The following is a 243140-nucleotide window of genomic DNA, read 5'->3' as shown; positions in this document are numbered from 1 at the left end:
AAATGCTCCACAGCGGCCACAGTGGCCTTTCTGTGACTCTCGCAGGCTCCCAGACCCCTCGGGCAGGCTCAAGAACCACCCGCACTCCACACCCACCCAGCTATGCTGCTGTCTCCCTTCCTGCCATAGTTTCTGTTCCTGTCATCGCCTGCTTGCTGTCACATTGTCCTGGCCTAGCTGCCCTTCTGCCTGGCTCCGGCAGTCACTGTTCTGCCCCTTGGAGCCTCCTGCTATTATTGGTTCCATCAGTTGTCACTGACATAATCTGTCATGAAGCATCTCCCTGTCTTCCAGGAACGTGACACTGGGCACCTGGCGGGTCGGACTGGAAGGTGAGCAGCACCGCCAGGGATGCGTGCAACACTACCCCGCACCCAGGGTCCATCCGGGTATCGTGTGGGCGAATTCCGTGCTCAACAGGTACCCCCAGAAGGCTAAGGAGTCATGCTAATGAGCCAGTTATGTGAAGATCTTAATGTCTGGCCCAGCTTCAGCACTACTGGTTAATAATTCATCCATCCACCCATCCATTCATAGTTCAGTAAATATAAATCACTGATCAATATTTTTAAAAATGAGGCAGTTCTAAGAACCGAGGATACAGCTGGTACGAGACAGACCAGGGTTCCAGACCTTCAGAAGCCTATTTTCCAATGAGGCGAAATAGGCAATAAACAAATATACAAACAAGATGATTTCAGAGACTGATAAGTGTTCTTGAATAAATTAAAATGGCCCTGAGAGCAAGGGGAGGGTAGAGCCAGCACTTGGATGAGGCTTAGGGAAGAATTCTCAGGAGGTGACATTTAAACAGATGCCTGACTGAGAAGAAGGGTCCAGTCACACAAAGACAATGGGAGCAGCTCCTGGCAGGGGGCCAGGGGGCGTGCAGTGCCACAGCCCACAGGTAGGGGGAGCTTTGCCTGAGGAATGAGGCCTCCTGAGTGAGGGGCAGCAGGAAGGGCTGTGTGTGCTGGGGGCGGGGGGTGTGGAAGGGAGGAAGTGAGGAGTCAGGTGCTGTTATGGAAAGGCCCCTGTGGCTGCTCCTGGGAGTGGACTGCTGTCAGGAAGCCGTGGCAGGAGAGGGGAGCGTGCTTTGCATTCGATGACGGTGTGGGGACAGGAAAGGAAGCAGGTCCAGAATACACTTTAATGTAGATACAGCAGGATTGCCTTAGGAGCATATTCTAAACAGTTCCCATACAATGTCTTCTATGCCTTGTTTTGTAAGGGCTCCATCCCATTCCTTGCACAGAAAGGAATGAGGCGGAGAGTTTTCAAATGTATTTTTCTAAGGCTGCTGTAAAAAATTACTTCCAATTTAGTGGCTTGAAACAACGTAAATGTATCCTCTTACAGCTCTGGAGGTGCAAGTTTGAAATGGATCTGGGTGAGGAGGGGGCTGAAATCAGGTCAGCAGGGTTCATTTCTGGAAGCTCTGGGGAAGAACGTTTCCTTGCTTCGTCGCCCTGCTTCTAGAGGCTGCTGTCATTCCTCCGTCGTCAGAGCCAGCACCCACATCCCTCCGACGTCTGCTTGTTGTCACATCTTCTCTGGGTCTCCCACCTTCCTCTTTTATTTATACATTTATACAGACCTTGGGAATTACACCGGGCCCACTCGGGTAACCCAAGATAACCTCCCCGCCCTCGGGTCCTTAACTTTCACATGTGCACTGTCCCTTCTGCCGCATACAGCAACGCAGTCACAGGTGGAGGGGACTAGACTGTGGGCATCTTTGAGGGGCCATTATTCTGCCTACCACACTCTCCATAGGTTTTTATTTCCTTGCTGTGTCTTTATGGTCACATGGAATCATTTTGAAAGCTCTGGCATTTTTTCCCATTTGTTGTCCATTCCTTCCTTCTTCCCTTCTTTTGTTCAACAACCATTTTCTGCACATCTGCTGTGAGCCAAGCACTCTGTCAGGCTCTGTGGGGAGACAACTGTGTGTCCAGACTCCACTCTCAGGGATTTGTGGCCCCTTTTCTTGGATGGCTTTGTTACTGGTCCAGTTACAGTGGGCTGGCTGTGGTGCGAGGACACTGAAAATGAGGCAGGTGCTCCCCACGGCAGTCACCACAGTGCCACACTACTGACTTTCTCCTGCCCAGGTCAGTGAAACACAAGCTAAGCCTCACTAGGCTCACCAAAAAAGGAGAGTGCTAACAGTGAAGAGCAGGGGCCAAGACTTGAAGTCGTAGTTTCCGCAGAGTGCGAGACCACTTTCTGAGTGGGCGCAGGCGCTGGGTGGCTGCTCGCACCCACACCGACAGCTCACCGCGCCCCAAGCCACCCTCCCCGACCTCTCTCCCTGCCTCTCCAAGTGCAGCTTTCTGGAAAACACCTGAGCCATTTCTTGGCAAACCTTCATACAAACCAGTCTCAGGAAATGCTTGACAAAACTCTCGGCCCCCAAAGAGTCCTTTCCTCTGAGGGAGAAGTGCTGGTATTTATGGGTGAAATGATACAAAGTCTGCGATTTCCTTCTCAACAAAACTCGTGGAGGAAGTGGGTGGGCATGGATGAAAGAAGCCTGGCCATGAGTTAATAATTGCTGAAGCTGGGAACACAGGGGTTTGTTATATACTGTTCTATTTTTCTGTTGCATAGTTAAATTTTTTTAAAGATTATATAGGAAAAAGGGTCCCACATTTCACCTTATGTCATTGAAAAAACTTAACATTTGAATATATTTTACTGTTTAATAATTGATTAGGTTTTTACAAATAAACAAATGCAGGCATACAAGTATTTGACAAGACAGCCATTTCCTCAGCCACTGGAGTCCCCGTGGGGGAGGGACAGTGCTAGAGGTCTTGCCCACTGCTCACGTGAAACAGTGATGGTACTGTCCTCTGGGAAGGAACACACAAAATTCTGGAACATGATGCTAGTAATGGGATTCAAAGGGCTCAACATTTCACCTGGAAAAAGATAGTTTAACTTGATTAAGAGATAATTGTGGTTCTTTACAACGGAGGTGATGAGCTGGCTTGACCTGTCTCAGAAGTTTCATACATTAGTTTCCAGGCAGTGTGTTAGCGTTAGGGTCCCTGTGGTCATGAAACCGTGGATTTTCAACCTCAGTAAAAACCTGAGAAAAACAACTGTGAAATGGATAGAATATTTTTTTAGATCATCTTCATCTGCTTTTCCAACACTCCTATGAAGCAGTATTATATAATGGAAAGACTACAGACTTGGGAACCAAAAAATTGACTTGACTTCCATCTCAGACACCTGCTGTGTGACTTTGGGCAAGTTATATAAACTCCCTGAATCTCAGTTTCCTCATCTATGAAATGGGCCTACAAATATGTACTTTGCAGGGATGTGGTGAGGATTATGGGTAAGGTAGGTAAAATGCCTCTTTCATCACACTCAATTAATGGTAGCTTATTGTATTTATAATTGCATATTCCTCTTTACTCCACTCCATATCTCCCAATATAGAAACTAGCTCATAGTAAGAATGCAATAAATGTTTGTTGACTGACATTAAACCTTGAGATGATAGAGTTAGTGGGAAGAAGTATTAAGATTATACCAAAATCCTCCTCTCTGTGGGTCACTCATTCTCATGAGAGCTCCTCTAGTTAGTTACTCAGGCCAAAAAAAAAAAAAAAAAGACCCATTTGTGACATCACCTTCCTCTTCCTCCTCACATCTAATCAATCACCATATTCCGAGTTCTCAGTTTTCACTAGAATCTATTCACTTCCCTCAAATCCTACGGCTACCCCTTAGTTCAAGACTACCCACTGTTTTATTTGGTCTATAGCAAAGTTAGGTCTCCTCACATCTGTTCTTACTCTTCTGCAATCCTTTCTCTTCGTTGTAGCCAGAGGGATTTTTTTCTTTTTCCTTTTTTTTTTAATTTATGGAAAAATTTAAATAGTCACAAAAACAAAGAGTATAATAAGCTTCCATGTACCGTCCTGCAGCTTCAACGGTGATCAGTGATTGGCCAGTTTTGTTTTGTATATACCCCACCCACTTTTTCCTATATTCTCAGATTATGTGAAGCAAATTCCAGAAGTCACATATTTTTGGGAGCTAATTTCATGAATTCAGAATAAAATTCTAAGATTTTTGTTTGTTTGTTTGTTTGGAGAGAGGGGAAGGGAGAAAGAAAGAGAGGGAGAGAAACATCAGTCAGTTGCCTCTCCTGTGCACCCCTAACCTGGGGGCCGAACCTGCAACTCCGGCAGGGACTGGGACCAGTGATCCTTGGGTAAGTGGGACAGCGCCCAACCCACTGAGCCACACTAGTCGGGACCAGAATAAAATTCTAATCCTTCACAAGGCTTGTCGTGATCTAACCCCTGTTGACTTCTCCAACTACAGATCACAACTGGCTATGATTCAGCTGTGATCAGCTCATAGCCAGTCTGTTTCGCTGATATTGCCTTCAACTTTTCCCCCTTGTGCTTTGTTCTGAAGCACATAAATTGGGATGTTTTGAATGCCATGTTCTGTACAGAATCAATAGAATAAATAAACATAACTTGGTTAGCAAGATACTTAGGAAAACAGAAACAGGAGAAAGGAAGAGGCCGTGTGGTTTTGACCTCAGAAAAGGCGGCGGCTGGATGGCTTATTGGCTACATTTTGCAAAGGCAAATAATAACACACCCGGGGTGGAAAATTTTGGCTGCAGACAAGGGTGTGTCTACCCGTCACGTGTCTTGAGCATACACTCTCACCTTCTGTTCCCCAACTGTCCTGTCACCACCGGTGTATTTAAATCACTTGTTCGAGGATCACTGCTGTCCCCACCAACAGCCCCCACTCCCAGCCCCTGTCTTGCCTGAGTCATTGCTGCATGAAAAAAACCCTAATTTTTGCAAAACCCTAATTTTGATCTGCAATCAAAATATAATGTGAGCCCTGGCTGGGTAGCTCAGTTGGTTGTAGCATCATCCAGATATGCTAAGGTGGTGGGTTCGATCTCCGTCCGGGGCATAGACAAGAAGCAACCAGTGAATGCATAAATAAGTGGGACAATAAATCAACACCTGTCTCCCTCTCACTCTCTCCCTCCCTCCCTCCTTTCCTCACTCTCCCTCTTCTCTCTCTAAAAATCAATAAATAAATCTTTATCCTCTTAGAGTTCACATTCTGGGGCGGAAGGGTGGAGGGAAAACATACAGTAACAAAGGTAAACACTTAAGGGACAACAATATGTTGGGGATAAAACGTGTTAAGGGGAAAGGAGAAGGCATAGAAGGGGACCAGGAGGTACCAGGCACTCTGTAATTTGAGATCAGTGGTCAGGGAGAACTCTTCTGTGAGTCAAGACCAGGAGGAAGTGAAGGACTAAGTCATGTGGTATTTGGAATAAGAGAGTTCAAAAACAAGGAGACAAGTGCAAAGGTCCCAAGGCAGTCGCCAACAGGCACATTACAATAGCAAGGAAGCTAGTGTGGCTGGAGCAGAGAGCGGATGGAGTGTGGAAAGAAATGGTTCTGGGAGGCAATGGCAATGGGGGCAGACTTTGCAGCTTTCTAAGCCAGGTTTTCACTCTGAACGAGAGGGAAGTCAGAAAGTTTTGAGCAGAGAGAGATATTTGTCCCACATTTTAACATGACTCTTCCAGCTGCTGTGTTGCAGACGGGTTGAAGGAGAGTTAGGGCAATACAGGGAGCCAATTAAAAGTCCATTCCAATAACCCAGGCAAAAGATGGATGATGGCTTGGACCCGGGGCAGGAAGCAGTGGACCAGGGACAAGTGGCCCGTTTATATGAATGGACAAAACTGTGGGGACAAAGATGTTCAAAGCAACATTGTTTGTAGTTGAGAAACTAGAAATAACCTAAATGTCCATTTAGAGAAGGAAAGTTAAATAAATTTTGGCACTTCTTTTTTTAACTTAAAAACTTCTGTAGTGATTGAAAATATGTATTTTTTATGCTAAAAATCTTTTTTCTTTTTTAAATATATTTTATCGATTATGCTATTACAGTTGTCCCATTGTCCCCCCTTATTCCCCTCTGCCCTGCACATCCCCTCCCACCCACATTCCCTCTCTTTAGTTTATGTCCATGGGTCATACATATAAGTTCTTTGGCTTCTACATTTTCTATACTATTCTTAAAATCCTCCTATCTATTTTCTGTCTACCATTTATGCTACTTAATTCTGTGTGCCTTTTCCCCCTCACCCCTTCCCACCCCCCTGTTGATAACCCTCCCTGTGCTCTCCATTTCTGTGGTTCTGTCCTGTTCTAATTCTTTGCTTAGTTTGCTTTTGTTTTTGTTTTAGGTATGGTTGTTATTAACTGTGAGTTTCCTGTCATTTTACTATTCATATTTTTTATCTTCTTTTTCTTAGATAAATCCCTTTAGCATTTTGTATAATAAAGGCTTGGTGATGATGAACTCCTTTAACTTGATCTTATCTGAGAAGCACTTTATCTGCCCTTCCATTCTAAATGAAAGCTTTGCTAGATAATCCTGGATGTACATCCTTGCCTTTCATGACTTCAAATATTTCCTTCCAGCCCCTTTTTGCCTGCAAGGTTATTTTGAGAAATCAGCTAATAGTCTTATGGGAACTCCTTTGTAGGTAATTGTCTCCTTTTCTCTTGCTGCTTCTAAGATTCTCTCCTTATCTTTAATCTTGGGTAATGTAATTATGATGTGCCTTGGTGTATTCCTCCTTCGGTTTAACTTCTTTGGGACTCTCTGAGCTTCCTGGATTTCCTGGAAGTCTATTTCCTTTGCCGGATTGGGGAAGTCCTCTTTCATTATTTGTTCAAATAGGTGCAATTTCTTGCTTTTCCTCTTCTCCTTCTGGTACCCCTACAATTCAGATGTTGGAACATTTAAAGATGTCCTGGAGGTTCCTAAGCCTCTACTTATTTCTTTGAATTCTTGTTTTTCATACTTTTCTGGTTGAATGTTTCTTTCTTCCCTCTGGTCCACACCATTGATTTGAGTCCCAGTTTTTTTTCCCATCTCTACTGGTTCCCTGTACAATTTCCTTTATTTTAGTTAGCATAGCCTTCATTTTTCCATCTAATTTGTGACCAAATTCAACCAATTCTGTGAGCATACTGATCACCAGTGTTTTGAACTGTGCATCTGATAGGTTGGCTATTTCTTTGTGGCTTAGTTGTATTTTTTCTGGAGATTTGATCTGTTGTTTCATTTAGGCCATTTTTTCCCCTCAGCGGGCCTGTTACTTAGTGAGGGGTGGAGCCTTAGGTGTTCACAAGGGCGGGGCAATCACGTGGCTGGGTTGTGACGCTATATGTGGGGGGAGGGGTCGGAAAGGGAACAATGGCCCTTGCTCTGCTCTCAGCCAGATTTCAGTCACTTCTCCTGCTACCCACAATCAAATTGAGCCCTTCCGGTGCAGATTCCCCAGTAGGTGGGCTTGTGTATGTTCTAGGACTCTGTGGGTCTCTCCAATGAACTTTCCTCTGAGGCTGGGAGTTCCTCGCACTGCTGCCTCAGCACCCACCGGTGTTTTCAATTGGTGTTTTAAGGCTTCATTCCCTTGCACTGGGGCCCCGGGTTGGGTGGTCTGTCTCGCTCCCCAGCTGTTCCTCCCGGTTTATCTGTGTACGAATGTGGGACCTCCCACTCCACCAGCCGCCGCCTCGCCAGGTCCACCAACTGCAGCCTTGCCAAGAGTCCTCTCTGCCCCACAGCCTGACTCTGCCCTTCCTACCGCTCCGGATGAGTATTTCTTCTTTAATTCCTTGGTTGTCGGGCTTCCATATAGTTTGTTTTTCTGTCAGTTCTGGTTGTTTTTTTGTTTCTCAATTGTTGTTGTCCTTCTTTTGGTTGCAAGAGGAGGCATAGTGTGTCTACCTACACCTCCATTTGGACCGAAGTCCTAAAAATCTTAGAGAACTCCAAAGATTTCACCAAGAAACTACTAGACCTAAAAAATGAAGCAAAGCAGGAGAATACAAAATTAATATCCAGAAATCAGTTGTATTTTTATGTGCCAATAATGAGCTAACAGAAAGGGAAATTAAGAAAACAATCCTATTCACATTGTTTCAAAAAGAATAAAATACCTAGGAATAAATCTATCTAAGGCTGTAAAATATCTGTACTCAGAAAATTATAAGACACTGAAGAAAGAAATTGAAGAAGATACATGTAAGTGGATGCACATACCGTGTTCATGGATAGGAAGAATTACTATCATTAAAATGTCCATACTACCCAAGGCAATCTATAGATTCAATGCAATTCCTATCAAGACTTCAATGACATATTTCACAGAACTAGAACAAATATTTCCAAAATTTACGTGGAACCACAAAAGGATTTGCACAGCAACAGTGATCCTCAGAAAGAACAAAGTTGGGGGAATCACGCTACCTGATATCAAACTGTACTATAAGGCCGTAGTAACCAAGACAGCCTGATACTTACATAACAACAGACACATAGATCAATGGAACAGAATAGAGAGCCCAGAAATCAACCCACACCCTTATAGTCCATTAATATTCAACAAAGGAAGCAAGCACATACAATGGGCTAAAGATAGTTTATTCAATAAATGGTGTTGGGAAAACTGGACAGATACATGAAGACAAATGAAACACTCTTCTTATACCACATACAAGAATAAATTAAAAATAGATCAAAGACTTAAATGTTAGACCTGAAACCATAAAAATCCTAGAATAAAACATAGGCAGCAAAATCTTGGACATTGCTTGCAGCAATTTTTATTGGATATTTCCCCAAGCAAGGGAAACAAAAGAAAACAAAGTGGGACGACATCAAACTCAAAAGTTTTTGCACAGCAAAGGAAATCATCAACAAAATAAAAGTAAAACCCACAGTATGGGAGAACATATTCACTGATTCATCCAATACGGCTTTAATATTCAAATTCTACAAAAAAACTTACAAAACACAACACCAAAAATACAAACAACCCAATTTAAAAATGAGCAAAGGACCTGAAGAGTCACTGCACCAAAAAGGACATACAGACGGCCAATAGACATATGAAAAGATGATCAGCGTCACTAATCATCAGAGAATGCAAATTAAAACCACAATGAGATACCATCCCACACCTGTCAGAATGGCCATCATCAATTAATCAACAAATGAGTACTGGCAAAGGGTGTGGAGAAAGTGGAACCCTTTTGCACTGTTGGTGGGATTGCAGACTGCTGCAGCCACTGTGGAAAGCAGAATGGAGATACCTCAAAAAATTAAAAATGGATCTGCCTTTTGACTCAGCAATCCTGCTTCTGAGAATATATCCAAAGAAACTCAAAACACTAATTTGAAAGAACATAAGCACCCCTATGTTCATTGCGGCGTTATTTACAATCACCAAGATATGGAAGCAGCCCAAGTGTCCGTTAGTAGATGAGTGGATAAAACAACTGTGGGACATTTACACAACAGAATACGACTCAGCCATAAAAAAGAAGAAAATTTTACCCTTTGTGACAGAATGGATGGACCTGGAGAATATCTTTGCTAAGTGAAATAAGCCAGCCAGAGAAAGACAGGTACCATATGATTTCACTTATATGTGGAATCTAATGAACAAAACAAACTACCAAGGAAAATGGGAACAGACTCATAAATGGAGAACCGGATGATGGCTGGGGGGAGGTGAGTGGGTGGAGAGGTAGAGCAAAAAGGAAAAAGGAGTCAAGGGCATGGATAACAGTGTGGTGATTGCTAGAGGAAAGGGCAGTATAAGAGGACTGAGTGATAATGGAAAAAAATACACTAAAGATTCGATTTTAAAAATCTAAGTAAATAACATTAAATTTTAATGCCATACAATTTCAGCATAGAGGGATATGTTTCAGTTTCAGCAAAAGCATGTTTTTGGACCATTAAGACATCTTGTTTGGTTAAAAATACAAGCCTAGAAGCATTGAAATTAGAGTTTCTTATTTAAACAGAGTCAAACAGAAATATGTCCCTGTACCTGTTAAACTAGTTTGTCAGTAATTCATGACCGGTCACCCCAAAGCATTTTTCAGTAGAGCAGATATAATCTAGGAATGAGGAAACAAGACGGTAGGCGAGTGGTGGTTTTCAGTGAAACTTTAAGATTGCCTTAGATGCTGTTACAAAGCATCTAAGATGTGAATAGGGGGAAAGATTTGTCTAAGGGGTGGAACTGGGAAGTGGATGTGTGGTTCTGAACCCACGTATTGGCCAGGTATCCATTTGGTGGAGGCCATAAATCGTTAGATGAGAATTATTTCTGTGATCATTTATCAATCACTCACCATATACTAGGCACTGTGTCTTGTGTTTTTATGACAACCTTTAAATTTTACAATACAGCATCTAATTTCACAAATTTCCACAAGGTCATTACCTTAAAAATTGAAAGTGCCAAATCCCTTTCTTGGATTGCCTCATGCAAAATGCACACTTTTTCTGCTATACACTCTGTATTATTGAAAGCTGGCTAGATGATTTTTGAGGCTTTTCTTTGGAAACAATAGTGTACCCATTCGGATGACATTCAATTGCTTGTAACAAACCCTAACCAAGTGTGCTTTCAACGAGGAAGGGGGTTATTTTTCTCATGCAGTAAAGTCTAAAGTTAGGCATTTTTTGGTAGATGCTGCTCCCCCTTTTCTCTGTAGTGTTGCATTGTGGTCATAAAAGGGCTACTCCCCTCCAGCTTCACAGCAACCTCACTGCCAGAACAGATGGTGACGTCTGCATCAGGAAAGCAAAAACTTTCTCAGGACCTTCTGGGCAACTTCCTGCTAAATCTCACTGGCCAGAATTAAGTCACGTGACTGCCCTACACGTACCTCTGGGAAGGCCAAGCATTTAGTGTGGCATGCAGTCTTCCTGAACAAAATCTGAGTTCTCCTAGAAAGGAAGAATGGGAGGTGGCTATTGAGGCAGCAGTGAGTAATATCTGTGCCGTGAAGAGTATCTGACAGATGGAGTATGTTGGGGGAGGCACAGCTGCCTCAGAAGTGCTTCTGGATTAAGTGGTTTCTAGGGACTTTGGGCACCACTGCCGGAAAATTTTGCTGCAGGAGAGGAAAATGTAGTTGTTCTATGTAGCTCTGGGCTCAGCTTCTACCCTATTATTATGGAGGGAGAGAATGGATATTGGGAAACAACCAGGGGTTCTGCCACAGTTCCTCCACCAGCCCCTGAGACAGGGCTCCCCTTGGGAAGGAGCCTGGTGTGCACAGCCATATCCTTTTCTAGATGGGAAGGGTGTAAGAGCAGTTGGTGACACGGGCTTTGGGAATGGAGAGAGAGAAGTGGGCATTTGGGGATACTGGGGCATGCCGGGAAGACTCGAAGACAAATTCAGCCTTCTGGGTTGGCTCGGAAAGCAGCATTATGGGTGCAGGCTGGCTTTTCAGAGACACCTCCTCCCAGCCCTGTCACTAACAAGGCACCTCACCTGTCTAGTCTCCCTTTTCCTCTTCTGTAAGGGGAGTAATAACCCTACCTTGTAGGTTGGGTGTGAGCCTAGGTTGAAGTGATGGATGCCCAGCTCCTGTATCATACTAGAGGTTCCATAGATGGCAGCTGTTTTTTTAATCCTCACCCAAGGATGTGCTTATTAATTTTAGAGAGAGAGGAAAGCCAGGGGGTGGGGGTGGGGAGTGAAACATCAGTGTGAAAGAGAAACTTTAGTTGATTGCCTCTTATATGCGCCAGACTGGGGAATCAAACACACAACTTAGGTATGTGCCTTGACCTAGAATCAAACCCGCTAACTTTTGGTGAACCAGACTCTGCTCCAACCACATGAGCCACCCACTCAGGATGGCAGCTGTTATTTTTGATAGGAGCATGATCTAGCCCCTATGCCTCCCGTTCTAATGCAGCTTACATCCTCTCTTCAGCTATACACACTCACTTGCCATTCTGCTGTCAGAACATGCATTCTCTACCCAGCTTTCTGCCTCTGGCTTTGTCCACAGTGGACTCTTGGCAGAAGCCCTTCCCATCCTGGGGAATCCTGTAGTCCTTCATGCCTCAGCTCACCTCTCCCCTTCTCCAGGAATTCCTGTCCAGCCTCTCCAAGTTGGGTCAGTCCCTTCCTCAGTTGCACTAGCAGCCCACACTTCTACTGCAGTTCTTACTGCACCCTCTGGCAGGCCTTCACTAAGTTCCTGGCAAAGCCAGTCCAGGCCCTCAGGGTGGTTAAGAAAGACCCAGACCACTACCCTTGTTCAAAGCTCTATAAGAAAAAGAGAAGGAGGAAATTGTACCCTATTTTAAATGCTTAAATGGCAAGTCCTAATGTGACTGAGCAAATTGGGGCTCATCCACATAGTGCCTTGATGCATGACCCAACAATTAGTGTTGAAAGAAACAGGTTTTTTGTTTAAGGATTCCAACCTCAGGGTAGTGGGTGCTGAGAGCATACCTGCTCAGAGCCCTGTTCTCCATGAAACCTAGCACTTCCCTTGCTTCCCACCAGGCTGCAAGCCAGAACCATGCCCAGAAGTTCCCCAAATCCTTATCTGTTCTTAAGCCAGCTGCACAAACAGGTCTCCATCCCCTCTGGAAGGTGCTCTTATGGGTTTCAGAGTCACCATCCTCTTGCAGTAGCTCTCTCTTTCAGGATCTGGGGTATGTTGTTCTCAGCTTCCATGTTAATGGTTCAGGAAAACATGTGCCATGTTACACTGGATCATGGTCCAGGGAGGCACATGTCCCCAGAGAGTGGCTTCTCTGTACATACTTCAGAGAAGCTGAAGGCTGTAGTTCAGCATTCCCAGTCACAGTTCTGCTCCAAGCATTTCCATGAATCCGTGCTTTGTTAGGCAGATCCCCACACAGCTCCATCATCTCTCTCCTCACAGCCTTCCCTCCTGTGTGGCTTGTTCCCCTCTCTTTCAGCCCTCACGGTGGAAATCCTCCACACCAGACCTCATGACCTCCTTCCTTAATAACCCAGGCCACATGGTGGTAAAACCCCTTCCCTTTCAGCCTGTCCTTATTTTAAATACTCAGCCTGCAACTTCCTACATGACCTCATATCCAGCCCTTCCTATGATGTGCTACTTTTGCCAGTTCCCCCGTATATTTTACCTTCTTTCAGCTGCCATCTTTAGTTAGCGCAAGAGTTCCCCATGACACACAGACATCTGGGGTGGGCATCTGCCTCCCCTGGCTATGTCACAGTCACTAGATGCTCTCAAAGTCATGTACACCTTTGCCCAGGGCAACAGCACAGCTATTAACTTGCCATGATTCTGCAAAGTATCTTAACTGCCTTATCATCCACTTCTCCCTGACCCCCAATCCAGGTTTGTGGGGAATATGCTCTTGTTTTCAGGGACCCTCGTTCTGTACCCCATTACACTGGATGCTCAACAAACATTTGTTAAATGGCAAATTAGCACTGTTGATGCAAAAAAGCATCAACCAATGCAGTGTCAGTGTGCTTTGTATAAATGCTATTTCCAGATTTTTATTTTAAAATTGGGATTCTTAGAGCACTACAGACGTTTGCTTAGTGGCATACACATTTCAACTTCTATCACCCTGTTCATACACACTCCCATCTGGAGACCACTGCCAATGACCACCCTGCCCATCCAGCTGGTGAGATGGGAGCAAATTGGGCTGAGGCCTCAAGGCCTGGCACAAGGAAGTGGGTCTCACTGAGTCCCAGGGAGCCTCTGCTTCTGACATCCTCCACCCCGCACCCTGGGGGTGTCCCTTCTTGCAGAGAGCAGGACCAAAAAATTGGCCTTTGGTCCAGTCAAGATAAGCTCAAAGCAGGGGTCCCCAACTTCCAGGCTAGGGACCAGTACCAGTCTGGGCCTGTTAGGAACCTTGCTACACAGCATGAGTTGAGTTTAAAGGTGATATGCTTGAATCATCTCAAAATCAACACCCCCAACCCATCCATGAACAATTGTCTTCCACAAACTGGTCCCTGGGTCCAAAAAGGTTGCAGACCCGCGCTGGGCTCAACTATGTAAAACAAAATGGCAACACTCATGTCAACCAAGATGGCTGCCAATCAGCTGTAACACCTCTGATTCGGGAAGGAAACTGCCAAGCCTCTTCAGGCACCCTGCGAAATGCCTGCCAGGGTGCACACCCCAGATATGGGCACATACATGTATTTGCAGAGAGGGGACACCTACTAATAGAGCTCCACTGCTCCCATGGGACTAAGACACGCCCCTCCCCCTTGCTGACCGTCTACAGGACCTGGGACTGAGACTCTGGGGGTCGGATTCATTAACCCCCGCATTGCTCAGTGTGTGTCAACTGTGTGTAATATTACAGAGGATAGGCTATTAATGTTATGTTGATGTTGTTTCTCGTGTGAGCCTGCTTTTAATAAAAGCTGAGATTGAGCAACACCTCTCGCCTAAATTCCTTGCCCCTGCCCAGCACAGACTGAGCCAGGCGACCTACTTCCAGCGGGAAGCGCGAGCCTCCTCCAAAGGTCCGCCCTACAGGGCTCCTATTGAGGGTGCTTCCCGACGCTTCTGCCAGCCCCAACCCCAGTTCCTCTCCCACGGTCTGCCGTGATGCTTTCGTGGGTTCTCGCCGCCCCGCCAGCAGGCGGCGCCCTCCCGCAGATCTCCCTCCGGGGTCGGGGCGTGCGCGCTAAAACCCTGCGGAGCCCCTGCCCGCACTTCCTGGTCGGAGGGGCAGGGCGGCTGCAGGGGTCACCTCGGCCCGCCCGACTCCCCCCACCTCCGTGGTCACCTGGGGCGGAGCGCTGCAGGTGCCGAGGTGGTGGACTCCTCTCGTGTCTGGTAGGACACCCGGCGCCAGGGACACGGAAGACGCGGGTGAGTGTGAAGGGCTGGCGCCGTCTGCTCCCCAGACAGGGGTGAGGGTGGTCCACGGCACCCGCGCCACTTGCAGCTCCCCAGATGGGCGCTGGCGGGGCAGGACAGAAATTTCCCTTCCAGGGATTCAGAGGCTGGGTTTCTCTACGACTTGAGAGGTCTTGGTGTAGGGCGGGGCCCGTGGTAGAAAGCCACCGACGTCCAAGCCGGACCGATTAGGCTTGGGGTTTTCGCTAGCCTGGGCGCCTGGCGCTGTAATGGGTTTGGGGCACCTGGGAGACCGCTAATGAACTTGGTGGCCTGGGTCAGGCATATATTCGCATCCTGTTTCCAAGGGAGATAGCTTCGAAGCATTGTAAAAACAGGTGAGGTTATAGAAGTAGGTTTATGTAATTTTTACTCTCCTTCCTGGCACACAGATGGGTGGGATGTCGTCGACAGTTACGTACACACGCCCACGTGTGTGTTAGAGTGAACTTTGCACCTTTCTCCTGGCCTTTGGGAGTTGGGGGCGGGGCTTCCGCAAGCTCGCGGCTAGGGGATTAAAACCCCTGGGCGTCGCAGGGCTGTTTGTCTTCGGCGGTAGTGGCGTCCCCGTTGGTACCTCTTCGAACAACTCGGACTGGTTCATAATTCTGTCTGGGTAACCTGGGACCACCCTCCGGAAGTTGTTGGCTGAAGCTCCTTTTCTCACCTGGCCAAGGAGCCTGGTAGGTGGCGGCAGGACCCGCCGGGTCCCTGCATTCCGGAGGTGACCCTGAGGACCCGGTCTGCACAGGAAAGGTCCAGTTGGGAGGAAACGCACTCTCTTCGCCCTACTCTGTGCACATGACTCGGGTAAGGGGCTGAAATCCCAGAAATAAACCCACGCAGATCAGAATCGCAAAGGACGAGTGAATGAGTGTTTGACCCTCAGTTACTAATTGCTTCAGGTCAAACCATTTCGCTCATGCTTTTCCAGATTTTTTTAAAACTTCTTTAATTATAAAAATGGCTGATACAGAGGTTATTAAGAGTTGCTGGTGGGGATGAGCCTGGGTCTATGAAAATCACAGGGATGAGGAAACCTGTAGTTTAAAAAACTAAGAGACATAGCACCGCAGTGCAATGCCATGTGTGAACCTTGCTTGGATTTTGACTTGATACCCACCGAAAAAGTTTGTAAAGAAATTGAGTCAATAAAGGAAATTTGTACTGGTTATTTTGTAGCATTAAGAGATTCGTTTTCTTTAGTTTAGGTAATGGTATAATTATGTGCTTTTAAAAAAATATCCTTGTCTGCCCTGGCTTGTGTAGCTCAGTGGACTGAGCTCGGGCCTGCAAACTAAGGGATCGCAGTTCCGTTTCCAGCCAGGACACATGCCTGGGCTGCAGGCCAGTCCCCCCGCAGGGGGGGTAATATCATACATTGATACTTCTCTCCTTCTCTCCTTCTTTTCCCCTCTAAAGATAAATGAATAAAATATTTTTTAAAATTCTTGTCTTTTAGAAATATTGAAATTGAAGCATAAATTGAGGATTTGTTTCAAAATCCAATTTTGAGAAGCATTGTCAGTGGGGAAGTGAGGGGGGACGAGATGAAAGACTGGGTGAAGGTATGGGGTATGGAATTTCTTAAACTGTTCTCTCTACTTTTGTATGGTGGGTGTTTTTCTTTAAGAGTATCACCACCACCCCCAGCTGTGAAGCTTTTTTTTTTTTTTTCCATAAAGTAGGTTTGGAAGTTAACTGCGAATGTTCCACAGACCTTCATAAATTGGGTGCAAAGTCTGCCTCTCTAGACTCATAGAAAGTCTTTTTCTCTCTCCTGGGGTGCTGCTTTATTTGGCTCAGAAGGGACAGGGTGTGTTTGCTGATGTGACAGAGCCCAGCGGATCAGGTTGATACAGGTGGATGCTGGGTCAGCTTTTTTATACAAAGGGTATTAGCTGGCCTTGGGGTGAGTTGTCGGCAGAGGGACAGGTTGGGAAAATGTTTTAGCAGTTTTTCTGAACTGCCCAAAGCCTTTCCAAGTTATGCACATCAAAAAACAGCTCAGAGCAGTGAACACAGTCATATACATTTAGAATTTGTGTACACTTGTGGAAGCACAGTATACATCAATTAAAAGTACATTATAAATCAAATCACAAGGCGAGTTGATCTTATTACCTGAAAGAGATCTTATCTGTGTGTTATTTTTTTATGTCCTTACCTTGTTTGTTTCAGAAATCACGATGGGTAAATACTTTGCAAAGAACTGACTCCTAAAATATTCTTCGTTATTCTTTTCCTTTCCGAGAACCATGCTTGCAAGGAGGGGGATGTGGGCAGCATTCATCCCACTTTGTTTCCCCACCTCTGGGTTTATCATACGATTCCTCCTCATTCTGTTATTAGTAATGTGGAAAAGTGATGATTGTTTGAGGAAGATATTAAAGTTCAGTAGAGGGAGGAAGGGGCGACATACTCCTCAAAGATAGACCTGCATTTCTCAGATCTGATTTTAATGCCTCTTTCTTTTAAGAGAAAACAAGGCAAGTAATTGCCGTTTCTGATAGTTGAAAGTTGAAATTAGACGACCCCCCTCAGCCTGGACCTTGCCTAGTGCAGCCTTACTAGCGTACAGTGAAAGAAGCTGTAAGGATGCTTCAAGGATTCAGGTGGGGGAGTGCCGAAGCATGCCCCGGTCTCCTCACAGTGGGTGGGAGAATGAGAGAACTAACAGGTCTCCTTGCAGTTGGAAAATATCGTAGTGAGGTTATGACGAAAGTGAAATTGGCTCGAGGTTTAGTTTTCTCTGTGTGACAGAAAGACGCAGCTGTTATGTGACTTTGTTTTCTGCCTCAGTTCTCAAAAACAAGACCATGGAGAGGGAAAAGAAACTTTCCTGGCAGTGACCTGGTAATGTTTTCCATCCTCTGTTTGAGGACGGTGGGCTTGGACTCTGGAGAGTACATTGCTAATAACCATTTTAAGGAATTACCACAATGAGACACTATCGTCTTTCTGCATCATGTTATTTACAGGTATACACACACCAGAAAAGCAAATTACTGCTTTGTTGGTATATAGTGGGAAGAAATGGGAAGAAAGGGTGTTGGCAATCAAGTCAATAACTTTTAATACATAGTCCCTCTGCTTTCATCTACATCTCTGTGTCCCATCCTGTGAGGTGGAGCAGCAGTGCTGGAGGCTTGTTCTAGTTTTTAACAGAAGAGAACATTGAAATGTAAAGATGCTAAGTAAGCCTTGCCAAGTCGTTTCTTTAGTGATATTGGGGAAGGACATTTATCGTTTGTTGAGAGTTCATGGTAGTCTTCACATAGGCACATGTTTTGAATTCTCACAAATGTCTCATAGTTGGTTATTATCAGCCCATTTTGCAGATGGAATTGCAGCTAAGAGAGGCTAATAGTTGACTTGAGGTCTTGCAGCTAGTGGAAGTGGAGCCAGGATTTAAATTCAAATCTGTGGGGTCTTAGAGTTTTCAGCCACACTACCCTTGGCAGACAGTGGAGCTGCACACCCAAGAGTTGGTTAATCTAGGCAAGCTATCTTTTTACCACGTTCGACTGCCCTGGCTACAAACTATGTTCATGGGCCACGGCTACCTAACTGAGATGCTTTATCAGGCCAGCACAGCATTAAAAAGGAAAGTAAACCAACACTGAAATTCAGGAGATTTCAAATAGTCAAGAATTCCCGAAGGCCCTCCAGGTCTCCACCACTCCCTCAGGCAGGGACAATCACATTTAAACTTGTTTCTCTTCGAGTAACAGGGCTTTCTACAGGTGTGTCCATCCAAAATGGAATAACAAAAGTTAGATCGAGAGGCTCTTGTCTCAAGAAAAATGGGAAAGAGCATATTCCTTTGAGGGAATGAGGACCCCTTTGTTTACTGTGCATAGCTTCCATGTCAGAAAAATACAAGGCATGTCCTCGTTTTTCTCATCCCCTGTTAGCTTTATTCACCACTTCCTTTACTCTAGAGTTCACTACCTGTGCAGCACAACACAAATGGAGTATGTGTAGAGGCAAGCCGCAGTTGAGCGAAGGAATGCCTCCAAAATCCCAGACCTCGTACTTTTTGTGTGGGAAGAGGGGTCTCCAAGGTGTCCTGTGGGCATGGGGCACCAAGAAGCCCTCTTCATCAAGCAGCCTTGTGGCATCCAGCCTGTGGGCTCCGGATGGCTCCTGAGCTTGTGTGTTGGCTCTCTGTAGCTGCTCCGAGGGCTCCCGGGACGTGGGAAGGTCCTCCTCACTGTCCCTTCTCTGCCTGCCCCCCTCCAGCTACAGACAGATCTGCACGCACACTGCTTCGGCACAGCCCTGTGTGAGAGCTCTGCAGGAGTGAGGAGCCGATGGGCTGCTCGTCAAGTCTTTGGAAACCTTCTGTGGTGTAAGCCCAAGGGCGGCCTAATTTCCTCATCTTGAAACTTGCAGTTAAGAGTCATGGGACAGATTTTTTCATAACAGTCTGCATCTGGAATTTCATGACAGTCAGTGCTTCTTTTTTACATATCTTTGCTTCCTTTCCCTGAATCTGAGTGCTCACAGCTGGCAGTGGGGCAGAAAAGGGAAGAGGAAATAGCATAAATGGAACCTCGTGGAGTGGTTTTGAAGAAATGTTACGTGCTGCTGTGAGGAACTGGTCCTCAGAAGTGCTTTTCTAGGTATTCAGAGTACATTGTGGGGAAGGAGGACATTTCCTCTGCTCTTCAGGGTTCTTCCCGCTGTTCTAGTAATCAAGTCTACATGAGACAGATTACCAGGAGGAAAATAGCCACATTTAATGACATGCATACATATGGGAACCTTACATACGTGAGGAGTTCAGACAGAACGGGGAACTGAGGCATGTATGGCGTCCTTAGCCAAGAAGGAGGTCAGGCACTTTGGGGCTTGAGCGGGGGGAAGAAGGGCTATTCATTTGCAGGATGACCAGAACAGGTGTTTAGTAATTGGAAGTTTGCCCTGCCCTGTAGATGGGTCATAAAAAGTGATTTCTGGTAGTAACTCTTACTATGGTCAAGGTCCCCAATTTAAAATCTTGAAGGGAGCAGTGAAAGGATCTCAGTGGCCTTCAGCTCAGAAGAATTCACGTGCCAAAGTAGCACATCTTGGGATGGCTGGTACTGAATCCCTTCCTATATGCCAGTGTGGTAAGAAAACTAGAACAAAGGAGGGCTGCCCCTCCAATGCCTGTTTGGTTGAAGGAAGGGCGTGGAGAGTCTAGGTGTTTGGTAAATGCCCAGTCACTGGTTGGTTGGAGCCTCTCAAGGAGAACTCTGGGATTCACGTGCGTGGCTGCATGTTCCCTCAGGTAGGTGGCCAGTAACTCCCTGGTCAAAGAGGCGGGTGGTGAGGAAAAGTGGGCCGTTGCCTGCCCGGGCAAGCGCAGTTGAGGAAGCAATCTTGAGTGTGGACTCCAACCAAGTCGCTGGGTTTACCTCTGGTTCTTTCACCTATGTGACCTTGACTGGTTTTTAAACCTCTCTGAGCCTGAGTTTTCTCTGGTGTGAAATAGAAGTAGTAATAAATAGTACCTACCACATGCAGCTGTGAGGACTAATGGTGCTTCAGTGCCTGGCTGGCGTGGAAGGATTTGCTGTTGGTTAGCTATTTCTGTTGCTGTTAGAGCCCTCCCTCCTTCACTTTTGCCTTCATTTTGGGGGACTCCCCCCACTGCCGGTAATTTTAGAAGGAAAACTACGGGGTAGAAATCCTGTCCAGCTCCGAGAGTGAGCCATGGGCCGCCCTTCTGAGCTGCCTCGTGACCTTAGGAAAACGCTCTGCCTGACAAATGCTCCCAGGGAGTTTGGAGCAGCAACAGCTTGGTTGACAAAGAGAATGGGGCTGGAGCCCTTGGCTTCGAACCAGGGCTTTGGCTCTGTTGTTTAGGGATTAAACTCTGAACCAACTCTGGGAAAGAGATGAAATCCCCTGGTGGGTGCAGACTCCACCCTGTTGTGGGAAAGCAGGCTGGTGTCAGTGTGGAATGGAGGCCGGCACCGTAGTCCTGCCCCACCCCCCACCCGGCCGCCACGCGTGGCCGAGGCTCACAGCCGACTGAGTCCTCGGTGTGCCCCGCCTCCGTCAGCTGGGGGTAAGTACACCTCATGGGAATGTTGGGAAGGGTTATACAATTTTTATGAAATCCTGGTACCGGCATGGGGAAGTGCCCTGGTCCACATTCCCTTTAGTGGTGCGATCATATAACAGGTGCACCAGGTTTAAAGATGCTGGTAACTAACACTGACGTGGCATTTTTTTATAGTTTGAGTAAGGGCTATCTAATTTGATCTTCAGCCGGGAGTGCAGGTTGATTTGTTTGCATTTGTTTCTGCTTCCTTTTCTGCCTGTCAGGAGAAGTGCAAAGGTGAACTGAGGTTCAGGTCAGAAGTGAGCCCAGAAATGGGAACGTAGGAATGGGTTATTCAGTTTACTTGATCCGAGAAGGCAACATGAGTTTGTATTCCTTATGGCCTTAATGAGGCATAGGGAGCGGTGGCATTCTGGGCGAAGTTGATAGCTTAGGTGTCCCCCAGAAAGCCAGAAGCATCCGTGGTCTCTAGGGAGGCAGAATGGAGGGGCAGCCAGTTCCCTCCAAGTGGCCGAGGCAGGGGTCACCCCTGTTAACAGCTTCTGCCCAAACACATTCAGAAGTGCCAGCTTGGGTCCAGGAAGGAAGAGAGGCCCTGGTCAGGTCCAGACCTTCACTAACTCCTTGCCTTTCTCCTCCCCCCCTCCCAGCCAAGTGTACCTGTGAGATACCAAAGAGCCCCTGCCCCCACCCCATCCCCCAGCTTTAAGGTGCCCAAGCCAGCTCCCGTCTAACCAGCCCTTGAACAGAGTTCTCTTCATGGCCTCTGCCATTGCCTGTCCGTATCCTTGCCTCCCACTGCTTAGGCTCCTTCTTCTCTCCTGTCTGTTTATTTTATTCTGGGAACTTGAGGGGGGAAAAAAGAGCTCCGATCTCACCATCCATGGGTCCAAAGACATTAACTTTTTTTAAAAAAAGATTTTATTTATTTTTAGAGAGAGGGGAAGGGAGGGAGAAAGAGAGGGAAACATCTCTCTTTCCCTGCGTGGTTGCCTGTTGCGCACCCCCCCTTACTGGGAACCTGGCCTACAACCCCAGGTATGTGCCCTGACTGGGAATAGAACCGGCAGTCCATTGAGCCACACCAGCCAGGGCAGACATTAACATTTTGACATATTTCCTTTCACTTTTGTTTTGCTTTTCTTTTGTTTCTCTGTAACTTAAATTTTTTTACCATTTTATATAAATTTAATTCATATTAACATTTTAACAGAGTTGTGATACTGTGATTAAAATTTATCATAGATTTTTCCAGTCTTCACAAATATCATTTGTAATGATTGCATGCTCTTCCAGCTTTTTTTTTAGCACATCTCTTAATATTAGTTGCTAAGAGTAAGTAGTTGCTCTTTTTTGATATTATAAATCATTCTAAGTTGAATGTATATACACTTTTGAATCTGTGATGTAATGTATTTGGTCTTCATTCCTGGTTCCTAGTACAGAGCTCCTGGTCAGAAGAGCATCTTGTTATTCATAAGACCCTTTCAAACCTACCTGAGTTCATGCTAATGAGGTACTTCTTAGAGGATGAGGGCTGGTTGCCAGGGGACCAGCCACTGATTAGTGAGTTGGGACATTTAGCCCCATCCCCTGACCTCCAGGGAAAGGAGAAGAGCTGGAGATTGAATTCATTCGTCAGTGGCCAATGATTTAATCTATCATGCCTGTGTAATAAACCTCTATAAAAACCCTAAACAATGGGGTTTGAAGAACTTCTGAATTGGTGGTGCGTCGAGGTGTTGGGAGGTGCCCAGGGAGGGCACGGACACGCTGCACCTTTCCCTATACCTTGCCCCATGCGTCTCTTTCATTCGGCTCTTCTTGAATTGTGTCCTTTGTAATAAATCAGTAAGAGTAAGTGTCAACAAAAATTTCCCCAAAGATATTAGAAAATGGCGAGACTTTATTGATATGAATAGATTGCAAACCAGGGAGACATCGCCTCTGGCAGAAGCTGAAAGTGTGCTCTGAAGAGACAAAGGGAAGGACACTTTTTTAAAAGACTTTATTTATTTTTAGAGAGGGTAAGGGAGGGAGAAAGAGGGGGAGAGAAACATTGATGAGATAGAGAAACATGGATCTTGCACCCGACCTGGGACCAAACATGCAACCCAGGCACATGCCCTGGCCTGGAATCAAACTGGCAACCTTTCATTTTGCTGAACGCCACCCAACCAACCGAGCCACACTGGCCAGGGCCACTTTCTGTTTTATGTAAACAAGATATCCAGACTCGTATGGTTCTGAGTGATGTGAATCTGGTGTGAATCGAGAATACAGTCCTGATTAGTCAGTATTACCTAGCCTGGTTGGTCATTATGGAACAGCTCTGATTGATTAGTTTAAATGCAAATAAGGGTATAATTGTGTAGTTCTGATTGGAGGGGTCAGGTCTCAGAGGAAACCAGGAACTCTCTTATCACAGCTGATTCAGACAGCGTAAAGGAGCAGGACGTAGTGCAAGAAGTAAGGTTCTTTCTGGTACACAGGGTACACAAGAAGCCCCTATCAGCTGATGGCAGCTAGACTCTCAGTGTCTGTATAATTCAGGCCCCACTTCACCCTGGGGAATCCATCTCAGCAGATACATTTCTTCTCTGGGTTCACATCAAATGAATCTTTCTTCTCAGGGTCCACATAAGTCAAGTGTTTCTTCTGGGAGTCATTAAAGCAAATTACTGAATTTGAGGAGGGGGTCAGGGGAATTCCTGATTTATGACCACTTGGTTGAAGTACAGGTGACAACCTAGGACTTGTGAGTAGCATGTGAAGTGGGTAGCAGTCTTGTGGGACTGAGCTTTCCTGGGGTCTGCACTAATTCTGTGTAGTTTAGTTTTAGAATTGATTGGTGTAGGAAAACCAATGTATTTGGTGTCAGAAGTATTTTTAGTAAAATTAGTGTTTTTACTTTTTGATTCTATTTCACATTATTTGGGATGGATTCTTATAGGAATAATTACTGAATCAAAGGTTTTGAATAGTAAAGTTTTCTTTCTGATTACAAAAGCAATACATTTTCATTGTGGAAAATCTGGTAAGCATAGCAGAGTGTGCAAAGGAAATTCACACCCTGGCTTTCCCCAATCACAGTCACTGGGAACACAGCTTGGCTCTCTCCCTCCTGGACGCGTACCATCCACAATAGGGACGCAGTTTGATGTGTGACCTGTGGACCAGCAGCATGGCCATCACCTGGGAGCTGGTTAGAAATGCAGAATCTCAGGCCCATCCAGACACAATGAAGAAGAATCCACCTTTTAACACCATCCACTTTCTAGTTGGAGAACTATTGGTCTATAAGGTCATGACCTTACCAATCACCTGACCTGTCAGGTGGCCTGGTCTTAATTACCTCTGACCTGTGTAAGTACATACATTCTTTTCCTGTTTGTCTAACACTGGAGTAATACTCTGTGGGGGGTGGGGAGATCTCTCCTCTTTTCCCTTAATGTTCTTCTGACCAAATTATTCAAATGACATACAGCAGATTAACAGGAAAAAACCAAATTTTAATACATTGGCATGGGAATTCACTTAGGCTTGAAAACTCCAAAGATGGTAAGGCAAAATGAGATATGTCATTTAGAACTAAGGAGGGAGAAGTAAAGAATTCATGGGAAGATGAAAAGAGGTTTCTTTTTTATCCTCACCCGGGGACATAATATTTTAAAATTGCGTTTAAAGAGGGAGGAAGGGAGAGAGAAAAAACAAACAAAAAGCGATTGGTTGCCTTTTCGTGTGCACCCTGGTTGGGGATTGAACCCTCAACCTGGGCATGGGGCCCTGACTTTAAATCAGGCCGCAACTTTTTGATCTGCTGGACTAAACCCCGGTCAGCTGAGCCACACTAGCCAGGGCAAGAGTTACTTTTCGGTAAATAAGTGTATATTGCGTCATCTTGAAATAATGGCACAGAGAGAAGACTTTGATCAAATGGGCCTTGCTTGCTTTTTCCCTGTCAGTCACATCGAGGTCAAATTAAAATACTGTCATTTTATAATGGTAGCTCAGGGCTTTTGTTGAAATTCTTTTAGGCAGTATGGCATGAAGTCAAAGGTTCTTCCTGAGCCTTCTGGGCCTTGATGGTTTTCAGCTGAGATCATCTGCATGCCAGAGCGGGGCATCTTGGGGCAACTCGTCCTGGACTGGTTTCAGCCTGTCACCTGTTCCGTGGGACTGCCTGGGGACTAAAGCCCACCCCTCTGGAACACAGACTTGGGGGCTGCAGAACCTCTGGGAGGCTGGGGGATTCCGTCACAGTCCTCTGTGAAAAGCCACAATGTATACAGCTCTTATCTTCTCTCATTTCCTGTTCTATGTCAGCATTTTCCAGTTCTTAATTTTTCTGAAACATTTGTTTTTCCATGGCCATAGACAAGTAGTCCATCTTATAACTATCGTAATTCATTGGACTTCTTCCCTATTAGGTGTTTAAGTTGTTTTGATTCTTTTGGGGCAAGAGAGTGTTCTGTAGGCTAACATATGTATGCTGAAGTGAGCTCCTCCTGCAGTAATTATTTACTTTAACGCTGATTATTTCCTTATGATGAATTCCTGGAGTTAAAAGGCGTGAACATTTTAAACAGGAAGTGCCCTGGCTCTACCTCTCCGGGCACTGGGTAGTGTGGCCTGCAGACAGTCTCTGGGGAGCAGTGGTGATGTCTGTCAGTCTTCACACCTCCAGTGCCACTGGGGCAGGCTCCAAGGTGAGCCTGGGGAGGTGGAGGGAAAGTTACCAGAAGGCTGGGTAGGTGTGTGCCAGTGGTGGTGGTGGTGTTTCCTGCCTCCTGGCCGAGTCTCAGGTTGCAGTAAATGCCGTTGACCAGGAAGCACCTTCCTTCAGGGTGTGTTCATGCTGTGCATTCCAGTGGCCGAGGGACAGAGGGTGGAGAGGATGGACGGACTGTTTTTGTTTCGCAAATCTGGGTCTCTTTGGTTATCTGACACTTCCTCCCTTGAGCAGACCAGGAAACTCGTGTTATGTAAACTTTATTGTGTAAGGTATACTCAGATTCTGAAATACAGAAAAAGTGAAAGGCAGCATTGTATTTGTGACTGAGTTACAGTTTGAACTTGAGTGGCTTCCATAAATATTTTTGGAGTAAATGAGTGAATGACCATACAAAGAATAAATTAGTTGACTGTGTTTTGTAATATATATGTATTAAATATATGTGTGTGTCATATGACATAATTAAAACATTTAAAAATGAGTATTAAATCATTACCTACTCATTTCTATTAATTATATGACATGTTATGATTTCCAAAAGAGATACAGACTACACCTTCTGGAAATAAGTGTAATTAATTGATTGGCAAGTTCAGCTAGTAGTAAGTCTTTTGGGGGACATTTTAAATCACTTAAAAATTTATGGAGGTGCATACAGTAAAATGCACCGATCTCATGTTTTGATAAATATATGCACTCACGTAAACAACATCCCTGTCAAGATGCAGAATGTTTTCATGCCCCAGAAAGTTCCCGTGTGCGCCATTCACAGTCAGTGACTTCCTCCAAATGGGAAACAGCACAGGGATACAAAAGAGCAGACTCTCTTATAAATGGGATGTAGTATACAATAGAACAAAAGTGGCTTCTTCCCTCACATAATGTTTTTGAGAATCATGCATGTTGTATGTTCAGTAGTTTGTTTTTTATTGATAGCTAATATTCCATTCTTTGATTATACCATGATTTATTCATTCATTCCCCTTGTGTTAATGGCAAATATCACCAGATGTTGGACTTCAGTTCAGCAGCCTCAGCTCTTGGGTTGGGCTAGGAAAGAATTAAGAGCCAAGAAATTCAAATACAAGCAAAAGTTTATTTAGAAAGTCACAGAGGTGGAAGAAGTGAGCCAGTCAGCTAGGCTGTGTGGACTCAGGAAACAAGTTACAGAAGCAAAAGCTTAGGAGAAAGAAAGGTGGAGAAAATCGCCTGGGGGAAGGGAAGGGGAAGGAAAGGCTGGGCGTGCTCCCAGGAGCGCAGAGGGGCTGGGGGAGGCGCTGGTGTGCTAGGGAGGGCGCTGCACTGGGTCGTCCTCTTCAGGACTTTTACCTGGAGGTCTCAGGGGAGGATCTCAATAGAATGCTCATCAGCTTTCCAGGTGTGCCTCCTCAGGGGCCAGGTGATCTCCATGATTGCTTGGTTCCAGGGCAGGGGACCATTTAGTCACTGCAGCTGGTCCAGGTGTCTGCTTGTGGCATCCCCTAGAGCCTGGAGCTAAAGCACCACTCAGGCCTAGATGTTCTCTCTAATTTGGCCAAAACCCAGGGCTTTGTTCCTGACTATTTCTTGTGAGGTCAGAAGCTCGTTGTCTTGAGGGCCAAATGCTTGAGGGAGTGGCCGAGCGAGGGCTTGTATGGCAGTCTCAGGAGGCTGTGCTCTGGCCTTGTTCCTGCGTTCCTGCTCCAAGGGGGTCTGTCCCACAGACTAGTGACCTGCCAGGGGAGGAAAGGTCTAGGATCTATAAACCCCTAACTAGGATCTGCTAGGGGAGGGGGGTCACCCTAAGGGCACAGACCCTGCCTGCAACACTTGTCCTTCCAGTTCTGCCTGTTGCTGGGTTTCCTGGGCTTTCCACCCTGGTGACCTTCTGTACCTGGCCTATATTGTCCCTACTCTGCTCACGTCTGTCTCAACTGTGTGCCGTGTCACTTGGAAGACCATTTGGATTGTTTCCCGTTTGGGGTTATTATGAATATATCTGCTATGAACATTCTTGTACAAGTCCTTTAAAAAAAGTTTTATTGCAGCCATAAAATTCTCTCATTGTAAGTATACAATTCTGTGATTTTTATAGAACTGTACAACTATCACCACCATCAAATTTTAGGACATTTCTGTCACCCCCAAAGTTTCTTCATGCCCCTGTAGTCATTCCCCACCCCTCAGCCCAGATCTCCTGCTGATGGAATTCTAGAATAGGTGGTGATGGAGTCTGGCTTCCTTCGTTCACTGTGGTATTTTTGAGGGTCGTCCGTGTGGCAGCACAAGTCAGTAGCTTGTCCCTTTGTCCTGCTGAAGGGCACTCACAGGCATAATACCACGCTTTGCCTGTCCATTCACACACTGATGGACATGTGAATTACTTCCGGGTTTTGTCTGTTAGAAATAATGTTTCTACAACAGTTTGCATACATGTGTTTATGCAGAGCTGTATTTTCACTTCTCTTAGGTAGAGTCTTAGGAGTGTAATTACTGGATCATAAAATACCTTAATATTTAACTTTTTAAGAAACTGCTGAACTGTTTTCCAAAAGTGTCTGTACAGGGTATGACGGTTTTGATTTCTCCACATCCTGGCAACACCCACTGTTCCTAGTTGTTTTATGATCGGGGTTCTAATGGCTGTGGCAGTGGGCATTTCCCTGGCGATTAATGATGTTGAGCACCTACCTTTCCATGTGCTTATTAGTCGTTCGTATATATATCTTCTTTGGTGAAATGTCTAAATCTTAGGCTTATTTTTAAAATTGGGTTATTTCTCACTATCATCTTACTGAGTTTCAAATTTTTTTAAATATTCAATTAAAAATATTTGAATAAAAGCATTCAAGTATGTTGCCCTGGCCAGTGTGGCTCAGGTGGTTGGGTGTTGTCCCTCAAAGTGAAATGTCGCTGGTTCAATTCCCAGTCAGGCCACAGGCCTAGGTTGTGAGTTTGCTGTCCAGTGGGGACACATATGAGAGGCAACTGATTGATGTTTCTCTCCCTCTTTTTCCTTCCCTCCCCCTCTCTCTAAAAATAAATTTAAAAAATCTTTTTAAAAATTCAAAAAAAGTTTTTTAATTCTAGAGGCAGATTTTTTATCTGGTATATGATTTGCAGATATTTCCTCTGAATCTATGACTTATATATTTATTTCTTAATCGTGCCTTTTAATGAAAAAAAGTTTAAAATTTTAAAGTCTGAGTTATCCATTTTTTCTTTTATGGTTTGTGCTTTTAATTACACAGCTGAGTAATACTTGCCTAACTTCCTACAAGTCCTTTTTTTAATAGACTTTATATTTTAGAGCAATTTTAGACTCACAGCAAAATGGAACAGAGGGTATGATTTCCCTGGAGATTTCCACATGTACCCCACCCCCATGCCTGCATATGATCCCCCACCATCAGCCTCCCCCTCAGAACGGTGTGTTTGCTTCAGTCTGTGAGCCTGCACGGACACATGGCAATCTCCCAACGTCCATAGTTTACATCAGAGTGCGCTCTTGGCGTTGAATATTCTGTGGATTTAGACAAATGTGTAATGACATGTATCCATCATTATGGTGTTGTACAGAATACAGGGGCTGGTCCAAGTAATGCTGCCCTTTTAGTGCAAAATCAGAAGCATGTAATTCTCTAACAATATCACACTGAAGCCCACCATATGACATTTTAGGTGAAACGGTCAAATTAAAACTGTGAATTATTACAGCCATATTATCACCCTACTGACCTCACTCAAGCAGGCCTACTTCTGCTGGACCCATATTTTCATCGCCCTAAAAATCCGCTGCGTTCTACCTCTTCATCATGCACCTGAAACCCCTCCTTCCAACCTGTCCACGTCGGTGTTGAGGCAAGTTGCCAGCCACCCCACATCTGCTGTCTAGAGTTCTGCTCCTACAGAGTGACACTAAAAATCTTTTGTGCTCTGCCCGTTCATCCTGCCCTCCAGCCCTTGACAACCACTGGGCTTTTTACCGCCTTCCTCACCTTGCTTTTCCAGAGTGTCACGTAGTTGGAATCAGTTGACAGGTTTTTCAGGTCGACTTTTCACTTAGTAATACGCATGTAGGTTCCTCCATGTCTTTTCATGTCTTGATACCTTTTTTTTTTTTAGATTATTTAATTAATTATTTATTTTTAGAGGGAGGGGAAGGGAGGAAGAAAGAGAGGAAGAGAAACATCAATCAGTGGCATCTCACACATCCCAGACCAGGAACCTGGCCTTCAGCCCAAGCATGTGTCCTGACTGGGATTCCAACCAGTGACCTGTCAGTCCATGGGGTGACACCCAACCCACTGAGCCACACCAGTCAGGACCCTTTTTTTAAAGTGCTGAATAATCACAGTTTAGTCACTCCTTGAAGGACATTTGGTTGCTCCCAGCTTTTGGCAATTCAGAATAATGTTTCTGTAAACATTTATGTACAGATTTCTGTGTGGCCATAGTTTTCAACTCTACCAGGGAGCATAGTTGCCGGACTGTATGGTAAGAATATGTTTAGTTTTGCAAGAAACCGCCACACTGTCTTCCAAAGTGGCCGAACTATTTTATGTCCCCACTGGCAGTGAGTGCTCCTGTTACGCTCCATCTTTGCCAGCACAGGGTGTTTGTTCCTCCTAGGTGAGATGCCTAGAGGTGGAAGTACGGGGCCGTAGAGTAGGGATATGTTTAAGTGACGAACCTCTTGCAAAGGTGGTACCATTCTACGTTCTTAAACCTTTTCTAGCAGTTGGTATTGGTCTGTTTAATTATAGCCATTTGACTAATTGAAATTTTATGTCACTGCAGTTTTAATTAGTTTTTTCCTGATGACTGGTAATGTTAAGCACCTATTTGTGTGCTAGCGACCATTGGTACATTATCTTTTCAAAGTGTCTTTTCAAATATTTTGCCCTTTTTTATTTTGAGTTGTCTTATAAATGGCCTGGCACTATAGGCACAAGTCGTTTGTTCACTATAAGGTCTGTCTGGAGAAGGTCCAGCCTTGTTGATATAACAAGAACAGTTTGAGTGACATTGATGTAACCTGGCAGCCAAGGAGAGTGGACTGGAATGTGCATGTGTGAACAATGATGACGTCACTGTAGTGGACAGTTGGGGCACTTTCAACAGTTGAATGAGCATGTGTACTGTGTGGCTGTCACATTCAAAATAGTTGAGTGAGTAGAGCAATGAATCTGCATCAAATTTTGTGTTAAGCTTGAACGTACCTCTGCGGAAACTGTTTGGATGTTTCAGAAAACTGCAGCTAGGGGCAACTGGTGATTGACAGCTTCATCACAACAACACACTAGCTTATGCATCGATGCTTCATGCATGGTTTTTTTTGGTGAAACATCAAATCACCCAAGTGACTCAGTCCTCCTACAGCCTGGATTTCATGCCCTGCAACTTCTGGCTTTTCCCAAAACTAACATCACCTTTGAAAGGGAAGAGATTTCAGACCATCCAAAAGATTCAGGAAAATACGATGGGGTAGCTGATGGTGATTGGGAGAACTGTGTGAGGTCCCAAGATACCTACTTTGAAGGGGACTGAAGCATTATTGTCCTAGGTACTGTGTTTCTTGTATCTTGTACCTTCTTCAGTAAAGTCTCTCCTTTTCGTAGTACAAAGCTGGACACCTTCTGGTCAGACCTTGTATGTGTTGTGATATTGGTCCCAGTGTGTTTCTTGCCGTTTCATTTTCTTATGAGTAGAAGAGTTTAAGAAGTCCACTTTATTCATTTTTCTTTTATGGTTGGTGCTTTTGTGTTTTGCTTAAGAATTCTTTGCCTACCCCAAGGTTGCAAAAATATTCTCCTTTGTTTTCATTCTAGAAGCTTTAGATTCTTAACTTTTATGTTTAGACCAGTGATCAATCCTGAATTAATTTGTGTGAATGCTGTGAGGTAGAATTGAGGTCCTTCTTTTTTATTTTTAAGGCCACTATTTAAAAGATTTTATTTATTTACTTTTAGAGGGGAAGGAAGGGAGAGAAACATTGATGTGCAAGAGATACATTGATATGTTGCTTCTCGCGTGCCCCCACCTGGAGATCTGGCCCACAATCCAGGCTGTTCCCTGACTGAGTATCAAACCAGTGATTTTTAGGTGGACAGGCCAGTGCTCAATACACTGAGCCACACCAGCCAGGGCCTGAGGTCCTTCTTTTTTGTACAGCTATCCAGTTGATCCAATACCATTTAGGGAAAAGACTTTACTGAATTGCATTGGTCTCTTGTACATCAAGTGGACCATTGGAATGCTCTTCTCGGTTCTCTTGGTCTTAAGCCAGTACCACACTCTTTTCAATTCCACAGTTCATTAATCTCAAAATCAGGTAATGTAAGTAAGCCCTCCAACATTGATCTCTTTCAGAATCATTTGACTGTCATAGCGCTTTGCATTTCCATATACATTTTAGAATCAGCATGTCAATTTCTACAAAAAAAGCCAGGTTGGATTTTGATCAGGACTACACTGAACCTGTCAGTCTGGGCAGTGTTGACATCTTGGCAGTATTAATCTTCTTTAGGTCTTTCTTAGTTTTTCCTCAGAAGGGTTTATGGTAGCAGGGTCCATTGGCGTAGGTCTAGGATGGTCTCCTCGGAGACAGATGGGAGAACTAGGCCCGGGTTGACTGGGTGGGCTTTTCCTGATTGTGTGGTGGTGAGAAAAGGATTTCCTTCAGGCAACTGGCTTGGGTCACTTTCTCAGAATGGCAAACAGAGCCATGGTTTTGGAAATGATCAGCAACTGAACTTGAGCAGTGTCGGCCTCTCTGGTTGTTGGGTCATTCCAGGAGCCAAGTGCAGTAGCTTGCAACTGACTGCGAGCAAGGTCTTGGGAACTTTGAGCAGACTTCTGATTGGTACTTTCCTAGGTCACTGGATGCTAAGACCCCTTCCTTTGCTTAAATGCAAGGCTGAAGTTGATGATAATCATTGAACGCCAGGAAGCAATCTCCAGTTCAAATGCCCTTTGACTAAACCTCCTTTAGAAGCACGTTTGCTAATCATATATATTTGGACGTTTCCGATGGTGCAAACACTAGCTCCCAAACTAACACATCCTACTTTTGAACAATTCCCATTCTTCTAACCCTTTAACTGTTTTTTCTTATGAAGCCCTTTCATGTATTTATCAACTTCATTAGGTATACGAGGTCTGTCCAGAAAGTATCCAGCCGTGTGTTGTCAAAAATGGAGACATTTATTGAAGAAGATACAAGAAACATGGCATGTAGGACAAGAAACATTTCACCTGGGACAATGATGCCTCAGTCCCCTTCAAAGTAGGCACCTTGGGACCTCACACAGTTCTCCCAGCTTCTCTTCCACTGTTCAAAACACTCCATAAAATCCTTTGTTGGAATCCATCAGCTGCCCTGTCATATTTTCCTGAATCTCACTGATGGTCTGAAACATCTTCCCTTTCAAAGGTGATGTTAGTTTTGGGAAAACCCAGGAGTTGCAGGGTGCCAAATCTGGGCTGTAGGGGGCCAAGTAGCCTGGGTGATTTGATGTTTTGCCAAAAACTGCACAAGACATGATGCATGAGCAGGCATATTGTCGTGGTAAAGCTGACAGTCACTAGTTGCCTATAGCTGTGGCTGTTTTCATCATATTGCACCTCTCAGCCAATGAAGAACACAGTAGTACTCCTTATTAGTTGTTTGGCCTGGAGCAGCATGTACTTTCCCAATCAAAAAACACAGTTCACATGGTCTTGCTTGGTCTTGTGACTTTGCCGTACCTTCGTCAGGTTTGGAGAACCCGGCAACTTCCTTTAGGTTGACTGGGCCTTTGTTTCCAGATCATACCTGTAGACCCATCATTCACCACTGGTAATGACAGGAAATCTGGTCATTGAGGAAATCCGGTTCATTGGTGGCGGTTTGAATCAAGTCATCAGTAACTTCTGCTCTGGGATCAGAAGCTGTGGAATGAATTTTGCCATGACACATTTTGTGCCAAGATCCTGTGTCAAAGTCTCGGACACAGTAGTTTTTGAGATCCCCAGATCAGTTTCTAGTTTTCACACCAGTCAGTTGCTGATCATCGTTAGTTGCAGCCTATACACGTTCAACATTCTCAGGTGTTCTGCTTGCTGCAGGTCTTCAGAACATGGATCATGTTCATCACGTTCAACAGAATCTCAACCATCTTCGAAGTGTTTGTGACACACTTTTATTTACGCTGCACTCATTGCATTGTCCCCGAAAGCCTTCTGAGTCATTAGTTTCCATGGAGGAATGTTTAAGCTTAACACAAGACTTGATGCAGATTCGTTGCTCTACTCAGTCATTTTGAATGTGACGGCCACACACAGTCCACATGCTCACTCAGTGGCATCTACCGCCCCCACTGACTAGTACAATGAAGTGGTCATTGTTCACGCATGCTCATTCCAGTCCACTCTCCTAAGCCGCCAGGTTACATTGATGTCATGCAAACCATTCTCATTATATAACAATGGCTGGACTTTTTCCAGACAGACATTGTATTTCTACTTATTGATGTCTTAAAATTTGGTAGCAAAACTGAATGATTAGCACAAGGTATGTGATGCCTTTTCTCTTAGTTCAGAACATTGTACTTGTGTTAATTATCTTCTCCTACCAAAATTATGAAGTGACTGATATGTAAAACTTTTAGTAAATAAGAAGATACAGTTACATTGGGAGGGAGGGCTGTATAAAAATATACATCACCAGAATATTGATTTGCAAGCAAACATAGGGCATTGGGTAAAAATTAATGGTAGCTATATGGAAAACAGAGTCATATTAGTGTAATCTAATTTTTTCAAGAACGTTGCAAGGGCCTGGAGGAAGCAGGGCACATATATCTTTACTTTAATGCCATTGATTTAATTAAGATAATATGATCACCAGCAGCCCAGGGAAACGTAGTTCGTGTCGGACCATTCCCCAGTCAGAGGATGGAAGGTCACACAGGGGCATTGTCGGAGGTGCGATGCAGGTGTGGGGCAGCACTTTTCTGTCAGCCACTGGAGGTCAGTCTGGGACCCAGTTCTATTCAACCAGTTTTATTCCACCACCAGTGATGTACTGTGTATATGTTTGTCTGTGTGCCACAGATACTAGAACAGGAACCAAAATAACTGGGTAAATCGGGCACTTAGAAATTGGACAAAGTCAAGTGAAGGCTAATTAGTATCGTAGGTAGGAAGTTCAGGGTGGAGAACGACTGGCTGTGTGCCTGTTCCTGGCAGGAGCAGCCCTGTGCCCCCGTGAACTGCAGGGAGTGGAGCCATCGGCAGCGGTAACGTGAGCATGTGCACTGCGTTCCGAAAGTCAGCGGTCCGGTTAAGAATGCCTCCGAGAGGCTGAGGGCCGGCAAAAGACACAGTGAAGGCTTACAGTGGATAAGAACTTTGTGATAGCATCAGGGACAGGTGCAGTGAAAGGGAAGATCTGTCAAAAAAGACCAATTAGAAGTATTGTATTAAGTAGGATGGGCTAAAACGTGGTGAAAATAGACCGAAAGTGTAACGCCTCAAATCCAGTACGAGGTTACTTCTCTCCTGTAACAGCCTGGGATGGGTGCCCCCCGGGCCCTGGTGGCTCTGCAAACAAGCAGGCAAAGACTGGGATGTGTTGGGAGGACCCAGGAGCCAGTCTGAAGGAACTCCCAAGGAAGAGCTTGGAAAAATTTAGGCATTCAAAAGAAGAAGGGTGTCGGCGATCATAAACACACCGAATAAAAATAAGTCCTTGAATCCATAATACATTTCTAGGGGAACAAAGTCGCCAGCTTGTAAAAGCAGAAGGAACCATAGAATTAGGAAACCACTGTTGTAATTTCTGAGATGGTATAACCGATTCGGGCTACGAAGATAAATGGGTGCTGAAACTATTCGGTGCAGCTTGATTGTGGACCAGCAGTCTAACAGTCTGAAGGTATTACCCTGGAGATTACTGGTGCCTATCAATTACTGAAGGGAAAAGGTGCCCATGCAATAGAGAGATAGGGCAGGTAGCTCCTTAATTAGGTGATCTAACATCATTGACCAGTAATGAGATAAACTGACGTAATGGGACACATAATTCAGATTATGTACTTGGGGGAAAATGTGTACAAATGTATACCTAATACTGAGGCAACAGTTACTTGGACGGATCCAGACTGTGCAGTAAGATAAGAAGACTGGCCTAGTGTCTTTAACAATGTCAGTGTGTCACTCTCACTACTTGTCCTTTGTGAGGGTAACATTGTCTTTAAACCATGTATGGTAATCCCTGATGCCCTGCTGCGATGCCCAAGGGAGACAGGGAGACCTGGAGGCCCCACTACTCCCTTAGGATCATCCAGCTTCTGGGTGATTGTCCAAAATGCATCACTGTGGGAACAGACAATGTGGGCCGCAGGCAGATGTGGCAGGCCTGCATGTCCCTCCTGGGAAGGCTGTGGTGCAGATGGGCGAGACCTCTGTGCTGTGCAACCCAGCTCTGGGGAAACTGTTGCCTCATTTCCTGGGGAACGTGGGCTCTGTGTTCACCAGGGAGGACCGCCTTGAGATCAGGGACCTGCTGCTGGCCAATCAGGTGTCAGCTGCTGCCTGTGCTGTGCCATTGCCCCATGGGAAGTCACGGGCCAGCCTGGAACACCGGTCTGGGGGCAAAACGACCTCCTTCTTTGAGGCTTTCTTCATCGCCTCTAAAGTTTCCAGGGGCAGCATTGAGCATTGAAATCCTGAGCGAAGGGTTGCTGGTTAAGACTGGAGACAAAGGGGGAGCCAGCGAGGCCGCACTGCTGACTTGCCGAGTAAACGCTGCTCCTGCCCCTAGGGGCCCGTCATCCTGCAGGTGCTGGGCAGTGTCAGTGCCCACCACCCTGTCTCTCAAGAGGCAAGCAGTACAATTTAAATTTCTGGGTTTGAAATTTTTTTCTTGTTTGTGAATTGCCTCTTCATATGCTTTGCTTATCTTACTATTTCACTATCTTTTTTCTGTTTGATATCCAAGAGTTCTTTATACTGTCATTTTTTTCCAGTTTGTTATCAATTGATTTTGCCTGTGGTTTTTATGCCAGGAAGTGGCATTATTTGTTTGAATTTACCAATCCAAAGATATTTGTGGTTAAAAATATCTTCGGTTGCATGTTGCTGAGGGACCTCATTCTGAATCTTTTTTATATCTCTATTAAAAATAAAACACAGAAAGCCATACACAAAAATGCATATAACTTAATGACTTACCATAAGGTGAACACCTCTGTGACCACCTCTCAGGTGAAGAGCTACGACTCTGGTCCCCTTCCACGTGGCCTCTCCCAAATTGACATTCACTTCCCTATTGTAACAGGACTGATGGTCACTTTCTTGCATTTCTAAAAAATAGTTTTAGCACCCACCCGCGTATCACTGGAGACTTCAATTTAGTCTTACCCTATAAAAAGTTATTTAAGATGTCTTTTAAGTCTCTTCCTCTACAGACTGCTTTAGAGCTTCCTGCAGCCTGGCTGTGGCCCATTCACACTCATGACACAATTCAGTGTGCCCCTGTGTCCTCTGTCTTCCTTTCCTCTTTAAAAATTAACTTTATTGCCATCTGGTTGACAGAGAGTAAACTGCACATGCTCAGTGTGTACAGTGTGACCCTCTCTGCCATTTATCTACGCCCACAGAAGCACCGCCCCCGTCAGGATCGTGCCTGCACCCCTCACCCCCTGAAGCTCCGTGTCCCTCTTATAGTTTCTCCCTCCTGCCCCCCTCTCTGTCTCCTCTACCACTAACCCCCTGCTTTCTGTCATTACAGCCCAGTTTGGATTATGTAACCTTTTATGTAAATGGAATCATGTGTCTTGCAATCAGCATAATGTTGAGATTTGTCTGTGTTGTTGCATGGGTTGATAGTCCCTTCCTTTTTATCACTGAGGAGCACTCCATCGCAGGGCTATACCGCTGTTTTGTTGTCCATTCACTCGTTCCTAGAAATCTGGGCTGTTTTCAGTTTTGTGTCCCTTGTATTTCTTGCAAATTGGCAGCTGGCTCCACAAATTTGATCAGACTCAGGTTTGGCCTCTAGGACTGACAAAGTGTCTGGTTCCTCTTCTGTTGTGATGATTTATAGCAGTAGGTGCTTAATGTCTGCATCTGATCTGTTCCTTCATGGGTGGGCGGTTGGAGGAGAGGAGCTGGTTGCAGAATGGTGGAATTCTACCTGAGCCTGCAGTTTACTTCTCACCTCTAAGTCGGAACACTTGTTGACGAGGTGCTACCCGCCTCTACGACTGGGTGCCCCGGTGGGACGTTTCACACAAGACAGGGTAAATGCTTGTTCTTTCCCTTAATTTACGCATTTTCAGTATATCCATTCCATCTCTTAATTCTTTGTATGACATGTTTTTATTTTGTTTGCTTGTTTCTCTTGGGAAACCAGTCATCCTTATCGCTGTTTTTGAAATTTCTGGGTCTGTTTTCTTCCATGAAGGTGGCCCCTGATGGACTCTCTCACTCTCGAAAACCTTTAGTTCTAGAGAGTGTTGCAGCCTTTTCTTCTTTGGTTTCTTCCCTTCAGTTTGTGTTCTCTCTTTGTCTCCACTCCCTCCTCCTCCCTCCCTCCCTCCCTCCCTCCCTCCCTCCCTCCACTCAGATTTTGCACCTGCTGGATTGCTTTTCTAATTTCTTATCCTTTCTTCTATCTTGTTCTGTGTTTCCTGGGGAATATCCTGAACTTTATCTCCTCACTCTTCTATTCATTTTACCATTTTTACTATCATATTTTTATTCCCCAAGAATACTTTCTTGTTTTCTGTTGTTATTTTAAATTGCTTCTTTTTCCTGCTTTACGGGGGCAATATTTTCTCCCTGAAAGTAGTAAGTTTCTAAATAAAGTTTTCTCCTAGCATTGTGTCTCTTTCCTCCATGTTATTTTTTCTCTTGTGGGTTTGCCTTTTCATAGGAGAAACTTCCTGTGAATGTCAGGGCATCTTTGCGTGTCTGGTCATATTTGTGGGTAGGATACTATCTAAGATGTCTTCTTAGGGAAGATTCAATGTCAGTGTCTTTAGATATTCACACCTGGGCTGATCACTAGACAAGGATTTTGGGGTCTTTGTTTTGTGATAATGGTATTCCCGAAACCCAAGTAGGGAAAAGAAGGTTGGAGAAGTCCAGCTTTTGTGTATTTCACTCAGACTCCCTGTTCTTAGCACGGCCCCCCCTCCATCCTCAAATCTTCCTGCAACCCGTAGACACTGTTTCCCCCTGGCTGGAGGGGGAAACCTCCATTCTTAGGCCATAGCTGGGGAGAGGCACTCACTTCTTGCACTGCATCTGAGATCTGTTGACTTCATTTGCAGCGACTCCTGCTTTGAGCTCCATCTTTGCCTCCCTTTTCAGTTACCTGGGCCAGCAGTTCCTTAGGTTGGCACTCTGCTTTCTCCACTTTGGGCTTTTGTCTCTATTATCAGTATATATTATTCACCTGAGGATTTATTAAAAATGAAAATTTGTTTAAAAGACTTAATTTTTTCATTTCTAGAGGAAGGGGAAGGGAGGGAGAAAGAGAGAAACATCAGTGTGTAGTTGCCCCCTGCACACCCCCACTGGGAGCCTGGCCCACAACCCAGGCATGTGCCCTGACTGGGATTGAAGCAGCAAACCCCTTGGTTCACAGGCCACTGCTCAGTCCACTGAGCCACACCAGCCAGGGCTTACAAATGCAAATGGACCCAGTAGGTCCCTGTTGGAACCCGAGGTTCTGTTACTATAGTTACACCAAGCTCCTAGGTGGCGCTAATGTTCCTGTTCCGTGGATCACACTTTGTGTAGCAATGTGCTCAGTCATTTACCAGTCCTCTGTTCGTTTTTCCAACCCCTGAGTTTTGGGGGTTTTTGCAAATACAATAGCCATTAACCCGCAGTCTGTCTGCCCACTTCAGCCCCCACCAGATACTGAACTACTGGGAAGCAATGTTCTGAGAACACGTCTCATCTGTAAATATTGCACGATGTATTTTTAAATAATTTTTTAAATGTATTAACTTTGTTAGGGCTGCCATAACTAAATACTACAGACTGGCTCAAACAACAGAAATCTGTTTCTCATAATTCCGGAGGCTAGAAGTCCGAGTCTAGGTCTCGATGGGTTTGGTTTCCCCGAAGGTCTCTCCTGGGTCGCAGACGGCTGCCTTCTCGCTGTGCCCTCACGTGACCTCTCTTTCAGCCGCCCCATCCCCAGTGTCTCTTGTGTGCATCCAAATCTCCTCTTATAAGGATACCAATCAGAGTGAATTAGGGCCCACATGTGCGGCCTCTTTGAAAGTCCCCATAATTCGCATCTTAGGGCTTCAGCGTATGAATTATGGGGACACACAGTGCATCCATCACAACAAAACACCATTATCATGCCCCAAATTAGTAATTCCTTAATATTCTCAAATTTCCAGTGTTCAGATTTCCAGTTGTCATTTATAAATGTAATTCTTTGTTCCAATGAATTCAAAGTAAGTTCTTTCCATTGCATTTAGTTGATATATCTTAAGTTCATTTAATCTTTTGTGTTGTTGATATGATTTACTAAAGAACTGTTGTTTGTCCTGTAGAGGTTGCCACCCTCTGGATTTTGCTTCCTGCATCCTGTAGGACTATTCGTCATGTTCTTTCGTGCTCTCTTTTCTTGTGGGTAATAGTTGAACGCGTAGTCCGATCAGGTTCGCAGGTAGTGCCACGTCCTTCCATCTCTCCCTTGGGTACTAGCAGTGTTGATGATCGTGGTCTGCCTCCATTAATTAGTACATCGGGGTTGTGAAATGGCAATCTTACAATGTTATTCGTTATTCACTCAGAGTAGTTCTATAAAAGTAAACACCCTCCTACTATTTTGTCACCAAGGGTACAGTTTGTGTAGAAAAGGTAGGAAAAATGCTTGATCCTTTCTGTGTATTTACCAGTTTAAAAACATAGTGACTTTGTTCCCTAACTGTCCCCAAATGTGACAAACTAGGTTCTCTTGTTCATTTTAGAGTCAGTTACAAACTCAGTTTACTGCTATTTCAGTAATGTTATGAGAGGGAGTAGAGTTTCATTTATTGAAAAAGCCATCTTTCACTGGAAGTTTGTCATAACTTCCAATTTCTTATTGTTGGATATTTAAATTAATTTCAGGTTTTAAATTTTATATCCAATACTGCAAGGTGTACATCCTTTAAAAATGTAATGAAATACACTCATTTTCAGAGTATAGTTTGAATTTTTAACAAGGCATACACTTAGTGAATCACTACCCCAGTCCAAACAAAGAACATCTTCATCTCTACAAAATTTCCCTGTGCCCCAGTGTGGGCCCTGGATTCTTCTGATGGTCTGTCTGGCCCATGCATTTGTTTTGCCATTCCAGAGTTCCATGTGATTGGAATCACAGTCTGTGTTCATTTGTGTCAGGTTCTGTTTGGCCAGCATGTTTTTGAGATTTAGCCCTGTGCAGCACGTATCAGTATTTCGTCCCTTTATTGCTGAGAAGTGTTCCATTGTGTAGATACACTGCCATTTGTTTATCCATCCTCCTGTTGCTGGACCCATGGAGTCTTTCCCGTGGGAGCCACGGGAGTAAGGCTGCTGCACACATCGGAGGACGAGTCTTTCTGTGGACCTGTTTTCATTTCTCTTGGGTAAAAACCCAGGAGTAGGATTACTGGAGTGTATGGTAATTGGGGTGTTTAACGTTGTAAGAAACCTCCAAACTGTTTAAACAGTGTGAGACGTCTCGTTCTGTTTCTTTGTCAACACCCGCATGGTCAGTCTTAAATTCCAGCTGTTTTGGTGGAAGTGCAGCGGTGTCTAATTGCGGTTTTCATTTGCATCTCCCCAGTGTACCTGTGCGGGTCATCTGCCCGTTTTCTAATGGGCTAGTTGTCTGAGATGCGAGATTCTGGATTCAAGTCATTGGTTGGATATTTATTGTGAGTATTTTCACCCCGTGTGCAGCTTGCCTTTTTTTAAACTATGCTTTCAAAGAGAAGTGTTTGTTTTTAAGAGTTCACTTCATCAACAATGCCTACTGGGTTGACTAGTGTTCCTCCAGAATTCATGTTCACCCAGGATGTCTCCTCATTTGGAAATAGGTGTTTGCAGATGTAACTGAAGTAAGGTCACACCAGATTGGAGTAGGCCCCAAGTCCCATGACTAGTGCCCTCACAAAGAGAGGAGAGGACACAGGGTGACGGACACAGGGAGAAGACTCTGTAAAGATGGAGGCACAGACCGGCGCCACTGCTACAAGCCAAGGATGCCAGAGCCTGTGGGAGCTGGAGGAGGTGTGGGGAGGGCCCTCCTGGAGCCCCCAAGGCCACGTGGCTCTGCTAACGCTTTGAGTTCAGACTTCTGGTCTCTAGACTGAGAGGAAACATTTGTTTTGAGCCTCCCAGTGGTAATTTATGGCAGCCCTTGGAACTAATACACCTACACAGAATCACAAAGATTTTTCTTTTTTTTCCCCAAGAAATGTCAGTTTCACTTATACAGTTAGTCTTATGCTCCATTTTGAGTTTATTTTTGTGCCGATGTGAGGAAAGGGTTAAGGTTAGTTGTTTCCGATGTGTATATTCACTTTCCAGCAGCATTTTTAGAACAGACTATGCTTTCCCCCACTGAATTATCTTGCACTTTTGTTGAAAATCAGTTAACGATAAATGTGTAAGTTTGTTTCTGAATTTTCTTCTGTTCCATTGATTTATACAATTAACATAAAGGGTACCCTTATGTTAATTCCACATTCCTTTATTTCTATATGTTTATAGTGAGTTTTAAAGTCAGGTAATGTATGTCCCCCAACTTCATTTTTCTTAAAAATTATTTTGGTTCTGCTAAGTCCTTTATATTTCCATATAAATTGTAGAACCAGCTTGCCAGTTTCTGCAAAACAAACCAAAAAAAAAAAAACTTGCCAAATATTCCAGGCCACGGTATATGTCTTTACTGATTTAGAGCGTCTTCAGTTTTTTCCTACAGTGCTGTGCTCAGAGGTGCTTTGTCGGTTTATCCGTAAGTGTTTCATGTTTTGGTACTATTGTAAGTGTTTCATTTTTCAATTGTTTGTTGCTAGCACATAGACATAATGATTTTTAAATATTAACTGTAACTGTGCTAAATTAAATCACTTGTTATTTTTAGTAGCTTGTTTGTAGATTCCTTAGTTTAAGTACATAATCATGTCACCCAGGCTTAGACAGTTTTACTTCTTTTTTTCCCGTCTACATGCCTTTTATTTCTTGCTAGTGCCTTCTTACAGTGGCCCTCAGGGCAATGTAGAATAGGAGTGGAAGGTGGACATCCTTGCATAGTTCCTCGTCTTATGGGGAGAATGGCCAGTTCATCACTAAGCATGAGGCGAGGTGTAGCTTTTCCATAGATACTTTTTATCTGGTTGGGAAAGTCCCTTCTATCGTTTGTGAGTTTTCATCGTGTGGAATTTTGTTAAATTCTTTTTTGATGCCTACTCAGATGATCACGTGGTTTTTCTCCTTTATTCTGTTTCCATGGTGAATCACATTGATGGATTAAATCAAGCTTGCATTGGCCATGATGTAGTAGGGTATATTTTTTTGTTGATGGATTTAATGATATCTTAAGAATTTTGCCTCTGTTATTGAGGGTTGTTGATGTATAATTTAGTTTTCTTGAAACATTTTTTATTTTGGTATCAAGGTAATTCTGCTTTTATAAAATGAGTTGGGAGGTGTTTTTTGTTTGTTTTTAAAGATGTTTATTTCTTGTCAGAGGGAGGGCAAGGAAGAGAGAGAGAAGAGAAACATTCACTGGTTGCCTCTCGCGTGCCGCCATCAGGGGGTTCGGCCCACAACCCAGGCATGTGCCCTGACTGGGAGACAGATGCGACACCCCACCCACTGGGCGACACCAGTCAGGACTGGGAGGGGTTTTGTCCTCTTCTGCTCTCTTTAAGTTTGGTATTTCTTTATTAAATGTTTGGTAAAATTCAACAATGAAGACATCTAAACCTAGAGTTTGTTTCTTTGTAGGAAGGTTTTTAAGGTCAAAATCAGTTTCTGTAATAGGGGTTTTTAGGGATCTTTTTTAATGAGTTTTAGTGTCGTTCCAGGAATTTCTTTCATCACATTACCTCATTTATTGGAAAAAATTATTCATAGTAGTCCCTTATTATCTTTTTGGATTTGTGAGATCTGTGGTAAAGTCCTGTCTTTCCTAATATTGCTAAGTTCTTCCTTAGTTTGGCTGGAGAGTTATCAAGTTTTTTTTGTTTGTTTGTTTTGTTTCTTAAGAACCAGCTTTTGGTTCATTGGTTTGGTTTTTCTTAATTTCATTGTTTTCTACTCTTTATTATATCCTTCCTTTAGCTTGATTTTGGGTTTAATTCATTCTTCTTTTTCTTAAGGTGTAAACTTAGGTAACTGAGTTGAAACCTTCTTTTCCATTATAAGCAAATACAAGAAAATCACAATAAAAGAATGCAAAAGCAATTAATCTATGCAACTTAAATTGAATTTTGATTTTTACCTATTTTATTATACATTATTGCTTTTCAAAATTTGTTTCCACTACAGCTTTGTAAAAATTCTGATAATACATGCTAGCTGTTAAAATTTTTTAAAGGGTACAGAGAGTTAAAAATGATTGTATTAGTGAGGATGGGACATAAAAAATAATCACCAAATTCTTGCACTTAATACAACAATTATTTCATGCACTGTGCATCCGCTGTGAACCATCAGCGGCTTTACCCCACTCAGGGGAGGACTCCGGCTGACAGAGGCCCTGCCGTCTGGAGCCACACCCTCTGCAGCGCACGCCCTGTACTCCCTGTGGCTGGGGAAGAGAACACTGAAGGTGCTGTCTTGTGAGATTTAAAAAAGCTTTGGCCTTGTAGCTCATTGGCAAGAAATAGCCACATGGGCCCACCTAATTGTAAGGGTCAAGGAACTAAAGGCTTCCCATTAGAAACAGAGAAGCAGCAGGTATGGGTGAGCACCGTAATTCTGCAGCCCCGGGGGTAAAACCCCACGGACCTGCCCGCTCGGAGATAAGCCCCACTTCCTGTCATCCTGCCGGCCCCTGACCTTCCTCTCGGCCACCCGGGTTTGGGTTGGGGGGATCACTCCTGTGCTCTAGCAGACCGCTCATTCACATTTGGTGTGACGGCCCTTTGCAACTCTTACCTCGTTTCATCCGTATGTAAATGGAGCTGGGAAGGGTGGATCAAGAATCCCTTGCTAGTTGCTTTAATGACCTGGGAATTTCAAATTTCTTTTGAAAACGGTCCTTTAGAATGTCCCTGGAAGCTGCAGGAGTAACTGCAGCAGCGGTTTATCTGGCGAGGGGCTGGGTGGTGATGAGTGCAGGTGAGGGGCGTTCAAAGTGTGGGTAGGACGAGTTATTGCCACTGCGTACACTTCAGTAACTTGAGTTTCAGACTGTGTGAATTAGTATTACTTATTAAAAAAATTTAAAGAACTTTTCCTGTATTTTCTTAATCGTCTATATTGAATCTAATTATACCATGTAAATGAATGAAAACAAAACACCTAGTTCTTTAAAAGCTGTCAAACAGTTGAATGCCATTTTATTTTTCCCACTGAATTTTGACATATCATCAAATAAAGTACGCATGTCTAAAATTAAAAAATTTATATTTACCTTTTGGAGGAGTACAATTACATTATCCAAATAAGTCAGTTAGTTATGGTTTTTTGAGGATCAGTAAAGGACATAGTCACTCTCAACTGCCTAGCAGCTTTTCGGAAAGCTCTTTTGCCTGCATAAAGGGGGGTTCCTTTCTACATTTCCAGTGGTGAGCGGAGCCGTAATTGAGCCAGAGTGAACGGCATGATCACTGAAATCAGACCCGAGGCTGCACGAAAGCTCCAACATGTATCAGTCATACAACTTCAGGAAATGTGCTTATTAACCCCAAAGCCTTTTTCTTGTGGGGAAAAATAATACATACCTTTCACGATTGCTGTAAGGATTAGGTGAAAGGTGTGCACAACCTCTGGGCAAGGCTCAGCACGTTCTTTTTCCCCCAGGCTTTCTCCACGCAGTCAGCAAGTCCAGCTCATTTCACTTTCTGTGCAGTCATTGACCAGAGTGTCAGCTGTGTTCATCTTCCCACCCTACTGTTCCGTGCACGTGGTTTTTGTTAAACTTTCCTGAGTCCACATAACACAGCTATTCAATTATAACACTACTATGAAGTTTAATCTATCATCTGTTTTTTAAAAGTTACCATCTTTTTACCTTCAGACTCACGAAGGCACAGAGGACTTTCCAAAGGCTATATGAAGTGTGATATTGCAGCTGATTAAACACAGGCGAAAATTCAGCTGTCTGCTATTGAACCAGAGACCAAAGCAGTCTGTGAGATGCCAAACAACACCACTTTGCTCATTCCTTTTTTTCTGTTTGGGAAAACACAGCAATTTTCCCTTTCAAGAAAAACAGCCTGTTACTTATGTTAACATGCAGCAAGTGTCAAAAGGTCCTGTGGCCAAACTGAGAACTGCCGGCTTGGACTCCAAAGCCTGTGGGTGAAAAGGTCAATATAAGCAAGACTTCTTAAATAGATGCCATGTTTTATGTGCCCATATCTCATGGTCTTTGGTGGACTTTTAATCTAAGCATCCCCTTTCTTCCTTTTACTGAAAAAAGATGATAAGCAAGCAATTGCTTGTATTAATCCCACAGCCAGTTACAGTTTTTCTGAGCTGAGATCTGGAGCCAGTTTTGTTGAAGTCCAGTTACTAAGATAGCAGCTGGCTATTAATGGGGGTTATTTTTGTTTTCTGTCTTTCACACAGAGCTTATTCTTGTGGCATTTTTGTATGCCAGGAACCAAAAGTAAGGTAATTCAAGGCACCAAACTCAAGTAAAAATAGGAAGATCATCGGCAGAAAGCCTGCTGGAGAAAACAGAGTAAGTATGGCATGTCGTTAAGATCTGGGTTGTTAATAAGCAGAAAAGTCTCTGGGCCAGTGAAAGAAATCGTGGTTTGCTTCCTGCAGGGCCTGCTAGGACTTCTGAGCTGGTCGGATCGCAGAGTGAGCCCAAGATGCCCTGCAAAGGACTTCCACGTTAGCTTTGTAAGTTGTGCCTGGAGCAGTATGAGTGGATTCATAAGTAGGTAAACGATATTCAGGAAAAGAGCCATATCTCATAAGTCTCTGAATCACTGGAGTTAATGTGAATTTTTTTCAAGGGCAAATTCGGGACCAGTAGCTTATCAAAGGATTTTTGTCTTGTCCTGGGGGCGGGATAGTTGTTTAAAGAACAAAATGTTAGAGTTTTGAATACGCTTCTGGTTGTTTTATCAAGGACCTGGGGTGTAAAATTGGTGCCGCCTCAGAAAGTTTTGGTTTCCACGATTACGATGTTCAGGAACTGTTGTAAAATGACCAGAACATCTTCCGGTTGCTTTTTATTGCCTCAAGTTGCATATCTTCCCCAGTCCTTTTCATCTGTCATAAGCGTTTTCCAGCTTTATGGTTCTTTTATATATTCCTTTTCAGACTGGTTTTGTCTTCTGTGCTCATGTCCTCTTCCAAGGAGCTCCCTGGTCACTGCCTTAGTGGCTGGAGCTGCCCCCCTCCTCCACCTCCCGCACCTCTGCTGGGGGAGCCTGCCTTTCCGGCCTTCCAGCGGCCCCACCGTGAGTCAGCAATGGGGCGGAAACTTGGGAACCATCCTTTGGATGTTGCCTAATTAAACATGGATTCCTTAGCTCTGTTTATTTAATTTTGCCTAGGAGTTATTAAGGATAAAATCATTTTATACAGGTAATTCTTAATTTTACCCTGAAGATACTTTTTATAAGGGGGGGGTCTTCATAAATATGAACCCATACTATTTCCCTTCCTCATGTCCATTCCAAACCCGCGTTTGCTATTTAAAACCCAGCCTGTTTTTTCCTTGGCACATGGGCTTCGTGGGGTCTGTCTGTCCCAGTTACACCTCCTTACCCCAGCACCGCCACTTACAGAGCTAGTGTCGTCTGTCAACCGTGCCCCATGGTTGGGGCATGGAATGAGGATTTGGGGGGAGAGGGTCAAATTCAACTAAATGGATTTTTTTTTAAGATTTTATTTTTAGACTGAGGGAAAGGGAAAGAGGGACAGAAACATGAATGTGTGATTGCCTCTTGTGTGCCCCCATACTGGGGACCTGGCCCGCAACCCAGGCATGTACCCTGACTGGGAATCAAACTGGTGACCCTTTGGTTCACAGGCCAGCACTCAATCCATTGAGTCACACCAGCCAGGGCTAAATGGAAAAAACTTGAATGTACAAGAGAACTTGTCTTATTGGTTCTTTTATATCTATAGTTAGGAATATGAGTATTGAACGATTTTTTATGTTTTTACATACACACATACGGGTACATTATTTGTGTACCTTAGTAAGTGAATTTATGAGATTGGTGGATTTATGGCCATGGGAGTATGTTAAAGAAAAAATTATTCATGGCCCTTGTTGAAGAACGGTAAGGCTCACTGTATTCAGAACCTCTACAACAGACGTAGAGACCAGGATGATGTGGTTTTGCCGCCACATGGAGAGATTAGGCTCAACTCCAAATACAAGTGGGAATTTATAGCCAAGGAGCAAGGTGGGTGGGGGTCAGTGGTCAGAATATCACTAAGGAAGCATCATCAGGGTAAGAGGGAATTCTGGCTAAACCCTAACAGGATTCACGCAGAAGGCAGGTCAGGGTGAGTGGACATCACCTGGAGCATGGTGAGGGACAAGGAACGAGTGATATCGAGGGAGATCAGATATTGAGGATGGGAGATGCTGGCTAACCCGACGTAGCAAGATTCTTGCTAAAATTGGACAATGAAAAGATGAACATAGAAGCTCAGAAGTCAGGCCCTGACTCTCTTCTCAGCACACTGTCTTGTCAAGTCAGGGTGCATCCCGTCAGCAGAATGATAGCCGTCTCCCACACGGGATTCTTCACCCTCAGTACCTCCGTTCGCCCTTGACATTATGTTATCAGTTCTACTCTTGAGCACATTTAGGTTTTCACTTTTCAGGCTTGATCCTCCCTAACTTATTTTTTTCTTAAAGTTTGAGAAATTCAGGAATACCTATAATACTACCGTGTTAATATGTTAGTGTGTACCTTTTTTTTCTATACATGTCTAAAATTAATGACCTAATTTTGTAACCTGCAATTCACTTAATTAAACATTGTGGAAATTTATCATATTTTTTTAAACACACAACAAATTCATGAGGCTTAACATGTAATAAGTATTAAAAGGTGGGGTGAAAACTAGGTCTTCCTCCCGACTCCAGAAACATTTGTTACGGCTGCATTGACAGGCAAGGGTAGATCGCGAGTCACTTTTAACCATCTGGAGTTGCTGACATTTGTGGATGGATCTGTCATTATTTGGGTTTTATTTTGCTACTTAGAAATACTGTGGTTGAACAGCCTTGCAGAAACAGCTTTGGGTCAACTGTGACTTCTGTTTGTAGGATAAATTTCTCACATTTCCTTCCTTTTCTTCCATCCTTTCCTGATTTCTTCCTTTCTGACCTTTCTCCATCATCATCTCTTTTTTCCTGCCTCTGAGTGCATTTGTATCACTCCAGCGTCAACTCCTGTTCCTTTCCCCAGCTCGTCTTAATGTTCTCAGTATTCACACTGAGTCCCTGCTCCTTCCCTGTATTCTCTCATCTCTCCAGGCACCACACCTGCAGAATCACATCCAGAAGATAAATCTTTCCTTTACTGATGTTCCCATTGTTTTACGCTGAACTGTCTGTTCCATATCTTTGACCTTTGGAGATCTAATAGGAATGATGATTCTGCTACCAAAATGTTTTAAATACTGCTACACTAGAGGGCCCCATCTGCATTACCTCTGTATCATTGACAAAACGACAGAAGGCGGGGAGGGAGGGATGGGGTAACATTATCTTGCGTGACAGTGGAACTCATGTTACAGCTCAGTGGTGATTGTTCAGAGTATTATCTGTAGGCTGCTGCTTTAAGCCTGTGTATTCACTGGGATGGGAGTAAAAGGCAGAAAACTGTACTTGAACAACAATTAAAATTAAAAAAAAAAGATTTGAAAAAAAAACCCTGTGTATTCACTCCAGTAAATAAGTCTTTTTTTCCCAAGTTATTAAAACTTGTAGTTATGAAAATTTTAGTAATTTACATGTAACATTTTGGTTATAGATCTGAGAGTTCTGAATGATATGGGTCTCAAAAATGACCAAAGTATACACATTAATTCTTCTTCATCATATTCTGTTTTATAAGAAATATAAATTTCTACTTATACATTTAATTATTTGTAGAAATATTTAGATTAATTTTGAGAATTGAGGCATTTGTTTTGTAGTTTTAAAATGGAGCTAGAATCAAGATAACATCAAGATTTTTTCCCTTTTCTTGCAGGGATGGAAAGCGAAGTGAAGCAGTCTTGTATCGTATGCATTTCAGGGCCTCTGAGATTTAACTAAAAACATGACTGCTCTTTCTTCAGAGAACTGCTCTTCTCAGTACCATCCACACCCAACAAATCAGCTCCTAGACAGTAACTGTCTGCTAGTCTTGATTATACTTGGAAAAATATTATTAAATGTCCTTACACTGGGAATGAGGAGAAAAAACACCTATCAAAATTTTATGGAATATTTTTGCATTTCACTAGCATTCATTGATCTTTTGCTTTTGGTAAATATTTCCATTATATTCTATTTCAAGGATTTTGTGCTTTTAGGCATTAGGTTTACTAAGTACCACATCTGCTTATTCACTCAAATTGTTTCTTTTACTTACGGCTTTCTGCATTATCCAGTTTTCCTGTTGGCATGTATAGATTATTATCTCAATTTTTCTAAAACCACCCTTCCGTTTAAGTGTCAGAAATTATTTTATTTCTTTACAGTAGTTTTCATTTGGATTTCAGTCTTTGCTTACGTTTTGGGAGATGCAGCTATCTACCCAAACCTGCAGCCCCAGAATGTTTACTCTTATCACTGTCCTTTCTACAGCAGCATTCAGAGTTACTGGCTCTCATTTGCCATGGTGATGATTCTATTGATGGCTATCATAGCCTCTTGGTCAGAAGTTATTACCTTGGTGCAGGCTATTAGGATAACTTCCTACATGAATGAGACTGTCCTCTATTTTCCCTTTTCATCGCACTCTAATTATACTGTCACCTCTAAAAAAGGGCTCTTGCCCAAGTTCATTGTCTGTTTTCTCGGGACCTGGTTACCATTTGTACTACTTCAAATAATTATCCTTTTATTTCAAGTAGAGATTCCAGCATATATTGAGATGAACATCCCGTGGTTGTACTTTGTCAACAGTTTTCTCATTGCTACAGTGTGCTGGGTGAATTGTCACAAGCTTCCTCTAAGAGACACTGCATTACCTGTGGATCCGTTTGTCAATTGGAAATGCTGCTTCATTCCACTTGCAATTCATAATCTTGAGCAAATGGAAAAGCCTATATCAATAATAATTTATTAATATGTTGCCACGTTAAAACTTACAATAACTACGATAAGAATCGTAACTTTATAAACAGGGAAGGATGAGGACTCAGGACCTACAGAGATGGAACTGAACCGAAGTCTCCCCCAACCACCACCCACCAACCACGTCCATACTGTTTCAGAATGTGTATTTTGGGGCTATGATATTTGTCTTTTTGTTTGTTCTTTTTAACAAAATAATTGCAAGAAAAAGTTTTATGCTTGTTCAGGAAAACTGCATTTTACAAATGTTAACACAAAACTGAAGTGAGTTAACCTTTGGCCATACTGATGTTTCTGTTACCCAAAAAGATACGGGATCACAAAAGATTCGCTGCCAACTTTGTTACAAACTTAAATAAACATTTTTATGAAATTCAAAGTGAAAAAATGCAGGTCATTTTCTTAAAAGAATTTGTATACATGGTCATTTTAACATAAGGGGAAGATGCTAACTTGGAAAATATATCTCTGTATGTAATGTAAATATTCCTGGAAGCATAGTTTCACCTGCTTACCTTACAGAACTGGATTAGTGACTCGGCTTCCTTCCATGACACAGCAGGTTCATTTTCGGTTACAACTTACATGTCACTTGCATGTCAATTCATAATTATTCAGTACTTCAGCAGTGTATCACACTATAAAAGTAAAGTTGTGTTTCTTAGCCTCAGAGCTAATGCTGTTTTGGGTTGGGTCATTCTGGTTGGGGAGACACCCTGTGCACCATGGAATGTTCAGCAGCATCCCTACCCTCTGCCCCCCAGATACCAGTAGCCCCTTGCTCCCCAGTCATGGCAGTCACAGTACTGCCAGACTCCACCTCACCACCCATGGTGGGCAAAACCGCCCGACTGAGGACTGATGGAATAAAGGAATCTAAGTGGCAAATAATCTGAAGTCACTTTCTGAATTATATTGAACTACCTAGACATTGTCTAATCTGTCCATGTCTACACCTGGCCTTTGCCACTTCTCTGTTACTTTCCCTCTGAATGTATTGCTAATTGACCATGACATGGAACTACACTATTTTAAAATATATTGTATTTTTTAATGTTTTATTGATTATGCCATTACAGTTGTCCCATTTTCCCCCCCTTAGTTCATGTCCATGCATCACAAGTTCTTTAGATTCTGTATTTTCCCATACTATTCTTGTCCTCCCCCTATTTTCTATCTACTGTCTATGCTACTTATTCTCTGTACCTTCTCCCCTTCCTCCTCCTTCCACTCCCCTATTGCTAACCCTCCACATGATCTCCATTTCTATGGTTCTGCTCCTGATCTAGCTGTCCTCTTAGTTTGCTTTTGTTTTAGGTGTGGTTCTTAATAACTGTGAGTTTGCTGTCCTTTCACTGTTCATCTTTTTTATCTTCTTTTTCTTAGGTAAGTCCCTTTAACATTTCATATAATAAGGGCTTGGTGATGATGAACTCCTTGAACTTGACCTTATCTGAGAAGCACTTTATCTGCCCTTCCATTCTAAATGAAAGCATTGCTGGACAGAGCAATCTTGGATGTAGGTTTTTGGATTTCATGACTTGGAGGAATACTTCTTTCCAGCCCCTTCTTGCCTGTAAGGTCTCTTTTGAGAAATCAGCTGACAGTCTGATGGGAACTCCTTTGTAGGTGACTGTCCCCTTATCTCTTGCTGCTTCTAGGATTGTGTCCTTCATTTTAATCTTGGCTAATGTAATTATGATGTGCCTTGGTGTGTTCCTTCTTGGGTCCAACTTTGGGACTCTCTGAGCTTCCTGGATTTCCTGGAAGTCTATTTCCTTTGGCAGATTGGGGAAGTTCTCTTTTATTATTTGTTCAAATAAGTTTTCTACTTGTCGCTCTTCCTCTTCCCCTTCTGGTACCCCTATAATTTGGATGTTGGAACATTTAAAGATGTCCTGGGGGTTCCTAAGCCTCTTCTCATTTTTTTGAATTCTTGTTTTCTGTTTGGTCATTTTTTTTTTCTTCCTTCTGGTCCACTCAATTGATTTGAGTCCCAGTTTCCTTCCCATCACTATTGTTTCTCTGTGCAATTTGCTTCATTTCACTTAGTGAAGCCTTCATTTTTTCATCTAATTTGTGACTAAAATCAACCAGTTCTGTGAGCATCCTGATCACTAGTGTTTTGAACTGTGCATCTGATAGGTTGGCTATCTCTTGATCCCTTAGAAGTATTGGCTCTGGGGCTTTGAGCTGTTCTTCTGCTTGAGCCATAAATGTTTTGGTTTGTTTGTACTTGTTACATATGAGGGGCGGAGCCTTAGGTGTTCACCAGGGTGGGGCAACCCAGGTCACTGGGTTGTGACGTATGTGGGGGCAGGGTCAGAGAGGGGCAATGGCGTTTTTTTTTTTCTGCTCTCTCTCGGATTTTGATCCCTCCTGCTACTCCCCACAAACAAATTGGGCCCTTCTGGTGATGGTTCCCAGATGTGCGGGCTTGTGCACCCTCCAGGACCCTGTGGATCTCTCCAACGAACTCTGAGCCTGGGAGCCTCTCCCGGCACCTCAACCCTGGAAAGTTTTTTCAGTTGGTGCTTTTAGGCTTTATTACCCAGGGCATGGTCAATCTCACTGCTTGTTTTTTGCCTGGTTTATATGCGCTTGAATGTGTGACCTCAGTCAGCCAGCTGTCTTGCGCCCCTACTGGGTCTGCCCATTGCCACCCCACACCTGGGATCTGCCAACCGCAGCCTGCACACCTGGGTCCATCTGGGGGCTTTTTCCTGTGCGACCCCTAACAGCCAGCCGCTGACTCCGCCCCTTTTACCAGTCTGGATGAATGGTTCGTTGTCGTCAGACTTCGGTACAGTTCAATTTTCTCTCTGTTTTGGTTGCATTCTGGTTTTTAAATATTTGTTGTTTATAAACTCAGTTGTGCAAGGAGGTACAGTGCTTCCACCTACGCCTCCATCTTGGCCGGAAGTAAAATATACTGTACTTAACAGAGAATTAAACTCAACAGATTTTAAATGAGGAAAATTTATAACTGTTTCAAACTCCTTACTAAGCTTGTTAATTGTTATTCATTCAGTGCATTCCCCACACCTCATAAGCTTAAAGGAAAAAAAAAGAAATTATTCAATAGACCAGCCAAATGGAAGAGGCTTTTATTTTTAAAGAAATGAACTTAACAGCTGGTCTACAATATATTATTTAATTATAAACAACATAAATAAATGATCCTGCAGGCCCACTAACCTTCCATCCAGACCCACACGAAGCAATGTTACAACAATATTCTATGTGAAAATGTGCAGGTAACAAAGGTGCAATTACAAGCAAGTTTAAGCAGCAGAGTATAAGGTGCTTTAATTTAATAGTTAATGTTGCCATCAACAAACATTTGAATGCTTAATTTTAACTTTACTAAATACAGACACAACAAATATGGAAATCTAAAATTAATACACATGCTACTTGTTAATATGAAAGTGCCTTCTCTTTTTTAAAAAAATACACCAAATGGACAATCTTTTTACATAGATCATGGTGTGCTCTTATAATGCAAAATTAACTTCATTTTCAGGTTATATGTTTGAAAACTGTAGCTACAGACACCAATCTAAGAACGCTAATGCTAAGAGTGCTACAACTATTCAATTTCCTGTAAGGAGAACTCTAATACAATATCCAATGTAAAGAATACATTTATAAATAATCTTAACATTTGTTTTCTGTAAGGATAAAAAACGTCCCCCCCCCCCCCGTGATGCTTTGTTCATCCTGGGTGGATCAGCTTTTGAGGCTTTAATAACATGAACGTCCTATGTAAGAGCAATGTGAGGAACCAAAAGGAGGAATGGAAAAATCAGTTAACGTGTGCTTGAAGCATCAAAAATTAGTATTTTTTAATAAAACCAGTTTATCATAATTTGCCTTTGTTAAACCAACACCCCCCCAAATCACCCACCAAGACACAAGCACCGACTCAGCAGAGGCCTGGCACACCTGCCGCCAGTGTCAGCAGCCACCAGCCGCGGCGGCCCTCACCCCTCCGCATGCTCTGCACGAGGGTAATGTAGGAAGCTACTCTGACTTTTCCCTCTTATGGCAAAAAAACAAAATGACCAACCTTTTGAATAAGGTGATTGGGAATGTGGTTAAACATACTGGAAGTTAGACATCCAAAATTATACCATACTTGCAAACTCCAATGACTTTAAATTTAAAGAATATATATACAAAAAGTGTTTATGCAATATATATTTTAACAGCATAAAATATTTTTTAAATTGGGTAAATTAAGACATCTTAGACTGTGCCAGACTATCAAATTACTCGGGTGTCAGTATTCCTGTTTTTAATCAGTGTTATAGATTCTAGTCCAACATGTACTTGGACATTTTCTTGCTTTAAGAAACTGTGACTTTGACGCATAAAAGGATTTTTTAATATTAGATTTAAAAAAATCTTTATAGAATGTTAGTATCAAGTAATGTTAATGTACATAACGCTGTACTGACAGGAATTACACTGTGATTCACAGAATCCTCAAGTGGTAAGGAGTCCTCTACCCAGTTGAGAATTGATCCCATTCAATGCTCACTCCCCAAATACTTGTCAGTTTAAACACTGAACTCTTGCCCTGACTGGGTGGCTCAGTTGGCTGGAGGGTAGCCCCGTACACCAGAAGGCTGCATGCAGTTCCATTCCCTGTCAGGGCACACACCTAGGTTTCGGGTTTAATCCTCGGTTGGGGTTGTGTACAAGGAGCAACCAATCAATGTTTCTCCCCACCCCCTCTAAAAAGCAATGAAAAGATGACCTCAGGTGAGGATAAAAAAACGACAACAAAAAAAAGAACTCTTATGTTTACTAGTTCTACATTTCAAAGGAAACCCTTTTACTATGTAATGTGTGCTTTCAAAGATTAGGTATTAGTGATAAAATGTATTTTATGTAATCTTTCTTGTTTTAAAAATAAGCCAAAACCAAACAAAAAATAAAACTGTTCAGCTATGTCCTTTCAGATTTTTCAGTTTTAGATATTACTTCACTGTCAATACTGGGCATAAAGCTTTTATAGTTAAAATGTATAGTGAGTCGGGTGGGCGGGGCAGGGGACAGCAATGGGCCAAAGACTGGGACAACTATAATAGAACAATAAAAAAGTAATTAAAAAAATGTATAGTAAGTCAGCACTAGCGTCTTTGTATGGTTCTGTCACACACTCTGCATAGTAACACTTCTGGAATAGATTCAAGTGTCAAAGTGATTCTTAGAAATATGGGCTGTCACAACAGTCTCAAAATATTAATTCTTAATGTTAGTACCCTTAATTTTATAACCTAATCAGGTATATGATTGACTGATGTTTAGTGATTCACTCAGACTCTTAGATATCTAGCCTAATCCCTCCCAATGCACACCAAAATTCCCTCAGTCCCAACTTTACATGCAATACATTAAGTAATAATAATTGTGTATATCTGTTAAAAATGCAATCAGAATTTTGTTTGGAGAGATTCTGTTTACTTCTTACTAGTTCCTTAGGTCATGTGCAGCACATGCCACACATAGTAAGTGTTCAAATGGTTTGCTACGTGAATGGGTGAATGTATGAATGACACTATTCATGTGTGTTCACAGATTCCATGGTTAACTAGCAGGAAACATTTAGAAAAATGTCTGCAATTTGCTTGTCTGTCTGAATTTTCTGCCTTATTCCTTAGGACAACAAAGACAAGGTGACCAAGGAGGTAATGCTTAATAATAATATTTTAGCAATAGCTTGAAAGTATGAACTGTTAAGAAGGGAATGTGAATTAAGTAGGAGCAACTTAAAAATATCCCATTATGTGGCCCCAAATCACAGTTTTAGAGCTGGGAGGAACCTCATAGGTGATTTAAACCCAAATCAACATTTTGAGTAGGGTAGGCTCCATGCTGTATATTCAGAAGATGAAACAGGTTAAAAGGTAAGTAACTGCCTTTTAGCTGTACGTTGTCATAGCTAATTCATCAAATGCATGTAAAACCCCCTTCATCATATTAACAGAATGATTATGTTTATCTATTGCTTTATTACTGAAATAGATTATTTAGTACTACCTAAAACAAAAAGAATTATGGCTTCTAACATTCTGAAAAACAAAGATTTAAACAATGGATACTTCTGGTGTTTTTGAGGCAAGACTGAAAACTTAGACTGATGCTTATTTCCCCCCCAGCCCCACCACCCCCATAAAAACCGACTTCTCACCTCCATCAATTAGAGCTCCCAAAACACGAGCTAGCACTGATAGTATTCCCTAACGTGTAACTTCTGGGCCAATAATGATGGCTACTGTCAATCCTTAAGAAGATTAGTTACTAGAGTCAATTTAAATAGGTCATCTAAAAGGACTTACTATATTACTCAAATTTCAAACTATGCCACGTTAGCATAACTTTTAATTTACATTAATTTCTTTTTCCAAATTAGGCTTCATTAATTACTATACTTACTTTTAAACAATAGATTTAAAAACCTTTGCACAGGTTTTCTTTCCGTAGATGCATATTTACACCACTGGTATCACTGACAGCAACTGTATTTTTTAAAGACAATAAAAAGAATATCTTTCTAGAGTACCTCTTTAACGTCTGAGATTAAAATATCATCTTTAAATAAAATGTCCATAAGCTATAAAAAGAAAAGAGATGAAACATTCATTGAAAACACTTCCCCAAAGCTTCCACAGATATGGCACTTTATTAAAAGGTCATCCGTTGGAGCAGAGGGGACAGTTTTCATTGGAGATGCTGGGTCACATCTGAAAAGGGGCGAGGTCACCCCTTATGTGCACTAATTAGAGTGAGTGTTCAGAAAAAGAGTTTTGCTCTGGAATCTGATGGTAATAATTACATTTGTATTAGTGCTTTACAACTTTCAAAAAGCTTTCTTATAGTATACTTTAAGCTAGATTAAATAAGCTCTAAAAATAACATAAAACTTTAGAATTCTTAAAAACTTAGGAAACTTTTTCTAAAGAGAACATAATTTTTAACATTTTTAATTGAAAAAATGGCTTGTATTGCTGCTCTGAAGGGAATTATATGATGACATATTTTCTGAACTTCTAACCAAAAAGGATTATTTTAAGAATACTTTTAAAAATGTATAGCTTTTAATGGGTTGAAATTAAACTTTAGTAAAATTGTGTATTTACTTTTCCTAATACTGTATTTGTGCTTATCTAAACTGAAGCAACCTTTAAGATGAAATCAAATGTTCTAAACAGATTCAAATGAGAGTTAAACAGTCTTTGACGCGCACTACTGCGCATCAAAGAAATGGAGGCAGGCTTGTGCTCACTGAAACCCACACTGACCAAGAGAAACTTGTGGCCGTTCTCAGACATCCAGTTCTTAGACTGAGACACAAACTAGCAACTAAAATACGATCTTAAAAATGCTCTGATTTATAAAAGTTGGTAAGGTTGACTCAGCTTTGGCACCTGAAAATGAATACTCAATAAGTGATCACAATTAGAATGATTAACCTTTGAGGTTTTGACAAACATTTTCTAACAACAATAGCTGTCAACCTCTTTCAGAAGTCAAAAATAACTCATGTATCATTGGAACTCTTACTATGCTCCTAAGGGCAGGGCCAGTGGACAAAGAGTGGAAGAATGGAGTTTGAGTACAAGTAAATCTCAACGCACTAAAAACTATGCCCTCTTACTGCATAACAGGGGTCCAGCCATTACAAGTCACCGTTTTGAACTACGGAAGGCCTATCTGCACAACATGACCTCTGTCAGCTGTGCTGTCCCCTTGGGTCAGGAACGCTCTTCCTCATGCATGTGGTCTCCTCCCCCACTTCCCAACCCTCCACCCTAGAAGACGCACAGGGAATAGACAGAGCAAACACTGTGCACAGACAAGTGCGCCGGTTCCACTGCCCAGAGGTTTTACTGAAACACGACAGAAAGCCCTGTCCAGTTATCTTCCTAAAATTAACCCCACTGCAAAACCCTCTCCCAGGATTTTCAGACAAAGTCCTCTTTAAGAAGAAAGTTTTCACACAGAGTTTAGGGCTAGAGGCAACTTAGGGGGTAAGGTGTGAGGATGGCCCTTTCATGCTATTAGGTAACGCTCAATGCTAGCTGCACGAACGCTGCGTGTTCTTGCCACTCGCTAAGAGCGAGGATCCTCTAACTACAAAATATAACCAGGTTGTTTTGGTTGAAAGTAATCTTTAAAATGTTTGAACAGTGTGTCCAGTCAGGGATTTCATTCATTCAGTATGGCTGTGCGGAAACATCATTCACATACATCTACAATAGTTTATTCTTTCTGAAACTGTTTCCACACATGTAAACACAACCTAAGACTACACAATCTATATATACTGCATCCCTAGCACACTTGTGCCAACACCCTTCAAATGCAGATAATGGGACTTAATAAAATTGAACCGAACACATCAGTGATAGAGGGCACTATGGCAGATCTCAATCTACAAGCGGTATTTGAATAAATGCCCGACTGTCATTTCACACTGGATGTATGAAAATCAGCTATGTCAAAAATTACTCAAAGGCATGGACATAACAACATTTCATACAGTTCTAAGTGTTTCAACACACCAGGAAACAAAAACAGTGGGCCACTTAAAGTCATTTCTATTTAAAACTAGGTAAAACAGCATTAACCTCAAGTGCAAACCTGCTCAGTGTTCAGGCGGGATAAACTAACGGGTGGCTGGCCTCCGTCTGCCTCTCGCATCCTTGAGCTTTCTTCACGGGCATTTCTCTCCTCCCGTTTCACCTCTAATTCTAGGGGACAGCACTGAAAGTGGGACTTAAAAAAAATGCCTGTCTAGAGGATGCCACAGCAAATTAGAAGTACCATCTTGGAAATACCTAATGCCACCTCAAAAAGCGACAGGTGTGGGGACAGCAGTCTGTCTCCTACCATGCCAGTGCTATCAAAGCCGCGGGGCTGTGCCAGACATCCCGACACGGGGCTGGATGAAAACCCGTCCCTGGAAAAGTAACTTCTACAAACCAGCTCCCTGCTCGTTTACTTCCTTAGGAATGCAGGGCTTAAAGCTTTTCCCTCAATGGAGAGAGTGCATCAGTTTAAAGAAAAAATGTGAACTTGTGGCAAAAGTAGGAAGAACTTCCCATATTCCCCTGCTGCTTGTCATTCCCTTGTCAATCAAAATTCTGAAAAAAACAAAAAACCCAGTATGAAGAAAAAATGAAAATAATAGTACTCTTCCCAACTATATCATAAGAAAACTGCTTAAAGCTCAAGAGAGAGGTGGACACCTGGTGTCACTGTCCACGTCCATTATACGTAACTGAAATTAAGATGGTTTCATTATCTTGAAAGAAACAGCTGCATCAAAGGTGAGAATGACCAGCTGAAAGCACACGAGCCATTTCTAAATGAAAAGACTTAACTGAAAAAAGCAAGTATACTTTCTGGTATTTTTTGAGTGGAGACAACAGAAGATCTGGACTATTCTTAAGATTATTATTATGAGATTTAAGATTATAATGTGCTCTCAAACAGAAGCCCTTCTGGCAAGCTTTCTTGGACACAACACAGAGCTAGGCACAGGACTGCTATTAGAAGGGGTGTAAATAAAAGGAGAACCTGTAACACAGTCCGAAGCTAACACCTTGAAGGCTATAGGTAATATAGTCATGGGAGGTAAGCATTATTGTAAGGGGAATCTATCCCAAATAATCAATTTTATATAAGCTATGGATTATCTATAATAAAGTTTTAATTCCTTGTGTCCCCACCCCCATACAGTGGACCATCTTGTACTAGTGCTTAGCTTGTAATTGTTCTGAAGTTACAACACGAGGGAAAAAGTCAAGCATGTGACAACTCTCGTCACAATGATTGAATGCTAATAAATGAAAGCTGACTACAGAGTACACCTACTTTACCTTGAAATTTGAATCTGGTCATTAAAGATGTGATACAAGGAAATATGCAACATAGACTACGAGCTATTGTAGGTCTGGAACAGGAGCCTTACACTATATTACACACTCTAACCTACATGTAACTATCAGTAAACATCTTTTTTTAAATGTTACTACACAAAAGAATCCCACAAAGCATACATTCAAACAAGAGGCATCTAAAGATTAAAAAAATTACCCGCTGTATTTTTGTATAAAAATAATCAACATTCTCTAATGTACACAAAGCCAAAAGATAAATATCTGTGATGTCTGTAATGACATCTTTAGTCTTCTACGAGTTCAACACAATCTTTCTGAAAAGAGCAGTGACAATGACCAAAACTCATGGACTTTTGCCCACTTATGCCAAATATCTATGCATGTTCCTTCAATTATAAAACATTTCCATTGTATGGTAAAGATAAGATGAAAAAGATTCAAACAAATCTTTGACGTCCAGGACTATAAAGCGCTTAGGGCTCTCACGATATTTAGTGTCATAATTCCAACAGATCACTAACTGTTCAATGAAAGGTTCTGCTTTAAAATTTTTCTCCTGAAACAAGAAAATTACATAGAAAATTAGATCTCACCATCCAAGAGATATCACTTGGTAAGTGCTCTGAAGAAGTATGCAGGGGATTAGTCAAAAGAAAAAAAAAGGACTATGCTTTCTAGCTAGAGCCAGCATGTTCAACATTAGAAAAACCCCAAAGACCACACATATCAGCCGGCTACAAACTATTGCTTTGTCAGCAAAGCTGTATGTGCTCTGGTTCATAAGGTAAAATCAGATTATGCCTTCTGTACTGGAACATCAGAGCAGAGAGGTATTGAAGATAATATAAAATATCTTCTAAGAGTCAAATTCTTTGTATGCTAGTCCTCACTTTATCAGCCAGTTTAATCATCCCCCCCAACTTGTCTAACGTGCAAACACTGGGAAAAATACTTCAGCAGAACACTGATACTATCTGAAATATTTCCATTGTATAAAGTATGCCTGTGGATGAAAAAGAGAAATGTTTGTAATTCCTACACCAGAGTTTCTCAACCCTGGCACTACTGACATTTTAGACCACGTAACTCTGCTGTGAAGGGCTGTCCTATGTGCTGTGGGACAAACAGCAATACATCCCTGTCCTCCATGTGTTAGACACAAAAGCCACCCTCCCTCATCCAACAAACTGTGACAAACAAAACGTCCCCATGGCAGCAAAACTAATCTCCGTTGAGAACCACAGCTCTAGATGTACAAAAACTAAGGGGAAAACTTTCTTAGCTACACCAAATTCTTTATCAAGTTTGGAACAGAAACCAACTCTTCAGACTTCCAGATCAGTATTAGTCATGCTAGAACGCAATTCTCCTTTACAGACAAAGCAACTTTCTAACAGACGTGTTCTTGTAAAATGCACTGGCAGCTCACTGCATACAGTCCTAGTCACTGGACTCCTAAATTATCTCTCATGACGACCTACGGAAAACTTATAGAGTAGGAAAGTGTGTAACAAAATTGGATCAAAAGAGGAGAAACATAAATCATTAAATTACTTTTAAAAGAATTCTTTATATTAATGATAAACATTACTTCTTAAAAAATTATCTACTATAACATATTTCTTTGAAAAATATCATGGCCCTCTATAACAAGTCTTTCAATGTTGTGTGTAACCTGTAAAATGAATTTCATCAGTGTTGGCTGATTATGAAAATGTATGATGAATTATTGTATCTGTAGAAGAAATATCAGCTTCTAATGTGGAAATCCCAATTTTCTTGGCTACCCAGCACAATACGTGATAATATTCTGGGCCAACAGGCCAACCTTACGAGTTTGTTTAAGAAGAGCAAAACTCCTGTTATCTCAAAGGCTCGAGATCCTGTTAAGACTCCTTCAGAGAGTTGATGCGTGCACAGATCTTCAAGGCTGGGCCCAGCTTGATATTCATTGCACTCATTAGATGGTCTTCTTTTAGCAAGAGAAGAGCCTGTCCATCAATCTCCTGGGCTCTGAACTCATCTGCAATATCCTGGCAGCCTGGAATTTGATCAGAGGAAGGAAGTTAGAATTAATACGCAACAAGGACGCGTTACTCCTAACAGTCACAGTCATGCTCTCCCTGGGCCTGAGTCTCTGAAATACAGGCTGAGAAACGAATCAGATTTATTTATGGTAGTCTTAGGTTGATTCCTGAAGAAGAGAGTATTCCTCCGCATTCTGTAAATAGAAATTAATACAAAACCCAAATAAAGCAGTTTACTTGGAATTCTAGTTCTAAACATAACATAGAAATAACTAGTAAGAGTCAGGTGAAATGTACAGATTGGTCAGTCTAGATACAGCGTATTTTCACAAAAAGGATGGCGCTGTTACCTCAAAGCATGCCACACACATAACAAGTTTAGATTAACTACTTATTAAACCTCCTGAACCTCACTTTCTATAATATATCCTTCACGTACAGATACACAGGAATAAAATATAATGTTCTGTCATTTAAATAACGGTTTGGAAATATTTTCTTACGTACCAAAGCACCACTTTCATGATCACTTGTACCTTACTTCAATCTACAACATTCAGTGGCAAGCATACCTAAAACATGTTTTGTTGTTCACTCGGGACAGAGCTGACCCACCCAGACTATGGTGCTGCTCCACTGGAACAACACCGAAATGTATTATACTGCTTAACTTGTAATTTCAACCCCAAATCTTAGTATCATAGATTCATCTCCACTTTTGAAAAATAAATTCTCATTGAAATTAGACCTTACTGGCTAATCTCTTGCCAAATAACCAATATTTTAGCTCTCACTCAAAACCAGGTGCTTTTTAAGGTAGCAAACACAATGCTAGCATCTACTTGAACAGCATCTATTTGAACCCCAAATGTTTTTATTATCCACCAAATTTTGTAGTCAGGTTATTCAATAAACTTTCCCAGGAAGGAAAAAAACTAGCAGGTAAGGTAATGCATTAAAGACTCAAGAGAAGAAAGCCAAATGTAGAAGCCTCCTTAGACAGTAACATTATACAAATATATTTAAGAATGAATACCAATAGCTTAAAGTCTCTATTTCATTCAAATCAGCATTCTAAGCAAAAACACAAAGAAAAAGATAAAAAAATGGAAATAGTTACATCAGACTTTTGGATACCACAACTTTGAAGAAATGATTATCTTTCTGTTGCAAATGTATCATCGTCTTGTTTATATAGATAGTGAAGTCATTCCCCATAACCCTGGCACCAAGCACAAAGCACTGTGGCTGCTAAATAAATATATTTTTGGTAAGTGAATGACTGAATGTGAATGAAGAAACAATGAACAAAAAACAGAATCTGCTGCCAGGAAGCTACATGTAAGAGTAATCCAAACACTTCTTTTATATTCAGCTGTATGGCCATCTTTTCTCTCACGTCTTTTGCCTTCTTTGTTGGCTGAATCTTTCCTATTCCCCCCTTTTCCAGTATGCATACACTGAGAAAAATACTTCAGCAGAACATTTATCATGTTCTCCATTTTAATAATTTGTCAGACTCTTAAAAACTGACAATTCAGAAGTATCCTACACAAAATTTTTATGGTTTTGCCCATTTACCATATAAAAGAAACTATTCCGTTAAAATGAAATTACTCACCATAGAAAAGCCTCTTTTCTTTTCCCAGAGGTAGCTCTCAAAACTGGGCAGATAAAACTGACTATTCTTGCATCTAGCTGTGACTCCATCGTTCTTTACATGAAAGAACTAATGTTCTCTCTTCAGTCTTACAAGAACACAGGAAAGAAAAGAAGAGAGAGAAAGACAGGGTAGGACTTACTTAGAGTCAGAAAACAGGAGCAATGAGAAGTAATGAGGACCATAAGAGCTACATTTGGGAATAGAAAGAAGGAGTTCTGTATGAAAAAAATATATAGCATGTTCTGGTTCCTCTGCGTTATGAGATTCCTCTTCAAATGTCTTCTTGTAGGTGGGTAATAAGTGTATCAGCAAAATAATAAAGAACAAAAGTGGGAAAGAGCATGATCAAATAGGAATGCATTATCTTCAGAATTTTGGATCACAACTTTCTTAAGCCAACCAAAAAAAAGGGGTGGTGGTGGTTATACTATACAGTAGTATAGAAATGAAGAAAAAATACATTAACTTAAAAAACAAAAAGGGAAAAAAGTAGACAAATACATTTCCAGAAAAATCATTAGAGAAAAATGAATTTAAAAAAATTCTAGATGCTTAAGGTATGCTGAGCTAAAGTTCCACATATTTCTGACATTAGAATCTACCACTGTAAAATGGCTGACATCCTGGGGACACGTACAAACCACACCCCAGCTGCTGACACCCGCTGGCTGGCTGCACCTCACCAGAAACAGCTGTCAGGGTGCGCACAGACCTCAGTGCACAGACATGGGTAACAACTGAACTTGGCAGGCATGCAGTCACTTTTCTAGACAAACCCAAAATAAACTCACCCTGCACGAAAAAATGACCTCAGTATGGTTGGTGAAAAAGATAACCCCTCCCACTCAATATACAGAATAATCAAGCCCCAATGTTAGTCTTGTGAAAACCAGTGAAGAGTCATGTTCTACATGAGTCCTACACTTTTTATGCCAACAGAGAAACCAAATCCACTGCAGACTCATAGATCAGATAGATAAATACAAAACAAAGTTATTTGCAAAAGGCAGTTCACTGTTTCAAGAAAAAGTTAAAGAAGATAACTGCAATTAACTGAAAACAAATAGAATCATTTCTGTAGCGAAGTTTTTAATGCACATAAATTTAGAAGAAATTAGTTTTTCCTTCTGGTAATAGGTCTGAGATTGGGATGCACTGCCCACTGGCTCTAGTATGCTCCCACCAGGATGGTTCACAAGACGACACCATACAAAGAGAGGAGGAACTCCAGGAGTAAATTTAGGTGCCCTAATAAAAGAGGAAAGCCTAACGTCACCAGGAAAGCAACAAAATACCAAAGAGTACAAAATTTACAAGCTTGTTCATTCAGTGAAAAAAAACTTGGGAGTAGACTACTTTGGGGGGTAGGGGTAGGAACCAACAGCCCTGAATGAGCTGCAAGAGGCTCAAAAGGAAGTTTACAAAGGCCAGAGGAGCCTAGGAAAATGGAGATAAAGGCTTATTCTGGTATGAGATTTACCTTAAGCTTACAAGCATTCTACAGAGAAAAACTCTGAGAAAGAAGATATATTGATCACACAAAAAAGCTTGTTATTTAACCTATCGAAGCAGTTTGAAAACACTCCCACTTAATCAGTAAAAGAAGCAGTTACATTAAGCAGACTCTTAAACAGTCCCAAGCAATTCTCTATAAAAGTCTCCTTTTAATGACATACAATGTTCGCTGAACACTGGGAACAAAGTTAAGTGTCTTGACAAACTGAATAAGACATACATCTCAAGTTACAAGCAATAATTTTTAAACTCAGATGAGGCAAGAATGAGACAAAAGAGTCTCTGTTCTAATAAAAGCAACCAGGGTACCCCCATGTCAAACAGATGCTGGGGAAAATTAGAAAATTAGCCCTAAAAAAAGCACATGAAGTGACAAGACTCAGCGCGATTTGTTACTTGTTCATTAGCCAACTACTGTCTTCAGGATGTGAACTCCCTCTCAGCCCCAAAGGAAGGGAAGTACCTTCCCCCACAGGAGAAATCCAACTAACACGCAGCCCACGCGCGGCAGCTGGAGGACTGAGACAACTTCTGAAGACGACACAGTCAGAGTCTAGCCCAGGACATCAGTATTGATTTTAGACTTAAATCTCAAAATATCTAAACTGTTCTAAAATCTAAAACTTATTTCATTAAGTATTAAAACCACAAACATCAAGGTTCACCATCCTGTAATATATCAATTTTAAAGCAGATTGTAAACCCACATGGTCAGCATGCTTAAAAATCTTCCCTGAAAAATGTATGCCTCTTTAAACAATTTCTTTTCTTTAAAAGTGACTATATATTGTTTTTCTTTTATTAAAAAACCTTATTTAGCACGTTTAAAACAAGCTTTCGAAAAACCAATTTAATAAAATCCCAGAGTTCCGTGTATAAGGTAAAAGGGCTGACAGGTTTTTAAGGAGCAGTAGTAACACTGAATACACTCCCTTCCCTCTCACAGCACGTTAGCTGTACGTTTGCTTCTGAGGCTGTGGTCACCTGCGCAGAAAGAGCAATTAGCAAAAATAGCTGGGTTAATTCTAATAAGCCTACAGACAACCTCAAAGGGGACATAGCTCCCTGGAAAGCTTGTGTCAGGAGAAATGGTATGATTCACAATAAAACCAAAATGAAACAAATTTTTAAATCTTCCGTGTTCCATATTTGTAAGGCCAAAGTGAATGATAAGATTCACTGATTTGAAGGAATATATTGTCTTAACATACATAGCTAGTGTGGATCTCATCATAAGTAGATGTCTTTAGTAGCCAGCCAGTGGACATAAAAGATTACTGTTGCATTAAAGAAAAAAGATAAAGAACTTAAAGATTAAGCTGATGGAAAGAATACCAAAATGAGAGAGCAGAAAAACATAAGAAAGTTATCCTCAATACTGGGACAGACTACCATAATTGGATGCTAGTTGTCTACTTAAAAAATCAAATTTCAGAACTGTTCATGATACCTACTTACTGCAAAGAATTGAAGAATGCATCTTCCTTCTAAAGAACGAGCTTGATATTTTAAAAGAAATCAAAATTGTATCATATTCTAAAAGGCCTTCATTAATTTTCAAAAATGTAAAAAAAAAACTATAGTCTCTCTTATTTCTTTTAAAATTAGGTTAATTTAGGAAATAAGGAGAAAACAGAATAGAAAAATAGAAGAGCAGAAGGGAAGAAGCCTGATTCAATCTCTCTACTGACCTCTCGAGAGAAATCAGACTGAAGAGAAGAGAGCACCTTTAATATCTTCACCGGCTGGGGTATCACAGCAGAAGCAGGACTAGTCAGTTTTTATCGACTTGGGGGTATGAGAAAATACCCAGTTGTGCTGAGGGAATAAGCAAGAGGAAACAGATCACATTTCAATAGAAAGTGGCATTTAATTAATATATACACATAAGCACTTCTCTAGCCCTTTCGTGCAATGGGTGTGGGTAGAGCTGACATCATTCCTGTGTGTGAATGCACAAGAAAATTATGAAGGCTGAAGTGCTGAATTACATACCAGGCAAAGAATGGATGAAGGCCCAGACGTCATCAACTGTCCATATAGAGGGCTCTGTTTGTGCAACTGGTAGCAAGTCATTGTTCTCAGGCATTTTCCTAATTCTCACATCCCGAAGCTCACGCTCTCTTTCCCGCTCACTCTGCCTTCGCAGACGTGTTGTCATAGCAGATGGCACAGGATCTTCATGAGAAGCCAAGTCTTCTTCTGCAGATGGATAAGTAATTGGAAGCTGGAAAATGTAGTACAAGTAAAATACAGCATTGCACTTTCCTTGCATTACTGAAAAGGGTATTGTACATTGAAGCAAGGTTTCTACAGACCTGCCTAAGGATATGTTCTCTTGCTGCCCCATCAGGGCCACTTGGACGACGGCCACGATGCCCAAGACTTTGATTATCAGGCTTACGATTCCAACGACTAAGTGCAAATTTTTTAGAACAGCTAACATTGTACCTAAGAAATTCAAGTAAGAAAAAATATTAAATGATATATGGGACACTCTATTCAGTAGTTAATTATGACTTTAAAGTGAATTTGTGAATCAGTAAGTGTCATATACTTCATTAAGAACTGTAATACCTCAGAGAGTACCGTAGTGTTCAGTGGATTTACTTAGGCCAACAGCCAAAAACTGGCCTCATATATCTGAATAATATAGCTCTCAATCTAATACTGGACAAGTATTGATATTTTCTCCTAATAACAGCATAATAGTGGGGAAACTTTCTGCCAAATAGAGGACAACTGATTTTTACAGCAGCAAAATAATTCAAAGTTCCAGGAGAAAAAGAAGTCATGAATTAACTATTTAGATGTTCATCCAAACTGCTATTTTCCCCAATAATAATTTCTAAAAAGGGATTAATAAAAATAAGTTAACACAGTAGAGAAAGAGAAAAATCTCAAATGGCTAGCAAAAGATTAAAAAATATATTACTGAAATCAAATAGTGAAAATGTAAAGTTGAGATTTCAAAGTTATACAAGGAATTCATAGCTTTCATTCTTCAGGGAATTTAAAAGCATGTAGTTCTTTAAAACTGACTGAAAGATTTTTATTTTACCAAAACAGACTGCCTAGTACATTTGAATAACCTTAATAAGGCATAATGACAGCTTAAAGAGTCCTGTGCCATTTATTGGGTTGCAAGGCCCTAGAACAGAGGCCAGGGAGCTTTCCCTATAAAGAGCCAGGGCATAAAAATGTTAGGCTTTGTGGGCCATTAAATCTCTGCCACACCAGGGTCAACTTTATGATTTTAACATGAAAGCAGTCATAGGCCATAATGAATGAGCATAGATGTGTTTCAATAAAGCTTTATTTAGTAACACTAAAATCTGAATTTCCCATAATTTTCATGAATCACAAAAATATTATTCTTTTGGTTTTTTTCAACCACCCCCAAGTTTAAAAAAACATCCTTGGCCCAGGGGCTGAACAAACATAGGTTACAGGAGTGACTCGCCTGGGCACAGTTTGCCGACCCCATCCCCAGATAGAAGAGTGAAAACAAATCAAGAAACAAATTTCTAAAAAGCTATAGAAAGGCTAAGAAAAATACAAGCAGTTCCTTTTTGGGAAAATCCTCACCTGAGGATTTTAGGGAGGGGATAGAGAAAAAGAGACAGGTAGATAGCTATCAGGTTGCCTCTGTGTGCACCCTGACGGGATCAAACTTCCAACCTAAGTATGTGCCCTGACAGGGATCAAACCCACAACCTTTAGGTGTTTGGGATGATGCCCTAATCAATGGAGTCACCTGATCAGGGCTGCAGTTCCTCTTTTTTTAAACACATATAAAATTGCCATTGTAATTTCTTATTTTCAAAACTCTTCTGTGCTAAGACTTTTCAGAAAAATGACAAGAATTAATCCCAATTACCTTTGCTACTGATAACTGTTCTAGGACCAATATACAGATACCAAAATAAAATTTCCTCAGGTCCAAAAAAAATTTCGTGTTCATTTTATGAAAATATCAGAGGTGGAAGTAAGGAGCACTGTAAGAATGAACAGGCTTTCCCCAGATAGCCACCTCGTTTGACCCTAAAACAATTTAACAGGCTCCTGCTGTGTTCATTATGCTCATCCATAGGCTCAGCTGTCAGTTTCTGATTTCTATTCTTATCAATTGACACAGCTTCTTTCCCCACTGACTAAAGAGCAGAAAAGAGAGACTGAGTTTACACCTGCCATTTAGTCCCTAGAGACTTACATCTCCACGACAGCCACAGAAACAGCAGCGGTTCCCCCTCGACATAATTTACCCCCTCGTGCTGCTGTCTGTATTTCCCTACTTTAGGGTCCCTAACCTTCTGAAGAGGTTCTCCTAAAGGTATAAAAACATGGCAACTCAGCAATTATCTCTGGGGGAAGATGATGATAGCATTAATTAGAAGTTATGAAATATTTCTAAAAAGCAAAAAGTTTAAAATATTCAGAAAGGTAGTCCTTTCCCCTTAGAGTTTTTGATCATTTAGAATCATAAGGCCACTGTTCCCTCTTGTGGTACACATAAATGGGAAAACTGCCAAGTTAAACAGGAGTTACATAATTTTTTTAGGGTTATCGACAACATAAAAGAACGTCTGGGGACCCTTGGTCAAGACAGCAGCGTAGGCAGACATGGGTCTACTCTTCACACAACCACATCAAAATTACAACTAAAATAGAGAACCACCAGCACTCAGAACCAACTCAGAAACTGAGTTGAATGGAAGTCTGACAACTATGGAATTAAAGGAACCACATCCATCCAGACTGGCAGGAGGAGCACAGACGTGGAATGGGCTGGTCCCCCCCCCCCCCACAGGATCAATACAAATTCAGGAGGGATACCCAAGGGGTGAGGAGTCCCAGCCCCACACCAGGCCCTCCAGCCCTGGGTTCCTGTGCTAGGAAGATAAGAGTCTACAACTTCTGGCTGTAAAAACCAGCAGGGATTGAAAGAAACTGCTGGACCACCAAGCAATTCCTATTAAAGAACCCACGCACGGACTCACCTACTCAGACTCACTCCCTCTGAGCTCCAGCCCTGGAGTAGCAGCTTGAAAGGCACCAGTGGTATACAGGGGTATACAGCAGTACACAGGGAGAAAGTACAGGCATCAAGAGGAACAGAGGCCAATGTCCCTTGTCTGAACGCTCACCCCACAGAGCCAGCAGGTTGGTGCCATATCTGACACTCCACCAACCTGGCTGACACTACTTGACCTGCCTGGGAGATCCCCAGAGATCCCCAGAGACCTCACCCCACTTACAAGCCCACCCAAGCTGCTTTTCCATATGAATGGCTTATTTTGGCTCATGCTTTACAAATTCCTAAATCCTCTCGAACAAACAACAACTGGCCTCAGTGAGCCCCAGGCCTGGCACTAGCAGCAGACAGCCTAGATTCACAGCTTGGCTTTGCCTGGGAATCTCCAAGCCCAGCACAAGCAACAGCCATCTCAAATTGCTTTATAGCTCAGGAAGGGTAAACCAGGCAAAACACACAGGCAAAACACAGGCAGAGGCAGAAAACCTATCTGTGGGTGTGGTCCTGTGTGCTGACCTTGCTCCCCACTGGCCTTTCTAAGTAGGGGCTGGGCTGCATTCCTATAGCATGCAGATAGATTTTCTATACCTCAGTACCATAAAAAAGACCCAGTCAGAAATGAAGGATACACTAATTGAAATAAATAAGAATTTACATGGAAATAACAGTAGACTGGATGAAGCCAAGAATCAAATGAATGATTTGGAACATAAGGAAGCAATAAACAACTAATCGGAACAACAAGAAGAAAAAACAATCCAAAAAGTGAGGATAATATATAATCAGCCTCTGGGACAACTTCAAGAGGTCCCACATTCGCAAGAGGTGCCAGAAGGAGAAGGGAAGAGCAAGACATTAGCAATCTATTTGAAAAAATAATGAAAGAAAACTTCCCTAATTTGGTGAAGGAAATAGACATGCAAGTCCAGGAAGCAGAGTGTCCCAAATAAGATGGATGCAAAGAGGTCCACTCCAAGACACGCCATTATTAAAATGCCAAAAGTTAAAGATACACAAAGAATCTTAAAAGCAGCAAGAGAAAAGCAGTTAGTTCCCTATAGGGGAGTTCCCATAAGACTGTCAGCTGATTTCTCAAAAGAAACTTTGCAGGCTAGAAGGGACTGGCAAGAAATATTCAAAGTCATGAAAAGCAGGGTCCTATGGCCCAGACTGTCCTACCCAGCAAAGCTGTCATTTAGAATCAAAGGACAAATAAAAGAGCTTCCCAGACAAGAAAAAACTAAACGAGTTCATCATCACCAAGCCATTACTGTATGAAATATTAAAAGACTCATTTAAGAAGAAAATAAAAACTATGAACAATAAAATGGCAGAAAATACAAATCTACCAACAATTGAATCTGTAAAACAAACTAAGCAAACAGGAAGAACAGAGAGAGAATCATGGATAGAGAGCATTTTGATGTTTGCCAGATGAGAGGGGAATGTGGGAAAATGGGTAAAGAGGTGACAGGATTAAGAAGCACAAACAGGTAGTCATGGAATAGCCCTGGGGATGTAAAGTACAGTATAGGACATGGAGTAGCCAAAGAACATATATGCATGACCCATGGACATGAACCATGGTGGGGGGATTGCCTGAGGGAGTGGGGGGTGCTGGGTGGAAGGGGGGCAAAGAGGAAAAAATCAGGACAACTCTAATAGCATAAACAATAAAATGTAATTTTTTTAAAAAAGAACATCTGAATAACAGATTGACAATTGAGAAACCAATGAACCCATATTGGGAGGAAAATATTTCTATTATTTATTTAATTGTACAATACTTAGTAATACTAAGTTTTATTGAGTATATTTTAGTGGCACCATACTAAATAGTATGTTCAAGCAAGAAATTCCCTAGATGAATAAAATTAAGGCCTTAAACTCTTTTTGGAACAGAGAACAAACTTCAAAATAATCAATGTGTGCATACACTTCACCTTTAGTGGTAAATACCAGTATTTGGGTTTATTATATTGATGTAAACAAAAAGTCAGCTAGATATTTCTCCAGCAAAATGGATTTATTCTAGAACAAGTAATTGTAACCCAGTACATGCAACCATGATGAGCCATTAAGAGTCAGACATTCCTTTCCTTCTGCTCTTCTATTTCCTCAACGAAGGAAACAAAATTGTTATATGTAGGGGAAAAGTAAGTTGGGAAGGTAATTACAGTTTCCCTGAGTGCCTTGCGATCAACATAGGGTGTGAGAGCTCCCCCTTCTGGCCTCTTTACTTCACTTTAAATGAGATTCTAGTTAATGAATTTTTTACCATTATCAGAATCAGAGGGATTTTCAAAATGTAAACTAAAGTTGAGACTAGCTCAATGAAGATTCTAAACATTCCTTTTTGTTATCAATACCATTTACCTGTAATATTATTAGTAAAAATACAGATTTAGAAAAGAGATATTTCCTGATAATATAACAATGTGGAGAACATGCTACAGCTGTCCTATTTAGAAACCTAAATTAATAGTATACAGTTAAAACAAAGAAAACATTTTAAACAAAGTAAATCCAGGTATTTCAATATTAACAAAAAAATCAGGTGATAAAACAAAAACTGTTTTTGATACCTTGAGGATTAGTAGTCTATCCATGGGAGGGATTTTCCTAAGCATATTCTTAACACCAGGAGGTTGCCACTTCAATATTAGATTATGCTGTAAAACTGTGTCACACAAATATAATTTTCAAAGAGTAAAATTTAATAATTAAATAACAAAGTAGCTCCACATAATGTCTATTTGATATTATTTCTTTATATTGTAATCTCTAGTTTTAACTACTGGCACACTCTAAAAGTTTTTTGGTTTTGTTACAGTGGTTGTTGGTTTGTGCTTTAGGAAATTTGAAATAACATAAATACCTTTTGGCACATGACATAGTGCAGAATCGCTTTGACCGCAGAAATTCATTAGCATATCCCATCTTCCCACAGAATTCACACTTGAGCAACTCACTGTCCATTTCTTCTAATGTCTCTAAAAAAGAAGGAAACAAAGGAAAAAACTTCCAAAAATGTAATTGTGGCAAATTTTTTTTTAGCCTCTATGTTGGTTGAATTCTGCTTGTTCAGACCTTCCAGGAAACTTAAAAGGAATGAGCTTTGAACTTTTCAATCCATAGCCAGTTTGGCAGGGCAAATCCTCCAAAAACAATCACCTCCATCAAAATTCCTGCTCTCTCCTTAATAAAAAATTTATGGCGTTCTCTCTATATACATAAGTAATATACTTTAAAGGTCTGTTATGCTAAGAATCCAACATATCTAAAATGTGCAAATAAGTTTATTTGCACTGCAAGACAAATGAAGATAAACAAGACAAAGTCACGACCCCGCAGGAGGAACACTTTCAAAAGGCACCTTGTGGGATATGAACTTTGTTGCACTGTGCTGTGGAGCTATGTAGCAGACAATACTTAATCCTAACTGGAGAGACTAAGGATGACTTCAAAAAGAAGGTAAAGTTTTGATATGACTGATTTTAGAGGAGCATGTAAAACAATGAACATTCTCAAAGATCCATAGTGTGTAATATGTAAAGATGTATGTATCTAATTATACGACACTCCCTACACTATACTCCCCTTTAGTTGTATCATATTAAAACAAAAATAACTTAGATTAATCTTTAAAATCACAAACAGCTGTAATTTCTAACCTCTGCTTCTTTTTGTAAGGAATGTTCTCTATTAAGTTAGAACGTCCTTCCTCCACCTCAATATCCATACCTTTCTTTGAACCACACTATCTAAATCCTCAAGTATTCAGCAGCAGTCACCTGTAAGCAAGCAACTTAATCTTCATGACCCACAATTTTCTCATCTGTAAAATGGAGTTAATAATGCTTTTCCAAAGAACTGCAGTAAAGACTAAGTGAGTGCCCAACTGGTGGTAGGCACAGAAAAGTGAGAGTTCCATTTCCTATTTTCCACAAAAGAACTAACAGGACCAAGAATTGTAAGTGCTTAGGAAATACTTCACTGAAAATTCTTAGATCCACCATCTTTTTTCCATTGTCTTGCATCCTCAAAATTCCTATGCAAAAAAGTACTCCATTAACTAAAGCTTCTAGTTGTGAGCTCCATATGTGCTTACTTCCTATGTTATTCATTAACCATGACTTACTAAGATGAAGAAAGGGACTCTGAAATGTTGCCCTGGATAACATGTACTTAATAAGCTTAAACACTCAGATTATTTAGTATTATTGGAGAAGCAAACTGCAAAGTGCTAAATCACATGAAGATAGCAAGAACTACTAAAAACAAAATACTGTGAAATATTTGAAGTTCCAAGGGACATCCAAATAGGTCTGTCCAGAAAAAGTCTATCCATTGTTAATATAATAAGAATGGTTCACACAACTTCGATGTAACCTGGCAGACAAGGAGAATGCACTGGAATGCACATGTGTGAACAATGAGGACTTCACTGTACTATCAGTAGGAGTGGTAGATGCCACCGAGTGAGCATGTATACTGTGTGGCCATCACATTCAAAGTGACTGGGCAAGCAGAGCAACAAATCTGCATCAAAGTTTGCATTAAGCTTAAACATTACTCCACGGAAACTATTCATGTGATTCAGAGGTTTTAACTACAGGCAACTACTGATTGGCAGCTTCATCATGACAATGTGCCCGCTCACACATGCATGTCATGGAGTTTTTTTGTGAAACATCAGATCACCCAGGTGACTCAGCCCCCACACAGCCCAGATTTGGTGCCCTGCAACTTATGGGTTTTCCCAAAACTAAAGTCACCTTTGAAAGGGAAGAGATTTCAGACCATTCATAAGATTCAGGAAAATAAGACAGGACAGCTAATGGAGACTGGCAGAACTGTGTGAGGTCCCAAGATGCCCATGTTGAAGGGGACTGAGGCATCACTGTCCTGTGTTTCTTGTATCTTGTTTCTTGTCCTACAATGTTTCTTGTATCTTCTTCAATAAATGTCTTTTTCATATTGCATGGATGGATACCTTCTGGACCTCTTATACTGTCAATGCCTGATCGAATCATAAGCTGGCAAGTGATCATTTTATGGAAATTCTCAAGACTGCCTTCATAAGAAAAAGTTATGTATTTAGTAGCAATGAGGAAGAAATAGTTTTGAAACTATTTCAAAGTAAAATAAAAATTGCGCCTTTCACTGATCTAGAGAGGGCTTTCACCCAACTGTGGCAAAACATCACATTCCTGGGACCTTATGTCCTAGCTTCCAGGAGTGTTGTTTTTACTCTGTATTGCTTGTAACTTGATCTAACCTTGAAGAGCCCGTACTGGAGACAGACTTTTTTACTCAACGACTGCCACCAGTCCAGCCCCAAAGGGTACATTCCTCAAGTTGTTCTATTTCCAGACTATACTGAAAGATTTGTTTCAACAAATCTTTTATTAATTAACAGACAATATGCAGCAGCTGATAACAGAATACCATCTTTTACTGTGTATAATGTGCCCCCATGTATAATGTGCTGCCACGTTTCTGTGTGCATTATACGTGGAATTATCACACCCATTATTATACCCATGGTACGTACTCGTTATACCCGTGTATAAGGCGCATCCTTATATTTTCCTAAAAAATTTGGGCAAAAAAGCACACATTATACATGGCAAAATATGGTACCTTAAAAAGGAGAAGGAAATGTTTGTGCTAGTGATAGAGGGGAGATCCCAAACAGGTATGATCTAAGGGTTAATATCCTAACAAAAAAGAAATCATCAGTTTTATTTCTCATAAAGATGAGAAGAACAGTAACAGATCCCCAAATCCCTGCTCTAATGTTTAATCAGAATTTAACAAATTTGGTAATTTACCAAGGCTACTCTTCACATATGTGAACAAAAACTACAGCACCAAATGAATCAAAAAACTGCTGCTTTAGCTAATAAAGACTGGACTCTGTGGCAGAGACAGCTCTAATCCTCCAATATTCACTCTTCACTTTTCTCCCATAATGACAAAATCCTAATTTTTAGCTAGGAATGTGACCACTAAGAATAAACAGCAATTTCTGCCCCAGGTGTGGACAATTTCTGACCAACAACATTTGAATGGAAATGCTTGCAAGTTCCCTTTCCTCGGCCTCACTGATTAGAATGTGATGGTGAAGATTAGCTATCTTGGAAATAAGAACAACATTCCAGGGACTGCAGAGGTGCCCACATCAGGGAGCCCTACCTAGACTGCTTTCCTTTGGCCTGCATCACAGAAAATTACACTTCCACCTTATTTAATCAAATATTATTCTGGGACTCTAATGAAGAGGTCAAACAAATATCTTAACTGATAAAGGTCTCCGATTTTGTAAGAGGAGGTGTTACTTTGTTTTTCCTGAAGATCTGAGGTCACTTGAGGACCAGCAACCAAAAAGAAGGCAATGAGGCAGAAACCATTAGTGTGATGATTTACCAGAAAAGACCTAAGATATTTTGGTAGCCACAGTCTACTGGTTGGAGATTCTGGCTATAAAACCAGTCCAAACAGAAACAGTTTATCCTTCAAAATGAGAATAACCCTCACATTAGGTTCTTTCTGAATACTGAATGAAACTGTATATGACTACTAAAACCAAAGCCACTATATAAGCATCTCACCATCTAACCCTGTAGCACTTCCCATAAATATTAATGGACACAGTAATAGAAACACTTCATAAAATTACACTGATAAATTAAATTATGAAGTCTTTAAATTTTGGCACAGTTTATGTAAAAATATGTTCAGTATTACACAGATTAATCACCTTTTTATTGCATATATTTAACAGTAACACTGTGTAAACTTAAGGTGTACGTGTTAATTTGATACACTTACATATCCTGATTGCTGTTGTACCAGTATTTACCACCTCTATCATATTAAATAATTATCCTTTTTAGTTGTTGGGATAATTAAATTTCACTTTCTTAGCAAGTTTGATGACTGTAGCACAGTATTGTTGTCTATATTCACTGTATCTCCATGGCTTATTTACTATTCGTTGGTTAATCGTCTTTAAATCTTCCTTTTCCTTACTCTGGAATGTTACCCTGCTAAACTACCTTTTGCCTTGTCTTCCATCAAGTCTTTTCTTCCTCTTCCTCACTGTGACTACAAGTATCAACTGCATACCAAACCTCTACATTCATCCTATAAATGACAAGCATAGTTTCCAAAATCACTCTTGTTCACATCACCTGCCTAAAAACTTCAGTAACCATCCTCTTTTTAATAAAAATATTTTTTTTATTTATTTTAGACAGAGGGAAAGGGAGGGAGAAAGAAAGGAAGAGAAAAATCAATGTGTGATTGCCTCTCGCATGCCCCATTACTAGGGACCTGGCCCACAACCTAGGCATGTGCCCTGACTGGGAATCCAACCAGCAACCATTTGGTTCGCAGGCTGGCAGACAATCCCCTGAGCCACACCAGCCAGGAAAGTAACCATGCACTTAACAAGGTAACTCTTATGGCTTTAGTCAAATATCTGAGGTACTGAAACTGAGACTCTATCAGTCTCACTTCCTACTACACTTCTCTAACCCCGCCATCGCTCTTCACTGCCTCCTCCCTGAATTACCAATCACTTAAGCATCCCTTGTGCATTTATTCACAGTGTTCCAACCTGAAAGGATCTTCCTGTTTGTTATACTAAATCTGTCCTTTATCATTTAAGACCCAGGTCAGATTCCATCTCTATAAAAAATTCACCAAGCTAGCAATCATCTCACTCAGTTTTAAAGTCTCAAATTCTTACTGTCTCCATAACTATTTTAAAAGCTACCACATGTTGCTCTGTAGTTATCTTCCTGTTAGGGAGATTTGCTAGCTTCTACCAGATGGGAATATTCTCAGGTTCTAGCACAGGAGCATATGCTCTACATTTATTCTATACAAACCATGGATACCATGAAATATGCCGTGACACTTCCTAAGCAGTTTCCTATTTTCTCCGATGTGTACACACAGAAGAACAATATGTATGCTTTATAGCCTGGAACTTTCATACATATACTTCCTGTAGATATAGACAAGGAAAAAAATCCCTGCCCATTCATCTCTACTTCTCTTCACCTCAAATGAAAATTTTTTTCAGATAAAATACTATGTACTGCAATATAAATAAAAGCAAGTAAGTATTCAGGAAATTAGACTCCTAATAGCAAAAGATAAAACACAGGCATTGTTTGGATCCTGATTTGAACAAAATAACTCCAAAAGAACATTATACAACTGATACCATTAAAAACTGGGGAAATCTGAATATGGACCAACTACTAAACAACACTGAAGAATTATTATTGTTATTTTGTGTGATAGTGTTATATAAGAAAATGTACAGTTTTTAGATATGCACACTAAAGTATGTATCAGTAAAATAAAATAAGGACTATGCTTTTTTTAAACAGAAATAAATGAAGAAAAAAAGAAAAAGAGAAAAGCAACAGAGAGAATAGGAGATGGAGGGAGAAGCCCAAAGAGATGGATGAAGCATGTGTGCAAAACTATTTTCGAAATTGGTGATAACACTGAATCTGAGTGAGTGGGGATTCATTATACAATTCTAATTGTATGTATTTCAAATTTTTTTAGTTGACATCAAACTGAACCCAACTTTTATATTACTACCATACTCTTTGCTGTTTAAATAAAAAGTAAAGGTATGACTATGCTGCAACAGTTCATAAATTACAAACAATGACAGAGGTACCTTCCTTGTATGAATTAGAAAAACTATGAGCAGCCCTGGCTGGCGTAGCTCAGTGGATTGAGCATGGGCCTGTGAAGCAAAGGGTCACTGGTTCGATTCCCAATCAGGGCACATGCCTGGGTTGCAGGCCAGTTCCCAGCAGGGGACGCATGAGAGGCAACCATACACTGATATTTCTCTCCCACTCTTTCTCCTTCCCTTCCCCTCTCTTGAGAAATAAATAAAATATTAAAAAAAAAAAACTATGAGCAAAGACAGCATCCATTTTGCTTACTGGCATGCTCAATAAATATTTGAAAAATCAATAAACTAGTTTTAGATGAAATATGCTAATATATTGAGGATAATAGTTTACACTGAGATGTTAATTAATTCACTACTGTAGAGCCCTGACTATATTAAATGTTGCACAATTAAATTGAATTGCATGAACTGCAGGACCATGCTAAGAATCAATAAAAGATAAAATATACAATTTTGCGAGTATTTGTATTTGCTCTACTGCAGTCATTTTGTACACCACTCTGACTTTTATGGAATATTCACTATGAGAATTAAGTCTATAAAAAAATTCTTTGACATTAAGGGATTTAGTTACATTTTCCTTCGAACAAATTCAATCACCTCTTGACTGAAAGTACATCCTTAACACCACTGTAATACCCAACTGTTACCCAACATCAGAATATGGAAAGTCTAAAACCAAACAATCCCGCAGCTCTAAATTTTTAAGCAAACTCAATAAAATAGCCATCTATTTAAGTTGACTTAGAAAAAATAAAGACAGAAAATTGGTTGTTTTGATGCTAAAATGTTGAATTACTGTCATGTATAATGGAATTTTTCCCATCCACACTCTTTTTCATGAGTGAAACTGACAATATACAATTAGTACCTAGCTTGTTATTTTTATTATTTGGTCATTAAGAGTCTGGTTCGCTTTCCTATTATTTTAGTCAAATAAGGGATTAAATGAGAATAAATACTCCCAAGTAAAAAAATCTGTGTGGAATAAAAATTCGCATCCTGTTTCAAGCAATAACAGCCAAAGTCTATTCAAAGGGTGTCTTCAGTAAAATCCACAAACCTTCAGCAACCATGTCTTCCATCTCGGTGTCAGATGAATTATCTGCATGCTTTGTATTATTCTGTAGCTCTGGCTGAACACACACAGAATTTATCACCTGATTATCCAAAAGAGGCCTTTTCTTCACAGGCTGTTCTATTAGCAAAGATGAACGACTCACCTTTAAAAAAGAGAAGAGAATAAAATCAAATAATCTTTTTAAAGACTTTCAGAAATAAGTTGGTTAAAAACCTCTTGAAAAGAACAGTAGCTATGATAATTTGCTTGTTCAATTGATCAGATACAGTCAATAAGTGTTTTATTATTTGAAAAAGGTTAGGCTATTTGAACATAAACACTTCATAGTTCAGGTAGTCAGCAATATGGATACTTCAAAGTCTCTGTTGAACAGAAACTAGCATCCTAGTTTTTAGGCAAGTAGTTAAGAAAAAGTCTTTTCTTTAAAAATCAGTAATAAATTTTTATTTGCCATTTTAATTTTTTTCTGCAACAACTTTTAAGATTTTTTATGTGCAAAGTTTTATTTGTAGGGTTATCTCCTCAGAACAGATCACTATTATGTGGATTATATAGATAAGGAGAAAAATGGGCAGAGGGCATGATGAGATAATTCTCCAAAAAAAACCATACAGATGACTAACAGACAAATGAAGATGGTCAATATCACTAATCATCAGGCAAATACAAATCAAAACCACCATGAGATACCACCTCACAACAGTCAGAATGGCTACCTTCAAAACGTCAACAAATAACAAATGTTGGTGAGGATGTGGAGAAAAAGGCACTTTCGTGGAGAAAAGAGCACTTTCATGGAGAAAAGGGCACTTTCATGCACTGTTGGTGGGAGTGTAAACTGATGCAGCCACTGTGAAAAAACAGTACAGAGATTCCTTAAAAAAACTACAAAGAGAACTATTATCTGACCCAGGAATTCCACTACTGGGTATATAGCCAAAGAAACCCAAAACACTAACTCAAAACGAGAAATGCAGCCCTATGTTCATTGCAGCATCATTTACTGCAGCATCAAGAGCCAAGATATGGAAGCAACCAAATGTTCATCCACAGACAAATAAAGTGGTACATACACAATGGAATGTTACTCAGCCATGAAAAGGAATAAAATCTTGTCATTTGTGACAACATGGATGGACTTAGAGGATATTATGCTAAATGAAATAAGTCCTACAGAGAGAGACAAAGTTAATATGATTTCACTTACATGGAATCTAAATAAACAGAACAAACAAAACAAAAAGACTCATAGAAACATCAAACTGATGGCTGTCAGAGGGGAGGAGATAGGGGATGAGAGAAAAGGCAAAGGTGACTGTAGTCCATAATACTGTGATAACTTTGAATGGTGACAGATAATTATTAGATAGACTTACTGTAGTGATTACACTGTCAGGTATACAAATGTCAAATCACTATACTGTACACAAACTATACTTAAATTTAAATAAGTAAATAAGATGAGAAAACTATATAATAGTCAAACTGTTTAGCTGATTTCTTTAAAAAGTGAAAACAAGACTAGAACTCAAGTCTCCTCATTCTTAGGTTCAGCAACCAAATCCACTATAATCACAATTAAGAAATGGAAAAAATCTGCAAACATTAACATTAAAATTAACAATAAAAAATTCACTGATGTTTAGTGTATTGGAAATTTGTACACTTAACTTTAGAGAATAATTATCCATAAACTTTTAAACTGTGTCCATTTCAGTTAGTATATTTAATATGTCTCAAGTAAAATTTATAAAAGTTATTTCTGTAAAAAACTATAATATTCATTGTTGATAAGGGTATACACTTCTGGTATGTTAATTTAAATAATCTTTCTAATAAGTGATTTAGTAATATATATTGAATCTTAAGAAGACTTATGTAATATGATTCAATAGCTGTACTTCAAAGAAACATGATAATTTTTTAAATGTGGATAATTTAAATACAAAGATACTTCTTTCAGGACTATTTGAATAGTGAAAAAAATGAAAATCTAACTGTCCAATAATAATGGATTACATATATTATGGTTGTACATAAAGTAGAATATTATGTAACTTTTCAAAATGTTTCTAAAGTACTTAGAAACATTTAAGTACTTTAATTACTTAAGTACAATTAATCACATGAGAAAATAAATGCTCAACATAGTGTATCTTGAAAGTGAAAGGAGCAAAACTATATGTATAATAATCATCTTGATCATGTAAGAAATACATGTATATATAAACACATTGTGGTATTAGTGGAGATTTTTCTGTATGTTTCCCAAATTTTCCTTTTTTTGGTAATCTTAAAAAACATTGTAACTGTCACTAGTAATAACTGATAATAACAGCTATGCCTATTAAGTGCCAGGTACTACACAGAACAATTTATGTATATTTAATCCTTACAACAACCTTAACCCTAAAAGCCAAGTATCATCTCCATTAGCTGGAAGAGCAACTGAAGATCAAAAACACTAAGCAACTTCATAAAGGTAAGAGTCAGGATGGCAACCCTGAGGAGCAGGGAGAAATGACTGGGCCTGCACTCACTACATCAGGTTTCTTACAAGAGATCCAAGTTTAATACAAACAGTAAACTGAAAACAAAGCAATTGATTAGGCAACCAACTATCCCAACACATATCTTCCCCACCCATGAATTCCAAAAATCAGATGATTCAAAGACCTTCAAAATAAACTTTTTAAAAATTTTGGTGGGAGTATAAATTGATTTATTTTCTAAGGAAACTGTTCACCTATAGATAGTATCACATAAAATACACACAGCTAGTCTCGAATTATAAGACTTTTAGTGATAGATACTTCCAGGGGAACATTTGAAAGCATTTTTAAAAATCTGACTGAAGGCTGAGATTTAAGAACAACGAGACTATTTCAGGGTGTATACAGGAGGCATCCAATTGATATTTCTCTCTCATATCGATGTTCTTCCCTCTCTCTCCCTCACTTTCTCTCTCTGTCTAAAATAAACAAATATATCCTCAGGTGAGGACTTTTTAAAAACAGAATAATTAGAGTATCTATTTGCTAATTATAAACCATAAACTGGGTAACTTGAGAAGGATTAGGTCACTGGGAAGTTATTTTCTATACCCAAGTTAAAGTTTATAAAGTATCACATGATACAAGAAATACAAAAAAAACCACATTGTCATTTCAGTTCCCTTAAAAAGAAAAAATAAGAAAGTTTATTTCATTGAAATAACCTTCCAACTACCTTTCTCTAAAAATTATAAATTGGTATCTTTATATACTCAAGTCTTCCTCCTTAGTTTATACATCTAAATATGTAGTATAAAATTCTAGAAGTATATCTGGCATTATGTACATGATATATATATATAAAGAGATAAATTCTAGATAAAAGAGTGATTTTTTTAAAATAAAATCACAAGCTTTTTATTAGAGAATTACAGACTGAATTTTTAAAATGTTACATGAATTTTTAAACAATATAAATTGCCTTGTTACTTACAGGAAATGGCTCTAATCCCTCCTGAATCACAAAGCCTTCAATAACATGGGTCAAGATCTGTGGTTTAACAATGGCCTGTGGAGGTTTGTTTTCTATACTGGGAATGCCACTGGGCACAGAGGTACTGTTACTCCTTGTGGTAGCAGCTGGAAGTAAGAGTGGAGGAGGAGGAACAGAAACATGTGAAGGATCTGAAGGCGATTTAATTACTGAAGCGCTGACTGATGCCACAGCAGGTAATTCCACTTGCTCTGAAAAAAAAAATCATTTCTTAAATTTTAGCCCAGGCAAATATGACAGAAAATTTTAAAATAATCACTAATAACCATTAATCATATAATAGTTACTATCTGATGCTCAAAAAATCATTCTAAATACTTTATATTTATTAGCTCATTTAACTTGCACAATAACCTTATGAGACAAAAACTACTATTATCCCCCCTTGACAGAATAAGGGGGTAATTTACTCAGTTATCATTCTAGTCATGGTTAAAAACAACTGTCCTATAAAGCATGAATATGTTTTAGACTGTCAGCCTAAGAACAATTACTGCCTTGGTCCATGTGGTGGTTGGGTGTCATCCCTCAAAGTGAAATGTCGCTGGTTCAATTCCCAGACAGGGTACATGCCTGGGCTACATGTTCAGTTCCCTGTCGGGGTGCATACAAGAGGCAAGCCATTGAAGCTTTTCTTTCACATTGATGCTTCTCTCTCCCACTGATATTTCTCTCTTCTCTCACTTTTCTCCCTCCCTTCCTCTCTCTCTAAAAATAAATAAATAATCTTTTTAAAAATATACAAAAATGGTTGTTTTTTCAAAAATGTTAAGCTACATAGATATAAAATTCCCTATGTTACTGTTATATATTCCAAATAGTATGGTGGAATAAAAGTACTTCCAAAGTATGCTTAAATAAAAAGGATCATAAACTACATAGAATAAATAATGTTTTAATGAACTACACAGGTCTGATCAAGCAATAAGGCTAATCCAAATCCATGCACAAATGCTCTCTCTTTTTTTAAACATTAAAATACGAGCGGCACTATATGTGTCAATTTGGGGAACACTGCACTACTAGGCAACTGCAAAATGCTGGGCTGGATCACTGCCCTTCCTCCCTTTCGAACTCTGGAGGACCACAGTAAGACAGCCCTGACAGCATGTCATCACGGAGACTTTCCCTACCGATCCCTTTGGTGGCACCAAACCTTTACTGCCTGTATGGAAGTGGGAAGATGAAACCACCCGACAGCTAAGAATATCAGTGAGTATGGACAGCTGAGAAAAAATTTAAAAGAACAGAGACTTATGAAAACTGAATCCTAGGTGGAAACAAATCCCTCTATTTTGCAGGTTATTTTATTTCATGATTTGATGAGTTATTCTAAATATAACCCTGCCTGCTTTCCCCCTTCATATACACAAAAGAATAATAAGCATGAAGTAAATTATAGGAAGATTCAAAGTCTACATTGTACTTAAACAATTTAGCCAGAGGGATAAGCTTGACAGGATCTCAGACTACATGCCCTGCCTCATGTGTGAAGATATTCCTGCGTCCCAATATTTCCAATATTTTACAATTTCCTTTGAGTACCATTAGTAATGCTCAATAGGAATTAAATTACAGTCACAATGCAAGGTTATTACCCAACTATTGTAACCTTCTATTTCTGCCTTTAAACCAAAATTCCAGAAAATCTGCAGCAACATAAACCCATTTTCAGTGTACCAAAAATAAAAAGATTTCATACGATAGCTAAGATTTTCTTAAATCTGTCTTTTGAAGTATTGTTTAGAATATACAAAGGCTATTGCAGTCTTAAATATTTTACATAATTTTATTGACTAAGCATTTTCTATTTCTCAGGAGGGGAAAAAATTGGAAGAAAACTGGTTTCCCTGTTCTATGCTTTCCAGAGAATCAGATCTGCAGCAGGGAATGAAAGCTGGAGAGAATGGAAAGGTAAGAGATAGGGCATGTTGAGGAAAAGAAAGGGCAAGGGCGGCTTCAGCAGCAAAGTCAGTGTCCCACCACAGTTCGCTTTCACGCCTGTTAGAGTCGTCCTTCTTCCCTGCACTGATCACAAGGACCAAGAGATAGTCAATAGGACAGAATACTTACAGCAAAGCCTGAACCAACATTGGTATTACCTGGATCAGGGGTAAACAAACTTTCTATAAAGGACAATGTGATCTTTGCAACTACTCATCTTTGCTGCAATAGCACAAAAGTAGCCACAGATAATATATGAACAAATGAATATGGATGCATTGTAGAGAACTTTTTTAAAGCACAATGGAATTTATATTTCACATAATCTTCCCATGACAGGAAATATTACTCTGCTTTTGATTTTTTTAAACCATTTAAAAATTTCAAAACTATCCTTGGCTCATGGACCATACAAAAACAGGCAGCAGAAAAGATTTAAAGCATGAGCATTTGCAAGCCCCGACCTAAAATAATATTCATAATTTTTTATAAAAAACCCTAACACAGAATGTATCTTTTTTAGGTCTAAGACTCTGGGCTTACAGATCATACTGACAGTCACTTGGATATTGTCAGGAGAATATAAAAGATTTACTTCAACTTAAAAGTAGCACCCAAGTAGTGAATAAGAATTTCAATGCTTAAGCTCAAAAAATTTTTAATACATCTCCAGTAAGAATCAGTGAGACTTACTAAGTATTGTATGGGAGAAAACACTTTTTAGAGCATTTATTGAGTCTAGATTACAAGCAACTATGAGGAATGCCAGATACGACCTAGAATGCTTTGTGCTTTGGGGAGAGTATAATTGAAATCTTTTGATAGAACTTTGACTTATTCCAATTTTTAAGCTAAAAATAGCCTGACACACGAATCTGATCATATGAAACACATCTGTAACAAACCAATAAAAATTAGGAAGCTACAATATGCTTTTCATTTGGGTGGTTCCTCATCAACTGTTCTAATTGTTCCTCTTCAAAAAAAGATCTTTAATTCTAATGTATGTTTTACTGCAATCAATTACATAACAAATTAGTTTAACACCATCTGTAGTGGGGAAAAACCACTTTGCCATTACTAACATTTATTTAATAAAACATTCCCCCCAGTTTGATGTTTCCTTACCTAACAAAGGATGTTCAGAAGTCAAATCTTCTCTCCCCACAGTAATAGCTGCCGGAGACAGTGTGGGTGGTGGTGGGGTTCTGTCCATCCGGACACACTCATCTGACTCTTCCGGCATTTCTTCTTCACACACATCTTCTACTTGATAAACCTGCAACGACAAACCGTACTGCCTTAAAAGGTTGCTAAAAAATATATTTAATGAGGTGTTCTTAACTTAAAGAAAAATAAATTCCAAGTGTTTTGAAATTTAAAACAAGGCAAAATGATTATTTTATAGTTTGAAAACTTAAAAAATGAAGTTTTACAAGTAATTGACAATAGTTCACTAAAACCAAGTTGTAGATCAGTATCTTTGTTACAAATGACTAAAGTTTTCAAAAGGTGACAGCCACGTTAGGACATATTTTCAATTTTGAGAATTAAAAGAAATGTTTTGATTTTATATGCTCTACTTGGAGAATTTACAATTTTTTAACTTCTAATTGTGATAAATCAAAATAGATACTATTTTTCACAAGCATATTAAGTCTCTAAAATGACACACACTATATCAGGAAATGTACTGCCTAAAGGACTATACCCAAGGCTCTTTATTATATGTACGTGAAAGATTAAGTTATAAAAGGTAGTATCTGAGTACCTACAAAAAAGATATGCATATAATTATATCTTCCTTTAATAGTCTGATTTACTCAATAATCTAATGTGTCTTTTTTTAATCAAATATCAGGTAAACAGAAAATATCTGTCCTTGAAATACCACACACACACACCATCCTAACCCATTTCATACATTAATTTTAGTTCTTTAATACTGGTCTATAATAACAAAGTTTTAAGTCTTTAACTTATCTTATTATTCAATAGTAAAGATTATACTTAAACATGGGTTCAAAAGCACTCAGAGAGGAACCATACAACAAAATATAACATTAATTTTTCAATAACATTAAGACTGATTTTTTAAATTATTTATTTATTTATTTTTAGAGAGGGAAAAGGAGAGAGAAAGAGAGGGAAAGAAACATCAGTGTGTGGTTGCCTCTCATGCACCCCCCCACTGAGGACCTGGCCCACAACGCAGGCATATATATGCCCTGACTTGGAATTGAACTGGCCACCCTTTAATTCACAGTCTCGCGCTCAATCCACTGAGCCACACCAGCCAGGACTAAAACTGAATTTTCAAAACCCACTTCTAAGGACTGACACAGGAATTATAATTCATCATTATTATTTATTTAACCATTGTTTTTGAAATAATAGGTTTTTTAAAAAGCCACAAGCAGTTCATCTCCCTTCTTTTATGTACAAAGCTTTGTATGTACTTAAATGTACATAGCTTGTGAGTTTTTAAGATTATTTACCTAAACTGATGAATATTTCTAACAAATGTTAAAACAAAAACCTTTCAACACTATCAAAAAACTTTATTTCTCATATTATATGTATTTTTAATCAAACTATTGATAGAGTTTGATTCGAAGTACATAAAATTAAATACAAAAATGATCAAGGTTTCTGGAAACAGAACAACCAGACCGTATCTAACCACGGTGATATTAAAAAAAAAAAAAAAGAAACTTTCCAAGCCTCTATTAAGAAATCTTTTGCTTTGAACTTTTTAAAAAATCTTATTGTTACTGATAATTTTCTATCAAGTATAATATCCAGAAATGTGATCTAAATTAGCTACTAAGTAGACATTTAAAAATATTTGCTCATAAGTCTGCATATGGAAATCTGTTTCACCAACAGATTCCTTGACTCATGTCTGGACCCTCAGAAGTTAAAGCAGTTGTTTGTTACTGTACAATGTGCAATAATGATAGCCCCTAATATCTGTACATAATTTTTTTTAAATGAAGATAATACCCAATACAGAGAAACTCATCCAAAAAAAGTCCTGGGGCTAAAGGGGGGACCCTTCTAGTGAGGGGCATTTGCTATAGTACTGATGTCTCGTGTTTGGTAGAGTGGTGGGAATACTGATTCAGAGGTCACTAGACAAGTATGGATCTACCCACCAGTTCAACAGTGTCTATGTGTAGTATTCCTTTCTTAGAGACATTACCTTTCCTCCAAAGATCACTATCTTTTCTTAAAATGCTAAACTCTCTTTAATAGTAATGCTGTCACAAATTTCTCCAGCACCTACTACAGTACCTTTTAAGGAATCAAAGTTTGATCACGTATAGAACTCTGATTTTTAAAAAATGAGAATTGTAAAAGATAGAGGCATACACAAATAGCATATTCTGAAATAATCCATCAAAGAGTGCTGTAAAATATTATTCATTCATTATTACATTCTTCTAAATCGCCCATGTAAGCGCAAGATAAGTTCATAAGTAAAAGAAGCAGACGAAAGCAGATCTGTCACAGATATCTGGCAGCATCAGCATAAAAAATCTAAAGGCAACAACTAAAATACTGAAAAAAGCAAAGAAGTAGAGGTTTTGCTGACAAGATAATTAGGAAACTGCACGTCACAATTTCTGTTTAGCTTGTAACCACTACTCTAAAACTAGCAATGCCTGCCAAACTTACCTCAATAAAGTACATTAGTCCCATCTGTCTCCCTTTCCTAAATAAACCATGGAATATTGATTAGTTCTAAATTATCTACTCTCACCACATCTTATCATACCCAAACATCAATGAATAACCTCAGTTTTACATCTTTTACAAACATTATCTCTTTAAAAACATACTGGTTTTACTTTGATATTTCACACTTATCTTTCAAAATTCAAATCTCTTAAGAAGTAAATATATCCTTCTACTTTAAATATTTAAAACAACCAGGAAATTGTCAAGAAAGGTATAATTTGTGAAGAAGTGTTATTTAATAAAACGCATTTTGTCAAAGATAAACAAGAAAAAGAAAACAGTTTAATAAATAGGCTATGGTACTCAAAGAAAGGTATAAGAAAGATAACATGGAAATATCAATAGCAAGTATGACCCACCATACCAGTAACAGCAGAGAAAGTTATCATTTTCACACACACACGAAGTCCAAAAATGAAGTAACATTAATTGAAAAAAAACTTGAGAACAGAAAATAACAAATTAAGACCATAAATATTTTAGCTTTAAGTGCTTTGTTTTTGATATTTGTACCCCAAATTTGTTCCTGCAAAGTTTACCCTAACAAAAACAATCACAAAAATATAAGGGATATAGAGAAATTTTATTTTTTACTTGTTAAAAACCAACAGACTGAACTAGAAAGAAGTAATTTAAATTTGATTTCTTTGAAGGGACTGCATTCTTCAAAGCCTATGTTTTTGTTACAATATCCATTGTAAACTCTCCAAAACTCCATTGAAAGAAAATTAAATGACAAACTTATTTCCAGATGCTCGTTGTTTCTGTTAAGTTCTGTCTTCAATAAAAGTGAATAGGAAATGGAATTCAATCTCTTTACGCCTATTACTGTCAGTTTTAATGACAATAAAGAACCTATAAATTTGCATCCTAGGGACAAAAATGTTTCCCATTAAAAACAGACTTGGAAACTCTTTTCCTTTGTGAGCAAATGGTTATTGGTCTTTAAGTGATAAAATCCCTTTGCTGAGGTCTTTTTGTAAAGACATAAACCTCCCTTTGGGAAGGCTGCTTTCTTCAGTTGTAAATTATGAATTTGATCATTCTGCCTAAAAGTTTTGAGATCTTATTAAATTTTTATTGTAAATTATTTAATAAATTTTAAAAGTCCTTTAGAGAATGTTTAAAGAAAAATATTTTCAAGACGATTTTCCTTCCTAGGCAACATGTACCATTTTTAGAGGTTTATTCTGATAAATTTCACCATAATCTAATTTATTCAAAACTTTTACTCTTCCCAATGGACTTTTTTATCCTCAGTATTCAATTCATCAACTGAGATGTTTTAAACTTTTGAAGTGAGAAATATTCTAAGTTTATACTTTCCCATAGTAAAAATTTTAAATTGAGAAGTTTAATAATTCTAAAAAATGGTCTACAGTTAGTTTTTGTAAAGTTGTATTCTTTCCTACCATAGATGTTTTTACAATTTTAATTACAGAAGATAATTTTACCAAAAAATGTAACATACAAGCATACCCTTGAAACAATAGCTCCTAAAGGCCCAGGACTTCAGAATGCACACGAGCAAAAAGGTTAGCCAGATAAACGATACGTTTAAGAACATACAAGCCAACAGAAGGGATCTATGAAGGATAATCACCTTAAGAGAAAAAACTTTGTGCAGATGACACTGGTTCAAATGCATTCCCTTGGGGAAAAAAAATCAACTCTGTAAAGATAGCAGATGGATTTGTTTAAATAGTAATAAAATTAACGAGGGACTTTAATAACCATCACAAATTATCAAGCATGCAACCGTATTACAACAAATGGCAAATGTTTTGCCCATACAGCATGTTTGTCAGACACCAAGAGATGGAAATTTCAGGCTTTTTAAATTCACAGGCATGTAGCTCTAGTGATATAACATAATGTAGGAGGAAAGTTTTCACTTTCAGTTCAGCAAGAAAGTCAAAGAGCTTCCAAGGGCTTACCACTGGTGGATCAACAGGTGCTGGTGGTTGTACTTGTAGGTTTACCGCTACAGTCTGTGGAGGAGGAAGAGTCTGAAATGGCAACTGGACCAAAGCTTCTGCAGCTGGAAGCTCCTCTTCTGACACCAAAGCATTCTGTACCAAAACCTGGCCCTGGGATAGAATTTCAGGCTGCACTTGTAAAGACTGCATAGACTGCAAGGGCAGTGGTGGAATCTGAGCTGGCGGAGATGTCGACATCTGCGGAGGGGTTGCAATTGGGATTGGAGAGGACTGCAGGGTTGAATATTGCTGGTGTGATGCTGGAGACACAATCTGCTGACCTGGGGACACCAAGGCCGACTGCTGAACTGGGCCAATGTGTACAACAGGGGAAGCTGAAAGTGGAAGATGGGATGGGAGATTCAGCGGGGCTGTTGGCTGCACCTGATTAGCAGTGGACTGCTGCAAGTTTGGCCCTGGCTGGAGAGCTGATGACACAAGAGGGTGTGGCTGAATAAGTGCTTGTGGATGAATAATTATAGTAGGAGACTGACTGGGTGAATGAGGTGGAGGAGGAGATACCACCACAGACTGCTGTGCTGACTGTGACTGGCTAGGAGACATTGTTAAGGGAGGGGGATGACTCTGAATTGGTGAACAATGCTGCGACTGGGCATTACTGGGAGCTGGAGGAAGGCCATGGTTTTGGAGTGGTATACAGTGCTGGGATGGGGGCGGATCTTGAGTTGGATTTTGGAGTGTGATTGGCTGAATTTGCTGTTGCTGCTGTTGTAGTATCAGCTGATGATGGGAAACCTTGGGAGGTGATGAATGAAGAGGAATCTGCTGATGTTTTATTAGAGGATGAGGCTGAATTGGAGGATATGAAGCTGTGAGAGAAAAAAAAAGAATTAGTATTTATTTCAAAAATATCATAAAATTTAAAAATAAATTTAAAGAAGGAAAGTGTTTATATCAGAAGATCATAATCATCAGAAATCTATCAAAAAGTCTTCCAGACAAGAGTGACTTGAAAATACAATGGCCAACATCCCTTTCTTGGAAAACTATAAATTTCATTAAATAAGCTGTGCTGTGGCAAGTTCCAAGAGAAAATTGCCTAAAGCAGTTAATTTATAAATCTGAACCTACACGATTTATTCTTATTAAATTTTGTAGGTTCTCAGAATCTCTGTATTAGCTTATCTACTAGAATTCCTTCTTTGGGGAAAAGAGGAATATCACTGAACAAGTATAATACAGTATATATAAAGAAAACCTGAAAATCAGAACAATGCAATATTAGAGTCCATAAAATAAGTCTCATCCTTCCTAATTTATGTCTAAATATTTTTCCAACTAATCAATAATGTAATTACTTATAAAGGCTCCCAAATAAGTTACCAAATCGAGCCAAGATAAAGAGTTGGTATTATTTAACCCAGGAGGAGAAAAGGTTTTTGTATAAAAAGTTACTTCAATTAAGCAAGAGACGTGTGTAGCTCCTAGAGCATGGTCAAATAATCTCTGTAACTAAGAAATGAAATTTCAGCAGCCCTTCCAAATCTAGGAGAGCTCTAATTTTGCTTAGAGAGAATGAGGCAATCAGAAATTCATGTATCTAAATAAAGGATTTTGTTTTACTTCCTTCCCAATTAGAAAAACAAGCAAATAAAAAAATCTACAGTAATCTATTAAGTGATAGTACCTGTTTTCTCCAGAGGAGTCACTCACAACAGAGATAATATACATAAAGAACTAACAAAATCAAATATCCCCATCAGTACGCCTCTTTTGCATACTGGTGTTTATGTTTACACAGAGGGATATGCTTGCGAAATCCCCTCTATCTCAGTAAGCATGGAAACTGGGTTCACTATATATCAATGTATAATCAGTATGTTGTATACCTGAAACTAATATAACACTGTATGTTAACTGTAATTAAAAATAAATTTAAAAAAGAAACAGAGTTTACTAGAAGATAAACTAAAAAGATAGCTTAATATTAATATCATGTAGAAATTATACACATTTAAAACAGACTTAAAGACAGGGCAAATTTTTTTTTAATTTCTGAATTTTAGGATAAAGACCATAAACTTGTCTTGCATCTGTTTTTATATTCAACCACATTTGTGACAAAGGCCTTATAAAAACTTGGAAGAACTTTTTTAACACTTGGTTGGTTGGTATTTAAAGTCTTGGAGATCCTTTAAGGAAATTAACTTCTGATTAACATCTCAAAAAGAGGTGTTTAGAAAGTTCAACAAACTTTTCTTCATGGAAATTAGACCTAAAATTTCATCTAACAAAATAATTTTCATATATGAGGCTAGCACTTCAAACTAAGACTGAAAATGTATGTCAGCACTTCATAAATGTGCCGACAAAGCCCCTAGCAGAGTATTTAATGAAATCTAGGGTTTCTATAGAGGCCTTTCCTAAGGAGCTCAAGGTACTTCCGCGTGGCCCACTGTACTAAAAAAATGCATATAGACAGATATTATTATTCCCCCTTCACAGATAAAGAAATAGAGTGTTTGCAAGCCTAACAGCAAAGGCCCATTTTAATTCAGCTTTTAAATTATAATTAAAATTCAGCGTATTCTTTAAGTATAATGAGTATTATATTTACAGGAATAAAAATTCTTTCTGTGCTCTAGAAGTAAGCAATCTTTTTTAATATTCTGGAGCTGATAATTCAGCAGATTAATAGTCTATCCTTTCACCTAGATTAAATTCTTTGATGAGAAATCAAAGTGAGTCTAGTACTCCATAAGCCCAACTGACAAGCACATCTACTACAGAATAATTATGAGGGTATCTGAAACAATACTTCTGTATGAGGAAAGCCCTAGCGTTCCTGAATCATATATTTTCTGTCTGATCTTAATAAATATTTTATTACTGTCAGGGTGGCATTATATCTGGAGAATTTATGATTGGCATCATCTTACTTAATGCAGTGGAACTCTTTAATTACTCTAAATAATAGATTACTGTAAATTACTAAATACATTACCTCATTCAATAGTTCCAACAACCCCCATGAGGTAGATAGACAAAGTACTACACTAACCCAATATATGACAGGTGAAGAAACTCTCAGCATTAAGTGGCTTGCCTGAAATCACATGAACCCATAGTCCTAACTGAGTCTGAGTTCCTACTATGGACTGAATGTGTCCAGCAAAATTCGTATATTGAAGCCCCAAGCCCTAATAATGTGACTATTTGGTGACAGGGCTTCTAAGGAAGTAATTAAGGTTAAATGGGGTCAGAAAAGTGGAACCCTGACCTAAGAGAATTAGTGCCCTTGTAAGAGGTCCCTGGGAGCTCAACATCCTCTCTCCCAGCCCTCAGGTGAAAGGCCATGTGAGGACACAGGTAGAAGGCAGCCATCTGCAAGCCAGAAAGAGCTCTCACCAAAAACCAAACACTGCTAAATCTTGATCTTGGGCTTTCCAGCCTCCAGAACTTACCCAGTCTATGGTATTTTTTTATGGCAGTCTGAGCAGGCTAATACAGGCTTTTCATTACATACTTAATTAATGTCTGCCAAAAAAAAGCCAAGTGTAATTTCAACTCCTTAAATTTAAGGAGTAGTTACATGTATACAGTCCTAATATTATTTTGGCCCTTTGAAGGCAACTGCGGGGCTGATGTGGCCCTGAAATGAGTTTCACTGTGGCCAGTGAAAATGAGTTTGACATCTTTGTCTTAGGATGTTTCATTTGATTTCGTTTCTCACCAACAACACTATAAAATGCTAGAGTTTGGTTACCTCGCATAGCATCTGAATTTTGAATTGCAATATTCCTGGGACTCTGATGGTAGCCTACAAAATATACTGGCCATCAGAGGGAGACAACTAAAGACTTACCACACTATCAATGCAAGGGGGAAGAATAAGTGTCAACTTAGAACCAGGGAGTTTGGGGAGACTGAAAATCTGAAAGTTGATGGCCTTGCTTGAACTAACCCTGAAAGAGGCCCTCGCTTTCTCTGAAGGTAGCATTCTCTCTGGAAGGAAATTAACTTACCCTTTATTATAATCTATCAAAAGTATGGTAGTTTAATCTATCAGAACTAAATATTATCCCAAGCAGTCAGTCATTCCAAGTACAACGGGTCACTGCTGCTTGTCACTGACTCCTATCAACACTGGCTAGAGGCTAGTTTGAGGCTGAGAATACTCTGGACAATTCAGCATAAAAATCCTGTTATCAAGCCATACAGAGGGCAGAAGCTGGCACATGTTTATAAAAAAGAATTCACATCTATAACTATAATCTAACTATACTATGAATAAATTTATTAATTTACACATCATAATGACTACACTTATCTAAGATTCAAACTTAAGAATTCTAAGCAGTTAATACCCACTTAATGTAAATAAAAAAAAACTGTGCTATAAGTTCCAGAATTCGAATGGAAAAAAAAATCAGCTATTAATCCAACAAATATTCCTGTCCCCCTATTGCAGATAAGTACAATACAGCATAACTTAGTACTGTCGAGATCAAAGGATGAAAAGGGGAATCTGAAAAAAAGGATTAAAAGAGTTAATAAATGTAAAGTGCCTGACACACAAATGCTCCATATTATCCTAGCCTCGAAGAGCTTACCATTCAGTAGAAAAGCTAAGATCAGTAAGTATATAAGTAACTATAACAGGAAAACTGCCATAGAGGAACACAAAAATGCTATAAAAGTTCAGAGTAATGACAGATTTCTAGCTAGGGGAATCAAACAATTCCAACATTTTGAGACTGGGTGATTTAGAGAACATTGGCAATATTAGCACAGAGGAAACATAAAAAGAGAAATAGGCTTAGGTGGAGAAAATACAGACTTCGGTAGTGTAAAATGATTCTTTAAAAAGTAATGCAGATTTATAAAAGGTTAGAAAGAAGGTGCCTACCTGATTAAGGTTGGATCAAAGGTTTTGTTTTTAATTTAATGACACATGTGAGGTGTCTAGACACACACACTTTAAATAAACAGTAGTTATACTGGTATAAAAACTTGTGCATATATGTTAAGATTAGGGGAGACCTAGGTATGCTGGAGAAGCAAAGGAACAAATCCAGCATGAAGGAGACAAAAGATACAATAAATATGAAAGAGGGTCAGGAGCCGGTAAAAATAATGTGATCAATGACACAAGCAAATAATGCTAACTTGAAAGAAGAAAGCAGGCAATTCCTTATCTTACAAAGGAGTAAAGAAAGCTCAACAATGACAAATTCTGAGATGAAGAGGAGAGGTGGGAAGGAAACTCACTCCAGATGGCTCCAACATTTTCAGCATGAGAACCAGGACGCAAGGTTATCTGTGGACAGCAGAAGTGCAGGTGGGATTCAAAGGCTGATGAGAATGAAAATGACTTAGTTGATTCCCTGACACCTTCCTCTTGGAGATGAAATCCGAGACCGAAAAAAGCAACACGGTAAGGTAAATAATTGTGCATAATCCTTATTTTTGGAAAGTGATAAATCCCTCCCACTAATAACAGTTTTAAAAACCTTGCTCTCTAAAAGGCTTTTGATTTTGTTCCATTAAAGCATACCAAATGAACTGAAGACAAATCTTGCTTCTAAGCTAAAAGGTCTTACTTCTATAATGAGAGCAGCACATAATGAAGATGTTAATTAAATGTCAATTGACAAAAATAAATCTATTTTATTACTGTAAATTGTTTTAGCTGTTGGGCTCTTTTGATTTCTCTTTTTTCAAACTACAAAATTAAGATTTTTTTTAACTGATGAAATCCACATTTTAAAATCCTTTAAAAGTGTCATTTTTATGCAAGTAATGGACATCTTTTGTTTTGCTCTGCCTGCTAAGAAGATAAAAATGCAATTACTTTCAACAAAAGTCTTATCCCACCTGGTGCTATTAACTGGTGAATACTTGATGTCCGGGTGACAGCGGTACTTCGTGACTCCAGACTTGGGCTTTCTCCTTTCCTATTATTTTCCGGAGAGGGATCTCGTTGGCTGATTTTAGAACTGGTCACTGTTGTTTTGTTATGACAAATTGTCAATGACTGAGTGTGACTAGTGCTTTTTGGTGGACCATTCTGTGAGCTAGATAGCACACCCAACTTCTGGCTGCGTAATGTTAAATTCTGAACCTAAGAACCACATAACAAAAAATACGGATGAAACAGATGGTATTAATTGATGTAGTAATCATCAACCTTATAACAATAATGACAACGCATTTCTATCATGCTTTTCATATATGAAGTTCCAAGCTCTTGAAGCAAGTGATACATCTTGAAAGGGAGTTATTATTCTAAGTAATTGAATCTTAAATATTAAATGACATTTTAAGAAAGAACATTAAAAAAAAATCATTAAGAACTAAATTAAAATAGAATACATATATGAACAATGAACTATAAGTAAATTGCTCTGCATTTTTAAGTTATTACCAGCTTGGGGACAGCCAAAGAGAAGGAGAAAGAGGAAAGTCATTCCAGGTAAAGGGGAAAACTTTAGGAAAGTTGCAGAGGTGGGGAAGTCCAAGGTGTGTTAGGACGAAAGAGCAATTCCTTCAACCTCAGTCTGACTGCTCCATGCCAGGATTGTGAAACATTTTAAGGTTACAAGTATCTCATGAACTTACATAATTAGGAGAGTATGGATACAATATTGTTGTCTTAATAAAGGTAAGAAAGGGATAACAAAAAAGTTACCAGCTCTACAGAGATTATAAGAGAACATTAATCTAGTTAAGAAAACTAATTCATCAAATCACCTATCCCACCATGATAATTATGAAAATCATTTCCCATGAACTCCTTTTTAAAGATAAGTTGGATTTTTTGTTGTTGTTCTATGGAACACTCACCTGCTTTTGAGAACCTGACCTCATGAACTGAAAAGACTGTGTGTGGCCTTGAAATGGTTTCTGTATAGCTCCTGTCTATAACCAGCGCTATTCTAAACATACTGCCAATCTGGATGGTGGCAAGGAACATCCCAGTTACAGTCACAGGAGGTCTGTGACATTCCCAAACAGCCAGGCAGAATACACCTCTCCAACAGCTGCCACAGTTTTTGACCATCTGGCATGAATGCACCAAATACATTTCCACCAGCACTAGCCCTGGGAAGGACACTGAAGTGAAAGAGATTGTAAGCTGACAAAGCAAATGATATACTGCTGCTTTATGAATGGTCTCCAGTTTCATATGTTCTGTCTCTACAACTATATCATTAATTGATGCCCAAAGGCTACACTTTCTCTTTCCAGGTGCCAAATGCAGTGTTCAGCCAATAGCAAGTGCTAAACAAATGTTTACCTCAGGAAGTGGAGGTTTTCCTCAGTTCTACACTAAGCTATTGATCTTCTAAGTGAAACCATAAGAAGTATCTTCTCTGATTTTTGTCAAATATTTCATAGCAATGTAAGTAGAGTAAAAACTGCTGTATTATTGAAATTAATGCAAAAATAAAATATGCTAAAAATCCAGGCTTCTCAGCTTGCCATTCAAAACCCTTCAAAGTCAAGGCCGAAACCACTTCAAGCCCCAAGTTTCCACTACTGCAATCCACAATACTCATAATTCTAGCCAACTGTTTTACTCACCCTTTCTTTTCCATGGCTTCCTTCAATAGAACCCTTGCTCAAGTTCCTCTTGCTCAAATGCCATTCTTCCTCAATGCTCCTTCAAGGCCCAGTAAAAATCCCACTCACTCTCCCAAAGAATCTTTCCCAAAGTCCTGAGTTAGAAATAATTTCCCCTCCTCTATCTAATGCTTTTCCCCTAGAATATGGATCATACTAGCCTGTAGCACTGACTAATGTCTAGCTTATTTTATAATTACTCATGTCTGTGTGCAATACTGAGCCTCTGGCTGGCAGGCTCTCATCTCTGACATTCATTTTTGCACACCCCACAGTTCTGGGCTGCAGACATAACAGAAACTCCACAAGTCTCAGGTATTCTCTTGTATCTGACTCTGAAATATGTATTACCTGGCTATATTTCTGTATTTAGTTCTATTTATGGTTTTCTTGGGCTAACGATAAAACCTGTTCATAGTTTACCAAAAAATCTCAACAAATATTTAGTGGAGGCATATTAAAATCTTAAAAAGTTGAAAATCTGAAAACTTTACTTCATATGAAAAGCATATATATTCAAATATGCTTTTGAATATATATTCAAAAATGTAAATGAAGATTTGACACAGTGAATCCTAAAACATGTGGCAGCCCATTTCTATAGAATCACTTACTCTTTTAATTTTCCTTCTGCCTTCTGGAATTCTAGAAGAAAATATATGTGTGTGCATATATTCATATATTATTTCTATAAGTAGATACATTTTAGACTATGGCTATATCATCTTTAGTCATCTTCACTTAAATATTTACAGTAAATTTCAAACATGTAAACTACACTTCTAAAGATTATTACAAAGTTAATTTAGCTATTAATAGGAAGATTACATTTTCAGCTTTCCTAGACAGAGCTTCACCTTTGAAGAGAACACACCCTGTCTCAATAAAAAATATTAGGGCACAATGATATTCAAGTGTCATCTAAACTTTTCCAATGATCAAATTATGAAAACTTTCTGACTTTTGAAAAAGTCTAAATTTCACCTGAAGTCTTTAGCTAATTTCACACTTTACAGTGGATTACCCAAATACTCTTATACCAATTTCTCAATTTGAATTTAAGAAATACTGTGTGAATTACTGTGTATCTCATTGTTACATATGAGGAAAGTAGGAGTTAAAGTCGCACTGCTGGCAGTAGAGCTGAGTTTCTAGGTTTTAAATCCCAAGGGCTGTTTTCTTCTCCATTCTCACAGCATTGCCCAGATACTATCATATCTTTCTGAAAATGAGATTTTTTTCCTAAATTAAAGAAATTTTTTACATGGTATTGAGAAGGGATGGAGCATTTTAAATAATTTATAAGGGTAAAATATTCAAAATTTCTCACTTTTTCATGGTGTGCTATAAATAAATTTTAATACTAAAAAAATTAACTGTTACACTGACTTCTATCACTCAAAGAGTATAAACTTGAAATCTGATATTTCTCAATTACACTATTTATTTTAAAAACTTAAAATATAAGCTTTAAAATTAACAAAGTAGAGCATAAATTTTTTCAAAACTAACAGCCCTGAACCTGAGGAAAGTTACCACTGGTATATTCAAAGTATTAGCATCACTTCCCACTGTCAGCTTCATAAACTGTATTTCAAAAGCATAGCAGAGAAAAACATTTGTAGAAAAATTCCTAAAGGTCCCTGAAAATATCCTTGAATTAAGTCATGTTATCACTGAACCATGTGCCTGCATCACATTAAACTGAAGCCACTTTATAAACTACTTTACTATGATCATTATACTATTAAAGGCACTGTAAGATATTTTCTCGGTAAAAACCCAAAAGACAAATTGTGCTCCAAAGAGCATATTCGCTGTATTTTCCTAACTTGTTTACTTTACCCTGGAAACTGAAAACCCTTTAAATGACTGTATTTCTCTCTTCACTATTAGCTCCCTTGGTTCTCCAAAGCTAAGAACCAGATTTGTGACTAGTCTTGTGTGTGTGTGTGACTAGTCTTTAGACGATATATAGGGTCCGGCACAAACACTGCCCTTTTCTATTACAAAATCTTTTATTACACAATCATAAGCATGTAATTCTGTAATCCATCACACATAAACACAATATCACACTCAAGCACCCCATATGACATTTTAGATGAAATGTTCAAATTGCTGTCCATCTTGTGCAAGACATGCATGTATGTACCCTAACTGACCACATACAAGCAGGTGTTACTTCTGTCGGATCCCGTATAACAAAAATAGGAATTAGTGGCATCTAATACTAAGCATGCTAGGCAGTGTGCTAAGTACTTTATGATCATTGTCTCCTTTATTCCCTGTAACAACTCTGAGCTATCACTTCTAGTTTACAGTGAAGAAACTGAGCTTTAACAAAGGTAATAATAAAAGCTAACATTTAATGAGTGCTAACTATGTATCACTGTTCTGTTTTTCACTTATTAACATATTTAATCCTCACTACAACCCTATGAAATCAACATTATAATTCTCTTATAAATATTTTGTTTATTTTATATTGTTGAAACAGAGGCAAGAGATTAAGGAAATCTAATGAGACAGTGGTAGGATATGTATTCGAACCCAGACAGTCTGGGTTCAGAGTCCAAACCTATGAACCCTATGCTATTCTATGACCTTGTGCAAAATCAGTCAACTGGCAAGTGACAAAGCTGGCAACTGTTGCTTAAGTCAGAATGTGGACCCAAGTCTTTCCACCCCCGCCCTTGCAAAAAAAGTACTAATGAGTGCCTATAATGTTCTAGACGCTAAACATACATATTACTCAGTCTTCAACTCACCCTGCAAGTATGTACAACTATTACAGATTTTTGATAACTTGTCTAAAGCCATAAAACTAATAAATAATGGAAGTGGGAGTTGAACTGAAGTCCATGCCAGACTTCAAGCACATAATCTGAATAGCAATCTCACTCCTAGCTCCATGCCACTTTCCTGTATTTGTGCTTTTTTTCCCTACATACTTTCAGTTTATCTTGTTTTATTGTATGCATCTTGTAAATCAATTAAATTTTTAGGTGTAATAAGGTAAAAATTAAAACTGAAAACATTCTGCAAGTTGATAATGGTCTAGCTCTATTAGGTTTAAAAAAAAACAGAAAAATCATTACTTCAACCAATCCATTTCACAAAGAGACATTATAAAAGTTTAGAGCTAAAAAAAAACCCCTTAAAGTTAACAAAGACAAAGGGCTCATTTTGTAAATATGAAAACTAAAGTTCAACAAAGCTCAGGAATTGTGCAGGGTCACAGAACACATGAGGAAAAACTTAACTTTAATTGATCAACATATTTATATGCTAATATATTAAAATAAGCCTTTATCATTAAATAAAATGTGTAAAGAGGGTCAAATATTATTATCATCTAATTTTTTGCTTTTTACCAGAAGACTAAGACTATTAAATTAAAAATAAGAAGCCAAGGATGATCCTATGATATACCAATTTCTATGGAAAAATACCTAAATTGTTTCATACAATTAAGTAGTCAAACAATTAAGTAGAATATTTTACTTGTTTTAAATGAAAATTTACTAATTTATTTTTACCAACTTTACTGAGGTATAACTTATATAGAGTAACATGAACGAACCAGTTCAATGAGTCTTGACATCTGTATTCAACATGTTACCACCACTCCAATCAGATACAGAACATCACCATCACCCAGAAAGCTCACTCATGCCCCTTCCCAGTCACTCTGCTCCACCTTCTGCCCCAGGTACCACCAATCTGATTTTCTTCACTATAGACTAGTTTTACCTGTTCTGAACTTTCATATAAATGGAATCAGAGTATGTACTCTCTGGTGTCTGGCTTCTTTTGCTAATTACAATGTTCCTAAGATGCATCAGTAGCTTTTTTTTAAAAAAATAATATCCCACAATGTATCCATTAACCAGTTAAAGAACATTGGTTGTTTCCAGTTTGAGGCTATTCTGAATAAACTTGCTATAAATATTCATTTATGTATCTTTATGCGGATACATATTTTCAGATCTCTCACAGAACACATCTAGAAATGGATCTGCTGGGTTACAGGTTAAACACATGTTTCACTTTGTAAGGAACTGACAAGCTGTTTTCCGAAGTGGCCGTACCAATTTCACTCTCACCAGCAATGTATGAGAATATGGCTGCTCCCCATTCTCACCAGTCTCCTTCATTTCATCCATTCTAGTGGGTGTGTAGTGACATCCACTGTGATTTGATCTGCATTTCTATAATGATTAATGGTGTTGAGCATTTTTTCATGTGCTTGTCGGCCTTTTGCATATCTTCTTTTATGAAGTGTTCACATCTTTTCCCCATGATACTAAATTATTGGGTTGTAAGCATACTTTGCATATTCTGAGTAAAAGTCCTGTCGGATATTCATATTATGAACACTTTCTGTGGCTTGCCTCTTCATTTTTCTAACAATGTCTTTTGAAGAACAGTTTTCAATTTTGATAAAGTCCAACTTAGTTTCTTTTATAATTAGTGCTTTTTGTGACTAAAAAAGATTTGTCTATTCTAAAGTTGTGAGGATATTACTTATGTTTTCTTCTGTGTGTTTTACAGTTTTGGGTATTAACTTTAAGTTAAAATTCTATTTCATTTTTGTGAATCGTATAAGGAGAAAGTACCAGTCCACTTTTCCATAATACCAAAAAAAGTAATCTTCTATTCAATTTTTTAAATTTAAAATTCACCCAATTTATTTTTAATCTTAAAACCCATCTTGATTTAGTCATTAAATGATTACATAACTGCTTGCAAAGGAATCTACACAAAAGAATACATCTCACAAATAAGAAATATAACTGCTTTACAATAAAACTAAATACAATGTCATAGCAAAAACTCATTTTCACTAATGTCAATCTAAATATCCATGTTTAATGGTATTATAATTTCTGTAGAAGAAAACTTTCTTGAAGTTCTTATCATATTTTATTAAATTTCAATCTGAAATGTATGACAAAGAGCACTGAAACCATCAGCAATTTAAACACAAGTGCACGTTTATCTTTAACCTGAAGATCTGGACCTCATTCCACATTATGAAGCTAGACAAGCTCACCTGAGTAGCTGCAGACTGACAGGAAGATGATGACGACGAGACAACAGGAATGTCAGACTGTACAGCAGCCACAGTGGTAGCGGGTGTGAAAATCAGCTGTACAGACAGAAAAACCAAAAGAATATACCCTAAGACAAAAGAACATGTCTCACACACAATGTGTAGCAGGCAAGGGAGACCGAAATTTGTGACAGAAAGACAATGCAGTTTAGGACTGCCTCCTAAGCAAAAGGGTTTTACACGACACAAAGAAATTTCTGGTAATAGAGAACTTAAAAAAATCATAAACATTTTTGAAACAGTGCATGATTCTGATGAGTAGAAAAATAAATCAGTGCACAAAAAAAGAATATGTATTTAGGCAATATGAAATCCTCATACCAAATTTTGCTCCAAATAAGCTATTATACTTAAGTTTTTCCCAATTTAAAACTACCAAGGCAGGATTCCTAAAATGTAAGTTACAAGACACAACCATAGTCCGTACGCCTGAATACAAATTAAAGTGAAAAACATGAAAAGAAACCCCCAAGCGCCTTTCCAATCTTCTTCACTATGGAAGGTAACTATGCGATTCACTACACTACTGCTTTCACTCAGCTCCATAGGATCTATAGAGCAAACCTAGGTTGCTCTTGATTTTAAAACTATCTGCAAAGAGAAGTTCATTCTAAATGTAAATGCCAAAATGCGTCAAAATTCAACAACAAAACAGTCTGCAAAAAAGGTTCACATCAAAAATTAATAATAATAAAGGAAGGAAAGACATACTTGATTCATTTACTATTAACCACCATCTCTTTTCAACTGGCTTTCTCAATATTAAAACAAAATGCCATTAATTTAAAAAGGTAATACAATATACTCAGAAATTATCCAATCCAACTTAGTAAATTACGACAGCTGTTTCCAAGAATGTGTAAATAGTCTATTTCAAAATTGCGTTGAGTTATTTAGTTTCTCAAAACCATTCTTGGTTAAATTAAAATTACTGATTAAGGGGATCTTTTAAACTTCAGTCCTTTATAGTATATTAAGTTAAGTAAGTTACACAACAAAGTATAACTTTCAGGACAAGTTAATTTCCAGTACAAACAGCTGAAAGCACTAAACATAAAGAGAAGATACTCTTTTTAGCTTGAACCATATGAAACTTCCAAGCAGTCAAAAATAGTCAAATTAGAACCATTTCCAGCGAGTCAACCTAATTTTGAAGCATGTTATTTATTACATACAAGCTCATGGTGGAGGAAAAAACAAATATAGCAATGCCTACTGAATAATCTGTAAATAAAAAGTGGATCATGTCATTGCTTCCTGTTAGAAATATAATGGGAAACTTTCTTTGCAATTTAGTGGAGACCCAGGGATCCAGATATATATTCAATTCTTTGAACAAAGAAAGTAAATAAATACATGACAGGGCCATATTTTTTGTCTAGCTCCCCATTATGACATCATATAAAGGAAATGTCGATGAAATTCTACATTTCTTAAAGAAGCTCAACAGTTAAATTAGGAAGTCAGTAGGTACTCAAATACAGAATAGCCAAATTAACATTCCTATATTAATGAAAGGTCAAAGTGAGCTTAGGTACACAAATCACTTTGCAAAATTTGAGATGAGAATAACCAAAGCTAAGAATCATCTGGTAAATTAGCAGAAACTCCAACCCAGATTTCAGAAGATGTCAAAATATAAATTCTAACTTAGAGTTAACAACCAAGTTTTTAACATTTCTAACTATTTCATCAAATCTAAGATGTCAAAGATACAGTGATTTTACGTATCACTACAAGTACCAATTATAACTGTAAGATGCCATCAGTTATAAAATGCATCTCAGTTTCAGATGTTAAAATGTGAAAAAAGATCTGAAATCACTGAAATTTGATATTAAAAAATAATCATGCCTAAATGTACAAGAGCTAAGCACATGCACATAAAAAATTTGTAAAACATCTCTTAAATATTAAAATGTCTCTTACTGCATCAAATCAAGAAACATTTTGATCTCTCTCAAGTCCTTAATCACTAAAGAAATTTGGTAGCTCACATCTTACCATTTGAGCTCGGAGATACATTTGAGCTTGGCTTGCAGTTAGGGTAGGGGAGGTACTCCCTAGCAACATAGTCTGTTGGGTAATACTGCCGCTGGTAGAACTGGAAGCCTGGGAACGGCTTATTAACTGTGCAGGTGTAGGAGAAGTGGAGAGGTTGATCTAAGGAAGAAAACATATTAGGTCATAGGCTTCCATGTCACTGATTTTCACCAAGCTGCAGTTAGGCAAACAATAGTATATACAGTGGCTAAGGAACCTAGAGGACTTCCACTTTAATAGACGCCCCTCACTTCTTTGGGCAATTAATTTGCACATATGCAAACAATAGCCTTTACTGGTTAGTAATCAGAACAATTTTGAAGGATATCCTCATTGTGTTTCAGTAAGATTCTAGTATCTTAAAATACCATTTTCACTACCTCCCAAAAAGTAGGGCTAATGTTCCATTATTTTAATATTCCACATAATAACTTAACACATTCAAATCAACATTTTACAGTATTTTGTCAAATTCTGTCACATTCTGGGGGATTTTTTAAGTGAACAAAATTAAAGCACATAATCCATTCATATACACAAAAACATACAAGTAACATATAATTAGTATAACATTCTTCCACCAAAACTCTCAGAGAAAAAGAAACTACAATTGCTACTTGTCAAGAAGATGGAAAAATCCTGAACGCTGGTTACAAAATTAAATTATAAACACTATTTCAAAGTTTAAAACTACTGTTAAAGAATAAGCTAGTGCAGTTTATTCCTAGGAACCATAAGAAACTGGCATCTATGCAAGCAAACCAGGTGGGGTAAGTGGGGAACAGGGCAAAGGGAGACCTGTATACCCTTTTTTATCTTCTAATTTCATAACACATTCACGTAGTGTCCATTTTAAAAATAAATATTTTTATGAGTTTTATAATCTGACCTCAAATCCTTTTTGTGGACAAAGCAAAGAATAAAATTAATAAATAAGAAATAAAGAAATTACTTATTAGACTTTTGAGTCAAGCACCAAGGCAGACTGGACTCATATATCCAAGTGCCCAAATATACTCACTGAAATGCTAAATCAACATGAAAAATTAGCATAAATGAATTTTAGAAAGTGATGGGGAGAAGGAAATTTCTAGGTGCCAGAAAAGAAGAAACTCAAAGATGTAAAGTTCTGGCTGACACCAAGGTAGTCTAGGGGGATACTGGCCTACAGATATAAAACACCTGATTTTGAGCCTATTTCAGGGAGAGCTGGAAGTAAACAAACAAACAAAAAAAATCCTATTTTGAGCCAAGATCCTCAAAAGCGCTGCTTAATGTGTGAAAAGGAGGCTGGAGAAGCTCCACCAACATGCCCTGAGAAAGAGCAAGGCAGCCGGCCATGCCCAGCTGGGGAACAGAGGCTCCTGTGAAAACCCAAACTCCAGGCTTGCACTACGTTGGGGTAGAGAATACAAATTTAGACTACCTGTGCAGTCCCAGAATCCACCCCAAGCATTAGCATTGGCACTGGCCCAGAACATTTGTTAAACTGAACAAGTGAATGGAGGAAGCTGAGTGAAGGTTATAAAGGAGGACTTCTCTGTATTATTTTTGTAACCTCCTATGAGTCTATAATTATTTTAAAATAAAAAGTTTTAAAAAACTGTACAGAGGGTATACAGGAGTTGGTTAATTAATTCTCTAATTTTAGCTGTATCTTTTAAGTATTTCTTAGTTTTAATAAAATACTTAAACCTGTAATTTAGTACATAAACACAACATAATATACAAAATTAAGCCTGCAATCTAGCTTTTCCTTCTACCATGCTGCTAATCCCCACCAGCAATAATCAGTGCCCTCTGACAAACTCGGTGAGTTCTTATCAGAACATTCATCTCCAAATGTTCCTCTTTTGTCCTCAACACTTTTCTTCTTAAATTCCTAAAGAGTTCAATCATGATTACTCTCTATCCTCAATGACAAATTCTTATTCTGAGGTCCGGATCCAAATACCTCGTGAACACATCTTACTTTTGAGTTGTCTCTTACCAAATCAAAATCAACATGTTCCAACACCAAACTCACTATTAGTTCTTCTAAAACCAGCTTCTTCTCAAAATGGCTACTGTCATCTTCTAAAATCCCCCAAAACAGATTATCTGGGAGTCATCCTGATTCTTCCCTCTCCTTTACCACACATGTACTACATCTTATTGATTCTATACCTTTGTTCTCATTTTCATTTTGACTTTTAATCACTTATTTTGAGAGTATGGGGTCATGGCTCTTGACCTAGATTTCTTTAAGCAGATGCAGACTGATCCCCTTACCGGGAATCTGGCCTCCTCCTTCTTGCCAGATAATATTTCTCTGATTTTATTAATATTAATTAACCATTTAAAAACCTTCTGGATAACCTTCAACCTCCTCTGACTCTCTAGCATCATGTCCTCCCACTCCTCTGTACAGTACCCTTCACATAAACCGTGTGAAGTTATTTGCAGTATCATGATACTCAGGCCTCTATGGCAATGTTCGGGACTGGACCAATCACCCCCCTACCCCCAAGCCCTACTCTCTCTACACCTATGTAGTCAACAATTCCCTCTCAAAAATCTTCAGCTCTAATAACTCTTTTAGGTACCCCTACATCCAATAGTAAAACTATTTACCCTCCTTTTTGTCTGTTATCTTCCATATACTCTACCCTTCTAAATAATAATTGATTTCTTTAAGGGTAGGGAACATGTGTTATTCATCTTCATTATTCGGTATCTGTAAAAGAGTCTTCATTCAACATTTTATTAAATTAATAAATGCCATGTTATTTTTCAGTCATATTCCAGAGTTTTAATGCAATATGTAAGCCCAGCACAAAAAACAAGAGTGTGTATGTATGTGTGTGTCTGTGTGTGAGTGAGGGAAAGAAACAATTCTGGTATAGCCCCTAACAAAGCAGAGTAAAAATGCAGTGTGGTGATATTAGTTCAACTTTATGTTTGATGTGCTATATAATAAATTATTGCCCTAACTCGTGTAGCTCAGTGGGTTGGGCATCGTGCCACAGACCAAAAGGTTGCCAGTTTGATTCCTGGCCAGGGCATGTGCCTGGGTTGTGGGCCAGGTCCCAGTTGGAGGTGTACGAGAGGCAACTGACTGGTGTTTCACACATCAATGTTTCTGTCACACATCAATGTTTCTGTCCTTTTCTTTCTGTCTCCCTTCCCCTTTCTCTAAAAAATAAATAAATAGCATCTTTTAAAAATTATTAATAAAAACATAATCTTTTTCTGCATCTACAAAGAGGCATTTTGGATAAAACCTTGCTCCAAAGAAAAATTGTTTAGTGGTGTAAAACCAAACCCAGGTTTTCTGACACATATTTTGGCATTCAAGGAGCTTTCTGGTACCTTGAAAGCTCGTTAATTCAGGTCATTCTGCAGTATTAATGCCTTGGCAGTTTTTTCAGTCAGTGATGTGGGGGAGGGTAGAAAGGAGGGAGAGAGACACTCACCGACTCTAGAAAACACAAGACCACACACTCTTTAAACAAAAACATAATAAAAGTCTTTTAAATGCCCAAGGGTACTCTTTAAGGAAGTAGAACACAAAGTACAGACAGAATGCTTTTCTTTTTCTTAAAAAAGAAAAAAAGGAAGTAAGAAAACCAAATAGTTACTTCCTAACCACCTGCATTGTATTTTACATTGACTAAGTTGTGAGATCCAAGAACAAATATTGTATTTATTTTTAAGTTCCATACAGCAAATAACATGTTAGGCAGTGTGTACTAACGAATGCCCAACCCATGAGAATAAGCAGACCAGTACCCACCAGCACCCACCTCTGCAAGAAGTCCATCTTCACAGCTCTCCTGACTTAAGAAACTTCCCTTCCTCTCCACAACTGATAAGGTTCTCCTCAATTTTCTGCTGTGTTCTGCTGACCTTAACACTTTCCATTATTTTCTTTGTCAATTACATCCCCACCCTCCTAAATCCCTTTCACTTTAAAGCCTTGGCAAAGCCTGGCACTTCATACTTCTAGCCCACACTTCATAAAGGAACGTACTGCTTAAGCCCTATTACTGCAGGCTCTCTCCCCACTGGCACTAATTCTAAGAGTCACCAGGGAAAACCAAGTTGGCTTAAGAAAACCATTTAATTCCCAACCATTTCTTGGTGTCCCTGAAAGGAGATTACATAGGGCTTCTGGCCCAGAGTACTCTCTAGAGCCAAAGACCATTAGGGAGCCACTGCTGCCATTTGATCAAAAGCAATTGAGAATATCTAGAGAGAGAGAGACACAGTACATAGATACTAATAATACATGCCTATGGAATAGAAATATTTTAATGACCCACTGTTAAATGAAAAAGCTTCAGAATAGCATACAAAGTATAATCTTAAATAATTACATATGTATGTCTGTGTGTGTGTATATATATATCACATATGAGAAGAACAAGTTGAAAGAAAAGTGACTGCACTTCATACATACACAATAATGCACAGCGTGGTTGGTCCCCATTTATCTGTGGTTTCACTTTCCACAAAGCGGTTCAAATGTATTAAGCAGAAAATTCCAGAAATAAACAACTCCTAAGTTTTAAATTACGTGTCATTCTGAGTAGCATGATGAAATCTTCCACCACCCCACACCATTCTGCTCCGTCCCACCTGGAAAGTGAAATTACCTGTTTGTCCAGCATATACAATCTATATACTACCTACTCATTCATCACTTAGTGGCAATCTCAGTTGTCAGATGGACTGTTACAGTACTGAAGTGTTTGTGTTCAAGTAACCTTTATTTTACTTAATAACAGTCCCAAAGCCATTCACATAATTTTGACTACACCTATAGTGTACCCTTATAATTGTTCTATTTTAATAACAGTTATTGTTGTTAATCTCTTACTATACCCAATTTCTAAATTAACTTTACCATACATACTTATGTATAGAAAAACATATCTATACAAGGCTCTGCACCATCCTTTTAGGTTTCCACTGGATACATCTTGGAACATATTCTTTGCAGAAAAGTGGGTACTACTGTACTTGTAAAACTGTATAGCATTAGATTTGGGATAGCTACAAATACACAAATATATGGTCTACCCAGAAGGTATCCAGCCATGTAATTAGAAAATTAGAGACATTTATTGAAAAAGATACAAGATACAAGAAGCACTGTACATAGGACAATGACACCTCAGCTTCCTTCAAAGGAGGCACCTTGGGACCTCACACTGTTCTCCCAATTGCCATCAGCTGCCTGGTCGTATTTTCCTGAATCTCATCGATGGTCTGCAATCTCTTCCCTTTCAAAGGTGATTTTAGTTTTGGGAAAAGCATACCTTCAATTACAAACCTGCCAAAAATGCATTCTTTCCCACTGTCACTACCACTGCTATTCCTTAAATGCAAACGCAGAAATCCTAATCAGCCTTTCCACTAAGGAAAGAGATCTACCATGGGCAGACCTCTCTTCAGAGCAGTGGAAGAAATGCACCTTGATTAATCTTCATAATCATTCACCCTTACATACAAGCAGGAAGCTTATATAAGCATTTTAAGAAAAAAACTGCTTTCTCTTATAAGAGAAAAAACAGAAGTATGAAAGAAAAAGACCAAGACAGTTTCTAAGGAAAATAAATCCAGAAAACAGAAAAAAAGTATTTAAAAAGTGGTATTATAACAGAAATCTAAAATATTTTATCTATCACAGAAAAGTGAAAGGATTAGGAAGTACGAATTGGTAGTTACGGCATAGAGAATATTGTCACTAATATTGTAATAACTATTTATGGTGCCACATGGGTAGGAAATATTAGGGAAAACACTTTGTAAAGTGTATGACTATCTAACCAGTATGCTGTAAACTTTAAAAAAATGTAAAATAATATTGAATGTAAACTGCAATTAGAAATAAAATAAAGTGTTTTATCCATCATAGAAAAACAAGATACTATGCAAAAAGAATAGGAAAATGCTCTTAGACACTAAAAATACAATGGTAAACTAAAAATGTTTTAAATATAAAAGGAAAAGGTATTTTTAAAAAGGGAAGGAAATAACCCACACCAGAGTGAAAAGATAAAAACAGAAAATGAGTAAAAAGCTAAAAAAAATAAATAAAAGGTCAATCCAGAAAGATCCACATCCAACTAAGGAGCTCCAAAAAGAACAGAGAAAACAGAAGGAAATAAAATTTTTTTTAAACTTTTTTGGTTTCATATACACAAACACTAAACACCTAGTTTTCACACTAAGAGGGCCGGCCCAACAAGTGTCCTGACATCTAGATATATTCTCACAAAACTCCATAAAAGTATAGAAAAAAGGCAAACCTAAAAGACTGAAGAGAGAAAGAACCAATTGTCCCAGAGGAATAATGACTTATCATCAGCTTTTTCTTCAGCAATGATAAAATTCTGAAAACAGTGGAACTGGCTTTCAAATTTCCTAAAAAAAATTATTTTCAGTGTTGGACTTATATAAACACAATTACTTAAAAAGGTGTGTGTGGGGAGGGAATTTTCAGGCCTATAAGGTTCCAAGTTTATCTTCCATATACCCTTCTCAGAGAATTATGAGATACTCCAATAAAATAAAAGTCTTATCATAATGCTTTTGACTACTTACATTTCTGCATCCTGTAATCCGCTGTGCCCTAAAAGCTTTGTTCACTTTGAATCCTTGGCACTGAACACCATGCCTGACACCAAGTTGGCATTCAGTAAGGCAGTACTGGCACAGACAATCCCCATGAGGAAGGGAAACCCACTAACACAGAATCCCACTCAGGAATGAATTCCTGAAACTAAGCACTGCTATTTCAGGATCATGAGCTCATTAACAGTCCTCCTTTCTGCAAACTCTACATTTTTAAAAAAGATTTTATTTATTTTTTTAGAGAGAGGGAGAAAGGAGAGAGGAAAGAAACATCAGTGTGAGAGAGAACCATTGATCAGCTGCCTGTGTACACTGTGACCAGGGACTGAACCCACAACCCAGGCATGTGCTCTGACCAGGATCAAACCCACAATCTTTGGCTTTGCAGTACAACGCCCAGCCAAATGCACCTCAGCAGCCAAAGCTACAACAGTGATTTGTAGTTCTACTTATGTATGCATTCATTGGTTGATTCTTGTATGTGCCCTAATTGGGGATCAAACCCACAACTTTCACTTATCGGAATGATGCTCTAACCAACTGAGCTATGGCCAAGCCTGGCCAAAGCTGTACTTATTTTTTAAAGCTCAACTTAAGTCTCATAGAAGCAGCTTTCCCCAACTACTCCAATTCCCAAAGCTCTCTCTTCTGTTAACTCCCATAGCATTTATCACTTAATTATATACTGCTACATTGTTTAGTATTTGATATGTTTAGGCATAGTTCTTCATGTGTTTATTTCTGTTCCTGAAGAAAGGGACTCTGAGTCATCTGTACCCCAGGGTAACTAGCACAACTTAGACAATAGTTACACGGTACTTGCTAGTTGGGTGTCTGCCTACAAACTGGCAACAAAAGGATCTTATCACTGAGATAGGGGTATAGACCCTCTTCTATAACGTAGTAACAGACAATCAGAACATGTCCTGAAATGATTCACTGCATTGCAGACAATCCACTTTCAATAATCAAGCATTAAAATTAGTATTATGCATTACATATCCTAATAATTTCGTCTTTCAACAAACACACACCTACACTGTGAAAGGCACTGTTTTTGTAATATATATAAACAAATATTTAAAAAACACGAACAGAATCTTGGATTAATATCTAAACCAATAGTTCTCAAACTTTTTTAAATAGAAACCTTTCTTTAAATGTAATCTTATCCAGAACTCCCAGACTTAAACAGATCACAGAACTGTTTTATCTATTGCTTAGGACAAGGCCCAGAGCCCCATATATCTGACTCTGCTCAGGCTGTCATTACAAGGTAAACAATAGAAATTTATTTCACATAGTCCTAGAGGCTGGGAAGTCCAAAATTGAGGCATCAGTCAATTTAAGTTTCGAGTGAGAGCGCTCTTGCTGGCTTACAGATGGATTCTCACTGTGTCTGCCCATGGCAGATACACACACACACACACACACACACACACACACACAGAAGGGGTGGGGAGAGACAGAGGTATCTCTCTTGTGTCTCTTCTTCTTTTATGAGAACAGGGGGTCTATTGCATCAGGGATCCACCATTATGACCTGGTTGAACTTAACTCCTTAAAGGCCCTATTGCCAACAGAGTCATATGTAATTTAGAACTTCAACAAATGAATTTTGGGGAGAAGCAATTTAGTGCATAGCACCATCTTCTGCACTTTCTCCTTGATCTAGACCTAGGCATATCTGCATGGAAAACTAAAAACCATCTGCCATTAGTTTACATAAAAGAAAACCAGTCATCAGAGAATTAAAAGGCATCACCAGTTAGAGAATTAAGACTAGAACCCAGGTCCCTCATCTCCATTCTACCAAACTTCCTCTCATAATATTCCATAATTTCTAGTGAAGTCATCATGCACTCTTGTGACTTCAATTTTCAGCGAGATGCACAAGACATCAATAATTACCACACCTCCCACATGAACTTCAAACTCATATATCCAGTATCTACTCAACATCTACAGGTAGTTGTCTAACATACATCACAAACTTAAAACGTTCAAGCCAAACTCCTAGTTTTCTTCTCCAACATCTGCTTTGGCAGATCCTTCCAGATACTCAAGCCAAAATACTACACAGAGTAACCCTCAACTCTTCACCTTTTCTCACATCTTTTATTCAATCCATTAGCATATCCGGTTAGCTCTAGTTTCAACACATACACAAATTTCTATAATAAAATATTAGAGAAGAAATATTCAGAATCTGGCTAATCACTTCTCATCATTCCTACTGTCACCATCATGGTCCAAGCCACCAGTAACTCTCTCTTGCATTATTACAAGAACCACTTAACCTGACTCCCTGCTTTTGTCTACCTTTGCACCTTAGAACCTACTCTCCACGTTACAGTTAAAACCTGCATGTGATCATGTCACCTCCCTACTGGAATAACTCTCCAACAGTTTCCGAAGTCATCCCCGGGAAAACCCGAGGGTTTTATAATCTCGTGACTAGATTACGATATCTCAAATATCCCAAAATCACACTCCCACTCTCTCAGTCCACCCCAGCCACACTGCCCTCTGTTCTGTTCCTTTAGCATGCTTGCCTCTCTCACCCTCCTTCAAATACCATATTTATATGGTAACATAATATTAATTATTTAACTAATTAAAAGTAGTAAATTCACTCATCCCTTTCCTTGTTTTATTTTTCTCTATAGCACTTAACTACCATCAGACATTTTATATATTAGTTTACTATCTTTCTATTCTTAGCTCCATAAAGACAGAGATTTTTGTCAGTTGTATTGCTGCATTCCCAAATGCTCAATAAATGTTTGTTGAGTGAATACTCATGTAAGAACATAAGAACAAAGTCATAAAACTAACTGGGCTTCAAAAACTCCTGTCATCTAGCACCACAATTAGAAACCTATCAAAAATAAGATTTTTCCCTTTTGATAGAAAAATACAGTAAGTTAAAGTAAAACATCTGGGATTAATGCAGACTTCAGGACTAAAACAACAATGAAAGAGAAAGGGAATGAGACCCAAACAGCCCTTGTGTCATTTAGAGACTTACGATGGCAATTTCCAGCCACATAATCCATTCCAGCTGAAAATGCCCAAAGACAAAGAAGAGACAGTATATACAGAATAATGGCACTTCATTTACATGAGAACAAATAAAATTAATCATAGGCCTATCTATTTACATTTATGTATAGAAACAGACAGGAAGATGGGAAAGCTTCACAAAAAACTTTACCAGGGCAAAGGGACTACTGAAGAGAGAGTGTCACTTTTACTCTATACATTTGGATTGTCTGACTCTTCGACAATGAAATTATATTCATATTTTATTTAGGCAATATAAACAGTAAAATAAAGCTCTTCAATCTACATCCTCAGAGATACCCACTGATTAACAGTTTATTGTGTATTACAAATTTTCTTCCTGCATAATCAGATATATAGATATAACTTTAAAAAATAAGTTAAGACAGGAATTCTGTTTTCAGGAATATGGAATAGACATACTTTTCCCTATTCCTCCCCCAAAGTATTACTAAAAACCCTAGATGTTACATATAAAATAAACATAAGACAATCCCAAAAAGTGGATAAATGCAGACTGGCTACAGACCTCAAGGCCCAGTGAACAATGTGGTTGTGAACTCCCTGGGTTTTCTTTTTGTCTTGTATAACCCAAACTTGGAGCTAAAGAGGTCAGTAACAGAAAAACCAACGGATGTAGACAAAAAGAAGGCCTAATGAAAGCTGCTCTTAGCCGAAGGACTGGGAAAGGGCCAGCCTAGCAACATAGAAAACTTTAAAAAATTGCTCTACTTCAGCTAAACACCACAGAAAACATCGCAGCCCCACCCACACCAACAAAGATTTAGACTGCCATCTTCACCAGGCTGTAATGAGGCACCCCAAAACTCCAAGTCCCTCCAAAGGGCTAGTGTCAGAGAAGGCCAGGTAGAGGGCCAGGACTTTCACCCCACCCAGGCAGTAACGGACCACCCACCTGATCCCTGCAGAATCAGTGGGGACCATGTGAGCAGAAGTAAAGAGCAATCCCATCCCTGCCAGCCAGGAAGGCATCAGTGCGGGCCTGTGAGGAGCCAGACTTCTCACTGTCACTCAGCACTTACAAGGGGCCCTGCCTTGGGTGTCAATGGAGACTAACTGGAGAACCAGACTTCTACCCCCACATAGCAGTAAGAAGGTGGCACATGGTCCCTTTCACAAGCCAACTGAAACAGAAAGTTTAAATAAGATCCACAGTCTTATAATACTGAAAATGTCCCGGTTTCAATCCAAAATCACTCACCATACTAAGAATCAGAAAGACCTCTCAAGCTGAATGAAAAACAATAAATAAATGGCAAAACCAAGATAAAAAGGGATAATTATTTGACAAAGATTTTAAAGATCTTTGAACAGTTCTGAGCCTGCCTGAAACAAATGAAAAATATGCTCTTAGCAAAAAACCCCAGAAGATATGAAGAACCAAATGGGAAGTTGCAGGAAAAATAGTAGAATAAAATAGATAAGCTAAATGAGATTATACTATACAATCTTGCTTTCTTTCAACTTATTACCTAATGAAAATCCAAGTCTCTCTGTAAATACACATAGAGCATTTTAGTAGCTATATTCCATTGTATAAATTAACTATCATTTATTTAATTAATCCTCAATAGATATTTATATTGCTTATAATTTCTATTATAAACTGAGATGTTTATATAATTATCTCTATCATTTCTACATAATTTGTCATTTTTAATAAATGACACAATTAAAATGAGAGTATCACGTAAAAGGGCACGCACAGTTTAAATTTTCATACACACTGGCAATAACCATCAAGAAAACTATACCAATGATATTCTCACTAATAGTGAATCAGCTCATCTACTTACTTTCTCACATCCTTGCCGACAATGGGTATTGTCTCAATGTGTTTTTTTGTTTTCTAATGTCAGAAGTGAAAATAGTCCCTCATTATTTTTACATACATTTCTTTATTACTAATATGATAAGTATATTTCCATGTGTTTAAAAGCCATAAATAGTCTTTCTTTTGAAAATTACCAATGCAGATCTTTTGTGAATTCTCACTGTTTATCTTACTGATAGAAAAGAGCCCTTGGCATTTCACAAACATAAACTGGTTGATAAATATGGTTTAAATATATTTTCGAACATTTTGTTTTTTTAACTTTGTTGATGTCTTTTTTTTGGCAGAAGAGTTTTTAACCAGTTTGGGTTTCATTTTAGCAAATCAAATTTAACTAAACCTTAGTCCCAATTCAGTTAAAGTACAAAGACATCTAAAGGCTCAGTCCCAACTAGTTTTAGAGCCAATCAACCATAAAATCAACATTCTCTAGAATTAGTCTCTCCATTCTAATAGGAGTAAAGAAGAGGATACTGACACTGGCTAATTATCTATCCATTCAATTAACAATAGACTTTCCACATACATAGTTTCCCTAAGTGGTATCATTGAATTTTGACTCTAGTTTTTAATTTTTTTATCCTCATCTGAGAACGTATTTTTTCATTCCTTTTTTAGAGACAGAAAGAGAGAGAAACAAACATTGATGTGAGAAAGAAACACTGACTGGTTGCCTTCTCGTATGCATTCTGACTGGGATCTAACCAGCCACCTAGGTATGTGCCCTAACTGGGAACTGAACCTGCAACTTTTTAGTCTATGTAACAATGCTCCAACCAACTAAGCCACACTGACCGGGGTGACTCTGTTTTTTTAAAAAATACATATAATGCTCCATTGCCCCATTGGGATCTCACTCCTACTCTAAATCCCAACCTATTAGGCTGGTAATTTGGCAACATACCTTGTAACCCTTTTTTCCTACTGGAGGCTGGACCATTTCCCATGGCTTTCACTTTTATCTGGAAACCTATATCAAAATAACAAAAACTCTGAAAACACCTAGACTGCTACCTGATAGATCATTACGGTCTCTACCTAAGATCTGCTACCATACTCTGCCTCTCTTTGGGAGCTTCACCTAAATTTTGCAACCTTGGGTATCATAATTTGAACTGCTAGTCAACTCACTTGAGCTACGCTCAGCTGGGATAGAAAAGAAAATAAATGTGACCCTGGCCAATGTAGCTCAGCTGATTGGAGCATCATCTCATACACCAAAAGGGTGCAAGTTTACTTCCTAGTCAGGCACATACTCAGGACATGTGTTTGATCCCTGGTTGGGGAGTATACAGAAGGCAACCAATCAACGTTCCTTACACTGATGTCTCTCTCCTCACCACTCCCCGTCAAGGCAATGAAAAAATGTCCTTAGGTGAGAACTAAAAAAAGAAACAAAGTAAAGCAAATGTGATATATTATTCCTTTTTTAATCCATTTTCCCTACTTATTTATGTCTTTTTTCCCCACCTTCCACTCACAGGTTCTAACATACTTCATCACACAAGGCTGCCTGATTTACGGTCGGTAGCCCTAACAACAACTAACAGAGTCACTGAAATTTTAATTTCTGTGAAAATTGCATAACTAAAACCATAATGAGAGAAAAATTGTTTTAAAAGGATACCTTTTAATAATGTGAAAGGAAAAAAATTAAAAAACACTTATCTCTATGTCATCTGATGTTATTCTACAATTTCATGGAATAAAGAATTTATCTACAATGTTTTTAACCAGCCCACAAAATACTTGCTAGTCCTTTCTTTAAATACCAATGTATTAATTAAAGATGTATCTGACATCAATAACCATAACTATAGCATTACTTCCTAGGGCCAGATTATATTACTTAGATTTTTCATCTTCTTCAGTCTAACATTTTTAAGACATAAGTAATTTCTTTTTTAATTAGTTTTATTTATGTTCCAGGATACTTCCCTTAGCTAAAGAAGTACAACACAAGTTCATCCTCAATTCCTTAGCAATCAACTAACTATACTCTGCTGGAGTTAATTTTACAAAGCATCAAAGTATTAACCACACTGGATCAGGAAAATATATCTGGAAAAGATATTATAAGGTTAACCCAATGGCTCTCAACCAGGGGCTATTTTGCCCCCCCAAAACATTAGACAGTACCTAGAAACACTTTTGGCTGTCACAATGGAGGAAGGAGGAGGGCCACCATCTATTGGTATCTAAGTGAAGAAAAGCTAGGAATGCTGCTAAACATTCTATAATGCACAAGACAGCCCCCCAAACAAAGAATTATCTGGTCCAGCCCTGGCCCAGTAGTTCAGTTGGTTAGAGCACCACCCCCATACTCCAAGGCTGCAAGTTTGATCCCCAGCCAAGACATATACAAGACTCAACCAATGAATGCATAAATAAGTGGAACAACAAATTGATCTCTCTCTCTCTAAAATCAGTAAATTAAAAAGATTTTTAAAAAAACCGATCTGGTCTAAAACATCTATGATAACGTTGAGAAAAGACAACTATGAAATTTTAACATATACTACATTGTATCAATGTTAAGTTTCATGAATGTGATTATTTTCATGCGGCTTCGTAAAACAATGACTTTGTTTTCAGTATTGTAAATACATATCAAAATATTTAGAAGTAAAGGAACATGTCTCAACTTACCCACAAAGGGTTCGGAAAAAAATAATATGTAAATATGTAGACAGAAAAATGAATGATAATGCAATAAGCCAAAGTGCTAACAATTGGTGAATCTGATTAAATATTTTTTATTCTTACAATTTGAAATTATATCAAAATAAAAACTTAAACAAGTATTACCATGCCTCTAAATTTCTTTTAACTAGAAATCTTTGCACAATTTCATAGTTTATTATATGTGCAATACAGCAAACCAACTTTCTTTTACTCCTTTCTCAAAATAAATTATGCTATTGAGTGGATACTTGTAAATCTGACCCAGATAACTCAAGTAAGTGTAAGCTGAAAAGGATAGTATCATTTAGATGTCTACCAGGGATATGATGCTCTGCAGTATACTACAGTAAACGCGGGGCCTAACGTCCCTGCACTGTACCTTTCAGGTTTTTGATACATACTGAAAAATGCAATCATTTAGAACCACAACAGATCTGAATACAATGAGTTGGAAAACATGAATAAGTAGTAATACAAAAATATTTTTAAGCTCAGATTTTCAGAAGTTTAATATTAGTTTTGAATTTTTAAACCTTATCATTCTTATTTCTAGGTACTTATTACTTAAATAGCATTTCAACAAACATACAATTAACAGCTTCACAAATATTAGTGGTTTACTTTTGGAAAGTGGTAATTAAAATTTTTAAATCCAGGGAAAAAATTGGGGCACTTACAGATGTCTGGGACATACTTGACTGTTGTGTGACACTTCCTGTGGGGGACGTAGATGGTCTTCCACTGGACAGACTTGCCTAAAATAATAAGATCTTTATAATATGTCTATAAAAACCTGAAATTAAAAACATTCTGATGCCAAGCTACCACAAAACCACAATGAGAGTCAAAATGTCTATGAATGAACCAATTCGTTTCACAGTCAGCATGGATTAAGCTTTGGCCAAACAGATTAAGGAAAAAAACCAAAAAAGCTGAACAGTGGAAACAGGACCAAAAGGCTAATCTTATTTCAATAGCTGCAGTCACTGTCAGTTTTACTCTACAGGCCTCTGTCCTCTCCGAAGTGGAATCACCACTCCAACGTTACAAAAAAAAAAACTGAAGTGACATCAAATGCCAGTGGGTTTCAGTTTCCTCAGATCATGAACTCGATGTTATTTAAAATCACACTACCAAAAAAAGCACCAGCTGGGGATGTGTTTACAAAGAAATAAACCTTTTTCAGGTTCAGTGAACTGAGATCCTCCTCTAGTAAGATTTAAGATTAAATTAAACCTCACATATAATTTTATTTAAATAAACAGAATAATGAAAATATTTTTTAAAACACAAGCATTTAATGATTAAAATCATCCTGTTATCAGTAGGAACAGTATGACTAGATTTTAGAAAGGTACATATGCATATCTTTATACAGAAAATTTCGGGAGGGATACATATTAAACTGGTACACTGGCCACCTTTAAAGAGTGGAAATAGCAGTGGGTGTAGGAAAGGAATACTTCCACTTTACCTCTTACAAACAACTTTATACCGTTTTATTTTTAAGTAAGTATAAGTTATATGCACACTGAAAAAAGCATCTTTTTGTTAACATGTAAATACAATTCATGTAACCCTAAGTATTCACTCTTCTACCTGGAATTTCACACACAACAGCACAACACTAGCATAGCATTTCTGCAGTGTAGATAAAAAGCAGTGGAAAAGTAACAGAGTAACAAAAAACATACCCACTATTTTTTAATTAACTTCCACTTGGCAGCCTATTATATTTCTTTAAAAAATGATCATGAAATATCTGTGGACTCTGAAATAATACCCAATTTATTTATTTTCTGTAATTATCTGCAAATAATGTCAACTTTGGCCTTTCTTTCCATCTCACCTGGACGGCAGCAAGGCTCTGAAGCTGGGAGCTGCTCAAGTGCTGCTGCTGAAGGGCTGCAGTGTGCAGCATCAGGTGCTGCTGCTGGGCGGCGTACATCTGCTGGAGGTACTGAGCAGCTGAGCTGGGCGGGCGATGCAAGGCCTGTTGAATTACCTGCAATGAGTCAAGTGAACCAATATCAAACCATGATCTTAACCATAAAATAAAGTATAAAAAAGAAAGTTTAAAATCTCACTACTTTCATATTCAATGTCATAAAGCTTATTAACATAGTTCTCTTCTAATTACATAACATTAGGATCGTACAAATTTAATCTACACAAATTAAAATTACCCAGTATATAGTCAATTCACAAAAGAAAAAGGGGCCAAACAAGCATTTGAAAGCTCTTCAATCTCATTATTAGCCACAATTTACAAATTAAAACAGGATAACTATTTTCTGATTTTCAGATGGATATAAAGATTTAAAAAGATACTACTACTAACTGAGAAAAGAGATACTCTCATAAATATTCTTAAGAATGTAAACTGGTAAAAGCGTTTTGAATAACAGTGGAATTCAGAGCTTGGCTGCAGAGGAGAATATGTATGACGCTGAAGCCTTTGCAAACAGTAATGTACATCAGTGCCGTCCATGTGGTAGCCACTAGCCACATGTGTCTCCTGAGCACTTACAATGTGGCTAGTGCAACTAAGGAACTGAGTTTTAATTTTACTTAATTTTAATTTAAATATAAATAGCCCCATACAGCTAGTAGCTACTGTGTTGAACAACACACATGTATCTGTATTTATTAACAAAAAGAATTCCCAAATATATCATAAGGTGAAAAAAAGTTAGGTTACTAAATAGTGTAGAGAGTAAATGTCTTCTTTATAATAAAAATTTTGAAAGAATATTAAGGAAAACATTAAAAGACTACTGATGGGTAACTTGATTAGAGGTGATTTTTACCCTCTCATTTATACTTTCATTTAATTTGAAAACACTCAGAATGAGTAGGTACTATATTAATATCACATAAAATTATAAAACAATTTACCTTTTAGGAAATTACTATATTACTACTTCAAATATAATATTTCAAACATTAAAAAATGTTTTTTAAATGTCAGATTCCTTGTTTCAATTGTTTCAACATATTTAGAATAAAACTGTTCTTACTAAAAAACATTTCTGTTAAAAAAGTGTTACTGTTACTATTTATTAGGAAAATATAAAATCTGAGCCTGAAATTTCATAAACAGATAAATGTAGAAAAGTCAAATATTTTAATCATGAAGAAAAACCCGTTATCCGTCCAACCCAGTAAGTCAGACTACACCACATCCCGAAGTCACAGCATGCCCACAGTGGTGCCGAAACAGCACAGAACCCTCCCAGCAGCATCAAGCCAAGAGTCTTCAAAGAGCTAAGGGAGTATCTACTATAAAGCTATATCCTACAGCTTTAGGGTCTGAGTCAGGACACCCTGAACCAAAAAGCCATGCATCTCTTTAGCCAAATTCCAATGAAGCACATTTCCTGGTGGTGTTTGTTTTCATGTGTTCACATCTCATCTCTCCACCCACAGGCTTCTACATCTGCTACAGACTTCTGTCCAAAGTCAGTGGAGGCTTCTGACCCCTAGTTGCAGGGGATTATGATTATACACCAGCATTAAGTAATTCAGAATTATAACAGTATGTCTTTTGGTCAGGTAAATCTATTTGTTCTAATTCCATAACAAATGCATAATCTATTTGACAAATACTTTTGTCAGAGTATAGTGATTTTTCTATTGTCAGCATGTTTCACTAGCATTCAATGCTACACTCACGAGAGAGAGACTTTTTAAATACAAGTTAAAGATATAGCACATTGTTCTTATGTGTTCCTCTAAAGGAACTGGAAGGATAAAGAACATTCACAGGACTGAAAAAGAAAGCTGGAAAGTATTAAAGAACTACTTAGGCAATTCGATAAATACTGACTTGACTGTATTGTAGGGGAAGCAATTCTATGATATCATACAAACTAGTGTAAGTGCTATTTGTGGGATATATTTGTATCTATGCACCTCCAGTAACAATTTACAATATAGTTGACATACAGTAACATACTACTTTCAGGTGTACAACATAGTGATTCAACATCTATATGCCTTACAAAGTGATCACCACTCCGAGTCTAGTAATCTTCCATCACCATATAAAATTATCATGATATTATCAACAATTTCTCCTCTCCTATATATAACACTATTTTTTACTAACACATACAGCTCAGGAAAAACTAGAGAACAAAATGGCATATTAAAATATCGTGTCATCTGTATGTTAAAAGATCTAGATACTCTTTCCTATATCCTTGCCTCAGAGAAAGATGAAGATCATTGAAAACACATTCTGCATCGCAGTGTGAATTTTTGAACTGACTGGGTCTCCAACAATTCTGATTCCACCCATGGTAACTTCAGAATCCTAAACCATACAACAGTTAAATAACCACTATCCTGGAATATCCACTCTAGAAAAACGAATAGGGAGAGGACTATACTGCCAAGTTATTTTCAGGATACAATGCAATTATGGGGAATGTAGCAAGAATAAGCTGGTATAGTGGAAACAATTAAGAACTCACAAAGCGGTTAAGGGCACAACTCTAAAATGAGAGCATCTACTAGCTTTGTGAGTTTAGGAAAGTTATTTAGCCTACTTAAAACATCAGTTTTCCCATTTGTAAAATGGAGATAATAACAGTATCTAATAATCCATGCATGACATTTATCAAATGCTTGGCCCATAACTGTTCAGTAAATGTTAGTGATTATTACTTACCACATTTAATGTGTCCACATAATCCTAGATGCTTCCTTTAATCCTCATAGTAACTAATGAAATAGATAGTCTCATCTTCATTTTACAGTTTCCTTAGGCTAGTGTGCCTCCCACCCAAGACCTCATAGCTACTAATAACAAAGAAAGTGGAACTCAAAGAGCATATCAGACTGCAAGGCCCATGCTCTTTTCATGTAATACCAGATTGCCTCAACTTCCATTGTTATAAAGGTTAACCAAGTAAACGTCATTGTATCAACTAAGTGAAGAGCCTAATTATTTTTCCTAATTGAATATTCCTTTCTACCTCTGCCTCTAAGAGCTTTAGAATATATCCTTCCAGTTATGGTTCTTAGAGCACTTAGGTTTAAAATCTACAGCTACAGACCTGAACAGATCTCCCTAAATCTATATTATGGGTTCAAATATAAAATAACCCCAAACAACTTAGAGCCATTCTGCATGTTGGGACTCCACATTGTAGCAGCTGCCAGAGACCTTCCAATTATAATTTTCCTGATATATTTTATAAGCCACACTCTGACAAGTATAAGCCCTCTCAATAGAATGATTATTAAACACTGTATTTTGCCGTGTATACTGCATTCTCATGTACAATGCACACCCATGTTTTGGTATGCACTGCACACTGGATTATTATGTCCATGGCATATATTCATTATACCCATGTATAATGCACATCTTATTTTCCCCTCAAAAATTTAGGCAAAAAAGTGCACATTATACACAGTAAAATATAGTAACTTTCTGACTATTTCAAACATTAACAATTCTAACTGTACTTATTTAGAGGACATTATATAATTCACTGGATATGAAACAAGAGAGTCATTAGGCGTAAGCAAAAGTAATGATATCCTAAGTCTCAGCCTACCCACCATTATAACTGAAATACCTGTACGGCATGTCGGTCTGATCCACTGTAGACAGAGATCTGTGGCTGCTGCATTCGAGAGGACGAAGTGGTGATGGTGGTAGTGGTGGTGCTACTGCTTGTTGTTGATGCAGATGATGTTCCAGGGTTCGGTTCACTATCCATAGCTGTACTGTGGTCCTTAAATCTGGCAGATAACACAGAGGGTTTGTACTGACAAAAGCATTATCTGATGTGTTTTAAAGAATATTTAATAGTTCCAAAGAAATAATCAACAGTCTTAAGTTTCTAAGAAGGCCCTCAAAACACAGCACACAGTCACCATAAACACTTTGAAAGAAAAAGTACTTCAAAAATAAATGTCACATTTAATACTTAATGCCAACTAAATTTGAATTCAAATGGTTCAGGATATATAACTCAGATAAAAGTCTGGCCTAAAGTTTAACTTTTCATTATAGAAAGAAGATGAGTGTCTTGAAACCAAAACAGGTGATGAGTGAATACTAAACCACCTAGGCAAATAAATACTGAAGCAGTATCAGAGTACTTTAAAACATAAACTCTTATGTTTACATTATTTTGACTACACTAATTATAAGTTAAAAGTCATTCTTATCTATATATTAAAATAGGGTGCCTAAGGGCTCATGAAAATTACCTTGGTTTTTGGCTACCATATATACTTGCTTTAAAAATAAGTTCTCTTTACAAAATAAGGTAATAAAAATGTTAAAAATCACACTGTCTTTGCTACATCTAATAAGTAGAATGAGTTATACTTTCTAGCAGATTACTCTGACTGCGTAAATAGAGAAGAAGCTGACAATTATTTCCCCACTTCCTTACCAAAAAAATCTTTTTAAAAAACTGTCCCAAATTTTGAAAACAGTATAATTATGTCACTTTCCTCAGGTATGGACAGTAAAGTACATTTTTGTACAAGACTCTGATATTTTTCCCTCTAATATATATAAACTCACTTCACTGTTACATAAGGAATTCCATTACATATGGAATTTGTATCTGAATAAACTCTAACATTTTAAGTCAATTCTGAGGGCCTCGATGTTGTTAGAAACTAGAACTACAAGTAGTGTTTGTGTAGGGTGAGAAATGTGCCACAATGATGAAAAGCACACAGGAATATACTGGTTTTATCTACCCTTCTTACCCGTCTTTCTTCGGAGAAGAAGAATCTGGCCCGCCTCACATTAGCAGCACTGATAAGAATGTAACAAAAACACTTTCTACTTCAAGAAAAGACAAAGAAATTTGGTACTAATTGTGTATGCATACACCATTCCCATACTGTGTCCTTTTATATAAAAGTTTTCTTTGTTCTTCACATCACTCATGTAGATAATATTTATATGCTCTTCAGAGAATCAAGTGTTTTTAAAAAAATCTCCATTTAATAAGCAGTGAAAGGAAAAAAGTGGGGGACAAAAGCTGACTACACTTACTTTTTTGATTAGTAAATGACATCTTTAGGCTTCTCTGTTGGTTATTTAAACAGTTTTTCAAACTGCCTTCCAATCATCAAATCACAGCATCTTACGATAACTGTTCAACATCTTAGAGATTTAGTGGTTGGTTATTTAAACAGTTTTTCAAACTGCCTTCCAATCATCAAATCACAGCATCTTACGATAACTGTTCAACATCTTAGAGATTTAGTGGTAGACAGAGTAAACTTTTTCCAAACTGCAGGCTGTCATTACACTTCTGAACCTCCTACCAGTGATACCAAATTTCCAACGTAAATTCTGGTCCCTTTAGAGTGCTATTCCGCTCAACCATACCCTCAAACCCAAACCCTATGATAAGCGGTTCAGCAACTAACCAAAAATGGTCACAGAGAATCCAAACTGAAGGCACAATTCTAAACATCGGTGAGCGGAACCGGCCAAACCATTGAAATGCGTTTGGAGACCTGGCACAAAAGAACAATTTTTGTAACTCCACCGTCTATGCACAGTAGCGCTTGCAAAACACAGTCCGCAGTCCTGGAGCACAAGAGGCCTACCAGTCACTACTAAGTTTGCGTCCCTAACTATGCATACCATCACACAGCCACACAAGAATGTGGCCCTCTAGGGACGCATCTACACTCTTCCCTTCCCAGGGTGTTTTCGGCATGGCCAGACCCACGGAAGCCCCCGCCGCTCTAAGGCCCACGCCCGAACACCTACTCCAGGCTTCCCGGGGGAGGGGTGAGCACCCCCACGTCTAGGGCTCTCCCGCAGAGAAAGGGTGGTGACATCCGAGCAGGAAAGAGGGGAGCGCGAAGGAGGCCTGGCAGTGCCCGCCCAGCCCTAGGCAGCCTCCGCGGGCCCCCGGCTGACAAGGCTGCCCGCGGGGCCCACTTGCAGGGATGACAGCACCTGAGAGGCCCACAGGGGTTGTCCCTCGGAAGACCCCAGATGCCGGGGTCCAGCGGTGACCCTGGGCACCGTGCACCGCCGATCCAGGACCAGTTCGCGGAAGAGGCGCTCCCGCCTGGAGGTAACTGGACCCTTACAGGTCGCCCCCCCGCCAAACCCCAAGGGGCCAAACGGGCTCCTCCACGAAAAGGGAGCTCTCGGGTCTCCCTTTCCCTGCACTGCCCGCAAAAGAACCCTGAGCTTTTCCCTTGAGAGACACGTCGCTGCCCCCACTCGCCCCCCGACTACGACATCAGTCACCAGCAAGCCACTCACTCCGCTTCCGCCATCTTCTCTCCTCCATCACTAACACAGACTGCGCATGCGTCCCCCCTCCCCCGGCGGGAGGGCGGAGGGGCTGGGTCGGCCCAGCCCGGGGGCCCCCTGGGTCACGTTGGGTCATGGGCTCCCAAGCCCGGGCTTCAAACTGAGGTCCTACTCCCTCCGGAATTGACCAGGTCTCCCCAGTTTTGATTCCCAAGTGCCTTACCTCCAACTCCTCGCTTTCTCTTGCCTAGGGTCTTCTTCCTCTTAGAGGGGGGTCTGTAACCAAAATAAGAAAAGTTTCGTGTCAACTATTAAATTAAAAATTTGAATATATAAAGTATACCAAATCCTAGGAAAACTGCAAAGAGTGAGATGAAAGAAAGTATCAGAAGGATTGGATTCTAAGGTCTCAGAGGGAAAGGAAGATGCCTTCATGGCTGCAAGGCTTGTTACCTAGGGAGCATTGGAGTTTGGGGGTCGGAACCCGCAGTTTCTTTCTCTCAAAGATTATGTTCAGGGTGCTGGTGTGGTGGGTGGTTAAGAAATCATCCTGAGCCCTGGCTGGTGTGGCTCAGTGGTTTGAGAGCAGGCCTGTAAACCAAAGGGTCTGCAGTTGGAGTCCCAGCCAGGACACGTGCCTGGGTTGAGGGCCAGATCCCCAGTAGGGGGCGTGCAAGAGACAACCACACACTGATGTTTCTCTCCCTCTCTCCTTCCCTTCCCCTCTGTCCAAAAATAAATAAAGTCTTAAAAAAAATCATCCTGATTATCCTATGTCTTTGAAATGAATGTACTGAGCGTTTAGTAGGGGTTGCAAACTAGAATAATACCACAGGGAACAGCAGAAATGGCCACAGCTTTGCTAATGTAGTTTATTAATAGATATAGATAGATATAGGTATATAGCAACTACTGTGAGTCAGGAAAAGACAAAAAATGAGTATAAAAAGTCCCTTTCCTCCAAGAACAGCCACTGATGGAAGAGCAAAATATGTGGGAAGGGGTGCAGAGCTTCTATGCCCTCTCCAGCACCTCACTCTCCCAGGAATCCCATGGGTTCACCAACCCCAAAACTCTCCAAACCCTGCCCTTCTGGGGTTTTTTAAAGGTTTCATTATATAATTATGATCGACTAAATCATTGGTTATTGGTGGTCACTAATTCAACTTCCAATCCTCCCCTCCCTTGAGAAGGGGGAATTACAAGGAACTCTTGTGTCATGAATAGGGTAGAAGACCTACCGTATATTACTTATTATAAATCACAATATCACAAGCACAAACTAACACAAACCCACAGGCTAAATACAGTCTGCTTTTTGTTTTCGTACAGCAATCAAGCTAAGAATGGTTTTTACATGTTCTGATGACTGAGGGGAACATCAAAAGAACAATATTTTGCGACAAATGAAAAATTACATGAAATTCACCTTTCAATGTCCATAAATAAAATCTGTTAGAACACATTTGTGCTTGTTCATTTATATACTGTCAATGGCTGCTTTTGGGCTATAAGGACAGAACTGAGTAGTGGCCACAGACAGTGTGATGCCCTACTTACTATCTGGCCCTTTACAGAGAAAGTTTGCTGACCTCTATTCTGTGTCACTGATCAACCCATGCTGGACTCTTTCAGGTTGGTTAATACAGCACACATACTGTCCTATGCTTCAGCTAGCCTGTGATTGCTCTCACAGAATCCTATGTGGTAAGACAAAAAGTCCACAGACCCAGATATGAATACTGTGCTCATTATGTTATCAAGTGAGCCACCTTAGCCAAGTGATTGAACTGCTTCAAGTTTTAGTTTTATCACGTGCATAAAAGGGGAGACAACAACACCTTACAAGATGGTTGTAAAATCTTAAAAAGTAACATGTATTCTAAAAAGTCCTCTTGTTCTTTTTTAACTTTTTATCAAGATCTTTGTTCGCCAATCTGCTCAATAAGTGTTACTGAGCATGCCTACTATGCAATAAGTTTTAAATGCTTGTTAAGGAAATGACTGACTGCTTGAATATTCGGATGAATGAGGCATAAAATTCTAGTACACCCTGTAAGTGGGAATGACACTATGCATAGACTTGCTTTGTCTTCTACTTGAAAGTAATATACTGAAACAAAATACTTTTATTAAACCAAATAGTATTGACGCTGAAAAGGCAGTCTCCAGTCCTTCCAATTCTCAGTATGTTAATCACAAGCTTATCAGTCTTATCTTCCCATGTATACCTGTGGGTGGCGTCATACATAGTCAGCTGTATCTCCCCAGGTGCTGAATAGTAGGAACACTGAACATTAAAGCTGGAGGGACATTAGACATCATGCGATCCACACTGAGGAAGAATCCATGGCAAAAGAAGTTGAACTCTGATCTATCCACCCAGTCCAGAGTTTTTTGCCTTGTGCCACAGGCCTTACTTCAAGTGTGCAGGTGCACGGGAACATTACTATGTACTTTCACTTTCATTTTGCTTTTTCTTGTTTAGTGTTTGCTTAGCATCATGGCAGCCTGAACGAGTTGTTATAAGCAGGGCTTTAGAATCAGACAAACTTAGACAGGAATCTTGGCTCTTCCACTCGCTACCTGTGTGAACTTTTGCAATCCTGTATGCTCCATCTTCAAAATATAACCTCATCTCTACTGTGAACACATGAAATCATCCAAATACAAATCAAATGGTACACCCTTACTATCTCCATTGTTATCAGCCTAGGCCCGGCATCTGCCTCTTAGACCACAGTAGTTGGCTTCTAACAGGTCACCTTGCTTCTACTCTCATTCCTCTGTAGCTTTTTCCTCAGCCATCAGCCTAAATAAGCTTTTAAAACTATCTGGCTGGATAGCTCAGTTGGTTAGAGTATTGTCTCCATATGCCAATGTTGTGGATTCATTTCATGGTCAAGGCACATACAAGAAGCAACCAATGAATGCATAAGTGGAACAACAAATGTTTCTCTTTTTTCCTTCCTCTCTCTCTCTCTCTCTCTAAAGTCAATTAAAAAAATGTAAATCAGATTATGTCACTGCTCAAATCCTCCAATGGCTTCCCATCACACTTAGCAAAGAGCCCAGAGTTTTTGTCTTATTCACTCTGCCTCAGCCACACTGGCCTCCTTGTTTTTTCCTCCTTTGCTCTTCTTGCTCTTCCCCAGTGGCAGTGTTTCACACAGATCTCACTTCCTTACCTCTTTCAGGGCTCCGCCCACTTATCTTCTAAGAGAGCACGCCACACCACCTACCCTAACGTGGCCTTCTCAGCCCTGTGCCACTTTACTTTTCTTCATTACAAAGCAATGCACCACACATTCCGTTATGTACATATCGGTTTACTTACTCACTACTCCCATCAACCTCCAGGTTGTAAGCTCCACGTTTTGTTCGTTGTTTTCCCAGTTGTTAAGCATTAAGTGCTCAATAAATGTGCACTGAATGAATGAAGTTACTTAGCCTTTCTAGTCCCCAGTTTCCTAATCTGAAAACTAGGGATAATATTTGCTACAAGTTATTGTTGAAGTTAAATAAAAATAGAAATAATGTACATATACAGTAGTGCATAATAAATGCTCACTTTTTGTTGTTATTTTGCCCCATATTATGCTAAAAGTAAAGGAAAATAATCCTCTTACCCTATTTCCAAAGGTTATGATTTTTAAAAGTTATGGTGAGTTTTTAGTTTTAAACTTAGCAGTATACATTTTTTAAACTTATATCTGCTGCATTGTAAAGTATTTTGTGTCAGTATGAGAGAATAGATATTTGCCCGTATGCTCCTAAAGTATTAAAATAAACTGTCATATGACCCAACAATCTCTCTTCTGGGTATCTACCCAAAAAACTCTAAAGCATTTATTCAGAAAGCTATATGCACCCCTATGTTTATTTCAGCATTATTCACAGTGGTCAAGACATGGAAGCAACCAAAGTGTCCTTCCATAGACTAGATAAAGAAGATGTGGTACACATATACGATGGAATACTACTCAGCCACAAGAAAAAAATGAAACACTGCCATTTGTGACAACATGGATGGATCTAGAGAACATTAAGCTAAGCGAAATAAGCCAGTCAGAAAAAGCTAAGAACCACATGATATCACTCATCGGTGGATTAGAAAACTGAAGACACAGATGGCAGTAAGGTGGTTACCAGAGGGAAAGCAGATAGAGTGGTAGTAAAGGGTAAATAGGGCCAAATATAGGGTGATGGAAGATGATTTGACTCTGGGTGGTAGGCTCACAATACAATATATGATCATGTATCATGGAAGTGTACACTTGAAACCCATATGATCTTATTAACCAATGTCACCCCAGTAAATTTAATTAAACAAAGAAGACACCTGGGTTCTCAGCACTCTGAGGGTCAGGTTGGTTGGACCTCTCTCACACCCTTGGATGCTACTGGCAGTTTGATCAACCCTTCCCTGGCAGTGTCTGTCATAATACTTAGGAGAGCAAAGTAGAGTAAAGGCCAATGTGATCTTAAATGTTCCATTTGGGGGCCTGGATCAAGGCAAAGCACTTCCACAGTGGCTTACAGTGGAGGCATGCTTTAAAGGCATCCATTGTAAGATTAAAAAAAAGAACTGTGCATTTCCAGCCAGTGCTCTTCAGCAATTCATTTAACCTAAATGAATTCATCACTAAATGACCATCACTAAATCAGAGATAACAGTAATCCTTACCAGATGAGCTTTAGGGACAAATCAATTAATCTAAATGTGATGGTGTTTGGCAAAGTGTTTTATAATTACAGTGCACTACATACATGTGTTTAAAGTTTACTCTTACTGCAACATACTGGAAAGACATTTTCTCAGAATAAGAATTCAGAAGGTTTTTTGTTGTTGTTGTTGTAATTGTAGAAATGTTCAAGGGCAAGACCAGCAGGGTAAGGGTAGAAGGGGACACTAAAAATTGATTCAAGAAAAGAATAATAATTCACTGTCTATTTATATAGTGAAATTTTTGGATTTAAAGGGTATTTTCCATCAATAAACTTCAATGGGCTTTGAAAAGTTTATTTATTTTCATAATATTTTGAAGTCAGTTAGGTTAAAGTTGTCACTTGCTTCCTGAAAGGGAAATAAATACAGAACAAGTTACATAACCTGCTTGAATCAAAATTAGAACAAAGTCTTTCAACTTTGCCATGGAGAGCTCAGACTCAAGATTACACTCTGCTCCCACAATAAGTGCCTTCTTTTGCTGGAATCATCAAAGGTTTGGTTTTACCAAAATACCTGCTGGTGGAAGCAGGTATATTTCTATATTAAAATATAGAAAATCTGTCATCAAATGATCATTAGGAACTCATTGTCAGCAAGTAGGCCACCTCGAGTCCTCTAAGATGCAGGCCTCACTTTACACTTAATGAAGTTGAGCCTGCATCTGCTTCTGAGGTCACAGTGCTACCATTCTTGTCTATTCTGGGCCACCCTTTCCTCTGTTCTCATCTAAAGGACAAATATCTTCCATTCGTCTTTTCCCTAAAACTTCAGCTGATTTGGGACTAAATCATAGGACTAAATTCAAAGCTCTTTCCTTGCCTTCCAGAGTCTTTATTTTCTGACTCTGAACACCTTCCTCTGCTTCCAACTGACTTTATATTTAAGCCTCATTGAATTTTTCACCATTCAGACATAAGCTAGGCCTTTTCACCATGCTGGTTTTACACTCAACATTAATTCCACCTAAAATAGCAATATAAAGAAGTTGAGGGGGGACAGAGAAGGCTATAGTTGTTGAACACTTGTTAAGTGTTCTACACACAGTATCTCCAATTTGCACAGCAAGCCCATGAAGTAGGTATTACTATCCTCCATTTTGCCGATGAGCATACTCATTTCAGTGGGATTCTATCACCTGTCCAAGATGACACAACTAGTAAGTGGCAAGACTAGCTTTGAAACCAAAGCCCAACTCCAAAATACTTGCTCTGGCCTGTTCCATAAACTGGCTTTGTCCATCCACTGCCATCACCTGGTGTCGTTCTTCAGATTCTGCTCAATGTTTTCTTCCTTCAACCTTCACAGCCTCTCCCAGATGGAGTTAGCTGCTCCCACTGAACTTGGTCACTCTGTAATAGTACTTACCAGGTGCTTGTTTTTAATTGAGATATAATTCACATAATATAAAATTCATCTGTTTGACATGCACAACTCAATGTATACTCACAACATTGTATAACCATGGCCACTATCTAATTCCAGAACATCTCATCATCCCAAAAGAAATTTTGTTTCTTTTGCAATCCTTCCCCTTTCCCCCTTCTTTTTATTCCCTGACAACCACTAACCTGCTTCCCATGTCTATGGATTTTCCTATTGTGGACATTTCATACAAGTAGAATCATACAACAAGTGGCCTTTTGTGACTGGCTTCTTTCACTTAGCTTAATGTTTTCAAGATTCATCCACATTTTAATATGTTTCAGTGCTTCATTTCTTTTTATAGATGAATACTATTCTATTTTATGAAAATACCACACTTTGTTTATCCGTTCTTCAGTTAATGGACATTTGGTTTGATCTCACTTTTTAGCTATTATAAATAATGCTTCTATGAACATCCATGCACTAGTTTTTTTGTGCAGACATATATTTTTAATTCTCTTGATTACATAACCAGGAGTGACATTGTTGGGTCATGTGGTTACTGTGTTCAACATCTTGAAGAGCTGTCAAACTGTTTTTCAACACAGCCACACCATTTTACATTCCCACAAGAATGTATGAGGGTTCCAATTTCTGCACATCTTCACCAGCATTTGTTATTATCTTTTGACTGCAATCAACATAGTGGTACGAAGTGTATCTGACTGTGATTTTGAGTTGCATTTTTCTAATGAATGATGATGAATATTTTTTCATGTTTTTATTGGTCATTTGTGTATCCTCCTTGGAGAAATGTCTACTTGAATTCTTTGCCTACCAAAAAAACTGAGTTATTTGTCTTATTGTTTAGTTATAAGAGTTACCTATATATCCGAATCTGGTTCCCTTATCAGAAATATGATTTGCAAGAGCATTCTCCCCTTCTGTGGGATGACTTTTCACTTTTTAAATGGTGTCCTTTCAAATATCAATGTTTTAAATTTTGATAAAGTTCAATTTATCTTTTTCTTTTGTCATATGTGCTTTTAGTGTCACTCGAAGAAATCATTGCCTAGTGTAAGTTCTCAAAGATTTACTACTCTGTTTTCTTCTAAGAATTTTATAATTTTAGCTCTTACATTTAGATCTTTGATCCATAGTAAGTTAATTTTTGTAAAATGGTTTAGGTAGGGGCCCAGCTTTTTTCCTTTATATATGGCTATCCAGTCATTCCAGCATCATTTGTTAAAACCAAAACCAAAACCAAACTATTATTTCCCCCATTGAATTATCTTGCCTTTACCACATGTTTTTATTTCTTTATTTTTTCATAGATTTTGATTGATTTTTTAAATTTTTATTTATTGATTTTAGAGGGAGAGCGAGAAATATAGATTTGTTGTTCCACTTATTTATGTATTCATTGGTTGCTTCTTGCATGTGCCCTGACTGGAGACTGAACTACAAGTTTTTAAATGAATGTTGGCACATGTCTGCTACTGTGTGCTCCTTTAGGGCAAGTGTTTTGCATTCCTACCCCCATGTCTACTGTGGGACCCTCAACAAACATGGTCAATAAATAAAAAGATGATTGAAGATTTATATTGTTAACCAGCAAATACCAAGTGCCATCGACTTTGCTAAATGTTGGGGAAGTTTTATGCATGGCGTTCACAGTCTAGTGATTTTTTCAATCAAACAGTGTCCAAGAAGTCCCAGAATCTTATATTTTTAGACTGAAATGGATCTGAGATCATAGACCCCCCCTCATTGGCCAGTAAGGAGCCACAGACCTTGGAAGACTAAACAACAGCCTGTGGTCTATCTCATGTACATTTACCAGAGTGTTTCAGGTCTCTTGGAACTTACATTCTGACTATCACAAATTAACAAAGGATTTTTTCAGTTAGTCCTTGATAAAGCATTTGCTCTTGGTAAAGTTAGTCCTTGATAAAGGCCTTTCCAGATGAAAGACAATGGTTCTGTTTCATAGCACATTTATCTTCTAAGATAACTGCTATCAGAGATTTTTAAAAATTCTCCATCCTACCTGTACATAATCACTCCTTTCTCTGAATTTTTATAGATTTTAACTGCCTCTTCCACAAAATTAGCAATCTGTGTTACACTGCCCTATTGCTTTGGAATGTCATATAATCTTGAATTATTTTTTTTATCACAGGTTTATATGCAGTCTTCCTAAATAGACTACCACAATTACACTCAGGGGGAAAATGTGGATTTTATACTTTATTGTAAGAAATGTAGAGCCTTGCACCTACTGCACATGGAGCAGATGTTTCTGGTATTATTTGTGTGTTTAGATAATTCATGTTTAGAATAAGAGCCACTGGGCCTAAGTCTCCTCCTATTTCCCCACTTCCAGAAACGATAAGGCAGCTTACTCTAGATGCTCAAGGGGAGTGACTCTAATGAAGAAGCACCTTCTCTCGTTTTCTAGTGATGATCTACTCCTTTCCCAGAAGAACAGAGAAACCAGAGACCTAATAATTAGTGTATGTATGTATATTTTAAAAATATTTCTTACTATTACTATTAAAAGTTTAAAAATTCTATTAAAAGTACAGAAGGCATAGCAGAATTCCCCCAAGAACTCAGTAAATGAAACTAACTCTCAAGGGAACTCTGAGTCACAGTTTTAAATTACTTAGAAAGTAAAGAAGGCATTGTTTCTGTTCTTATCTCAAGCTTGCCTTCTAGTTATGAGGTGGAAGAAGGAAATGGAATAATCTAGCCTCATACTGAACGGTGCCTTCATAACCAGTATCTTTGGAACTGTTTAACTGAGTTAAAATATAAAATTAAGACCAAATAAAAGGTTGCTGGATGAGAAAGAATATGCCACGACATGATGCTCAGTACACCGTTAGGCCTCTTTGGGAGTACAGTGAGCCTGTTAATGGGCTGTGATAAGAACAAATTACGGGTGGGCTAAAGTGATTCTCCAATAACAGTGAATACAGACAGCATTTCAGCCTGTGACTAGGTCATGGAAGACAAACAAATAAAAAACAAAACTCAGAATTTTGTGAAGTTCATTTTTTTCATCTGCCAGAAATCACTCAGTCTCTGTTTCATATTCATGATATTTCAAATTTATGCTAAAGAATGAAAACATAGGATTGATGATAAAATCATTCCCATTTCACATTCTCTGGACTTCATTTGTGAAGTGAGGTCTAGATTTTTTGCTATTTAAATTGGAATCAGTGGACCAGTGACAACAGCATCGTGGGAAAGTTGGTTTGAAATGCAGAACCTCTGTCCCATCCCAGATCTTCTAAATCAGAATCTTCATTTTCACAAAATGACCTAATTTGTATGCATGTTTGAGAAGACTGGCCTCGATGATATAAAGCAACTTCCAACTAGTAAATTCTACCATCCCATGAGTCTAGCTGGAACATTCGAAGTTAGAAAACATGGCAGTGACCTTCTTAGGAATTATGTTGGGCTTGCGGAAACGGACTGCTCAGCAAGTTGAACTAATCTTTCAGGTCACAGGTTCAACAAGGCAAAGAGAAAACAAAGACTTGCTCTGCTTGTTTGGTGTCGCCAGTTTCTTTCCTACCACACTAAGATTAATTTTAGTGTTTAAGTGGACAAATGCCAATGCAAAACTATTTCAACATTAAATTAAATAATTCAGTGTTTGTTGAATTCCTACAACTTTCTAAGTGCCAAAAAGAAATTAAAAAGTAAGATTCCTACTGTTAAAGCATCTAATGAAGATGGGGGCTTTACTTTAAAAGTCTTAGTTTTCAGAGTGCTTTGCTGATTTCATTACAGGATGATTCCTAACTTGTTACTATCCAGAACAGAAAGCTGTACCAAGTCAGTAAAATCCGTCAGGCCTAAGTAGCAGTGATAAGCATAATGCACCGGTGAACTAACAGGCAGTTTTGTATCTGGAGGGCTGTTCTCATTGACATCGTGCATGTAATGAAGCAGCCAGCATCATTAATGACCCAGAGTCATTATACACTCTGGGCTCTGCTTTTTTCTCTTTATTTCTCTGTGACCCCAAATAGCATATGGTTTAATTCAGAGTAGGCAGAAATTCCGTATAAAAATATTTGAGTCCAGCTGGAAATATGTGGAGGTGGTAGAGAAATGAGCTAGTGCTCTGTGAGAGGAGAAAGGCTGGTGACCTCATGGGGAGTTGCAGAAGTTCACTCCAGAGGCTGTGAGGGAGAGCCAGATTATGGAAGGGGGCCAACGCCGGGGTGGCTGAGCTGCAAAGCAGGGAACATTTATTAGATTAGGATGACACTTTCTATTGGACATGCCCATACTCATGGGCAGGTTTGCCATTTCAAATTAGAGGGTAGCTTACATTTGATGGCCGACTGCTATTAGTGACAGCATACTTGGAGTAAAAACATCATTAAACAATGATACTTTTAAATGAAGTTTCTATGTTTTGATGGGGGCTCTTTCAACATCATTTTACCAGTCAACTTTGTGCCTTTCAGCCTAGTCAGATATAAGCAGGTCCTTTGGTTCCCAAAGCAGATAAGTAGTACTCAGGAGCTATTGCAATTATTGTTTGTTATTAACTGGACCATAGTTTGCTATTTAGCACATTTTTCTCTTTATTGATGTGTGTTCTCACATTCTATCTAGATTGTATTTTTCCTGAAAAGAAGGGGAGAGCATGGTGCTTAGCACCAATTAACCCCATTGGAGTTAATTATGTTGAGGTTTCTTAGACCTCTTTAATATTCAGTGATTTTCATTAAGTAAATGTTTTATAATTTTATTGCTGACTCTCATGCTTAGTGGAACTTTCTACTGATGGCTTATTAAAACACACTTCTTTTTCCATGTGTTGTTTTATATTAACAATGTGCTATTTTGGGTTCTGGTCAAGATGGCGGCACAGGCAGACGTGGCTCACCTCTTTGCGTAACCACATCAAAATTACAACTAAAATATAGAATGACCATCACTCAGAACCATGAGAAAACTAGCTGAGTGGAAGTTGGATGACTATGGAATTAAAGAAACCACACTCATAGAGACTGCTAGGAGGGGCACAGTTGCAGAATGGGCTGGTTTCTCACCCACACGTGGAGGACAAAAATTCAGGAGAGCTATCTCAGGACCAAGGAGTCCCAGCTCCATACCAGGCCAGCCAGCCTCCAGGGTTTCAAGGCCAGGAAGATAACTCCCCACTTCTGGCTGCAAAAGCCAGAAGGGATTGAATCAGTGGAAGGAACTGCTGGAGCTCCAGGCAGTTCTTAAAGAACCCACACGCGGACTCACCTACTCATATTTAATCCTTCTGAGCTCCAGTGCTGGGGTTGCAGTGTGAAGGGCACCAGTGGTAAACTGGGAGAGGCTGAAGTGACTTATGAAAGTGCCAGCGAGAAAACAGAGTGTGATACTGTGCGATATGTGCAGTGATTGATATATAAGCAGTGTACAGCAGGAACGCAGAGGAAGAGGAAACATGAGAATGAGTAGCTAAACAGCCTGGGAAGCAGAGGTGAGGAGAATGGAATTTGGCCAGGAGAGGCAGGGATTGAGTTAGGGAGGGCATTTCAGACTAAGTAGAGGGCATTATATATACGAGAGAGAGAGGGATATGTGTCATTGGCATCCATGAACAAGCTTCCTTTTTCTGAGATTATCAGGAAACTTATGACATGAATTTTATTTTAAATTCAAAGTGAAGATATTTTATTTTAAAGGCATATGAAGGCCCAAACTACTATGTCAGTAAGTGTAGCATAGAAGTCAGATTTGGGATCTATACTGGAATTAGCGTCTATAGCTGGAGTGAAGGGAGTTCCCAGATGACTTGGAGATGAGGTTGGCTGGGTGTCAGTGGGGCCGTGTGAGGGCATAGGGGAAAGGAGGGGAAAGGAGGGGAAAGGGGAAGTCTCTGGGGTGCTGTTTGCCATCTATGTTACCGTATTTTTCAGACTGTAAGACACACTTTCCCCCCAAATTTGGGAGGAATAATGGTTGTTAATGCTGCTGTTGAGTTCTGCTTACATTTATATTGGTGAAATATTATGTTATTTATGTTATTAAACATTTTACCACATTCTTTTTGCGTCAAGAATTGTTTTCCCATTTTCCTCTTCTAAAACCTAGGTGTGTCTTATGGTCTGAATGATACAGTAATTAACAGAATAACAACTAAACTTTCTCAAATAACCTCAGCTATCAGGACTTCAATCAGGAGCTTTGATCATGTTTTCTGCTCTTGAAGGTTAACTAAAACCATTAATGTGATATCAGGGAATACTCACACAGTATCTGCATCTACTATTTATCTCATTCGCCATTCTCCAAGCAGGTTCTTTGCTCCACCTTGGGACAAGCCATCTGATGGTGGCAAAATGAAAGAATGGCGGCCTACTCTGTTTTAAATCCCCTAAGCCTGTGGATTTGAACAGTAATTATTTTTTCCTGTTAAAGTTATTGCAGGAAGCCAAAGGCAAGCATAATTCAGCCCAGGGAAAAATGTTTATCTCCACAGGTCAAAAAGTCCCTGCAAATGTTTAGTGCTTGCCATTTAAACCGTTTTCTCTCCTTTAAATGACATGATCACATGCTTAGTGTAATCACATTCTTGATCACATTCATTTCCACTGTACATTCTTCAGTGTAACCACTGAAGAATGTTAGGTGAAGGGCAGCAGGCTTACCCAAAATTGAGGGCATTGTACATTCTTCAGTGTAATCACTAAAGAATGTTAGGTGAAGGGCAGCTGGCTTACCAAAAATGGAGGGTATTGGTAAGTGCCATTTTAGGGACAACAGAAAGAAAATGGTCTATGGGAGGCTCGTTCACAACATCCACCATCGACTTCCCATTTTAATCATTTGATTTTCAGTTGAGAAACAGGCGTGGAAGATCCAGTAGCAGGATATATTGGGTGACTTCAAGAACATAGCAAACAAATGTTCATATTTGATCCTGGCTGCAGGTCTCACTAGGAAGGCTAATTAAAACAGAATATAAAGGTTTACTTGTTCTAATCAGTCATTCTCTTGTTAGAGCAGATCAATTTCTAGAAAGGAAGCCAAATTTTCCTAAATATGTGATTAATGTGATGCCAGGTTCCTTTTAAACCCTTTTACACTGTCTAGTTTTCTTTAAACTGAAGAGATGATTTAATAGTTTCTTGTATTTTGTTACTAAAACTAACATCATTCCTGTGCCTTGCTCATCCTATATGCATAAATATCTGTGTCTTATTGACTTCTGGATGTGTCAGAGCACATCCAGAACTGATGAAACCATAACTGATGAAAATTATAAGTAACCCCCCCAAAAAAAACATTGGCTCAGACTATGAAGCAATTTATGCCTCAGGGCATTATTAAAAACACGGGAGCAGTAAGTTCCCAATTAGTGGAGGCTAACAGAGGGGAGTGATCTCAATAAAGGCAAACCAGCTAAAAGCTTGATAAGGTGGTGAGAGAAAGAGTCAAAGAGAACCTGATAGAAACCACCGTCATCCCCCAGGGGAGGGAGAAGTCAGGGTGACATTGTGCATGCCACAGCTTCAGCCCCTAAGGAGAGACATCAGAGGCTGCACAGTCGTGGGGGAAATAGACTTAACTGAATTGGTCTGGCCAAGTGACTAAACAAGTAAACAAATAAACAGTTATGACAACAAGCTCTGGAGCCAGTCCAGGTCAGACTCCAGAGTTGCTACAATGCAAACGTATGGTTTGTAACCAAAAAATTATGAGACATGCAAAGAAAAAAGCAAGTGGGACCCATACATACAGAAACTGCCATTAAGAAGACACAGATGTTGGACTTGACAGTCAGCGACTTCAAAGATGCTATTATAAACAATTTAAAAAACTAAAGGAAACCATGCTTATGAGTATAGATTCAAATTTCCTCAACAAAATATTAGCAAACTGAATCAGCAACATATAAAAAGGAGATTATATATCATAACCAAATAGGATTGGTCCCAGGAATGCAAGGTTGGCTTACATCCAAAAATCCCTTCGTGTAGCATACCATATCAATAGCATACAGGAGAAAAACCACATGATCATGTCAATGGACACAGACAAAGCACTAAACAAAACCCAATACCCTTTCATAGTAAAAGTCAACAAACTAGAAACAGAAAGGAACTACCTCAGTCTGATAAAGGGCAACTACAAAAAATATATAGAGTAATTACAATTAATAGTAAAAGTCTAGGAACTATTCATGTAAAATTGAAAATAAGTTAAGGATACTCACCTTCTTTATTTAACATCAACTACAGTTTCTAGCTAAGGCAATCTGGTAGATTAAGAAAGAAAAAGAAATAAAAGGCATCCAGATTGAAAAGGAAGATGGAAATCAACCTGTATTCTAAAATGGCATAATCTGGTATATAGGAAATTCTAAGACATCCACCAAAACACTATCACAATAAATGGGTTCATCCAAGGTTCCTATTGGGAGAATGGGCTAGAGGCGATCAATAGATGGTTCTCTCTCACTTTGAAGTTTCTCTTCCTCTTTCTCCCTTCCTTCCCTTCTCTCTGAAATAAATAAATAAAATCTTCAAAAAAATAGCCAAAGGATTTAAATAAACATTTTTCCAAAGGAAGTACACAAACAGAAAATAAAAACGTGAAAATATGATGCACAACATCATTAGTCATTAGCAAAATGCAAATCAAAATCACAGTGAGATACCACTTTCACAACCACTAGGATGATTATAATGAAGAATACAGGCAATAATAGGGTGTTGATGAGGATGTAAAGAAATAGGAACCTTCATACATGGCTGGTACAAATGTTAAATGGAGCAGCCACTTTGGAAAACAGTTTGGTGTTGCCTTAAGATGTTAAACATAGAGTCATAATATGACTTAGTAATTCTACTCTTAGTTATACACCCAAGAGAATTAAAAACATATTCCATACAAAAATTTACACATGATTGTTCATAGCATCATTAGTATGGAATATTCATGCAATGGGATATTATTCAGCAGTATACAGGAATGTAGAACTGATTATGCGATACAACATGAATGAACCTAGAAAACATTAAGCTAAGTTAAAGAAGCCATACACAAAAGGCCAACATTGTATGATTCCACTTACAAAAAATGTTCAGAATATGTGAATGCACAGTGACAGAAAATACACTAGTGGTTGTCAGAGGCTAAGGAGAATGGGGACTTACAGCTAATGCATGTGTGGTTTCTTCTGGGGGAATGAGAAGGTTCTGGTATTAGTGGTGATAATTGCATAACTTTGTGAATATACCTAAAACTATTGTACACTTTAAATGAATGAATTATATGGTATGTAAATGGTATCACAATGATGCTGTTAAAAAACTAAGGTCATGCTTTTCCTGATAATCATACTTAAAAGTTTTCATCATTCAGAAAATGTATAAGGTGGTAGATTGATACAAATTATCAGTATTTACAGGTTCTTGTTGATGGCAAAGCAAGCAATAAGCCTTTTCTGGAAAAAAAAAAAGTCACCTTCAAAGCATGCTATGAGGCCAATGATGAAGCATTTGTTCAAACTGCTAAGAAATAAAAAAGGTTTTCATGTCTTAACTTACTAAAAGTCTCACTTTCCATGACATAAATGTCCTTTTCTAGAACGTTCATTATATAGTCTTTTAAAATTGTCACAAGCATACTAAATTTCCCATTAATCCAATTAAAATTTCACAATTTTAATATAGTTTGTTTATGTATATAAATAGTTTATGTCCCATAGCTAATTCATTCATATTTAATATGCTGGTTCCGATCCCCAATTGCCAAAAACCCTGATGCCAAGTCTTCCAAGAGGGATTTTTTTTAGTATATAATACAGATTTTTAACAGTTCAAGAACATACCAGGCTAAGTGTCACAAATAAGTCTGCTGAGTCAATCCCCCAACCCTATTTTATCATAGTAGAGAAAGTTACTTCTTTGATTATTCCAACCCTTTTAGCGTGGGTCAGTGCCGGGACTGATGCAGGCGCTGGATTCATGCCACCTTTAATTGCAGTATGTGACAGAGCTAAGACCTGTGGAACGTCAGGGGCTACGCTACAAGGACGGACTCTCTATAATTCTTTGTTAGCCAGTTAACAACAACAAAATGCTGACGGATGGATGGACGGATTGGATATTCATAGTGCACTAGGTAATATACAAGGGCTACAAAGGAAGAAAAATTCTGTCTTCCGTCGTATTTTCTTGTTGAGTTTCCTCCTTCATTACATTATTTTATTACATTTATTGTATTGTTTACTTCTTTCCATGAAAGAGGCTATGCCGAGCAGGTAAATAAATTTCTTGTTCCTGAAATAAGCACTGTATAATTGAGATGATTTATGCACTTGGCAGGGAGGTTTCATCACAGAAAAAGCGTGTAGATTGACTAGAGATGCCCAAGCTGCTGGATTCAGGATTTCCACACCAACGGTTCCTGGGGCACAAGCTGGAGACAGACAGACAGCGAGAGAACAAACGCTACACTTAAAGAACCTCACGTCCCAGAATCCCCTGGGGACTCCAAATCCCAGAAACCCGCTCCGGAAATCTACCGAGTTCCCAAATCCGCTGACCACGGACGCGACCAAGTTAGGAAACTGGGGTGATTGTCGCAGTTTTTGTCCCCTACCGGTTTTCCTATAGGAGGAGAGGCATAGTTACTAGAACCTTCTCACTCTCTCCGACAAGGCTACCACGGAAGACCGTCTCTCGGCGTACTTGATGTGATGGTTTGCGTCTCCCATTCTATCTCCCCCTTTTTCTTGCTGTCTGTAAGAATGGTTCACCCGGACTTCTCGGCTCCCTGAGTTGGCTCGGTCGTTGCGCCCGCCCTCCCCCGGAATGTGGGCCCTTACTGCCTGCGAGGTGGGAGGGACCCTGGCTGGGAGGCGTGCTGGCTCCTGGCAGCAGTAGAGGCGGTGGCGGCCGCAGGCTGTGGGAGGAGTCGCGTGGTTCCGGCTGCCCAAGCGAGGCGACCCTTAGGTCTGCGCCGCGGGCGGGGAGGACAGGTAGGGGACTGGACAGCCGCGGCTCTGGGGGAAGCTCAGGCAGCGGAGTGCCCCACCGCGCCCCCAGCACCCTCGGCCTCCGGCGTTGACGCGGGGGAGTTAGGAGATGCCTACCCAGAGGGACAGCACTACCATGTCTCACCCGATCGCAGGCGGTGGCATCGGGGACCATTCTCACCAGGTCCGGGTGAAAGCCTACTACCGCGGGTGAGTGCTTTGGAATAGGGATGGGAGGGGAGGAGAAAGGCCATCCCGACTTGGCCTGTTGTGGGGAGAGGGGCTGGAAATGTTGTGGCGGGTTGGTCTGGGGGGCGACTCTTGGGACTCGGGATGGGTGATCGACTAGTCGAGGGAGGAGCGTGGGGCGCTGGATTGGGGCACCCCCAAGGTGTGGTGCAGGGCGTCTGGGAGTCGCGCGGCTGAGGGTCCAGAGTAGGTTCCGAGGGCGGAGCCTTGGCAGAGTGTGTCCACCTGGTGGGTTCCAGAGAATCGCTTAGTAAGAAATTTACAAGGGTTTACGTCATTAAGTCTGGAAGTATTTGGGGTTGAGAATTGATTCCGGTCCATGCTTCAGTGAACTAAGTTTGCTATGGACTTAAAAGACAGGACTGCTTCAATCTGGTGGCCCTTTTGATTTCCAACAGGCCTAAAGCCTCTGGCTCTCTAAGTTCTAATTGCCTGGAAGAGTTCACGATCTGTATCTGGACTATGTTCAGGCTGCCAGCAAATTAGACATAGGGGTTATTACTTAAGAGGAGAGTTCATGCGTTTTCAGGGATGTGCATTAGATACTTAAGTGTGTCCCCAAGATCAGATTGTGGATGTGTAAAGTAAAATTCTTCGAATACTTCTTTGTCATTACTGCTTGAAGGACCATCCCGTAGAGTGAGATAATGCAAGGTGAGAAGAGGAAAAGCCTAGGGCACAGCTAGAAAATCTATAATCTTTACTCATATTATTACCTAAGGTATAACTACTGTGGTTACCAGAAATAACCCATCCCCTCAGATCGTTGTATTAAGTTATAATCTGTAATCAGTCACCTAAAGTGTCCCCTTTCCCTTGAATTCAGTTGTGGTTTGAAATTTCTTTGAGATAATTATATTTATGAAAATTAGAAAGGTTAAGACGTTAGTGTGAGAATAAAGGTTTGAAACTAAGGGTTAACAGAAAACCCAACCGTTTTGGCTTGTCTTACTGCTTGTCCAAGCAGAAATAAATTGCTTTAAAACAGTCAAGCACTAGAAGGTTGAAATTGCAAAGCATACTTTTACATTCCTCAAAGGATTAGTGAAGATAGCGAACTTTTAAAATGCCCCTAGTTTTGATTTCAAAGAAAATATAAGCCTCCAATTGTCTTACTGATTTGACATAAAGACATACTAGTTTAGTTTTGGCTTCCATGACCTGTGTGTATTAGCTTGACTGTATTCAGAGGAGTTTACAGGTGTTATTTTGAACAGTGTCAGTGTTTTTGCTTAAATTGATCAAGGAGGTCTTGATTTCAAAACAATACCAAGAACTGTGTGTAGGTTTTCTTGAACACTTGTAGTTATCACAGTGGACTTGAGAATGGTCAGCTATGACCTTTGCACTATGGGAAAAAGCTTTGCTTTCCTTTATCCTACCTTTAATTTGATAAATGAGATAGTTCACTTTAGAGTGTTCCATTTTTAAAGGCGACGGGCCATGAGTTGTTTGGTACAGAGAATGAAATATACTACCTGTTTTTTTAAGGTATCTGATTATTGACAGCTTAAAAACTAGATTAAAAAATGAATATACACACATGGTAGAAAAATGTAAGTTGTACAGATACAAAATAAGAAATGTTTCCCGTCCCACCCTCCCAGCCTCCTGAGTTAACTGCTGTTGACAGTCTATTTCTGGTTCTTCTGGAGGCTGCCTTTATTACTTTAAAAGTTATAGTTCTGTTTTATGGTTTATTAACTTTAGATAATATCTTTTGATACTCTGAAAGATGAGAAATTAGCTGTACTTTTACTTTTTCTCATCCCGGTACCTCTCGTCATGGTGCCTTTTTGATTGCTAATCTATTATTATTTTTTGTTCTCTGGTTTACCTTTATGACTTTAAATAATATAAATTCCTGACCTATTAAATTTAGATCGCTCCCAGTGATTCCAACTATGAAAAATGGAGAAACTGGTGTTTCTTTGTTCCCATTTTTATTAGTCTGACATTAGTCTGAAATGTAAATGGGCCTAATTGGTAAATTAAAATCATTGTAAGCTTCTCATTTGGAAAGAAATCAAAGTCTGCTGTACTTTAGGAATGTATTATATTTTCTTGGCTTATTGCTTTAATTATTTTTTAAAAAAGAGAATAAGGCCACATAACCTTTTTAATGCGTGACTAAAATTTCTCTGACATTCAAGTTAACGTTTTCTTTGTTTTGAAAATGTATGAATTTTTGCTTAGGAATGAAAGAATCTCTTGCCTTTTAGTGCTTTTAATTCAATGGAAGCTTTCTAGTGGTACCTTCATTTTAAGCCTTGTTTAAAAACATTAGCACTCTAAATTGTACCAATTTCTGTCCTCTGAAATTAGATCTGTAAAGATTATATGTTTATGAACAATAGTCTAAACTGATGGTTATGATATTATAGTCAGCTGCTCATTACTTTAGATGAAACTAAAATGAGTCACCAATAAGAGTAGTTAATAAACAGGTTGGCTAACTAGAACACTTACTTGATTTTAAAATAGAATATCCTTTCTTTTTATCAAGAAATGTAAAGACAGTCTGCACTGGAAAAAATAATAATTTTCCTTGAGATCTGAATGGCTGTTATCAAAGAGCTTTCCCTTTACTTCCTTCTAATAATATTTTTTCAAGTGAGTGTTGAATCTCTAATTAGCATTTTGTGAATAAATTGCCCTCTCCTTTCAAAGATGTGTACTTGTGTAATGTTTTCACTCTGTTAAATTTGTTTTTGTGCATATGTGATGTCTCCTAGATGTAACAAACATTTAGTTAGATTTTTTCTAGTTTTTAAGCAGGGGATTAATAGCATGGAAAATCTGATCTAATTGGGGACCACCTAAGGGTGCCTGTCTTACAGCCTGGACCCTTCTTTCTGTGCCACGGTAGCTTGTCAGTGACTGGCTTTCCTTCTTTAATCATTACCTAGGTGTCAGTTTGAAGGAAGAGAAACAGGTTTTGTTAGTTAGTGATGGATTGCCATTGGATGTGATTATCCTTATATAAAGTCACTTGATATTTCGGAATCAGATTTAACAAGGAAATGAATGTGTGGACTGCTCAGTTCTTTACATTGTAAGTGTATGGGAAATTTGCAAAAAGCTTGTAACATATGCTTTTTAAACAGCTTCTGTCAAGCAGTTATAACAATCCAGAGGATCCTCTGTATTCACATCTATTCATAAAAAGATCATTAACTCATTGCACATTTGGAATGGATAGCTGGCTCAGTGAAGAAATAGGCCAGGTTTTTTTCACTGTTAACAAGTCTTGGCAAGACTTGTTTTCAAAAGTATTGCAAAATAATTTTAGTGATATACTTCAGTAATGGTTCAAAGGAAATAAAAATAACATATTGAGTTGAGAGTTGAGGGAATGTTCTGGTTTTGGAGCCTGAGGCATGGTACCTAACCATAGGGCAGTCGATCCATAGGTTTACTAGCGAGAGAGAAAGGACATGGTGGCCTGGTGCCAAAAACCCAAACCAGAACAACCCTCTCAGAAATTTGAATTACATTATATGAGATAAATTACTTGTTGCTGGCAGTGAGAACCGATGCTGAATAATTGAGGGGGAGGCTGGTGAAACCAGGACCGACTGTGTGCAAACTGAAGGTCTGATGAAGGAGGGGAGAAAGAAGCAGTTCTCTGCAGAAGATTCTCCCTAGGGGTCAGGTCCGTGATAGTTTTCTAATACAACTCTCAGACCTCTTTTTAAGGTGACTTGAGTGTTTGTTTTTTATGATTGAAATGGGCCCGGTTAAAGCATGAATTTTAAAAATTCCAGGCTTGCTTCTGATTTCACGTATTACTTAAGTGTGTTTAAACTCAGTGTAAGAAATAACCTCCTATAAGCCAGGCACATGGTACTAGGGTGAGCACAGAGGGTGTAGAGGTGGATAATACAAGGCTTTGCCCCTGAGGAACTAAGAAACTCGTAGGAGGAGACATAGGAGAGTTAATTAAGGGTTGTGTGTGTGCGCTTGTGTTAGGTACTTGCAGGGATGGGTACTGGGGAGGAGTTTGAGGTGAGGGAGCCCTTCCTGGAGAATGAAATCTGTGAGGCTTTAGATGGATGTTGATGTTGGGTGGGGCGTCATTCCAGGCATTGCACAACTGCAGGATGTGTTTGGGGAACTAAGAGCAGTTTAGTTGTTTAGTCCTCTATGCATTCCTTATTAGGGCATAAAGTGTGAAGTGGGCACTGATGAGACGTGAGGCTAATAAGACGGTTCTCAGGCACTAGTTCATGAAGACTCTTGAAAATCATACTGTGGGCTCCAGACTTTTTCTCATTGGTGAAGATTTTGAGTAAACGACATCAGATTTTTGTTTTTAGAAAGATCAGTCTTGGAACCTGGAGATGAATTGCCATGGATAAGACTAATTACGAGGCTTTGGAAGTAGTCCAGGTGATAACATTCTGAGGAGATGGAAATGGGGATATGGATTCAGTGGTAATTTTAGGGGATAGAATCAATATGAATCAGCTACTGATGGCCTGTGGGGAAGAGAGAGGGGGCCTGCAATTCATAGGTTTCTTATTTGAGGGAGCCTGGGGATTATAAAAGGAAGAGATTTATGGGAGACGGTAATTAATTACCTGGAACAAGTAACCGAATTTTGAGCTCACAGTACTTTGAAGGCATCCAGGTGGAAATGTTTGGAATTACTGAACCATCACTGTGTGCATGCACACAGTACACTGTGCGTGACGGCTGACCCTGTGCGGGAATGTGGCTGAGAATGATGCTAGAAACAAAAATTCCACCCTACAGTGGTCTGCTGTAGATCACAAAGGCAAGGCACTAAAACTAAAATTTTAAAGTGCAGAAATACACAAAGTTCCCTACTTCATAAGGTAGCCACTGATAATAGTTCGAGATATTCTATATCATATCAATTTAAATATGTATATATATATATTTTTTCCAGTAAATGGGTACATATTTTTCACGTTTCTGCAGTTGATTTTTTCATTTATAATTATCTTTGCATGTCAGGGTAGACAGATAAACAGATACACACGTGCATGTAGATGGGTAATAGATACACCTCTCTTTTTCTTTATAATTGATACATAGTGTTCCTCAGCACTATCATTTGTTGTACTATCATTTATTTAACCTTTTTTCTGATTGATGAACACATAAGGTTGCTTTCATTAAATCTGTTTCAAATCATGCTGACAGAACATTCTTATATTTAATGTATATTCTTACAAACATGGTAAAAAATGTGCCTGCTTTAAAAGTGATATTGTCCTCCAAAAACTTAGGAATTTATATCCCCAGCAACTGTGTGGATGAAGCACTTCCTTATGCTCCCACTTCATATTACTGGTCTTTTAAATTTTTGCAAATAAGTTTGGCAAAAAATGCTTTTTTTAATCAAGTGTCTTTTTATACATAATTGATTATTTGCATTTCTTCTTTGGGTTGTCTAGTCATGTCTTTGCCCATTTTTTTCTTGGATTCTTTTTCTTTTAAAAATAATTATTTCTTCAAAGGGACATTGACTTGTCTGTTTAAAAAGTTGCCTGCCTTTCTCTAACCTGTTGGTTGTCTGGAGCTTTTCATTTTTATTTAAATCTGTCCTTTTCTTTATGGCTCTGTGTTTGGTCTTCTAGGTAGATGTGTTTCTCTCATCTTAAAATATTGTATTTTTCTTTTATTGATTATGCTGCTTAAGTGATTTTTTTCAGTAATTCTGGTATTTAGGGGTTTAGTTATTTGTGGTATACTGATAAAACTTATTTTTTTTCCAAAATGTATTCTACTAATACTAATGCTGAATAGGTTGCTCTTTTACCCTAATTTGAAATGACAAGTTTGTTATACACATATACTAAATTTTTCAGAGGGGCGTAGTACTTTCTTCTTATTTTTCATTGATTTTTGGTGAGAAATCTATTTTGTCAAACATCAAACCAAACGTAATTGGTTTGATTATTGTGCTATTATTATAGTTAATTTTGATATATGTTTTGGAAAGACCCATTTCATTAATTTTCTATGTCCAGATTTTCTTGGCTATTCTTGTATATTTTTAATTCCAGATGATTTTTTGAAGGTTTTTGTAGATTCCTCCCAACAAAATCTTATTGGCATTGGAATTGCATTAAATTTATAGATTAATTTGAAAACAGCTAGTTTTATAATATTCAGCCTTGCCTTACAAGTATATGGTTTTAATACCCATTTATTGTTGTTTTTCATGTTTTTCAGTGAGGTTCCTCTCCCATAGGTTTTGCACATTTCCTGTTATGTTTATTCTTAGGTTAAGTTTATAATTCTTAACCTATTCTTAGGTTAAGTTTATAATTCTGTTGGTTTTATAAATTTCTGTTGCTTTTATTCTATTATATATACCATCTATTTTTGAAGGTTTAAGTCAAACTGGCCACCTTATTAGTTCTATTAATTTCTTTTCTTAAAATTTTATTTATTTATTTTTAGACAGAGGGGAAGGGTGGGACAAAGAGAGGGAGAGAAATATCATTGTGTGGTTGACTCTCATACACCCACTACTGGGGACCTGGACCACAACCCAGGCATGTGCCCTGACTGGAAATTGAACCAGCGACCCTTTGGTTCACAGGTCAGCACTCAATCCACTGAACCACAGTAAACAGGGCATAGTTATATTAATTTCTTAGTTAACTGTCTTAGAATTTACAGGCAAATAATGTCATCTGCAAATAACAGTTTTCCCTTTTCCTTTATATGTATCATTTATTTTTCTTTTTTTTCAGGTTTTTAAAAAAATTTTTTGGTCTTTATTTTTTAATATATTTTATTGATTATGCCATTACAGTTGTCCTATTCCCCCCTTCATGCCCCTCTACTCTGCACACCCCTTCACCCCGCATCCCCTCCTTTAGTTATGTGTTGTAAGTTCTTTAGCTTCTACATTTTCCACACTACTCTTGCCCTCTCTCTGTCTATTTTCTATCTACTGTCTATGCTACTTATTCTCTGTACCTTCTCCCCCCTTCTCCTCCTCCCACTCCCCTGTTGCTAACCTTCCATGTGAACTCCATGTCTATGGCTCAGCTCCTGATCTAGCTGTCCTCTTAGTTTGCTTTTGTTTTAGGTGTGGTTGTCAATAACTGTGAGTTTGCTATCCTTTCACTGTTCATCTTTTTTATCTTCTTTTTCTTAGATAAGTTCCTTTAATATTTGATATAATAAGGACTTGGTGATGATGAACTCCTTGAACTTGACCTTATCTGAAAAGCACTTTATATGCCCTTCCATTCTAAATGAAAGCTTTGGTGGTTAGAGCAATCTTGGGTGTAGGTCCTTGCCTTTCATGACTTGGAATACTTCTTTCCAGCCCCTTCTTGCCTGTAAGGTCTCTTTTGAGAAATCCGCTGACAGTCTGATGGGAACTCCTTTGTAGGTGACTGTTCTCTTATCTCTTGCTGCTTCTAGAATTCTCTCCTTCATTTTAATTTTGGCTGATGTAATTATGATATGCCTTGGTGTGTTCCTTCTTGAGTCCAGCTTCTTTGGGACTCTCTGAGCTTCCTGGAGATCCTGGAAGTCTATTTCCTTTGCCATATTGGGGAAGTTCTCCTTTATTATTTGTTCAAATAAGTGTTCTACTCAAGGCTGTTCCTCTTTCCCTTCTGGTACCCCTATAATTCGGATGTTGGAGTGTTTAAAGATGTCCTGGAGGTTCCTAAGCTTCTCCTCATTTTTTGAATTTTTGTTTCTTTATTCTTTTCTGTTTGGTTGTTTCTTCCTTCTGGTCCACTCCATTGATTTAAGTCCCAGTTTTCTTTCCATCACTGTTGCTTCCCTGTGCATTTTCCTTCATTTCACTTAGTGTAACCTTCACTTTTTCATCTAATTTGTGACTAAAATCCACCAGTTCTGTGAGCATCCTGATCACCAGTGTTTTGAACTATACATCTAATAGGTTGGCTATCTCTTGGTCTCTTAAAAGTATTGGCTCTGGGGCTTTGATTTGTTCTTCCCTTTGAACCATAATGTTTTGGTGTGTTCACACCTGTTACGTATGAGGGGTGGAGCCTTAGGTGTTCACCAGGGTGGGGCAACCCAGCTGCTGAGTTGTGACTCTGTATGTGGGGGCAGGGTCAGAGAGGGAGCAATGGCACTTGCTCTGCTCTCTCTTGGATTTCCGTCCCCTCTGCCACTTCCCACAAGGAAATTGGGCCCTTCTGGTGCTGGTTCCCAGTTGGGTGGTCTTGTGTATGTTCTAGGACCCTGTGGGTCTCTCCAACAAACTGTCCTGTGAGGCTGAGAGTATCTCCCAGCACCTCAACCCCTGCAAGTTTTTTCAGTCAGTGCTTTTAGGCTTTATTTCCTGTTGCTGGGGCCCTGGGTTGTGTGGTCTGTCTCACTGCCCATTTTTTGCCTGGTTTATCTGCACGTGAATGTGTGTCTGAGGTCAGCCAACTGCCTTGCATGCCTCACTGGGTTTGCTCGTTTCTTCCCCGAAACCAGTTTTGCCAACCACCGTCTTTTCCTGTTGGGACCCCTCTCTGCCCCTCTTACCAGTCTGGATGAATGGTTCATTGTTGGACTTCCATACAGTTGTTTTCTGTCTGTTCTGGTTGTGTTTTTGTTTCTGAATCTTTGTTCTTAAATTGGTTGTGTGAGGAGGCACATTGTTTCCACCTATGCCTCCATCCTGTCCGGAGGTCCTCATTTGTTTTTCTTATCTTAACCATTTGGCTAGGTTTTCCAGATTGTTGAATTTTTTTTTAGCAGTGATGAATTATTTAATGAAATATGATCAATAGTTAGAAAAATGTAATAAATTATCTTCAAAGATACTCAGTTTCCTTTTTGCCTTTGAATTATGTTAAAGAGCATGGGAACTAATTTTTGTGATGTACTCACATGTTCCAAGAACTGTGATATATGTTTTAAACTTATTTTTATTTAATCTTCAGAGGTAGATATCATTATCTCTATTTTATGGAAGATAACATCAAAACTTAGTAAGCCACAATACAAAGCCGAGTCTTACCCTTCAGGGGAATTTCTCTTTTCCCTTTTACTGTATTAATAGGGCTTTGTTAGGATTACTTCTTTGTTTTGTCAGATTTATATTTCACAGTTTTGAATCGTTTTTCTATCTCCTTGATTATTAAGAATGGAAGTTGCTTTATGGCTTTTTATAATTAACAAGTAATTTGAGGGGTGATACTTTGAGATTGTGTGTATATTCTATTCCTTCAAAACCCTTTACCCAATGGTTTTACCATCCATGGATAATCCTGCCTAAATCTATTATATTAGTGATTTCAAATAAGACTTATTTCCGATTATACATTTAATTTAGGAGAAAAGCTTATGTTGAGATAGTGGAAGGGCTGAATGTGGTTCTTTTAGTTTATTTCTAAAAGCAATTAATTCTAAGGAAGAACTTTATATTCTGTGTTTTAGAACATAGAAACATAATGCTCAAAGCAGTTTGTCTTCTGAAGCTCGATAGCAAAATTAAAAGTGCTTTTTTCATTTTTAAAAAATTCAGCTAAAACCATATCTCAATTTATCATTTTGGGAATCTTCGTAGTGAAGCAGGCTATTCTGATGAAAACCAGTGGTAGGAGGTAATTTATGCTAACACTGAAGTTAAAACAAGAAAAAAAGTCTTCATGCATAATGTATTTTACACCTTTAAAATGTAATCTTTTTATTTTATAGCTCATTTTTAGCTTTGGTACTTTGATAAGGATCTGGTGATTATGGAATGTACGAACGTGGTATTTTCCTAGTTCCTTACAGAAGTGTTTATATAAGACTCCCTTAAATATTTTAGTTCCTGGAACTTAAGGAGCGGCAGTCGATAGAGCATGACTCCTTCGTTAAGTCCCTTTAAGAAGTATGTACTTATGTTTTCTAAGGGTTACTCAGATGTTTGAAAAATATTTGTATGTTCTACCTTGGTCAGGTGGCTCAGTTTGTCGGAGCATCGTTCCATGCTGCGAAAGTTTGCAGTTCGATTCCCAGTCGGGGCACACACTGGGTTGCAGGTCGGATCCCTGGTCAGGGGCATGTGGGAGGCAACTGATCAATGTTTCTCTCTCACATTGATGTTTCTCTCTCTCTCTTCCCTTCTCTAAAATCGATAAGCATATCCTCATGTGAGAATTAAAACCTTTTTTTTAATTTGTAAAAAACTAAAATAAAAAACATTTGTATGTTCTGATGTTTTTTAGGTCTTGAAAAATAAGATTTTTGAAAATTCCATGTTGTTTATAGACATGCATACGTATGTGTTAATTTTAACTCCACATGGGCCTTAATAAAAAAGTCATAGTTTAGGATGTCTAATCCTAACTGATTCCTTCCCCTTGGCTTTCAAAAACAATAATGTCACACTTATTCTTTGCCAAAGAAATTCTGCGGGAGCCTTTTTTTCTCTTCTGATTTAATCTAAAATACATTTCCCCCCAGCCCTTACCCCCTCAGACTAGTAACCTTGAGAGTATTTTGAAAGGAAAATTGCTTTAAGGTAAGCAAATTCTCTGTAATGTCATTAGAAGAAGTAACTGTTTTCTATTTTTATTTTTTAATAAAATTTAAAAATATTTTAAATAACTTTTAGACATTATTAAAATTTTGTTGTCTATTTTTTACATTTATTTTATGAGAGTTAATTTTATAATAATCGCTTTACATGGTATAAAAATAAATAATAATCTATACCATTTAGAAGGGTCTAAGTACAAAGTCCATCTTTCCATCTCTAGTCTTGCCCCAGTTCCCAGTTCCACTACCCAGAATTAACTACTTTTAAAATTTTGTTTTGTTTTATTGTATCTGTTGATCATTATAAAAGTTGAGGAATTTAATACTTCTTCATCGCCTCCTCTGGTGAATATTTTTAATTCTTGTGATTACATTTATAATTTGGATAATATACCTTGTCCTGCTTTTATTTTTCTTTTTAATTGTGGTAAGAAAAACTTATTAAATTTACCTATGATCTCAGCCATTTTAAAGCGTACACTTCAGTAGTGTTTAGCTACACTGATACTGTTATACAACCAATCTCCAGAAGTTTGCATTTTGCAAAACTGAAATTCTGCTTAGTGAACAACTCCCCGTTTTTCTCTCCTCCAACACCTGGAGACCACCATTCTGCTTTCTGTTTTTATGACTCTATGACTACTCTAGATACCTTGTATAAGTGGAATCAGTACAGCATTTGTCTGTTTATGACTGGCCTTTTTGACTGAGCATAATGTCTTCAGGTTTCATCCATTTTGTAGCCTGTGTCAGCATTTCCTTACTTTTTAAATCTGTGTAACCCTTTGTATTTATATATCACATTTTGTTTATCCATTCATCTGTTGATGGACGCTTGGGTTGATTCCACGTTTTGGCTATTGTGAATGATACTTCCATGAACACGGATGTACAAAAATCTGATGCAGTCTCTGCTTAATGTTTTTTTTGGGGGGGAGATATATACCCAAAAGTAGACTTGCTGGATCATATGGAAATTCTATTTTTATATTCCCACCAACAATGCACAAGATTCTTCTTAACATCCTTGTCAACACTTGTTATTCTGTTTTTTCGATAGTAGCCATCCTAATGAGTGTGCGGTGATACTCCATTATGGTTTTGATTTGCATTTTCCTAATGATTAGTATGTTGAACATCTTTCCATAAGCTTGTTGGCCATTTGTAAATCCTCTTTGGAGAAATGTCTGTTCAAGTACTTTGTCCATTTTTTATTAGGGTTATTTGGTTTTTTGCTTTTATTTTTAAATTACTAATTTTAGGTATAGTATTAACTCTCCTCTAGGAAAAAAACATTTTTGAATTTACACTTTCTTTAACTTTTTTCATATCATGACTTTTCTTAATAATTTTAACATTGTAAAAATTTATAACATGATTCTATTCCTTAACTGGTAGTTTTTTCTTTAAAGCAATTTTAAAAAGAACTTATAATGAGTGCTTACCATGTTAATCGTATGTACTTGAAGATCCAAGTAATGTGATTAGATGCTTAGAGAAGGGAAAGTAATCTTGTGTCAATAAAACTTCCCTTTTTAAAGATTCCTCTTTTGTTGTTTGGAGCTGGTATGGTTTCTGGGTCAAGTTTATCCTATCTGTTTTCTTTTTTTATTAATTTGTATTTTATTTAATCTTTATTGTATTTTTACCATTATTTTTTAGTCCCCTTACCCCTGCAGCCCCCAGCAATCACCACACTGTTGTCCATGTCCATGAGTCTTTTTTCCTTTTTGCTCACTCCCTCCACCCCCTAACCTCCCCAATCTCACTAATTGTCATCCTGCTCTCTGTGAGTCTGTCGATATTTTGCTTGTTAGTTTAATTTTTCATTACATTTCACATATGAGTGAAATCATATGGTATTTGTCTTTCTCTGACTGGTGTATTTCACTTAATGTAATGTTTTCCAGGTCCATCCATACTGTTGCAGTATGGATGCAAAGAATAAATTTTTCTTCTTTTTTGAGTCATCTAGAACTTTGTCATCCTTTCTGGTCTTCTGCTTGGGCTTTTTTTTTGTTTCAAAGACTTTGATAAGTTGTCATTTCATTGGGCCCTTAGGATAAAGATATATGTTCTCTCTACCATGTTAAACCAGAAGCATCTCTGTGTTGCTTTTATTTTTTCATTTATTTTTAAAAAGATTTATTTACTTATTTAGAGAGAGGGGAACGAAGGGAGAAAGAGAGGGAGAGGAACATCAATGTGTGAAGGAAATTTCTCTCTCTTGCCTCTCACTTATGTTCAAACCAGGGGTGGTCCTGCAACCCAGGAATGTGCCTTGACTGGGAGTCAAACCAGCGACCTTTCACTGGTCAGCACCTAACCAATTGAGCCACATCAAATCAGGGCCTGTGTTGTTGCTTTTAGAAAGTTAGATTATTTTTATCTCTAATGAGGTTTCACTTACATAAATATATGTTTTTTAATTTATTAAACACATATAGAGTATGCTATATGCTAAGCACTATTCTAAGTATTATAAATATTGATTCACTTAATCCATTAAATCTTTATAATACCAGATCAGATATTATTATTCCTATTTTATAGATGAGAAAATTGAGCCACAGACAAGTTAAGTATCTCACTGAAGGTTACATGGCTGGTAAAGCATCCTGGCTTTAGTTCTCATGGTCTTTACCATTATACTTTGGCTGCCTTTTATATGCCCTTTCTCCTTTCTGGGATGCTTTTTATTTTTACATTTTCCTTACTTTCTTTAGAGCCCAACATGTGCCACATCCATTCATTTAATATATATATTAACTCAACGTCCACTCTGCTTTAGGTGTTTAGGACCAGACACTGCTTTAGGTATTGGCCATACAGAAGTGAGCAAAACACAGTACCTGCTGTCAGTGGATTTTACATTTAGTTGATGGAGACATAAAATATGTATAATTTACATATGCTGGCAATGTATTTTCTCTGAAGAGTAAAGAAATTAACTAGCTTCAAGTACTAAAGTAGACTAATTTAATTTCCAGAGCAAGGATTACGTTTTTCATTAGGCAGTCCCTTAAAGGTGTGATCGACTATTTGTATCCATTATGGTTTTGTCAAAAAAATCATCTTATAATGGCTACTGTGGAAAGTGGTTTCTCAGATTAGCATGCAGGAGGTTTATTCGGGAGTGCTCTTGGAATCGACAGCTATGTAAGAAAAGGGAAGGGAAGGAAGCAAGCTTAGGAAAGAATCAAGATGCTCTGAAGTCTCAACAGAAACTTCAGCTGACCCTCCAGGAATGAGTTCTGAAGATGAGTTCACACTTCAGAGCTTTCCCCAGTCACATCTGAGACCTTTATATTCCCACATCAAATGAGTCATTAGTTGTGGGCTGTTTCTAGAAAGGGGTTGTGACCCTGTACGAGGACTAAAGTCACTGAAGGAGGCTGGCACCTGGGGGATTGTCTGCTGGTAATGCTCCCAGCAGCTGGTATAGTAAATGTTCCATTGCTAATGGGTGATTCTGGGGGTGAGTGGGGAGGGGGAAGGGCATATTAAAGTGCCCACCACGAGAGTCATTAGGAGATTTGGATTTGAATTCATATTCTATTATTAATTTCTAACTGTGAAACTGGTAAATATTCTAGAGTTGAAAACGTTTTGCTTTTAAATTGGTAAAATAGTACTGGTATGTCTAGTTTGATGGTTATTTGGAAGGTTATGTAAGATAAAGTTTGTTTAAACATCTGGAACATACTCAGTATTCTTTAAAAATGTTTATAGGCAATAGAAACATAAATAGTAATATTTCCTTGTCATAAGAGCACTTTCTAGAAGATGGGTTTTCTCCTAACAAGTATTTCTTCTACATTTAGTTAAGAAATATTTGAGTCCTAAGTATGTCAATAGTTATGTGAATATATTTAAAAGTCCAAAATTTTTGTCTTCCAGCTGTTTACAGTGTAGTTGAGGATGTGTTATCAGCACATGATGAGTTAGGTAACAAAAGGTGGAACATCAGGTACATGTTAGACAGGTTTAGAAGTGTAGGCTAGAGGGCTTGTTCGGTTGAAGAAAGTTTAATGGAAGTTGATGTTGAAGTGCCTGTTAAGATGGATCTCCCCCCATCTTCATAAACTGAACCTTAAACTAGGGAAGATTAAAGCTTGGGTCATCAAGGCCTTGTGTGTAAGGACTGTGAGTTAAACCAGATGCCTGCAGCAGAGTGTTTGTGTTGGGAATGATGGCGTAAAGTTGAGAATAGAAATTAGTACCAGATTATCAAGAATCTTAAATACCCCATTGGAATTACGGATTTAGGAGACCCCTACATCGAGATAATAGAAGTAGATTAAATGTGAAGTAGACTTCAGAGAGAGAATGAATAAGTGAATGAATGACTATGAGAGTTGGGAGAAAGGATGTCCTGTGATTGAAGACAAAGGAAGACTTAAGTGTTCAGAATAGTAGAAAGAGAGCCAGAGAAGCATACTGCTACGAAAGCCAAGAGTCAGGGGCAGAAAACCATGAGATGCTTAGGAGGAGAGTGACTATCAAGAAAAGGCCATTCAGTCTCTATGCTTGGCTCTCTGTTTACTTTCAGTAGCCCCTAAGATTGCAGTTTTAATTTTTTTTACAGGTGACTAAAAATTTAAATTTAGTCAACTGTTCGTATTGTTCATCTCCTGTTTACTTTCAGTAGCCCCTAAGATTGCAGTTTTAATTTTTTTTACAGGTGACTAAAAATTTAAATTTAGTCAACTGCTTTACCAAATTTAGTCATCTGCTTTACATCTCCTGTTTACTTTCAGTAGCCCCTAAGATTGCAGTTTTAATTTTTTTTGCAGATGACTAAAATTTAAAATTTTAAATCTCTGCTCTGTGTTTCAAGTAACCTGTGTTTGTTCATAGTTCTTAACACAGTGTCATTTTCTTTGTTTCCTCAAAATATAACTTACCGAGTGACCATTCTGTGCTAGGCACTATATTGGCCACTAGGAATGTAATGAACTTTTACCAAGATTACATTGTAGATAGGACAAGGGATAGACTTTAAACGTTGGTTTATCCGTCAGGTGGTAGAAGAGGTAGCCAGGGCCAGTTCACGCAGGGACTTGTAGGCTGCTAGGGACTTGGATTTCACTCTGCATGAGATATGAAAGGCATTTGTTGAAGAGTTTAAAACAGAGGAAGGACACAAACCACATGCATTTTTGGAAAAGCATTCGTTTTTAGAACAGTGTGACACAGAGATCGTTATATGTGTTAAATTTGAGTCATTCCATCTGTTTAACTTACGGTACCTTTGGAAGGATGACTGTGACTGGCTACTGCATGATTGTATCATATGGAGGCTTCTCGTGGTTCCTGGAAGGAAACCCAGGCTCCCTCTCTAAAGTGTTCTGTTCCCGTTGAAGTGTTATCAGAGTAGCAGCTAGGTGGGCTTACGGACAGTTGCTTACACATTTATGTCTATTCTTATGTTTTGGGGGGCATCTCCCTTAAAATATGGATCATTAAAAAACCAGTTTGGACAGATGGGAATTTTTTTGGAAGAAGGTGAACACCAAGATGTGAGATCTAAAAAAATCATGCTAGAGAAGGAATGGTCGACAGTCTTCTGGGGGGTTAACCTGTGGAAGTTAGGGCTGAGGAAGGACATGACAGATCTTTGTCAAATTATTGAAGGGCCGTCTCTTATTCAAAGTGTAGACTTTTTGAGAGAAAGAGAGCTGGCACTAGTTAGTGATTGGAACTGTTTTCTGTTAAGTATAAGGCAGAAGCTATTCATCTAGGGAGTGCAATGCCTAATAAAAGAATGATCTTCTGAAGATGAACATGAAAGCAAAGACGAGACTACCATCTGTGAGAGCAGTTAGGTGGATATTAAATTGAGGCTTCTCACCAATTTAATTTTACTTGACAGCGTGAGTTTGCTGGGAGCAGTACATGCTGATGCGCACACAAAATAGCTAAAGTCCGTCAAATTGTCTGGCATCAGCAATGTGTGGAGTGTTACTCATTGTAGTCATTCTCAAACTCAGAACTCCTTTTCTCTTTCAGGGATATCATGATCACACATTTTGAACCATCCATCTCCTTTGAGGGCCTTTGCAGTGAGGTTCGAGACATGTGTTCTTTTGACAATGAACAGCTTTTCACCATGAAATGGATCGATGAGGAAGGTGAGTGGTAATGAGAGGGCTCCAAGTGTGAGCGTTTGCTGTAAGATACTATTCTGTCATTTGTTTTTAAAGTAGAATAGAAGTCCTAATTTATTTAAGGGGGAAAAAGGTATACTAGAAATTTGATGCCATTCTTATTTTTCTTTATTTAAATTGAAAGAAACCAAAGGATACGATGTTTGTTTTGCCCTTTTTACCTTAAAATACAGTGAAATTAGTGTGACCTTTTTTCCAGCAATAAGATAAACTTGTCATCAAATAGTATTATATTTTACTTTAAATTTGAATGTGTTGTCTTATATTTTAACAGACCTTCAATAATTTGACAGTGGGTTTTTTTTTTACTGAATATTACTTTAAAGAAAATATAATGGAATAAAAGTATTGTGACAAACATTCTTTCAAAGATGGTGGCAGAAACTCTGTACCTTGCTGGCTTGTACTCAGGAAGCACTGATTGAATATCTGTGTACCAAGGATAGGTATTTTCTATCCCCAGACGCAGAGTCTCATAGGGAGATGGTCATAGGAATAACAAATATGGTAAGTTCAGCATAAATGCACAGGGGCCTTGGAATACAAAAGAAGCAGCATCTAAAATGGCTGAAGTATCTGTGTTGTTTGAACTACACTATAACACAGGGTAAAGGTTTTTTAATTGGAGGAGGTGAGGGGAAAACCATTTAATAATGAAGAGTAAGATATAAAAAGGTACAGAGGTATAAATAACATGGCATGTGGGGAAAAGCAGCAATTCACTTAAAGTTTGGAGAGCAGTGAGGTATGTGGTCTGTGGAACTTGCTGGAAAGGGAATCTCAGGCCCCATCACAAACCACTGAATCAGAATCTTCATTTTAACAGAATCTACAGGTGAGTTGCACGAATATTAAATGTTGAGAGGTTTGGAACTCTGCAGGTTTTGCAAACCACATTAGACTTTATTTTATATGATAGAATGTCCTTGAAGTATAGTTAAAAGATACCCTGATATAATAGTTTGTATAGTGGTTTTCTGTTAATTGTAATATGAATGGAATTTCACTTAAGGAATGTTATTATAATATTCAGCTCAATATCTGGGGCCATTTCTATGTTCCCTGATATGAGGAGCCCTGGGAAGATTGTATTCTAGCTCCAAGCTACAGATAAGTTCACACCAATTTTCACTTTTTAAAGACATTTTTAAAGTTCCTCTAAAGTAATCTATGTTCACTGTTTGGGGAAAAAAAGTAGCACAGATGTTTATGAAATTTAGACATCTTTGCTCTTTTGCTTCTGTCCTCCCTCACCAGTCCCAGTCCCTCATCCTTTGCTCTTTCCCCAGAGGAAACCACTGGTATTGAAAATAAATATTTTCTTTTTAAAATATTTATTATTATTATTTTTTTAGAGAGGGGAAGGGAAGGAGAAAGAGTGGGAGAGAAAAATCAATGTGTGGTTGCCTCTCATGTGTCCCCTACTGGGGACCTGGCCTGCAACCCAAGCACATGCCCTGACTGGGAACCAAACCAGTGACCCTTTGCTTCACAGGCCCGTGCTCAATCCACTGAGCTACACCAGCCAGGGCAAAAAATAAGATATTTTCAATACACAAATTTGTGTATGCTTACATACACAAATTACATATTTGTATAAGCATACGTACACAAATATGCTTATTTTTGTGCATTGTTGATAAACACTTTTTAAAACAAAATGTATCGTATACAAACTGTTAATCAATATATTCCTTTTATGTAGTGTATTGGACGTTTTTTCATTTCATTGTGCATCAGTTTTCACCGTTACCTTTTTAAACACTGCATAGTATTTCATAGTGCAGATATTTTATGATTTATTTATTTAACCCCTTATTGATGGACATTTGGATAATTTCCAGTTTTTTACTACATGGAGCAGTATGTACCACATGTTTCTATATGTAGTTTTGTGCTGTTGTATGGGATTCTCTGTGTAGCAAATGCACAGAGTATGCACAGCATAAATTTGGTAGGCAGTGAGTTTGCTGCCACTTTGTGGCACACCTACACTGGACGAGAGCATCCCTTCACTTTGCCCTTGCCATCCCCAGGTATTATGAGTCCTTCACAGTTTTTAAAATCTAATAAGTGAAATGCTAGCTTGGTATTTTAAATTTTGTGTTATTTAAAAGTAAAACTGAGTATCTTTATCTTTTCAACCACGTTTTGACCTGTTCTATCACAAGGGTAGTTTAAATATTGTTAATTAAAAATGGTGTGCATAACTTACAGTATATCTTCAGCCCAAAAATGAGACTGTATAATTTAGCATATGCATAGAATATAATTAGTATCAATAAACTGAGTCTTACCATGAGCCATTGTTATTTTCATTTTAATCCTGTTCTGATCATTTCATGTTGTTTCTTTGCCATTTAGAGGTTTCACAATCAGTAGTTTTCAAATTGTAGTGCACATAGGAACCACTAAATATCTCATTTAAAAAATTGACATTCCATTAAAATATCTTATAGTATCCTTATGCTTTGTATTATCTTTGCCTGAAGAGTTCTTTTTCCAGATTGTCACATGGCTGTCTCTTTTCGGGTCTTAACTCAAATGTCATGTCCTCCGAGAAGCCTTTTACCCTTACTCACTTTGCCTCTTATTTGTATGGTAGAATGTAAGCTCCATGAGACCATGTCTTTCACTGTGGAACTCCAGTGCTTAGAGCAGTACTCAGTAATAGTGTGCACCAAAAAACTGTAAGTTGTATGAAATGTTAACATCAAGCCTTTCCACAGTGTAGTTTTATGTCTGTTATTGGAGATTTTGGCATTGGGAGTAGCAGTGAATTCTGTTTTTTCTTTGTAATTGCATATTTTAATTAACAGTCACATAATGAATTTAACTATCTAGTGAAATTATCTTTTATAATGCACTTCATAGTTTTTCTCTGTAAATAGCTGTTAAATGTCTTCATTTTCTGGAAGAAAACAACGAAACTGTAGCCTTTGCCTCATTTAAGTAAAAAGTTAAACTTTCCATTAAGGTCTGTTGATTCCCTTCTTACCCTGGTTAATCCTGATACTAGTCTTTTCTTAATTTTAGGCATACAGAGCCAGTAGTAATTATTTAAGTTCCTTGCAATTATTTTTCAGTTGTAATTTTGTCCTTTGTTTTTAGCCACGTAGGCATTTCTCTAGGATCAGTGGAGGACAGAACTATAATTTTATTTCCCTGGTTTATGAGAAACACTGTTCTAAAAGCTAAACTTGTTATTGTGGGATTTTATATTAGAGCAAATAAAGACCATAAGCTTACTCGTTTCTTTAAACAGATTTAAGACAGCCGCCCTTTTTCCTTGTGTCCAAAACCACTTACCGATTTGTTTTGATGAACATGCGGGAAAACCGGTTTGCTTAATGTAACTAAAGATTTTAGAATGAATAGTAATTTTGTAACAATCATAATACCCCCCTTTCTTGCAGTCTGTGAGAGAGCATGGGGCAGAGGATGATAATGTGATTTTTTAGTTTATCGTACTTTAATTGTGGCCATTTTTCCTTAAGGATGTACTTTTTATATTACAACCTAACAGCATTTTCTACATTTCTATTTCATGGTCTCAATACCTGGTTTAAATTTCATCATGTTTTTTTTTCCTGTCATTTCTCTTTTACTAGAAAGGGGCCTTTGGATATTTTGTCTTTTAGTAAACTTTTTATTAAGAATAATCATGCTTTTTACAAAAATACTGACTTACGAAGGAAAAAGTATCTCTGGGAATCCTCAGATACCCAGAAGTAGCTGCGATAAACAAATTGATGATGTATGTTTCTATGAATACACAACTAGAAGGGACATGGTAACAATTTTTTTCTTTCTCAGTGGACTGATATTGTACAAGCTCTTATTTAACTTGCCTTTTCACTTAACATCTGGTGGATATTTTTCTCATTAGTGCACAAAGGTTTATCATGTTTCTCTTAAATGTTTGTGGTATTATATGATATGGTTGTACCCTAATTTATTTAACCAATTCCCCTTTGATGGGTATTTGGATTGTTTGTAATTTAACTATCAAAAATACTAGTGCAGAAATATCTTTGTGCATATAATTTGGGGGCACCTGTACTGTATTATCTGTAGGGTAAATTTCCTGAAGTGGTATGTGTCCAAAAATATTGGACTTTTGTTATACTTTTTACCACTAACATATGTGAATTCTCTTTTTTATACCCCATAAAAGACTATGTGAGGGGAAAAGCTGAAAATGATTTGCAGAGTGAGAGAAGGTATTATTTGGATTTAGCTCTTTAAATTCATGTCCTATTGGTTTTGAAAAACTAGATTCATGGAAATTTAAAATGAACATACACATTCTTTGGCATGAAGAGTACGGATTTTTCCGAATTCCAGGAGGTTAAACTTCTTGGCTTGCATTCTGAAACTGATGTGTTAATAGGGGAAGAAATTGAGTGCCAAGATGTAACAAAACTGTGTTTAGGATGGTAAGGAACATACTTCTTTTATGTGATATTTTCTAAACATCTTTAGTCTGGCATAATTTTAGGTGGTGTGTTAATAACTAAAAAAAACAGATCGTTCTTCATACTTCATCACCCCACACTGTATACTAACTGTGGTAGTCATGTCGGCAAGGGAAAAGCTTTTTGACTGAATGCATAGTCAGTGCTATTTCAGTTACTTTGTTAGCAGTACTATGGCTCCAAACCTGAAAATTAAACCATGAAAATCAACATCAATAAGAAAAAAACATCTAAGTACTCATGAGCCAATCTTGCTTCATAACTCGTATTTTCTCCCTGCCTCCTTTAACATTTCTTACAGTGGAGGCTTATGGGTGAATTCTTTCAACTTTTTCATGTCTTTATTTCATCTTTTTTTGAAATGGCTTTATTGGGTGGTGGGCACACAATGTAACATGCAAATGATGTGGCATTGAATCATCTACTTGAAACCTATATAATTTTATTTACTAATGTCACCCCAATAAATTTAATTTAAAAATGAAAAAATAGAAAGGCTTTATTGAGGTATAATTGACATCCAACAAACTATACATTTAAAAGTGTACAATTTGATGGGTTTTGACACCTAGAAAATCTTTATCACAGCAAGATATGGAACATATCCAGTAACCCAGACATTTCCTTGTGCTTTGCAATTCCTCAGTCCTACCCCTGCATCCCACGCAACCACTGATCTGCCTTCTCTTGCTATAGATTAGTTTGCATTTTCTAGAGTTATAGGAACAAAATCATATAGCATGTACTCTCTCTCCCTCTCTTTTTTTTGGGTCAGGCTTCTTTCACTCAGCATAATTACGGAGTGAAAGAAGTAATTATATTTGTTTTCACTCAGTATAATTACTGAGTGAAAGAAGTTATTACATTTGTTTATTCCTTTTTATTGATGAGTAGTATTTCATCATGTGGCTATACCACAATTTGTTTATCCATTCATCTGTTGATGGATATTGAGGTTGTTTCCATTTTTTGGCTATTACAAATAAAAGTGCTTTGGTGATCATTTACAAGTTTTTGTGTGGGCATATATTATATGGTAGGTATATATGCTTATTTTCTATAAAATAGGGAAAGAAATTTGGGGAAAGATGAGGTGTGGTACTGCACCGCAGGCACATTCTCAGGCAGATGGTGTTTAGAAAGGAGTTTATATGGAAGTTATGGATCTGGAAATTGATACTTTTTAAAAACTGTCTGTTGCCTGGTGGCCCCTGGAAAATCTTCCTATATACTCTCAGGCATAGAGTACCCCACGCAGAAGGCAGCTTGTTTAGAAAAAGTCCTCAAGCACTTTTAGGTCTAGCCTTTGCTCCTCTGTGCTCTGGACATTGTTCTGCCCAGTAATTTCTGGCTGCTACCATTTATACACCAGGCTGTGTAAATGCCTGAAAGGCAAAAGGGTCAGACTAAAGCCCACTTGGGAGGAACCCCTTGTAGTAGTGGGTGGGGCTGGGTTGAGAGGTGAGGCAAGAGAGGCTGTGGGAGCCTGATGGGGCACTGGAGCTCCCAGGCTCAGCTTGTGCTCTGGTTTTGGGAAGGTCTGCCCTTCCCGTGAGCATCCCATCTCCACTTGCATTGTATGTATCCCTTCCCAAACTGTTCTTTTACTCATCCCTGCATTGCCAGGCAACTACTGATCTGCTTTCTGTCACTACTCTATGTATATAAATGACAAAGTGTAGTGTTTTCTTTTTTAAAAAATATTTATTTTTAAGTGCCTTTTTAAAAAAGTGTTTATTTATTTAGCAGTAGAGGAAGGGAGAAAGAAAGGGAGACAAACATCCATGTGTGGTTACCTCTCACTTGGCCCCCACTGGGGACCTGGCTCGCAACCCAGGCATGTGCTCTGACTGGAAATCAAACTGGCAGTCCTATGGTTCACAGCCCGTGCTTAGTCCACTGAGCTACACCAGCCAGGGCTATTGATTTATCTTAGGAGAGGGGGAGGGAGGAGAACATTGATCATTGCCTCTCATACACACCCCAACCAGGGACTGAACCCACAACCTGGGCATGTGCCCTGATTGGGAATCAAACTGGTGACCTTTTGGTTTGTGGGATGACGCCCAACCAATGAGCCATACCAGTCAGGGCGACAAATTATAGTGTTTTTATGTGCTTTTAAATTCATATAAATGCCATTATTAAGCATATACTTCTGAAATTTCCTTTTTTTTGACTGGGCATTATCTCTTGACTTGGATTCATGTGGAATGAGAACTAGAATACTCCTTTTTAAAAATTCTGTTTTTATTGTGGCGAAATATATGTAACATAAAATTTACCATTTTAACCTTGTTTAAGTGTACAAGTCAATGACATTAAGCACATTGTTTACATTGTGCTGTAAACAATGTTTACATTGTTTTGCAACCATCCTTACTACCCATTTCCAGAAGTTTTTTATCATCCAAACGGAAAACTACCCATTAAACAGTAACTCCTTACTCCTTCCCTTCTAGCTCCTGGTAACCTCCCTTATATTTACTGTCTCTATGAGTTTCTGTCTCGGAATTTGTCTCTAGGTCATCTTTAATTTTGAAAGATAATTTTCCCAAGTAAATAATTTTAGGTTGAGTGTTTTGTCGTTCAGTAAACTGTCTTCTATCTTGCCTTGTTTCTGATACAAAATTTGCTGTGAACTTTGTCTTTGTTTCTCTGAATGTAATGTGTCTCTTTGGCTGCTTTTAAGATTTTTCTCTTTATCACTGGATTTAAGCAATTTAATAATGATAGTCCTACTTTAGTATTCTTCATGTTTCTTGTCTTGTCATTTGTTGAGCTTCTTAGATCCACGGGTTTATACTTTTTATCACATTTGGAAAATTTTCGGCCGTTGTCTCTTCAAAATTGTGTTTTCTGTTACCACACCCTCCTTTATAGAGTTCAGTTATGTGCATATTAGGCTTCTTGATGTTGTAAAGCTCAGTAATGCTGTTCATTTTTCAGTCTTTTTTTCTGCATTTCATTTTGGAAACTTTTATTGATGTGAATTCAAAATCACTAAACTTTTCTTCTGTAGTGTCTAATCTGCCATAAATCCTATCTGGTAATTTTTTTCATTGTAGACATAGTTTTTCTAGGTGTTCCATTTGGGTCTTTTAAAATATTTCCATGTTTCCTTAACATACTCAATGCTTCTAGATTCTTAAACATATTGGATATAATTATAATAACTCTTAATTTCCATGTCTACAGATTCCTTGTTCTGTGTCAATTCAGGGTCATTTCAAGTTGATTCATTTTTCTCCTGTTATGGGTCATTTTCTTGCTTCTTCACATGCCTGGTTATATTGTATTAGATTCTGGGCATTGTGACTTTCGCCTTATTGGGTATTGAATATTTTTGTATTCTTGTAAATATTTTTGAGCTTTTTTCCAGAATGCATTTAAGTTACTTGGTAACAGTTAATTCTTTGTTGCTTGATTTCCAATATCTTTAGTCATTTTTAAAATTTGTTTTGTCTAGTTTTTCGGTTGTTCGAGTTGGAGGGTTAACACCAGTTCCCATTATTTCATCTTCTCCAAAAGTGGAAGTTGAGGGTGGATAGCTTGATAAGATAGCATGTGCTTCTTTAACCACTGATTTCCACCTCCCAGAAAAAAGGTAGTAAGAAGCCAGGAATCCATTACTATTATGATAGGGCCCAATATTGAAAGGATTACCACCTAAACACCATAGCATCCTCAGAGAATTTTTACAAATCTGTATTTTAAGCAACAGAGCCCTTTAGAGTAGGGAGTGCAATGACTTTTGCAAATGGTGTGTAGTGTTCTGAATCCGATGTCCAGATGCAATGGAAAGGTCCCGGTAGGAACAGACACTCATTCTGTAAACCCCTGGCAGGCTTAAACATCAGGGAGGGAGGGGCCTTGGGTGGTGCTGTCTCAGTCAAATGTGAAAGGTCACCAACCTTGGTTTTAGGCTATGTTGATTCTGAAAGGCGGGGCACTGAGTTCAGTCACATGTTGAAATAACTAATGTAACTAGAGTTATCTATGTTTCATGTTCTGCATGTTGTCAGGTTACCTCATAAATAATTGGATATTGCATAGTTATGAAACATTTTGAGGTCCAGTGCTCTGATTTGCTTTTTTCCTTTTATTTGTGAGAAGAAAATGTAGATACACTGAAAAAAGACCAGTTCTTCTGGCTAATGTACAGATTTCATTATCATGAAATTCGTTGAACTGAGCAGATATCACTGTTTTAGGATGTGAATTCAGATTTTAGTAGTAGAGTGGGCTTTAAGAAATGGCTTTTCCTTTCATCTTTCCTTCATGATGACTCTCTGGAATGTTTTACTTCTGAGTAATGTGTCCTGCTTTATCAGGCATTAAACAGTTGGCCCAAAAGGTAATACTTGAACCGAAAACATTCAGTCTAATAAAAACAAAATAGATTTGAATATATGTAATGTCAGTTATTAACTTTTATTTCCACACTTACTTGTGGTTATTCAGAAGTATCAGTCTCTAGGTATAAAATTAAAAGTGGGTACAAGTTTCAACCAGCAACAAGTAGATACTCATCTGGCAAAAAGGCAATGTCTAGCAAAAAGGAAAGATTGATATTTTAAAATATGGTTATAATGACACCTTTAACAATAGTTAATTCTGTTTATGGCTTTTGATCAAAGTGCAATAACAAAAGCCATATCCTTGCTGGATCAAGCATACTCTGAGTCACTTTAAATATGTGATCTTTAGTATTCCCATCATGCTTACTGTATAGCTAATAGCCCTCATTTTTACATAGGAGAAAATTGAAGCTTAAACAAGTAATTTGCGGAAGTCTCATGAGGAGATGAGATCTGGAGCCTGGGAGAAATCCCGGGTGCAAAGTACTGCAGGACACCACTTTGAGAGATTTTTGATGCTTCTTGGGTGGGAGAGAGGTTTTTGAGAGGGAGAATCAAATATGCCTTTGCCTGAGAAGAGCTGTGGAAGGAAAGCCAAAATAAAAATTGGAACTAAGGAAAACTAATGGAATAATACCCAGAGAAGACAGAGGAAGTAGCCAAGTTAGAGAACAGAACAGACACCCTCATTTCTTTGAGATAGCAAGACGACTTTGTTTTTCTCTCTCATGCACTGCAACAAGTTCTCTGCACGGAGGGACTGAGGTTTGGACAGGGTTGGTGCCATCTAGTGCGTGGTAACTTTTGGTGTACCCACAGGAGTGATCAAAAGAATAGCAGCGTTGAGGGCCCAGCTTGGGCCCTAACTATGTGCAAAATGACTTTTCACCCAGGAATGCCATCCTACGAAGAAATGTGTCGTCTTATTGATTGCCGGGGATGATTCAGTTTTTTGGCTGGGTGACTAAGGGAGGGGTTTTTCTCCCTTCCCCTCTGTGTATAAGTTTTCTAAATCTATACACGGACATGTAAAGGCTCAGATAGGACTGCTCTTCAGTCCAGAGTGCCTTGTTAGCCGCACCTCCTTTCTGTGAGTCTCCTGAGCAGGTGAAAGGAAGAAAGGAAGAATTTGACAAAATGATGACATGGAGACCTCTAACAGACTGTATTATGGAAATGGAACTACTTTTACTTACTCTTTTAAAGAAACAGGTAACAGGAAGCTTGTCTCTGGCCATTAGTCATATTGCAGGGGCAATCGACAAGGTGGTCAGTGGTAGAATGTGTTTGCTGTATTTTGAATATGTACATTATTGAGAATGAAATGGGTTTATACAAATCGGTTTACATAAAATTGGTTATCTACAAACCTTGTAATATTTTGTAGAAATAGAAGTGGAAATTATATTACCTACTTTAGAAAATAGAATTGTCTAAATAAATATCTAAAGATTTGTCCTTGTCAAATACTTTTCCATGCACATATATGTAATTCCTCAAGATTTTGTGTAACAGACATTGTTTATTAATCTCACATTTGCAGGATTTAAAAAGTGAGCTTTGCTTTGCTTTTTATGTTTTGTAGGAGACCCGTGTACAGTGTCATCTCAGTTGGAGTTAGAAGAAGCCTTTAGACTTTATGAGCTAAACAAGGATTCTGAACTCCTGATTCATGGTAAAGGATTAATCGTGTCATACTCTTCTAGAGCAATAACTCAGAAAAAAAATAACCGTATGTTCTTGACAATTTAAAACATAATACTTATGTCATTTTCTTAATCTCTATCCCTTGTCTCTATATGATTCCCCTTATTCAGTAGTTCCTCAACTGCTAAAGAAGACAAAATCAATCTCTTTCTTAATCTTGGGAAATTTGTTATTTGTGTATGCCTCCATAAATATTAAAAATTAGTGTTTCACAACAAACTTTAGGATAGAGGTTAAGAATTGAGAGCCCAGTTCCACCTTGCATCCCCTTGCAGTTTTGCAATTTATGCAAATAATGAGCTCTAAAAGTAAGATATCTGAAATGTCCTTTCTTTTGTTTAAGGGGTAACAGTGAAACTATTTACATAGTTATTGTAGACATTAGGGTGTTAAAGTTCAGCAAGCCTGAGAGGTAGGTGGGGGTATAGGAGAGGAGACCCAAACTCAGCCACCATGTAACTATAGACGTGTACACCATGTACGATGTGGGCTTGGGTTGTAAATCTAGGAATTCCGATTCCAGATCTGTGTTCTTGTCATTCAGCCATGCCACTCCTGTTTTTCAGCTCACGTAGAACTCACGTAATGTACTGCATTGCATTGCAGTACATGGCAGTTTTTCATGGAACATTTGGGGAGCTTTAGGAGACCTAGAGAACTCTTTAAGAAACAGATATAAATCTCCCCTAAGTATAATGAATCATTTCAATACCTTGTTATAATTCCCTTATACTTTTCTGTACAGTGTGTTTTTGAAAAAATAGTAGTTTGACTTTTTTTCTGCCTTCAGAATTTGACATAGTAACTCCCAAGGGGTCCATCATCTAATTTGTTAAGATCCTAACAGACTTTAGAAGGCTTGCATTTCAGGGGTCATCTCTTTTTAAAATAAAATTACAATGAATGTTTAAAGAAACAATTGATCAATAGTATTAAAGAGTTTATTTTAAGTTTTAATACTTTTTATACTATATCAGAGATCTGTTTTCAGAAGTTAGTTTACATTTCCTCTTTTAAAAATACAATATGTGAGGAACTGTGCTTCCCTAACTCTGTGCTCTTTGTTTAACCTTGTCCTTTTGTATATCACAGACCACAAATAGTTGACTAAATGTTCATAAACATACTATTTCTTTGTACTCTAGCTCTTTATTAAAAATGGTCTGAATTACGTTGTTTATAAATATATAGTTCCTAAGATAAAACTTAACATTTTGGGGTTTTGGCACTATTTCTGGTGATGTTTTAAAAACATCTTTTAAAAAACTGTAAAGCTTATGTTCATATGTGTATGCATTTTTGTAATTTAGTTTTAATTCTTCATTGTAGTACACTTATCCCTACAACAGATATTTAAGGAAATTGTGATTTCTCTAAGGGCAAGAATAATTAATGATATAATAGGGACTGGAGTGAGATTTGAGCTTCTTACTCATTATTTGTGGGTGCTCACTGTTGTGAAAACTGTTTTTAGATAGCCTTGGTAAAGTGGATCTCTTTAGAACAGTAATACCATATGTACTTATCTTATGTCAAGAGAAAGTTGGGTTGAAATTTGGATCAATTTTTTGATACCCGGATTTCAAATTCTGTGTGATTTATATGTTTTAAATACGTTATATTCATTTCTGTTTCTTTTATTTTAGTATTTCCGTGTGTACCAGAGCGTCCTGGAATGCCCTGTCCAGGAGAAGATAGTGAGTATTTATATTACTAACACCTTTGAATAAAGTTATTTATGATACAATGGCACAAGTGAAAGGAGATTAGAAATAAAACTTTTAATTCATTTGGTTTCTTTTTCATTCTTTAGTCTGATTTAGCATATATTAACACCTGCCTAAATTCTACTTTGCCAAATCTAAATAAGGCAGTTTTTAGTCGTAATTCACTGACATAATTATCTGTTATACTTTTGAAATAAAATTAAGTTAATTTTAAGTCATGTCTTCTGGGTTTTTAATTCTGGAAATGTTTAAACCTATGGAGAAGTTGAAACAACATTCAAAACAAAGATACCCATGTATCCTTTGCCTAGATTCACCAATTTTTAACATTTTCTGTGTTTGCTCTATCTCTGTATTGGTATGTATGTGTGCACACATACGCATCTGTGTATATACTTGAGAAACATACTTGTTTTATTTTTTTTCTGCTATACCATTTGAGAGTAAGTAACTGACATAACACTTTACCTCTAAATACTTCAGCATACATCCTTAGGAATTGTTACAGGATCTTCTTTTGAATATCCAAGCTATTGGATACAATTAATCAATGAAGTAAAAGAGTCAAACAACTATTTGGCCTGGTGTAATTTAAATATGCAAGCTTAAGCCCCTGGCTGGGTAGCCGTTAGCTCTGTTGAAATGTAGTCTTGATACACCAAAGTTGTGGGTTTGATTCCCACTCAGGGCATATACAAATATCAACCAGAGAATGCATGGGTGAGTGGAATAAGAAATCGGTGTTTCTCTCTCTCTCTCACCTCTCCTCCCCTCCCTGTTTCCCTCTCTCTAAAATCAGTAAATAAAAAATACCATTTTTTAAGATCTTATGTATTTTTAGACAGAGGGGAAGAGAGGGAGAAAGAAGGAGAGAAATATCAATGTGTGGTTGCCTCTAGCACACCCCCTACTGAGGACCTGGCTCACAACCCAGGCATGTGCCCTGATTGGGAATTGAACTGGCGACCCTTTGGTTTGCAGGCTGACGCTCAATCCCCTGAGCCACACCAGCTAGGGCTAAATTTTTTTTTTAAATAATGCAAACTTACATATGATCATAGATTATTGCTTTTGACGTATGGTATAATTTCTTAATTGTGGATATTAGGCAACTCATTTTTATTTGTGGTTTCTGCACATATCCATGACTTTAGAAGGAATTGTGGTAAATGTTTTGTTTTGAATTAAGTAAAGTAATAGTTCTATCTTTTAACTCTATGACTTCACGCAACTTGGTGAAAAGGAAAAATTAAGGAACCATGGGTGTTTGTATGTTGAGTTGAATGGGGGCCATCTACTATATAGGAAAATGGGGAAATATAAGGAATAGGAAGAACTCTGAAGCAGTAGTGGAAAACTTAGATTTGGACTCAGCTAGGAATATTTCTCTGGACGCCCAGTGGCAGATGGAATAAAGTCAGTTTATGCTGCCTTCATAGAGCTGTTGGAGAGGCAGTTGTTCTCTCTTAACCAAGTCCAAGTCCTGCAAGACTTGCCATCAGAGCAGATCTTGGCTCCAGAGTCGCATCTCCCAATCTATTGTGGGTCTGTAGCACACTTGCCAGATAAAATATTATTTCCTAACTTTTTACTATATTTCATGCTCACTTTCCCTCTTTAAAATTTGCTTGTGGAGATTTTGATACCACTCCTTCCCTAGTATGTAAATATTAATAAACTAGAGCGTGGGGAAAATTGATAACCATTAATGTGGTCTCTTGGCTCTTCTAGTATCTAGCCAATATTAACATGTTTAAATTTAAGTATATCAATTCGTAGTTCACGAAAGCTTCTGAAGTAGGATTTCTTTTAGGTTAAGATATTGTTAAGAGTAACTTTCCGCTCTGGTTACTCCTAACAATAAATAATTAAAAATAAAACATCTATATTAAAGGTTTTATATTTAATACTGTCTCAAGATTTCTAATTCAGAACATTTCAGCTGGTCTTTTCTATCTTAGTTTTAAATGGTAAACTCAGCATTACATTTGCTTTAAAATGAGTTTACAAACCTAATGGAATCTTTCCACAGCATTAACAACTATTGTGGAATATTACTATTAATAACTAATAGACTGTGCACATACACATACACAAATATCAAAAAGTGGTTGATTTAATGAGAACCACGCAGGTGATGTAGATTTGATTTTGTGGGAGCTCTTAGTTTGTTTAGGAAAAGTATTCATGTAAAAACCACTGGATAAAAGGTTGTTAAGGAAGAAAATATTCTCGTGGTTACAAATACCGTTAGGTATTTGTGAGAGTACTTAGAAAAAAGAAAATGTATCTTTATAATAAAGAGAACTAGCAATCACTGCCTTTAGCAGAGTGAACACCAGTAATGGGAGTCAACAGTCCAACATTCGTGTATCCCTTGATGTGATGCAGTAAGAAATGCACAGCACCGGTGTATTACTTTTGCCCAAGTATTTAATACTGACTCTGATGAGGAAGCAGATAGATCTAGAAGGTGGGACTTAAGACAACTTCCTAGACTTAGAAAAAAAAGTCTACTTCATGAAAAACAAATAACAAATAAGGCAGAGTGAATGTTTTAGCATACATTAAAGAGACAAAAAAGGTATAGCATCCAAATGCAATGCCTGAATCTTGATTAGAACCCAGAGAAAAAAAGAAAGCTATGATTGACACATTGAGGGCAAATAGAGAAATTTGCATCTGAACTGCATATTAGGTAATAGGAAGTTTTAATTTTCTAAGATGTGGTAATAATATTGTGCTTAAGTGGAATAAGGGGGAATGTCTTTAATCTCAGGCAGTGGGAATTTAAGGTTGAAGTGTTATATCTGCAACTTACTTTTAAGAGATTCAGGAAAAAAGGGGATGTGTAAGTGCAGAGGAAAGCAAGCTCTTTCTTCCGTAGCACATACACTAAAATTGGAAAGCAAAATGTGGTACAGTGTTAGTAGTTGGTAAATCTTGGTAAGGAATGCAAGTGTTTATTGCTTTATTCTTTCAATTTCTCTGTGGACTTGAAGTTTTTTCTAAATTAGAGGTTGGGAGGAAATGAAAAAATAGAAAAGCAATAATAGTTATTGAAACATTTATACTCCATGGGCTTTATTTTCATCTAGTCCCTTGATGAATCTGTTTTATTTTTTACATTTTCAGGTTTTTTATTGGTGTAAATTTTTTTTGCAATCAATACTATGAAAAAAGTTGTAGACTTAATTATAATAAAGTGGTTTTTGTTCACCGTTGTTCATTCTTGAAACTTTTAATCTCTCTTCAGAGTCCATCTACCGCCGAGGTGCACGCCGCTGGAGGAAGCTTTATTGTGCAAATGGCCACACTTTTCAAGCCAAGCGTTTCAACAGGGTAAACCTTAGTTTGTTGAATGTTGATGATTTGAGATATCTATTTTTTGCCTATTATGAAAGAAAAAAAAGTCTTGTTATTCCCTTTTAAAGGAGTAAGTTTACCTAACATTCCCTTGTTTGCAGTACAACTGGTTTCTTGAGGTAATTTTTAATAGAATCTCCTTTCATTTTTAATGTTCCTGATATGATTATTAATTATATGTGTGCCCTAGCTATAAGGCACTTGGATTTTTTTCATATAATTCAAGACACCCAGAAAATAAGGCTTATTTTACAAACCATTTAATAAGGTAATTTTAATTTTCACTGTTTAGAAAATAATAACCACAAACACTTAGCTAGCTTTTACTCTGTACCAGGCACTTTTCCATGTGTTTGGCGTAGATTAATTCACTTAATCCTTACAACAACTTCCTGAGATAGGTACTACATATTTCCATTTTACAAATGAAGAATCTGAGGTACAGGCAGTTAAATAACTTGCTTAAGATAACAAAGTTAGTAAGTGGCAGAGCCAAAGTTGGAAAGCAGTTTATCTCTGGAAGCTCATGGTTTTAACTATTCTTGATAACCATAAATCTGTAGACTGCCATTACCATTTTAAAACTAGTTCTAATTTGTTAATGTAAATAGAAGCCACCACCCGAGGTTCCTAAATTCTTCCTCCCTGTAGCACTGATATTTAAAAAGCTCTGAAATGAAAAGGCACTTTAGGTAGGTACTGCTTTTTAAGAGAGCAGGGCTTTGGTTTGACCTCTGAACGGTCTGGAATGTTTATTTTTGCTTGAGAGCCTTTGTATAGCTTTTTCTGCCATGTTTTTTAATTGGCTTTTCCTGTTTTTATTACTTTCAACCTAATTATATGAAGACTGAACATTCTTGGACTACAGCAGAAAACAACATAGTCACAAATTGCACTAACTCTTTAAAACAAGCTCTCTTTTCCTTTTGTTTTCCCCGGACCATCATAGTTTAGGAAAAGCCATGTATGATGAAGAGAACTGAGCTGGAGAAGAAAGCAACTTGTTTACACTGTTTTAGGAGAAAACTGTTGGGGAAAGATTATGACTCCCCCTCCCCCCCCTTTTTTTTACTAAACTCTGTTGAATCACCCTTTCCAGCGTGCCCACTGTGCCATCTGTACCGACCGAATATGGGGACTTGGACGCCAGGGATACAAGTGCATCAACTGCAAACTCCTGGTTCACAAGAAGTGCCACAAACTTGTCACAATTGAATGTGGGCGCCATTCTTTGCCACCAGTAAGACACAGTTGTCTCTTCATTTTCAATAGAGCATTTTTGATAACACTACTAGTACAAAGGGCTAAACTAGGAGGGTGTGTTAAGGAATCAAACTTAACAGTGTTGTTACAGAATGTGTGTAAGCATACTTTCAGTCCAGCTCATTGTGAATTTGGGAATTGTCATTACAAATTTGTTTGTAGGATATAGTAAACTTTTCTGTTTAGCCTGATACAGAATCCTCTGGTCTGAATCAGGATGATGTAGGGAGAGCCATGTAAAAGGTTGTTTTCTCTTCTTTAAGCTAAATTCACGAGTTTCATAACCTCTATTATTCTAGTACTGACACCAAGCAGAGATCAGGTGAGAACAGTTGGAGTCCTCACCTTTGCTATTTGAAGAGTCAAATTACTGGGGAGCTTTTGCATTAAAATTTTTGTTTTTCACTCTCTGTTTTAAATGCATAATTAAACCATGTTCATTATAGAAAGAAATAGAGAGCACAAATGAATAAAGAAAAATTAAATAAAAATCCCCCATGAAATCTACCATCTAAAGGTAATTTTCATTTGTGTATGTCTTTCCAGAACTTTTTCTGTATAGATTTATATGCATAAACATTTAAAATGCTTCCATGTGGGTTGCATTTTGTGGGTTCCTTGTGAGACTACTTTATAGAAAGTGAAGTGTTTATCAGAAGGCACATATTTGGATGTGTCTTGTTCTTTTACATGCTTTTTAACAAAAACAGTATCACGTATATACTATTTTCTAACCCATTTTTCTTACTAAACAATATAATATATTTGGTCATCTTTCTATATTTAGCTATCTATAGCCTTATCATTTTTAGCAAAGTATTTTGTTATATGTTATGCCTTAATTTTTTAACCTGTTCTTCATGATCAAAACATGAGTTTTCTAAATTTTCCTATAAAGAAAATCAAAATGAACTTTCTGGTAAATAAATCCTTTTATTTCCTTAATGATCCAGAAGTAAAATTGCTGGGTTAAAGAATGTGCATTTTTAAAAAGATCTGAATGCAGCTTTGTAAATTTTGTTCTAGAATGATTATACCGTGTTTATTCATAGTAACTTCTTTGAACATTGTGAAAGTAGGTTATTAGGGGTATCTCTTTGGCATTAGAATTATGTAGCTAGTTCATGTAAGCTGAGAAGTGGGTTTATACAAATCAGGGTGGTGACAATCCAATCTTAAGGAAAAACAGAAGGCCAAAAATTGTGAACATAATTTCTACAGGTTACTGTTGATAGGTATTTGTGTGCATATTCTTGGGTGATGGATGACTTGTGTGAGTTTATAAATGTAAAAGAAAAGAAAGACAGGGTTAGTAATTATATTTAGAATGGGTGCTAAACGTGTTGAAAAATTTATGAGCTTAGTTTTAAGGCAGCCTTTAGATTATAGTAGTAAATTAATGCTCCTTCTGAAGTTTATCTTTTTTTGCTGGTATTTATTAAACCTGGGTCCAAGATTAATAAAATAGTAACAGTTTGGTTTGAGTTAGCATTATCCTGAGGTTATGGGCAGTAGATTAAGTCAGTTTCTAGGAGGTATTCCTTATCCTTTTTGGGGTCACTGATATCTTTGAGAAATTGCAGAAAAATAGGAAGTCCACAAAAATATACATACAATTTCAAGAGGTTGATAGACATGTTGAAGCCTCTCTCTGGGCCTCAGCTAAAGAAGTCAAATACTAGAGACTCCTGCCAGAGACTTAAAGTGGGTACGTGGAGCTCAAAAGAAGATGAGGCTGTGTAGCAGAGAAGTCAGAGTACACGGGTGTTTAATTTTGATTTCTACTTGGAGGTCTGAAATTAGTTCAGTGTTTCTTCTATCATCTGTAAAATGTGACATTACCCCATTTACAGGAGTATTATGTGGTTTCATATAATAAGATCAAAAGTAAATTAAATATAGCAATATAACTGTCACTTAAGTTATATTTTTTCAAATTTAAATTTTAATATTCTGTGTCTCATGAAAATGATGTTCCTGGATTTGTAGAGATACTGGGATTTTAAAAGAATCCACTGGATTACTGTTTCTTTGGAAATGTTTTTAGGAACCAATGATGCCAATGGATCAGTCGTCCATGCACGCAGATCATGCCCAGACAGGTGAGACTGACGCCGTCAGGAACTGTTGTTCGTTAACACAACATCCTTCAGAGGCTTCTTTAGATGACTCGTTTACCCAAGTTAAAAACATTTCTGTTCTCTCCAAATAAAATTTAGGTAACCATATTTTGCAGTGGCAGTATTGTCACAATATTTAACATATATATATGTTTGACATTTAAAAAAGACAACCATGTAAACTACAACAAATGATTATTTTCTCTGATTTAGATAAATTTCTTTCGAGACCCCTTTAAATTTAGCAAGCCTCTTCTTTTTCAATAATGAAAACATACTGATTTTTGTGGGCCATGTCGACTATGTTAAAGTGACCTTTTTCATAGTGAAAGCTTTATTATTAGGAGTAGAACATATGTAAATGATAGAGGTACAGTATAAAAAATTCAAAAAAGATCATGTGAATTCAGATGTCAAATAAATGCAAAACCTTACATGTGTACCTAGTAAATTTAAAGAGCAGTTAAATGGGACAGAGAAGCCTGATATGGGGTGAATCAAGAAGGCAAAGCAAGGAGTTCTTCTGAAAGGACAGAATGCAGTGTCTTGTTCATAGAAGAAGCTGGTTACATGAAATGTAGGTTTTTGTCTGGGGGACCCAAGTGGCTTCAAGGAATAGAAGCCTAAAGTTTAATTTCTGTCAGTTCTTCACTTGACCTGTTGTGGTGCAGCAGTTAGGGACACTTTGAGTGTGAATGAAGGCAGCAAGGACTGAAAACCCAGAGACTCTCCACCTCCATGCCTTAGTTATACCAAAGTAATTAAATAGAGTTTGTAGAGTCACCCTTATGGAAGGAATTGATTAATTTGTAAAGAAGAGAAATATTTTTTAAATAGCAAAAATATTTGGTAAAGTCAGTACTTGGCTACTGATTGGTTCTTGCTGTCTTTACCCTCATTCAAGATCAGAATTTAGTTCTGGCTGCTATAGCTCAGTGGATTGAGCATGGCTTGCAAACCAAAGGGTTGCTGGTTCAATTCCCAGTCTGGAGCACATGCCTGGGTTGAAGGCCAGGTCCCCAGTAGGGGGTGTGCGAGAAGCAACCACACATGATGTTTCTCTTCTTCTCTTTCTCCTTCTTTTCCCCTCTCTCTAAAAATGAATAAATAAAATCTTTTTTAAAAGATTATGATTTAACTCGTATTTACATATACTTTTATTAGTAGAAACAATTTTAAATGATGAAGACCAGAAATAAAAACTGAAATAAGCAAATGAAGAAAAAACTTTAAGTCAAACTCAGTTAATGGATGCTGTTTTTCTCTCTTTTATGTTTGGGATTGGGTTTTTAGTAATTCCATATAATCCTTCAAGTCATGAGAGTTTGGACCAAGTTGGTGAAGAAAAGGAGGTAAGTTAGTCTTATTGTGCATTATGCCGTTAGTTCTTTGAGACCTGACAGTGTAAAAACATGACAAACTGACTCGCTTAGATTGTAGATCAGGAATGATTTTTTAATGACTCTAGAGTTGTATTCTGATTTAATCTAATAATTGTTATTGGATTCATTTAAATTAAGAAATGATCTGGTAGGATAACTTATTATTATTTTTTGGATAACTTATTTTTATATTAAGATACCATAATCTAAAAATCAAAATATATTTAAGAATGATGTTTAGAATGCTTGCAGTATTGTTTAAATATACTTACAGATCCTTCCATTTTATGGGCTAATTGTTACTTAAGTATAAATGATTAAGCATCTTAATTGCTACTATTTTTTCTACGAAACATTTTATCAGTTTTTAAAACAAAATAAAATTTTAATTACAAATGTTAACTAAAATGATGACCACATTTTTTAAAAGAACTTGTACTAAAACAGATTTGTCATGCCTCACACCTTTTACTCCTACTCTAACTTCTGAGAGGCAACCCTTTTTAGTCGTTCCAGTTGGCTCCATCGTGCTTATACATAACTCTGTTTTTCAATATTAAAACATTATTTCTGGTCATGAAAGATATAGTTCCTACTATCTCATGAATTTTCATTCACTTTTTAATGTTTAACAGGTAATGTTTTATTCTTGGTTACCTTTAAAAAAACCCCAACTTTTTACTATGGAAAATTTCAAACATAAATAAAAGTGCACAAAATTGTATAATAAAGCCCCTTTATCCATTATCCAGTAAAAATAATCATCACTACAAGGCCAGCATTGTTTTGTAATTATATTTAAACCAGTTATGGATTTGTAAGTTTAAATCTATCATTTTACTGTTTTCTGTATCTCACCTATTTATGTCACTTTCCTTGCCTTCTTTTGGGTTAATTATTCATTACTACTTTTTCACCTCTTGTAGCTTGGTTGATATTCTTTTTTAATCATTTTTCCTATTACAGTTGACATGCAATATTGCTTTTATTAGTTTCAGGTGTACAGCATAGTGGTTAGACTATGGAATTTATAATTCACAAAGTGCTCCTCCTAAATCTGGTACCCACCTGGCACCAGGCACTGTATTCCCTGTGCCGTACTTTACATCCCCATGACTATTTTGCAACTACCAATTGCACTTCTCCATCTCTTCAACTTTTTCACCCAGCCCTCCCAACCCCCTTCCCATCTGGCAACCCTCAGCTTGTTCTCTGGTTCTGTTTTTGTTTATTTACTTAGATTGTTCATTGGATTCCACATATAAGTGGAAGCATGTGGTATTTGTCTTTCTCTGACTTACTTAGCATAATACCTTCTAGGTCCATTCATGCTATCACAAATAGTAAGATTTCATTCTTTTTTATTGCTGAGTAATATTTCATTGTACCCATGTACTAATTCTTTATTTAATCATTTATTGATGGGCACTTAGGTTGCTTCCATATGTTGCTTATTGTCAATAATCCTGCAGTCAACATAGGGTTACTACATCTTTTCAAATTAGCCTATTGGATTTCTTTGGATATATACCCAGAAGTTGAATTACGAGGTCATAAGGTAATTCTATCTTTAATTTTTTCAGAAACCTACATACTATTTTCCATTGTGGCTGCAACAATTTGCAGTCTGACCAACAGTGCACAAGCATTCCCCTTTCTCCACATCCTTGCCGAGTATTGTTGATTTATTGATGTTGGCCATTCTGATAGGTGTGAGATGATACCTCATTGTGGTTTTTTAACTTGCATTTTTAACTTGCATCTGATGATTAGTGACATTGAGCATCTTTTCATATGTCTATTGGCCATGTGTGTTTCCTCTTGGTAGAAATGTCTATTCAGGTCCTCTGCCCATTTTTTTATTGTTTTTTTTTGTATTTCTTGTATGAGTTCTTTATAAATTTTAGGTATTAACCCTTTATTGGATATATCATTGGTGAATAGTCTCCCAGTTGATGATAGGTTGTCTTTTTGTTTTGTTGATGGTTTCCTTTGCTGTGCAAAAACTTTTTAGTTTGATGTAGTCCCATGTGTTTGCTTTTTCTTTTGTTTCCCTTGCCTGAGGAGATGTCAACAAAAACATTACTAAGACTAACGTCATACAGTTTACTGCCTATGTATGCTAGGAATTTTATGGTTTCGGGTCTTAAATTGAAGTCTAAATTATTTTGAATTATTCGTTAAAAATTTTTTAAAGATTTTATTTATTTATTTTTAGACAGAGGGGAAGAGAGGTATAGAAACATCCATCAGTTGCCTCTCTGTGCCCCCAGCTGGGAACCTGGCCTGCAACCCAGGCGTGTGCCCTGACTGGGAATCAATCCAGCGACCTTTCAGTTCTCAGGCTAGCACTTAATCCACTGAGCGACACCAGGCAGGGCATGAATTAGTCTTACATGTGGTGTAAGAAGGTGGTCTAGTTTCATTTTTATTGCATGTTTCTGTCCAATTTTCTCAACATGATAACCATCAACTTGACTCTTTCTCAAGATAGCTTTGGCTATTGAGGGGTCTTTCGTGGTTCCATATAGATTTTTGGATTATTTGTTCTAGTTCCGTGAAAAATTTCATTGGTAATTTGATAGGGTTTGCAGTGAATGTATAGATTGCTTTGGATGGTATGAACATTCTAATTATGTTCATTCTTCCTCTCCATGAGCACAGTATATGCTTCCATTTATTTGTATCTTCTTCAGTGTCTTATAATTTTCTACGTACAGGTCTTTTACCTCCTTGGTTAAATTCTTAGGTAACTTTTTTGATGCAGTTGTAGATGAGATTTTCTTAATTTCTCTTTCTGGTAGTTTATTATGGTGTATAAAAATGAAACTGTTTTCCTAATTTTGTATCCTGATACTTTACTGAAATCACTTATCGGTTCTAATAGTTTTCTGGTAGAATCTTTAGGGTTCTTTGTATATAGTATGTCATCTGCAAATTATGATAGTTTTACTTGTTCCTTTCCAATTTGGATGCTTTTTTTCCCCCTTGTCTGAGTGCTATAGCTAGGACTTCCAGTACTATGTTGAGTAAAAGTTGTGAAAGTGGACATCCTTGTCTTGTTCCTGATCTTAAGGGAAAAGCTTTTAGCTTTTCACCTTTGAGTATGATGTTAGCTATGATTTGTCACATATGATCTTTATTATGTTGAGGTATCTTTCCTCTATTCCCACTTTACTGAAAGTTTTTATTATGAATGAATGTTTTTGTGCATCTATGGATATGATTATATGAATTTTTTGTCCATTTGTTTATGTGGTATACCATGTTAATTGATTTGCAGATACTGAACTAAAGTTGCATCCCAGGAATAAATCCCACTTGATCATGGTGTATAACCTTTTAATATATTGCTGAATTCAGTTTACTAATATTTTGTTGAGGATTTTTGAATCCATGTTTATCAGGGATATTGGCCTATGATTTTCTTTTTTTGTAGTGTCTTTGTCAGATTTGGGATTCAGTATAATGTTGGCCTCATAGCTTGAGTTTGGGAGACTTCCTCTCTTGAATTTTTGGAGCAGTTTAAAAGGATAGGTTTTAATTCTTTGAATGTTTGGCATGATTTACCTGTAAAGCCATCCAGTCCAGGGTTTTTATTTTTTAAGAGTCCTTTGATTACTGATTTGATTTTATTACTAGTTATTGGTCTGTTCACATTTTCTGTTTCTTCTTGACTCAGTCTAGGAAGAGTGTACATTTCTAGGAATTTATCCATTTCTTCCAGATTGTACAATTTGTTGGCATATAATTGTCCTATATTCTTATAATCTTTTGTATTTCTGTGGTGTCAGTCATTACTTCTCTTTTATTTCTGATTTTATTTATTTGGGTCCTTTCTCTTTTTGACTTGAGTCTGGTTAAAAATTGATCAGTTTATCTTTTCAAAGAATGAGCTTTTGTTTTCATTCATCTTTTGTATTTTTTTTAGACTCTGTTTCCTTTATTTTCACTTTGATCTTTATTATTTCCTTCATTCTATTGCCTTTGGACTTCATGTTTTTTTCTTGTTCCTTTAGTTGTAAGGTTAGATTGTATAACTGAGGTTTTTCTTGTTTCTTGAGATAGGTTTGCATTGCTGTGAACTTCCCTCTTAGAACCGCTTTCACAGTTGTTGTGATACTGTCGGGATATTGTGTTTTCATTTGTGTTGCAAGATATCTTTTGATTTCTTGCTTGATTTCATTGTTAATCCATTTATTGTGTAGTGGCATGTTATTTAGACTCATGTTTTTGTGTGTTTTCAGTTATCTTTTTGTAACTGATATATAGTTTTCTTATGATTGTGGTTGGAGAAGATGCTTAATATTATTTCAAACTTCTTAAATTTATGGAGACTTGTTTTATAACATAACACGTGGGCTGTCTTGGAAAATGTTCAGTGTGTGCCTGAAAAGAATGTACATTCTGTGAAATGCTCGAAAAAATAAATTAAAGTCATCTGGTCTAATAAGTTATTTATGGTTGCTGTTTGCTTCTTGATTTTCTGTCTGGACTCTATCCATTGATGTCAGTGGGGAGTAAAGTTCCCAACAATTACTGTATTACTGTCGATCTGACCGTTTATGTTCATCAATATTTGCTTTATGAATTCAGGTGCTCCCATGTTTAGTGCATGAGTATTTATAAGGGTGATATCCTTTTGTTGGGTTAATTCCTTTATTATTACGTAGCGTCCTTCTTTGTCTTTGGTTATGGCCTTTGTTTTAAAGTCTATTTTATCTGATACAAGTATTGTTACTCTAAGTTTTATTTTTGTTTCCATTGGTATGAAATATCTTTCCCACCCCTTTATGTTTATTTAGCCTGTGTGTATCTTTTGATCTGAAATGGGTCGCTTTTAGACGGCATGTGTGTGGGTCTTGTTTTCTGATCCATTCAGCCACCCTTCGGTTGGAGCATTTAATCTATTTACATTTTAAATAATTGTCAATAGGAATATGGTTATTGTCATTTTTTTATTCATGTTTGTTTTTTCTTTTCTTATTCTTGAAGAAGACTCTTTAACATTTCTTAAAATACTGGTTTGGTAATGGTGAATTCCTCTAGCTTTTCCTTGTCTGGGAAGCTCTTTATCTCTCCTTCAATTTTAAATGATAACTTCACTGGGTAATCTTGATGTTAGGCCCTTGCTTTTCATCACTTTTAATATTTCTTGCCAACCCCTTCTGGCCTATAAAGTTTCTGTTGAGAAATCAGCTGACAGTCTCATGATAGCTTCCTTATAAGTGACTAATGGCTTTCCTCTTGCTACTTTTCTGCTGCTGCTTTTAAGAGTTTCTTTTTGTTTTCAACCTTTGGCATCTTAATTATGATGTGTTTTGGTGTAGGCTTCTTTGGGTCCATCTTGTTGGGAACTCTGTGCCTCCTGGAGTGGTATGTCTATTTCCTTCTCCTGGTTGAAGTTTTCCATCATTATTTTATCAAGTATGTTTTTAATCCATGCTCTCTCTTCTCCGTGGTACCCCTATGATATGAATGTTGGTGTGCTTGATGTTGTCTCAGAAGCCCCTTAAACTTTCCTCATTTAAAAAAATCTTTTTGCTGCTCTGATTGGGTGTTTCCCACTGCTTTGTCTTCTAAGTCACTGATAGGATCCTTTGCTTCATCTAATCGGTTGATTCCTTGTAGGATAGTCTTGGTTTCAGCTACTGAATTCTTCATTTCTGACTTTTTTATGGTATCTGTATCTTTTTTTATGTTTACTACCTCTTTGTTGAAGTTCTCACCGAGTTGATCTTCTTTCCATAAGTTTATTGAACATTCTTATAACCAGTGTTTTGAAATCTGTATCTGGTAAATTGCTTGCTTCCATTTGATTTAGTTCTTTTTCTATAGTTTTCTCCTGTATTTTCATTTGGGACATGTTTCTTTGTCTCCTCAATTTTGGCTGCCTCTCTGTTTCTGTGTGTTAAGTGGATCTGCTATGTCTCCCAGACTTGGCAGGGTGGCCTGATGTTGTAGGTGTTCCATGGAACACAGTGACACAGTCTCCCTGGTCACCTGAGCCCAATGCTCCAGAAGTGCTTCTTGTGTGGATTGTGTGTGCCTTTCTGTTGTAGCTGAGCCTTGGTTGCCCTGTGTTTGTCAGTGGATGGGGCCAATCCTCTGCTGAACGGATGTGAGGACTGGCCACAACCACAGTGAGATTTGCCCCAGCGGGGCTCTGGTACCTGCCAAGGCCACCTGCCAAGGCCACCCTTTGTGTGTGCCATTTGTGGAGCTCATTGAGTGGTGCTCTGTTAGGCTGGCCACCAGCATGTTGGTTCTGGGGCCTCTTGGGAGGAGCTTTGGTGCAGGTGGAGGCCACCTGCTGCCTATGCCCAGCCCAGGGGCACTTGATAGAAGATACAAAGTCATCTGAGGTTGACAAGCTACATGTGCTGGTCCCAGAGGTCTGTGGAAGGGGCCAAGGTGCAAGCCGTGGTCAGCTCCTACCTGCACCAGGCCTGAGGCCACTCAGCAAAGGCACAGGGCATACCAAGGCTAGCTACCACCCACCTGAGGTCTGCAGCTCTTGGGGAGTTTTTAAGGAAGCTTTCAGCAGAGGCTGAGGTTGCCTGTGAGGCACAGCCAATGCAGTGTGCAATTGGGTGGAATGGGGTTTCAGGAAGTCATCAGGGTGGAGCTAGTAGTGTTCCCCAGGTTAACGCAGATTTTATTTGGTGCCCACCTACCCCTGCAGGCTGTGTAAGAAGAGGGGTCAACACAGGCAGTGGTGCCCCTCACCCCAAAACCACACAGTTCAGTTTCTTTCCATATGACTCTGGTGCCTTTTAAGCTGCTGGCCCTTCACAGAAGCTCAGGGTGAGTGCCTGGAAGCAGTTGAATCTGTGCATGGGCCCTTTAAGAGGACCACTGTGTTTCTAGCAGCCTTCTGTCTGACCTGGAAGGAATCCCCACAAAGCTGGGTGTGTTGGGGTCTTGGAGTCGCCAGGGTTGGGTGAGTGATGTTTACCTGGTTAATGCAGATTCACATTTCGAACTTGTCTCCCACTGTAGGTTGTATGAGGGGAGGGCTCAGTGGCAGCCCTTGCCTTGAAGTCACACAGCTCATTCTCTCCCTGTCTGTCTCTGGTGCCTTTCAAGCCGCTCTGAGTGCCCGTGAGTGAGTGAGTCTGTGTGTGGGCCCCTTTACAAGGATGCCTAGGTTTCCGGCTGCTCTCCATCTCACCATACCGGGATGGAGTCTCTGCTGGTCTTTACAGCCAGCTGTTATGGGGACAGTTCTTCCAGGCAGTGGATTCCTGGGTGAGGGAGCCAGTATGGGGGCTGGGACTCCTCACTCCCAGTGGGACCTCTGCCACCCGGGTTTTCCCTTCTGATTTTCAACTGCCACGTGTGGGTGTGGGACCAGCCTGTTTCGCATCTCTGCCTCCCCTTCAGGCCTTGATGTGCCTCTTAGTTATTGGAGCTCCATTCAGCTCGTCTTCAGGTAGACTGCTCTGGAATTCAGTTGTGATTTTAGTGTGGTCACGGGAGGAGGCAAGCTCAGCGCTGACCTACCGTGGCATTTTCACCAGAACCCTTTTGTGTGACCTTCTTTTGCTGTTCTATTACTGATTGTTCTAGAGATTGCATTTACACCCTTAACTTATTTATATTCACTAAAAATTATTAGTTATAGCATTTACAGCCTTAAATGCATATAGAGATCGCATTTACATCCTTATTTAAATTTACTAAAAATTATTCGTTATACTTTCCCCACTTCCCATGACATGCAAGGACCTTAGAACACTTTAAATTTACGCTCCCTTTCTGCCTTTGATGCTGTATTTGTCTTATTTTAAAATTCGCTGTGTGTGTATGTATTAGTGTTTTTAAACAGTCTATCTTTATCCAGTCTATTTAGGTTTATCTACATTTCATTATTTTTTTCTGCATTCCTTCTTGTGTGTCTGTCCTCCATATGAGATTGTCTTTCTTCTTGAAGAACTCAGTGTTTCCTTCAGTGAGGGCTGACTAGTCATGGATTTCCTTAGTTTGTGTTTGAAAAGGTTTTTTATTTTACTTTTCTTTTGAGGGCTCTTTTTGCAGAACATAGAGTAGTGGGCTAACAACAGGTGGTACCTGGTCCTTCAGTGGGACGTTCCGCTTTCTGGCTTCTGTCCCTCCCTGTCTCCTCACATTTCCTTGGAAGGTTCTGTGCTTTTGTGCCATTTGATTCTCTTTTAGTTTTTAGTGAACAATATAAAGTCTGGACATTGCCTTATTGTCTAACCATGCTCTTCTTTCTTAATCTGCCCTCATCTGATTTTTCTTCACTCTTCTTTATTTATCCTTTTTGCCAAATCAGATTATTATTTTTAAATTTTTGTGTATTAATGATCCTTTTTTTGATCCCTTTTTCAGTTTCCATAACATTTATATGTTATGTATAAATATGCATATATTTGTGTGTGTGTGTGCCTACTTGTTTCTTTCTTAAAATTTGCTATTTGTTTTTCTTGATACTTTTTCACTTCTGGAAATTCATTCTTAATTTTTATGAGAAGATCTATTGATTGCTGAGAATTCTACGGGTCGCTAATAAAAATTATTTTTAGTCTTCTCTGTAAGTTACTGGAAGCCTACGTGTCTAGTTAGAGGGAATTTTAAGGCTTTGTCATTCCAGGGGGGCCCTGGCGTTGCGTGGGAACGTTTGCCGTTCGCTGCGCTGCCCTGTCCTCGTTTTCTGCTTCCAGTTCCCAGCGTTTCTGAATGTGTCCTTTCATTAGCTCAGATTTCATACATCAGACTCCCAGCAGACTCTTTTCATATTTCTATCCCACTGGAAATTCTAACTAGAAAATGAAAAACCAAGCTCATTATCTCAACGACTCTGACTCAGTGTTATCCTGTGCTCACAACTTATTTTTCTGTCAGTGGTACCTCCACTCTCCCAGTCAGCAAAGTTGGTGTCATTTTCATTCACGCATGTCCATTGCTTGCCTCTATATCCCAGTTTCACCAGATCCTGTTTAAGACTTCCTTTAACATTTCTGATTTCAGCTCACTCTCTGCTGCTGTCAGTACCCCTCTGACCTCAACTTGCGAATTCATCTCACCTCGAGTAGTTAGATTGCTCTGTTTGGAATGCTCTCAGAAAAGAATTGTTAAGAACTTACATCCTAAAATATTTTTTAAATTATATGTATAACTAGGTGTTAGAAATATAATCATTATGCAAACTACTTCCATGTCGTTAACTCTTTGAAATAAATGCTCTCAATAGGCAATGAACACCAGGGAAAGTGGCAAAGCCTCATCCAGTCTAGGTCTTCAGGATTTTGATTTGCTCCGGGTAATAGGAAGAGGAAGTTATGCCAAAGTACTGTTGGTGCGATTAAAAAAAACAGATCGTATTTATGCAATGAAAGTTGTGAAGAAAGAGCTTGTCAATGACGATGAGGTGAGCACCGTGTTTTATTAGTTCTAATCTGTTAAATTGGCATAAGTGTACATTTCAGAGAAAACCTCAACATTGGTGACATTAGTTCAGTCTACTTTTCTAAATAATGATTCAAATGGATTATATAAGATGTATTTAAAGAAATCTGATAATTATTATGTTTTTAAAAAATAAAATCAAACCATGTGATGATGAAAGGGAAGTACTTGATTGAGCTTTGTAAAATTTTCTAGGCCATTTCAAAATATTGAAATATTTACTGGTGGTATTTTTCTCTGTGTATAAATTGTTGTTGCATGATTATTCATTTTTTTGATATTTAGCTTAGTTGGTTAACAGTTGCATTTGTGATCATTGAATTGCTAAGAACAAGTACATGATAGTCTTAATGATATTTGAGTTTGATAAAGGTTTCTTTCATATTTTAAAATAGGATATTGATTGGGTACAGACGGAGAAGCATGTTTTTGAACAGGCGTCCAATCATCCCTTTCTTGTTGGGCTACATTCTTGCTTTCAGACAGAAAGCAGGTAAGATTGGAAGATAATGGAGTGACGACTGACTTTATGTGCTTTGGTATATTACACAGTAAGAACCCTTCTTACTTTGATTTCTGAAGTGGAAGTCAGGGAGACAGTCAGACTCAACAGTATTGTGCTATGATTTCCTGCTACTCATGTTCCAATCAGCGTGAGGAAATTACCTGCTTAAAAAAATAGCCAGGTACTCATGTGGCAGTGAAGACCCATTTTTAAATATCCCTAAGATTTTAGTTGTAGAACTTAAAAGTGTCCCAGTGTTTAACTAGGGGGAGAAATCCTAACTTCTTTACTGTAAGGGGCAGTTGAAGTGACTTATCTCGCAAATGCTAAAGTTGGGGTGGGAGGGAGAGGTTCTGGATTGCGAGGGGTACTACAGAAGTAGCAGGTTACAGAATTATTATCAGGCTGATTTACTTTGTTGTACCTTCTGTGATTAAACAGCTTACTACTCCATCTGCTGCTTGTTTTCACCAAACTCCTGGGGTTTTTGTTAATGGGAAATCATAGAATGCTTTGTGTTTTGATTGGTCTCTGTAGTGTTTAAAATGCAGTTACGATGCCTTATTTTGAATTTTGGTTTCATGTGTCCTCTCCTGCGGTTTAGATTGTTCTTTGTCATAGAGTATGTAAACGGAGGAGATCTAATGTTTCACATGCAGCGACAAAGAAAACTGCCTGAAGAGCATGCCAGGTAAGTGTTTTGATTATTCTTTGTTTGTGTTGGATTTGGGGGGAAGCTGTTTATGTGCCAGTGGTTGAAAGCAGTAGATAAATTATTTATTTTAATACTAGTTAATTCTTTGTAAGTCATGTAGAGGCTAAGTTAAGTTAAAACTTGGTTTACATGGTAATATATAATTATATATAACATTATATATGTAATAGTGTAATTATAAGCAATTAAAAGGTATAAACAGTATTAAAGGAGAAATCTTTGGTCAACTAAACCATCATTTAAAAATATTTTGTCTGTTTACTATCAGCCTCAGAAATAATTGATGAATTTACAGATACTTATTCATCTTAATCAGGTTTGCAGTGATCTCTGACAGGTTTTCATTAGAAGATTATTATTTATATACACTTGAGAGTAAGAAAACAGTTCCTCTTAAGCCATTATGTATTTCTGACTATTCTTATAATTATAATTTCTGAATTTGTCTGCTGTTGGCTTTTTTCCTCTGATCCCACACAAGTTAATGAATAGGAGCAAAAAACACTAAATTCTTATTTAGTGCCCTTTCTTTGATACTATTACATAAGGTTGTGAATTGTTTATATATTGGAAGAGTTACTAGGAGAAGGACTATAGTCTTGGTAGATAAGAAGTTTAGTTCATCAGTGCCATGTTTTGTTTTTTTACTCATAATTAGTAGTAATTATCACTCTTTTGTGCTTCACAAGACTAAGGAGAAAATGAAGCATATGCATTTGTACATATTTGTAACAAAGGTTGGAGATTTTATTTTTTTAAATAACTTTTTTAGTGAAAATCTTGCTAGTTCATTGATTTTTTTCTTGTCAAAAGAGACAGTATCTTTTAATTTTGTGAAAAGGCATAAATTATATTAATCTAACCTCAGGGCCAAACTGCTGCTTTTTTTTTTTTTTTAGTTTACTGTATGCACATTGTTTATTTAGCTTTATCAAATGGTCAACCTTCACAGCAAAGCCACAAATATTTTATTTTGTGAACACAGCCAGTATTTGTTCAGTGGGATATGAGGAAAAGTAGTCCAGTTTCACTGTATTAAAGTTCCAATTTTGATTTCTTACCATCTTTGCTTTTGCAAGAACCAACATACAGAATAAGGCCTCAAGCTCCTACTTCATAGAATTAAGTAGCTATATATTTTGTACCTCCCAACAAGACTAAAAAATTGTGTACCACAATTCCAGAACTCTGCTGGAATTCTGTGCAGCAGAGAGAAAGAAGGAGCTACTACCCTTTGCAACACATGGATGGAACTGGAAAGCATTATGCTGAGTGAAATAAGCCAGGGGTTGAAAGACAAATACCATATGATCTCACCTTTAACAGGAAGCTAAACAACAAAACAGACAAGCAAGCCAAATAAAAATAAAGACACTGAAATAGAGAACAAGGGAACAGTGACCAGAGGGGAGAGGGGAGGGAATTTAAGGTGAAAAAATGGGAGGGATTTAGAGGAACAAGTATAAAGGACACAGGGACAATAACTAAGGGGGGTAGAAATGGGAGGGAAGTGGGGTGCATGGGGCAGGGTGGGCTGGGATGGGAGAAATAGAAAACTGTACTTGAAAAATAACTAAATAAAATTTTTTTAAAAAGACTGTGATAACATTGATCAAAGCAGCCATAAACCAGCTTGGGTGTTTCATTTTCATTATTCGAATAGGGCAAAAGTTCTAGCTATCACCAGTTATTTGGTGACAGTTTTAAAACTTTAAAAAAATATATTATAAATGTTATGGTTATAGAATAATTTCTTCCAGTTTCTTTTCTAAGAATATTGTTGTGGATTTTATCATTTGAATAGTGACCTTTTAGTCTTTTTTCTATTGTCGACCAGTCAGCGGGTCTTAGTATTTGGTCCCTAGAGAAGTGATGTCAGCTATGGAAACTCTATGGATAGAAGACGTACGTGTACACAGTACACAGGTGCATGCACCTTTACCCCTGTTGTAGGTGCGTGGGCTGCCTGGAGTCCCTCCAAATTTAAAACCCCTGATTGAGACTTTCAAATCAGTAATTTCATGAAAAGTCTGAGTTTAATTTATACTGGGCCTTTTATCATTGTGTCTGGGGCTCATTGTTACAGTAATGCTTCAATTTGTATTTGGTATTGTTCCTAAACACACTGGGAGGAAAAAAACCTTTTGACATGATTTTGATATTTTAATTTGCAGATGGGAATAGGATTTACATACCTTCCTCTAGAGACCACAGTTTTAAAACTTGAATCAAGTGAGGTATTTTCATTTTATTTTAGGTTTTACTCTGCAGAAATAAGTCTAGCATTAAATTATCTTCATGAACGAGGGATAATTTATAGAGATTTGAAATTGGACAATGTCTTACTGGACTCAGAAGGACACATTAAACTCACTGACTACGGCATGTGTAAGGTGAGGGGAAGTTCTTGTTTATTCAGAAGGCCTCAGCTCCTCCTAAACTTGTTTTGGTAAAATAACTTCACATTTAAAGATGGGGAAATGATTGCTGCTTCATTTAGGATACTTTTTGAAAATGTAGCACAAAAACAAATGTATGGGATGAGGGGGCAAAAGTAGGTTTACAGTGGTTCATATGGAAAATAAGACAATAATTAACAAGTATTAATACAAGAATAAACTGTGTTTCATGTACTCACTTTTTGCCCATCCTGTACTTCTTTTCTAATCATTTATGAAATTCTATGTTTTCTGTTATATGTGCTACAGTTAATTTCTCTTTCTAGAAAGTAATGACACTATTAAAAATTTGAAAATAAAAATTATCTGCAGTCTGTCAACTTAAACACAGCTACTTGCATGTCACCTTCCAGTTTTTGCCATTTTAATTGTAACTCTTAATGATACATTTAAGATTTTCCTAGGAAATCTAACTTTTTTTAATACTTAAAAATGTAAATATCTGACATAAAGTACAATAGAACAGAATAAGAATTTTAGTTATTTCCAGGACATGCCCTTTATTTCTTGGTGTTTTATTCTTTTTGTAACAGTGTTTTGTGTAAGGGTCCAATCGTTTTCCACAAAATGTATAGCTCCTCTCCTTGTTATAGTAGCCAGGACAGAATTATTCTTACAGAGCAACAAGTCAGCAAGAATGTCATTGTGTGAACCACATTCCCACAGTCACATGAGGGAAGAGCCTGGAAATTATTTAAATGCTAAGTCAGATGGTTTAATAGGACTGTAGATTTAATAGTCTATAGGACTATAGATTTAATAATAGGACTTATCTGTTCAGCAACACTAGGAAACAAAATCCTTACTTAAAGGATTTTTGCTTTTATGTACAAAACTCAGATATTCACCTTTTCTTAAATTTGTATTCCCTTTAATGCACTAGTATGCAAATTTTTTATTGTAAACAAGTAGAAATTTAGTAGGTGAACCCCTGTGTAGCCATCAGTCAGATTTGCGATACCTTTTGATCTCTATTCATTCTTTCCAAGTGTTTTTCTCCTCACCTATTATCACCAGTAGGTGATAATAAAGGAGTCATAATTTATCAAGGGAAAATAAAGCTGAACAAAAAGTATGAAATGTTAAACTTGGTACAAAGTATACAAATTAAAACAATAATGAGCTGTTTCTCATATCCTAGATATGAGTTTTTTTAAATTATAATACAAGAAAGAGTTTAATGAGATGGGTATTCTCATATGTCATTGGTGAGTATATATACTGTTAAAATCTTTTGTAAAGCAGTTTGGTGGGGATGTGTCAGTAATCTTGAAAATGGTTGTATTATTTGCTTTAGTAATACTGCTTCTGGGATATTTTGAGTGAATATTTCTGTCTGGGAGGGTAGGTTTAAAACTAATTTTTTTGTTGTATTTTATGATAAATATACAGATAATCTAAATGGCCACTCCTAAGAAGAATGATTGAGGAAATTATGGAATGACTACAAAACATAGCATATGAAGTCATACAAAAAGATGTTTACAAAAATTCCTAACAGTGTTAAATGCTTATAACATTAAGTAAAGTTTTAAAGTATAGAATTATCTAATTCTGGATGTATTATTATTCATTCTGTTATTTGTTATTCTATTATACAGCATTACATATTCTGTTTACTTTCACATATTTTTAAGTTATTGTTACAGGTATACGTTACTTACACAGTGAAATTTACAAAAATGAATTCAGGCTTTGTCTCTGTCTTTACCTCTCAACAAATGAATGATCTGGCATAACTCTGTTACTGGTTAACAGATGGCATCCTTGCCTCTGGCTTTTGCCCTGAAAATTTATGTCCTTTATTATTAAACTGTTTGTCCAGCCATTGCCAATAGTACAAAACAACCTAATCACTGTCATATTTACTCATGTATACAATAGCTTATATATGTATATTCCTATGAGAAATCACAAAGTAACCCTAGGGGTCATAGCATATTACTAAATATTTCTTCCAGATGTTTGTAGAAGTATTATATATATAGTAGACTAAAACTTAAAGAAAAATTCATATACCGTGCCCACAATACCTCTGGAGGGACACATCAGGAACCTCGGTTGGTTAGAGCATTGTCCCGGTACGCCAAGGTTGTGGGGTAGGGCTTCAACGTAGGAATTTTGGGGGCACACACACAGATCCCTGCTAGGGAGCAGGGATTGTGAAACTGCCCTGATGATTTGGTCTCTTTCTGCTCTCTCTGTTTTGAGGATGTGTTGTTAGGAACATACATACTTTGTTGTAACTTCTTGGCAATTGTTCCATTTGTTATTGTGTACTTTCTCTTTTCATACATTGTAGTATGTTTTGTCTTAATTTTCTTCATCCTGTCATTATTAAAATACAAAAATCAAAAAAATTGATGCCTTAGGAGCAACAACTAAAAGGGAAACTTCATAATGCCAGCAGTGGTTGTTTTAAGCAGTGGGGTTTAAAGTGCTTCTTTTCTACACAAAATATTCCTTTTACTCTAATATAATTTAAATTTTTCAATTAAATTTTTACTTGAATATAAATTATTCTAAATGCAATTTTTATCTTAATCGAACTGACTTTTTATCAACATCCAATGGGGACAGGTTTTCTTTAAGCTGTTTAAATCCATGGTCTTAATAATAAAGGAAATTGCAATAGTGATATTTTATTTAAGCTTAATGTATTACTTACAGATGCTGAGCTTATATAGATGAGATAAGAGAGGTGAATGTAAAAGAGAATTTTGGGTCTTAATGTTCTTTTTTTTTTTTTCTTTCATAAAAGGAAGGATTACGGCCAGGAGATACAACCAGCACTTTCTGTGGTACTCCCAATTACATTGCTCCTGAAATTTTAAGAGGAGAAGATTATGGTAATAAATTAATAGGTGGTATTTTAGCTATGTGCCAAAAGGGTGGTTAAATGTCATGCAAATTGCAGTATAGTGCACCATAGTATTTCAGTGATGATCTTAATAGTATAAACTTTCTTGATCCTCTTAAAATCTACATTAAATAGCAGATTGTGAAATTTTGACAGTGGGACTGTGGCAGTGTTTGGGGGCACAGATGTGAATGGTATTCTACTAGTGACAAGCACTGAAAGATACTACTGCACTATTCTAAGCAGTTTACATATATTAGTTAATCCTCTCAATCATATAAGGTAAACACTATTCCCATTTTATGGATGAGGAAACTAATGAATAGAAAGTTTAAACAACTTCCCCAACCTCATACCAGTGGAAAGTGGCAGAGTAGGGACTTACACTTGATCCATGTGACTCCAGAGTCATGAACCTCCAGGTTTCCTGGGGTATTTCCGCCAGGAATCTGAAAGATGGTGGGAAGATTGACTGCTTATCGGAACCAGAGGATATGCTTATCACAAGAAAACTTTTGGCTGCTTTGGTTCTGGACTTCTGGTTTCAGCGGATGTGAAGGAGGATGAGTACTCTTGGCAGGGGCTCATCCTCTGATTCCAAGGTCCTTCAAGGATCTTTAATTAACTAGCAGAAAATGAAGTTTCAGACCCCGGAAAGTCATTCTCAAGTGCAATTTAATTATATCCTCAAAACAAAATATTAGATACAGGCTGTGAATCTGAAATTACAGATTTATTTTGGAAAAGAAACTTAATGTTTCAATTTCCACATTTTGTTTTTAAAGTTATTTTTTAGGTACCCTCCCTTGTCAATAAGTGAAATATGCTTGTAAACCTCTATGCTGATCATGATAGTTATAATGCAGTTAGAATTTACTTTCTCATTGTGTTTATTTTTTTGTTATGTAAAAATGAATCTCAAATTACTTACTTCAAAGAATGCAGATTGGGTAAATCATTGCTTTAAAATTTCTTTTTTGAAGGTTTCAGTGTTGACTGGTGGGCCCTTGGAGTCCTGATGTTTGAGATGATGGCAGGAAGGTCTCCATTTGATATTGTTGGGAGCTCCGATAACCCTGATCAGAACACAGAGGATTATCTCTTCCAAGGTAACCTGCAGTGTCTTGCAGAGATTCTCTGTTAATAACATACTCACAGGGCATTCTAACCTTTTGGTGTCGTTGGGCCACACTGGAAAAAGAAGAGTTGTCTTGGGCCACTTATTAAATACACAAAGACTAATGAAAACTGATGAGCAAAACTAAAGTTTTAAGTAAATTTAAGATTCTGTGTTGGGCCACATTCATAGCCATCCTGGGCTCTGGGTTGGACACCCCTGCTGGAGCATGAATGGGGATGTCTCAGATTATTACTGTGAGTAAGAAAGCAGAAAGTAATCTGGGTAATATGCTCCTCAGTGGATGAGGCTTCAACTTTTTAATATACATCCTACTCTAGTCTTCAGTCCCATTTGCCAGTTGTCCTCTCACACTCAAAAACTTAGTTTCCTTCAGACTGCGTGTTGCAAACAGGAATCGGAGGAGGGAGTCCTGTGGCCAGAGAGGACAGCCTTTTCAGGAACCCAAGGCTTAGTATGTAAAATGAAGAACAATACAGGAAAAATTAGGAGTACCAAGCAGATACGAGATATTAAAAGGTGAAGAAGGAAAAAAAGCTTTGCAATTGGGAATACAAAGAATTGAACAGAACAGAAACAAGCAGATAACCACAGGGACCCCCCCAGCACTGTCCGAAGCAGTGTGAAGACTGCCATAAAATTCTGCATGTAATAACCATCACAGCATATGAATAAATATTTCATGTAATAGGAAATCCAAATGGTCATAGAATATGAGGAAAGATGTTCAACCTCACTAGTGATTAGGGGTATACTTATTAAAACATTAATGAACTACTCTTTCATACCCCACGCATCTAGCAAACATTTAAAGTGTTATCATACCAGTGCTGGTGAGGGTGTGGAGCAGCTGGAACTCATACAGACTGGTGGCAGGAGTGAAAGTCGACACATCTTTGGAAAATCATTTGGCAGTGTGCAGTGAAATCCAAAATAGTAATGTGTGCCACACAGTTTCTAGATATTAACTCATTTAAACCTTTAACAATCCTGTGAAGCACGTATTATTTTTATTCCAGTTTTACAGATGAGGGAACTAAAGAATAATAGGGTAGTCAAAAAATAAAACATGGCCCTGGCTGGTGTAGCTCAGTGGATTGAGCACAGACTTGTGAAGCAAAGGGTTGCCAGTTCGATTCCCAGTCAGGGCACATGCCTGGGTTGCGGGCCAGGTCCCCAGTAGGGGACACAGGAAAGGTAACCACACACTGATGTTTCTCTCCCTCTCTTTCTCCCTCCCTTCTCCTCTCTCTAAAAAATAAATAACTAAAATATTTTTAAATAATAAATAAATAAGTAAATAAATAGAACATGCATGTGAATGATTACAAACAGTGTTGCGTTAGAGGCTTTGTCTGAGGAGGACGGACAGAAATGGGACTGGGAAAGTACACGAGACACCTAAATAGTGTACATGGCGTCTTTTTTTTTCCTGCTAAAATGCCCTTAAACGTCTCATAATAAAAATTTAAAGGTTGAAGCCATGTAAAAGTTAATGTAATGCCATTGTTTTATCTTTCTAGTTATTTTGGAAAAACAAATTCGCATACCACGTTCTCTGTCCGTAAAAGCAGCAAGTGTCCTGAAGAATTTTCTCAACAAGGTATAAATTGTGTATAAAAGTCTTTAGTGGTTTATTTCTATATAAATTAAACTGGTAAGTAGAATTTCAAGCAGTGCAAAATTCCAAAATATTAGAGGATGTAATTTTTTCAGTTAGATCTGGAATTTGTCTTTTCACCAAAGAGTAATTTGACCTGAGTTGTCCTTTCCATTTTGTCAATATAATTTATCCCCGGCTAGATATTACATGTGGTTTTTTTTAATGTAAATGATATAGACTATATACTCAGTTAGGGAAAAAGTGCATCTTTGGGGATGGACTCAATTATACTTTCTGCTCCAATGTTCTATTTTCTTTGGATTAGTATTCATAGAATCTCTTTCTTATCAAGCACTTGGGGCAGTAGTGTTCTCTGCAAAGTTTTATGTTAAAAATTCTATGATTAGATAAAATTCAGAAGAAATGAATTTTCTTGCCTTTCGATAAATCTGCATGCATTCAGTTGTTTGTTGCAGATGGTAGGCTACATAACAGAAGGTAGGCTACAGAGTTTTTAGAGTTATCTAAAGTTATGATTCTAAGCTGTTGTTACTCACAGTATTTATAACACCATATATGTAGGCTTTTTCCCACAGCAACAACTAATTCTAACTCTGAAGACACCAGCTGGGTATTCTACATTTCAATTCATTTCAGACACTAACTACCTGGAGTTAGCATCACACTCCACAGATTTGAGGACTCAATTTCACAACATGATCCTCACTTCAGCCCTGGCTGGGTAGCTCATTTGGTTGAGAAGTCTTCCTGTACATCTAAAGGTTGCAGGTTCAGTCCCTGGTCAGGGCACTTAGCTGGGTTGTGGGTTCAGACACCAGTGGGCAGGCATATGGGAGGCAACACATGGATGTTCCTCTCTCTCTGTCCTTCCCCCCACTCCTCACCCCACTCTCAAATCAATAAACATCTTCAGGTGAAGGTTAAAATTTAAAGTAAGGCTATTCTCATCTCAGATGCCTGTCACAAATATTGGATGCCCATACTTCTGTCTGACTTGGCTATAAAGTTGGGGATTCCTTCTCCCTCACACACTTCAGGTTCAATAGTTTGCTAGAATGGCTCACGCAACTTAGGAAAACATTTACTTACTATCACCCATGTATTATAAAGAATATGGATAAATAACCAGATGAAGAGGTGTGTAGGGTGAAGTCCAGAAGGGGCCTTAGCACAGGAGCTTCTGTTCCCGTGGAGTTGGGGTGCACCACCCTCCTCGCACATAGATGTGCTCACCAACCAGATACTTTGTGATGCTCACAGGATAGAGATTTTTGTGGAGGTTCCATTACGAAGCATGATTGACTAAACTATTGGCCATTGGTGATTGAGCTCAGATTTCTAGCCCCTCTGGAAATTGGGCCCAACCCTTTCAACTACATGGTTGGTTCCCCTGGCAATGAGACCCCATCCTGAAGCTATTTAGAGGCTCACAAGAGTCACCTTATTAGCATAAACTCAGGAATGATTGAAACGGACTTGGTATGAGTGAGAAAATATACTCCTTGTCTCTTGGGAAATTACAAGAGTTTTAGAAGCTTTGGGTCAGGAACCTAAGACAAAGACCAAGACCAAAGACCATTTCTTACTGTATCACAATGATCTTGGCAGTCAAAGCTTATTGTAAATAAATGCTAGATTAGAATGTAGGTGAATGTGCATTTACCATCTAAAATAAATAGATAATATAATGATGAATTTGCCCTGGCTGGTGTGGCTCAGTGGGTTGAGTACCAGCCTGTGAACAAAAGGGTCATTGGTTCGATTCATAGTCAGGGCACATAGCTGGGTTGCAGGTCAGGTCCCCAGAAGGGGGTGTGCGAGAGAGGCAACCACACATTGATGTTTCTCTTCCTCCCTCCCTTCCCCTCTCTCTGAAAATAAGTAAATAAAATCTTTTGAAAAGATAATGATGAATTTTAGTAAAATAAGAAATTAACACTTGTTTTAAATCTTAATGAGGAAGATTTAAATGGGAAACCTAAGCTTTAACACAATGAAAAATGAACGTGAGAGGTGTTAACATGCAACATAAAATGCCTTTTATTTATTGGGGGGGAGAATAGAAACATGTTCTCATTTTACAGTAATGAATAAGCCAAGTTGAGGCATCTTTTCAGTCCAGTGATTCAGATAATGGTTGTGTCGTTATTGTACACTAAGTATAGATTGTTGCTGTAATTGGGCGTGGGGCTCCTAAACTGAGCTAAGAACAAACGTGTGAAGTTTGGTGGTTTGCAGAGTTTGACTATTACTGTAACCTATGTCAAAGAAATAGCTGCATGCTGCTCAAACAATTCTGCTGCTCCCCCCACCCTTTCTTTTTTTTTTTTTTTTTTTTTTTTTTTTTTTTAAGCAAGGAACGGTGGCCCTGCTCCACTTTAATTACAAGCTAGCTGGAGAAAGAGCCAGGGGGAAATCTTGTCACTGGCTTCAGATACCCATTTGAGTCTAGTGTTGTACCTCCTAGAAATGAAAGGTGGACCATTCTGATTTCAGACAGATAGGAATTATATAGTAGACACAAAACACAGGTCGTGAAGGTGATGTATTCTAAAGCATGATAGTCACCCAATTTTGAAATATTTCTTTCCACCGTAGGACCCAAAAGAACGCTTGGGTTGTCATCCTCAAACAGGATTTGCCGATATTCAGGGACACCCATTCTTCCGAAATGTTGATTGGGATATGGTACGTAAATTGTGATTGTTTTCTGTATTAAGTTTCATTATATTGGGCCAAATTTTATTATGTGAGAAGTTTGGAAAACTAGTGTATCATAGCCTAAATTGCTTAAAACCACTCTCTGACGTGCTTTTTGAAAACTTTTAAAACAGTAAAAACTTAGACTATTAATTTAATGGAGAGGGTTATCGTATTAATTGAGATCTGCATCAGTGTTTAGGTTTGTAAAGTATTTCCATTACTGTGAATATCGTAAAGCTTGCATAGGGACTCACCGTAATAAGGCTAGGAAACATCTGCGGACAGAAGAGAAACGTGGGGGTGGAATTTCTCGAAGGCAAGCTTGAGCTGTCATTCACTCTGTTTTTCTAGATGGAGCAAAAGCAAGTGGTACCTCCCTTTAAACCAAATATTTCTGGGGAATTTGGTTTGGACAACTTTGATTCTCAGTTTACTAATGAACCTGTCCAGCTCACTCCAGATGATGAGTAAGTAATTCTATAGACTAAAATATTTATAAAATCCTTTCAAAGTCACATTTTTAGTGGCTATATAATGTTTTATGATAGGTTATACCATAATTGATCTAACCTCTTTGTCACTGGATATTTGAATCTATTATATCACTTTAAATTATGACAATAATTGCCACTTTCTACTTTGATTTACATGCATTATCTTTAATTCTCAGAACAACCTTGTAAACCTAGTTATCATCATAATCATTTTGCAGATGAGGAAACCGAGGCTCGTGGAGGTCAAGTAGTTACGCAGCAACCAGGTGGCAGAGGCAGGACTCAGACCCAAATCCGAGTGACAGAGGCCTTTCCTCTCCCCACTGTGCAGCACTATTTTCTGTTTTGGCCATGGTGGTCTGTGAGTTCCCGAGTATTCCCTTAAGACAGAATCCTAGAAAGGGAATTAGGTCACAGGGCATCAAATTTTAAAGGTCATGATGTATATTGCCAGATTGCTTTTTTAAAAGGTTACATCAGCACATCGGCTTATCAAGTCCAGCCAGCAGTGATCTGACATATTTTTTGTGTTTATTTTAAATCTTTTAAAAATGTGGTTTAGAATAATTTGGGGATGTTTTGATCATTTGCCGTCATTACAGGGTCATTCTTTCTTCTCAAGGAGGTCCTTACAGCTTGGTGGTCATTTACATCTGTCAATTTTTATCCCATGCTTCATAGCAGCTGTCCTAAATTGTCACTGCATTTTAGAAGCCTTCAGTCCTGCCCCTACCTCCATAACTCGTAACGGTTTCACCTTGCCCAAACTTGATGACACGGATTGAGACCTCCCTGGGCGAGCTTGACATCAGGCCACTGTGAAGATTGAGGCCTCCCCGTTCACCTGTCATCAGGCCACTGTGCATCACAGCGTTGCTCTTTCACTCTTCTCAGCCCTTTCTTTCATATTCTTGAAAGCCTTCCCTCTTTTGCAAGTGGTGCTTTCCTATTTTCCTGGACCTGTTTTCTTATTTTTCTCCAGGATTTTGTTTTGTCATTTGCCTCCATTGCTCAATCTTTAATTTTTTTCAGCTTCTTGCCTTCTGGTTATAAACATACTCAGGTAGCCTAATTTTTTTCTCCTGAATCTTAGCTCTTCTCTGAACCACTACATTGTTTTTCTCATTTTCTTTTCATCTGCAGGCTTTTTCAAAGACAGCTCATAGACACACATGATAATAGAAAAATAAGCAGTGTCTTTATCAAATGCCTTCAAAGTAGTCAACATTGATTGTGTTTCACTTCCTTACTGCCAACACTTTAACAAACTCTTACAACTTAGCCTGCGCCTGAAGGTTGAATTACCTTCTTAATTTTTAAATTGTAAGGCATTTATAGACATCTCCCCTGATGTCTATAAAACATTAGGCACTCATGACCTTGCTTTGGTTGGCACTGCCCACACTGGTTCTACTGCATCTTTGTGACCACGTGTCATCTTTTTTCCCCTGTCCCCTTGAGGGTAGGATGCTCCACGGTTCTGTTCGTGACAACCTTCTCTTTGCTATATGCAGTTTGTACCTTGGAGATTTCAGCCAGCCCGGTAGCATGGACACCAGCTATAAAAAATGACTTCTAGCTAATCTGGCTAACAATTACTGAGCAAAAGGCACTATGCTAAGTGCTAGACATTCAAAGATGATCGAGACACAGGCCAATCTTGCAAAAAGCTGTCCACTAGAGGAGAGAAATATGTACCAAAATCATTATTTCAGACAGCATCATGTTTAAGAAAGAATACTGGGTTTAATTAAAAGACAGGAATTTAAATTCAGATGCCACCTCTTACAGGCTGGGTAATCTGGGTGTGAATTACATAACTTCTCTGAGCCTGTTTCTTCTCATATTGCCTCCCTTACCGGGTTACCGTGAAAAATAAATGAGCCTTGGCCAGGTAGCTCAGTTGGTTAGTGTTGTCCCGACACGCCAAGGTTGCGAGTTTGATCCCCAGTCAGGGCACGTACAAGAATCAACTAATCAATGCATAAATAAATAGAACAGCAAATTGATGTCTCTCTTCTCCTTTTTCTTTCCCCTTACTCCCTGCCGCCTTTCTCTCCTTAAAATCAATAAACAAAAGTTTTAAATAAGAATAAATGAGTGATGGTCTAAAGCACCTAGCCCCTGCCCTGAGCTGCATTTCCACTCACTTGTCTAGTATCTTCTCTAGCTTATCAGACAAGCACCTCAAACATATGAAGTCTGAAATTGATTTAATGGCCCTTTATGGTCTCTTTCTGTTGTTCTCAATGAGTTTCTTGTTTTTATTTTCCATTTTCTGCTCAATGCACCACCATGCAGTCCTGCATTCAGATTCAGAACATCAGTGATTTTGATCCCTCCTTTTCCTGAAAAAAACTGTATAATCCCTTCAGCTGCCAAGTCCATGTCTGTTTTTCCTGTACTTCATCGTTTATAGCAGATCCTTTTTTTTCCATTTTCATTGCCATAAGCCCAGTTCAAACCTCTTCCAGATCATACCCAGAATATTATGCCATCCTCCTCATTGGACTCCTTTGCTGTGCAACCCACTCTGAACACCTCATGAAGTACCACTCCAGTTCTTTAAATCCTTACATCACAAACCATTAGCAACTCCTGCATTGGCTAGCAAATAAAATCTGTTGTCTTGGCTGGCACTGAAGGCCTTCTGCCATCTGCTGCAGCCTGACTTTCTATCCGCATTTCTCACTGCGCTGTGCCCTGATCAGTCCCGGTCACTCACCACTCCCTGGTAGCGTGCTGTCAACCTTTGCTTGTGCCGTTAACTCTGTGTTCCTCCTCAATTTTTACGTACTGAAATCTTTCCCACCTTTCAGAGCTGTCTCAAATGCAACCCAATCTTTGATGGATCAAGGTTAAACCCACGAGTAAACATTACTGGGTTTTTGAGCTAGTCATTACTTCCTGCTAGGATTATCTGCCACTGTAATATCCTCTGTTCCTGGGCTCCAGCTCTAATAAGTTATTTGTGTTTCCCCAGAGCTAGCATAATATTTCATAATTTCATTCGGTATGTGCTTATGAAGTGAATGCTACCTTTTTTTTTTCTCCAACTAGAAGTCTCCTTTTGTTTTGCTTCCTTGAATCTTTTTAAAAATTTGTTTAAATTATAGTTTATATTCAGAATCATTTCATATCAGCTTCAGGTGTAGAGCACTGTGGCTAGACAGTCACACACTCCACCAGGACATTCCCAGTACCCAACCAGCGCCATACAAAGTCACCACAGTATTTCTGGCTGTGTTTCCCATGCTGTACTCCACATCCCCGTGACTGTTCTGAAACTACCAATCTGCACCAATCAAAAAATGTGGACCACCACACAGATTTGTGTGTCATCCTTGCACAGGGGCCCTGGCGATCTCCTCTGCACCCTTCCAGGTTCAGCGTGCGAGCCGTCTGAGCGGCGCCACCGTTTTCTTTACAGCTGCGTGTACGACAGGGCTTAGCTCGTCCAGGGACTGAGCAGATGCCGCTGTCTCTTGTGGCTTTCTGTGATGTAAGGGGCCTCCCCTCCCTGAAGGACAGGACCACATCCTGTGTAACTTCTTGCTTTGCAGTACAATGTGTGCCTTGAAATACGAAAATATTCTATAATACTGCTCAATCTTGTACGTTAACTGGAAGCCTGGTGTAACAATGTCAACGTCTGCCCTCCCTGTGACCCACTCCTGTCTGGGTGTTCTCCCCTTACTGCAGGTCTCTCGGTGTCCTTGTTCCTGTTCCCTCATCCTTTTAGTTGACTTCTTCTGGGCCTTCTCTTCACCATGCATTCCACCAGGCCATCGAGGCGAATACTAAATTGAACACTAAATCAGACCAGGATGTTTACCTGTAATTATGAATGCGGTTCAGATCAAAAGTTAAGATTAACTAGAACTGTTAAAGTTTTTTTCCATAACTTATATGAATTAACCTTAATTTTTGTTTCTTAATCTTATTTTACCATTTAAATAAAAAGTTGAAGAAATCTTGATAGTGAAAATGTATTTATTTTTGTTCCAACAGTGACATTGTGAGGAAGATCGATCAGTCCGAATTTGAGGGTTTTGAGTACATCAATCCTCTTCTGATGTCTGCGGAAGAGTGCGTCTGATCCTCCCTTCTCAGCTGTGCGTGTCGCTTGTCAATTGCCATTCAGTGCATGGAAAACTCATGACCGGCTTGGATACAGTGAACCATTTGATATTTGCCACCTCCAAAAAAAGCACTCAACACCTTGTATTGTTGACCATAAGAGTCAGTTATTACATCTAAGTTTAACCATGAAAAGAAATTGAGGCTAGTTTCCAGACAATCATGTCAGAGTACTGGTAATCCAGCCAGGACACTGATGACTAACAAAGCTGTCTTTTTCGTTTGAAGGAACTGCTTACCACTGCTTTTAAAGAGTATCTGTTGCATTAAGGCACATGCAACAGGCATTACTACATCATAAGCCTCCCATGATTTTTGTCATTCTTCCTTAAGTCATTAAGTATTTAATTTTGGAGTCAAAGAATAAGTCAGAAATATAGTAACTTGTTATATTACCTATTAGTTTTTTAATTCTTTTTGTTTAAAAATTCAACTGTAAATTTTATATTGCCTTGGGTAATTACTCATTTTTAAGGCAACAATTATTAAATTGATTGATAATAGAAGGTATTGCTTGCTTAGACATGGGGAATACAGATGCTTCTTGAGGAAAAAAGATAGGTACACTTCATTAAGAATCAGACTCCAAATCATTAGCTATTTTTGCAAAACTGTTACAGATAATTTCTTTAATATATTAAGGGGTTAGCTTGTCCCTTTAACCAGAATTTTACCTGGATTTTAACAAATGTAGGTTAAAGGATACAGGATGCAGTTGAATGGAAAATGTCTCAGTATATAGACAGGGAAAAAAAGAAATTTAAAGTAGATACAAAAAAGTGCAATGGTAATATTTATTTCATATAGGAGAGTAAATCTCACAGTTGCTTTTTGTGATTGGATTAAATAAGGAGGCACTTACTTATTACTGAACTTGTAAAAACATTCCATTTACCCAGTCGAGACGGAATGTATACATATATACTGTTTTTCCTTATAATTTAGTTTACATGAATTTATCTTCCAGATAATGTATTGAACATGCTTATTTCTTACCCAAAACACACTGTCCACACTTTTGGACCCTGTTTATGGAGGCAGGCTTCAGTGAAATCCGCGAAAATAATGACTGAGTGTCAACACACGCGCCCACTCACACATCCCTTCCCAGCTCTTGTGAGTGAGTTTGTGTCAAGTAGGTAACACATGTAATGCAGAGTAGAACACATTTCAGGGGCAGCGTTCTTCAGATTATGTTTTACTAATATTAGTGTTTAGCAATATATTATTTAAAGGGATGCCAGAGATAGCATCTTTCTGTTGTTTATTTTAAACATTTTTTATGAAAGGGGGTTTAAAAAGTAACCATAATCATCTAAATTACTTATAATTGCCCACTCTTATAAAAATTTAATTTGGGGGAAAGCTATTGAGTCTTCAACTTAGAAAGATTTAAAATCAATAGGCATTTAATAAAATATCTTCTCTTTTTGGATGCTGCATTTCATTAGAAATGTAATTTTTCCAAAGTTTCTGACCATGTACTCTTTTCTTTAAATAATTAAGTCTGAAAGCAATGAAAACCTCAAAGGAAAAATGTTTATATACATCCACATGTTTATTGAAGAAGTATGTATGTTTCTCTTAATACCTAAAACTCATTTTAAAACAAAAAGCAGCAGTCACTCAAATCATAAACTTAGGGAAAACTCCGACATCTTATGTCAGAAGTATGTTATGATCTTGCTTTTAAGTGGTACTGTTTCCCCTAGGGCATTAGTTCTAAAATTTTAGAGTGTGGAATAAGTTTACGTAAAAGCACATTACAGGGCCACACCTAGGTTTTCATTGGGTCTTTGAACCACGTTTTGAGAAAACTTTGAGGTACTCTTTTATTTTGTCCTGTAGTTAAATACTAGAAAGAGCATTCATGATTTAAACACTTTGAGAAGGGGTAGGCAGTGAGTTACTATTTTATCTACTATTTTAAATACATTTTGAATGAATGACTTTTTCAAGTTGGTTATCTTCTCAAAAAAAGTCCATCAGTTTTCTATCAGTAATGTTGCAAATGATGAACAATTTTCTGTGATGAGGTTTTAACTATTGTTCAGGGCGGTCTTTTGTTTTTAAATCTTTTTTAAAAAACTAGTAAGATTTACTGTGTATATTTTATACAGAATTGCATTACAAATATGTTTTAATTGTCTTCTGTTTAAGTGCCATGACCATTCTTTTTATGTTACATAGAAGTTCTCTGAAAATACTCACCAGGGGAAAAAGGAGTTGATAGAATGGTTGGAATTTTGGTGTTCTGAGAAAAAAATTTATTTTGTATAAGCATGTGGTCTGATCATTTTATGTGTATGCAGCCTGTATTGGCTGTCAGGTACTTTGCTTTATACATTCACTTTTTAAACTTTTGTTTTGACTTTTGTCATGTAGAACACTGCCGTGGTCATCATAATGTAGTCTTATATTTGTGTTCCTTTTTTTTACTTTAAAATCTTTAAATAAAATGTTTAATACCCATCAAGATTGAAACATTTTTAATTATGTAACAGACCGGAAATTGATTTAAGGTATATCAAAGTGTATTCCAAAAGAAAAATAAGAATGTAAGGGTTTGGAATTTTGCTCTAAGCCAGTTGATGGAAGTCAAATACCACATCTCACCTATGAGAAGAACCTAATGAACACAAACAAACTAATGAGCAAAATAAAACCAGAGGCATGGAAACGTGGAACAGACTGACAGTGACCAGAGGGGAGTGGGGGTGGGGGAATGGTGGGAAGAAGGGGAAGGGACTGGTCAAAGAACATGTATGAATGACTCATGGACCTGGACAACAGTGTGGGGACTGACTGGGAGTGGGGGGTGGACTGGAAGGAGAAGGGCAGAGGGGGAAATTGGGACAACTATAACAGAACAATAAAATATTTTTTCTATTTTGTTTATATTTAGAGGGAGGGAAAGGGAGAAAGAAAGAGGGAGAGAAACATCGATGTGCCAGAGACACATCAATCAGTTGCTTCTTGTATGCCCCCAGTCAGGATTTGGGCCAACAACCTAGGCACATGCCCTGACTGGGAATCTAACTGGCAACCTTTCCATTTGCAGGCTGGCCCTCAATCCACTGAGCCACACCAGTCAGAACTAAAATGAAAAACAACATTCTGGTAGTACTGATGCCATGTTTTAGACATTGACTTACAAAATATTCAGTATATTTTTTAAATGCCTGTCTCTGCATCTATCCTGTTGGAAGACAAATTAGTTTTTAAAAAAATCAGCTGAACATAGAGCATTTTAACTAGTTTTTAAACTGAAGGGAATTTGAACGGAATGAGAACAGGACAGGTTACTCCCAAATTCTGTTCTACAGTGATCCATCGTAAAGTTCTAGCACTTCTGTCTCAGTGTAGCTTAGTGTCCATAAATAAGTGTGATCCTGGTGTCCACATTTACCACCCTATTAAGAGTAACAATGTTTCTCTCCCTCCCCAAGAAGAATGAAATAAGTGCCTTTACTTTTTTCTTAGTTGACTTACTTGTTGCAGAGCCAGAGCCTGTGTAACAAAACCACCAGAGCTGCTCTCCTGTGTCGGTGACTTTATCCTAAGTTCAACTCTAACTCAATGGAGTTAAGGAAAGTGTTATTAAAGTACTGTCCAGCCTATCCCCTGTACTAAATTGTAAATTTGGCTGTTGGAATTAGTAAAAGTCCAAAATCAGTCCAAAGAGGAGTTCGACACTTTGGGGAAATGTTGCATTAGGAATTTAGTCACAGAACAAGCAACCAGTTTATCCCTGAAAGGTAAAGCCAGTCCACCATCTTTCAAATTCAGTAGGTTGGTTTCTGCATAACACCCAACAGTGAAGCATCTGGTGCATTTGATGGTCTCCTTTGTAGATTGACCCTTCTCTGCTCTAGGACTTTAGGGCTTAGGTAAATGTATAAACATATCCCAGATAGTCTGAGCAGTTTGTATTCAGAGTTTATTGTTCCAGAACATACTTGGAATCTATTATCCATGTTGCTAAATAAGGCTAATAAAAAGATAGGACCTCTACCCTTGACATTTGAGATGGAAAACCACTGAGGAAGATGTTCATCTTCACCACAGTGATAAAAGCCAAATAAATGCAGTAAAATACACATTATGTGGTCATGATAGTTCATCAGCTTCACCAATAAGACCTGTCAGTTTCACTTGACATGCGTAATTAACCAATGCTAGACATTTTTCAGGTTTATGGTAGGTTCCGCAAAGTTTTCAGAATTCATATATACAGTAAGAATAAAATCTCAGATGCCTGTATATTACATATATATGTATGTACATATGATTATTTTTGGCTTTTGAGCTCAGGAATATGAATTTTACATGGGGATGGAGAGAAATTGCCCAGTGCTTCTGCTTAGATTAGTTTTGTATACTCCATCTCCGGACTTTGTAGTGAAAATGAATCTCGCTCAGAATGAGTGATTTTGGAATGTAAAGGGTGGCAGTATGCTTCACCTTCATGTAGCAATTTGTGTCTTACAGGCATAATAGTGTCTTTTGTTTAAGGGTCTGTTGTGTCCACTTTTTTAATTATTAAAGATTTTGCTTATTTTCAGAGAAAGAGAGGGAGAGAAACAAGATGTAAAGAGAAACAGCAATCAGTTGCCTCTCTCATGCCTTCAACTGGGGACCCAGCCCACAACCCAGGCATGTTCCCTGACTGGGAACTGAACCGGCAACCTTTTAGTCCGCAGGCGGGCGCTCAGTCCACTGAGCCACACCAGCCAGGGCATAACAGTGGTTTTTTTTTTACTCCAGTTACTATTTTTAATGTTTTATAGAAGAAAATAAAATGATGAGTATCTAAGAATTAGGTGGCTGTGTAGTGTGACCTTTCACAGGCTGTCTGAAAGTTATAACAAGACAGATGGAATCACTAGAATCCAGTGGGCTTTAATTCAAGTTTAGCTAGTCAGAGGCAAATTCTAACTGTGTAAGAAAGAGCCCATTGAAAGCCTCTAGCAAAATCCTTGAAAAAATTAGATGCTTTGTTTTTTTCCATAAAAGGAAAGTGCTGGGTCTCTAGAGGCAGTGCCACATAACCAGATTTAAAACTTACATGATATATAAACTGTCTGCAATGTGGGTGGCTATCAGTGACCATTTACATTATTCAAAAGGTACTTAGGAGCCAAATGTCCTTAAGTACAAGAGCTCAATTCTGACACTTTTTATGGCCTTTTACAGTTTTTTTCCAAGTAAATTTTTTCTAGGATCTCTAGGTTTTTATTTAAAAGTGAAATTTTAAAATTTAAGGATTGTAAAAGGTGTATACATTTTTGAACAGTTTGAGTCAAGTTTACCCAGTTTGAAACTTTTAATGAGGAATCTGTGTATGTGCCAATGGCTTGATATTTTGCTAAATTTTTCTTACTTTTAAGTTTAAAATTTTAATTCCTATATTATTCATTGGAAGCTTTATACTGTATCTAGCACTATACTGATTCTGCAGGATTTAGAAGGGTTTTGTTCCCCCCCTCATCTGAGGACATTATTTTCATTGCTTTTAGAGAGGGAGGAAGGGAGAGAAACATTGATGTGAGAGAGAAGCATCCATAGGTTGCCTCCCTTAGGTGCTGGGACCAGGATCAAACCCACAGATCAAACCTGCAACCTTTGGGTTACAAGACGACCCTCCAACCAACCAAGCCACATTGACCAAAGTGAGAAAAGTTTTATCATAAGGGATTTTTAATCACATAAGGGATAAATTCTTTCTAGGAAGGTTGGCTTAAGTTTAAAACAAAACTCTGTGTGTATATTATCTCTGTAGGTAGAGGATGTATCCAATGATTAAAGTAAAAGTTGACGTTCTCCCCCAAGTTGTGAGGTCTGAAAAATACGGAAATGGGAGGAGGCAGTCCTGCCTCTGCCCAGCAGAGCGGTGGTTCTGTCTGCGTCCCCACCACCAGGGGCCAGTCTTGCTGTAAGGAAGGTCCAAGCTGCCAGCACCCTGTGCCTGGAGGAGGCAGGATGTTCACCACAGGTGGGTTACCAAGAGGCTCCAAGATTTTACCACTGTTGATAGTGTGTATTTCGATTTTACAGAATTGCTTTGCCTTCTTCAGTCATTCTGGGTGTTAGACCTTCCGTATTTATAAAACACAAAGGAGGACCTACTGTGTGCACTGCACTGGGGGTGTAGGGAGCAAGAGTGTCTTCATAATTTACGCTCTCTGGGCGCTGTTTCATCTGTGAAAGGTATCTTTAGCTGAAAATAAAACCAGGGCTGTTGTTCATCATTTTAATACAGAGGAATTCGATTAAAACACAATGTAAGAAACTGTCCACATTCTTTAGTTGTGGGACTTTCTATATTAAATATTGCATGGCATTAACAAGTGTCATTCAAAGGTGAACCATGAATGTTTGTAGACACTCAGATTGTCCATTAAAAACATGATTTCAGAAGAATTTTTGACTATGTTCCTGAAGAGCAAAGTTTTGCCACCCTGAAGCTACTTGCAGGGATTTCCATTTTAAGCGGTTTATTAAGAAACAAGGCCCTGACTGGAGTGGCTCTGTGGGTTGGGCATTGCCCCGCAAAGGGAAAGGTCGCCAGTTCGATTCCCAGCCAGGGCACATGCCTGGGTTGTGAGCCAGATCCTGGGTTGGGGGTATTGGAGAGGTTAACGATCGATGTTTCTCTTGCACATTGATGTTTCTCTCCCTCCTTATCTCCCTCCCTTCCCCTCTCTCTGAAAATAAATAAATCTTAAAAAAGAAAAAAGAAAGGAAGGAATGAAGGGAGAGATGGAGGGAAGGAGGAAGGAAGGAGAGAAGGAAGAGAGAAAATATTCAGAAAGAGCCTTTGACACAGCCCCCCTTCCTTTCCTGCTCATGAGATGCAGAGAGAGAAAAGCTGCTTCAGGAAGGAGATCTTGGATGTCCACTGAGCCTAGTGACTCCCAAATGGTAAACAAGAGGGTTCCAGGCAGCTCCGGCCAGACAGCCGCTGTGTCCCATTGTTTCTGGTTGCCCGGCGAGGATTTCCCTCCAAGTGTGTTTCGTCCTTATTCAGCTACCTGTAAATTGCCTGTTCTTACAAAATTTAATTACCCCGTTCCCACTTTTCTCCTTTGTCCAGATAGCCAATGTTGCCTCACTGTCTTTGGAATTTTCATGGAATGATCTTGTCTATGTGGATTCTCTATGCACATATATTGAACTTTGATTTTCTCCTGTTACTCTGTCTCTGATAATTTGATCATTAGCCCAGCCTAGAAGAATTTAGAAGGTGAGAAGGAAAGTATTCATATTTTTTGGTACCCACATTGCTATTGCACAAAACTTTTGTGCTAGAGGTAGTTGAAATCAGTTTACAAAGAAAAGAAATTTTGTTGGTAATCCTATTGAAAATTAATTTCCACCATCCTTCAATTCCAGACATTTATTTACTTCATTGCCCGAAATAACTGATGTACAACATGCTGTAAGTTGCATTAAATCTCACACCTTCTCCTTCACAGGTTTTTCATCAACAACTTCTTTAGGTTGTTGTGTTGCTGATGCCACTGATTACATTACATGTAATCTGCACATTGTAACTTGGTAGTAAGAGTAACTAGGAAGTATGAAGTCTGTCCACTGACCAAGTATCCTTAAAAATATGAGTTCCTTTTTGTATTCTGAAATAGAAGGAAAAGCTCGTACCTTATAATTATGAGGCCTGGCTTTTTTACTTTTGTTTAATTTTTAGTGTTGACAAAGAAGGTTAAGGTTTCCCCCAAAAGTTGCTCCTTGATGTTAGGTCTACCCCAAGAGGAATAGCATTTTAAGAGCCAACACAGGCCATGCACACGCTGAACACTCTGCACACCTCATTTAACCCTAACAATCCTCTGGCCGCACCTTCCACTCCAGAGCCACTGGACCGAGTCCTTTGTAGGTGTGACCTGAGACTAGCCTCTCCTGCTGGTCTCAAGTTAAATTTTGAGAACCACTAATCTGTATTGATATGTACTATGATCCCCATTCGACAGATGAAAACAAAAAGATTTAGGGAAGTTAAGTAACTTACCCAAGGTGCATATGGCTTTAGTGTCTGTTGCCTCTCAAAACAGTTTATATAAAGTTTACTCTGAGGCCTGAGTGCCCCAAGAAATTGCACACAACCAGTGCGCTGGTTTGAAAACTCAACTAACTCCTTGACGGCCATCGCGGTGGGTCTGCTTCATCCTTGCTCTGCACCTGGTTGCCTCACCCTGCCAGCTTCTTCCTAGGATGCTGTGCTCTATCTATCCATTGCTTGAACCTCCCTTTTCTTAGACCTATGAGATGCACTTTTCTCCAGCAGTCCAGGACTCCTCTCTTTCAAGCACTCAGAAATGTGTGGTAGCCTATCAGAAGGTGTTCCTACGTCTAACATTTGGTGTGAGCCTACCTAATGAAATAATCCGAGGCTGGCCCCCTCACCTAACTAGGATTCCCTCCCCAAGTCCAGGATGCTGCTGGTTGCCAGGAAACTAGGATGTCTTCCGTAACACACACACGCCTCTGTAATTCACTTGCTGACTGCCCAGGTCAGTCCTTTCAGGCAGGCAGCAGTTAGCTGTAGGCCTGTGCGGGTTATCTGTGCTGACATCCAGATGTGACCACAGTGAGGCAGCCTGCCGGCACTCTCATCCCCTTTGTCTTTTGCGCACACCTTCCCCGACCCAGCCTCTCCCCTCTTTACATTTCTCCCGTGCTCACGGCCTGAGTAAGGGAACATCAGTGTTCTCAGCCTTGTCACTTCCTTCCCCTTCTGACTCTCCCCCGAGACCACAGCTTTTCTGTCACCCTCCCACTGGCGGTTCACGGGATTCAGCAGCCTCCTGGTTCCTACAGGCCACTGCGCACTGTTCCGCCTCCGCCTGTGTGTGAAAACCCATCTGCTTCAGGGTCCGTGCTCCGTGGCTTGGCCTGTTTGTTATTCAACATACCCCTGCTCGGTCCACTTCATCTGCGGGAGCTGTGGCCCCTGGCTCACCGCGCTACCGAGGCCCCCCGTCTGTGACAGCTTCAGTGTCTCAGTGGGCCAGGGGTCCCACGTCCAGACACCACATCCTTGTTTCTTAGCAGTCCTTTTCTGCCACATTTGTTGCCACCTCAGCGCATGCCGTGCCCCTGCCTGTGATACTGTCGCCTTGGTTGACCTTCCTCAGGATGGGCATCTTATATCCTTCAGGGGTGTGTCGCTTTCAGAGAGGACAGGCCCAGGCCACATTGTCTAGCGGGTCCCTCTACTCCTCTGTCGCTGCACTTTGCTTGCTGCACGGCTTCTGTCACTGTGTATGATTATATATCTGCTGGTTTATTTCATTGCCACCTGTCCCCTCTCCCAGACTGCGTGCTCCATGAGGACAGGGGGTCTGTCAGCTTCATTACTATGGTGGTCCCAGCCCCAGAACAAGGCTCGGCGCAGGCACCCTCCAAAGGATTTATCGAATGAATAAATAAATTCGAGAGTGAACCACCATTAGCTCTGTATGTGGGTGAGAGAGAGTTCCCACTGGCCTGCGGCTTCCCCCAGAGCCGAGGCTGGCAGGGAAACTCGCACTGCGCGGCAGGGCCAGGCCGAGGAAGCAGTGGTTTTAGTCAACCACGGCGATGATTCTTGCGCTTCAGTAACGTTTAGAGACTGGCAAGAGGGAAAGGCCTTCACCCACACACAGAGCGCTGGCCTAGGCTAGAGAAGCTTCGTGCTGCAGGCAGAAACGTGAATCACCCTGGGGTTTTCTGGGATTCCCCAGCACTGATGCAAACGGAAGCTTTTAGAGAAGGGCCCGATCACTCGGGCATAATAAGTGAAAGGCAAGGGAAAGGAGACTCCTGAAATACTGTAGACACTGAAAAGCATAGGCTGATTTTCGCTGATGATTAGTATTCTGTTTGTAAGAAAAATTTAGAATTGGAGAATTCTCCTGAATGCAGATTCTCCTGAAGACAAAGGTGATTCTTTTTTTAAAATATTTTTTAAATTTATTTTTAGAAAAAGGGGAAGGGAAGGAGAAAGAGTGGAAGAGAAACATCAATGTGTGGTTGCCTCTCATGTGTCCCCTACTGGGGACCCGGCCTGCAACCCAGGCATGCGCCCTGACTGGGAATCTAATGGGCCACCCTTTGCTTCACAGGCCTGCGCTCAATCCACTGAGCTACACCAGCCAGGGCTCAAAGGTGATTCTTATACTGCCCCTGTCCCCTTAACCAGGTGAACAGCACAGAAAATCCTCAGTGGCTGCACATTTTATATTTTGAGGGTGGAATCGGTTCTCAGAAACACTCAAAAGCCACTCAGAGTAAAGTTTAATGTAGGTGGCAAAGCTGGGAAATATTGTTCTAGAATTATGGACCTTCGCCCCCTTTCCTCCACCCCTGACAGAGGAGCTCTGGACAGGATGACTCTTAGTGATGACTTCTGGAGGTAAACAGGACGTGTTGCTTCTTCTCTTTGGCCAACAGAGGGAGACTTCAGCTCTTCTCAGGGGAGAAGACCCACAGACCCAGAGAACAACACATGTTTCCTCCAGCACCATGATTCCTCTGCTATGCCCTTCAGTCTCTGCATGGAGCCCACTGGAGTTAACCCAGGTGCTTGCTCTGGGCCAGTGGGGGACGGGGGGGGGGGTGGGCAAGGTCTAGTTCTGTAGCTCCGCCAAGCTTCCGAGAACCCAGAAGAATTTTCAATTAGTTCTGTACTCCAGGCTATCTGTGATAGGATTTCATAGGATTGGGATGAAAAGAGAGGCGTTGCACATCTGGTTTAGAATCCTTGGCCCTAGAAGCTCACACAACTTCAGAGGCTCACCACCCTGGGCTTTTGGGAGTCTTCACATGGGTGCCACGACAGCAGATCCCCTGCCTCTCTCCCTGCCCAGCTCCTTTACAACATGAGTAACTGCTCTTCTTATCCCTCAGCCTGTGTCTGCTGCTAAGATAGGTAAAGGAAACACAGGCCTTCTGGGATTGGAGGAGGGAGGAAAGAATGGAAACTTTCTTGCTTTTTGTTTCTATTTGTTTGTTTTATTTTACTGTGTTCGTTTCTAAATATCTTTTTAAAAAAATATGGACTTCAGACTTCGGCATCGTGAGGGTTGACATCCTATGGCTGCGCCTCCAGGTCTGCATTCAGGCTTCATACTCTCCCTGTGGCATGACTCCTACCAGACATCTGTCTCCTTTTGAGACCTGGAGTAACATTACAAAGTCTCTATTAATTTTGTCGTGTTAGAAGCCATCTCTAACTTCTCCTTCCCAGTTTCCTGTTTTCTGCATGCTCTGGTATCTGGCAAAGAGATGTAATAAACGGTGGACTGGGCCGAACTATTGCTTTTGGTGTTGTAGGTTCAGCGGGTGGAGGTGTGAGGATATAACTGCTGTTTGTAAAACCATCTTTGGGAAAAATCGATGCATCGATAGGAATATTTTCTATGTTCCAAACAAAGGACAGATATGCAAACTAGTGGGCCTAGTGTTACCATGGAAACAGTCTTATGCATATGCATAGGTGGTCATTCATATCACGCACATAAAGGCTATGGCCTGGGGCATCACCTCTATAATAACCTTCTTGGGGCCTTGGTAAATCTCTGGCCTCACTGAGTGTTACTTAAGGGAGGCTACACTGCTGTAACAAATAGACCTGTAAGATGATGGAAGTTTATGATCTTCTGCTCCTAACAGTCCAGGACAGATATTCTGGATCCAGAGCAGGGAGGGACCCAGGCTGAGGAGTCTCCTCCATCTTCAGACCAGAGGAAGGGGAAAGGCTGGGAGGCCTAGTTGTGTGGAGTGACTTGCTTCACTTGGGCTAGCATTCGTTTGGCTAGAACTCAGTCCTGTGGCCTTTCCTAGAGCAAAGGAGGGTGAGGAATGTCGGCCAGTCATGCACCCAGGGAAAGGAGGGAGGCAGATTTTGGTGGCCTCCCAGCAGCTTCCACCGTGCTGCGGGATGAGTTTCCTTCAGACTGACTCTCATCAGGTGAGAAGCCTCATGCTGACCTTTGGAAGAGCATCAACGTGTGTTTCAGGCTGAGACGGATCAGGTGGGAAGTCCTGAACTGACATTCAGAAGGTCACCAGCACAGCCTCCTCTTGTCATGGTGGCTGCAGCTGCTAGGTCCTGCTTTACCCACCCTCCTCTATTCCCGGCTCAGTGGGACTCCAGCTCCCTCCATCACTCCCCCTTTGCCCTGCTCCCAATAATCAGGGCCCCGCTCAAGCTCACGGTCCCTCCTTGCAACTAGGACATATCCACCAAGTTTCCTGGTTCCTTATTCAGCTGCCTGCTGGACTCCTTAGCTTTTGGCTCATGTGCCCTGTGAGGCCTCTTTTGGTCCTCCTAATGTGGACAACAGCAAGGGGCTCCGAGTCCTCATCCCGCTGGCCTGGCCCGGGCCTCTGCCTGTTACGACCTTCCTTGGCTTCAGCACTTTTCTCTCCTCTTTTGTTTCTCTCAGTTCCACGTGACCTCCCTCCTGGCCAACTGCTGGTCTGGTCTTCTTGAAGCTGCTTCGTTCACACAAAGACACTTAGCCTAGGGCCTCACTTTCTGGGTTCACCTTCTCCTCCTGTGAGGAGCTCCCTAAACTGGAGGTCCTCTGCGGCTCAGGCAATTCAGAAAACATACAGATAAAATACACACAAGAATACAAGAATTCTCTACTTGTCACTTAACGTATGTCAACAGCCTTGTAATGAAATTTTAAGGTATTTTTAAAAGATTTTATTTATTTATCTTTAGAGGGGAAGGAAAGGAGAGAGGAAGAGAAATATCAGTGTATTGTTGCCTCTTGTGCGTCCCCTGCTGGGAACTGGCCTGCAACCCAGGCATGTGCCCTGACTGGGAATCAAACCTCGATCCTTTGGTTTGCAAGCTCACACTCAATCCACTGAGCTACACCAGCCAGGGCATAATGGAATTTTTTATGTAGGTGATTTGTCACTACCTTCCCATCTAAGTTGGAAACCCTTGGTCTATATTTAATGAATATGTTATTGTGTCCTAAGTATCATGGCCCATACACACTTGTTTGCTTACTCCACAGCACCTAGTGCAGACTCAGCACTCACTATCAATACTAGCTTTTCCCTCATTCATTTATTATTTTAAAGGAAATTCTTTTTACTGTGAAGATTTAGATGATTTAAAATGTTGGCTACTCAGCCCTTGAAAAAAGTATGACAAATGAAGCAATGATAGAATAATCAATAGAAAAGGCTGACTATATAGCACTACTAAGAAAGATTATATGAGAAGCTAAAGAAAAGGGTGGTTTAAAGTGGTAGAGAAAAGACTGTCTGTACTAGAACGATGAGAAGAGGTGCGCTTGCTACACTATTCCGAAGCTTTGTCATTGTACTTAGAACATGGCTTGGTGATGTTTTGAACAGCATTAAAATTACATTTTGAAATGATGATCTGTCTTGATAAAAAAATATGGCAGCTATAAAGAGAAATATCACCTATGCAGGCTAAAAACTGGCCTGACCAAGAAATTCTTTAGAGTCTCATTTATTTATGTCTTTCAGCAAAGTAGACCTGAAGAAGGAGTTGTAAGTTATGGATGACAGTCGAAATGTGAAAAGGAAGGGATAGGAAACAAATTCTTCTTAACAGAACCCAACTCATTTGAAATGAGGCAGGAAAGACTGATGGAGGGTTTAGAAGGAGGGGCCCGACTGAAGCCTGCCTGCTGTACCCATAACTACCTGCCCACGAGAATGCGGCTCCCTGGTGACGGCCGCACTAATTATAGAAGAACAAGTTGGGTGGGAGACGAGTTATGGAAATTGACATTGACTGAAGATCCTGCGGGAACATTTAGGAATTTTGATTATGAAAAATAAACCTAAGATTTTCTTACGTTCAAAAGCAATTACAAGATGAATGATGATTTGTGGTAGTCTTAGAATGAAAGCTGGATCAGCCAAAGTGACATTATTAACATGACTATAAATTACTTGCCGGTAACCACCATTTTGTGGACTTCAGAGGAAGTATAAAGTGTGTTTTAAACTGTAAGTTTATATTTTAATTTTTGTTTGTAAAATAACAAATGGTACCCCAAAATCACACTTCTCATAAACCTGTTAAAATAGGAGCCTGAAGCTCTCTCTGCTCCATGTTAACCAGTTTTCTTATTTTAAAATATAAACCTCGCTTGAAGGTGGAGGATTAGAAAACAACCAAGACTGGAAAGCCACTCACTCTCCTAAAGGAAATCTTTTCTGCTTGTGTTCCACGGTGGATGGGCCACTGAAATCAATACCTTAAAAATAAGGATGCTTAACATGATTCTTTACACATTTAGACATTTGATAAGCTCAGGTTTAGTGAACATCTTAAGGAAAGCAAATGAAACTGGTATTTAAAATTTTTCTTCATGAAACATTACTCAACACTTAATTTAACATGCTGTAATTTTAAATGAATTTTGTTTCCTACTCAGACACATTGGGAATTCAGCTAAATTGTTTCAGTCGCCCACACGCTGAACGAAATAAAAAGACTTATTACTTGCTACATACCAGGAAGGTGAAGGGCCTACCACTAAAGGCAGCACAATTCACAGGAAAAGTTCTTTTTCTCCCTCCCCAGCACCACAGCCGTTGAAATGAATGAGGGTGGGGGCGGGGCACTATTGTATCAGGATCAGAAACCTGTGCAAATATAAAATGCCCTGTGTTTGTTGCCACTTTTAATTCCCAAGGATGTGTATTTGAATGATCTACAATTGGTGGGGGGGATGTCCAAGTCTTTTCCCAAATGGAGATCTGTCACGATTTGTGTTATACTGAAAACCCCTTTGCAGACAGACCAAGAGCAGCTTGAGGGTCCCCAGGTGTTCATATTTAGCACGGACACAGCACCTTCATCTGTAACCTGCCTTACAAACATTAGCTGATTAAAAGGAACAACACCCCTGCAAGGTATTTTCACAGGATGCAAAGATGAAAACCTACAAGCAAGACAGCCAGGATGCATAAGTCACGAAGTGTTAAATCAGCATGACCTGAAAACCGGCAGAACTCCCTCCCCTTTTTCTTGCCATGACTGTCTTTTCAGAAAGGCAGGAAGTTAGATTTTATGCCAAGTGGTGATGGTGGTGGTGGAAAGATGTCTGGGTTATCAGAACCCGTCTGATAAAGTTCTAAGCAACACATTTGCAAATGGGAAATGTCTGACTAACTCAGAGAGGGGACTTCGAGAACATAACCCCTTTAGATTTACCTCAGAGAAGAGAAAAATCAATAGTGTTTAATTAATCTACTGCAGATTGACTTCCCATAAAGGGTCCCCAACCTGGGAAGTGCCACACTGGGAAATAGCACAATGCACAGCTGGAGAGTCTAGAGGGCACTGAGTGGAGGGGCTGCTGGGAAAGTCTGCACCTTTTTGTTCTTTTAGGGGTGGGGAAGGATTCGCAACTGCCCTGTGTTCCAACTGCACAGACTTCGCTCACTTGGTCTATGAAAGAGGTCTTAACAGGCAACAGCATTACATAGAGATGAGTGGGATCAGTTCAGTAGCTTTCAGAGGAAAGGCTGCAATGTCGTGCAGAAGAATCTGCAGTTTAGGGCTTTGGGTGAAGAAGCCTGTTATTCTCAAAGCAGGTAGGTGCTAGAACATGAAATGAAATGGACATAAAAAATACTTAAGTACAGAGTAGATGGTCGGTGGATTTTATTTTTCTCCTCGCCACATGAGGCGTGCTGCATGAGACAGGCACAGTTCTCTCAACCCCAGGACATCTGCCACCGTGAGAAGCAGTTCTAGAGCCAGGACAGGTCCCGGACGTCCTCCGACAGCCCCAGGCTGCACTGCCCCACAGGGCTGGCCTGTGCTATTGTTGGGCGCCAGCCTTGGGGCTAGTGTGGGTTGAGCTGGGCTGTCGCTGTAAACTGCACACTAGATTTTGAAGATTTAGTCTTAAAAAAAGAAGGTAAAAATATTTTATTCGTATTTTTAATCTTTATTACATATTGAGATGAATTTTTAGACATATTGGGTTAAATAAACTACATTCAAATAAATTTACCTCTTTTACTTTTTCAAAATTGTGGCTATGGAAGACAAAGTCACACATGGAGCTTACATTTGTGCTTCACAGTTGTGTTTCTGCTGGATAGTCTTGCCCTAGAACATAACTCTCAAATATCTTGCCTCATATACTTCATCAGTTTTTAAAACGTTTGAGAATGCACCCCCAAAATATATAAACTTTTTATTTGACAAGTATACTTTGTGTACATTAGAAAACATACAAAAGTAAAAAACAAACATGCATAGAGGTCCTGGTATCTCCTTCCCATCCCCCAGTGATCACCGCATGCACCCCCAGGGTGTGCACATGCCCCTTTGGAAACTGCTATCTTGAAACTGGCTCTTGAGGCAAAGGACCCATTTATCACACTTCTTTGGGGAGTAAGGGGGTGGGGGTGATTATCATTGGAGAGAAACAAAATTACCATAAAAGTTGTAACAATGTGCAGATTAGACAAGTGCAACCAAAGTAAAACATGACACATATAACACCACCAGTAAGAAAGAAAGACTAACAGTAGGCTCCCCTTAGCGGCAGCTGCACCTCGAATTTTGTTTGAGGGTGGGCAAGTGGGGGAGGGGCCAAGAGAGAGGCAATGAGATCTAGTCTGGAAGCTAACTCTTCATAGAACTTTACAGAAGTTTGGGGAAATGTCCATTCTTTGAATCACAGATTAAAGAGGAGAGGTTAAAGCATGCCCTAGGTGCTTTTTGGGAACTTCTTTGCCCATCACCAACCCCGAATGCAGTAAAGAGGGGCAGTCTGAGTTTCTAAAAGCTTAAAGGGGTAGAAGGGGAAGAAAAGTGCCAGGAAATAAGGAAGCAGAGGAACTTTGCCTGTTTTCGGATTCTGTGAGTAGGAGCAGAGAGTCCACTCCACGTGGAGGCCCGAGAGGTGAAAGACCTTTCTGATGAGAGGTGTTAATAGCAGGGGAAGACTCCTCTGCCCAAGTTTAGTCCAAGAACTGAAGAGTGTGTGGCCTTGGGCAAGGCGTGGGGGCCTACGTGCATCGGAGACCAGACGACCTGCCCCCCGTGTTCTGGAACACACGAGACCGTCTGGATCTATTGCACGACCTTGGCGGGGGGAGAGAGCTCCAAATCGCGACTGAAATTGATTTCCTGGCAGCAGAAGTATCTGAATTAAAGAGACATAGAAACATGACAAGTTTTCATGGAAAACTTCTTAATAAACGTACAGAATTTAAAACATCAAATGGGAATGAAAATAAAAATCTCTGTTCCGCCTCCACAATCCAGATTCTCATTTCCTGGGAATGACCACCTGTAAGTTTTTATGCTGTTTTTTTCTTTTATTTACCTCCATAATTCTAAGTAAGGTATTCTTAACTATTTTTTAAGGTTTTGAGTTCTATGTATTATCTAAGGACTTCTAGTTATGGAAGATGAAAGTTCAGCTCTCGTACACACACACACTTTACCCCCTCCCTCCCACCGCAGCTGGGCTTCCTGGTAGGAGGTAGTCCCCTTCAATGCCAGAACACACTGTGTTGCAGCCTGTCAAGGCCAGGCAGGTCCACTCTAGCTTCTGGAAAGGGAAGAAAATGCTCAGAGCCATGGGGATGCTTGACATGCCTTTGTTCATGGGTGGGAGAGCCACGCATGCTGCAAGCTGCGTATATCCCTAGTGAGAAGCCTCTGCTTGCTTAAGTACTAGAGGTAAACAAAGCCAGCAAAAAGCCAGAAAATTATAAAACATAACATAATTCCGCGCATGTGAGCCCACTTCATGTGATGGGAACAGTTTATTGGACCCAGTATCAAGGCTATTATGAGAACACCACTTATCAGGCCCCTCCAAGGCTATGGCAACACCGCTTCCCTTAGTCACCCAGACACCTGGGTGAGGAAGCCAGACTGACTCCACTTACCCGACACTCATTTTGTTCTATAAACACCAGATTTAAGTAACTCAGAACAAACCGCTTTGTAAGTTCTGGAAGGTAACTCATAGTCATATGAGAAATAGACACATGTGATTGTGGGTCACTCGTTCCAAGACCAACCAACCCCTATAGCCCAAAGTGGAGCACAGTTTGTTTGAGCAAAAACAGACTGTAATGGACCGAGATAGGTCAAATATGCTGAACTCCATGGGTGCATAAGAACAAACCAAAAAAAATCGAAACCCAAAAACCTCCTTGGTCATCTTTAAAAGGTGCTCATTATTCTGAAAACTGGCAAATAAAAGAAAAATAAACATCCTGCCTTTTCTGACAAACAAACAAACTATACTTAAAGGTAACCAGTTGGTGGTAAGAGAAAGTTCTTCTTAAAAAACATTTCCAGATAATAAATTAGGATAGGATAAATTATACTGTAACCCATAGTGAAATATTGGATCTAGACAATGAGCACCAATGGCTACTGAAATCATTTGATGAAAACTGACTGGGAACTTTATTTTACATAGATCAGGCCAACAGCACCTGAAAACACTGATTAATCTTTTTAATGTTTTATTGATTATGCTATTACAGTTGTCCCATTTCCTCCACTTTATTCCCTTCTGCCCTGCACACTCCATCCCACCCGTATTTCTCTCTTTTAGTTCATGTCCATGGGTTGTACATATAAGTTCTTTGGCTTCTACATTTCCTATACTATTCTTAACCTCCCCATGTCTATTTCTACCTATCATTTATGCTACTTATTCTCTATATCTTTCCCCCTTTTCTCTCCCTCCACACCCCCACAGATAACCCTCTATGTTATCTCCATTTCTGTGATTCTGTTCCTGTTCTAGTTGTTGTTTGCTTAGTTTGTTTTTGTTTTTGTTTCTTAGGTTCGGTTGTTAATAACTGTGAGTTTGTTGTCATTTTACTGTTCATGTTTTTGATCTTCTTTTTCTTAGACAAGTCCCTTTAATATTTCATATACTAAGGGCTGGGTGATGATAGACTCCTTTAACTTCACCTTATCTGGTAAGCACTTTATCTGCCCTTCCATTCTAAATGATAGCTTTGCTGGATAGACTAATCTTGGATGTAGGTCCCTGCCTTTCATGACTTTGAACACTTCTCTGCAGCCCCTTCTTGCCTATAAGGTTTCTTTTGAGAAATCAGCTGACAGTCTTATGGGAACTCCTTTGTACGTAACTGTCTCCTTCTCTCTTGCTGCTTTTAACATTCTCTCCTTATCTTTAATCTTGGCTGATGTAATTATGATTACAGTTTGTGCTTAGTTTGTGCTTCCTTGGGTTCAACTTCTGAGCTTCCTGGACTTCTGGAAGTCTATTTCCTTTGGCAGATTAGAGAAGTTCTCCATTATTTTTTCAAATAAGCTTTCCAATTCTAGCTTTTCCTCTTTTCCTTCTAGCACCCCTATGATTCAGATGTTGGAACATTTAAAGATGTCTTGGAGATTCCTAAGCCTCTCCTCGTTTTTTTTGAATCCTTATTTCTTCATTCTGTTCCAGTCGAATGTTTCTTCTTCCTTCTGGTCCACTCCATTGGTTTGAGTCCCGATTTCCTTCCCTTCACTGTTGGTTCCTTGTACATTTTCCTTTATTTTACTTAGTGTGGCCTTCATTTTTTCATCTAATTTGCAACCAAATTCAATCAATACTGTGAGCATCCTGATTACCAGTGTTTTGAACTGTGCATCTGATAGGTTGGGTATCTCTTTGTTGTATAGCTGCATTTTTTCCAGAGCTTTGATATGTTCTTTTATTTGGGCCATTTTTTTTCCTAAATGTGCCCATTACGAACGTAGTAAGGAGCAGAGCCTTAGGTATTTACCAGGGTGGGTCAACCCAATCGCTGGGTTGTGATGCTGTATGTGAGGGAGGGGCTAAAAGGCAACAATGGTGCTTGCTCTGCTCTCTGCCAAATTTCAGTCACTTCCCCTGCTTCTCCCAAGCAAATTGGGCCCTTTTGGTGCTGGTTCCCGGGTGGGCGGGTTTGTGTACATTCTAGGACCCTGTGGGTCTCTCCAACGAACTCTTCTGTGAGGCTTCGAGTTTCTCCTGCTGCTGCCTCAATCCCCACAGGTGTTTTCAATGAGAAGTTTGAGGCTTTATTTCCCTGCACTGGGACCCTGGGTTGCGAGGTCTGTCTGGCTCCTCAGTTGTTCTTCCCAGTTTATCTGCACGCGAATGTGGGACCCCCCATCTGCCAGTCGCTGCCTTGCCAGGTCAGCCAGCTGCCACCTCACCTACCCCAGTCCTCCAGCCACTGTCTGGCTGCAAGTCCTCTCTGCCTGGCTTCTGGATGGAATGTGTCTTCTTCTTCTTTTTGAATGTTTCTTCTTTAACTCCTTGGTTGTTGGACTTCCACAGAGTTCAATTTTCTGTCAGTTCCGACTGTTTTTTGTTTATAAATTTGTTGTTGACCTTCTTTTGGCTGTGTGAGGAGACTCAGTGTGTCTACCTACACCTCCATCTTGGCTGGAAGTCTGATTAATCTTAATATTATAGAAAAGAGAGACAAACACATTATGTAATATAAATAGGAAGTACACAACACTGCCAATAAAATCTTCTTGCTAACAAATTGCACATGATCTGATCAAGTCTCTAGATTTTACTACCAGTCAAAACAGAGGGAGTAGGAGCATGATAAAATCATCAAAAATCAGAATATAGGAAACTCTAAAGGACAAACAACACACTTTCTTCCACAAATAAATTGCAAGGAAAAAGGAGTATCTATAGACTAAAAGACTCAAGAAATACACCCAAGTAGAGAATACACTCAAGAAACACACTCAAGATTCAAACACACCAAGTATAAAAACAAGCAAAGCTTTATGAGACAACCAGAGAAATGTGAACACTGACTAAATATTTGATAATATTAAGGAATTATTGTTAATTATTTAAGGTATGACAAAGGCATTGTGATTGTGGTTTAAAAGGACTTCTTGTTGTTTAGAGATACATTCTAAAGTAAAGCGAGGCTTAATTCACCTGCTTCTTTGTCCCCCACATTGCTGTCCCACAGGGTCGGCTCTCTTTACTCAGAGTCAGAAAGCTAGCGTAGGTGCCCAGGCCCCCTTTGGCTTGATGCAGAGCCTCAAGCCCATGGAGTCAGTCTTGGTCTTCAGAGCCCAAGAACATCCAGGGCAGCTGGCCACTGTGAATGCTTATAAGTGCTGAGTGTGAAAATGTGTGTCAGGGCCAGCAACAGGGAGTGGCGGGGCCCTGGTAAATCAAAGAACACACGCCCTATCTGAAGGCATTCAAATTCCATGTCCGGGTTGGCGAAGAAGCTAGTGAACCTTAGAGACCAAAAAGAACTCAGCTCTAGGCTATATCCTTGAGCCAAGTTCATGATCCCTGCAGCAGACCTAAATCTTTACTTGAGCTGAATCTCGACTTCTCTTGGAAGGACAATTTGGGCCCTATCCATATCTTTGATGGCCAGTAGAGAACTCTAGCACCTAGTCAGAGTGGATTAAAAAATGTTATGCTCAACAAACTGACAAAGCAAGAATGTGTAGGAAATGTACTACCAGGAAAGAAGCAATCCCTTAGGGAGCCTATGTTGATTTAACGATAAGAATTTGTACACCAAGGGTGTCAGCCAACACAGGAAATCCATCCTGCTGGAGAGTCAGCAGTGCCCCAGTTAGGACTGTGGCCACATCGATTGGCTCCAAAGGGCATCCTTTATACATACAGGCAAAGGGCATATCTGGACTTCCCAGTCACTAAAAGGGAGTAAGGGGGGTGGGGTATTTAGGACCTAAGAAAGAAGCCAGAAACCTACTTCTTCTGTCTTCCTGTGACAGGTTGATTCTTATTCAGTTTACAAATAATTCTGAGATTCTTCCTAAATACTGGAGAAAATATCAGAATGTGCTAGGAAACTATTACAAAACAAAACAAGATTTATGGTGTGCTTCAGTATCTTACTCACCAGATAGGATTATTAATTTATTTGGTAGGCTATCAGGAAGGCCGACTATATCAACTTCTGCATTGTCAAGAACAAATACTTACTGAGAGCACCATATAAGGAACTACACCAAGCCCTGTGGGGGACACAGACACAAATAAAAGGCACTTTCCGTCCTACCAGATCTTACAATATAGATGAAGATCTAACACCTTAAAATTACAGTCTAAGACATAAGGTGATAAATGTAAGTGATTGATTGTGAGATGGACAGACAGAGCTTTGCAGAAGATCTGAGAATTGGATCCAGCTCTGAAGGCTGTCCCAAATTTCAGTGGGCATTAAGGGGGGAGAGCACCTTTTTTTCTATCTAATTCTCCTATGCTGTCCTAGATGTTTCCAGTGCCTGCTTGTCTGTATTCCTCCAAAGAAGCTATCTTGCCCAAAGGTTCTTCTGGGCAGTCACGTTTAATGCCCATGACCCTCTGTTCCAGCAGGTTAAGCAACAGGTGGTTACCTGACCCAGGACTGTCATTCCCGGTGTGGCCTGACCCTCATAGCCTGGCTTAGAAAGATATGCTGTGATCATGGGAGTATGCTTCTTGATGATTTAATTGCAGAAGATAGAAAGAGCTCATGTGAAAGGAAGTCACGTGTAAGTCAAAGTAAGAAGAAAAGCAGGTGGTACCAGGCTACCTAGGTGCCTAAGGACTTCCTAGTTCCAGTTACAGGATTCCCTGAAATCCTCCACTTCTAAGTGACTAGAAGTAAAGGAAATGGTTTTCTGTTCCTTAACCAGATTATGTGGACACAATGAATGGAGATAATAACAGGGATTTTCTCTCTCTCTCTTTTGTAGATCAGATACTCTCTGCATACAAATACCTCGAAAGTCATCTTGGTGTTTACAAGGGGGTCATTGCCTTTATATTGGTATGTGAGAGTAATCAACACATGCCGTAAATTAACCAGAACTTCTGTTTTCTCTTTCTTTCACCTCCAACTTCTCTCCCTCCCACCCTCATTCTTTGTGTCATAGATGAAATGAGGGCAATGGGAAATACAGGTGGGAAATAAAATTAAACTAGGCATAGAGTCAGCACACAACTGTAGCTAGAGATAGTGCACAAATTAGGTTCTGAGCTCCTAAGGAGCTGGAGGAAAACACAGTTAGTAACAACCTTTTTAGTATTTTGTAAGTCAGAAGCAACACAGTTGTGGCCCAACAGAAATTTTCCACTTGGGTCCTCATAAAGTGAACACTGTCTTCCTCAACCAATAAATGACAGGTGGCTCTTTCTTAGAAAATCTCTTACACTGACGGAGAGCATACTGCCAAAATCTTCCTAAGGAAGGGAACTCTCCTTGTTTTAAGTATGACTATTTCTGATGGTTTGATTTGATCCAAGGAAAAGGGGGGCAGAATATAGATAGCATGCCAATAAGAGCGGACTGCCTTCGAGCCTTAGGCAATGTTTGGGGAATAGCATTCCTCACAACTGTGATTCGATAAGAATTAAAGTGCAGAGAGGTTATATCCTGAAGGGCAGAAACCGGATACAGCTGATTAACAGCAGATGTATATTTCTGACACTTTGATATGTGGACAATCAATGGAGCAGGTGTTACAGCTGGCGCCACTTTCTGGAAGCTGAGAGCCAAACCAGAAGAGGCGACACCAGATCTTCCAGTTTAGGTAGAGGTCTCAACTGAACATCCAGGCCGGTGTGGGACTTCTGGTTAAAGAGGCTTGTGGGAGATTGGACTTGTATTTGCTATTTATTTTGGCACACCAGGGTCCCTGCAGTGAATGTTTCATGGGGGGGTCTTAGGACTCTACTTCAGTGTGAACGATTGTTGTCAATTATGTGATTTGGTAACATTTACGGGCAAGTTGTTCCTCATTTTCCTAAAATTATGGTAATGCAGTATTTATTTTATTTATTTTTAAATGTGTAGAACATGCTGAATTCTTGGCACTTGTCCATCCAGGAGTATGTGACTAGAGCACATGAGGAAAATACTATACAGAGCTTTATTTGACAAGCTGATTTATTTAAAATCAACAAAGTGGCTAATGGAACTTCAGGGCAGTAATTTTACATTTCTATTAACCTTTAATGAACTCATGTGGTTTCTTTAAAATCTATGTTACCTGTGTAAAGAAAATCTATTTATTAGAAATGCAATCTATGATTTTGGTAACAGGGCAATATTCATATACCACAGAAGCCAATTCCATTGAGCTTTAAATTCCAAGATATTAACTTTGTGAATATAAGGCTTTATTATCAATACTTACTTCCCACACTGTCAATTGAAAGAATTTGTTAATGACCTACTGTAACTAATTCAACTGGCAAAAATGGTTGAGACAATAATGGATAAAACAACAGTGTTGTTAATATTTTTCTTTCTTTTAAAGAATTTTTAAAGTATTTATTTATTTATTTATTTTTAGAGAGAGGGGAAAGGAGGGAAAAAGAGAGAGAAACATCAATGTGACAGGAAAACATCAATCTTTTGCCTCCCGTGTGCACCCTGACCAGGGACTGAACCTGCAACCCGCAACCCAGACAGGTGCCCTGATTGGAAATCGACCAGCAACCCTTCGTTTTGTGGGACAATGCCCAACCAACTGAGTCACACCGGTCAGGGCATTAATATTTTGCTTAGGGAAATAATGTACTTTTTGGACCATAAGATGCACCTAGGTTTTAGAGGAGAAAAATGGGGGAAAATTTTTTGAAGCAAAAAATGTGGTAAAATATTTAATAACATAAATAGCATAATATTTCACCAATGTAAATGTAAACAGAACTCAGCAGCATTAACAACCATTATTCCTCCCAAATTTGGGGTGGGGAGTGTGTCTTATAGCCCAAAGATACGCTAACTTTTATACTTATATTGGGCATATTTGCAAATAATCATTTTACTTCCTGAGGTTTTAATATATAACTTTATAATTTACTTATAAAGAAAAGTGTATATGTCAGTTCCAGTTGGCCAATTCTGTAATTTTCTGTTAATTCAGGGGTGTCAAACTCATCTTCACTGGGGGCCACATCAGCTTTGCAGTTGCCTTCAAAGGGCCAAATATAATTTTAGGACTGTATAAATGTAACTAGTCCTCAACATTTCCTGAGAGCTCGGCATTGCGGCTGGATGAAACAAGGTGCTGGAGGGATAAAACAAGGTGGAGGGCCGGCTTCGGCCCACAGGCCTTGTATTTGCCACCTGTGTGGTAGTTGTAGAAGGAGAAAAATCTCATTGGCCTTGGGTTGATAATGAGTGTCAACTCACCTGGGCCAGGATTTTTGGGTCAGGCTAAGTTCAGGTTTTTGGCTAGCATATGGTTCAGGTCCCCACTCCCGATTCACTTTGTGACTACCCTTTGCTCAAAGAATAGTCTAAGGGACTGTGAGCAGTGTGGATTGTGTTAGAAGAGAATGAAGGAGTTTCATGCACTGTGATTGATGTGTTTCATATTAAAAGTTTCTAATCTTTATTGTAAACAACACTGATACATGTATATATAAAATATAAAAGTATATTTTATATTTTACATATATGTATAATATAAAGTACACACATATAAAAGTATATTTTATATATACTTAGCAAAATACTTTCACATTTGCTAAGTTTGGTAGGATGAGAGTAACTGTTGAGTCAAAGAGTAGGAAAAAATTAATTTTGCTACTTACACTGACATATTTTATCATTACATTTCACTAAGTCTCTCAATATATCACTTAATGAACACCAAGAATATAATACTCTCTCTTTTCATATATAAACATATAAGAGACAGAAAAGTTTCACTTCTGTAATTAGCTCACAAAAATAGTTGAGGATTGCAACCTTGTTCTTTTCCTTGTTTCTTTGTGCGACTGTGTATGAAAAGATTTAAATGTCATTTTGGGAAATATTTGTATCTCTAGAATTTTTTTTTATTTCAAGAAAAGGTTAGGGGGCTTGACTGCTATTAGGGAGGCCGGAATGCGAGAGAGAGAGAAAGAGAGAGAGAGAGAGAGAGAGAGAAACATCAATTTGTTGTTTACTGATTTATGTCTTCATTGGTTGCTTCTTGTATGTTCCTTGAGGTTTCAACCCACTGCTTTAGCATATCGGGACAACGCTCTAAGCAACTGATGTACCCAGCCAGGGTATATATATTTAACAAGATCTTCAGATAACTCTGGTGTAGGTTCTTGGTAAATCTCACTGAGAAAAATCATTGGGGGGGGGGGACTTCATGGATCCTTTTTTGATGAAAAAAATCAAAATTAAAAGTTTTCTGTTTAGCCCTGGCCAGGTAGCTCTCAGTTGGTTAGAGCCTTGTCCAAATACGCCAAGGTTGCAAGTCCTATCCCCGGCCAGGGCACATACAAGAAGCAACCAATGAAAGCATGAATGGGTGGAACAAAAGGCAAAAAAAACTTTTCCACTTCAAATAAAAAAAATTGTGTATGCTACTTTTTGTTTTAGTCAGTTCTGGGTATCATCAAATGACTTTTTTGTAGCTTTTATTTTTATTTTTTAAAAAAATTATTGCATTTTTTCATTGCAATTTAAACCCCTATACCTCCTCCCCAAATGACTTTCTTAAAGAGGATATTGAACTCTGACTCCTTAATACTTCCAAATAAGAATGCTGCTGGCCGTTCCTTTTTTTCTGCTATCATTTCTTTTTAATTTTCTCCATCTGTCTAAGAGTCTTCCATTCCTAACCCCTCAGGTTCTCCTGTTCTTATTGGTTCATGCAGAATCCATTGAGGAGACCTAGAGCTTCTCCTGATCCTACTTCAGGAATCCTACTTTGAAGACAAATTCCTGGGACAGGTTTAGGGAGTATGTAGGGAGGTCATTTGACTGCCTGTCAGTTCTGACTGGCTGATGTTATCTGAGTGAGACCCCGACTCTTGCCCTTGAAGGTTATGATACTTGATTTTGTCAACAAACCAGATCAGATCTGGTCTGTGAGCCGGTTCACTCTAATCAAACTCCAAGGACCTGGTGTGCACTACCAGCATGCCATGCACCTATTTACAGTTAGAAAGTAACTGGAACATTTGCATTGGCACAGACCTCCCCAGTGGCAGTGGTTTGGGTAGCCCAATTATAATCAGAAATTTGCTTCATGGGTAAAATACAGAATAAGGGAGGTTAAATGCGTAATTTACTTTCTGGCTCCCTGAGGCTGATGTATTCATTTTCACAGTGGAGATGGTCTTGTTAATCTTGCTGACCAGTTATGCCTTCTGAGGGATATATGTATGTATTTTGTTGATTTGTTAATGGGAGGATTTAAATTTTACTCTGATCAGAGAACCATTTTCTCTCTTCAAAATGATTTTGCCTCTCTCTGCTTCCTTCCTTCATTCAATCCCTCTTTGTTCCTTTCTTTTTGTTTGTTTTACAGGTAATTCTTATTATCCTTTTTTCCCTCTTAATATCCTTTTCCCAAGTCGTTCTGTGGCATGGGAGGGAGGGATGCAGTTTACAATGACTGGGTCAAGCCCTGCATAGCTGTCTGTACTGTTTCTGTGCTACTCCCAGTTTTCTTGTGATTCTTGTCTTTACACTGAAAACCAACTTTACTATGTGATTCTTGTCACATATTTTCAATAATTATAGAGCTGCACTGTCCAATATGATAGCCACTAGCCATATATGGTGGCTATTTAAATTTAAATCTATTAGAATTAAATAAAATAAAAAATCAGTTTCATAGCTGCACTAGCTACATTTCAAGTGTTCAATAGCCACATGCGGCTATGGGTTACCTATTGGATAATGTAGACAGAATATATCCATCATTGCAAAAATTTCTATTGAATAGCACTGGCCTGGAGATGCCTATATTTAAAAGAAGCAAGATGATCCTTAAATATTTTGTATGCCCTCAGGCAAAAATATGGAGTGTTTAATTTTGGGGGGAGGTTATATATCTAATGCTAGTGAGATTTGTCAGTTATAACTAAGTCCAGTGATATATAAAACTAAAGTAGGCAGATCTCTCTGCCACTATCTCATCCTTCCATTTCTTCAGGACTCATTTGGTTGCAAGTAACAGAATCCCACTCTGATTGGCTCAAGAAAATGAAGAGGATTCAGTTCAAGATTGCAGGAGCATCCAAGCAAGGGCATAGAGCTCAGCCTGGGGACCAACTGGAACCTAAGACTTGAGTCTTACCAGCACTCTATCTACTGCTCTCTTTGCATCTGCCTCATTTTGGTTTCTCTCTGCAGACTGCCTTACAATGGTTTTTCACTGCAAGTACAAGTAGGATCATGAATAGCTCCCGAGATTATGTTTCCTCCTTTCAGTACACTAGCCAGGTTGAGGCTAAACTCTTTCAGCGCTCATTGCAAATATCTCTAGGAAGGTGCTCATGGGCCTAGCTTGGCTCAAGTGTCTATTTCTGGTCCAGCTGGCTGTGACCTGGGCAAGGTCAATCACAGCTGCATGAAGCTTTGCCACTGTGGTCATTGTGATTCAGAGGGTGGGACCAGAACCAGGAAAAGACACAGAACTGGGCAACCAACCCCATGGGAGGCCACTACAGTTCTCATTCTGCCTTTTAGTGGCTCAGAACAACCCACTTTGGTCCTTTACCTGGGCTTTCTCTTCTGAGCCATAAAATGAATACACTCTATTTCTACATTCTCCTCTAATCCAAGTTTCTTCATCTTGTGTATGATTAATATAGGATTCTGCTAGATGACCAATTAATCTGTTATACATAGCAAAATGTAGCAAATATTTCAGATAAACCCTAAATATCTGTTTTCTCATCTAAGAAGCGGAGATAATATTGTGTAAGTTGAGGCCATGTTGTGAGGTTTCTAAGAAGAAGAAATGTTTATTCCCTTTTAAGTAATACATGATCAGTTTAACCTGGATATTAATGGAGGTAAAGTTCCTTATGGGAATTTCAAACACTATGTCAGAAAGGCAGTGGGGCAGACAGAATCTTTAGTGACCCTCAAATCATATAACAAAGTTAAATGTTTTTTCTCCGATTTAGTGAGAAATGATTGAACTATAGAAGTTTGATGCATAGAGCATATGGCTTGATTTATATATATTGTGAAATAATTACAGTATGTTCAATTAACATTGATTTATCTTCTCATATAGATGCAATAAAAAGAAAAAAAATAAAGAAAAAAATTTGTCTCCCAGTCACAGCCTTAAAATTTCCTCTCTTAATGACTTACTTTATCACACAGCAGTGTTAGCTCTAGTCATCATGTTGTACACTACATCCCTAGTACTTATTTATCTTATAACTGGAAATTTGTACCTTTAGACCACCTTCTTCCAGTCACTCCATCCTCTGGTGACCACAAGTCTGATCTTGTTTTTTTAGTCAGTTTTTTATTATTTTTTTTATTTTTTAGATTGTATTTATTTATTAACTGAGGGGAAGGGAGGGAGAAAGAGAGAGAGAGAAACATCCATGTATGGTTGCTTCTCATGCGGCCCCTACTGGGGATCTGGCCCACAACCTAGGCATGTGCCCTGACCAGGAATTGAACTGGTGACACCTTGGTCCTCAGTCTGGCACTCAATCCACTGAGCCACATCAACCAGGGCTGGTTTTTCTTTTGTAGATTCTGCATATAAGTGAGATCATAACAGTATTTATCTTTCTCTGTCTGACTTACTTAGCATACTACTTTCAAATTCCATCCATATTGTTGCAAATAGAATTTCCTTGTTTTTTATGGCTGAATAATATTCTGTTGTATATATATTCCACAGCTTCATTATCCATTCATCCATTGAAGAATATTTAGGTCGTTTCCATGTACTGGCTATTGTAAACAGTGCTGCTATGAACGGGGAGGGGGTGCAGATTTCTTGTCAAGTTAGTGTTTTTATTACTTTTTTTATTTTAGTGTTTTCTTCTAGGAGTTTTATGGTTTCAGGTCTTACATTTAAGTCTTCAATCTATTTTCAGTTATTTTTTGTGAATGGTGTGATATGGGTCTAATTTCATTCTTTTACATGTGAATTTCCCATTATTCTAGCAGCATTTGTTTAAGACACTGTCTTTTCTTCATTGAGTATTCTTGGCTCCCTTGTCCAATATTAGTTGACTGTATGTTTATATATTTATTTCTGGGCTTTTATGTTCCATTACCCTATGTGTTTGTTTTTATGTAAATACCATACTGTTTTGATTACTATAGTTTTATAGTATAGCTTGAAATCAGGAAATGTGATACTTTCTACTGTGTTCTCCTTTCTCAGAATTTCTTTGGCTATTTGGGGTCTTTTATAATATAAAATTTAATCCTATATATTTTTTACAACCAGATTGAGCCTACATAGAACTCAGATTTGAAAATCATGTATAATCTTTTTCACAATACAAGTGGATGGATTTATCTATGTGATCTTGAGCACAACTGTGTACCAATTTCTTCAGTTATAGAATGAGGTCATAGTAGCTACTACCCCAGAGGGTTGTGAGAATTAAATAAATTATTATATATGAAGTGCTTAGAATAGAGCTTAGAGATAGTAAACACTATATAAATGTTTTTAAAATTTTTTAAATTTTATTGATTTGAGAGAGAGGAAAAGAGAGATATTTTCCTATTCTTTAATTGGGGTTTCTTTTAAAAAGTTAATTAATTTATTTTTAGAGAGAGGGAAAAGGCGAGAGAAAGAGAGGGAGAGAAACATCAATGTGTGGTTGCCTCTCACGTGCCCCCTCCACTGGTGACCTGGGGACCTAGCCTACAACCCAGGCATGTGCCCTGACTAGGAATCAAACCAGTGACCCTTTGCTTTGCATTCTGGTAATCTACTGAGATACACCAGCCAGTATATAAATTTTAACATTATTATTCTTTTATGCATTGTTCTTAAACTGTAGGTTGCAGTGTGTTAATTGTGAATTGAAATACAAAGAAACAATATAGCAGAATAAAATATCAGAGTATTGCACATAGTAGGGGTTAAGTATTACTGTGGTAAATAATGTACACCACAATGCTTGGTATAATGCTACCTACCCACTCTATAAGTTTCAATATTTACTCTGTTTTGGCAAATCTGAATCTGTCCTCATATCTAATTTGAATGACCCCCAAGAGGAATGAGGAAATGGAGAACAGAAACTCCACTGATGTGGGTCAAATGAGTTTGTTTCTAACGCTTGTTCTGCTGCTGATCAGCAAAGTGGTTTGGCACGTGACCTAAACTGTGCCTGGGCTTCTCTTTTGTTAAAAACGGAATTTCTTGTATGTTGTGAGGCACTTTGAGCTACTTATAGTCGAGCACTACATATTTGGTAACACCTCTCAACTCGTAGATTTTGAATTATAGTTTGAACATCAGGGCTAATTATGACCCCTTTTTTGGGGGGGGGGGGTAACCACAGAGAAAAGATCTCTGATTTGCATTAAATCAAACTTTGCCAGACTTTCTAAACACTCATGAAATTCCTAGAATTGCCAATGAAATTGGCAATTGGTTTCATTGATTTTACACTTTGTCGTAATTTAAACATTGCAAATTCAGAGATTTATAACATGCAGTTTCTCGATTTTACTGTTTCTGGCTATTCCTTTCTGCTTTCTTCATCTTACTTTCCTTCCAATTCCACAGAGCCCAAGTTAAAACTTGAAAAAAAAACAAAAAACTGTGTGACACTATTCAGGAACAAGAGGTTAATGGTTCTTAAGCATCTGGTTTTCATCTAATTTAAAGCATGAAAATGGGAATTGGGATCTTGCACACCCAGCACTGACTTGGCAGAGGAGAAAGTAGCCCCGAGGAGAAAGCCTAGTCATTGAGGGGAAGGAACTTTGCACCGGCAGTATTATTAAACTAACATGGAGGGGGGGGTAAAGTGCACAAGGAAGAGGATAGGTAGAAAAAAGATTAAAGTGCTGTGAGAAAGTTGAAGAGCATCATCATTATTGTAATTCTGATGACTAGAAATAGATGAAAAGCTACAGAAAAAAAATGAGATGGAAAAGAAATCATTGAGATTCTTTTGTGAAATTGAAGGAATTTGTAGCATTTGTTAAAAAAGTTTAAAAATTTTTTGTTGTTGTTGAGGATCAAGGAAAGGGAGATAGAAAGTACTAGAATCATCAAGCCACACTGATTTCTCTTCCTTGGAAAAGAGCAAAGATGTAAACAAAACACAAGTGTTTTGCTCCATTAACACTTATTTGACTTTTCTTCCCTCTCTTACATAAGCATAAAAATACTTCGCATTGAATGTTTGCTCTTTTGCCCTATCCTTTTGTTTTCATATTCTTCATAATTAATATTAGTAGGTCATAAGTGAAATAAGCCAAAGACAAGTACCATATAATTTCCCTCATATGTGGAGTCTAATGAACAAAATAAACTAACAAACAACAAAGAAACTGGTTCATAGAGAACAGACTGATAGTTGTTGGAGGGAAGGGTTGGTGGGTTAGGGATTAACCAACCTTGAGGAGGGTTACCAGCTGGGTTAAAAAGGTAAAGGGATTAAGTAAAACAGTAAAAACAACTGATAGATACAGAAACAGTATGGTCATTACCAGAGGGGAAGGGGAATGAGGGGAAGTAGAAAAGGGTAAAGGGGGTGGGTAAACGGCCATGGAAGGAGACTTGCCTTGGGGTGGTGAACGCACAATACAGTATACAGATGATGTGTTATAGAATTGTATGCCTGAAACCTACATAATGTCATTAACTAATGTCACTGGAATAAATTCAATAAAAAATTAATAGGTTATTATCAATAGATCAGTAAAGAGGGACAAAAGGAAAGCATTTGCCCCAAACCATTTCTCAAGTCACAGAGCAAAACTGGTCTTGAAATTTATAACCCCTAAACTTGGTTTCTATTACTGAAAAAATTTTAGACTACCTAGTACCAGTTAGTTTGGATCTTTCATATGTACTGGTTGATGGAAGATGAGACAATGGATAGAGTCCCCCCATTCCCTCACTCATTTTGAATTCTTACATGCACAGGCACACATTCTGACCGTAGGTAACATTGCTCAGCATCTACAGGCAGTCAAGAAGGTGAAGTGAGCATCCCTGGGAAACCCATCTGACAGCTCTTCACTAACCAATACTTAACTTGACTTTTCAACACTAATCAAGACCATCAGTATGTGGGAACCACAATATTCATTACATCACAGTGCTTATTTTTCTAAGGCCTATATTCTCTTTGTCCATTCAATTCTGTTTCTCAGATAAAGAACAATTATCAT

The 243140-nt window shown here is 38.8% G+C and overlaps 3 protein-coding genes and 1 non-coding gene across 30 annotated transcripts; 2 read left to right on the top strand and 2 right to left on the bottom strand.

Annotated features, from left to right (window-relative positions):
* The first annotated feature begins 14679 nt into the window (after window positions 1–14679).
* On the top strand, window positions 14680–123153 carry GPR160 (G protein-coupled receptor 160). 14 transcript variants are annotated; one of them, XR_008390172.1, is made up of 7 exons: window positions 15281–15605; window positions 46361–46475; window positions 46565–46642; window positions 79631–79760; window positions 84526–84759; window positions 86402–86497; window positions 123087–123153. XR_008390172.1 is itself a non-coding variant. In XM_037137458.2 (5 exons), the coding sequence occupies exon 5, from the start codon at window positions 50041–50043 to the stop codon at window positions 51052–51054; it is 1014 nt and encodes a 337-aa protein (XP_036993353.2). In that variant the 5' UTR covers window positions 14681–14768; window positions 41400–41490; window positions 46361–46475; window positions 46565–46642; window positions 49972–50040; the 3' UTR covers window positions 51055–54158. The 14 variants fall into 14 exon arrangements, 8 of the variants coding, with proteins under 8 accessions (XP_036993351.2, XP_036993353.2, XP_036993350.2 ...); XR_005081409.2 differs by lacking the exon at window positions 123087–123153 and adding an exon at window positions 99463–100451; XR_005081408.2 differs by lacking the exon at window positions 123087–123153 and adding an exon at window positions 92248–92335.
* On the bottom strand, window positions 54154–129525 carry PHC3 (polyhomeotic homolog 3). Of its 14 annotated transcripts, XM_037137442.2 has the most exons (19): window positions 129499–129525; window positions 128643–128732; window positions 127971–128019; window positions 126818–126983; window positions 123076–123231; window positions 121904–121981; window positions 106961–107119; window positions 104897–104992; window positions 98089–98335; window positions 97483–97611; window positions 92209–93080; window positions 91875–91922; window positions 87656–87806; window positions 84524–84774; window positions 81020–81179; window positions 74098–74212; window positions 68503–68635; window positions 68180–68411; window positions 54154–63020 (listed from the first exon to the last, which is right to left on the bottom strand). In XM_037137442.2, exons 4-19 carry the CDS (start codon window positions 126959–126961, stop codon window positions 62866–62868), a joined length of 3126 nt encoding a protein of 1041 aa, XP_036993337.1. In that variant the 5' UTR covers window positions 126962–126983; window positions 127971–128019; window positions 128643–128732; window positions 129499–129525; the 3' UTR covers window positions 54154–62865. The 14 variants fall into 14 exon arrangements, 12 of the variants coding, with proteins under 12 accessions (XP_036993337.1, XP_036993336.1, XP_036993334.1 ...); XM_037137441.2 differs by lacking the exon at window positions 127971–128019; XR_005081406.2 differs by lacking the exons at window positions 127971–128019; window positions 128643–128732 and adding an exon at window positions 67876–68002 and having other exon boundaries at window positions 62933–63020; window positions 129499–129523.
* Window positions 129526–146484: 16959 nt separating this feature from the next.
* PRKCI (protein kinase C iota) lies at window positions 146485–212466 on the top strand. The gene is made up of 18 exons (XM_037137491.2): window positions 146485–146816; window positions 163359–163480; window positions 173941–174030; window positions 175709–175759; window positions 179046–179131; window positions 180255–180395; window positions 182466–182520; window positions 183832–183890; window positions 193138–193314; window positions 193748–193845; window positions 194462–194548; window positions 196830–196965; window positions 199793–199880; window positions 200875–201000; window positions 202553–202632; window positions 205252–205341; window positions 205708–205823; window positions 209862–212466. The coding sequence occupies exons 1-18, from the start codon at window positions 146716–146718 to the stop codon at window positions 209947–209949; spliced, it is 1791 nt and encodes a 596-aa protein (XP_036993386.1). The 5' UTR covers window positions 146485–146715; the 3' UTR covers window positions 209950–212466.
* Window positions 209158–209263, bottom strand: LOC119043478 (U6 spliceosomal RNA). The gene has a single exon (XR_005081421.2). It is a non-coding gene; the product is annotated as a U6 spliceosomal RNA (small nuclear RNA).
* Window positions 212467–243140: the final 30674 nt, after the last annotated feature.

Source organism: Artibeus jamaicensis, unplaced genomic scaffold (genome assembly GCF_021234435.1).
Source record: "Artibeus jamaicensis isolate MK-2021 breed Jamaican fruit bat unplaced genomic scaffold, CSHL_Jam_final scaffold_474, whole genome shotgun sequence".
Classification (NCBI taxonomy): domain Eukaryota; kingdom Metazoa; phylum Chordata; class Mammalia; order Chiroptera; family Phyllostomidae; genus Artibeus; species Artibeus jamaicensis.
Note: the sequence above shows the minus strand (reverse complement) of the source record. Positions and strands in the feature narration are given on the sequence as shown.

Coding starts and splice junctions, on each gene's coding strand:
- GPR160 (XM_037137456.2), top strand. CDS start 50,041: ATGACTGCTCTTTCTTCAGAGAACTGCTCTTCTCAGTACCATCCACAC.
- PRKCI (XM_037137491.2), top strand. CDS start 146,716: ATGCCTACCCAGAGGGACAGCACTACCATGTCTCACCCGATCGCAGGC. Junction 174,031..175,708: donor TTCTGAACTCCTGATTCATG/GTAAAGGATTAA, acceptor CTTTTATTTTAG/TATTTCCGTGTGTACCAGAG. Junction 205,824..209,861: donor CAGCTCACTCCAGATGATGA/GTAAGTAATTCT, acceptor TTGTTCCAACAG/TGACATTGTGAGGAAGATCG.
- PHC3 (XM_037137439.2), bottom strand. Junction 121,982..123,075: donor AGAGCCTTGCTGCCGTCCAG/GTGAGATGGAAA, acceptor TTATTATTTTAG/GCAAGTCTGTCCAGTGGAAG. Junction 63,021..68,179: donor CTTCATCCATTCTTTGCCTG/GTATGTAATTCA, acceptor ATCAAATTCCAG/GCTGCCAGGATATTGCAGAT.